We start from the raw sequence: 288,358 nt of genomic DNA on the forward strand, positions 1-288,358 counted from the left end.
ATTCATTGTGTCAATTTACTACACATTCTCAGATAAGTTGTATTCCTGCAAAATCGCACAGTAAAACCCCAAATGGTTTTTATTTATATAAATTATATAGAAAAACTAAAGGAATTAGGACGCTAAACCTACACATTGTTAATAAAACTTAGTGATGTGATTAGACAACAATGTTCTTTTCATTAGTAACCTACAGGGAAACAGAAAAGTTGAAACTAGAAGGACTGCTTCAATAAAACCTAGAAATGTGAAAAGTACTTTATACAACACTAACAATATTTTGTAGAGTAATATTTAGAATTTAGAATTCAATTCAAAGTAGTTTTACAATTCAGTCCTTGCAATGAATAAGCTTTTGTTTTGAGGATTCAAAAATGCATAAGAAACACTTTCTTCATCCTAAGAGCTGACCAGTTAATTTTAGAAGAAGAATAACGTACACATAGTATGACTATGAAGCAGAAAGTACATTTCAGAAAGGAAATATTAAATATTGTAGGAATAAAAGAAGAAAAGCTTCTATCTAGTTGGGAAGACTATTAGATATTTTAAGACAATTTTTCTATGTTGAACAGACAGGTAGAGATGCAGAGTATTGGAGAGTCTAATTTCATCACTGTGCAAATATTTAGTTTGTACTTATAAAATGACAGATAAACATATTTGGTGCAATACATACTACTTTCTACAGTGATTACTATGTAACAGGCACTCCCGGAAGAACTGCACACAGATAGTTTAATCCATTCAATAGCAATATGAAGTTAAGTTTTGAGATACTCTGTTATTCCGATGACAAAAATGGGTTAGACCTGGGTAGCCTCACTCCATAAAACTTGTTCTTAAATACTTCGTCACCCCAGCAGTGATGCAATATACCCATGTAAAAAACCTGCACACATATCCCCTAAATCTAAAATTAAAAAAAAAATACTGCATCACATTCCTCTCACTTCTTATAACTGTATAATAGGGAGAATAGCGTGAAAGGTATGGCCATTAACAGAAACATAGATGTCAAAATGAACTATTCTGGGCAGAGAAAATGGGAAGTTCATATTTCTGTATTTCAGATTACAAGAATGATATGATACTCATGAAGTTGATTTAAAGAGTTGGAGAAAAATGTAATCTTGATTTGGAAAATAACTTCATAGAGCTGAGTCTGTAATAAATAAGGTCGAAGCAGGGACAAAGTTAGAGGAGGAGAGGGTAAAGAACAAATTTCTCTCTTCACTTGGAAAAGAAAGATGATGCAAAGTTACTACTGTGTCATAACAGCTTTCAACTTCTCACCTGTCCATCACACACTGCCAGGCTTTGTATCTGGCCAGCAGAAAATTTGAAAATATTTGCAAATTAGGTTGGAAATAAAACTAACATTTTCTGTATGTATTTAATTCATGCCATGGATTTTACCAACTCTACCTCCTTGAATACACATCGTTTTATTTTCTCCTTTTTAGAAATGAAGAACCTCACACATCCCCACATCCCACGGATGGGGAAACTAGGAGTCAACTTCAGATTTGTCTAGTTCGGAATTGGTTTAAATTTTTCAAACGATATGTTAGAGACATTTGCCTTTTGTTTATCAACTTGCTTTTAAAGTAGTTTAATTTTTATTATTGTGATTGAAATGACTTTGTTTGAAGGAGTGAGAAGACTTTTTAACAGGAAGTAGTGGTCTGACATTCTTACAGTCATACTCATCCGATCATGAAACACAGTTTATGTAGGGAAAAGCAAAACCCAACATGAAAACTAGAGTTCTTGTTTAAACTAATGACGACCCCATTTAAACAAAATGAACCAAGTAGTTGGCAATCTATGTAGTTATTGAGATATTTTTGAAATACCGGCATGAGTATTTGTCCTAGGTAAGCATCATCTATCCATCAAAAAATAAAAAGGAGCCGAGACTAACACACACACACACACACACGTGCATTCACACAATTTCTGCCTTAGTAATTGGACAAAAGTTTGTTCTGTTTCTTAAGATTTTTGTTTTTGTTTTTTCTTTTTATTGTGTATGAAGAATTTCCTTTTTGTCATGTGGGAGTTTGGGACTTATTCTAGACAAAACTTACCTCATTAGAACCCTGAGGAAATAGATTTAAATCTTCTCTTAAGGCTAATCAGTGAGGTCAAGAAGCCTGTTAATTTAGGTACATAGAACATCATGGCCTGATAGATGAGCTATCTGTTCCACCTTCCAACTTTCTAAATTCCAGGACATCAGAAGCAGGTCATGCATTTTCAGAGGAAGGGGTGGGGAAGTGGTGTTTCCTCTTTTGTAAGAGAAAAAGGAAATCTATTCATTTAGAGTGTATGGGTTTGATCTTGATCCTTCTGATGTAGAGTTGTCATTTGTTTGTTACATAGGCAAGAAAGTTGTGCACTGACCCAAAGGAAAGCATAACATCTGAATTATGACCCCGCTCTTCCTACCAGCAGCCACATAAAAGAACCTTCTGCATTAGTAGCTATTCAAGTTGACAGGGAAAGTTTGAAGGGGAATGTGATAGAATGCCATAATATAAAAGATGGAAGAAAGAGAAAAAACAGATAGCACTTTATTCTCTATTAAGAGTTCTCACATATAGGAGAGGTTGAAGAAAGAATAACAATGTAAAAGTTGATATCAAAGGTGTACTCAATTCTGAGTTTTATTCTAGCCATTCACCCGTTTGTACTGCATTTCATCTCTTAAGCTTTTTTTCTGTAGTTTTCATAATAAATCTGATGCATTTTAGAAATCCAGTTTAAAAAGGAGAGACTAGATTTGAAGCTTTCTCTTTCCTAACAGTTTTTTGGTTGTTAATGCCTCACTAAAAATACTACTATTTCCTATTCAAGTTCAAATTGATTTTGATGTTTCATTCTGATGTTTTCAACATTATTGATTCATTATAATGTACAGATAATGTTGATATGGTATGATTGTAAAACACCAATAGACAAAGGGCATTAAATGATCTATTTTTAAAATAAAAATGTCATTTTCTATAGTGTGAACTCTATCTATATGAAATAACCTATCTAGTCATGACACATAGTGAAAATCAATAGAATATGAAAGTACTAGTTATGATATGTAATATGTTTACAACAAATGTAACATCTCATGTGCTTGAGTGAATTGAGCTTTGATGTTTCATCAAGCTTGGCTGACATGAGATTAAATATTGCAAGATAAGATACTTTTAAAAAAGACCCAGCACTCCAGCTGCATTATTTAAATATTTTTGGCAATTCTGCATTTCAATTTTAAAACACCTTTTGCCTTTGTTAGGATTTTAGATCTTTAAAACTATAATGTGACATGACTAATGCTGCGGGAATAGGAAGAAACATTAATCTGCATGCTATTATTGCTTGCAGATGTTCATTTTTGTGCTCCTTAAATGAATGCAAATTTTGTCATTTTTTTTCTGAAAAGGCACTTCATTTTATATGTTACATCATGGATGATATGATAATTTACATTTCATATGTATACATAATAGAAAAATATTCTATCAGATTCTATTAAAATATAGCTGAGTGATAAGTCAGAAGCTCAAATTAGATGTTCAAAAATGTGTTCGAGTAAATAAAGGTCTTATTTCTATTAGTTAGGGATTTTACATTTGCAAGTTATAGAAATATAATAACACTGATTCAAAGCCCCCAGAAAGGCAGTGGGATTTATTGACTTTATAAATCTCTGAAGTACCAAAGTTTACCTTCACATATGGTTGTATCAAAAATGTCATTAAGACTCTGTTTTTTGTTGATTTGTTTTTGGTTTTGTGTCTACCACCACCACCCAACCCCATCTCCATTCCTTGCCCTTGTTTTTCTCCTGGTTAGCCTTATTTTCAGGTAGGTCCTTTTCTTCTAATGACCCTAACAGTGCCCAAATTTCATCTTGCTACCTAATTCATCAAGGCAGAGGGAAATCTCCCTTGTACAAGAGTTACCAAAAATGTCACTAGTTAAATTTCATTACCAAGGCATGAATCCTGAGGTTACTTCTAGGTCTCAAAAGTGAAGTTATCCTACATAAAGATGTGGATTAAGAGTGAGGAAGAGGTAGTTTCCTAAAGCAAAATACAAGCCTTATTTACACAACATGTATACACTACATAAGCTCATCTGAGATAAATCTATTTTCTTTAGTATATTTCAGTAATGGAACTTCACCAGCATTAGAATTCTGCAAGTGGCGTCTAAACTATTTCTAATGGTCACTTATAATTTTGAAGGCTAATATTTTGGCATTTTAATACTCTAATTTTATTTAATTTAAAGGAGTATCATTAACAACATTATCTGAAGAATTATTTATTTCATTGCAAACCAGAAATCCATATCAAAAATCCATTGAATTTTCTAACAATCAAATTCATCTAATAAATGAAGTTGGTGCCAATAAGTGATGACAATATGCTTGAGTTGTTTTTCTAGGAGAAGGAATTTTTTTTTTTTTTGAGGTTAGTACATACATAGAAACTTATCTGTTCTCTCATGAGTAGTTCATATGTGCAAGACACTTGGCTAGTCAGGGTGAGGTACAATCTGTGATCACTATGCCAAAAAAAGCCAAATGGCCCACACAGAGATCAAACCTCTGACCTCAGTCTCATTTTGTGTAGATTCAAATCAACTGTGCTTACTAGCTACAGACATACATGAGTGTCAGTAAATATCCCAGATTTCCTGACATAGGATCCTTCCCTACCAAGCCACAGAAGAGCTTAGTGAACCCAAACTGATGACTCATCCAGAAGCAGCCATGCAAATCTTGGCTTCCTGAGGAAGGAACCAGAACAGCAGTCCAAACAATCCTTAGAAGCTGATAAGGCTTAAATCAGCACCTTCTCCATTTTCCAGCACTCTCCTCTGACTTCTCTGCCTTGGCATACTGACGTATTATGCAACAGTTACATAATTTCTCAGGAAATAGAGCCCAGAGCCAGATGCTCTCTGAAGAATTTGCATTACTATCATTTTTGTTGTTATAAACTTGAGTTGTTCTTTAAAAAAAAAAAAAAAAACTCTTAGAGAATAATGTATTCAACCAAATACATATATGGTTTCAGTCATAACAGGATTTAAATCTTGTCTTTCAGATTCCAAGTTGACATAACTTAAACAAATTTTTATGTTTTTACCATTTCACACTCTACAAATCAGGTTCCAAAAGTATGTCAAGTATTTTCCTTCTACATCTAATGAACATGCTGTACTCTCCCCATTATCTCCATCATCTCAGCTTTTGGTTTCTCCCTAAATGGAGAGTCTTTCTAGTCCTTGATCTATGTGATTAAAAAGATATATTTACACTATATTTTATATTTCATAAAATTTCATAATGAAGTAGTTGATAAAGTGTGCTTAGAGTATTTACCTACATGTAGTCAAAATACTTGAAAAAGTTTTTGTGCTAGAGCTTTTCCAGTGCACAATGCCTATCATATTCACTTCAGATCATCACTTATTAAATATCTTTGATAATGAAAATTCTGATCAGAATTTACTGACTGAGCCTATCTTTTTAAAACATACATTTTATTTTATAGGCCTTGACACTAATACTTTATTATTCTATTATTACATGGTGATAGTAAGGTTCAAATTTTTTGAAGACTGAATCAGAGATTCTGCTACTAAGTAGCTTGATTTAATAACTCTATGTATGTAGATAAATAAATAAAATCTAAAGAATAAAGGGTCAATTTTATTAACTGTTATTTTAAGCTGAGAAGGAAAGAAAAGGAATGGAGGCTGGATAAAAGAAAAGAAGAAAGGGAATAATAAAGGAAAAGAGGAAAGAAGGGAGGAAGAAATGCAACAAAGTATTGCTTATAAATTTTCCATATACTTTTGTATTAGTCTGTTCTCACACTGCTATAAATAAATACCTGAGACTGGGTAATTTATAAAGAAAAGAGCTTTAATTGGCTTATGGTTCCACAGGCTGTACAAGAAGCATGACTGGGGAGGCCTCAAGAAACTCACAATCACGGTGGAAGGCAAAGGGGAAGCAGGCATGTCTAACATGGCTAGAGAAAAGGGAATAAAAAGAAGGGAGATGTGCTACACACTTTTAAACAACCAGATCTCATGAGAACTCACTCATTGTCATGAGACTAGCAAGAGGGAAATCTGCTAGTCTCATGATAGCTGATTCAATCACTTCCTACAAGGCCCCTCCTCCAACACTGAGGATTACAATTAAACATGAGATTTGGGCGGGGACACAAATCCAAACCATTCAACTTTTAATAGTATATTTTCTGTTTAAAACTCTGTAAAAATACAAAATTCAAAAACATATAGACTATTGATCTATGATATCAAACAACTTTTAAAGTTAGAGTCAATAAGGTATGCATATAAGTAGTCGATACTGAATGAATATTTGTTGAGAAACCCAGATAAAATGGCCAAGACATTTCTAAAATCTATTTCTGTGGCTTTTAAAAAATTTATTTCAAGCCAAAATACACTACAAAGAAAGCACAAGTTCATAATGGACAGAAATGAAGTGATTGTCTTATTTGAAAACACTTTTTTCACAGTGTTTGAGGCAACTCTGTGAGCACTGAAACCTGTGAAAATATTGTATATTGTACAACTGAAAACATTACAGATATCCTGAAAAATAACAAACGTGAAATATAATGCTATTTCAGTTACAAAAAGTTAAATTTAAAAATTTACAAGAATGTAACTTATATGGATGGTTATAAACATATAATTCTAGACACATATAGAAACAAGTATAAAATAGTGTAATTAAAATATCCATTAAAGCACATATGGACTTTAGAGTCTCACTGAAATTGCACTATTAACTTTTAAAGGGTCTTAAAGCTGCCAGTTCAGCTGTTTAAATAATAGGAAGACTTGTAACAGGAACATACTAGATCGATGTACTAGAAAAGCCTATATTTTATGCCTCTTTAATGTTAGTCTTTCTGAGATATTTTTTGCATATTTTATTAATAGCAGAACCTTTGTGTAGGTGTTATTCCAGCTACAGAAAGACATTCTAGAATGCATGTAAATGTACTTCGTTTGGTAGATGGTATCAAGGGAAATATTAAATATCCTTAAGTCTGATTAGTGTGAAGTGTGCTTATGAAGGCCATTTTATCTCTCAACCAGAATTCCACAAGTGGTCATCATCCCACAATGTCAGTGTTAAGAAACTCTATTGAAAGTGGCAAGGTTGGGTTGTAGTGAATTTATAGAAAAAGTGAATCCTCAAGTACTCATGACCCACTCAGGACCATTGAAGAATAGAAAACTAGAAGATTTAATTAGGTCATTCTACAATTAGTTCCTCTTGGACAATCCCTTCTCAAAACTATCTCAGAAGGTATGAAGTACTTCAACATTATCTATGGAGTTGTGAGGAGAAAAAAAAAAGATATTGTATATGATAGAGTACAAAGTAAATGTGAATCCAAACATTTATTTAACATTTCTTTTATACTGACTCCATTTGACCTCCTGAGTGTCCATATTAATTCCAGTATTCACATCTCCACTCTTATTACTCTTCTCTGCTGAAATATCAGTGTTTTCTCTGTTGTCCATTTTCTATCAATTTCTATCCATTGTTCAAAGATTCAGCTGAAAGATCACTGCCCCCTCAACTCCTCTGTTCAAAAGATTTCCCTAACCACTTCTTGCTCCCTATGTTCTTTCTCCTTTCCTTTCTCCCCACTTTCTTCTTGTGCTGCACTGCTAGATTTAGTAGACGTATTGTACATTTGTTTTGTTCCTAGGGGTTATGCTCTTACTTTATAGACTTTCCCTTTGGCAACCCTTTAAAAATGTAAAATGTTGAGTCCAACCTTTAATCTATTGTTTTGCAGCAGTTTTCTCATACGTCCATGTGAACACTCAGCACAACATTAACCCTACTCTTTAAATAAGGAGCCACTCTGAAATTGGAATCAAAATCTCATCTGTTAAATCCTTTCTAAAATAAAGATGATGTCAAGCACTTTTACTAATTATCTCATTTAAAAATGGCAACAATCTACTCCCCTCCATCCCCACTGGGCCCACATTATGTGGAGGAATGATCATTTAGCCAGAAGCCAGACCATTCTCCTGTTCCTTTTCTCTACCACCTTTAAACCTTGATATTAATATGAACTGAAGAAAATCATGATCAATGTTCACACATAGAAAAATAAGTGAAAATTATCTCTACAATTCAAAGTGATATTTAAGTATCAGGCATTAGAATCTCTCATAAATGTGCACAAAACACTACCTTCAATTTTCCACATCATTAACTTTTTAAAACATAAACTAGAGCTACTTGAAACTTGTCCCTTAAACAAGGTCATTATCACCTTTTTAATATATTCTTACATGGGAGAAAAAAAGGGTTGAGATAGAGATGGAAAGATTGGAATTATGCATAGCCTCCATCATCACATACATACTCTTTGACCATATTCTTTGAGTATTCCCTTCACCTAAATGAGGTCAATATCTTCAAGTGTTTTTTTTTTTTTTTTTCCTGCAGTTTTTAAAGCCACTGAGAATCAGGCTCTTACTCTGTGTCAAAGATTTGGTTAAATGCTTTACATATATTTCAAAGAGGAAAAGACAAATTCTTCTTGGGAATCAAACCATTGTGGAAATGGTTTCAATATTCTGGGGGAAAGAAAGGAAAAGAAAATCCAAGGCTGAATCCCCCAGTGTCGGAAGGATTTGAGAAACTGGCATTAGGAGAGGTACTAGAAGGTGAGACTGAGAAAGAAGAGGGAGGAGCCCAATTCTATTTGGGATCAATGTAAATGGCAACTTAGTGACAAGTTTCTAGTTGAGGAACGGCTGAGGAACTTTTGAAAGTGGTATAACTCTAATATATTTATTGAAACAACTGCAAATCTTTGAAATTTAGTAAAATTTGTCCCCCTCCAATACACACAGACACACACACACCCGCTCTTATGATAGTGGTACCATGAAAAAGCATGTGGAAATCAAAATAGCACTAAGTTTATTATAATATATTATGGAAAAGGAGCCTAGAGAGGGTGGGAACCAGCGGAAATCAGAAACGAAAGGGGCTTGGAACATGTGTGCATCACTAGGAGCTTTAGAAACTGGATTGCAACCTGTTTTCTTGTGATTACAAGTGGTGAGATATTGGGGAAGTCTTTTATCCTTTCTAAGACTCATGCATCAGGAGTAGTTAAAAAGATGATAATTTTTACCTTGAGAGATTCTTGTATAAATTAATATGAAATAGATATATGGCCACTGATGGGTTATATTGATAAACGTAATGTATTTCTCTCCTTAAGCCTTTCTGTTCCCTGTGAATTAAAGTAGAACTCCACCCATACCTTTCATACTATCTACCAGTAACAATAAGGAGTATTTCCAGTAATAAATGTTAAGGGCATTGCTGTAGAGAGCCAAGTGTCAATGTGAAGTCAATAACCTTGTCTCCGTGCTACACTCCTACCATAAGTAAGCTCTCCTTGGCTTATCTTTGGCTGTGGATTTCACTTAAACCATGAGCTGTGGATGACTACACATGCCAAGCCTTGTGACAGCACAAGAGAAAAATGATTAATATCTCCCCATATTCTTAGCAATACCTACAATTCTGCATCTTAGCTTCTTTCAAGTTAAGACATGGTATAATAAAATAGTTTACACTAAGGTGATATAAAATTGTAATAGTCTAATGTGTAAATATCTATGAGGGTGATGAGTGTATTAATAATAGTAAAAATAGGTAACATTTTCTGAGCACTTCCTGTGTGCCAGTCACTAATATATACACCCTTTATCTATTATAGTATGTAACTTCATAGCAACCATGTATTAACAGTAAAATAACTGTTAATATTCCCACTTTGAAAATAAAAATAACAACCAAACTTAAATAGGTGAAAGAATTTAGATAATTAACTTGTCACAGTTAACTAGTAGGATGACGATTAAAATGATTTGTAATATTTTAGTAAATATTATCATTACTATTAATATCTGCTATTATTATTAATATTCTCCTTCAAATATTTTATTATCTCATAGCATTACATAACAGGACAAATTAGATCATCATATTACTTTCTGACATAAAAAAGAGACCCTTGCCTGTCTTAATCTTTTGGAAATATTTTCTAAAGATTGAATTTTACCAATATCCCCATGACTTAATGTTTCTGAGCTCTAGTTCTCCATAGCATGTAACTCTCCATTTAAATATCCCTCAAACCTTAGATCTTATAGCTCACAGAATGTAGTACACTTTTCTGTAAGGTCAGACTGATTAGTTTCGCCAGCTTTATTTTGTAAATATGTTAAAGGTTCTACTTCAGTGCTTCCCCTGCTGCATATAATCACCTTGCCAACCTCCACTCAACTCCAGGGCCAAATTAAGTATACCTTTCATAGCGAAAGGACCCTGTGGTCCAAACTAGGTTAAATCTACCTGTTAGAAGCTATCATTACATATTCTTCCAGCCTCTTCCATGCAGTAATAGCACTAATTAAAACCAATTCCTACAACTGTTTACTGTTTTCCCATAGATGGAAAATTCCATCAGGGTAAGACTATGTCTATTCCATTTTGCTTTTCTTATTTTCATCACTTTATCCCATTTCCTATTATACCATGCCTTGTATTCAGTACTGTGATGGTCAATTTTAGGTTCAACTTGACTGGATTAAGGAATACCTAGATAGCTACTGAAGCATTATTTTAAGGTGTGTCTATGAGGACATTTCCAGAAGAGATTGGTGTGTGAATCAAGGACTGAGTGGGGAAGATTCACCCTCAACGTGGGAGAGCACTATCTAACCAGCTGGAGTCCAGGATAGAACAAAAAGGCAGAAGAAAGGTGAATTTGCTCCCTTTCTCTCCTGGAGCTGGGACACCCTCCTTTTCATGACTTTGGACATCACAACTTTAGTCTCTCAGGCCTTTGGACTTCAAGACTCACAGCAGCCATCCCCCAGGTTTCTCAGGCATGCTGCCTTAGACTGACTTACAGCATCTGCTTCCCTAGTTCTGAGGCTTTTGGATTTGGAATGAACCATGCTATCAGCATCCCCAACTATGTTATGGGACTTCTCAGCCTCCGTAAACACATAAGTCAATTCTTCTAATACATACCCTCTCATTTATCTGTCTCTCTATATATTCTTTTGGTTCTTTTTCTCTGGAGTACTCTGACTAGTACCAACCAGACATGTTCTTAGGCGCACACAAACATCATACTCTAAATGTCCACAAATTGGCCCCTTAACCTCTCCCCAAATCTTCTTCAGAATTTGCCTTCATCTACACCATGATGGTCTGTCTCCTTATTTCTTCAGTCACCTAGGAAATCCTTCTACACTGCCTCTTTCTCTGCCCCTGTTTACCCAGGGTCATCAAGTCACATGCATTCTGCTTCTGAAACACTTCCTCCTCCTCATCGGCATGATTTTAGTTACAACACTCACTCTTTCTCGAAATATTTTCAGAACTTGTCTGGTCTCTTTGCCTCCAATGTGCCCCTCAAAAATATCTTTTTTTTTTTTCTAAAAACACAGCTGGTCAAGTTAATTTTCTGCTGAAAGTCTTTCAATGAACTATTAATATTTAAATGTCTTTGAAATATTGTCTCATACTTTTTCTGTTGTCCTCGCCCAGCACTCATATTCACTCCAATCTCTAATTCTGCCGCACATCTCTAATATTTTACCAGTGTCTTGAATTTCATTGACCTTTTTTTATTTGTTTGTTTGGGTTACAGTTCATTCCTTTGGGAATGTAGGTAATGCCTATTAATCCTTAAGAATCGCCTGTCTATTCTTTTAAGAAACTTTATTTTACTCACTCTTACCTCTTTCTCCATTCTTCAGGGTTGGCCCTCCCCACAGTGCCCCATTGTCAAATATGTAATTTTAATATTGTATCTGTATTGTCAACTAACATGGAGGTGGAGACATCAGATTTGGTTAGAAAAAATTCAAAATACAAGTTGGTTTAGAAAGAATTCAATTTTCTATTGTTTGCCGTTTTGTATGGCATTCAATATTTCGTTCTCGTTTCAATTTCAATTTGAGAGAAAATCCAGACACCACAAGAACCAACTGAGAGTTGTGGTTTTGTTCTGGTTCCATAATGAAGCATTTGTAATGGTATGATGAAGCGTACGGGAACTGTAAAAACACACAGCTCCCAAAGTTTTGCTTTTTTTGTTTTGTTTTGTTTTGTTTTGTTTTTTTCTGGAGCTCTAAATTGTGGAATTTTGAGATAAAAGCTTTAAAACCTTCCAAAATGATTTGAGTTACTTCCTGCTATTTAGAACTACAAAGACAATATTCCAACCTGAGTAACATTTTTCCTGCATTAAGGGAACCTCAGAGTAATCTCCACAGAAATAAACTGTGGTCTGTGAGAGACGACAAACCTGATATCTCACTCTTTCACAGAAATCATGTGATGATTTCAAGTAACTGGTCTCCTCTTCTTTTCTGCCTCACTCCTCGTGTCAGATAGAGGTGGTGTCAGAGAAAGATACTTTCATCAACCTACATGGTTTTCTACTTATCCTCTATAATTTTATGATTTATAAAGTTAAATGTTTGAAATATGAAAGGAAGACATCTGACTTTTTTAGCTTAACCTCTGTCTTTCCAATGTCTTTATAAGCACTGCAATTTACTGTTAAACCTATTATTTTATTTCCTATATTAGAAGTGATTAGATAGGTTTGAATATACATTAAATGTTTTTAAATGAAGAAAATTCATAGATACCATTACAAAGATTACACAGATATCATTTAATTTGGATATTATATATGTATATATATGTGCTGTGGACTATCTATGTATATGCAGAATTCACAGAAAACTATTGACAGGACAGAAATCTATTGACAGAATAGATAAATTCTGATTTTAAAAGCCTCACTGAAAATTAAAAAAAAAACCCTCCCTCTATCCTTATTAACTTGACTGAATTTCTTAATCTGTCTCTTTCCAGATTTCATAGTAAATAACAATATCTACCTTAGATTTCTATGTTGGTCAAATGAAATAAAATATATAAAGTTCCCAGCATAAACGTGGCATGTGAAAGCAGTAAATATAAGTATTCTCTCTCAAAAACATTTGAAATCATAATAGTTCTAAATATTTAACAATTGTTTTATATGTTCAGCCATTGTAATACAATATTTTAAATTGTCAGAAAAGAAAATGTAGCTCTTAAACTGAAGCCATATGCTTATTTTGATACAATATTTCAAAGGTCCAGAGCATATTTTTAAATGTAATCTACCCAGTACTTAGCATGACAAATGGTAACAGTGGAAAATTGATGTCTCTTAAAAAATATAATAGATATATTGTCTTGAGCACAGAGTGTGAAAGTCCTGGTATAAAGGAGAGAAAGAGGAGGAGTTCCAGTTTCCTAAAGGGGATTATCTCTTGTGGACTTTGAAATGCTAATATGTAATTTTACCCTGCGCAACACAGTAATCCAATTTCCTAATCTGTACAGTGAAGATAATAGCATGTCATCTGTTTGCCTTTCATAAGTAACCCAAAATAAGGGGTTTACAGAGATATTTTGCTTTAAATTGTCTTATTGAGGTAAGTTTGAAACAAACATTAAACTGAACATTTTTAAAGTTATAATCTAACATATTATTACATAAATGTATCCCTGAGAAGCTATCACCACAATCAAGATAGTGAACATTTCCATCAATATGATCACCACCAGGGATTCTTAGTGGTTGTGGAAAATCCCTCCTTTTTATCTTCTGCCTCCCCCTAGTCTCCTGAGTAACCACAAATCTGCTTTTTGTCAGTATAGATTATGTTGCTTTTTCTGAAGTTGGAATCACACAGTATGTACTCTTTGTTATCTGTATTCGTTCACTCAGTTTAATCATTTTGAGACCAATTTATATAATTGCATTCATCTATAGTTCATTATCGTTTAGTGCGGAGCAGTATTCTATTGCATGAATATGCAAAATTTGTTTATCATTTCACCTATTGAAAAATATCTAGATTGTACTGAGTTTCTGGATATTACAAACAAAGCTTCTATGAACATTCTTGAACAAACATTCAGATGGGTATGTGCTTTGACATCTTGACAAACATCTAGGTATGGAATGGTTACATCATGTGCCAGGTGTATGGGTAAATATTTTTAGGAAATGAACATACTGCTTCCAAAATGATTGCATACTTTTACATTCTCATAAGCAGTATGAGAATTCCAGTTACTTCAAATCATTGCCAGCAGTTGGTTTGATCAGTCTTTTTCATTTTAAACAATCTAATAGGGATGTAGTAGTATCGCACTGTAGTTGTATATTTTTAATTTAACTTTTTACTTTGAAAAAACTACAAATTCACATTTTACTTTGAAATAACTACAAATTCACATAATAAAGAGAGATCCCATATGCCCCTTTGCCCATTTTTCCTCAATGGTAACATCTTAAAAAATGATAGAATGATATCACAACCAGAATAGTGACATTGATACAGTCAAGATGAAATACAATTCTATCACCTCAAGGATCTCTTCTGTTGCCTTTTTAAAGTCACATTTACTGGCAGTCTATTGTTTTCTTCATGCTTCTTTTGTTTCTTGTTCTCCTGTTTCTTTTTTCTTAGACTCCTGTGGGCAGTTTGAACATTTTCTAGGACTATATCTTGTTTTATTTATAGTGACTCAGAGTATGCCATTTTTTAGGTAGTTTTCTTAGTGGTTACTTTAGATATTATAATATACAAACATAATTTGTTGTACTCTATTATTTATCAATGTTTTAGCATTTTGAGTGAGTGAAGTATAGAAATCTTAGTTCCATTTGTGTTTCTTCACCCTCTCCACTTTTGAAAAAAAAAAAAGTTGTCTTAAGTATTTCTTCTACATACATAGGGCATCACATCAAATGATATTGCAATTTTTGCTTCAACCATCAATTATGATTCAAGAAACTCATGAAAAGGAAGACCATCTATTATTTACTTTATTTTTATGAATTCTGATATTCTTTTTCCCTTTTAGAAGTTTCGAGCTTTCTTCTGTTTCTGTTTGTTTTCTGCTTAGAGAACTTCCTTTAGCCACTTGTTAAGGATAAGTTTTCTAGCGACGGAGTCTGTTAATTTTTCTTTGTCTGAGAATGTATTTATTTCCCATTAGTTCTTAGTGATATTTTTGCTGGCTATAAAATCTGTAGTTGTTCACTTCTCTCAGTGTTTAATAAAATGTGTTATTTCCTTTTGGTCTTCATGATTTCGAATGAGAAATCTACTGTAATACTAATCAATGTTAGTACATAATTACTGTGTTGTTTCCCTACGGCTGCTTTCAATATGTTTTTTTGCTCTTAGTTTTCAGGAATTTAATTATGACGTGTATTTACATGGATGTGTTTGTTTATCCTATTTGGAATTGGCTCAGCTTTTTGAAACTGCAGGTTTATGTCTCTCTGCAAACTAGGGAAGTTTTCAGCCATTAATGCTTAAAATACTTTTCAAATACTTCAAGTACTCTTCTCTCCTTTTGTGACTGCAGTGATATCAATTTAGCCACTTGGAATTGTCCAACAGACCTTTTTAAGTACTTTTTTGTGGTTTATTTTTCACATTGGGTAAATTATCTTCATCTATTCTCAAGTTCATCGGTTTTATCTCCTTTCATTTCAATTTTAATATTTAGCCCATTCTGTAATTTTTGTAGTTATTAGATCTTTTAGTTCTATAATTTCCATCTACTTCTAACTCCTATTTATTTGCAGATTTTTAATTTTTTTCACTTGTTTAAAAAGAATTTGTAATTGTTTATGGAAGCTGTTTCAAAATCTTGTCAGATAATATCGACATACGATTCATCTTGTTGTTGGCATCTGTTGATTACATTTTCTCACACTGTGATTTTTCTGGTTCTTAGAATTAGAAGTGATTTTTAAATTGCACTCTCAACCTATATGATATTATAACATGCTACCCTCAATTCTATTTAACCATTTTTTAGAAAGCAGTCCTCTGTTTAGCTGTAAATCTAAGGACATTTAGGTGTGTATATTCACCTTCCTACTATACCCTATAGACACTTTCCTGCAATCATGAGGTACTGACTCATGTGGCTTCATTGCAGACAGCAGAGATGACAGTTAACTTCCCCCTTGACTTGCTGACACCTTCCCTTTAAAAGTATCACAACACCTCACTTCTGAGTGGATGTGTAAGATCAGCTTGCCAAGGGCTCTGTTGCTTCGTAGAGGATGGAAATGAAGAGCTCAAACCCATTTCCAAACCCATTTTGTTTATTCGCTGCAGGTCCAGGGTAGGCAGAAGATCGGTTGCCTATTTGGTCCCACTGACACCAAAAAAAGGACCTGGTAGAAACAGAGTGTTAACTAGAATTGTCTCCACCACTACTTTCTACCTCTTGGATGGATGTTCAGCAATCCATTAAACCTGCAAGCCATGCTGGGGGGTTAGGAAGCTATGTTCAGAAACAGGAGTTGGCTAACCCTACTTCAAACCACTTTATTTATTCTCACTTCTGCCCAGTGGATATGGAAAATCTGTTACCAACTGGACATCAGTGAAGTTAGAGATGGAAGAAAGTAAAGTGTATACTAGCACTTATTTTTAACTCTTTGTTTAGTTTTATTGATACCAGTTGGGGTAAGGGTTCATCCCCTAGCTGACAAAGAGAGGGAGGAATGAATTCTAGTGGTGACCAGCCATACTTGCACTGCCTTATTTATTAAGTCTCATTGCTGTTGGGGGAAGAGTGGAGGCTCAGTTGACTACTAAACCCAACTTACCCGATGTGATGAGGAAATAGTTATACTACCTGGATCTTCCAGGAAGATAATGGAATCTTCCAGGAAGATGATGGAATCTTTCAAGAAGATAATGCCTGTTGCATCTGGCAATACTGGAATTGGTTTTTGTGAGTGGAAAATTATGGTGGAAGATCAACTCAACTTCCTCCATTGCTTGATGTCTAGTGTCTTGAAAAGTATTGGGTTTTTGCTCAGTTTTTGGTTCTTTCTGGCAGGACAATAAATCTGGTCTCTGCTATTCTCTCTTGGCTTCACTGATGTCTCATGTCTAGCGTCTAGTAAGCATTGGTGTTTCATAATGCAAGCAAAAATAAAATGGGAGATGGAAAGCTACTTATTCAAGTAAGTGAAATTGAATATCTCATCTACATTTCTGTGTGAAATTTATAGTTCGCTATAAATTTAATAGTATCACAACAATGTAGACTCCTTAGTTTTGATAATTGCACTATAGTTATGTAAGATGTTAATTAGTGCAACGTAAGTAAAGGGAATATGGAAACTCTATACTATTTTTAGAGCCCTTTTTTAAGTCTGAATTCATCTCAAAGTCAAAGTTAACCTTAAAAATTGCACATTCTTATTATCAGTGTCAATGACTTAAAATTCTGAGTCATTTTCATTTTTAATTTCACTCTTGCCCAATCAGCCACCAAAGCTTGTCCTTTTTAACTCTTCACTATTTTTTGTCTTCTGCAGTACAGTCTTTGCTCAAGTTCTGATTAATTCTATAGTATTTTGAATAATTTCAATGGCCTCTATATTAGGCTTCCTATTTCTATGCCTGAGAAAGTACAACTAACTCCCGTGGGTCCATCTGTGATTTGGCCAGAACTAATTAACCTCATCACTTAATAGCCATTTAAATCTTCTAGACCTCTATATTCTCAACCGTAAAATGGGAATAATGGAAGCTGAACCATTTACTTCTCAGAGTGGAAGTGAGACACAAATTTCAGTGTGCATATATATATATATATATATATATATATATATATATGCATGTACACACACACACATATCTTGGAGTCTGCAAAGCACTTGCATTTTAAAATGACAGTACATCATTAGTTTTTAGACATAGGCAATCATAAACAATTGCTTCCAGGAAGATTATTTTACTCATATGTTTTGGATTTACAGACTTCCTGTGATCTGTTTACATAAAAATAGCCTCCAGTGGTGACAATGACACCCAAAGCACAATGACACTTCTCAAGCTAAGTCCATCATAGGGTTTGCAGTGGACTTTTATTTCTACTTTGTACAATTTCTGCCATGTAATATAGCCATACAGGGCAAAAGCTGTTAATTTTCATTTTCTTGCCTTCACTAACTTCTTAAAGCCCCAGAGCTCTAGAGCTGCCTACAAATTAACCCCAAGTGAAATAAGTCAACCTTAAATGATTGAATTGCCTTCCTGGATACAACTAATAACAGCCATTGATTAATGCACCTGTGAGTACATGAGTAAAGCTAAAGTAATAAATGTTTCAAAAAGAAATTTTTTTTTGCAGTTCAATTGTAGAAAACAATAGAATATGATCTTAAAATTATTCCTTACATTTAAAAACTATCATCACTTATATAATTTTGTCACATTTTGATACTGTTTATGAGAATGAACACAAGCATTAGCATTGTTTACAAGCCTTTTAAAATTAATAGTATTTTTGAAGATAACTTTTGCTTTACAAGTCACTGACTCCACTCAAACTGCCCAGATCTCCAACTCCTCCCGTTTTATGGCTTCATATGGAATAAATCATCCAAAATTTCTAAATGTTAAATAAAAATGAAATATCCTTAAATTTTATATTATGAACTGAGCATATATTTTTTTAATTTAGCATATATATTGGGAAAGGATTTTTTTTTTTTTTTAAGCAAGACTTGGCCAGGCGCAGTAGCTCACACCTGTAACCCCAGCACTTTGGGAGGCCGAGGCGGGCGGATCACGAAGTCAAGAGAGCGAGATGTCCTGGCCAACGTGGTGAAACTCTGTCTCTACTAAAAGTACAAACTTAATTCAGTGTGGTGGCACGCACCTGTAGTCCCAGCTACTCAGGAGGCTGAGGCAGGAGAATCTCCTGAATCTGGGAGCTGGAGGTTGCAGTGAGCCAAGATCGTGCCACTGCACTGCACTCTAGCCAGGCGACAGAGCGAGACTATCAAAAAAAAAAAAAAAAAAAAAAAAAAAGCAAGGCTCGTATTTTAGAACAATTTTCCAGTTTGCAATAAAAGTTACACTCAGATGACACAACATATGAGCTGGGTATAATGGTGAAGGTTAATGAATAATTGAGAATTATCACCAGATCCTCAACATCATAATGGCTTTTGTACTTCTTGGTTATGTCTTGCTGGACTCATTTAACTGGCATGGTCCACATTTCCACACAGCTTTATTCAGTAAAGAAAATCTATACTGAGACCCTAAGCCTTAACAAATTGCTAAGGGATGAGTCTCAAGATTAGTAGGGATCTCTGCATTTGTAAATTCAGAACCAAACCTGATAAATAAGGAAGGTAAGGCAGATATGTAAGTGTAATGAAGGGTTCCTGTTTGCATCTCAGATAGTTTGTCCGTTCACTGTGATGTTAAATAAAAACCTTAGCTTTAAATATTGACATCTGAAGAGTTATTATCCAGTAAGGGCTGTGTGTTATACAAGCAATTTTGTTTTAGTTCTGGGGGCATTTGGCATAAGGACCCGTAACTATTATCTGCAGCTGGAGGATGCACAGCTGGAATGGCAATGGATTTCTTATTTGTAAAACACCCATGAATTTCACCACAGGCCTTCTACCAACATGGAAGCATCTGTGAATCAAACTGTTCCCCAGCTGTTCATCCACTCCTTGCAGGTTATTGCAATATAAAGCCCCTATTAGTACTGCCGGTTACACTACACTCTTGATGGGGCCATACAAAATCATTCCTCTTATATTACAGTTTAGTGCATGAAACCTCCCAAAGATAAATCCCTTAGGATTCTAAAAAACAAACAAACAAACAAACAAACAACATTCATGTCTTTTTGGAGGGTTTGGGGAGCAACTCTCCACATTTTTATTTGACCCCTTTTTAGTTTGCTAGGTTTTTGTAAAAGGTCCTCCCTTCTAGGCAGATACACCCTTGGTGCTTTCCCACACAAAGAATAGAGAAAATTTCTGTGAACACAAGACTTAAATGCTAAGTAGAGTAAAAACAAATGCCAGAACGAAGTTGTTTCAGGCCTTATCTTCAAAAGCGCAATTGCTTCACGACCCCTTAACAAATAGTTTTTCTTATTAAGGCTCTGGAAATTTTAATTTCTTTAACAGCAACACACATATTTTAGGTTTTAATTAAAAGCTTTGAGTTATAAGAATTTCTATCATTGTACCACTGTACTTTTATTTAAAAACAAATTGCATTTATAAATCACTTGGTAAAGGCTATAAATCACTTGGTTAAGCTTTACTTCAGGAAAAGGAAAAAGAGTAGCTTTTCATATTAAAAGTAAAACAATAACATGTAATGTTTAAATTTGCAAGAAACTTTTATTTTAACTTAAACAACAACTAATGATTATGGTAAATGAATAATTATAAGGCTTGGTATTCAACAAAGTTGGAAGTTTTGCAAATGTTAATGGAAAACATACAAGGATTTGTTGTTTTAAAATTTAGGTATCATCGATGATTATATTTTGTTTTAGTGCTCCAAAATTTCATTAAGATCATGCTAACTGCTGTAATTCATGAGCTCTCTTAGCAGTAGCATGCTGTTTCTTCCATATCACCAAATCTAGAATTTCTTAACATCAAATTGTGTGTTGTTTCCAGTACCTAATGTCTGTGTTTCTCTGGATTTATGTTTCTTTAAATCTAAGGAATATAGGCTCAGTTCAATAAGAGTATGGTCACATGTGTATAATTTGTAATAGCTTAAATATAATATTACATCAATCATTAACAAAACAGTATCAATAGAGTTTCACTTATGTGTGGATTTTTCATTTTCATTTAGATTTTCATGTCTTTTGAAATTTCAGATATCTCATCTTCAGATTTTAGATATTAGATTTGTTTGTATTCATAAATGAACATAAATATAATGTCCTTTTGAAAATAAAATTTCTAGTATATAGGCCACTCTCAAATAGAAAATTATTTGACTCTGTATTTGAAGAAAGAGAATATGTCAAATACCCCCTGTCTACTGACATTAAAAGAAATACATTGCCAATTCATTAGTAGTAGAGTAATTGGTAATGTGTATTATATATGCAGGTGGTAAGGGCTGGCAAACTAAGTTGTTCTGCAGGCTGAGCTCATCTGGTCTGTGGCCTGGTTACCCACACTAAGCAATATTTCTCCAAAGAAGTAACCATTCTTTTTCTCATTTACTATGCCTCTCCATATTACTGCTTTACCCACCTCCTTCAAAAAACCAGTCACCACTGAGATACTTACTGGGCAGTGTCTTCAATCCACCTACTTATAGTCACAGGTAACTTCTCCATAATTTGTGACAATTTTGCCACATTGGTAAAACTCATGACTGACACATGGTCTCGTATTAGGTCTTCTGTCTGTCTAGAATGTTTTTTCCTATATAGTATTTGTGTGTGTGTGTGTGTGTGTGTGTGTGGTCATGATCACTTCTTGTCATGTTAAAGTACCAGTAAAGCCTTTCCTAACTATCCAGTATATTAGTCATCCACCATCACTTTCTGCAGAAAGTAGGATTCCCATTTGTCTGAAATGTTCATCAAAGAGTAGCATAAAGGAGTTATAATTGCATCTTTCTCACACCTAAGAGATATGTAGGCAGTTGGTAAAGTTAACTCAAGACCCTTGTCCTGTCTTTTTCACATAATCACAGTGTGGCCACCCAGCATCAGACATCACTTCCACATTCTAGTCAGGAGGAAGTAAACAGCAAAAAAGGGGATATACCTGTGAAAGGAATGAAACTCTCCCAGAAATTTCAAGTCTTCTCACATTTTATTTTTCAGAACTGCATCACATTGCCACAAGAAACACTTACAAATAGAATTTTTTGCTACATTGAACAACAGCAATATTCTATTAGCAATAAAAGATGGATAATGAATAGGCATCCAGCAGCATTTGTCAAATTTTCATAAACATCTTTTTGTTGTATTTGCTGACCTTACTTTGTTATTTTATTTCTTTATATGTTTATGTAGTTAATGTCCTCTTACTAAAAGGTGAGCTCTAGAAGATAAGAAGCCCTATCTCTCTTGTTTGTTTCTGCACCTCTAGAATCTAGAAAACTCTCTGGTACATAGTGTATGCTTGATAAATATTTTCATAGTAAAGGAATATTGGGTTAATTAAACTTTAAATGGCAACTTTGCCTTATGTATTCCAAAGTTATTAAACAAATATTTTCTGTCTTAAACTGTCACAGAAAATGTCTTCACTATTTTCAGGTAATTGTATAATGATTATTTATTATTCTAAAGAATCATTGCATAGAATCAGGGATTGCAAATATTTGATCAGTCGTTACCTTTTTTGATTTCCAAGAATTCTAATACTTAAAGTTGAACATACTATTTTCCATAAAGCTAATTTCTCTACACACTTCTATTCCCTCTTTCAACCTCCTCCACAAACAACAGAAATGTAGGAAGCAACATATTTTCGAACAAATACCATATGCTAAAAACTCAGCGAGATATCACACATATAAATATTTTGAAGACTAAGAAAGTCACTAGTTTAACCAAGCTCTATAATGTTATAAATGAATGAAGGATTACTATTGTTGGCTTTATAAAGTCTCATAATTTAATTTCTAAATTATATTATTTTATAAATGGAAGTCTACTTTACTTAAATTAAGAGGACTAGACTACTTATTTTGATTCAGAGAGTACATGTGCAGGTTTTTTACATTAATACATAGAGTAATGCTGAGGTTTGGGCTTCCCATAGATCCATTAACCAAATGGTAAACATATACCCAAAAAGTAGTTTTTCAACCCTTACACCCTACCACTGTACCCCCTTTTGGGATTCCCAGTGTCTATTATTTCAATCTCTATGTCTATGTGTACCCATTGTTTAGTTTTCACTTGTAAAGTGAGAACCTGCAATATTTCATTTTTTGTTTCTGACTTATTTCACTTAGGATGATGGTCTCAATCTCCATATATGTTGCTACAAAAGACAGAATTTCATTCATTTTTATGGCTGCATAGTATTCTATGGCATACATATACCACATTTGTTTTTCCAATCAACCACTAATAGACCCTTAGGTTGATTCCATGATTTTGCTATTGTGAATTGTGTTGTGATAAACATACAAGTGCAGGTGTCTCTCTGATGAAACAATTTCTTTTCCTTTGGATAGATATTGAATAGTGGGATTGCTGGGTTGAATGGTAGTTCTATATTTATTTCTCTGTGAAATCTCCAAACTGTTTTCTATAAAGGTTGGACTAATTTACATTCCCACTAACAGTGTATAAAGTCTTCCCTTTTCTCCACATCCTTGCCAATATCTGTTTTTTTTTGACTTTTTAATAATAGTCAATCTGACTGGTCTGAAATAGAATCTCATTGTGATTTTAATCTGCATTTCTCTGACGATTAGTTATGTTGAGCACTTTTTAATATGTTTGCTGTCCTCTTGTATGTCTTATTTTGAGAAGTGTCTGTTCATGTCCTTTGCCTACTTCTTAATTGGGTTATTTGTTTGGTTTTTGTTGATTTGTTCAAGTCCCTTATAGATTCTGGATATTAGTCTTTGTCAGATGCACAGTTCGCATTTTTTTTTTCTCCCATTCTGTAGGTTGTCAGTTTACTCTGTTGACTATTTTTTTAATGTGCCGAAGTTTAGTTTAATTAGGTCTCATTTGTCCATTTTTATTGTTGCATTTGCCTTTAACCTTAGTTATAAATTCTTTGCCTTGGCCAATATCTAAAAGAGTTCTTCTTAGATTTTCTAGGAATTGCATAGTCTCAGGTCTTATATGTAAGTCTTCAGTCTATCTTGAGTTAATATTTGTATATGGTGAGAGGTAGGGGTCCACTTTTACTGCATATGGCTAGCCAGCTTTCTCAATGTCATTTATTGAATAGGGTATTCATTTTGCATTGTTTATTTTTGTAAACTTTACAACAATTGGTTGGTTGTAGGTGTGTGGCTTTATGTCTGAGTTCTCTATTCTTTTCCATTGATCTGTGTGTCTTCTTTTGTACCAATACCATGCTGTTTTGGTTACTACAGCCTTGTCATATAGTTTGAAGTCAGGTAATGTGATGCCTCTGGCTTACTAAAGTTATTTTTCAGGTCAAGGAGTCTTTTGATGAAAGCTTTAGGGTCTTTTACATATAAGATCATGTCGTCAGCAAACAGAGACACTTTTACTTCCTCTTTTTCAATTTGGTTGTCTTTTCTTTCTTTTCATTGTCAGAATTTTCTGGCTAAGACTTCCAGTACCGTGGTTAAACAGGAGTGGTGAGAGTAGACATCCTTGGCTGGCTGAAGTTCTGAGGAATGCTTTCAATGTTTCACCATTCAGTATCATGTTGGCTGCAGGTTTGTCTTACAGTATGTTCCTTCAATGCCTAGTTACTTGAGAGTTTTTATTATGAAGGGCTACTAGATTTTATGGAATACTTTTCCTGCATCCATTGAGATGATATGATTTTCGCTTTTAATTTTGTTTATGTGGCGAATCACATTTATTGACTTGCAGATGTTGAACAATTCCTATATTCTTGGGATGAAACCTACTTGATCATGATTCTTGATCAAAAAAAGAATTATCTTTTTTCTGTGCTCTTGGATTCAGTTTGCTGGTATTTTCTTGAGGATGTTTGTGTCTATATTCCTCAAGGATATTAACCTGTAGTTTTCTTTTTTTTGTTGTATCCTTGCCAAATTTTGGTAACAGGGTGATACTAGTTTTGTAGAGTGAGTTATAAAGGAATCCCTACTCCCTGATTTCCTGGAATACTTTCAGTAAGACTGCTACCAGCTCTTCTTTATATGGCTGATAGAATTTTGCTGAGAATCCATCCGATCCTCAACAATTTTTGGTTGGTAGGTTTTTCATTATTGATTTGATTTTATAAATCATTATTGGTTGCACAAGATTTCAATTTCTTCCTGATTCAATCTTGGGAGTTACTTTTTCAGTTATTTATCAATTTCCTCTAGGTTTTCTAGTTTGTATACATAGAGGTGTTCATAGTAGTCTCTGAGAATCTTTTATATTTTTGCAATATCAATTGCCATGAGACATTTGTCATTTCTGATTGTACTTATTTGATTCTTTCTCTTTTTGTCTTGGTTTATCTAACTAGCATTCTATTTATGTTGTTTAACCTTTCAAAGAACCAACTTTTTTGTTTCATTGAGCCTTCATTGAGTGTTTTATAAATTTTAAAATCAATTTAATTTAGTTCCACTCTGATCTTTTTTATTTATTTTCTTCTGCTAGCTTAGTATTTTGTTTGCTCTTGTTTTTCTAGTTCCTTGAGGTAAGGCATTTGTTTGTTAATTTAAGATATTTCTATCTTTTTGATCAGGCATTTGGCACTATGAACTGTCATCTTAACACTGCTTTTGCTGTATACAAGAGGATTTGATATGTTGTATCTCTATGTTCATTTGAAATAATTTTTTTGATTTCTACCTTAATTTCTTTGATTCCCTCAAAGTCATTCAGGAGCAAGTTGTTTAGTTTCCATGTACTTGTGTGATTTCAATTTAATGTTGTTGAAGTGAACCCTATGTCATTATATAACATGCTTCTGTGTGTGTGTGTGTGTGTGTGTGTGTGTGTGTGTGTGTGTGTGTTGTTCTGTTTATTGTTGTGGGTTTAAAGTCTGTTTTATCTATTACAAGAAATGCCAACCTCTGCTCTTTTTTGTTTTTCTTTTGTGTGATGTGTCTTTCTCCACCCCTTTACTTCGAACCTCTGGTGTCAGTACATGTTAGGTGCATCTCCTGAAGGCAGTAGATGGTTCAGTCTCATTTTTTAAATTTAATTTGCTAATCTGTAACTTTTAAGTGGACAATTTACATCAGTTATGCTCGATATTAATATTTATATGTTACATGTGAGGTTTTGTGTCATCATGTTTTTAGCTAGTTACTTTGTAGTGCTTATTTAATTGCTTTGTAGGATTGGTAAATTTGTACTTACATGTTCCTTTATGGTAGCAAGTATTATCCTTTTGTTTTCATGTTTAGAACTCCTTTGAGCATTTCTTGTAGGTTCAGTCTAGTGGTGACAAGTTTTTCTAGCATCTATCCTCTAGCTTGTCTGGGAAAGGCTGTTTCTCCTTCATTTATAAAGTTCAGTTTAGGAGCATATGAACTGGTTTATAAGGTTTTTGCTGAGAAGAACCTGTATGCTGTTAGTCTGATGGAATTTCCTTTATAGATTTGACCTTCCATAGCTGTCTTTAAGATCTTTTCTTTAGCATTGACCTTGGATAGCTTGATGACTATGAATATGCTTTGGTGATATTCATCTTGTGTAGTATCTAGCAGGTATTCTCCAAATTTCCTATATCCAGATTTTTACCTTTGTAACCACGTTAAAAAAAATCCTAAATTATTCTCTCAAATATGTTTTCCAAGTTGTTTTTTTTTTTTCTTCTCTCTCAGGAATGCCAATAAGTCATAGATTTGGTTGCTTTACATAATCCCATATTCCTCAAAGGCTTTGTTCTTTCAAAAAACTTTTTATTTTGTCTGACTGTGTTAATTTGAAAGACTAGTTTTCAAGCTCTGAATTATTTTCTTCCAATTGGTCTAGTCTATTTTCGAAACTTTCTATTGTGTTTTGCAATTCTTTTAGTGAATTTTTAAATTCCACAGTTCTGTTATATATGCATATATATATATATATATATATATATATATCTCCATACATATTTATAGCCATTTATATATATATGAAGCTATATACATATATCTCTATATATCTCTATATCTCTATATATCTATATATATATATCTCCAAATTGCTGTAATAATATGTAGCCATCTCATCTCTCATATCTTGAATAAATTTTCTGGTTTTGTTGCATTGGTTTTCAACTTTCTCTTGTATCTCATTGAGTTTCTTTGCAACCCATATCTTGAATTCTTTATCTGTTATTTCAGAATTTTCATTCCTGTTAGGATCTATTGCTAGAGAGCTATTGTGATCCTTTGAAGGTGTCAAAACACTCTTTTTGTACTGCTGGAGATCTTGTACTGATGCCTTCTCATGTGAAAGAATTGTTGCTTCTTGTTTTTGAATTTGCTATCACTTCCACGAGACTTTTAAATGTTTCATTATTTTTTTCATTGAGGGTATGACTGTGGTGTATGTTGTATATGATCATTTGGCTTCATTTCTGGTTGCTTTCAGAGGGCCAAGGTTCTGTATGAGTTCCTTCGTTGTGGATAGAACTTCTGTGGTGGTTTACTCAAATGTTGCTTATTGTTCAAGTGCTTTTAGAAAGCATCCATGTTAAATAAGTATAACTGGGGATGTTAGTAGCACTTTTATAACATAATCACCTATATGTAGAATGACAAAGTTTCTGGATTTCTAGCACCCAACATTAAATTTCATCCTTTCTGAAAGTAGGCCATCTAGGAAACGGTTACTTTTGAATTCCCTGGCCTTTTATATTTTTGAATGCAAAGGAAATCTGTTAGTTGTTTGACTCTTTTTCAGTTTGCTGGAGACTTAAATTGAGCACCCAGTGCCATTTACTGATTCTCACTACTTGGAAAGAAAATTTCCAGAGAATAAAAACAGAGTAATTTCCATGAATTCTCTGGTAGTTTCTTTACAGAAAAATCATAGAAAATGGATGCAATTATTATTATATCCCCATTACTAAGTAATAATTATTGACACATGTCACTTTACGTTATCCAGCAATTTCTTTTCCAGTGAGAGAATTGAGGAACTGAAAACTATCGCTTTGCCACATTACTCAGAATCACAAAACTGGCTTTAAAATGGTGTTAAAACTACACTCCAAGTTTCCTGACTCCTAAGCTTGTGTTTAGACCATTTCTTTACTAGGGTGCCTAATAGATGGACAATTGAAAATGATCATTAATTTTTTTTTTCAGGACAATAGGGTGTCATTTAAATACCCAGAAAGAAACAACTTGCCCACTGTTATACTGATTCCCTGAAAGACTTCAAAAGATGAAGAGTTTACAGCCAGAGTATTCAATAGGCCTTGGGTCAGTGTAGAATCAGAGTTACCTTTATGTTTTAAAATAAATTTGACTTTAATTAAATTTATATATTTGCTTCTTTGTTGTCTGCTTAGAAGACCAGGCAAATCATTGTAAGTTTGTGTTCTCCACTCACTTAACCACTTATCTGTAAGAATTACCTAGCCGGGAATGCTAACCCTTCACGCGATTGGTCTTCCTTGGTTGAGTCACCGCCCTCGCTGCCACACCGTGGACGCCCCGAGGCAGGTGGTCAACTTCGGGTCTGGTCCCACCAAGCTGCCTCACTCAGTATTGTTAGAGATAAAAAAGGAATTATTGGACTACAAAGGAGTTGGCATTAGTGTTCTTGAAATGAATCACAGGTCATCAGATTTTGCCAAGATTATTAACAATACAGAGAATCTTGTGCGGGAATTGCTAGCCATTCCAGACGACTGTAAGGTGATTTTTGTGCAAGGAGGTGGGTCTGGCCAGTTCGGTGCTGTCCCCTTAAAACTGATTGGCTTGAAAGCAGGAAGGTGTGCTGACTATGTGGTGACAGGAGCTTGGTCAGCTAAGGGCTGCAGAAGAAGCCAAGAAGTTTGAGACTATAAATATCGTTCACCCTAAACTTGAGAGTTACACAAAAATTCCAGATCCATGCACCTGGAACCTCAATCCGGATGCTTCTTACGTGTATTACTGAGCAAATGAGACGGTGCATGGTGCGGAGTTTAACTTTATACCCTATGTCAAGGGAGCAGTACTGGTTTGTGACACGTCCTCAAACTTCCTGTCCGAGTCAGTGGATGTTTCCAAGATTGGTGTGATTTTTGCAGGTGCTCAGAAGAATGTTGGTTCAGCTGGGGTCACTGTGGTGAATGTCTGTGATGACCTGCTGGGGTTTGCCCTCTGAGAGTGTCCCCCAGTCTTGGAATACGAGGTGCAGGCTGGAAACAACTCCTTGTACAACACGCCTCCATGTTTCAGCATCTACGTCATGGTCTTGGTCCTAGAGAGGATTAAAAACAATGGAGGTGCTGCAGCCATGGAGAAGCTTAGCTCCATCAAATCTCAAATGATTTATGAGATTACTGATAATTCTCAAGGATTCTACGTATGTCCAGTGGAGCCCCAAAGTAGAAGCAAGATGAATATTCCATCCCTCACTGGCAATACCAAAGGAGATGATGCTTTAGAAAAAACATTTCTTGATAAAGCTCTTGAACTCAATATGTTGTCCTTGAAAGGGCATAGGTCTGTGGGACGCATCCGGGCCTCTCTGTATAACGCTGTCACGATTGAAGATGCTCAGAAGCTGGCCTCCTTCATGAAAAATTTTTTGGAGATGCATCAGCTATGAACACATCCTAACCAGGATATACTCTGTTCTTGAACATACAAAGTTTAAAGCAACCTGGGGATGGCTACAAAAAGTTAACAAAGTATTTTTCTCAAATGAATATGTTTATTGTAGATTCTTCTTTTTTGAAAGAACAACAGCAAAAGATCTACAGCTCTGTAAAGCTGGTGGGACCTAACGTTCACCTTAATTCTGACTTGAACTGGAAACATTTTTAAAAATCTTCTCGTTGCTTTTCTAACAAATTCTCGCTTATTTTGCCTTTGTTACTACTTTTTCTAGTTAGATTCCAAATTTCCTTGTAGACTTAATAATGCAAGTTGCAATTAATTATTTCTGGAGTCATGGGAACACACAGCATGGAGGGTAGGTGGGGCCCTCTAGGTGCTGAATCTAAACATCTGTGGGGTCTCCTGGGTTCAGCGGCTGTGGATTCAAGGTCACCATTGACCATTGGAGGAGTAGTTTAAGAATACGGGGCAAAGGGCAAACTGTATATCAATCATTATACTGTTATTACAAGAGAAGTGACATACTTTATATGTTTATATTAGCAAGGTCTGTTTTTAATACCATATACTTTATATTTCTATATATTTATATTTCTAATAATACAGTTATCACTGATACATGTAGAACTTTTAGAATTTATTAAATCTTTGACCTTCTGCATTATAGCATTCCTTTAGCAACAGTTGCACCCTGTCCCCAGTCTTCTTCTTTCTCTTTTTAAGCTCCTTTATGACAAAGATGTAGAAGTTCTTGATTAATTTTTACCATTCTTTCCGTAGGTAGAAGAGAAAGTTGATTGGTTGGTTGTTTTTCAATTATGCCATTAAACTAAACATTTCTGTTAAATTACCTTATCCTTTGTTCTCTTTACTGTTTTCTTTGTAATGTTTGATGATGAGAGTGATACTTTGCTGAAAAGTCTTTCCCCTATTGTTTATCTATTGTCAGTATTTTATGGTGAATATGTGGAGAACATAAAGGTCCTAAAACATCTAAAAAAATTACCTAGGATGGAATAAGATGGAAATGATAGCAATGAAAAATAAAGTTGCAGTAACAGTTTTGAGTTTTTCTACTTTAAATTGCATTATGTACCTACTAATGAAGACTAAGAAGTTTATTTCAATATTAAAACTGTCCCCATAAATAATGAAATAGGAATGCCTGATAGTATAGCTAATAGTATGTAAGGATATTTTTATATATTTACTTTTAAAAATCAAAATGTATATCTTAACTCAGTTTTGGTATCAAATGGCTCATTGCTGCCATTTAGATTCTTCAAGGTAAATTTTACTTGGTGCTGATAGAAATTTTATTCATGATTTGCTGATAGTAGAAAAAAAAAGCTGATTTTTTTTTCTTGCATGTAACAAAAGCAAAAAAATACAGATATAGACCAATGGAACAGAACAGAGTCCTCAGAAATAATACCACACATCTACAGCCATCTGATCTTTGACAAACCTGAGAGAAACAAGAAATGGGGAAAGGATTCCCTATTTAATAAATGGTGCTGGGAAAATTGGCTAGCCATAAGTAGAAAGCTGAAACTGGATCCTTTCCTTACTCCCTATACGAAAATTAATTCAAGATGGATTAGAGACTTAAATGTTAGACCTAATACCATAAAAATCCTAGAGGAAAACCTAGGTAGTACCATTCAGGACATAGGCATGGGCAAAGACTTCGTGTCTAAAACACCAAAAGCAACGGCAGCAAAAGCCAAAATGGACAAATGGGATCTCATTAAACTAAAGAGCTTCTGCACAGCAAAAGAAACTACCATCAGAGTGAACAGGCAACCTACAGAATGGGAGAAAATTTTTGCAATCTACTCATCTGACAAAGGGCTAATATCCAGAACCTACAAAGAACTCAAACAAATTTACAAGAAAAAAACAAACAACCCCATCAAAAAGTGGGCAAAGGATATGAACAGACATTTCTCAAAAGAAGACATTCATACAGCCAACAGACACATGAAAAAATGCTCATCATCACCGGCCATCAGAGAAATGCAAATCAAAACCACAATGAGATACCATCTCACACCAGTTAGAATGGCGATCATTAAAAAGTCAGGAAACAACAGGTGCTGGAGAGGATGTGGAGAAATAGGAACACTTTTACACTGTTGGTGGGATTGTAAACTAGTTCAACCATTATGGAAAACAGTATGGCGATTCCTCAAGGATCTAGAACTAGAGGTACCATATGACCCAGCCATCCCATTACTGGGTATATACCCAAAGGATTATAAATTATGCTGCTATAAAGACACATGCACACGTATGTTTATTGCAGCACTATTCACAATAGCAAAGACTTGGAATCAACCCAAATGTCCATCAGTGACAGATTGGATTAAGAAAATGTGGCACATATACACCATGGAATACTATGCAGCCATCAAAAAGGATGAGTTTGCGTCCTTTGTAGGGACATAGATGCAGCTGGAAACCATCATTCTTAGCAAACTATCACAAGAACAGAAAACCAAACACCGCATGTTCTCACTCATAGGTGGGAACTGAACAATGAGATCACTTGGACTCAGGAAGGGGAACATCACACACCGGGGCCTATCATGGAGAGGGGGGAGGGGGGAGGGATTGCATTGGGAGTTATACCTGATGTAAATGACGAGTTGATGGGTGCAGCACACCAACATGGCACAAGTATACATATGTAACAAACCTGCACGTTATGCACATGTACCCTACAACTTAAAGTATAATAATAATAAATAAATTAAAAAAAGAAAAAAAAAGAATACAGTCTATAATTATCACTTGCTAGCTCCAAAATACAAATTTTTCTAGAGTTTTATTTGCAAATTATATTTCTCTGGATTCAAGAAATATGCAAGAGAATAGAAAAGAAGAAAGAGGGAGAGAAAAAAGAGGGAGGGAGAGGGAGGGAGAGAAAAAGAAAGAGGGAGTGAGGAGGAGGGGGAGACAATAGGGTGGAGGTAGAGGAGATGGTAACCAGGGAAAGCACAATGTCTCCTAATGCTACATTCTTCTCTGGTTAAAAGATAAGAAAGAATAAAGAAAGAATTATTATGTAGTCTTAAATAATTATTTCCAATGTGTTTTGCATATAACACATAACATGTAACTACTGTTAATTGAAGGTTCCTATCCCTTCCTCTTCCCCTCCCTCTCACATATCACTTTCTCTTTCTCTTGATTTCTCTTTATGTTCTTTGAATATTTCCATTTCCTTTCTTTCTAATCAAATGCAGTCTATTCACCTGAATTACAATGTCATGCTGACTTAAGTCTTTTTGCTTCTTTATCTTTCTTTATCTTTTTCTATCTTTTCACTTTATCTACAGTGAAAAAAAATCACTGTACCATAGAAAATCCAAATTAAAGTAAGAAATTCATGAGGCCTAAGTGATTCTGATTCTTTTCACCAATATGTAGTGGGCTCTTTTTAAGCTATGGAGGATCTTTTGAAGGACAGTGGAATATTTCTCTTGCAGACAGATCGATAGTAGAACTGAAATAGTAATGAGAACAGTTTACATCAGAACATGTACAATTAAATTTGGTTAAAAATGTGTAGGTTACATGGGAAATATTTCCTTCTTGTTAAAAGGTATATAGTATTTTAAGAACATGAAGTTTCTTATTACAGCATTTCATGTTTGAGAGAAGATTAAAGAATATTGATATATCCAACTTTGAGAATCTAACTTTCATTTTCTTTTGAAATTCTTCAGTATTATAACACTCTTATGTTTATTATTTCCCTATGAAACATTTCTGAAACATCTGCTGAGTTTTAAATATTAAGAGATATTAATATTACAAGAAATGTATGGTATATTCTTGAGGTAACATTAAGAGCTGCTTCTTATTACTAAATGTTTATAACTGTTATTATTTGTAGATATTCACTCAAATATACAAAATGTCCCTATGAATAAAATGATTACTTTCTATGTATTTGAAAATTACATTTTAAATTATTCTTATGTAGCACATTTACCAAATGTATTTCACTTATTATATGCAGAGGATACTTGAAAGTCATTTGGTGTTGTTTTTATTCAAACATGATAAGTACAGAAAATAAATGCCATTCAAACTGTTTGATCTTCCATTTTAACTTCGAGAAGAAATTGAAGTTGCTTAAAAATGTTTTTCTTGACATATTGCAGCTAAAGTTCTTCAATTTATGCCTTTAGTTTGCAAACATTGAGGGAAATTGCCCAGAAATATTCAGCTAGTTGAATAAGTTAAGACCTAATGTGCTTGAAGAAAGATGTTTTGAGAGTATCCTTTTGGGGTGATGTTCTCACCAATTTACATGCAAGAGTGAATTTGTATCGTTTAAACTAATTTTCAAAATGTTTGACAAAGACCAGCATTATCTTCTGCTCAGTAACCTCCTCTAAAAGTAGTCACATTGTTCATGGAAATCAAACTGCTGAGTTTTCTTTTGCTCCTTTTAAAGGCTTTTGATCCTATTATGGATATAAGAACCTGTTTTGTATATACTGTTAGACAAAAATCATGAATATTAAGCCATTATTTTTACATTAGCAAGTTTTCCCAAGGTGGGTTTTTAACATTTTAAAGACATTTTGTTTTGTGTGTTACTCTCTTTTTGTCTAATCACCTCCAAAATTATGAACACTACAAGAATAATACATACTGAATAACAAAACAGCTTGAAATATTTATAACTAAGAAAGCAACTGTTAAATGTTCATAAACAAAGTTGTTTGGAGACTCCTTTATTAATTTTTAATTTATCTTCAGTCAATTTCTCATTACTTCCAAATTCCTGTAGGGGATTCTGTTAATTAGTCATATGTAAAATATTCATTAAAACCAGCTTTCTATTTTCTTCTTTTATTGCAAATTTACATTTCTAATCTTATAACCAAAATAAATGCCATTAGGTAGGGGAACCACATTAATTTTGATCAGCCACCTAAAATAGAAGCCCATACAGCAAAAAAAATGGTAATATAAAATAGACTAATATTGAGGTACTATATTGGTTGATCACCCTTTTGCAATAGCAGATGGATATCTAGTTCATGTTTGAAAAAATATCAACACTACATAAAGTCGAGTATATTTGATTTCTAGTAAAGTAATCTAAGATGAAGTAATAATAATTTTGTATCTGTATACTTTTGCACATTAAACAGAAACAACATATAGTTTAGTTAGGGATTCAAATTTAGTCAACAGCGACAATGTTGACATTAAATTTAAATCATTGAGTAGCAAAAGTTTTACTGAGTTTCTTCAGTTGTTATTTGTTTTAAAATATTTTACTTGTCTTTCCTTACTATGCCTTATGTACTTTTGATTCTGTGCTGCAGATAGCAAAGTAGTATAGGAAACAGAACATCAATGTGAGCTTAGTATTACTAATACAACTGTTGACTTTTCTCCTAACATAGCATATCTTAGTAAAACAGTCATACAAACATCTCTAAAAGAAATATATGTCAGCAATGTGAGAAAAGTTTGCAATGCCAGGCATAGTATTTTCAGAGTGAAATTCTTGGTTTCTTTGAAAACTCTGAAGACTTCTAAGGATTTGGATACATCTTAGAAATATAAGAGTTTGGGTACACCTTACAAGTCTAAGAGTTTGGATAGACCTTAGAATTATCCTAACATAACTCATCTCTTCTTAAAGTCTATGTCCAAATCTTAAGTCTTCAGTCATTAATCAAAATATGTAAAATATAACTACCAGATTAGAAAGTTTACTAAAATGAAATAATATTATTTACTGGAAAAAGTGGGAAAAAACATATTTTATAGGAAGGAAAATGTAATTACACTCAAACAAATAGAGCATATTTTGTTTGCTCTTATGCAGAGTGGAAAATTTATTGCCAAATCAAAGTCCTCATGAGTGACCACACATTTACAGCATAGAAATATTTAGTAACATTAAGCGCAGGTCTCAAGGTTCTAGCTCTGTCTTCTGAGATTAAGTCAAAAAGTAGGCAAAGATTTAGGTAGCACATACTGCTTCAGTAACAAAACCAACTGAACTGATTGTTTAGAGTTACACATATCAACATTAAAAATATATTTGTTTAATAAACAGAAAACCTAACAGAAGACTGAATTTGAGGAAGACAAAACGGCAATATTGAACCAGATCTCTAAGTAATAGATGGAAATATATTCCAAGAAATAGTTAATTATAGTACCCAATGGCCAATCATTACAGTCCACGTGCCAGATTAATTTTACCTATCAGTCAACACTCTTTTAAAATAGTTATTCTCCTAAAATCCCACCTAACCTGATTATTATCTAGCCTGCATTGATTTCTACACTTGAACCCAAAAATATTGTCATTCCACAGTAATATACACATCTAAACTAATCTAACTAATCTACCAGTCTAACATTGTAATAATTTTTTAAAGGTTGACTTAACATGCCTTGCTGGCAAAGAATTTATACTTGCCCTCTACACATTAGCAGTCATGACTGCACAGTTGCATGATTTTTTAGTCTTGAAGCAGCCCAATCATCAAGTATTCCCTAACTTATATAAAGCCCTTTACCATATCTTAGAGTCTCTTCTTTATTTGAGTCTATAATTTCCCTTGATCATGTACTGTGTTTCTAGCTTGAAAATCATCCTCATGTCTTAGATGGTGGAGTGAGCAGTACTAAAAGAAGAAGATGGAATTCAATCATCTCTTTTACCGGTGAGGACTTTGAGGTCAAGCACAAGTATACTCAGTGAACAGAGGGTCAGCTGGACCTGGAGCCACTTCACATACCCATTTTCCATTAAAAAAAAAAATTGAAAGTAAAAAAAGAGATTGGATAGTGTGTGTCAGTGAGTGTTCTATGAGAAGAAAAATAAAAACACCTGGGTGTTTAAGTTCTACCTCAACCTCTACCCTGAGGCAAATGTTTAAAGTTTCCTCATCTGAACAAGGCAAAATAATTTCCTGCTTTGTTTCCACAGTGCTGTGAGGCCCCAGTAATACATACATAAGCATACTCTAGTATATAAAGATAAGTCATAATAATATAGTAAATTACACCATCTGCCCTTTGTTCTATGAGTTTTTCAAAATACTCTCAACATAGTCCATCATGTTGCTGAACTCAGTTACTGAAACTCCTCAGATAGTTATCTTTCTAAACTTTATTTCAGACAAAATATAATGAGTTTTTCTATAACCACTAATGTTTTGTCCCTAATATGTCTTTGTTTTATGCTCAGTATTTAAAAAGAGTTTTTAAAAAAACATGTGTTTGCGCACACACATGCACATGTGTGTTTTACAGGAATACTTTGACCAGTTTAGTTACCTGTAGAAGTGGCATGGTAGCTTTCCCAAAGAATCAATAACGACACTGTCTCAGAAATGTAAGAATTATTTTTTTTTCTGAAAGTATCCTCAGCTGTATCTGAAAGACGCTTTCAAATTCAATCTGTGGTTCCTTTTTGGGTACATCTCTCCACAACTAGAGTTTCCCATTTAAAATATTGCCATATGCAGCAGGCTCTTGCTCCTACAAAGACTGTGTTTCATCTTTACCAAAATATATTCTTCATTTATTTTGAAACAAAGAAACTGTGAGCAAAAGCAGTGTCTGTTAATAAAGAACACTTACATTTTACACTATTCTAAAAATGTTTTCTGTCCCATCTTTCAATAGTTGATAGGAAGCTGAGTATTTTGAAAACAAAATAAAACAAAACAAAATGGCATAATGCAACTTGGGGAAATCATAAAATATATTTTGTTTTACTGTTTGCACTATGAAAATCAAAGCAAACTACAGTTATTATTACAAATATATCTGGTTTTTCCAATAGATTTATATGAAATAGTTACTCATAAAGTTATATCTCAACAGTTTCAAAAGTATCTGCTATCTCAAATATTTTTAAGGAAATGATTAGTGATCAAATGCATATAAAATTATTAAAAGGGCAGTTTTTATTAAGAATATAATTTGTTTTTGTTTTTATATTTGTAAAGAATCAACTAAGCAATTATATACACTACACTAAAACATACTCACAGTAGAGCAACACAATTAAATATTGTATCATATCATTTGGTTACACGGCTAGTGTTTTATCATAGCAAATGATCTTTTCTTCACTATACAACAAAAAAGAAAATGTTATTATCCACCACCACTTTAAACACTAGTAACAACTTATGCACAAAACTTCACGGGTGTAAAAAGTAGTGTAAAACATTTAGAGATATTTTTATTTACATTAAAAAATCTTCGTAAGTTAGGATTCAGGTTGAAAAGGGTGGGATTTACAACGGAATTAAAGATTAAGAATTCATCATTGCAAAATGACACTTCTTTTGACAGCATAACTCAATTGCTACTCAAAAATAAATCATTTATGTTTCAAATGCTGTGAATATTTATTTAGTGTCATACCTGTCATTTGTTTGATTTATTTCCCCAAGGATAGAGAAGAACAACTGTATATCTCTTATCACGGAGCCAAAATTATTTCTGGTAGCAAAAAAATCACAATGGCATGTACCTTAAAATGAGCAGCAGAATTCTTTTGTGTGATAATAAATCACAAAAACAGCCAACAGAATTCTCCTGACACCACTCAATTTGCTCTGAAGCCATTACTTTATAAAATATCATTCAAATGCAACATTAGAAAAATCTATCCAGGCTATTTTACAGGATGATATTTTTATCACATTTAATAAAAACAAAAGGAGTCAAATTCCCAAGCTATTTCCAAAATTTAACTCACAGTGGGGTCTCAAATAATATTTTTGTGCCTATATTGTCATGCCTGTACCAATATTTTCCCTAGGATCCACTCATAAGGATGCCTTAAGGGTCTGACATGAATGCCGGAACTGATCATAGGTAGAAATTGAGAAAAAATTCTAGGAAGTTAAGACAGACACTGAATTAATTGAGTTAGACATCTAAATTAAGGCACTACCAATTTGGGGTAGAAATGAGTCTTATTTTAATTAGATTACAATGTACCTGTAAATTAATATGCCAATATTTTAAAACAACATGTGAAATTAACTTACCTCTGAACTAACACAGCTTCGATTTTATCATGTGGTTGGGGATCAGTAGATTTAATATATATATATATATATATATATACACACACACACACACACACCACATTCAGCAGAAAAAATGTTTATATATATACACATACATATCTGTATACATATATGTATATAAAATGTACATATAAACATTTAGATATACACATATATGTATGCATGTATACATATATATGTTTGTGTCTCTGTGTGTGTGTGTGTGTGTGTGTGTGTGTATAAACATTTTGCCTGCTGAATGACTTTGGGCAAAGCATTAACACTCTGTAAAAAGCAATGATAATTTCTTATCTTGTACTATTGTTGCCAAGATTGACCAAAGATTTATGTGAAAGTTGCACTGTCACACAAAGCTTTATACTAATATAATGGATTACTGTGCTAATGGTAGTGATTAATATTTTGGGCCAATTTAACCAGATTACATTTTCATTCAACTTTAATGCAGTCTTTGGTAGTTAATCCACCCTGCATAAACCAAGTAAAATATATAGATTTATCAGATAATTTAATATTTTTTATACATAATAGATGTACATATTTTTGGAGTACATGTGATAATTAGATATATTCATGTAATATGTAAAGATCAAATCAGGGTAATTGGGATATTCATCACCTTAAATATTTAATTTTCTCTTTATGCTAAGAACATTCAAATTGATAAATCTGAATCTTAATGAAAATCTGTTGGCAAAAATAAAGTAATGAATTGGCACACAAATCAATGAATGCATCATGGTAAGTGGAGTGTATGCTGAAGTAGGTAATGCATTTGGGGTTCTAATCACTTTATACATCCTCCATTTGGTTTCTGTTGGTCTGTGAAATATATGGATTGGATTATAGATCCACCAATTTTCTATTTAGCAATAAATTTTCTTATTTATTTACAAAATAAAAAAATCAATGTTGTTTTATAGATCACAAATAACAATAACAATACTGACAGTAAATTGTACTTTTATGAGTCAAACATTATTTCATAGCCATTAGCTCCAATGGTCTTCAACATATCCACCTCCCCCTAAAAAGCTGTGATGTGAGAATGGTAGAACAGACATTACTACCCCATTTTACAGAAAAAGGCACTAATGCCAATTAAGGTTATAAGTGTCAAGAATAAAACCATAAGATGTTCAATTGATACTGGAGTCCAGATTATTTTTTAATTTCAAGAGAAAAAAAAAATTTCAGAATTCCTTATGATAGATGAGTGCTGGAAATGGAAGAGCATGGTCCCTTTAAATGATACAGAAGGAGGGAAGTGCTGGGTGTAGGAGGGCATCGTCCCTGGCTAGGGCTCCACTCCCATGGACCTAGGTGAGGACAGGCACTGCTGTCATTTTCCCCAAATGTTGTGTTTCCCAAGACCACCCTGACCCACCACATCCCCATCCTGGGCCTATAAAATCCCGAGACCCTAGCAAGGCAGAGACAGAGGCAACTGGCAGAGACAGAGGAGCTGTTTGGCAGAAGACACAGGTGGCTGGACTCCAGAGGATGTCAATGGGAGCACGCTGGCAGAAGAGCACACTAACAGACGAGGGCACACTGGCAAGCCATCGAAGGGCGGGATGAGGCAGAGTTTGACCAGGGCAGTTGGAGGAAAGCTGGGGCTGCCAAATGGCCCAACTCTGAGGGAAAACCATCTCCCTTCTGGCTCCTCTATCATCGGAGAGCTACTCCCACTCAATAAAACTTTGCACTCATTCTCCAAGCCCACATGTGATCTGATTCTTCCGGTACACCAAGGCAAGAACCCAGGATACAGAAAGCCCTCTGTCCTTGTGACAAGATAGAGGATCTAATTGAACTGGTTAACACAAGCTGTCTATAGATAGCAGACTAAGAGAGCACCCCGTAACACACGCTCACTGGGAGTTGTAAACATTCACTCCTAGACACTGCCATGGGGTTGCAGCCCCACAGCCTGACCATTTGTATAGTCCTGTAGAAAGGTCTGAGCAGCAGAGCACTGAAGAAGTGAGCCACACCCCCTGCCTCAAACCCTGTAGGGGGACAAGCAAACTTTTCCCGTTTCACTTAAAATATCTTTCTGATAAATGAAAAAAGTCACTGATCATAGAGCATGTTTATTTCTATTAAAAATAAAATTTTCCATGAGTTAAAAGATAGATTAAAATATAGATTAAAGTGCTTTATTTCACTTATTAATATATAAAAGCTAGAAAATTAAACATACGTAGTTTTCATTAAATATTTTTAACAAATGGTGTTAAAATAATTATTCACTGAAGTTTTTAGATATTTGGCACTTCTCCTTAGCAAGTTCAAATAGCACATCAGAACTAAAATATATATATATATAATTATTACATGACATTTAAAAGTATTAGTGTTTTTTTCTCTGGATTTAAACATGAATAAATAAATCATATTATGTCTGCAAAACCTCTAGAGTTGGCAAGAATCAAGTTTAGTCACATTCATATTTTATTTTAAAGCCATGAATTCACTTAATAAAAATGTACTCATACAATTAACAGCAATTGCTTTTAGATATAATAATGTTTCTCTGATTCAAAATAAACATTCATGAGCTATGTTAAAATATGTAAATCAACATTTTAGGAAAATGATCTGTAGCTATGTTTCTGAATATTCATGTCATATGTTACCAGCTTTGATACAGTTCATGAAATTTGAAATACAGCGATATAGACTGCACCATTTATATGTCAAAGACATTTTAATGCTACCTCTTGAAACTGTTCTACTACTGATTTCGTGGTGAAAAATAATACATTTAAATAAACTACAGGTAGCTGAAAGACTACCACAAATTAAGACATAATAAAAGTTATGTACCTCTTTTAATAAATTCAATATAGGAAATTCATAACGAGTTGTAAATTTTCCTTTTGTCATTGGGTGACATCAAATAATGTATAACTGTCACAAGACTATTAGCATACAGACTGAGGAAAGAGTTAATAACAAATGCTAACAAATAAATAAACTTTCTAGTACAACTTTAAACTTATTCTGGACTCTATTCCTTATTTTAGGAAACTAAATTCAGAACCGAATGAACATATGTACTGCATTTTAACACCTATGTTTGACAATATTTGTGAAAATAAAATGTCAGAATAATAGTTTTTGAGGGCACTGGAACTTTTAAAACCAAGAAGTGAACTGAAAAGGAGAAAGGGAGGGAGACAAGGAGGAAGAAAGAAAAAGAAAGGGAAATGGGGATGGGAGGGGTGCAAAGCAGAGAGCAAGGAAAAAAATTCCTGATGCCTTAATCAACAAACTGGCCTCCCTTTGCCTTGTGTTCAATCACATGGAGCAGTTTGTCAGTTGGCAGGATGAAGAAGTAATTCACAGATTCTGCACATTCCAGTCATAATCACAGGAATGAATTTTGGACTTCCTGAGATGTCACTGAGAAGATGTAACTTGGCATAACCCATGTGGAAATTCATTTCATCTGTTTTCATTTTATTCTATCTATCATGTATTTTTGATGACTAAATGGGAAAGAAAAAATGAAATTCTACCATATGAATTGCTGTTAAATATCATTTTAGCTAATATTTGTTTCTCATATATTTAAATATTCTTCAGTATAAATCTGTAAGGTATTGAATAATATGCCTGTTTTTAAGCTAAAAGGAGTCACTATTTTTCATAATGTCATGACAGCTCTGAAGGCTCTCTTTAGAAACATCCAGGTCGGCACATGCACTTAGATTTACACACGATTTCAGAACGGTTTTCTCATTTTTATTTTTATTATACACAAATTACAGTTGTATATAATTATAAAAGTGATGTTCTACTTTTTTAATACAACATGAAAAGAGTAAATTAAGCTAATTAGCATATTCATCGCTTCAAATATTTAACATTTGTTGACGAATACATTAGAAATTTACTCTCAGCATCATTGAAACATACAGGACTCAATTATCAACTATATTCACCAGGCTGTGCAATTCATCTAAAAAAAAAAATAAAACGTATCCCTCCTAACTCAGGCTTTGTACCCTTTGTACCCTTTGACTATAATCCTATAATCCTTCCATTCCCCCCCCTCCCAGTTGCTGGTAACCACCATCCTACTTTTTGTTTCTGTGAGTTCCACATGTAAGTGAAAATATGTGGTATTTGTCTTTCTGTATTTGGCTTATTTCACTTAGCATAATGTTTGCCCATTCCCTCCATATGAATTTCAGGACGTTTTGAGGCTTCTTTTTATCTCTTCACAAGCTCCTCTCAAGTTCTGAAGCTCTATCCATTTTCTATAGTTAGTTCTGTATCAGTTACCTACAGAATTATATTATTAGACTTATATATCTATTTCATTTTTATAAATATACATATATTATATTTATATATAATCCCATATAGGATTAATCTCTCTTAAATACAACACAAAGATAAACAAAAGCAGATTTTAAAAGATGAAATAAAGATACAATGAACAATATTTTATTGATTCCTTATTGAGATGACTTTAGAGCATCATTATCTTTATTCTTGAGATTAATAAATAATGATAGTGTATTATGTAAAAATCTTGTTTCAAAAAGGGATCTTGAAAGTTTAGGTTTTTGGCTAAATTTTTGTTAAATCTGATGAGTCACTGTCTTTACCTCTAAATGACTCATGCTGGAAATAGCAGAAGTGTCAGCATCCCACTTTCAAAATGGGCTGTCTACACACACACATTCATACATATATATATGTGTGTGTATACATATATATGTATGTATGTGTGTATATATATGCACACACACACAATACTAGGTTATTAATGTGTACTTTTATGAAGATGGTTTTCAATCAAACTTCTGACAATTTCTACCTAAACAGGAATTTCTCATTTAGATGGCGAAAACAAAAAATACCTCTATGTGTAAATTTCCATTCACATATATTTTAATTTCTTTATGATTGGCCTTAAATAATTAAAAAAATATTTTTCTCTTAATTTAGTTAAATATTTCCTAGGTTAAGTAGTTTAAATGTACAGTTTATTGGAAACAATTAAGATGGCCAGGCATAGTGACTCACGTCCCTAATCCAAGTGCTATGGGAGGCCAAAGTGAGAGGGTTGCTTAGAGTTTAAGACTACCCTAGGCAACAAAGCAAGACCCCGTCTCTACAAAAAATAAAATCACAAAATTATCTGGGCATGGTGGCATGTACTTGTAGTTCTAGCTACTTGGGCATCTGAGATGGGATGATCCCTTGAGCCCATGAGTTTGAGGCTGCAGTGAGCTATGACCACACCACTGCACTCCAGCCTTGGTGACAGAGCAAGACTGTACAAATAAATCCATATAATTAAGATGATTTCCTGGACTTCTGTTTCTACACTTGCATTATATCTTATTCAGATCTCTCTCTTTGGCTGCATCATTTGATAAAAGAAAAGAAAGAATAAAAGATAATGCAATCTCCTAACAGAGATACTCTCTTTTGGATTTTTCCTGCCAAATATATTTTAATATTATGGTAAAGTTTTATTTAGTAAAAAATATTTCATGTCATTCATTACTCAACATTCACTTATTAAAATATATTTGAATACATAATATTTATGAGCACTATTCTGGATAATGTAGATGTCTTTTTTAAGAGTTGATATCTGCTTCCCTCCTTTATATAATAACTCTCAGTTTTAAATTAACTGAATTGACAGGGTTACACCCAAATTTCCTCTGGCAGCTTTTTCTTTTAAATCTACTGCAAATACAATTTCTCCAAGTCAATAGAAAATAGATAATCCTTATCAACCACAAATAATTACTTAACTGTGTATGAATGGGCACATAAGGGTCAGTCCCCACCCTCAAAACCTGAGTTTAGAATAAATCCTGGAAATAGTGCTCAGTTTATCAGGGAATATGAAAGTTGACATTTCTATAGTTAACATGCTTTGTCTCTGGTACTGATAGAAAAAAAGAAAAGACTGATCTAATCACTCCACTGTTCCAAATTACATCATAGATAGTGACTGAAAATGAAAACATACTTCATAGACCTACTCTGTAAGGTTTCTATTTTGTGCTATGACAAAGTATTTAGGGAGTGCAAATGATAGATGTGAAGTACAGAAGCGAAATGAATAGTTACTTCTTCCCACCAGAGGAAGCACTTTTTTTTTTTTATCGCAACAATTTATCATGAAAGACATGGTGATTTAAGAGGAAACATTGAAACTAAAGTCGTATTGCAAAGGAAGTTAGCAAATTGAAATTATGACTAAAACGCCAGTAAACAGAAGCTTTTGTAAATGCTTTGGAAGAGCATTTTTGCGACTGATTTTAATATGTTGAAATTAAACTATTACTTAAAAGGTGAAGAAGTGAAAAAATGTACAAGACTCAGAATACCTCAGGTCAAAGGGAAGAAGGAAGCTTAACCCTGACTTAGAAATTACTCGCATATTTCACTCACTGACTTTAGAGTATCATTACCTGTATTCTTGAATGAGATTTGCAATGAACGTAAGTATATTATGTAAAACCTTGTTTCAAAAAGAGAGCTTGAAAATTCTTTTTTTGGCTAAATTTTTGTTAGATCTGATTACACTGTCACTAGTTTTACCTTATGAGATTATCAATACTTGAAATAGTAGAACTATCAGCATTCCACTTTCAAAACCAGTAGTCTCTCTCTCTCTCTCTCTCTCTCTCCCCCCTTCTCCACACACACACACACACACACACACATACACACACACACCCAGTGAGTTATGTATTTCGTGAAGATGGCTTATCAACCAAACTTCTGACTGGGTAGAATCTTGCCTAAACAGGAGTTTCTCAGTTGGTTGCTGAAAATAAAGTACCCATACATGTGTATTTTTATGTGCATATATTTTAATTTATTTAGGTATAGTTAGCCCTAAATGTTTTAACTTTTGCTCTCTTAATTTAAGTAAATTAAGAATTATTTAACTTTTTTTTGGATCATTTGACCAATATTTTGGCAAATACTGACTTTCCACTGCCTAAGTGTCTGGTAAATATTTCTTTTCTTTCCATTCAAACATTTTAGAAATAAATGCAAGTCTAAGTTCAGAATCTAAAAGCTTAAAAAGCAGATAAATTTGATTAGTTCTATTTTATTTTATTTTATTTGTTTTTCAATAGCTATTAGTGTTTAGAAAGTGTTATTTCAAGCCCATATGTGTTCCAGAAGACCTCTAAAGACAAATGTGTATAATAAATTATCATAAATGCCAAAATTACAAAAGGGAAACCTGATTTTGACTCAAGAGAATTGGGTGTGGAGTCAGGGAACCAAAGGCTGTTCCACACCAACTACATAGAACTGAATGGAAAGGAAAATTCTCACTTTTCACACCTAACTAACAAAAGGATCAGAGACTACTCCGTTTGCAAACTCCATTTTTTTCTGCGTGACGGATGAAAAATTGGTTGTCGCCAGCAAATCAGACTGATTGTGGGTAGAATCTTCCTTTGCAGCTTTGTAACTTCACTTCAGCCTCTGAATGGTTGCTGTCCACAACCAATCAGATTGATTGCGATGAGCCTTTATTTCCATGCAATGTATAACTTTGTAACTTCACCCTAGCCTCTGATTGGTTGCTTCTTGCAACCAATGAGATGTTTGCACAGGAGTGTGACCTTGGTAACTTCATTTCAGCCTTTGGTTGGCTGCTTTCTGCAACCAATCAGACAGATTGTGGGTTACCACTTCATTTACATAAAGTGAGCATGAAGTGGCCAATGGGAAACTTCTAGGGGGTATTTGCAACCAAGAAGATTCTCTATCTGGGCCCTGGAGCCCTTGCTCGGGTCTGCTCCCACACTGTGGAGTGTACTTTGATTTTCAATAAATCCCTGCTTTCATTCTTTTGCTGCTTCATTCTTTCTTTGCTTTGCAGGGCATTATGTCCAATTCTTTGTTCAAAACACCAAGGAACTGGACAACTTGCAGTCACGACCCTGTACTGGTGACACTTTGGACAGAGGAAAGTCAATTTTTTAATCTTTCACAAACTTTACTGCATGTAAAGAACCTCTTCTACAAGGCTCTTAAGACACAGAAATGGAAAGATATAGCTCAGAAACTTGGGAGGTCGCTTTAAAAAAATGAGATCGTTAATGTACATTTTCAATACAGCATAGATATGCTGTAATAAAAGTATTTTTAATATGCTGTGAAAGAAGAATAAAGTGTCTCAATCTGAGAAATTTGTAGGGAAATCAGCCCAGAGAAGGATATCTATAGGTGAGACATTGCCAGATCATAGAAGTTTCCCAAAGCAGAAACCAACCCTATCCAGCCCAAGTTGAAAGGGTGAATACAGTCAGTCAGGATACTTCTGTTTTTCTGATCAGTCATTGCATTAGGAATGGCTGCATGAAATTATACAGAACAACATTAGGAGAAATATGTAGGCAGAAAGGTCCTGGGAAAAGTTCAGGAGAAACCTAAAAATGTGCACACATTTTTAGAAAATGTGCAAAACTTGGGGAGGTTGCTTTAACTGAACACAGTCCAAAGTTTACTCAGAGTTATATTTTGCATTTGCAAGCTAAATGACTTAACTTTACTAATTGATCAAAATAATTGTGTGTGTGTGTGTGTGTGTGTGTTAGTCTGTTCTCACATTGCTATAAAGACCTACCTACCTGAAACTGAGTAACTTGTAAAAAAGAAAAAAGAGGTTTCATTGACTAGCAGTTCCATAGGCCGTACAGGAAGCATGGCTTGAAGACCTCAGGAAATTTATAATCATGACAGAAGGCAAAAGGGAAACAGTCAAGTCTTACATGACTGGAGAAGGAGAAAGATACAGAAGGAGGAGGTGCCACCCACCTTTAAACAACCAGATCTCATGAGAACCCATTCACTATCACAAGAATAGTAAGGGGGAAGTCTGCCTCCATGATCCAATCATCTCCCACCAGGCTCTTCCTCTAACATCAGGAATTATAATTTGACATGAGATTTGTGCAGGGACACAAATCCAAACTGTATGATTCTGCCCTTGGCAATTCCCCAATTTCATGTCTTTCTCACATTGCAAAATACAATTATAACTCTTCAATGGTCCCCAATTCTTACCTTATTTCAGCATTAACTTAAAGTCTCATCTGAGACAAGGTAAGTCCCTTCTGCCTATGAGACTGTTAATCTAAAGAGTTAGTGACTTCCAAGGTACAATGAGGGTATAGGCATTGGGTACATATTCCCTCTCCAAAAGGATAAATCAGCCAAAACGAAGTGTTACAGGCCCCATGAAAGTTCACAACCCAGCAAGGCAGTCATTAAATATTAATTCTCCATACTAACCTACTTTGACTCCATGTCTCATATCTAGGCCACACTGATGTAAGAGGTGGGATTTCAAGGTCTTGGGCAGTTTTGCCCCTGTGGCTCTGCAGGGCTCAGATCCCAAGCTTGTTCTCAAGGCCTACCATTGAGTGTCTGTAGTTCTTCCAGGCACATGGTGCAAACTCTCAGTAGATCTACCATTCTGGGTTCTGGAGGATGGTGACCCTCTTCCCACAGCTCCATTAGGCAGGTGCCCTAGTTGGGACTCTGTGTGTGGACTCCAATCCCTTATTTACCCTCTTCACTGCCCTAGTAGAGGTTATCTATGAGGGCTCCACCTCTGCAGTAGACTTCTGCCTGGACATGCAGGCATTTTCATACATCCTTCAGGCTCTAGGCAGAGGCTCCCAAGTCTCAAATCTTTCCCTTTTCACACCTGCAGGTTTAACACCACATGGAAGCCACCAATGCTTATGGCTTGAACCTCTGCAGCAGTGGCATGCAATGTATCTAAGAAGGGCACCTCTTAGCTACTGCAAGAGCTGGAACAGCTGGGATGCAGGGAGCAGTGTCCCAAAGTTGTTCAGGGTAGCAGGGCCCTTGGCCCAGCCCATGAAACCATTTTTCCCTCCTAGGCTTCTGGACCTGTGACTGAAGAGGCTGATGCAAAAGTCTCTGATGGGCCTTTAAGGTTTTTACCCCATTGTCTTGGCTATTAGCATTTGGCTCCTCCACCCTTTGGCAAATTCCTGCAGCCTGCTTGAATTCCTCCCCTTGAAAATGGGATTTTCTTTTCTACTAAATGGCCGGGTTGCAAATTTTCCAAACTTTTATGATCTGCTTTACTTTTAAACATATTTCAGTTTCAGATCATCTCTTTGTTCGTGCATATAAGCTTATGCTGTTAGAAGCAGCCAGGCTACATATTGAAAACTTTACTGAATACAAATTTTTTCTGCTAGATACCCTAAATCATCTCTCTCAAGTTCAAAGTTTCACATATTTCTAGGGCAGAAGAGCAATGCCTCCAACCTCTTTGTTAATGCATAATAAAAGTAACATTTGCTCCAGTTTCCAATAAGTTCCTCATCTCTTCTGAGACCATCTCAGCCTGGTCTTCATTGTCCATATTGCTAGCAGCATTTTGGTCACAACAATTTAACAAGTCTAGGAAGTTCCAAACTTTCCCTCATCTTCCTGTCTTCTTCCTAGCCCTCCACATTCTTCCAACCTCTGCCTATTACTCAGTTTCAAAGTTGCTTCCACATTTACAGGCATCTTTAGAGTAATACCCTACTCTTAATACCAATGTTCTCTAATAATACATTCTGGCTTTGCTATAAAGAACAGCCTAAGACTGGGTAATTTGTAAAGAAAAGAGATTTAATTGACTCACATTTCCACAGTGTGTACAGAAAGCATGACCAGAGAGGCCTCAGGGAACTGAAAATCATGGCAGAAGGCAAAGGGAAAGCAGGGATGTCTTACATGGTTGGAAAAGAAGAGAGAATAGAAGTTGCTACATTATTTTAAACAACCAGATCTCATGAAAATGCACTTAGTATCATGAGAACAGCAATGGGGAGTCCACCCCCGTGATCCAATCACCTCTCACCAGGTCCCTCCTCCAACATTGGGTATTTAATTTGACATGTAATTTGGGCAGGCACACAAATCCAAACCATATCAGGATGTACATATAACTATCCTAGTCACCTCACTATCAACACTTAAAGCAACTCAAAAACACAAGAAAAAGATTGAACAGGCAGCTCAAAGTGATGACATGTCATCTAATGATCTGTTCAGTAATAAAATTTCAAGCTAAGTTATTCACTCTCTTGTGTGTTGATACCAAAGTTCAGTTATGTGGTGGCTGACACCTCTAATCCCAGCACTTTCGGAGGCCAGCAAGGGCAGATCACCTAGATCAGGAGTTTGAGACCAGCCTGGCCAACATGGTGAAGCCTCGTCTCTACTAAAAATACAAAAACTAGCAGGGTGTGGTGGCATATGCCTGTAATTCTAGCTACTAAGGAGGCTGAGACAACAATAATTGTCTGAACCTAGGAGGCAGAGGTTGCAGTGAGCTGAGATAGTGCCACTGCACTCCAGCCTGGGGGACAGAGTAAGATTCCATCTCAGACAAACAAACAAACAAACAAACAAACAAACAAGGTGTAGACATCTTTGCAAGGGCTCAGTCTTTATTAACTAATGTAATAATGCATAATGTGAGTGGTTAGATGTAAAGAAGGTTAACTGGTGTTTGGGAAAGTGCTGGAAGCAGGAGACCTAGCAAAGGGTTCAAATCAAAGGAATGACAAAAGTAGAAGTGAGATTAGGATAGAGACTGAATTACTATTTCATAATTTTGTCTCAAACACAATCTGTCAGCTGAAGTCTATTTCTTTTCAGAAAGGTAAATTTTTTAATCTAAATTTTTGTCTTTATTAATCAAATATGTCATAAACATGGGTCTAGGTGGACATATTCCACATTAGCATTTGCAGGTTCATTATGAAACAATGACTGAGAATTGCTACCATTATCGAAAATTACTACATGCTGGAATTGTGCTTGATATGCATCATCTCATTTAATGGTTATAGCAAAACTATGAGGCAGATATAGTCTTTATATTCCCTGATAAAAGCAAAGCTCAGTCACCCAGCACCACAGAACTTGTATCAAAAGTAAGATTCAACACTAGACTTTCTGAATGCAAAGCCTGTGCTCTACATGTGGATTATGGCTCTTAGGAAGAAACACGTCAGCAATTAGCCAGAGTGTGGCATCTCTATGCCCTAGAGATAATAATTTTAGTGTTTAATTTTTGAGTGTTGCGAAAATATATTGAGGTGTTTATAATTTTTATACAACAATATCAAATTTCCTTGTCAAGAAATGTTGACACTGCTTTTTAACAGACTGAGTGTAGACAAAGTATTTGGAAGGATTAATAATTCATTTACCAAATACTTGAAACCACTCCTATAACAACTTATGCCTAATTTACTTCCCATTACACACCTTTATAAAAATTAAGATTTTTAGATTTATATTAGGATAGTAATATTAACAACCTCTCTTGAAATTTTATGGGACCCAATGAGTCAATATTCATGAAGTAGCTTGTAATTTCTAGTTTAAAGGTGTTTAATTTAAAAAATATATAGATGCTAATAAAAAGGTCAGGTGTGAAATTTATTGCACTGAAAGTAAGTTGTTCTTTATGTGTAATTAATTATGGGACTTACACTGACATGAACTAAAAAACTCTGACTTACTGCAATTCAACCTCACTAGAATAGCTAACTGAGAGAACAAATCATCCAAGTAACATCAACCTAAAGAACACAATAGAAATTAACATAAGTATAAATGTCATAATTGCCATCATTTAATATTCACTGGCTGCCTGCTGAGTGGATATAACTGTGATAATTGCTGTAAGAGTTTTAAAGAGAGGGAGTATACCCTGGGTCAACAGTACAGGAAAAATAAGTTATTAGTATGATTTTAATAGTTCTAGAACACAGAGCCCCTTTAACTTATAGCAAGCATTATTTACTCACAACTACATTGTTTATAAAATTTTATAAATTATTTGTATTATAAGATATTTGATACAGATGAAAGACCATGTATAAACACTTACACATTTTAAAGCATAATAGTAAACCAGATACCACTATATGTACTAACTAATCCTCCTGTACCTCTTACTTTTAATTTTTCACCCAGAAGTACAAGTACCCTAAATTTTTTTGTGTGTGCTCTTTCTATTAATGATTTTAGCACGCATGTATCTATCCCTGAACAACAAATCAGTTTATTTGTTTTTGAAATTTATAAAAATGGTATTATACTTCATGTTATCTTTTTTCTTTCTCTTTTTCTTTTTCTCTTTCTTCATTGTTTCTAAGACATACCTTTATTTCTTTACATTACTGAAAAATATTATGTTATTTGAATATACTTCAGTTTAATTTTTAGTTCTCCATATATTCATGAAGGTCGTTTCAATTTTTTGTTTTTATTTTTTGTTTACAGTGCTACAAACAAAGCTGCTATAACCCACTTTTTATTTGTCTCCCAGGGCAGGTGTGCAAGTTTCTTGGCTTATATGTCTAGAAATATAATTGCTGAGTGTTAGACATTATATTTTTTGCTAAGTCAATAAAGCAAAATATACACTTTCCCTTGATTTACATCCACACCACCACTTGGTATTGTCAGGCATCTTTTTTTTTTTTTTTTTTTTTTTTTGAGACGGAGTCTTGCTCTGTCGCCCAGGCTGGAGTGCAGTGGCCGGACCTCAGCTCACCGCAAGCTCTGCCTCCCGGGTTTACGCCAGTCTCCTGCCTCAGCCTCCCGAGTAGCTGGGACTACAGGCGCCCGCCACCTCGCCAGCTAGTTTTTTGTATTTTTTAGTAGAGACGAGGTTTCACCGGGTTAGCCAGGATGGTCTCGATCTCCTGACCTTGTGATCCGCCCATCTCGGCCTCCCAAAGTGCTGGGATTACAGGCTTGAGCCACCACGCCCGGCTATCTTACTTGTTACCAACCTCAGGGACATTTCTGCTGTTTTTTCAAACTCTATTGAGATTTTGTTTGGAACTTTATTGAGTCTGTGGATCTGTTTGTGGATAAATGGCAGGCTTAAACTCAGTATATCTCACTGTTCTTTTAAGTTTTATTTAATGACTTCCATTATATTTCATAATTTTTCTATGCAGGTCTTCCAATTTTTATTATATATACTGTTACTTACATTTTTTGTTAACGGTATAAGGGTTTCTTTTTTTTTCTTTTTCTTTTTTTTTTTTTTTTTTTTTTTTTTTTTGAGATAGAGTCTTGCTCTGTCACCAGGCTGAACTTCTGTCGCCAGGCTGAAGTGCAGTGGCATGATCTCGGCTCACTGCAACCTCTGCCTCCTGGAATCAAGCAATTCTCCTGCCTCAGCCTCCCTAGTAGCTGGAACTACAGGCACACACCACCAAGTCCAGCTCATTTTTGTATTTTTCAGTAAGATGGGGATTCACCATGTTGGCAAGTATGATCTTGATCTCTTGACCTCATAATCTGCCTACCTTGGCCTCCCAAAGTGCAGGGATTACAGGTGTGAGCCACCACACCTGGCCCAAGTGATATTTTTTAATGGAGCAAAATGCATTTGACTTTTATGTATTGAGTCTGTAACCAATCTATTTTGTCAATCTTTCTTATTATTTGGAATAATTTATACATTATATACATATATAATAATATTTACATAATAGCAGCTTTGTTTATTCTTTTCTATCCTAATATGTTGTACCTCTTTTTCTTTCATTTCCCTTTTTTTTTTTTTTTTTTTTTGAGACGGAGTCTTGCCTTGTCATCCAGGCTGGAGTGCAGTGGGGTGATCTCGTTTCACTGCCACATCAGCCTTCCAGGTTCAGCAATTCTCCTGCCTCAGCCTCCCCAGTAGCTGGGATTACAGGGGTGTGCCATCATGCCTGGCTAATTTTTTGTTTTTTTACTTATTTTTATTTTTATTTATTTTTTTTGAAACGGAGTCTCACTCTTTTCACCTAGGCTGTAGTGCAATGGCGCAATCTCAGCTCACTGCAACTTCCACCTCCTGGGTTCCAGCAGTACTCCTGTCTCAGCCTCCCAAGTAGCTGAGATTACATGCCCACGCCACCAAGTCCAGCTAATCTTTATATTTTTAGGAGAGATGGAGTTTTGCCATTTTGGCCAGGCTAGTCTCGAACTGCTGACCTCAGGTGATCCACCCACCTCAGCCTCCCAAACTGTTGGGATTACAGGCGTGAGCCACTGTGCCCGGCCTAATTTTTGTATTTTTATTATAGATTGGGTTTCATTATGTTGGTCAGGCTGGTCTTGAACTCCCGATCGCAAGTGATCTGCCCGCTTTGGCCTCCCAAAGTGCTGGGATTACAGGCATGAGCCACCACGCCTGGCCGTACTTCTTTTTCTTACTCTGCCAGGCTTTCAGTACAATGTTTCAAAGAAGTGAAAATAAGAGTCATTTTTGTCTTTTTCCTGATTTTATTTATTTATTTATTGAGATGGAGTCTCACTCTTTCACCCAGGCTGGAGTGCAGTGGTGTGTTCTCGACTCATTGCAACCTCTGCCTCCCGGGTTCAAGCGATTCTCCTGTCTCAGCCTACCAAGTAGTCGGGATTACAGGCATGCACCACCACACCTGGCTAATTTTTGTATTTTTAGTAGAGACGGGATTTCACTATGTTGACTAGCCTGGTCTCTAACTCCTGACTCAGCGGATCCACCCGCCTCAGCCTTCCAAAGTGCTGGGATTACAGGCATGAGCCACCGCACCGGGTCTCGTCTTTTTCCTGATTTTAAAGCGATATGACTAATGTTTTCTATTAAGACTGATAGTTTCTATAGATGCTTACATTTAACACTTTATCATTCTAAAGATGTTTTAAAATATCGTCTTTTTTTTTAGAAATTAGAAATGAACATTGACCTTCATGAAACAATTCTTTTCTGTATCTATTGAGGTGATTGCATTTTTTCCCTTTTAGCCACGTAGGGTGATAAATTCATTTGAAAGTTTTCTAAATTCATAGTTGTCTCAACTTGAATTCTTGGGATAAATTAAAACTGGATTTTTCCTATACATCAATGGATTTTTATTTTCTTATACAATAGAGGATTTGACATTTATCTTTTTTTTACACTATTTTTGCTTAATTTTGGTTTCCATGTTGTGCAAATCGTATAGGCTAGGTTGCTTTTCTTCCCCCATTCTCAATATTCATATAAAATGGATTTAAATGATATATTCTTTAAAAATTTGATTAAACTCACATGTAAAATTATCTGGGCTTGATGTTTTCTATGTGGGAAGACTTTTAAATACTTGAAAGTTGTTATAGGACTATTCTAGCATAATTTTTTAATCAGTCAAGACAAATTATTTTTGTCTTAAAACATATCCTTTGGGTAAATATTACAAATTAATTTGAATGAAATTATTTTTAATTCTGTCTTTATTACTTTCTACTGAAAAACCACCTTTCTTGGCAATAACAGAAAGATTTAACACAAAGTGCTTATTAAAAATTCTAATTGCCCAACATATCCCTCATAATTTTGTGACTATCTTAGAGGCAATAAATTTTCATTATTCATTTTAAAGATGAAGAAACTAAGTCACGGAAAAGACTGCTCAGCTTATAAGTGTTATAGTCTGCCGGGCATGGTGGGTGAATCCCTTGAGGCCAGGAGTTCAAGACCAGACTGGCCAACATGACAAAACCCGATCTCTACTAAAAATACAAAGAATTAGCCGGGCATCGTGGTGCAAGTCGGTAATCCCAGCTACTAGGGAGGCTTGAATCCTGGAGGCCTGACATTGCTAGCATCCAAGGGAATCGTCTAAACCCGGGAGGTGGAGGTTACAGTTAGCTGAGATCACACCACTGCACTCCAGCCTGAGCAACAGAGTGAGACTCTGTCTAAAAAAAAAAAGAAAGAAAGAAAGAAAGAGAGAGAGAGAGAGAGAGAGAGAAAGAAAGAAAGAAAGAAAGAAAGAAAGAAAGAAAGAAAGAAAGAAAGAAAGAAAGAAAGAAAGAAAGAAAGAAAGAAAGAAAGAAAGAAAGAAAGAAAGAGAAAGAAGAAACAAAGAAAAGAAAGAAAGGGAGAAAGAGAGAGAGGGAGGGAGGGCTGGAGGGAGAGAGGAAGGAAAGGAGGGAGGGAGGGAGGGAGGAAGGGAGGGAGGGAGAAAGAATAAAGTGGCAAAGTCAAAATTTACATCTAGGATGTTTTGTTTCAGAGTCTGTGTTCACTAGGATTGTCTGTCCACTGGAAGTCCTGTGGTTTCATGTCTTGTCTTTCATCAGAAAAGTTCTCTGTTTTCCTTTTTTCCATTAAAAAAAAAATCAACTACAGTCAGGATGGCAGGGTCTACAGAAACATTTCTCCTATTCTCACCATCTGGTTGAAGTGAAATTAGAAGTTCCCAAAATGAAGAGTATTGTATTCATAGAAGATGAACAAGGTTTTGAGCAGACGCAGGCATTGGAATGGAAAAAAACAATAATGAACCTAACAAGAAAAATGTTATGCTTCAAAGGAATCATCTCCTTTTACTAATAAAGCTTCATAGTAAAAAAATTTAAACTGGCAGGGAGTGGTTGCTCATGCCTGTAATCCCAGCACTTTGGGAGCCCGAGGTGGGTAGATCTCGAGGTCAGGAGTTCAAGAACAGCCTGGCCAAGATGGTGAAACCGCATCTCTACTAAAAATACAAAAAAATTAGCAAGTGCCTGTAATCCCAGCTACTCAGGAGGCTGAGGCAGAGAATTGCTTGAACCCAGGGGGCAGAGGTTGCAGTAAGCCAAAATCATGCCACTGCACTCTGGCCTAGGCAACAGAGAAAGACTCCATCTCAAAAAATATATATACACACACACACACACACACAAACACACATTTATACATACATACATATATACATATATATCCATATATACATATGTACATATACATACGTGTGTGTGTGTGTGTATATACATATAATATATATATTTTACCCAAAGAGATGCATGGCCTCTGCCAAGGGCTCCTTAGAGGTAATCCTTAAGCTCTTAGAATGTCCTGCCTGATAAAAGTGGTTTTTTTTTGTTTTTAACCTGGAGGCCTTGGGCCACTTCAAATAGTCAATGCTAACAATGTGATTTATGTTAGGGATTTTGAGTTACACATTATTAGCTTGACTTCTGGAGGGTCTGGAGAGTGAAATCGGCACCATTAAAGACCAACCAGGTCTATGAGACTGAATTCCAATAAAACCTCTGGACATCAATGTTTGAAAGAACTTCCCTAGTTGGTAATACTCTATGCATATTTTCACACTGTAGATAGGAGAGTTAACACTATTTCTCTACTGAATATGGGCAACTAGAAGCTTCATATTTGAACTCTCCTGAACTGGCCCTCATGTGTTCTTTCCCTTAACCGATTTTAATCTGTATTCTTCCATAGTAATAAACTATGACCATGAGTTTCATAGCTTTCAGTGAGGTCTGTGAGTCCTTTTAGTGAATTATCACAACTGAGAGGAGTCAAGAGAACCTCCAAATTCTACAGGTGATGTCAGAATGAGGGTGTTCTTGTGGACTCTTCTCCAAATTTGTACTTAGTAATGACACACACTTGTTTGCCTGATTCTGTGCTCTCTTAGAATAGGTCTTCTTGGGAAACGTTTTCATTTCTAATGCAAAAAAAATTGTGCAGGCAGCTACATTAAGGCAATTCACATGTTCAGTTTTCTGCAATGGATCTAATTCATGCTACTCTATATGTATTTCTGTATATCATGATAGATATGTGTTTGTGTGTATACATATGTGTATATATACACACATAAATGTGTATGTATATGTGCATACATGTAGATGTGTGTATATATATACATACACGCACATATATATAATTGATTAACTATCTTTCCTTTTAGACTGTAAGCTTCAGAAGGCAATTATCTTGTCTGTCTTATTAGTTAACAGGGTTTTTATTTATTTGCCATTCAAAATTGGTAGACTTACTGATTGATTCATTGATTTAATCATTCGGTGAATGTTATTGTTTGCTACATGCCAGGCACTAGTCTATATGTTGTGTGTCCCATGGTAAAGAGTTCAAATTAGACAAAAGTTTCTACTCTTATGACTCTTACAATCTATCAGGATATATATATCTTTATATATACATATATATCTCTCTTTATATACACACACATTGTTGCCAGGAGGCATTAACCCTTTTTATCTACTGAAAATGGACAGCTAGAATCTTCACATTTGGACTCTCCTGAAATGATCTTCATGTGTCTCTTCCCTGAACTAATTTTGATCTGTATCCTTTTATAGTAATAAACTATAACAATGAGTTTCAGTTTATAAACACTTATATACATAAAACTATGTATTTTCTCAGATGGTAAAAATTCAGTGGAGAAAATGAAGAACTTGGAAAAGGAATCACAAATTTAAGACTGTGTTTTTTTTTTTTAATAGTGTTGTCAGAAAGGGTCCGTTTATAAGGTGACATTTAAGCAGATACCGGGAGTGCAAAAGCCATGTGCCAATGCTAAGCTGGTGACTGAGAATAGACAACGTCACGTGAAAATTAGGGTGGAACCTGAAGTCCTCCAGGAGACCAGCACTTGCACTAGTAGAAATGAACTGAGTTTGGAGGTGGGGCAAGAGGAATTATAGAAGGTGAAGTTAAACAGATACAGGTGAGTTCAGGTTATGTAGGGATCTGTGGGTCAGTGGCAGAGCTTTGGCTTCAATTCTGAATGAACATGAATTGTCATTAGACAATTTTGACTACAGCAGTGTCATGATACAATTTACATCTTAAAACGATTACTCTGACTGCTGTGTTGAGCATGGACTATATGAGGCCAAAACTAGGAGTAGAAAGTCCAGGTAAGAGACAGATGGGGAAATCCAGGAGAGCAATAATGGTGGCTTGAACCAGGACCAAGGTGGTGGTGGTAGTAAACAATGAAGCGATTTTGAATAGATTGTGAAGATAGAGTTCATGGGCCAGGCAGAGTGGCTCATGCCTGTAATCCTAGCACTTTGGGAAGCTGAGGTGGGGGGAATCCTTGAGTGCAGGAGTTGGAGATCAGCCTGGGCAATACAGTGAGACCCTGTCTCTACAAAAAATACACAAATTACCTGGGTGTGGTGGTGTGTGCCTGTAGTCCCACCTACTTGGGAAGCTGAGATGGGAGGATCCCTTGAGCCTAGGAGGTGGAGGCTGCAATGAACTGTCATGGTGCTACCGCACTCCAGCCTGGGCAACAGAGTGATACCATGTCTCAATAATAGCAACAAAAACGTAGAGCTCACAGAATTTGCTGATGGGTTAGATTGGGTGTGAGAGAGAAGTCAAGGGTAATTGAAAGGATTGTGTTTCAAGTAACAGGACAGAATTGCTTATAACTTAAAGGTGGAAGTATACACAATTCAGTTTCAGATTTCAGTTCATTCTCACAGTGATATAAATAAAATACCTGAGATTGGGTAATTCATAAAGAAAAGAGGTTTAACTGGCTCACGGTTTTGCAGGCTGTTCAGGAAGTATAGTGGCTTCTGCTTCTGGGGAGGTCTTAGGAAACTTATAATCATGGTGGAAGGCAAAGGAGAAGCAGGCACATCTGACATGGTCAGGGCAGGAGCAAGAGAGGGGAGATGTGCCACACACTTTGAAACAACTACATCTCATGAGAATGCACTATTGCAATAACAGCTCCAAGTGGGATGGTGTTAAACCATGAGAAACTACCTACACGATTCAATCACCTTCCACCAGGCCCCACCTTCAACACTGGGGATTAAAATTGAACATGAGATTTGTGAGGGGAACACAGATTCAAACCATATCAGGGTTTTGTTTTGTTTGGGGTTTTTTGTTTCTTTTTTGTTCTGTTTGGAGGAGGAAATAGGGGAAGAGAAGTGGAGAAGTTTAGTTTTGGAAAATGTTTTAGGCTTTTAAAGGGCAAAGCCAAGTAACCAGTTCTAGGTGCTAGGATTATAGTTAAAACATAACAAATACAAACAGCAAAGTCATAAGCTTTGCAAGGCTCCCAACTGTCCTCTTCATCATGACATTCCTAAGACCTTGCACAGCGCCTTGCTCTTAGGTGTTCAATAAATATTCAAGACACGAAGGAAAAAAAGAATTGATCATTAAAATTTAAAATCCTGCCAGGATTTTGCATCCATAGGAGCTATGCAGCCGGTGTACTTGAGGGTAGTGCCTGGCAAATTCCTCATAATTCAACTTCAGATCTATGCATTTCTGATGTCTACCTATTGAGTAACATGCTTCCCGTAACATAATTGATTTTGAACAGTGAGATCCACGTGAGTGGTTAGTCAGAAAACAGACCTCCAGATAAGTAAGTTAAATCGAACAACATTCTTTAGTTTTATCTATTAAAATATCAGAAGATTTGATGTAAAACAGTAACTCTGATTTTTCCTTAATTGATAGATGTTTTTCTGACAATAATTGGCCAAGATACTGGTCTGTGTCTCGAGGCCACTCCTGAAAAGAGGAAGTTTGTTTTCCTGTTGTTCTGACGGGAAGAGGTGGATCTACTTCATCAACATGCAGTGCCAAATTGTTAGGATACAAGCTAAAAAGGAGGAGTGCGTTAGGATATGGCACTCTTTAGTGTCATATCTATACAGCGTCATGTGTGTTCTTATGCGTGTGTGCCCACGTACTGAGTTTGAAATATTAAACAAATCTCTTGCTATGGGTTGCAGGCAAACCAATTGTAAAATGCTGATGTGACAGTAGAAACCAGGGCTTTGAGATGGGATCCAGGCACCACCTCACTGCTACTCACTAGCAAATGACATCAGACTCACTCTATTCTTGTTAAGCCTTTCTTTTCTTTTTACTCCAGCTTTATTGAGATACAATGACAAAAGTGTATTTTAAGGTGCACAACAAGATGTTTTGATATAAATGCACATTGTGACATAATTAACACAAATTAATTGACACATTCATCACTTCACATGGTTACCTTTGGGTCTTTGTGTGAGAACATTGAATATCTACTCTCTCAGCTAATTTCAAGTATACAATAATGCAGTAACATTACATATAGTCACCATGTGGTACCTTTGATCTCCATAATTTGTTCATCCTGCATAACTGAAACATTGTACTGTGACCAGCATCTCCCTATTTCCCAATTTCTCCGTGTCCCAGCCCCTGGCAACCACCATTCTACTCTCTGTTTCTATGAGCTTGGTTATTTTAGATTCTATGTATAAGTGAGATAATACACTATTTGTCTCTCTGTTCCTGGCTTATTTCACTTAGCATAGTGTCTTCTAGGTTCATTCATGTCATCACAAATAGCAGAGTTTTCTTCTAATTTATGAGCAAATGATATATTTCATCATATATGCATATACCACATTTTCTTTATCCATTCATATATCCACAGGTGCTTAAGTTGTTTCTATATTCAGATCTTCATTTGAAAAAATGGTGAGGCATACTTATTTCATGGAGTTATCTCAAAATGAACATACATTTTCATCCACCAAATGCTTTAAACTGGCTGGTTCTTTAGGGCAAAAAACTCACACTTTTTTCCCCCCTCTACTCTCATACCACAATAATCAAAACAGAAGACTTCTGTGTGTGTGTGTGTGTGTGTGTGTGTTTTGTTGTCACAGAGCAAGAAAGCAGTCAATTCTATTGTAGACACTAGCTGGGTGTTCTCCAATTCAATTTAGATGCTATCTACCTGGGGATAGCAGAGCCTGCTACCTTCCAGGAAACTCCGCATGTTCAGGTATCCGGAAACTCCCCTATCCCTGTCCTCTTGGGCCTCTATGGAGACTTCATAAATGAAGCATGGATAATTGTCCTGATATGTGATTGAACAAAACGGCTATGATCTAATACTCACAGTCTGAATGGAGAAACACAGAAAAGCCTGTCTGATCAGATTCTTGGCCTCTCCATGCAGCATCCTTCCTTCAGAGTGTGGGGCAGGAACCTTTCTGAAGTAGGGATCTTATGACCTACAACGTAGGTCAGAGAATTTCTTTACAGCCAACTCTAAGACAGAAGGGCAAGAGAAGATTTCTGCCTTGGAGAGAAAAAGGAGCAGGTGAAAGGAGGGCAGGAGGTCAGAGAGAGAGAAAGACTCTGTTTACTGAGAACTGTTCCTAAGGCCTAAAGCTCCCCAGCATTATAAAAAGGGCCATGGGAGTTAATGAGCCAGGAACTATGGACAAAAACATATATATATAATATCACCACACTTGTGCTTGTGCATAACAAATATTTACTATACAGTATTTATTATTATAAATAGCATTGTATATGTAATTTATCTATTTATCTATCTATATGTAATTTTATCTTTCTATTCTTTACTTAAAATTATACCCTAATAATCTTCCATGTCATTGAATAGTGTTTATAAGAACCATTTAAAATAGTGTTTATAATACTTACTGTGGTCAGTTTTTCCAGTATTCAGGGCTATTTTTAGGAATCAATACTCTAATACTGTTTTATTAACATTAAGTCATCATGTTGGCATTTTAAAAATCTGAAATCTGCATCATTATTTTATTCAGATAAAATCATTGACTCTATTATATAATTAATGTGAAAAGACAAATCAATTACTCATTTAGCCAGTTCTATGTTAATGAGTCTAAATAGACGGATGTATTGTGATATTGCAAACCTTCTTATTCAAGAACAATTTTATTCTATTTCAAAAACATTTCAAAGTAGTAGACTATGAAAAAATCAGAATGGAAACTGATAAAGGTAAGTCTGCACCGAACTTATTTATTCATGATAAAATTAAAGGACAGACCAGGAAAACACACTTTGTAATGAAACAAAATATATAGTTTGTTATCAATGAGAGTTTGCAAAATTAGGAAAACAAAATCCTAAAATCTTATTTAAAATATCTCCACAAGGTTATCAACTGAGATTTTTATATTCGTTGAAGGTAATTATTTAGAGCAAAGGATTTGGAGTTATTTCATAGTCTGTCTCTGCACCATTGTGTTGACTAATACAGAATCACAAAGGGCTTCTTCATCAGCAGGTAATGATCTGCACAAAAATACACTTATGAGTTAACGTTGACAATATAGACACTTTTTTGAAGATAGTGCTTTTTCTTGAAAAAAGATCAAATATTTTCTTTTAAATGTTGCATAATTAAATGTATTTTTCACATTATTATTTTTGTTCCCTGAAAATAGTTCATTATGTTTGTATTTCAATGCAAAATATAAATTTATAAATTTATAATTCTACTGCTTATCTTATGATAAATTTACAATTTGTTGTGTTTAAAATGTATCACGCATTTATTTTGTTTTATTGTATGAATTCAAAACTGTTTTTTCAAAGAAAAGAACAGCATGATACAGCATTTTGAAATTGGCCAAAAAACCCCAATATTCCCATTTTGCCCTCGTATTACCATCACCAATTTTTTAATGAACATATGACATTGACTCTCCATGGTATAATTTTCTTAACTATTTCCTTTTCGTTTGCTTTCGTTTTAAAAATTGTTTCCAGGCTGTCTGCTGTGGCTCACACTTGTAATCCCAGCACTTTCAGAGGCCAAGGTGGGAGGATTGCTTGAGCTCAGGAATTCTAGGTCAGCCTGGGCAACATAGTGAGACCCCATGTCTTAAAAAAAACACAAAAATTAGCCATGCATGGTGGCACACACCTGCTGTCCCAGCTACTCAGGAGGCTAAGGTGGGAGGATCACTCCAGGAGGCTGAGGCTGCAGTGAGCCAAGGTTGCACCACTGCACTCCAGCTAAGGAGACACAGGCAGACACTCTATATACTCTATATTAAAAAATTGTTTGCAATATTTGAATACTATAATTGAAGTGGCTATAAATACTTTGATGCATACAACTTATCAAAATCTGGATTTGGGGTGTGTGTGTGCGCGCGTGTGTGTGTGTGTGTGTGTGTGTGTGTGCATGTTTTAGAATATATTTTAAAAATGGAAACTATTGAGTCCAAAGTAAGAATCCTTTTGAGGCTATGGACAAACATTGAGAAATTGCTTTCTAAATCAGTTTGTTTGTTTGTTTGTTTGTTTGTTTTCATTTGCTTACTTTACTAATTAGTTAACAATTGCAGAGAATTTTCACTAGAAGTCCTTCTCCAGAGCCAAGGCGTTCTTAGGTGGTGTAGCTGTAACAATAGCCACGGGATAGATTTTCACTGTGGGCAGCAATGAGAAAGCAAAGAATATGGCTAAATATTGCATATCTAGCATACCTCCAGCCGAATGAGACAGAATTTATCCACTGAGGGAATCTACTGTCTTTGCAGAGCATCCTAATTATACATAGTAGTAACACTAAGGCAGAGCACAGTGAAGGTCAAAACAAGGAAATCAAGTCAGGGGGACAGGGAGAACGAAGATTTAATTCCATGAACAATCACAAATCACAGAACAAAAGGTGTTGCTCGTTACTAAAGTGTGCTCGTAATGTAAAAAAGACTTTTAGATTATTCTTTTTGTTTGTTTGTTTTCATTTTTGACAGAGTCTCGCTCTGTTGCCCAGGCTGGAATGCAGTGGCGTGATCTTCACTCACTGCAAGCTCCACCTCCCAGGTTCATGCCATTCTCCTGCCTCAGCCTCCCGAGTAGCTGGGACTACAGGCACCTGCCACCACACCCAGCTAATTTTTTTTTTTTTTTTTTTTTTTTTTTTTGTATTTTTAGAAGAGACGGTGTTTCACCATGTTAGCCAGGATGGTCTCGATCTCCTGACCTCATGATCCACCCTCCTCAGCCTCCCAAAGTGCTGGGATTACAGGTGTGAGCCACCACACCCGGCCAGATTATTCTTTTATTTCATTCCTTCATAAGCCATAATATTGAATCTCTATTTTATTTACAATTCAAAAATGTACTTCAAATTTTTCTTAATATTTTTCCCCAAATTTGATTTTCAGTGACTCTTATCAATATCAACACTTTTCTAAGATAATATACATTGTAAAAAAAATTCTTGTTATGCAAAATAAATTTTGATCTACAGCAAAAGATTTAGTGTGCTTCATTAATAAAGTCTATCAGAAGTTGACTTCAAATATCAAAATGTTATTCTTTTCCACTTGTATGAAATTCCAGCAATATCTGTAAGCTAATATTACCTAATAATTGCATTTGAAGGGAAAACCAGAACTGGCAATTTTACTAGTAGAGCTATTGGGTATAAGTATTTCATTCAAGATGTCAACTACTCAGAAACCAAAAGACTTTATCACTAAGCCACATCTGCTTCACTCAAAGCTCACAATTGTGTTAGAAAAACACTGTGTGATAGTTATAAATTAATAAGACTCCCATTATTACTTACAGCATGCTGGGACGCTTTTTCATATTGCTCCGATAAATATGATCTTATTTTTTAATGACCTTCATAATCTATAAAAGCCACTATGTTGACTCTGTAGAAAGGTTTCAGTAACCTTTTGAGCAAAATGTTTATGGATTTCTTTGAGGTCTTGAAGGTTTGTCATTTTTAGTAGACAAAGCAAAGCACTCAGAGGATAGAGTCATGAACAGTTAAATCACTGTATTGAGCTTGCCACTCTGAGGTACTTTCATGTAGCATTTATATTTTAATAAGGAACCACCTCTTTAATGTACTTCACAACTTAAAGGACTTATAAGCTTCATATGGGCAAACAGTTTGGATAAAGAGGGATATAGCATTTACTTATGTAAATGTATATAAATTTACTTATATCTGTCTAGAATTGTATGCATACACATATACAACACAGTTTCCCATACTGTTGTACTATATATTCACACACATATATAATATGCACCCATACATACATATACGTGTGTGTGTGTGTGTTTATGTGTTTGTGTCTATTCAATTCCCTAAACTGTTATTCTAGGTCATGTGGTTGCCCTGTTTTTTCCTAATATTCTTACTTCCTGCCTGGACCTCTGATTTCCCTTGCTGGAAGTCGCTTATTTACAAGAAGCCAAGAACAAATTAGGTCGAGGACAGGCAGCATTATGTTAGTACAAAGGTAACTGGCTTCTCAGAGAATGAAGAGACTTGTAAATTGTTCTGGTAGCCATGCCTTGGTTCTGGTATATAACTGTGTCCTCATCTCTAGCTCTCCGAACTCCAAAACATTGATGGTTCTGAAAACGTTATCAGTCGGAATTAGGTTTTGTTATTATAAATCCCCAAATAACAGTTCCAAAATGACAATGACTTAAACAAGATACTAGGTAAATTTTTCTTGCATTTAAGAAGACTGGGGGTGGCCAATTCTACCAATTCTGGGAGGCTGCCTTGGCTCTATAGTCCTTAGGGACAGCTAGTTTATCACCCCCAACATCATGAGGTTGTGGCTTTCTCTCCTAGTTCAAGAAAACAGAATTCCAATTTTTACCACTGTGATAAAGTAACAGAAAGAAGGAAATAGAATATATATATATATGTGTGTGTGTATGTGTGTGTGTGTGTGTGTGTGTGTGTGTGTATATATATATATATATATATATATATATATATATATATATATACAGCCTATTTTAAGGAGGCTTCTAAAAGTGAAATCCAGAACTTGTGCTTATACCTCAATGGCCAGAACTTAGTCTCAGCAATGCCAATTGCAAAATGCAGTTCTGTTTTAGTAGTAGACCACATTCACAGCTTCAAGTACAAGGTATGACTACCAAGAAAGATGAAAATAATATTTGCTAGGGAAGCAACGAACAGTTTCTGCCATGCCCTTATAACAGACTATGTTCTTTCTGCCACAATTAACAATGATTTCTTTGCATTATAATTTTTGGTTTATTCTTGCTTAACTTTAATAATATCGAAGCTAGGGACATGTCATGTCAACCTTAATGGTATTAGAATAGGACTGTCTAAAAGTCACCGAGGACTCATTCTAAATACTCTACCAAGGTAGCTTAGATTAAGGATTCTTATTCTCCTATCAGAAAGCAGCTGCTTCTTCCACCCCACAGAAAGAGTTACAACCTCCCAAGGGCCGTATTGTCGCTGCTCCTAGGCAGCTAGAACCTACGACTTCCAGTCTCCCATGTGCCTGCTTTTCCCTGAAAAAGTCATTTTCATAGGCTTGTCCTACAACAAAAGTGCAAGAACAGAAGGCACAGTCCCTTTCACAGAAATCCAATCCTACACAGATAGCATGTACTACACGTACCTGTCTGGGTAAATTTACAAGCCAAGAGTCAACAATAGAAGAAAAGGCACAGGCCCTCCAGCCTTCCCATTATCTGCTGGGAAGGGCTGCTACTTGCCCACGCCTCTCCACTGTTCGTGAAGTACAGATGTGCTTCCTAGAAGGGAGGGTCCTGCTTCCCCTTTTGGCGAGTTGAGTAAGGACTCAATCCCATCAGTTATGAGGAAGGAATTTATCAATTTGGGTGCCAGAAAGTCTGAATTTTGATGCCAGCTGTGGACAATAGTTGTCTGGGAATGTACCTGGGCACCATGGGACCCATGGAACGCCAGGCTGGGCACAGCACCTCCTGATGAACAAAGCAGAGGATCTCCAAGTTCCAGCTAGCCGACTATCCAGGCAACCCAGTTCATTTCTAGCACCATTTGGGGATGACTCCGTTTGTCACTCTATAGCTTTGAATCTCCAGAGTGTCACACAGAATATGCCGCACAGCAGACCCTCAGTAATGTTGGCTGGAGTCTTAACGGATAAATATAAAATATTTGGTGCTATATCTGAAACAACTTTGGGGAATTCATTAATACTTGAATTAGTTGTCCCGTAAGCGAAATTTTAAAAGTCGCCTTTCTATAGATATGCTAACTTGTCAGTATGTGTTTTCTTATGAAAGAGCATCCCTTTCTAAGATTCTACTGAGGAAAACACAGAGTTTTTCAAGAGTAATGCTGAGAGCCTTTGCCTTAGAATCACTCATCAGAATGGCAGCTTGTTCCATGCCATTCTTTTTAAATTACTATAGTTCTTTCAGTGTGATTCCAGTCACCTAATTAGAACAGTTTTCCTGAATCATAAAAGAAAAAAAAATATCCATTGTGAAAAAAAATTTTCACTGAGGACCAGAGAGATAAACAGGCCTTTGTAACTGGTGTGGAGGCACATGGAATAGCAGCAAGGCCAGAAATGGGCACCGCTGTTTCCTCTACTGATGTACATGGTGCACCAGGTAGATGAAGCAATACCTTTGGCTTCAGAACGCAAAGAAGTTTGACATTGCCTTGGGCATATAAAGCCACTGGGAGTCAGTGAGCTAAAGTGATTGTAGCATGATAAATATGAACTGGGATACAGTTTTTGAGATAAAGCAGAGAAAATCAGAAAGATTTTAAGTTCTATTATTCTTAAAGCCTTAATTATTAGGCATTTTATACAGACTATTACTTTTATTCGATAATCATACTTGCATACTCTAATAACAGATTATCAGGTTAAGAGTGGATTAATATACACTAAAAGTTACATCTGGGAAAGTTATTTTACCATACACATATTTCCTCCGTGGTATGCAACATTCAATACAAACCGTGAAGTTACAACGTAAAGATTCTGATAAGAATAGACTCATTTTTTTGCCACATTATCTCTCAATAAAATTTTGCACAGTGAGAGTAAATTCAACCATAACTCTTTATTAGGATCAAACATTTTATGATGAGAGAGGTACAAAATTAATCCATCCTGTTGACAGTCTTGTAAGTCCTTCAGAAAACAAACAAAAGAAGGACAGGCTGAGCTTTAGGCATTCTATTGACAAGGACAGTGGGGAAATGGAACAAAATTAGTATATTTACAGGACAACCTTTAAGACCATAATCATATGGTTCCTCACAAATGCAACGGTAATGGATCACAGAAAATTGTAAACAAGACACATCACTACTTAAATATTGTACATGGCAACCTTATCAATCTTAGCACCAAAAGTAAAAACAATGCATAAAATTAATTTCAGCCTTCAATGAAAGAAATCAGCAGAAGAATCATGATTTTAGTGATATGTATTATTATAAAGTTTTCAAAAGTGCTCTTTTCACGTATGAGTAAAACATTTTACACTCTCAAAAATATGTGTGTGGTGAGGACAATATTTGAAAGATATGTTGCTAATGATACAATATTGAAATTCTTTAAAATAAAACAATGAATAATCATTAAATATCTGACCAATAGTAAAAAATAACGTAAGAGAAATCAAATAAAAATGACTTCAGAAACTGTTTTATGTATCGCTCTTTTTTTTTTAAAGGAGAAGTGCGTAGGTTGATGAAAATGTTAACTGCCTCCATTAGAATCTTATTTTTATTTTCTAATTTATTTAGTCAAAATGAAAAACACATTGTAAAATAGAATCTCAACCTCAGAAATAAAGGTCAACTACCTTGATAATAATTCAACTGCAACCTCTGTCTTTTGCAGCTAAACAGTTTCTCAGATAATTCCAATTATGATTCAGAATTCTTTCCATTTTATATGTATTTTTAAGAAAATTACTTATAAACACCTGAATATCTATTAATAAAAAACTCTGTTCTTGCATTGTCCTGAGCTCAGTGATCACATTTGGCACAAAAATGAAACAATGATACTTTTTTTTTCCCATATCAATATTCTTTGTATCTTAAAGAATTTTATTCACATGTCACAAACAAGATTCATTTTTAAAAGATATAATTTTAAATGTTTGCTCAATCTTTAGAAGTTCATTATAGAAATATTCTTGAAATCACCAAATCTAATCAGCATTCTAGCTTTCCATAACTCTGCTGTAAGTCAATAAATAAAGCAAATGTGTTTATATTATTTCACAGGACAAATAAGTCAAAGCTTATTAATAGATTTATAAATGATCCTTATTATGTACTATGCTACCAGCATAGGATGTGTGATTATTTGGTATGATTAAAATTTGGAAAATCAATAACTATTCAATAATTTTGAAAGAGAAACTAGTGCAATTGGCTTGTGAATTATTTTTAAGACATACATAAGCACAATAAATAAGGTAAATTATATGTGATAAGCCCTTATTTCAAAATGTTAATTCACAAGTTATGTGTCAATAATGCCTTTACATCATCATGGCTTTTGAAAATTTACCTTTAAATTAGGGTAATTATTTCAGTGTAAGCAAAATTACGTTTGCAATTGGTTGGAGATAGTACTATTTATGTTAATTTATGCCTATAGATAGAGATATGAAAGGAAACTCAGAGCCTTAGGCTTATCTTTATAGGAACATTTTTAAAAATGTGATAAATTGTAAATGATTATCAGTTAATGTACTTTTAGATTTCCAAACAGCTATTTTTAAGCCAATTCTTTCTCATAGAAGGCTATTAATAAAACAGTTTACAATGAAAAAATTAAATCTTGTCTGAGATTAAAGGTTTCTGACACAGTGGAAAATAAAGCATAAGAATACAAAGATAATTCTCAAAGTGATAGGAAGTTAATAATGATGTTCCCTGGAGTTTCGAACCAGACACTTGTATCTTCAATATGAATGTTAATAACAATAGATGATAGTGAATAACAAGCAACTGAAATATGCTCTCAGTACATAATTACAATATTTAATTTTCCTAATAAAAATGGAGCAGTGGTGGAGAGCTGTAAAAAGATACAGTAAATGAGTGAAGAACAAAAAGGTAGATGAAATGTAATGTAAAGTACAATGTATCACAAACCTAAAGAAATAATATTAATTACTCGTACATCCTGAGGGATTCTGTAACCTCTCAGGATGTTATTTTGGACAACTCAATGAAGGAGAGCAATCAACTATGAATAAATCAGTGTTACCAAGTGCTGAAAGTATAGCTAAGAAGAACAGTATTAAGAGGTGATTTTCACCTGGTTTCTGTTTTACAAGTGCTGCCTTTCAGAAAATGAGTCAGCTTGACATTTTTATAACATAGAAATGTCCAAAGAAAGAAAAATAAATTAATGAAATAATTTACAAGTCAGTTAAAATGGAAACAATTAGCATAAATGCAGGTGTTTTTTATTTTTCCTCTTCACATCAATACCTGCCTCAGAAGAAAATTTGCTCCTTGGTGTGGGTACTAGTTTATAAATCTTTATGAAGAGAAACTCTGGGAGAGAAAAAAACATAAAAAGCAGGGACATTTGTAAATGTGTTAAGCAGAATAATGGAAAGATTTAGTGATTTTTCTGAAGGTCACAAAACAATTGAATGACTATGATGGGAAGGAACTTGGAGCTCCTCCCTTCCAGTCAACACTGAAAATTACCAGATGCTTTTTGCACCCCGTTCCACTAAAAAATTGTAGCAGAAAACCTAGTCAAGTGTTCCTGTTCATAGTCTTAGAAATCCAACTTTTAAAATGCTTTTGGATACTAACTTGAATTTCATAATTAGATGATGAACTCATTAAATGCATAAGTGAAAATGTGTATTAAAATGTTATAATTTGTTTTTCATACCAACTTTTGACAGATATTAGACATATTTAACATAGATTAGAAAGACACAAGTTTCCAGCTAGCCAGATTTCCACACTAGCATCTCTCTACAATTGGTTAAAACCTAAGTTTAACACTAGACCAGAAAAAAAAAAAAAAGAAAGAAACAACTCGTTTCTCCTACTGTCTTGGAACTACAAATAATTTTTAAAATAACTATGTTGTGCTTGCTTTTTAAAAAACTAAATGCAAAAGATTGACCTTTGCTATATCCCATTGATGTAAAATACATCTGAAAATCTAAAAGACCTCTGAGACAGACAATTTCCAGATAGTCTCCAAAAATACAAATGTGCTTTTTTTTTTTTTTTTTTTTTTTTGAGATGGAGTCTCACTCTGTTGCCAGGCTGGAGTGTAGTAGAACAATCTCAGTTCACTGCAACTTCCACCTCCCGGGTTCAAGTGATTCTCCTGCCTCGGCCTCCGGAGTAGCTGGGACTACAGGCACGTGCACCAGACCCAGCTAATTTTTGTATTTTTAGTAGAGATGGGGTTTCACCATGTTGTCCAGGATGGTCTCAAGCTCTTCACCTCATGATCTGGCCCACCTTGGTCCCCCAAAGTGGTGGGATTACAGGCTTGAGTCACCGCGCCTGGCCACAAATGTGCATTTTTGACAAATTTCATTATGCACTACTCTAGAAACTCTTAATTTATCCAATCGATCAGCACATTTTAAAATTCCATACACATCTCACTCAGGCACTGAATGAAGTGTCATGGAGCAAAACAAAACAAAACAAAAAGCCAAAAAACAAAAACTCTGTTCCTGACCTTCGAGTTCTAAGAACCATTAACAGACAAGCCCACTTTGGAAACTTCAGTCCTTTCCATTCATGGGCATTCCTCTACACTGGGGCTACTGTTCCACTTTACTAAAGCTTTTCTTAATTTCAACATTGAGTATGTTTTAATCAAATTAATCTTGCCTACTTCATATGTAACTCAATTTTCCTCCTTTTTTTTTTTTACCTTTCTATAGCACTTTGCCAACAGTACATTGTTAATGTTGATTTTGACTAAAAGTGAGTCATGAGAAACTCAATATTTTTAGGCGAGAAACTGTGGTAAATTGTCATCCTATTGAGAGTACTATGGGAATACAGAAAATATGTAGTAATGCGGAATTACCTAAATTAACAAATTGGTGGCAAAAGTTCAGTAAGTTGGAAAAGTCAAATGATCCATAAGTATAGACTAATATTAAGAGATATACTTAGAGCGTGACAAACACTTGGAATCTAATCACATTATTGACGTCTAGGTGAGGAACTAGACACTGTTACAAAGGCCTCAGAAACGGGATCCAGAAGTGGCATTAGGTTCCTACTGTCAGTCACCATGAGCAGAATACATGCACTTTTGGAGAAGGGCTTTATGTTAACTATACACTAATTTCCTATATTTAAATGTGTTTAGTGTCCAAAGGTATGGATGTCTGATTATTCTTACATGTATAGTAATGACCTTAGCAGCTCACTATCTTCTAGCAGGGCAAATACTGTTATTTTCATTTAACAGAACTGATCCCCAACAGGGTTAAAGACTCTACTCAAGATAAAAGCTAGAATTAAACATGGGCCTTCAGAGTGAATACTTTCCATTGCAAACTCCAACCTGTCCAAGAACTTTTCAAGGAAATCCTGTTTAATTTGGCACTTACAGACAGACCTAAGATAGAACTAATCATGGATCTGATAAGATCTAACATTGCAAGAGGAGTGTTCACACTGGTGTATTTCATCAAAGCCACAATCAGGTAGGTAGCTTAAAGTGGCTTAACTTCCATGCGTTATATTTAGACCAAAATCAAGCTCTAAGTGATTGTTGTGTATCTTTCAAAGTTAAACATACCGCAGTGGTACCCAAGGGAAAATTGTTAATAAAAGTTTAGACTGATAGTTCAATATTCCTTTGAGAATACGTTTTAAAAATATGCTTTTCTTTCTGGTAATTAAAACACTTTTTTGGATTGACGCTTTTTTTTTTCTTTGAGACAGCATCTCTCTCTGTATCCCAGGCTGGAGTGCAGTGGGGTGATCTCGGGCTCACTGCAAGCTCCGCCTCCCGGATTCACGCCATTCTCCTGCCTCAGCCTCCTGAGCAGCTGGGAGTACAGGCGCCAGCCACCATGCCTGGCTAATTTTTTGTATTTGTTTTTTCTTTTAGCAGAGATGGAGTTTCACCGTGTTAGCCAGGATGGCCTCAATCTCCTGACCTTGTACAAGATTCGCCCGCCTCGGCCTTCCAAAGTGCTGGGATTACAGGCGTGAGCCACCGCGCCTGGCCAAAACTTCTAAATGTTTTTTTGTAAGTAATGCAAGACAATGAAACCAAAATTATACATTGATTATCTGTATTTTCCTTTAAAAATACAGACTTCTTCAAGCAATACATTTTTAGGTGATTTTATTTTTACAAAGAGCAATATTAAAACTGTAAGCATGGGTAGGGCACGGTGGCTCACGCCTGTAATCCCAGCACTTTGGGAGGCAGAGGCGGGTGGATCACAAGGTCAGGAGATCGAGACTATCCTAGCTAACACGGTGAAACCCCGTCTCTACTAAAAATACAAAAATATTAGCCGGACGTGGTGGTGGGTGCCTCTAGTCCCAGCTACTCCGGAGGCTGAGGCAGGAGAATGGCATGAACCCGGGAGGCGGAGCTTGCAGTGAGCCTAGATCACCCATTGCACTCCAGCCTGGGCGGCAGAGCAAGACTCTGTCTGAAAACAAACAAACAAACACCTATAAGCATCATTAAACACCTTATGCTCCCCTATACACTATCATTTTCTTGACGAGGACTATGAATACACTTTTGCCTTTTAATAAGAACACACATGCAAAAGAAAAAAATGGGAAACTTTTTTTTAGATTCAAGTGTTAATTCACTTTTGCTAATTTTAAAGCAATGTCTAGGAAAAAGTGATATTTTTAAAGATTGGGCTGTATTTTATTATCTTTAGGAAAAAATTAAAGATGAAGCAAGTGTGGCAGATATATGGAGTAAATTATTTTAAAAATAAGTGCTGTGTTTCAATTTATAGCTAATCTCAGAAAATAATGTATTTCTATATTTATGCCTTTTGAAGTTTGTTTCTATGTATGTACATTGAAGCTCAACTTCTTATAACTGGAGAAACTAGCTTCACATAAATAAATTCAGATCATTGGCATACTTCCACTTTCATATTACCAAACTGGGCTTATTCATTTTTTCTCCCAAAATTACTCCTCATCCTATCTTTTGTATCTTTGTGAATGGTTCCCACCTTCTCCCATTCATACAACTAGAAAACCTCCACATTCTCTTTGTTTCAGCCTTATCTCTCAATTTTACCAAGTCAAGCAGACATCAAATTTGTTTTTATCTAATGCTTTCTGTAATCTGTTCCTATCTCTCCATCACAAATATGCCTACCCTTGTTCAGGCATTTATAATCTATTTACTAAACTCTTCATGGTTTATTTTTGCTTCCTTGCCTTTGGTATGGCCTTAAAATCCATCATTTGGGTTCTTGCCAGTGATTCACTGAATTGCTTTTCAGTTTTTAAAAAACAAAAAACGCAAAAATATTTAGAAAAAAAAAGTTATCATCAGAGTCCAAAACTTCTTTTTTATGGCATTTAGGACTTTTAAATCACTTTTTCAAACTCCCCAAATAACAATATCTGATGACTCATCATTCTCGCAACAGCCTCCTGAGTGCGATGTCATTCTAGAAGCAATATAGAGAACATGGACTGTGAGCTTGTAGTATGGGTTCGAATCAAGGCCAGTCACTTAGACCAGCTGTCTAAGAGCTGCTGTGGACTCTGAGCAAGTCACACAACACCTTTGTTCCTCATTTGCCTCACCTATTATGGTGCCACTCTCAGGAACTTTTGCCCACATTCACCTAGAAGGAGTCTGGGAAAATGCTATGGAGAGCCAGGTAAATGTGTCAACACATAAGCACTTGTGACTGCTGTTAATACATAAGTCACTTTGTAGTGTGTGATTGTGACTAGTTTTAGTTGTTTTTCCAGGGGTTCATAATCCCCCTGGAGTCCAGGGGCTGTGGCTGTTCATCTTTCTGAGACTGCCCTTTATACAAAGTAAATTTGCACTAGTCACTTTTTAAACAGAATAGGAATGGAATGTGACAAAGGTGATCTGACTTTTGAAAGGTAAAATGACTTGTGTTAATGGCAAAAATATTAGTCATTTCCTTTCTTTAAATCAACTTTATTTAAACTTACAGATAATACAATTCATCTAACTTATATATGATAAAATGCACCAATTTTAAGAATACAGTTGGATAAGTTATGACAAATGCATGCACTCATATAACTGTCACCTCAATCAAGATATAGAATATTATCATCACCTCAATTTCTCCTTGTGCCTTTCTGCAGTCAATCCCTCTTCTGCATCCCAACCCTGGGCAACCATTGATCTATTTTCTGTCATGATATATTAGTTTTCTCTGCCAGTTATTTTTAATTTTTTAAGCTAGAAATGTTTCCATGTTCCAACGTGAACAATATCTTTCTACATAATCGACTTGTATACTAACATACAAAGGATATGATGCACCAATTTTTCTGCGGGTGTAAGGAGGGACTACAGGTGAATTTTACCTCAAATTGAGTTGATAATGGAAAACACAATCTAACCTAGACACAATAGACTATATCCTTGTTTTACACGATGCAACCCTGAGTCCCAGCAAGGTGGAAACTGAGCACTGGCATGCCCCTTTGCATGGATTCAGGTTCCCTACTTCTTGACCCATTTTTCTTTAGGAAAATTTATTGGTGAGTATATTTTAAAAAGGCTACGTCTTGAAATTTAGGTGTCAGAGAGAACCCCTAAAACATATTGAGTTTTGGATGCTAGCTCGAGAGGGGCTCTCCATGGATCTCAGAGACCATGGCTTTTTAAGTACTCACTTTTAGGGTGTCACTCTGGGAGCTGCGCCTGGGGACAAACTGATTCCTCATTGGGGCTGTAACATTGCTCAGGGTCAGTGGTCACCAGGCAGGGAATAGAGCCCAGGTGGCGTGGGGAAAGGGAATGGGGGCCGGACGTGGTCAGCGGACTCAGGACTTGACTCACACACTCACACAAAAGAGGCCGGAAAGTGTCCGGAGGAAGCCGGCGCGTCACGGACGACGGATCCGGGACCCTGCCGCGCCCGCCCAGCGGCGCCCGGTCCCGGGTCCACAGCCGCACTCACCCCGCCGCGCTCTCCGCCACCGCCACCACCGCGGCCACCGCCAATGAAACTCCTCCCGCTCCTAGGTGAGTGCTCAGCGTCCCTGGTCGCCGAGGTCGTCCGAGGGGCCAATGCCTTGTAGGGGACGGGAGTTTTTAAGAGGTGGAGCTCACATGGCAAGTGGATTTGGCAAAATCTACGAGGAGAATTGACTTAGTACTTCTCAGGATGTTTTTCTCCTTGACCTTTCAACTCTAAAGCTGAATATTCCAAGGTCCAGGGAATGTTACCTTTTTATTCCTCTTGAGGAAGTGTCCAGCGTCCCCTTTCACCTTTCTTCTGTTCTGACCTGAAGAAATTTGGGAAATCCAAACCATTAACACCCATGGGAGGCTTCCTGGCATTTTAAGGAGATTGCCGAGCCAGGTTTGAGCTTCATTTTGACCATACTGTGCAGAAAGATAGTAAATGACATCTCTGAGGGTGAAATAATTCCGGCTTAGTCAGTATACATAGTTATTTGCCACTAGGATTTAGAACAGAATACTTAAGAATCTCTTGGTACCTGATAAGAACAACTTATGCTAGATGACTGTTTTCAGAACAATGACCTCATGCTTTATAGCTGTTGGTCCTCAAGACTCTTGAGAAGGTCTGGTAAAACAATAAAAAAGGAACCTTCTGTACTTTTCCTTATCTTTTCCTATCAGTCCACAACATATAATTTCCAAATGTATTTCAATAACTCTGATGTATAGTCTTGTTCTTTGCTTTGTTTCTTTTCTTTTTTTTTTTTTTTTTTTTTTTTTGGTCACATTTGTGTGCTGTTCCATTTCTGGAAGATCATTCTTTGCCCATAATGTTGAGTTTGTTTTTTTGTTTTTGTTTTGTTTTTAAATTTCCCCTAATGGAAAAAAATAGTGAAATAAATTTTATTATGAATAATTGAATTGAAAACCATTGAAATTGAAAACAATTGAAGTTGAAAACAATCATTAGAACACAGAAAAAAAACAGCAATTGCATCTGTTCTCCTAGATAAGATGTCATCTTAAAATAACACAGATTTGAATTTACAAAAACCCAAATACTCAATTTACCTTCATTTCTACACAGAATTACTCCCAGAGGAGGGAAATTGTTTTACAATCAGGCAGTTCCCTTTCAAAGTATCTCACCTCAGAATGAAGGGTAACACTGAATCAACATGCTATACTGATGTGGGAACACAGTTTTTATTATAAAGCTGAGTTGTTTATTACATTTTAGCTTCATTGAGATTTACTTGATAAAGGTTGAAATTGAAAAAAAAAAAAAAAAAAAAAAAGCCTTCATCTTAAAACCAAGTTTTACTTACTTGCTGTTGTGCTGTTACTTAGCTAAGTGCTCTCTTGGGAAAAATTTATAATCCATTTATCTAAATAGAAAGAGAGGAGAATTTATGTTTATTATACTCTAATTCAACAATGGGGAGAGGTGTTTCTTTTACTTTTTGAAAAGGTGTATTTCTGTATTTTATTTAGTGGTTTTTTCCACTTTGTTGAATTGTTCCTATACTCAAAATTGCACCAAGACACCTTGTCTCCCAAATGCAAAATGTGAAATACGCAATGGAATTGAAGCCTGCTATTGCAACATGGGATTTTCAGGAAATGGTGTCACAATTTGTGAAGGTAAACAAGCTTTAATACTTCTTTTGGATTATACTGTAAGATTAAATTCTGATGTGAATATTTTTCTGTCCTCCAGAAACTTGTTTTGTTACACAGTTTAATTTCATATATTTAAACAATGCTTAAGTAGCTAAACAGTAAGTTTGACTTCACTTGTCAAAATTTTTGCTTGTTATTGATTTTAAATGACTTCATGCATATCTTATTTTTTGATGCAAATATTAAAGATTTCCCTTTAACTCATGCTGGAGATCCAGGTATAGAGGGCATAGTCAACAGCTTTGGGAACAAAAGAGTTCATGAAATTTAGACTATACTGGTATGGATTGCCTTCATAGATCCTCTTTACTACTTGATATATGATACCAAGTATATAAGTATTTGTATACCTATATGGTATATGATACCACATATACAGGTACTTGACCGCCTATATTTGGGGATAATATTAAGAGATTCATGGTTTTCTCATGCATACCCTGGGCATAGGAAATGACAAAAGAAAGAGAGAATTTTGAAAAGACATCATCTTTTGAAAAAGTAGATTATAATCATAGAACTTTATGCTACTGCCCAGAGACAGAATGCCAGAAAGCATCCTTGTAGGATGCAGTGTAGCCCATTGATTTGATCAGCAGAACACCATCTGATAATCAAATTTAAATAAGTTCGTGTCTGTAGGTGTCACCTTACCCTTAATCCTCCACTCCTCTTAACACACTCAATCTTTTTAAATTCATTTTCAGTAAAATCTAGTTTTAACTGGATCCGTAGACCAACATTCTGTGTAGAAGAGAGAGAAAAAAAAGTACTAGGTCATACAAATTAGTTTTAAAATATAATTAAATAGCAAGTTATAATTAAAGTTGTGTGGTGTTATGCATCTAAATGTATTTAAGATAACATGAACTTTTTTTAATTAGGCCAGAATATTGTATATTGTTAATATTGTGTATGTTTGCTTACAACATAAACAAGTTGTATCTTGTGATTGAATTATATAGACTCTTTAAAAAGATTAAATATGCAGTATTTAGTAAGACCAAACCTCATCATAATTAGGTTGAATGTTTAAAAAGTGTACAGCAAAGCTACAGTTTGCTTAATGGTGCATTAAATCGGGTGTTTCTGCTTGTGTACACAGCCAGAATTTGTAATATACTATTTTACAAGAATTACAAAATCCTTTTCATAAATAATCTTAGAAATTTATTGTGTATTTAATTGAATGGCATTATAGCAAGTGGAAAGTTGAGTGACCTTCAAAATACTGCATCTCACAAATTAGTGTGCTTTTCCACTAATCATTACAAATTGTACTACAGTACTTCATAACCAGAGTTGCCTTTTTGTTTAGATACTTTTCAATTTTCATGCTTACCATAAGTAACATCAAAATTTTTCACAATTTGGACCTTTAGCAACCAACCAGCTTATAATCATGTCTTTAATGATTTCTTTTAAAAACGCATCTTCCATTATCTAATGCAGTTGTTTTTCCCCTGCTGCCTAAGTCAATAACTAGCTAATGAACAGAAAATATTTTCCATTGGAAAGAAAATTCTCTAAGACCTTTTGGCCTGCAATTTATTTTCACACAGAACATAATTTGTAATGGGAATTTATTTCCTTCTTAGGTTCATGTTAAACTTAAATTCCCTTTCTGTTTTAAAAAAAAAACTCCATATACACTTGTTTTGTTATTTATTATCTGAGATTTGTAGTGTCTTCTTAAAACTGTTTAAACAATGGTTTTCATCTTTTTCACCTTTTATTAATTCGCTGACAGGTTTTTAACCTTTTTTTAGTCAGGATAGTTAATATGCCTTTTAGGATTAAAACACTGCGTTCCCAACTGCTGAATAGTCTAGGTTATATTTTGAGTTTTAAGATTCTTGTTGGCATTTTTGTCTCTAAAGAGATTCCTCACCTTTCCTATCTTTCTCTAAGATTGGTATTAGGTCAAGATGAAATGACTGGACAGGAGATTAGCTACAGAGGATGCCTACTTCTTGATGAATAGAATTTGTTTTCTTTTATCTGTCTTCAATATCGCTGTTACTATAAAATTTATCTCTCTCAGAGGTACCAAAGAAATGTTATAGTAACAACCCAACCTCACTAAACTTATTAAAAGAGCAAGTTTTGAAGAAGTAATTTATAATTTGTTTTGCATGATCCTAAAGAAATAAGCTTTAATTGTAGTGAATTTATTTAATCTTTTTTTTTTTTTTTTTTTTTTTTTGAGACTGAGTCTGGCTCTGTCGCCCAGGCTGGAGTGCAGTGGCCGGATCTCAGCTCACTGCAAGCTCCGCCTCCCGGGTTTACGCCATTCTCCTGCCTCAGCCTCCGGAGTAGCTGGGACCACAGGCGCCCGCCACCTCGCCCGGCTAGTTTTTTGTATTTTTTAGTAGAGACGGGGTTTCACCGTGTTAGCCAGGATGGTCTCGATCTCCTGACCTTGTGATCCGCCCGTCTCAGCCTCCCAAAGTGCTGGGATTACAGGCTTGAGCCACCGCGCCCGGCTTATTTAATCATTTTTTAATTCAACAGATGTTTATTAAGCACTTTGATAATTATCATAATCACATCAATATTAGAATAACTAATATCTACTCTGTGCTGAGTCCAAAAAATTAATTAACAGAGGCCTTACAGTCAGACGTACTGATTAGGAGTACAGGCTGTGGAATCAAACAGACTTGGATTCAAATATTGGCTCTACCACTTGTTTGGTTGGTTGACCCTTCCTACTTCATTTTTATTCTACCTAACAGAGTCATTTCCTAATACACATAATTTATCATGTAACTCAGCTACTTAATACCTGCCAGTGACTCTTCCTTGTCAACAGGATAAAGTCTAGGCCCTTAACATTCTTACTTAATTCCCATTGCCTTCTCAACAAATATGCCCTCTGATATATGTCTCTCATGAAATTCTTGGAACTCCTTTAAAAATATCATACATGTTCAACTTCTAGGTTTTGGCTGATGAGTAAAGGAAATAATTAACGGCCAAAATGGTTTTTCAAAACGTTGTATGCTTATAAAGTAATATATGGGGAACATTTTTTGATTAGTAGCATGGAGTAAAGACAATTTGAAAACTTTTGAGATGTTTTGAGCAATAGCAAGCTGACTGTAATAAACGTATTGACTTTCAAGTTGTTACTTCTCATTTGGATGCATATGTTCCATTATTTGTTTAAATATAAATGAATTATTTTCATGCATTCATCTTATAAATATTATAAGTGGAATTATCATTAAGTGGAATTCTTCAGAATTTCACTTCCAAAGCAAATTGCTAATGTCTCTAACCCTAAAATAACAAAAATAAACCTAATATGTTACTGAAACAAATCCGAGAGGTAAACCAGCTTGTTTAGAAAACATATTTATAATGCAATTATTATGCAAACATTTTAAAATAACCATTACAAAGCAGAAAAACAATAATCAAAAGATATCAGTGCATTTTGAAGAAGAGATCAAGCATTTTCCTCTATGATAAAATATAATAATTACCTTGAAAAAATGAGAAAAAGGCAAAGCCATTTACTTATTTTAGCAATTACAATAATCATTGTATCCCCTTCATACTAGACATTTTCACAAAATGGTATATTTTCACAAAATGGTACCTCTAAGCAATTAGTATAATTTGCTTACCTAAAAAGATTGTCTATCACCTTATTTTTATCATATCCTAGTGAATTAAATAGTCTGCTCACCAAAGTTAGTCTGTTTATTCACTGAGATAGTGTGTTACACAAATAAGCAAAGTTGAAGTTCACAAATTGCTTTAAAATTGTATAAATATGGATCTTATGTGACAGTACATACCCAGAATGTAGAGTTTATCCAAACTATCTGCTTCAGGTCCCTTTGGAGAAGCTATTTTTCACAGTAGCTTCTAAATATTTTCTTTCTTTCTTTTTTTTTTTTTTTGTCTTAGGCATTTTAAAAACATTTGTTTTCAGTTTTCATCAGACATTATCAGCTCTCTGGTAGTTCATCTGAAACTTTTCTTGTCCTTTCATTTTTAAGTATTGAAATTTAGGAGTAGTCAATTCAGTTGAGTAGTACCTGGACCAGCATTCGTAATCCCTCCCTTCCTCTCCTTCCCTCCCTCCCTTCCTCCCTCCCTCCCTCCCTTCTTTCCTTCCTTCCTTCCTTCCTTCCTTCCTTCCTTCCTTCCTTCCTTCCTTCCTTCCTTCCATCTTCCTTCCTCCTTCCCTTCCTTGCTTCTTTTCCTTCTTTCTCTCTTTCTTGTTTTTTAAATTACAATCCTCAAAAGGAGGTGGTTCCCGATTTTCAGGTAATATTTAAGGACTATTTCAAAAATTGCAAGTATATATCTCAATAATATTATATGTATGTTTTGCTTCATGTACAAGATATGTCACTAAAAATCTTAGGGAATTTTTACGTATCTCAGAGGAACTTCTTAAATGAATACTACAGCAAACTTGAAAAAGTGTAAACTCAGATGTGCTACTGGAGAGTCATGTATCAAATTTGTTTAAAGAGAGGTTTATATTTCCTTGGGGTTTCTGTATTAAATGGGAAATGTAACCTCTTTAAGAAATTATAGTCTAAATTAACCCAGGGTTTACCTTCCAGGATCATGATTTCTGTAAACTTCATCCAAGTAAATAAAATATCTTGCCAATTTCAGAAATTCTTTTCTTTGTATTGCAAATATGACGTCTTTTCTCTCTTCACAAGAAAGGTTCTACGGTAGAGATACCTACCACTATAATTAGTTGGAACTTTCTCAGAAATATCCACTCAACAATATTACACATTCCATCAATATATAGAAAGAGGAAAATAAACCAATAATACCATTATAAAAACTTCCTTTAGGTTAATATTTGCTTTGAAAAGAGAAGGAAAGGGGCTTGTGTGATCTGAGTTTTGCTGATCAGTTCCACAGTTTTAAAACCAAAGACTTCGCTGATCCGGTTCATTAAGGTCAGTTTTACAGACTAAGTTTTAGGAACCATTTCTCCAAATCATCTTGCTTCATGTTTATCTCACAGGATAATTACCAAGAATGAATCAGATACAGCTAAGAAATTTCTTGAAATCTTAAAGTAGGGTTTAATATGAACATATGATTTTGGATTTTCCCAAGTAACCGATAATGAAACCTAATTAAAATTTTTCTTCAAGTAGAAGCCTCATTTATTTTTAATCAGTATTATCTAGATGGATTCATTGAATATTTAGAACCAGAAAAGTAATATCAAGTAACTAATAGGATGAAGAATGAAACTGAAATAATAAAAATGAACACACAGCTTCTGGGTTCTAATTTTAAGAATAAAAGTTATGCAACATTTTTTACTAAATCGATCTTAAATAAGACTTTCCACAATATATTTTCTACTTATGCACAGAAAAATACCTTCTGGGTTGACTTTATTTGAATGTTGATTTTTTTTTTCAAATTAAGAATACCATTTTTTGTTTGCACTTCAGGCTCTGCCATCAGTTTATAAAGTTGATGATAGGTAGAAAGATAGATACAACTATAGATGTGCATCATATAATATGTATTAGTGATAAGGGATCAATGACAATAAAAATTGAATATGCTTTTCCTAGACCTTGTGTTCATTTTGCATGCAAAGTGAACACAGTGGCTGCACCATCTTATATTTCCTGTTCTGCCATATATTTTGAAGCTGCTATGAATGTAATACTAAATAAAAATTGTATTCTAAATGTGGATTATCATACATTTTCATTCCTGTTGCTTTTCCATGAAAATTCTGGTAGAAGGGTGACCAAAGAAATAGCAGAGATAGCACTTCCAGTGCTCCCCCCAAAATCACTGAGTCCAAATTTTCCACTGTGTTTATTATAGTTCTAGTCTTTTGTCAATATTTTAAGGTTGCAAATCTTATTTTGCAAAATTGATGACATTTCTGTTATTCTGGAAATGTCAGTTGTCTATAGTCCCAATTTTTAGGGCACCAGCACACTTCTTAGTAAACTCCTGGTTATTTTAAAAGTAGATTATCCAGTCTTGTACTTATCTGTGTTCCCATTATTTCTCTTCTTCCTTATTTACTCTCTTTAATTATTAAGTAAGTTTCAGGTTTGCAGCTTAATAAAAAAATTATATATTGATGTTGATTTTAGTGACTTCTGTGAGCTAGACACTATTCTAAGCACTTCACACGAATGTTTAAATTTAATTCTCACAATACTTCTCTGAAGTAAGGGCTGGTATTATCCCCAATTTACAGATTAAGCAATTTGCCAGAGAAAGTATATACAAACAATTGCCTCATATAATCCTCAAACTACTCTGTGATGTAGGTCTGCAAATAAAGAAAGTGAATCTCATTGAGATAAAATGAATTATTTTGGCTCTACCCCACCCCCATCAGCCTTTTCCCTGCTACATTATCAAAACAATCATATATATACGAAGATATTTTAAGAATCTAGCTGCGTGCGGTGGCTTATGCCTGTAATCCCAGCACTTAGTGAGGCCGAGGCAGGTGAATCACCAGGTCAAGTGATAGCGACCATCCTGGCAACATGGTGAAACCCTGTCTCTACTAAAAATACAAAAATTAGCTGGACATGGTGACACATGCCTGTAGTCCCAGCTACTCAGGAGGCTGAGGCAGGAGAATTGCTTGAACCTGGGAGGAGGAGGTTGCAGTGAGCCGAGATCGTGCCACTGCACTCCAGCCTGGCGAGAGAGAGCAAGACTCTGTCTCAGAAAACAAAACAAAACAAAACAAAAAAACAGAATCAGTGCAAGTTTTAATATCTTGATAAAATGCGTAGGTCAGGCACAAGAGTTTAACTCCTGTTCATCAATTTCCATCAAGACAAGTGAATTTTTTTTTTAAAAAAACAATGAAATCAGAAGGAGGCCATAAGTAGTCCACAAATTACAGTGAAATTCTCAAAGCAGTGTCTAATGCCACAAAAGGGGGCACTTCAGTGCATATAAAGAACCCTGCGGCAAAGAAGCCAGCTTTTCCCTGTGGTGGGTATCCTGTCCTCTTCCCAGAAGTGGAGAGAAATCTAGGTGATTGTTTGAAACATTGTTTTCCAAAGATTACACAGATCGGGCTTTCTATTCCTGATTGTTTGTCCCCAGATAAAGGCAAGAAAATACTCTAAAAGAAAACTTGGTTATCTGCCTGGAAGCAACTCTTAAGAGTGAAAATTGATGCCTCCTTTCTGCCTTCTCCTTACTGATGTTACGTAGAATAATGCCTCAAAATTACTGTACCCATCTGCGTATACAGAGAACTCTGAAATCTCTTTTACTCCAGAGATAGTAATGGTTAGCTGGCAAAATCTGGAGCAAGTTACCTGTGATAATCAACATTGTTTTCCTAATTATAAATATGAGGGTCATTTAAAGATAGTCCAGTCTTTGAAGAAAAGTGAACAATATAAACACGTAGATGAATAAATAGAAAAATTTGCCTGAAAAGCCATACTTTTAGGTTGAAGAAAACACTCTGATTTATATGCTCAAAGACATTCTGGAAAATTTTGCATCCAAACAATTACAAAAAATTTGAAGAGGCTTCTATGTACAAAAGAAGTATCACGCCACAAAAAAATATTGCTTTGGTATAACCTCAAACCTTTGCATTGGTCAGCCTCTTCCAAACACTTTCTCTAACTCTGCTTCTTTCATAGGAGGAGGTATCAAGATACAAAGCTGCTAAAATTGTCAGTAATGCATGCTAGTGCCCAAAAACCACCAAAAGATTGCAAATAAAGTTTCTCATTCCTGGGTTTTCTGTCTTGCAAGGGTGGTTGCCGGATAGAACAGGGAAGCTGCAAGTATTCAATTTATTTATGTCTCTATGGAAGATACACCAGGACAGCATTAGTCAAGATATTCTTGAGCATATCATCTCAGTACCATTCCCCTTTTCACATCTCGATTTCACTCCTTTTAATCTTTTTTGTTAATCTAGGTCCAGACCTTTTTCATATTCCTCCTGTGCTTTATCTCAAAGGTTAAACAAGGCGATCATCCGTGTGTTTTCTGACCCTAACTGCATGGTTTGCCTGTGATTTTTATATTGAAATGTCATTAATGCAGTAATGGAGTCCATACCTGGTAATCATTGTTGCAGAACCTCTGCTTTATTTGATTGAACTCAAACTCTTTCTGTGACTCACTTGTAACTTTTGTTGTTGCAGTATTGTAATCATGTCTTCCCTGTGTTGTGTGTTTACCCCAAATGATTTCCTGAATTCATTGGCTAACTTGATTGCTCCTGCCAAACAAACCTAAAGTATTTTTCACCTCCTATAAAATATATTTATCTTCTGATAACTGATGAGATAATGTACAACAATAGGGCTGAAAAAAATCATCCCAAAATTGTAGCACTAAAAAGCGAAGATGGAATATAAGAGAATGAAATGGAAAATAAGAGAACAAAACTGAGAAACAAAGGACCAACCATGGAAGGTCTAATATTCATCTGATAGTAGTCTTATTGAAGAAAGGTTCAGGCAAAATTTAGCAGAGGATAAAAGACATAAATTAATTTCCCAAAACTTAAGAAAGTCATGAGCCTTCAATTAAAAGAAACCACAGATGACCACTTATCTTCTATGGAATGTGCCTGTGCCTTCACTTCTCAGTTTATTTTTAAGGAAAATCTATTGATATCCTGTTATAAAAGAAGAGTATAATTTACTTTACAACCTGTCACTTTTATTTATACATGCACGTTGTTTATAATCTTTATGTCCTTAAGTAGTAACAGAATATATTGGCTGACTTAACATTAGGAAACTCCATTTCTAGAGCCTAGGTTAAAAACCTACACAAATCGTGAGAAGAGAGAAAGTACTTTTCAAAAGGACATTTGGGTGACTACTGTCAGCAGGATGAACAGATGCCATGCAGCCAGAAAGGCAAGTGACCACTGCAAGAAAGTTTCTGTCAGTCCTTTCAGTTCCCATTTCTACATCCATCTACTTCCATTTAACCACTAGTTTATCTTTTTCCTGAGACAAATTCTAGTCTAAAAAGGGACATTTATTAGAAATCTTGCGTTATATCATGTTAATAATAAAATAGTTTCTAGATTAATCTCTTATCCTCCAAGTTCTCATTATTGGACTCCTCTTTTATATCTTATGCTCCAACAACTAAAACCCATCCTTATAAGTTGAAACCCTCTTGGTATCCTATGCTCCTGTAACTAGATTCTCTAATAATAAATTTTAATGTTTCTGTGCTAAAGTCTCCAAATTTGTTAGGTATATTTTATCTCTGTTCTACTAAGATTCTCATCGTAAGTCACAAAGAGCATCCAAGCCTCAGTTTCCCTAAAATGCACAGATTGGACTAATATATTTATTAATGTCCCTGCAATGTTTAAAGTTATTTGATTCTACTATTGTAATACATTTATTTGAACTGTAGCCAATTTTCAGTTCAACCAGTTCTTGAGTACATAGCCTTGATCTTGGACTCAATTTGAAACATGAAAATGAAACAGACACCGATTTTGATCTCTCGCCTGTAAGCTCAGTGCCCTTTCCACTTTATTGCACAGTTCTGTTAAACTCTGATCTCTGGAGCTGACATGACCAATGCAGGAGATGCTCTATCTACTCTTTGTACTCCTCTCGTCTCCACTCATGACCTGACACAACACGATACTCTTTCCTGGTGAGCCAGGATGTGACCTGAAAGTTCTTCTCCCAATATTACCAGGCTGGTGCTACAAATCAGTAGAAGTTGGCACATAAATGAAGCATTTTTTCCATATTTTCTCTGTTGGTTTCCTCCCTCAGAAGGAATTTCTGGATCAATTTTCTGAGACCCCTCCTGCATTACGGTGCTGAAAAGTAAGACATTAAATATCATATGATCAGTGAGAGAAGTAGTATATTGGAGTCACTTGAACCATTAAAAGCAAGTGGAAGGCTGTTACATCCATGATTTTTATATTTGCTCTCCTATTTGAAAGGTTTAGTCACTGTGATGTGTGACTGAGAGTACTCCTTTGAGTAAGATGGTGCACAAATCCATTTAAGGGACAGGAGGGTTGTAATTCATGTGATTTTATCATTGCCATGTAACTACCAACTAAAACAAAGTAGTACATAGTGGGACTGATTTTTGTGTTGCAGTTCCAAAAGATCTTTGCTTAACGAGTGTTTATGTGCAGGAATGGTAAAAGTAGAATGGATCAGAGAGGCAGTCGTCTCAGCTAGGAAGTAAATCCAAAAGCCACACTTACTCATTCTGAGGGTAATATATATTGCCAGGCATCAAAATAATTTTGCACCAGGCTCAAGTAATGAGGCAGGATGATCAAGTGTATGTGTGCTCAGAGGACAAATTAGATCCTTTCAATACTGGGACTTATAAACCTGGTTTCTGTCCAAGACCAGATTCACATGCCACTTTCTTTGCAAGGCTTTAAAAAAATTTTATCTGTCAGTAATAATTGTTTGTTTTTAATTCACGCTCTCTAAAGTAATTAATCCTAGTAATGAATAAATAATTTCATTTTATTTTTAAATTGATGATGGAGTCTGCCTGCTTTTCATTAGTGACTGGGAAATCCCATCAGTGACTACACTTTGAGGAGAATGGCTGGTTCTTATTTTTTATTGTAACCTTGGAAGCTACAAAAATCCGGTCTACAAAATGCTGCAATTCTGGTTTGTTGATGCCCCGCTTTTATTGTTCTTTACCTATGCTGAATTTATTGAAAGATCGTGAATGGTATTTCTGTTTGCAAGAATCAAGCACTTAGATATGATTGAACATCACATATTGTATAAGGTTGAAATGGGATTACTTTAGATGTAATCCCATCTCAAATATTTTGCTGTAAATACAGAGTATCCATCATAGCCAAATGAAGAATTTGCATAAATGATCAAACTCAGTATCATAAACTTTACATTGGTTTGCTCTGTAATATCTTTGTTTTCCTACTTCATTTTAAGGGATGAACTATGCAAGTCTGAATTTTCATTGACTTATTTATTGCTTTTGTGAACATTTTCACGAATAAGAAAGTAACATTTCCTAAGACAGAGTTAGCTGAAATATTGGCATTAATAACTTGTAATGGTCTGTTTTTGAGGCAGCTTTCAAAGTCCCAAGAATTACTTTGTTACTTTCTTTTGGATCTTATGTATCAAGTATGATTTTTTCACAAAAATTCTGGGAAGTGTAAAATCACTGGCACTTAAAAAAATGAAATTTTTGGCCAGGTGCGGTGTCTCATGCCTGTAATCCCAGCACTTTGGGAGGTCGAGGCGGACGTATCACGAGGTCAGGAGATCGAGACCATTATAGCTAACAGGGTGAAACCCCATCTCTACTAAAAAAAAATACCAAAAAAATTAGCCGAGCGTGGTGGCGGGTGCCCGTAGTCCCAGCTACTCAGGAGTCTGAGGCGGGAGGGTGGCGTGAACCCGGGAGGTGGAGCTTGCAGTGAGCCCAGAGGGCGCCGCTTCACTCCAGCCTGGGCGACAGAGCGAGACTCCGTCTCAAAAAAAAGAAAAGAAAAAGGAATTTTTGCTTAGAATCATATTAGTACTTATTTTTAATTACAAAAATAATTTTACTCCTTTTACTCCATGTGTTATTCATAATGCTTGTCTCACATTTATCACTCACTTCCAATGAACCAAACTTCATAAATACAACTTTATATAGAGCTAAATGTATTCTACATTAAACTATTTAAGATGTGGTTTTATAGGTTTAATCATTTTTTACATTATTATGTGCAAGGTGAAATACTTTACACTGTTACAATTTCATATTTTTAAAAACTTTATTTTGTTTATTATCATGCCCTAAATTTGATTAAAATGGAATGCATGATCACATAAACAAACTGGGAAGAAATAAAGTATTTTTGCTCTCTACAACTTTAAGTCATTTTATGAGAATTTGTGTACTCCCAATATTTAAAGATTATAAATAAAATATTGTGTACATCCTCGAAAAATGCTTGGTTTAAATTTAAAAAAAAAAACGTATTTTAAACCTCCTTGTTACTTTCTTCCTCTAGAAAAGATTATTTTTCTACTGTTTAGCAGTGTTACAATCAACTAAAAATTACATGTTTAGGAGAATGTAGAAAAAATAATTTAAGAAACTCTAAATGTATTATCCAGGATAATTTTCTACTTCCTTTATGCCCAAGATATAATTTAATATCCTCTGTTTTATCAACCGTCAAACATCAAGTGGTCTGAAGTGACATAGATTTGTATAGTTTGTTAGTCAGCTGTATGACAGAACACCACTGTACAGTATATATTATACAGCTTTTGTATAAATGTATCAATCATTTGGATTGATAACAAATGGAACAAATCAAACTCGTCAGGCATAAAAGCGGTGACTTTTCTGAATATTAAAACATTGAGGCAAGATTTTTGAAATATTCTTTTATCCTTAGCTATTTGGTCCATTGCCATTGAGCATAGATGAAAAACACCAACCTTAAATTATTGTCCTTTTATGTGTAGTTGTGAGTAGGATAAGAATGAGAGTATTAGGAGGCAAAAAAGTTTTCAGGCAGTTGGAATATAGGGAACAAACTCTAACATCTGAGTCTAATAGACAGTATTTTATATTCAAGTCAAAGAATTTTCATTAAAAATGTGATTATGTGGAGTGTCATTGGTCAGACAAGCTCAATTCCTGAAAAGTCCCTTGGCATGGGATTTATTGCAAGGTAATGCTATTTTCCATATCAACATGATTTTTCTGCAATCTTATGTTCAGATACATAATTTATATTACCAAGAAATCCAGATTAGTGTACAGTTTCATAGATTCTCTTTATAATTGTTTAAAAGCTTCCTAATAAATTGCTGAAAGACAGAATGTTAAAACTGTTCAAACTTTGTACTCATTTTAAGGAGGAAATTAATACTTTGGTCCTTTATTTGCCATGAAAAGAGATAATAACTTCCGCTAGGAAGATTAGAATCTAACCAAACATTGTAGTCTAAATATAGCATACAAAGTCTTGTGCCATTTGTGAAAATGCTATCAGGGAGAAAACCCAGTAACTGACTTTCTGCACTGTATTTTTTAGGTACACAGATTTAATTTAGAGATTATGGTTTGAGAATAAAATTTACCGTATGAGTGTTTTTGGCTGATAAGAAATTGATTTTGTGACCTTGGTACACATTAATTGAAATATCTGGCAATATGTCTTGACTAGGTTAAAGGAACCATACATACTTGGAACCATATTATTCCTTCACACTGTACTAGCGAGTTAATCCCTTTTTGCCATTAGAAGGATGTAAACTGCTTTTTGCTACTATGGGAGCAGAAATAATCTCCTCCTATTGAATAATAAGTAGGTTTTGTGTAATTAACTTACACAAAACTTAGTTGGTTGACTATATTGAAGGTGAAGTCTTTTAATTTATTTAGGAGTTATATTACTCACATATTAAATGTAGTATATTTTCACACATTTCAAAAGTTATATTTATTAAATCATAAATATAAAAATATGTGTTGATGAGCATATTGAGACTTAAAGGTTGTTATTTCAGTTATTCGCCAAATTTTAGAATGTAATTTTAAATAAGTTAAAATACCGTGAAAGTACTAAATTGTCAGCATTCTCCGTACCTTAAGTGCTAGCTTATTTAACCGATATTGACTCTAATTGTATTTACGCAGGAGAAGTGAATTGCAGAAGAGAATTAAAACAAATTGTGAAATTTGTAAATTCTGCATAAAGAACCCCAAAATATGTACTTCCCATGAGGTTTTTGGGACTTGATTAACCAGACTAGTTATCTATACAGTAATTATCCAGACACATGCATTGCACATCTTCACTTATTTCTCTTTCGTGTATATAACTTCAGAACCAAAATGTAGGTCATGCTTATCTAGCACTTTGTGCTTTTGGCCCTCTGAAGGACAAGAACACATCGTAAGTCTTAACGAATTTAGTATTAAAAATATAATTGAAGTTGTATTTAACATTTACAACTAGCATGGGGAAGGAATGTGCTGCTGTCTTTTATGCATTTTTGGTAATTAAAGTTGACATGTACAGGCAACTAAATCAGTTTTCATGAGATTGAACAGAAGCTGAGGTGTTTTTAACACTTGCTTGATAGTTTTGCCTTTGTGGCAAATTATTGATATTTTGAAATAAGAGAGTTGTATATCCTTTGTGTCAAAAAGGTTCTCATGCCAGATTTCCTGGTGCCATATGGAGGATAAGTTCTGAAGATTTTTTCTGGACCTTTATAAACACAGAAACCTATTGAGAATATTTTTAAAAAGTACAACAAATCTCAGTTGTATATGCAATGCAGAAAGGCAAGCAGATGCTTGATTATAGTGTTATGCTTCTTCAACTAATGTTATGTTTGCTGCAGCAGTTTCCAATGGAATACCATGTGGGGAAGAATGGTCTTTTAAATGTGTTTTCGTCTTTGAATTTCAATTTATTTGTAGACAAATATATTTAAAAAATTTCAGTAGAAGCATTAATTGTTGTTTTATAGTCAACAATCGTTTATACTTCTCCTTTGAAAAAATCAAATGGTTGCTTTGAGAATAAATAAGTGTAGTGTTAATCTGAATTTAAGCAAGTCTTTAGATTGTAATCCATAGTAAAAATTACATTATTGTGTTAAGAAATTAAAACTGAAGTCTTATAAATTATTGGTGATACCTTTTTAATAGAAGATTCCAGTGATTCCTAAATTGTGAACCAGGGACTTATTACTAGTAATGCCTTAATAATTCCATATCAATTTCTTAACTAATGAAAAAAATTTCTTCTAACAGTGTTTAAAATTAAATAGAAATATGACACATTTAGAGAATACAATTAAAAATAAAATTCAGAAGTATGACAAGTGCTCAAAATTAGATATCAAGTACAGATAATAAACACAGAAGGGAAAAATGGCTTGTTCATTTCAAAAGAGTTTTGAGGATGTAGCACTATGACGGAGATACACTGAGATAAAAAGGATCCTCAGCTTTTTTGATTCAGAAATGAAATATTGTTGATCTCAATCAAGATTAATCAAAACCTGATGAAAATATTCTGATCATCCATGGAAAGTAGAATGACAGCTTACTGTGGGAGTCAGGACCTTGGAGGAAGCAGACCTTCTAAAGAAGGTATTCCTGGAATTGAATCCTGGTCCTGGCATCTACCAGCTTCTACATCTGTGGATTGTAAATAGTTTTATCAACAACAAAATCATTTTTGAAGACTAAAGACGAAAATACAATTAAAGCACTTAGTTATAACCCACCCATATAGAAAGGCTTCAATAAGTCATAACAGTTACAATGTAAACCTGTCAATCACTTTGTGACAAAATTGTGTTTGGTGGGTTCAATCTCTTCCTACTTGCCCAAACCATTCAAGACACCTGATTAAGATCATCTAGGCTGCAAGATTCTGATGCTAGTGTTGCACAGATAACAAGATGCTCTTCTGCTTTTCCCAAACTCCACAAACAACAACACAAAACGTGCACTTCGGTACATACCTAGAAGAAGAACATGTTACTCCCCATTCTTTACCAGTTTACTAGTCTTTAACTTGTGTTTTTAGCTCACTGTCTCCAAAGGGAAAAAGAACAAACCAAAACTTTATTTAATTATTACAGTAAGAAAGTAAGCTTTCTTTAAAGAGTAAGTTTCTTTAATTTCCTTTGTACCAATCACCTGGTCAGTATGGTGGATGACTGTATTTAAAGTAGAAGCATGTTTACAAAGACGATCTGGGAACTAACTTTTCCTAAATCATATGTATTTCAATACATTCAATTATCTAAAAAAGATGGTTAGCATTGAAAGCATGCTATGATATAAAGTACAATAAGAAATATATTTTAAAAGTGTAAATTCTTGAAATAGTTTACTGTGAATATTTATCAAAATGTGATACTTTCCATTGCTTGAAAATAATGAAATTTACACAGAAATTGAACAAGTGTCTATATTATAAAATTCTAAATATTTTGTTTGGCTTAACAGATCTTTTACTGAAATTAGTTGTTTAAAATATATGAAATAAATTATAGATGACAGAGTTTTACTATACATGAAGTTTCTTTTAATTATTATTATGAAATTTATAAAAACTTGTAAAAAGACTTACAGAATACTTTGGCATAAAGCTTGTTAGAGTAGAGAAGTACATATATATTTTTAATTCTGGGAAAATGGAAGAAAAAATCATTTTTGCAGGATGGAAGGATTGAATAGTTAGCACAACTTTGTTTTAGAGATGAATTTGGTGTTTCACCTCTCAAGTGGTTCATGTAATCTCCAGGTAGATTCTTAAACTTCGAGAAAAATCATAGATCTGTAGACTCACCTTGTGAGACATCATTTAGGATTTTCAATGCCTAGGAGAAGTGATGTGTGTTCATTGACAGGAACTGGTTGAGAGAGATGATTGGAACTACTCTGTCAGGGTTCTGCTTTTCCATGGCTGTTGAGGCATTCATCAGTGTAGTATTTTATCTTGAACCAAGATAGATTTGAATGAAAATGTGTCAAGACACCTTCATTGAGTTCAGCAACATTTCTGAGTTACAGTTTAATTTATGTTATCTCTAGATGATCTAATATTTGCTCATTGCACTTGAACTCTCTGTAGTTTTTGGAAACCTTTCCAATAAATGAAAAGTAGAGCACTAAATATGAATTCTGTAAAGGAATCCTTTTGCAACTAAATCTCAACTTTATGTTTTCAGAAATAGAATAGCTGTCTTAACTCTTGGTCTGGCTCTCCTAATTCTAAATTTATTCCTATTTTTTTCAATCTGTCATTTCAAATTAATTGTCAAAAAGCCAGTCATCAATTTAAGTTTTCTAAAGTGCCCTGAAATAGTGTTTAAACTCTTGGTATAATAACATTTGTTTTTCATTACTTTCATTTTGTAATTTGCCAAGGAAACAGTAGGTTATACCTTAAATTGCTTTTCTTTTAAGTATGTTATTTTAAATTCTAGTACATTTTGCAACTTTCCTACTAGTTGGTCAATATTCCTAAATTACGAAACAAAAAAAATGCAGTGGCTATTTTAAATAATTGAAAAAATAATGTGATAAATATTACCTTACTATAAATCTAAAAATCATGGTATGATTCGTATGTGTTAAAAAAAAAAATAGAGCAGTAAGATTGAATCAGATTGAATGTTCCTTTGGATAATTTCCCTTTCACTAATTTATGTCTCATATTATTTCTAAGGCTTCAGCGGTAAGGACAAAAGGGCAAATAAATGTGGCCTGTCTTGGAAAATGATGAGTCATGCAATATTGAAAAGGAAAAGATAGCAGCTAAGAAACTCTCCACATGAATTAATCAAGAATATTTGCCAGTGCCTAGAGTAGAATGCTGTATAGTAAGGTTCCAACCTAACTATTAGTGTTCCAATAATACACTTTGTTCTTCTACCAGCTAGACAACCATCATGGTATCCTTTATCAGCACTGATTATAATTATTATGCCTGCAATTAGATAGTGATTTAGATATTGAGATTTGCAGGTACTTTTAACTAATATTCTTGGTAAAAAATTTAACTGAGACTGAAGATTTACTACTTACAATATCATTGGCATCTCCTTCCAAACTATCCTGTTTAAATGATACCATCATGTCATGATTTATCTACTTTGTTTTATGACACGCCTTGTTAGTTTCATGGCATACATGCTTGCAAAGCATCTTATTGCTACAGAACACCTCCCGTGTGGTCAAATTAGTTTTTAGATTCTATCCAATCTTTTATCCAAGATACGTTTTTACTATTTTTGATCATTTTGAGGTTTTAACTTAGATTATTTATAGTTATTTCAAATAGGACCCCAGGTACTCTTTGTTATGATGAGAGAATAATTGGGAAAATATTTTAATTTTAGTGAAAGCACAGTTTGCATTCCAATTTGAATGTTATTTTATTATTTGAAAAATTTTACTTTTATCCCAACTATTCAAAAAATAGTGCATATTGTTTTTTAATTTTTTTAATATTTATTTATTTATTTATTTAGATAGAGTCTCATTCTGTTGTCCAGGCTGAAGTGCAGCGGCTCAACCATAGCTTACTACAGTCTTGAACTCCTGAGTTCAAGTGCTTCTTTCTTCTCAGCCTCCAGAGTAGCTGTGTCTATGTACCAACACACACCCAGTTAATTTTTTTTTTTTTTGTATTTCATAGAGACAGGGTCTGACTCTGTAGCCTAAGCTGATTTTGAGCTCTTGGCCTCAAACAGTCCTCCTGCCTTGACCTCCCAAATGCTAGGATGACAAAAACATCAGCAACTTGGTTGCAGATTTCACTGCCAAAAGACAAAGTCAATTAGTCATAGTTCTGCTGTATAAGAACTTAAATAGGGATCACATTTTTTTTCAAAAGGCAAAAAATGTTATTTTATTTTATTTTTTATGTGATTGTTATTATTATTGTTTTTAACTTTTATTTTAGGTCCAAGGATTCATGTGCAGATTTCTTATATACATAAATTGTGTGTCACGGGGGTCTGATGTATAGATTATTTTGCCAACAGTAAATAAGCATAGTACCTGACAAGCAGTTTTTCGATCCTAACCCTCCTCCCTTCTTCCATCCCTGAGTAGGCCCCAGTGTGTATTGTTCCCTTCTTTATATCCATATATACTCAGTGTTTAGCTCCCACTTATAAGTGAGAACATGGCATTATTGGTTTTCTGTTCCTGTGTTAGTTCACTTAGCATAATGGCCTTTAGCTCCATCTGTGTTGGTGCAAAGAACATTATCTCATCCCTTTTTATGGCTGCATAGTATTCCATAGTGTGTATATACACCACATTTTCTTTATCTGGTCTACCACTGATGGGCATTTAGGTTGATTCCATGTCTTCCCTATTGTTGTGAATAGTGCTATGATGAACATACAATGTATGTGTGTCTTTCACATTTCTTATACATTGCTTAAGCTTTACTATGCCTATCTTTTGACATTTAAGAGGAAGTTGTTATATGTAATTTTTGTCCCTGATTTTCTGTCTTCATTTAGAAGAGAAATGAGAGTTATGCAATAGTTATTAACTAATCTCAAATTACCATTGGAGGAAACATTATACCAATTGTGTAACAACAGTTAAAGGTCAAAATTAAGACACTATTCTTAAATTGATCAAATAAGTTGTAAACTCTATGCTTTTGTTTCTAAATACCATTTCGGCATATTTTGTTTTGATAAAAGTAATATATACTTGTTGCAAAAAATTTTAAGTCACTGAAAAAGTCAAGGGAAAAAGCAAATCATCACTCAAATCCCTACCTTGTAAGCCTGCTTTTATGTATTTAATTAATATAATTCAGAGTATCTTTCTATGCATGGACACCTATAAAATAGATTATAGATAAATTAGAGAATAGATGAGAGAAAGATTAGATAGAAAGGTAGACTATTATAAATGTTGGATTGTTGTTTACATGCTATTTCAATGAAAGTCCACTCCCATTTTATTATAATTTAACAGAAGAAAAAAGAGACTAAAATGAACTGGAAAGAATTGTTGATTGCAGATTTATATTTTTAACCACAAGACAAATAAATTTTAAAATAACTATATATATAAACATATATATATTTATACATATAGGTGCTGAGATAATTTTTTTTTAAATTTATTTATTATTATTATACTTTAAGTTGTAGGGTACATGTGCATAACGTGCAGGTTTGTTACATATGTATACTTGTGCCATGTTGGTGTGCTGCACCCATCAACTCGTCATTTACATCAGGTATAACTCCCAATGCAATCCCTCCCCCCTCCCCCCTCCCCGTGATAGGCCCCTGTGTGTGATGTTCCCCTTCCTGAGTCCAAGTGATCTCATTGTTCAGTTCCCACCTATGAGAGAGAACATGTGGTGTTTGGTTTTCTGTTCTTGTGACAGTTTGCTAAGAATGATGGTTTCCAGCTGCATCCATGTCCCTACAAAGGACACAAACTCATCCTTTTTGATGGCTGCATAGTATTCCATGGTGTATATGTGCCACATTTTCTTAATCCAATCTGTCACTGATGGACATTTGGGTTGATTCCAAGTCTTTGCTATTGTGAATAGTGCTGCAATAAACATACGAGTGCATGTGTCTTTATAGCAGCATAATTTATAATCCTTTGGGTATATACCCAGTAATGGGATGGCTGGGTCATATGGTACATCTAGTTCTAGATCCTTGAGGAATCGCCATACTGTTTTCCATAATGGTTGAACTAGTTTACAATCCCACCAACAGTGTAAAAGTGTTCCTATTTCTCCACATCCTCTCCAGCACCTGTTGTTTCCTGACTTTTTAATGATCGCCATTCTAACTGGTGTGAGATGGTATCTCATTGTGGTTTTGATTTGCATTTCTCTGATGGCCGGTGATGATGAGCATTTTTTCATGTGTCTGTTGGCTGTATGAATGTCTTCTTTTGAGAAATGTCTGTTCATATCCTTTGCCCACTTTTTGATGGGGTTGTTTGTTTTTTTCTTGTAAATTTGTTTGAGTTCTTTGTAGGTTCTGGATATTAGCCCTTTGTCAGATGAGTAGATTGCAAAAATTTTCTCCCATTCTGTAGGTTGCCTGTTCACTCTGATGGTAGTTTCTTTTGCTCTGCAGAAGCTCTTTAGTTTAATGAGATCCCATTTGTCAATTTTGGCTTTGGCTGCCGTTGCTTTTGGTGTTTTAGACATGAAGTCTTTGCCCATGCCTATGTCCTGAATGGTACTACCTAGGTTTTCCTCTAGGATTTTTATGGTATTAGGTCTAACATTTAAGTCTCTAATCCATCTTGAATTAATTTTCGTATAAGGAGCAAGGAAAGGATCCAGTTTCAGCTTTCTACTTATGGCTAGCCAATTTTCCCAGCACCATTTATTAAATAGGGAATCCTTTCCCCATTTCTTGTTTCTCTCAGGTTTGTCAAAGATCAGATGGCTGTAGATGTGTGGTATTATTTCTGAGGACTCTGTTCTGTTCCATTGGTCTATATCTCTGTTTTGGTACCAGTACCATGCTGTTTTGGTTACTGTAGCCTTGTAGTATAGTTTGAAGTCAGGTAGCATGATGCCTCCAGCTTTGTTCTTTTGACTTAGGATTGTCTTGGAGATGCGGGCTCTTTTTTGGTTCCATATGAACTTTAAAGCAGTTTTTTCCAATTCTGTGAAGAAACTCATTGGTAGCTTGATGGGGATGGCATTGAATCTATAAATTACCTTGGGCAGTATGGCCATTTTCACAATATTGATTCTTCCTATCCATGAGCATGGTATGTTCTTCCATTTGTTTGTGTCCTCTTTTATTTCACTGAGCAGTGGTTTGTAGTTCTCCTTGAAGAGGTCCTTTACATCCCTTGTAAGTTGGATTCCTAGGTATTTTATTCTCTTTGAAGCAATTGTGAATGGAAGTTCTTTCCTGATTTGGCTCTCTGTTTGTCTGTTACTGGTGTATAAGAATGCTTGTGATTTTTGCACATTAATTTTGTATCCTGAGACTTTGCTGAAGTTGCTTATCAGCTTAAGGAGATTTTGGGCTGAGACAATGGGGTTTTCTAAATATACAATCATGTCATCTGCAAACAGGGACAGTTTGACTTCTTCTTTTCCTAACTGAATACCCTTGATTTCTTTCTCTTGCCTAATTGCCCTAGCCAGAACTTCCAACACTATGTTGAATAGGAGTGGTGAGAGAGGGCATCCCTGTCTTGTGCCAGTTTTCAAAGGGAATTTTTCCAGTTTTTGCCCATTCAGTATGATATTGGCTGTGGGTCTGTCATAAATAGCTCTTATGATTTTGAGGTACGTTCCATCAATACCGAATTTATTGAGCGTTTTTAGCATGAAGGGCTGTTGAATTTTGTCAAAAGCCTTTTCTGCATCTATTGAGATAATCATGTGGTTCTTGTCTTTGGTTCTGTTTATATGCTGGATTATGTTTATTGATTTGCAAATGTTGAACCAGCCTTGCATCCCAGGGATGAAGCCCACTTGATCATGGTGGATAAGCTTTTTGATGTGTTGCTGAATGGTGCTGAGGTAATTTTTTACCACTCATTTAGATTTCAGACAGTACTAGTTGACCATTTGCCATGCTAACCTTCTTCCTTCCTCTCTTTCCTTTTTTATCTTCATGTTATTGCTTTGTAAAGGGTTATAATGTTAACATTCTGTTCTACCATGAGTTCCACAGTAGTTTAATCTCCATTTATGGTGAAAAGGTTTTAGCTCTATCCTGAGGTTATTTTCACTATAGATTCTCCATTTCTAGGAGAAATTTCTAGGAATTTTTTTTTTTTTTTTTTTTTTTTTTGAGACGGAGTCTGGCTCTGTCGCCCAGGCTGGAGTGCAATGGCCGGATCTCAGCTCACTGCAAGCTCCGCCTCCTGGGTTTACGCCATTCTCCTGCCTCAGCCTCCCGAGTAGCTGGGACTACAGGCACCAGCCACCTCACCTGGCTAGTTTTCTGTATTTTTTAGTAGAGACGGGGTTTCACCGTGTTAGCCAGGATGGTCTCGATTTCCTGACCTGGTGATCCGCCCATCTTAGCCTCCCAAAGTGCTGGGATTACAGGCTTGAGCCAGAAATTTTTTTAAATGCAATTCTAGGAATTCTAAAAAAAGCTAAATTTCTTTATTGAATATGTGTTTTCTTTTTTAAGAAAGGTTTCTGACTACTGTGTTCTCTGCTTGCTTCTGTGTTTGAAAATGTCTTACTGTTCCTCTTACACTTGGAAAACTTGTTTCGACACACTATTTGTAAGTCAACTGTCATCATTAGAACTTGGATACACCACATTTTGTGCCTTTTGTCGCTGACTGCTGTTATGCCAAGATTGAGGCTAGTCTCACTTTTACCTCTCATACACGTCATGCCTTTTCTGCCTAGATGAATACATTCAAGATTAATCCAGACTGTTTCCTGGTGGACATTTACCTTTTCCATCGCTTTCCTTTTAGTTTTAATTTTAGTTTGTAAAATTAACTAAATAAATCCAAAATGATCCGTATTTTTACATACCTAAACATATAAGAACTTTAATATTTTAGCACCAATCTCCTACCTCAATATTACTTAGTTTTATAGTTTAGTATTTCAATTTCGTGTTTTTTGCCCCTCAAATTAATCATTAATATTTTTAAATAGTAGTAATAGTAACAATAGCAATAAGAACCATCATAAGGTTCTTATTTTGTACCAGGAATTGTTCTAGTGTCTTTGCTTGTATTAAAACATGTTTGAATCAGTATACTGTATTGTCTCTTAATGTACCACTTATGTAATAGTGTTGTTTTCGACTTCTCTGGATATTTGTTTGTTTCTTCTCGCCATTCCTTCATGTTTACCATTCTTTCCTTCTGAGTTCAGTGTTCTTTGTCCTGAAGTTCACCTGATAAATTTTGTGTTTGTTTATCTGAAGATGGCTATCTGAGTAACGGATACTTTTTCCTAAGAACTTTCAAGGTATATGGTATATTATTTTCTAGTAGTTACTGTTTAAAGTGTCTTCATATATCTTTTTTTTCACAGGCAATCTACCTTTTCTCCATAGTTGTTTATAAAATCATCTCTGCAATTTCACTGTGATGTTTCCGTGTTTATTTTCATTAATCTTGCCTAAAGTTGTATTCCCCGAATTTGAACATTCTTATCTTCAATGCTATAAAAGTTTTAATCTGTTAGCTCTTAAAATAATAACTTTCTCATTTACTGTCCTTGGAATTTCAATTGAATGCTCCTCTTTCTGTGATATGTTTCTTAAACATCAACATCTTCTATCTCTTTTTGCTTATGTGTCTTACATGTTAGTATTTCAGATCTTTCACTTCATTTTTTTCTATAGCTATATTTAATCTGTTGTTCAACCAGTTCACTACATTAATTGTCTTCTTTTATTAATTCTAGAACTTCTTCTACTTGGTTCTCTTAAACTCTCGAGTCTTTTAAAATAGAACCTTGTTGCTTTCACATACATTAAACTCCATTGCTTATCTGTTTAATGTTTTCAACCTAGCTACCTTGTATTCTATATCTAATAAGTCTGTTTGTAAAGTGTCCTAAATCAGCTATTTGTTCTTTCTGCAGATCCTCACTGATGATGTTTTGGGTGTGTGTGTCTGTGTGTGTAGTTTAATTGCAAAATCTATTTTAGCACTCCTTATGTGTGGAAGTCCTGTGGTGCCAGAGCACAGGATCTTTCTATACAGGAAGAATATTCATTTGTTCTCTCAGCCACCCTGCCTTCTTTACCATCACCTCAGGGTCGCTTTCTGCTGTTAGTCAGTCTGGAGTTTCTGTGATCATAGGCATGTCATCAGACATTCTTAAATGACTCCTTCTCTCCCTCTGCCCCGTTAGCCTAGGCCAAGACCAGTCATTTTATTTTATTTTTCCTGATGAGGACCCTTTTAAGGTCCATCCTATCACTGAATGTGTAGCACTTTGAAGTCCTGACTTCAGACAATTTTTTCAGTCTCAGATGGACCTTGCACAGGTGCAGTCCTAACCTCTTTTCTCAGGGAAACCCTTAAAAACCATAGTCCCCAGAATGTATTTTTGAGGTTTTGTTTTACACCCCTGATTTTTATATTTCTATTTATGTTGTCCTCAAGCATTTCTCTTATTTTCCAGTATGCTGTTTATCTTCTAAGAGTACATTAATTTTCTTTGTCATATTTTATCTAGCATTTCTAGATGTTTTGTTGGAGAAGGATATTGAGATTATCTAGTCCTCATATTGTAAGAATAGATATTCAAAAGTTATAAATAATCTTATGAGCATAAAGGAAGCTAGCCCAAGGGGAAAAGTTTCAATTCTTTGGATGACAGAGCAGAAAGAGGAAATAACCTTGATGACATGGTTGTGCTACTAAATTAATCAACCCTGAAGCCAATCTACTGCTCTACTTTTTCTCTTTTGTGAGATAATTAATTGCCTTATGTCTTAAGCCACTTTGAAATGGGTTTCTTGTACTTACAGTAAAAAGCATCTTACCTGATCTATTATCAGCTCGTTTTCTTTGGTGTCCGACTCTTCCCATCTGTGCCTTGAATATAAAACCATATTGGTGTAAGTCTTGTCCTGCCTTTCATAGTAAAATGTTAAAGCACGAAATTCTGAACAAAATGGCTTATATTTTAGAACAGAGTGTTTGCAAATACAAGAAATATAGGTGAGATTTTCAAGTTAGAAAGTGTTTTAGTGAGTAAGATTAAACTTAAATTTGGAATTCTATAACAAATTAGCAAAATTCAAAAATAATATTAATATTTAAAACATATGAATGCAAAATTTGTGTAAGGTTCAAAGAAGCGAATACTACCAACATATATCTTAGAAGATCTTAAAGATTGAGCTCTAGTTGAAATTGAAAAGATGAGGCAGATTACAAAGAAGTCTAAAAGTAGAGGTAAAAAGTGAAGTTGAAAATGAATTACTATATGTTGAACATAAAGTGAAAATAGTAAATTGTGCCATAATTATAGCAAGGACATTAAGAAATACAAAATATCTAAAATAATTAAATTTGTATTTAATCTTCGTTTTATTAATATTTAAACTTAATTCATAACACAAGACAGATATATTTTAATTATTCATAGCAGACACTTATAAAACAGGGGTAAACCAAGACATAAAAATAGACCTTTATTTCTGTGAAACCATATTTTTAATCATTTCAGGGCTTTTTTTGAAATTAAAATCATACGGCATGGTTAATATGTTTAAATAAGGTAAAATGATCATCACTGCTCCTATAAATACTATGAATTACACTGGCTAATATTAACTGAGTATCTACTGACTGCAATGGCTTTTTAAATTCCTATAATCTTCATCAACCCTATGAGGTAGACACTCTTATTGTAAGCATTTTATGAGTGAAATAAATAGTTGCAGTATAACTTTGTTTCTGAATCAGTTGTGGAGTAAAATGGCACAAAGTAATTTGAAATCTTATGAAACAGGCATGATAAAGTCATGCTTTCCTAACAACCAATATTTTTCTATGTTGCTCCTCCTCTGCCTGAGTGAAACACTTCACATTCACTCATCTATTTTACTTTAACATATCAAATTTTTATCATTTTGTGATCTACTGATTTCATTTCATTGATCGGTTGGTATTTTTCTTCTGTCTCCTTTGGAGTTTGCATAATAATATGACTGCTTTGTGGAGAAGGGATTGTTGAGGGGCCAGAGTGGTAAGTAGAAGGCTGTTCTACAGAGAGGCTGATGTCTTTCGCAAGCATTCTGAGAGGTGTCACAAAGATTAATACTATTTTGGCAAATGCCTGTTTAACATTTGACAAAAGAAGTACTCAGGGGTCCAGTATTAGGCTACACTGCACAAATGTATGGTAGTTTCTAACATAAGGGAGACTAACCTGTTAGTTTCAGGCTTCATCAGTGATCCTGCAATAGCAGACAGGTTTACACTGTAGCATTAGAAATTTCAGTTACATTTAGGGAAAGATTTTCAGGTTGAAAGGTGTGAAGTGTTGGAATCAGTTACAAAGAGAAGTTGTCATATCTACTTTCTGCAGGTTTTTATAAATAGTGTAGTTTCTCATCTCTGTAGGATGATTTAAACATGAGAGATGAACTACGTGACCTTTCTGGTTCATTTCCAGCCTTGTGATTCTGTGAGGAAATAAAGTATTTCTTCAGAACTGCTCATAAATTCCATTAGACTACAGTTAGTAGTCTCAGTGGTAAACTAGTGGCTAAAGATTTCTTCTAAATTTTCTGGCTCTACTATATAAATAAAGCTTTAACTCCTCAGTGGCTATAAAATTGTGTTTTAACAATATTAAGTAAAAGTCTTTTAATTGTAGAAGTCAGCACTGTTTTACAATGAAACACTCAGGTGGATTCCATTTATAGGCCTCTGTTGGAGACAATGATATATTGTAAGAAGCAGTATTTTTTGTTTTGTGTTTACTAAATATTTATTATATGCTTATTCTTAGCTGACAATGCATTAAGCACTAGAAAAAAACAAAGTCACCACTCTTCAGAATAAAGGCCTGGTGAAAATGTTGAAATGTAAATAAAAAGAATTACAACTCAGTAAGAATAAGGGCACTGAGAAGAGGTAGCACATGGAATAGGGAATACCACCCAAACTGGTGTGTGTGTGTGTGTGTGTGTGCATGCACACGCGTGAGTCTTATCTGCATGTGAGTGCAGCACGCAGATAAGAAATTAGAAATGCTGCTGGAAAAAAAATTAAACCTGAGCTACATACTAATACATTAGTATTCTTTTTTTGTTTAATTTTTATTTCAATAGTTTTGGGGGGCACTGGTGTTTTTTGATTCCCTAGATACGTTCTTTAGTGGTGATTTCTGAGGTTTTGGTGCACCTGTGATTTGAGCAGTGTGCCCTGTACTCAATATGTAATATTTTATCCTGTCTCCCTCCTACCCTTCCCCTCAAGTTCCCAAAGTCCATTATAGCATTCTTATGCCTTTGCATCCTCATAGCTTATCTCTCACTTATAAGTGAGAGCATGATATTTGCTTTTCTATTCCTAAGTTACTTCACTTAGAATAATGACCTCCTGCTTCATCCAAGAGACATTATTTCCATCACTGCAAAAGACATTATTTCATTCCTTTTTATGGCTAAGTAGTATTCCATGGTGTATATATTCCACATTTTCTTTGTCCACTCATTGGCTGATGGGCACTTAGTTTGGTTCTATATCCTTGCAATTTCAAATTGTGCTGCGATAAACATGTTTGTACATGTCTCTTTTTCACTTAATGACATCTTTTCCTTTGGGCAGATACCCAGTCATGGGATTGCTGGATGAAATGATAGTTCTGTTTTTAGTTTAAATATTAGTATTCTTTATTAAAGCAAGGTTAAGGGAGAATATGTCAAAAGCAATACATTTAATGGTTCAGCAAAGTAGAGCCATAAGATGTTTGAAAATCTTCAAGTACTTCATAGGTTTGAAATGTTGACTACAGGGTGTCAAGAGAAGAAGGATGTAGTCATGAGCTGAATCAGGAAGGGATTTCAATACCAAGCTAAAGGGAATGGACTTACAAATCAAGCCATGGGATTTGAAATTAGTTTTGAAAACAAAGGTTTTTCAAGTAGTGAAAGGACACAATGACATTTTCATTTTAGGAATATAGATCTCATGACTGTGTGAACAATGTTTATTTCTGAAGGTTAGGTTCAACATTTCCAAATTATGATAAAACCTTAGATTCACTTTCTTAGGAAGGCCAGCCACATTAGGGAGAGAATCATGCAGGATCTAGAAAAGGCTGTGATATTTCCCTGGTTTAATTTAGACACATTTAGTAAGTGTTCTCAAATTTAACTCATAATTCATTCAAAAAATTGCTGCTGCTAGTGTTAAATACTAAATATTCACAGTCCAAAAATATTAAAATGTGAAATACCAACATTAGATTATCAGTGTATTTATAAGATAATGTTAGGACAAAGAAGCAAAAAAAGATAGATTGGCATTAGATTAACTTGTGTTTTAGTTCTGCCTTCAAACTTTCCACCTCTGTAAACTTTGAAAAGTTAAACTCCTTGACTCCCATCTTCTAACTGGCGAAAGAGAACTAATAAAATCTAACCCACAGGAATTTTTGTAAGGATGAATTGAAACAGCACATGTAAAACACTTACAGATTTCAACAACGGGACAGTACTCAATAAGTGTTAGTCTGCTCTTGTGCATATTTGTAAAATATAGTAAGGTTTCTTGGGAAATCCTGCACAAAGAAAAACACATATCATTTTGTTGAAGAATATGGATATGAGAGAAAATGATGATATAAACAGAAAAACCTGGCAAAAATAGACTGAGGAATAGAAGGATGAGAAGAACTGAAACATTGACTATTGCAAACTATTTTTTACCTGGAAATTGTGGCTTTTCATCTTTCATGTTCTTGTGGGCAAAGATAATGCCTTTCACTTCTACAATGTCAGATATATGGTAGACAACATGTTTATAAAACAAAAATAGTTGTGTGAGTGAAAGTTCAGGAATGACAATAAATGATCTATGTTGAATCTTCACAAAGGGCAAGAAAATTTCCCGAGAGTCTCTCAAGCTGCAGAAATCTGGGACTTGCAAATAGGCACATAGATTACCCAGACAGGAATACAGGCTACTTTTAATTGAAAGATAACTGGAATGCTGATGCTTTGATACATGACTTAGGGTGAAAGAGCCAAGTGGAAGTCCTATTATATTAGATGCCAGAGTATCTGACCCCCCAAATCTTTTCCACAGAGCCAAGATAAATGAGGTGATAGAGCAGAGTGGGGAATGCCTATGGCTATTTATATAATTGCAAAATTTGTTTGAGGGATACTATTAATTTGAATATTAATTATTATTTTATTGTTTACTTAATAGATGTCTTTTCTGGTCTACTGGCCTATACTTCTTTGCTAGCATTTCTACCACACATACATGATGTGGGTGACTATCAGCTGTTTTGATTATGTTAGCCCTTTCCAATTAATTCCAGCTAATGCTTATACCTGTATTTTAAAACGTATTTGCTATAAGAGGTAGTTTATAGCCAGGTTCTAGTAGTGCCAGATGAAAAAAAGGCACTTATTCTCCAAACTACTCACCCAAACACACACATACTACTACTATAACTACTACTGCTATTACACGTACACAATTTGCCCATCGATCTCTGTTCTATTTCATTGGTCTCTTTGTCTCTCCTTGCAACAGCTTCACATGCTCTTGCCTAATGTAACTTTATATTAAGTCTCTACGAAAGTCATTCTACTTCGTTTTTCTTTCTTCAAGAGTATCTTGGATTTATTTAGTCCTTTGCATTAAAAAAAAATCAACTTCATTGTGGAATAATTTGCATTTGATAATACTGACCCATTTTAGATGTATACTCTGAGTTTTATAAATTTGTAAATCCATTTAACCAACACCACAGTCAATATACAGAACATTTCCATTACCCCTAGTTCCCATACAATTCACCAGATTCAGTTTTCACTATTACCTATGATTTTAGATAATTTTCTTATGATGTCCTTTGGTAAAGTTACCTTCTATTCCCAGTTTGCTGAGAGTTATTTAATCATGAATGGATGTCGACTTTTTGTCAAATGCTTTTTCTGCATTGATAGAGATAATATATTTTCTTTTTCATTTTGTCAGTATAGTGAATTATATTGTGTTTATCTCAAGAGTGTAAGCATAATTTAAGTTTTATGCTAGCACTCTTGAGATAAACCCAACTTAGCCATGATGCTTTGTATGTAGAGTTCGATTAAGTGTTACAATTATATTTAGCATTCTTCCCTCTGTTTTCATGAGGCATATTGGTCTGTAGATTTTGTACTAGCTTCATCTGATTTTGGTACCAGCGTTAATGATGGCCTCATAGATAAAATGGAAATGATTTCCTTCTCTTCAATATTTTGGAAGAGTTTATGTAGAATTAGTATTTTTTTCTTAAATGTTTGGAAAATTCACCATTGAAGCCATTTGAGTCTGGAGGTTGTTTTTCTCTTGTAAGGCTTTAAATTGTAAGTTCAATTTCTTCAAAAATGTAGTGCTATTCACATCATCTATTTCTTCTTGAGCAAGCTTTGATAGTTTGTGCTTTTTATGGAATTTGTCCATGTTGTCTAAGTCAAGGGTTGGCAAACTTTTTAATAAAGATTCAGAAAGTAAATATTTTAAATTTTCCCATACAAAATCAAAGGTCTTATGTATATATAATTATTTAACATGTAATCATTAAAAAATATAAAACCATCTGTAGCTCATGAGCATATGAACTAAACTAATGAAAAACTACAACAGACATATAGGTTATTTTTCACCTAAGATGTTGAAGAATTTATCTATAGAGGATTTTTTTTCATTTTGTTTTGTTTTCTTAATATTTCATGTCTATATTTAATTTTTAACAAGTGGAAAAAAATACTGAAGCTCAATTCCATTAAACATTTTACCCAATGTCCTATTTTCCATCTGTTTTGTGAGAACAGAAGCTGTTGCTACATGAGCAAGGGATATTGCTCTCTATTATGCTTTCAGATGGTTCTCTCCTCACATGCAGCGTGCAGCACTTATTTATTGTACTTTGCTGAATCTACAAGGGGACCTCTGCAGTTATCTGGATTCTTTCTCTCATGTTTTTGCTTGTTTGTTTCTGTCTTGTAAACTCTAGTCACCGTGTTCTTCTGGGACTGTTAACTCCATTTGCTTAGTGCAGGGAATCCATCAGGCTCTGTCATAGCCTCCTGAACTCTCTCAAAGCAGTAAGCTGGGGCAGTCATGTATTAATAGTTTATCTCTTTTTTAAACTTATCGCTCAGGGATTACTGTTTTTTGATGACTGTTGTCCAGTGTCTTGAAAATCACCCTTTCACATATATATATATATATATATATATATATATATATATATATATTATTTTTTTTTATTTTATTTTCTGGCAGTGGTGATTGTTGTTGCTGCTGATGAAGATGTTTGTTTCTGTTAGGAGGGTAAATCTAATCCCTGTACCCAAAAGAAAGTGTTTCAAAACTTTGTGTCTCTTGTTACTACAGGCATAGTCCTTTCATATCTAAACACTAGGTTGCTCTTAGTTTCATTATCTATAATATATATATAATAACAATTATAATACATTGCCCAGCACAAAATAGTGACTCTATAGTGTTTTTGACAAATGCATACTACTGAGACATGAGTTGAAAAGTTTATATGTAATAATTCATGTAAATATCAAGATAACCCCTGAGTTGGATTTTAGTCTCCATTTTAGAGTTTAAGAAATTACAGTAGTGGCAAAGTCAGATGTCAACCTGGGCCTACATAATTGTAAAGGGTCAACTGAAAAGTTCATGTAATACCATTTAAGAGGGTCTTTCAGTGGAAGATAGGGAGTTTGGATAGACAAATAATTGTTTAGGGGACAAAGAGGTCTTAATATCAAGGCATCTCTCACCATCCATTTTGGTGACATATGGGCATCATAGTTCTCATTTGCTTTTTAACTATAGGTTTTTGCCATCATTGTTCCTATATTCTAATTATAATATTATTAGTATCATGAGATACTTATTCTAAGCAGTAATTAGCCATCATTGTTCTTATATTCTAATTATAATATTATTAGTATCATGAGATACTTATTCTAAGCAGTAATTAGCCATCATTGTTCCTATATTCTAATTATAATATTATTAGTATCATGAGATACTTATTCTAAGCAGTAATTAATATTTTCTTCTTCAGAGTTTCAACTCATACGTCATCTTGGTCCCACTCACTACAGTTATATCCAGAAACGAATGGTAGTCAAGAGTGAGGATTGCCTGATAATTACTAAAGAAACTGCCAATTCTAATTTTCTACTAGAAAAGAAAGTTAATTTATCCATATTTTTCTCTCTATGATTGTAATAGGAGTCAAAAGACAAAATTTTACCTGCCCACTATCGTCTATTCATTGGATTTGTTCATATTTTATTCACCATATGACATAGGTAACTATGATAGGCAGAATAATGGTCCCCTAAAGATGCCCATGCCTTAATTCTCAAAAACTACAAATACGTTACATGGCAAGAGGGAAATAATATTCTATATGGAATTAAGGTTGCTAACTATGTGACCTCAAAATAGTCAATTATTTTGAATTATCTAAATGGTCCCATTGTAAAGCAAGTGTCCTAAAATGTGGAAGAGGAGGCAGAATAGTTAGTGTCAGATTGGGGTGATATGAGAAAGATTCAATCAGCCATTTCTGGCTTTGAAGGTGGAGGGTCATAAGCCAAGGAACACTGGCAGCCTCTAGAAGCCAAAAAAGTCAATAAAATAGATTATCCTCTAGCATTTCCTGAAAAGAGTTCAACCCAGCTGACACATTTTAGCACAGTGAAACACATTTTGATCTCCAACGTCTAAATCTGAATGATACTACATTTGTGTTTTTATAGACAACAAATCTGTGATAATTCATTACAGTAGCAATAGGAAATTAACATGGTAACTGAGGAAGTTTCCTTAAGAATAATATAAAAGTAAAAAATGTGACTTGTATACATTTCCATTCTTTTCTTTTTCAATCTCTTAGGGTTTTGGAGCCACATTTTAAAAAGATATATTATAAAATAATGCTTAAATCAAAATGAGAAAATTTGCTTGTCAATAAATAGCTGAAAACGTAGAATAAAATAGACCATAGTACTATTGTCCTAAAATTCACCAGGATCCACAGGCTGATATACATAGAAGGCTGTGACTTCTTCTCTCATCTTTGTAGGCAATTATTAAAGAATTTAAAATCAGACATACAAATTAAGTAAAATATTTTGCAGTGAAGATAAACTGGCAAAGAACATTTATATGTGTGTTTGAGGGAGGAACAGGAAGAGCATGACAGAGTGGAGAGCTGTAGCTGTACAGGCTCGCATGGGGTGCTGGAGGGAGGGGTGTGTGTGTGCGCTCTTGCACACACGCAGTGTATTGAATCAAAGAAAGAAGCTATATTTTCATCTAAAGATTGCTATAAATATATTCTCAATAATTAAATAATGAAATCCAAGTAAAGTCCATAACTACCAAAGGATGTCATCAGTTGTTCTAGCCTTAATTTATTTATTAAAATAGTAAAATGTCTTCCTGGCATTATTGAAAAGGGGAATTACAGAATATGAGAGCATATAAGAAAAAAAACATAAAACAAAACCGCTTTAGCACCAGTGGATATTTTAGCACTTTTTATAGGTTAAGAAGGATAATAAGCAACTCAATTTATTATAAATGGCAAAATTTGCTGAAAAATTGTATCTTGTGTGCTCAGGCTAACATGTATATCATATATACAATTATCTTATTTAAGATAATATGTATACTAATCATATTATTTAAGATAATATATATTACTAATTTACTTATTTATATTGACATTAATTATTTTCCTGTGATACATCATGTATCACTTAGGAGAGATTTGCATGTGTTAAATTTTATTTAATTTGTATTTTTAATATATCATACTTGCTCATAAAGATTCCTTTTTTGAATCTTTAAGTGCAGTCCTAAGAATATCTTTTAAAACTACATATGCTTATGTGAAAAGTTTTAATATAATATTTTAAATTATAAGTAGAACATTCACAAATAATCATTCAATTATTTAGAACTGAAGGCAGTCTCTCTTTATATACATTAGTATACTTTATATATAATGCTTATACATATATATGAAGGGAATCACTAGACATTTGCTCTGTTATATGGAGTAAAAATAAACTCATTTAAAAAAAAAACGCACAAATGGGAAAGTAAGAGTAGTTCTTGGTTTAATTCTAAAATATGAACCAAATTAAGAATCTATTTTTAAAAATGCCTTGAAACTACTTCCTAAGGAAAAAAGACTAAATCAGGAAGGTAAACAAAGGAGTCAAGCAGAGGAAATGATATTTGAGAGAAAATGCTAATGCCAACAGCCTAAGGGTACCACCTGTCTGGCTTCCTTTAAAACTACAGAAATATGTGCTTTGCAACTGAAATCAGTCCTATGTTCATAGCTGAGAGGCCTGCACCTGGTAAGAGCAGAGTCCATTGGCAGCCTCATTCCTCAACCAAACTTCCCACACTTTTGGTGCAGACTGGGATAGGCAGCAACAACAGATGGAACACCACTGTGATACAAAAGACATTTAGTGGGAACCATATGCAAATGTATGTTGGCCATGAAATTATGTGAAAGGTCTTACAATTTGAGAAACTAATTGGAAAACAGAACTATTGCAGAACCATCAAACAGAAAATTGAATAGAATTTGAGAATGCTTTGGCAATAAGCAGATTCATTTATGAAACCAAATAGCCAACACTGTTCTCTACAACTTAAAAATAATAATAGTAAATTTTATTTCCCAATATGTTCCCTTTCTGATTCAACAAATGCATATCAGTGCTCTAGTGGTAAATGTATACAGTATTTAAGTTATAAAGAGTTGTTATAGAACTGAAACCATTGCCTCCTATATTTTATGGAAGATCCTCATGTTTTGGATTTTATTATTTTAAAAATCTTTGTAATTTACATTTCTTCTAAATATACTAGAAACCTTTTAAAACTGTAATATTTAGGAGATCTATTAATTAAAATGTTAGAATTACACAATTCTAAGTTTCTAATGTTGCTTTACTGAAGATTCCTTCATAAATATTAGAGCTAAGCATTCATACTGACATAAAATCCAGTCAGACTTTCTCATCATGGTGATATGCTATGGAGATAAATACAGGTTTTACATGAACAGAGATAGGATTCCATAGCATGAGTAGTAAGCTAAAGATAATTATTTCTCACATAGTTATTCAAAAGTTAGCATGCTTTATAGTCCATAATATTTATATGGCATCTACATGTGCTACCTTAGGATATTTAAGGTTTTTTAATCATTAAAATAATCCTGTAATCCTGACCAGGTGCGGTGTTGCATGCCTGTAATCCCAGTACTTTGGGAGGCCAAAGTGAGTGCATCACCTGAGGTCAGGAGTTGCAGATCAGCCTGACTGACATGGTAAAACCCCGTTTCTACTAAATACAAAAAATTAGCTGGGCATGGTGGCACATGCCTGTAATCCCAGCTACTTGGGAGGCTGAGGCAGGAGAATCACTTGAACCCAGCAGGTGAAAGTTGCAGTGAGCTGAGATCATGCCACTGCATTCCAGCCTGGGCAACAAGAGCAAAACTCCATCTCAACAACAGCAACAACAACAACAAATCCTGCAGTGAACATCATTAATTTCATTTTAAAAATGAGGAAACTAAATTTGAACAAGTCACATAATGTTGTAGGACTTTCTCCATAGTTCAGCTAGGAGCCAGGTCTTCACCACACGGCCATGACATTAGGCTCAAAGATACTTTGAAGGGTGAGAATAATGGAATATAAGGAAACAGGGACTTTCCATCAAACCAGAGTCCTGCTAGTGTGCTTCCCGCCTTGCAGATTGAATCCCAGGTACCACACCCTGGAACAGGAGAGAGAGGCCAGGCCCTCCCCCCTGCAAAGGATGTGTACTTCCCATGGCTCCACCCTAGTGTGCAGGTCATCTGAGGTTATTCCAGGGAGCCCTTCATATCTAGCTCTCTCATTCCCCTCTCTAAAGAAGTACATCTAACTGCCTTTAGAATAAGGATAAAAATGAGGACAAAGACCTATCTTTACTGCTTCCTGCTGTCAGGGGGTGCTGTTTGGGGAAAGTGACAGTCAAGAGTTTCCTCAGAGGCCTATCTAAGGGTTCCCAGCAGATGGGGCCATTGTCCGAGGCTCCAGGCATTGTCCGATGCCCTGAAGGCAAGAAGAGATAAACAGGGTTATTAGAAAACATTTATCAAAATGGAACAAGGGGAGGGGTAAGGATGGCTCAGAATTCCCGAGGTCTTTTACCAGTTCGCACAGGGAGAGGGAGACCAAAAGCCCGACTAGTAAAAAAAACCCTTTATCCTTTTGTCAACATGTTGGCCTTCTGGATTCCCTTCCCCTGAGCCCAATCCTATGCCAACCAATTTGCAGCTTGGGAAATTAACTTTTCCCAGTTTGGAGGATGCATCTAAGGGGAGTGTCCCATAGTACTGAGACACAATTACTTACCTGTGAAGAGAGGACAAAGGAGGAGAAAGGAAAAAACAAAGGTAGTTTTTCAAAGGAGTCCCAGGGGTTCAGGGTGCATTCAAAAGCAGTACAGACTGAAGATTAATGCCTATCCGTCTAGAAAGAGGGGAGCAGGCATCCCTGGTTTCCTTCTCTTCCTAGCAGATAGCTGGGGTACATGAAGGAGAGAGGGAAGAGCATCCTTTTTCCCTCTTCTGTCCTTGCATTCCTGAGTCCTGGTGACCTTGGCACATGCTGGCATGGGTGGCAAAGTCACTTGCACCCATGACACAGGGAGGGCCTAGAGAATAGGAATTATCCACTCTCACCCATGTCTCTATCCCACCTACTATCAGTAGTCTTGGAGTTCCCTAGACCTCATTCATGCTGTAGATACTAGCATGACCTTTATCCATGAAATGGTAGACTTGGCTTCATTGGCAGGGATTAGCCATGCTTACCTGCACTCTTTCTCTTAACCTCTGTTGTCATCTTCATCTGTATCCTTTAGATCCAGTTTTCCTTCCTAGGGTTTTGACCCAAAACTTAGAATTGAGTTTTGGACAAAAATATGTCTTGCAGGAAGAGTTGCATGGACTCCTTAACATAAGCCAACTACTAAGGTGAAAATGTGGAACTAAGTCCTCCTCCAACAAGGAAAAGAAAAGGATGTCTTGTGACACACCCAGATAACCGGTGGCTACAGTTATGCTTGCTAGGATTTGGGTGCATGGTGCTTGGCTGTGGTTAGCTCCCTTGGTTTTACTTTCCCAAAGAAGGAAACCTCCAAGTGATGAGCATTCTATTTATTCCCATCACCTGGCAGGATTTGCAGGATAATTACTCAGAACTAGAGTATTGATCCAGATTTTTACATTGCCCATCCCTCTTGTTCTTTCTGAACTGCAGCTGGAAGTTGCTGGTTGGTTCACAGGAATAAGCAGGGTTACTTTAAAATGTAGGTGAAAACTTAAAAACAATTAATGACAAACGTGTGATAAGTTTTGAAACATAATTTCTCTCTCTCCAGTCCTCATTTTTGTTAAAAAAAAAAAAAATTAAAAACCCACAAATCATCATCAGACTGAGTGGTTTGTAAAACAGATTTTAGTCTTACACTTGTCCTGATTATTTGAATGAAGTGCAGCAAGCATAACTATTTCCACATGGCTTTTGGATTGGCTTTGATGAAACTCTGTTCCACAAGGAATCTCAAATAAGACCTTTTAAAGCCAAGCCCAGCCATCGGTTTATATCCTCAAATATCTGTGAGTTTGGTGATCCTCTTAAGGTCCCAAGATAAACTTGGAGCTCCTGGACCTGTTAGAAAGTGATATTCTTTACTGACCACCAGTCAGGAACCCTGTACAGGGACTGTCTAAGCAAGAGTATAAGGCCAGTTTCTCCCCAGGGGGCTTTTATCAGCTCTGCAAGTTCAGTTTGGCCCCTTAAAGGGAAACATACCCTTCCAGTCAAAGCCTTGGTAAAACAACCAGTTTCTACAATTGTGCCCTGTTGCAAAAGAAAAATGAATTCTTATTGCACTGATGCAAATGACGATATTACCATAAGTTAAGAATACTCACAGATAGTTTCCAAATTCTGAAGAAGCCAGGGAGAGAGATAGACAAATATGCTCCAAATTTTGTTCACAGGAATATACCTTACTCAATTATTAAAGGCTGTAAGTAGTTCAAAATAAATCCCGTTGGCTGAAAAACAAAACAAACATCAGCAATATTCCAATCAAAAGTCAAAAAGATGTCTTCAGCTTTCTGAGTTCAGTTGATTTAATTATTGATTGGCTTGGAACCCTTGAACATTTCAGTTCCTCATAAGTCCTATACATTTTTCCTTTATTCCAATATTACAGTCAACAAAGTTATCAGAAACCTGTATTTGAGAGCATCTGTCAAAATTCTATAGCTTATGATAAGCCATCTTTTGAAAAGGATTAAAACCAGGTAACAATTGTCTGTGAATAACAAATTTTCATGGTAGTTACAGTTGGATGCAGGGTCTGTCCTGCAGATCCTGACCCAATGGCAGATGAATAAAGTACACAGACACAGATATTTTGCCTGTCGGTCCAGCTGATGATCCGGGCCCCTCACAGACACCAATGAAGGTGCTGTAAAGAGTAGCAACCACAGCCCTGTTCAGTCAGTGAAGCTTGCATTTATTCAGTATAGATTAAATGACAAAGGTCTTGAGTAAACACCACTAGAGGGTAATTGAAGTGGTTGCTGACCCCCCTCCCCCAGTAGAGAGCAATTATGCATCCTTGGTTGATCAAAGGTTGGTCTTAGGACTGCATGAGTAAACAAGCTATTTAGATAAACTACTCTACATTCCTTTGTATCTACTTTAAACTATTTACTTAAGATAAGGATCAGGCTGCCTTCGGCCCAATCTATTACTCGAGCTTATGCAAGCCCTCTGTCCTTCCAAGAAGGTTTGGGTCTATTTCTATAACTATTTTTAAAATATTTCCCACCAACCTGACTGAACTCCCACAGTTGGAAACACAATTGACAAAAAAGTTTGGTTATCTCTGTGGCTTACAATGACTTCATAACAACCTTAATTATAATTGATAGCATGCAATCAGAAATTAGAATTTTAGAAATCTCATACAATTTTGGAATATATGTTAGCTTTATCCACAAAAATATAACCTAAAGAAGACTGAACATCATTTTGGCAATCTCATGTACCTAAACATGTCAAATAGTCTTGTTTACCTTTCTCTTCTGGACACTCCAAGCATCCTCTGGAGCCTCAGAAAAGCCAGGTGTCAAGAAAGACAATTTTGAAACTGAAGTTTGATTTTGGGAAGCCAGTTGAATATGGTAGCAGTTTAAAACACTTGATGTTATGAAACAGAATTCCAGATCACCATAAGTTATTATTATTTTTTTTTTTTTTTTGGCAAAATGACTCAAAAATTTTAAAGTAGCAAAAACCTTTTGTAACCTTTTATGAATTTTGCCAAAGAGCAGATTAGTGCCTTAAGAAATCCTTGTTGTGCTTTTATTTCAATGTTTGATTTATAGAAAGACTGTAATACCCTTTTGAATTTAGTCAGTATGTTCACACAGAGAACCTCTTCCACAAGATTAATTTCCACAATCTTTCCAGCACTTGTTTGAAACTTCAGCTTTACCTTATGTGATTGAAAACAATCCTTTAACCCTGAGCAAAAATTTACATTTCTATGTCTTCTTATAACCTTTTACTAAAAACACATTTTACTGTTCTTGCACACTTTGCATGTAAATTTATTCTCAATAGTTTGAATTACACATTATAATCGTAAGTCCTGGCAATGTTAACTTTAATGTGAAACCTAGTAAGTTGTTTTAATTGTGTGCTAGGTGCAGCCAAGGTTTGACTCCTTCCAGCATAATTAAGGGTGTGGTTATTTCCACTTTTACTCAGGTCTCACTAATTGTGAAACTGGCAACTCAGATAGTTCTCAAAACCCCAAACCAGTTTATAGCCTCAAACATTTAGAAAGCCTAGTACCTAACCTGCATAATTTAGTCCACCTGTTTACATTTTCATGGCTTATGCTTTTTACCAAAATTTTTAAAGCTGTTTTTATTTCTCAAAGATTAAAGTGATGTGAACTGAAAGGTACCACAGCTTTTATCTTTCCTTTAAAAAAATTTGATCCAAGCACTTATCTTCCTTTAGGCCAATTAATTAGACCTCTTATTGCAGACATCATGTATACAACACATGCTACACAGAGGCAGGAGAAAACATGATCCCTGTAAGATCCTTCTTCACAATTAAAAACTTACAGAGAATATAAACAGAGATTTTTTTCTTTTCTTTTCTTTTTTTTTTATATCATTTCTAGCCTAGTAAAATATCTTCTAAATAGGGGGAAAAAACTAACTTAAAAGTTAACTGCTGACTGACAGAATGGAGAAGAAAAAATAATGCCTGGGAGAAGAACCTCTTATTCTTATTCAAATGGTGCCTCCACCAGGGAGAAAAGCTTAATTACTATCCAATGGAGTTGAAGCCATTGGCCAGGGAAGGTGAAGATGTGAATGCTTGCATTCCCCAGGCCCAGCTGGAAAGGGAGGGGGAGGGAATGAGGAGCCCCTGCTCACCTGTCCTTCCAAAAAAAAGAAGGAAAAGACCATGGAATGGCCCCAGACCCCTGGGAACAATGAAGGTGGGGGCACAGTTTCTCCTACCCTCAGAAGACCAAGGATGAAAAGGCTTAGAAGTGACAGTGAGAGGTTTTGAGTCCCCATTTTACTCACCCCTTCTCAAGACCCATGTTGGGCGCCAAAGATGTTCTATTACTTTCTCCTTAGTTCGGCTAAGAGCTAGGTCCTTGTCACATGCTCATGAGATATTAAGTTCGCAGACACTTTCAAGGTTGAGAATAATGAAATTTATTAGGCAAAAAAAGGAAAAAGGAAAACAGGGACTTTCCACAAACCCAGAGTCCTGCTAGTGTGTTTCCCCTGTCACAGATTGAATCCCAGGTACCACACCCCAGAACAGTAGAGAGAGGCCAGGCTCTTCCCCACTGCAAAGGGCATGAACTTCCCATGGCTCCACCACAGTGTACAGGCTGTCAGAGGTTCTTCCCACCTGGCTATCTCAATAAAATTCAAACTTTACTATTTATGACACTGTAGCTTATGTGTTTTTCCAATCTCATGGTGGCTTTTCCCAACCAAAATTTCAAACAGCTTTTGTTTCTTGTTTTCTTTGTTTTTTTGTTGTTTTTTTTTGTGGGGGGGAGGGTAGTTCTGTCTTATCATCACTGTTAAAGTGAAATAAACCTTACTTTTTCATTGAAGAATAGTTCTTTTGGAAAAACATTCGTTTGAGATAATGTAAACTTTGCTTAATATTTTAGAGTGTCAGCTCAGCTGTCAGATTTAAAAGTCAGCTCTGACATTCTCTAATGCTATGTTCTTCATTAAGTGACTTAAGATATCTGTACTTTTAGTATTTTCATCTATAAAATGGGGGCAATGTCATTTTAAAGGTTTCTTTTAATATTTAAATGACAGAGTTAATTTACTGGCCTAGAACATAATAGGTGCTGAATCAATGTTGGCAATTGAATTCTTTTTATAAAAGATTGGTAGAAATGGATACAGGAGAGTTTAACACTTATAATCTCTTGTTATGTCCAGTTATTGGTCTTTGGAGTAGGTTATTTAAAAGAAGATTCTAGTTATACTTTTTGTTGGTAAATTATTTTATTGCTTGCTACAAAATTTGTGGGTTGTGAAATAGGAAATTTTTTTTTCTTTTTTTTAAATTAACACTTGATTGTTTTGGTAACTCCCAGGAAATAACTGTAATGTTAGCATGTTATTCTATGTGATTTCTCTTCTATTAGTCTGCAAAGGTTGTGTACTATAAATAAGCAAGTACAAGGAGTTAATGCTCCAAATATTTCTTTTTCTATCATAGTTAATATTGAATGATCAGTCAGTTTTTTGCCTAAATTTTATTCTTATAACAAAGTATCATACAAATTAGTTTTATTGGGTCACATTTATGTGATTGCTTTCAAGATTTAAGAGTTAAATGGCTTTAGCTTGTAAATTTAAAAAAACTCCTAAAATATATATTTGCATTTTACTAGAACTCTGGACTAGATAATTATAAACATCAAAAGGATTTCTATATTTTGAATTTGGTACATTTCTGTTTTTAATGATTAAAATCCTAGGGTATTTTAGCTTCACAGTTTTTTTTTATTTAAGACTATTTAGAGTCACTCTCGTTTTTTGCTAAAAACAGTTCTACAGAGCATTAGAAAACTGGATAATTAATATCATCACTTTATAGGTGAGAAAACAAGAGACACAGAATTGAGTGGCTTATTCTTTCCGAAAATAAAATAATTCTATTGTAAATAAATCCAGGACTAGGGTTTATCTTCCCAATTTAAAGCCTTCATACTTTTAAGTTGTACCAATAAGCAGAGTTGCGTTCTGGTTACATATCTTTTCTCTTCCAAAATCTCTAATGTGAGTCAGAACGAAGAAGTCCTCATTTTCAGTAAATGTGCACAGAAAAGTCATCAGGCATAACTAACTACTATCACAGTCATTTTTAAATGGATGTTTGAAAGAAACAACTTTGATACCATAGCAGAAAACATTACAGAAGCAGAAAACAGTATTTTATTTGATGAGTTTAACAGTATTCCAACCAATAAATTGGCTGTCATCTTTGCCCAGTGTGAGGATAAGGTGGATAAGGACATGTAGATGCCCTCCTTGGTATGCCAATTTGCAATTAACCCATGACAGAGCACACAGTTGTACTATGATTGATGAAACATTTTAGAAAGAAAGAACTTAAATGAAAGAATTTTATTAGGTTTGGAAATGACATTGCTAACAGTAGTGCTAGGGGAAAATAAACATAAAAACATTTAAGTAGATAGTAGGAATGCAGCGTAATCTAAGCTGCCTACAATGCCCTTGCTATTTTCACTTACTTTTGCCTCATATATGGGGATGTAAACAACTTAATTCTAAGGTTATTGTGGGGCCTTTTCTGCTTTGTACTTTGATCAGAAATAGTGTCTGAAATAAAAATGAGATAACTCTAAGACTTCAGTGCTTGTCATAAAAGGCTGTTATTAAGCATAAACACAGCAACTGCATACTCTGAGCTAGAAAAGCACTAGAGTGATAAATAAATGTACATTTTACAATAATATCAGGATCACTCTGATCTTGAACATCCAATGAACATTCATTTTCAAGTTGGACAAAAGTTTTTGAATCAGTCTCCTTTGCTCTTAAGTAGTCATATCTTAAGTTATATATCAATTTTACCATCCCATATTGGGTCAGATCACTGTTCCAGAAAATAAGACATCATGTGTTTTTCCAGGTTCTGTAGTGTTAGTTAAATCATCTTAACACAGTTCAGTGTACCTAACCAGTGGCATAAGACTGCAAAACTGATGGAAGAAAGCAACTTCTAACTGACCCTTAGGCAATTATTATAGGACTGGAAGCCTGATATTTGATTACACTCAGTGTCATTTTCAATTTAAATAACTATAAATTACTCACATTTTTTGAATATCTATAATCTTTAAATCAATGAACTCATCTAAGAATTGAAGAAATTTCCACAGGTTTATTGCATGCCTAATAAACACTGTTTCTTCACCTGCTTTAATTATTTCTTGGGGCCTTGATTTTTACCATGTATACATTTATTTTCATCTTATTTTATGAAGAAATCATGTAAAATTGTCATAAGACTGATGATGTGAGATCTACTAGACATAAATGATAAGATAATATTTCTGTAGCATGCTTTAAGATAAAAGCATATTTGTCTTAAAATATAAGCAAATGTCATATTTGATCTGGAGAGTATAAAACTTAAGAATTCAAGATTTATTTTCCATGGTCCCAAATTAGACTTCAAATATACAAATCCAATTAGATGTTTCCATCTTGCTAAGGAGACTTCAAGAGACAGAGAAAGACAATGTTGACAGTATGCTGGGGGTGAGAATACTCCAATCTAGGCAGGATCTCTTCAGCTCCTTTCTGGGCTCAGAGAAGTTTGGGATCAGGTAGGCAAAGCAGACAGGTATCAAAGAAGCAAAGAGGTGTTGGGGCAAAGGGAATGCGGATTTTTGATTACTTATTATGCATGCATAGCCTCTTTGTTGCAATGTGAGCACCAGGAAGATTTAGATCTATAAAAAAATCCCATGCCAGCCCTTAAACAACTTGTCGATAATAGACGTTTGACATATTCATATGTGGTGAAATCATGAAAGCTTACTCTTGTGTTCACCTCACTGAACAAGAATTTATTGTTCATCTTTTATGTGACAGGTAATTTCCAGCAATTTCTCAAAATACAAGTAACAGTAAATTGTGATCTTTTTTCCTTGAGAATCTCACAGTTTAAAACAGAGGGCAGATTTGTGGAGAGTTTCTCAGCTTATAATAAAATATGAAAAGATTTCATACCCACAATAGCTTTGCATAGTAAGTTTTCTTAAGAAAAGATGAACTTCCATTTATATGCTGGATTATGTTTATTGATTTGCGAATGTTGAACCAGCCTTGCATCCCAGGGATGAAGCCCACTTGATCATGGTGGATAAGCTTTTTGATGTGTTGCTGAATCCGGTTTGCCAGTATTTTATTGAGGATTTTTGCATCGATGTTCATCAGGGATATTGGTCTAAAATTCTCTTTTTTTGTTGTGTCTCTGCCAGGCTTTGGTATCAGGATGATGTTGGCCTCATAAAATGAGTTAGGTAGGATTCCCTCTTTTTCTATTGATTGGAATAGTTTCAGAAGGAATGGTACCAACTCCTCCTTGTACCTCTGGTAGAATTCAGCTGTGAATCCATCTGGTCCAGGAGTTTTTTTGGTTGGTAGGCTATTAATTATTGCCTCAATTTCAGAGCCTGCTATTGGTCTATTCAGGGATTCAACTTCTTCCTGGTTTAGTCTTGGAAGAGTGTAAGTGTCCAGGAAATTATCCATTTCTTCTAGATTTTCCAGTTTATTTGCGTAGAGGTGTTTATAGTATTCTCTGATGGTAGTTTGTATTTCTGTGGGGTCGGTGGTGATATCCCCTTTATCATTTTTAATTGCGTCGATTTGATTCTTCTCTCTTTTCTTCTTTATTAGTCTTGCTAGTGGTTTGTCAATTTTGTTGATCTTTTCAAAAAACCAACTCCTGGATTCATTGATTTTTTGGAGAGTTTTTTTGTGTCTCTATCTCCTTCAGTTCTGCTCTGATCTTAGTTATTTCTAGACTTCTGCTAGCTTTCGAATGTGTTTGCTCTTGCTTCTCTAGTTCTTTTAATTGTGATGTTAGAGTGTCAATTTTAAACAGAACCAAAGACAAGAACCACATGATTATCTCAATAGATGCAGAAAAGGCTTTTGACAAAATTCAACAGCCCTTCATGCTAAAAACGCTCAATAAATTCGGTATTGATGGAACGTACCTCAAAATAATAAGAGCTATTTATGACAAACCCACAGCCAATATCATACTGAATGGGCAAAAACTGGAAAAATTCCCTTTGAAAACTGGCACAAGACAGGGATGCCCTCTCTCACCACTCCTATTCAACATAGTGTTGGAAGTTCTGGCTAGGGCAATTAGGCAAGAGAAAGAAATCAAGGGTATTCAGTTAGGAAAAGAAGAAGTCAAACTGTCCCTGTTTGCAGATGACATGATTGTATATTTAGAAAACCCCATTGTCTCAGCCCAAAATCTCCTTAAGCTGATAAGCAACTTCAGCAAAGTCTCAGGATACAAAATTAATGTGCAAAAATCACAAGCATTCTTATACACCAGTAACAGACAAACAGAGAGCCAAATCAGGAATGAACTTCCATTCACAATTGCTTCAAAGAGAATAAAATACCTAGGAATCCAACTTCCAGGGGATGTAAAGGACCTCTTCAAGGAGAACTACAAACCACTGCTCAGTGAAATCAAAGAGGACACAAACAAATGGAAGAACATACCATGCTCATGGATAGGAAGAATCAATATCGTGAAAATGGCCATACTGCCCAAGGTAATTTATAGATTCAATGCCATCCCCATCAAGCTACCAATGAGTTTCTTCACAGAATTGGAAAAAACTGCTTTAAAGTTCATATGGAACCCAAAAAGAGCCCGCATCTCCAAGACAATCCTAAGTCAAAAGAACAAAGCTGGAGGCATCACGCTACCTGACTTCAAACTATACTACAAGGCTACAGTAATCAAAACAGCATGGTACTGGTACCAAAACAGAGATATAGACCAATGGAACAGAACAGAGTCCTCAGAAATAATACCACACATCTACAGCCATCTGATCTTTGACAAACCTGAGAGAAACAAGAAATGGGGAAAGGATTCCCTATTTAATAAATGGTGCTGGGAAAATTGGCTAGCCATAAGTAGAAAGCTGAAACTGGATCCTTTCCTTACTCCTTATACGAAAATTAATTCAAGATGGATTAGAGACTTAAAAGTTAGACCTAATACCATAAAAATCCTAGAGGAAAACCTAGGTAGTACCATTCAGGACATAGGCATGGGCAAAGACTTCATGTCTAAAACACCAAAAGCAACGGCAGCCAAAGCCAAAATTGACAAATGGGATCTCATTAAACTAAAGACCTTCTGCACAGCAAAAGAAACTACCATCAGAGTGAACAGGCAACCTACAGAATGGGAGAAAATTTTTGCAATCTACTCATCTGACAAAGGGCTAATATCCAGAACCTACAAAGAACTCAAACAAATTTACAAGACAAAAACAAACAACCCCATCAAAAAGTGGGCAAAGGATATGAACAGACATTTCTCAAAAGAAGACATTCATACAGCCAACAGACACATGAAAAAATGCTCATCATCACTGGCCATCAGAGAAATGCAAATCAAAACCACAATGAGATACCATCTCACACCAGTTAGAATGGCGATCATTAAAAAGTCAGGAAACAACAGGTGCTGGAGAGGATGTGGAGAAATAGGAACACTTTTACACTGTTGGTGGGATTGTAAACTAGTTCAACCATTATGGAAAACAGTATGGCGATTCCTCAAGGATCTAGAACTAGATGTACCATATGACCCAGCCATCCCATTACTGGGTATATACCCAAAGGATTATAAATTATGCTGCTATAAAGACACATGCACACGTATGTTTATTGCAGCACTATTCACAATAGCAAAGACTTGGAATCAACCCAAATGTCCATCAGTGACAGATTGGATTAAGAAAATGTGGCACATATACACCATGGAATACTATGCAGCCATCAAAAAGGATGAGTTTGCATCCTTTGTAGGGACATGGATGCAGCTGGAAACCATCATTCTTAGCAAACTATCACAAGAACAGAAAACCAAACACCGCATGTTCTCACTCATAGGTGGGAACTGAACAATAAGATCACTTGGACTCAGGAAGGGGAACATCACACACAGGGGCCTATCATGGGGAGGGGGGAGGGGGGAGGGATTGCATTGGGAGTTATACCTGATGTAAATGACGAGTTGATGGGTGCAGCACACCAACATGGCACAAGTATACATATGTAACAAACCTGCACGTTATGCACATGTACCCTACAACTTAAAGTATAATAATAATAAATAAATTTAAAAATAAAAAAAAAAAAAAGAAAAGATGAACTTCCATGAACATTTTTCTCAAGTAGATTGGCAAACTATTTTATACTAATCTGTTTGTTGCTTGTTTAGTTTTGTGTAGCCATAGAATTTAACAATATCCTCACTACTAGTGCATTTTATTCTGCATATTGTGAGATATCTGTCAAATTTGAAAGAATGTTACCTGAAGATGAAAAAATATCAGTGAAGTTAAATTCTGTATTCTTTTCTCTAAGCAAATAAAAACTATTTTCCCATATATACATATATATTTTATATATATACATATATATAATATATGTATATATATAAAACAGAAGACATGAATGCTATTTCACTACATTTTTAAAGAATAGTTAATGACTTATGGAAAATATCAAAAGAAAAAGATGTTACCCTAACATCATCAATATAAAGTTTCAGCTTGGATGGAGAAGACAGGGGAGAGAGGCAAGGAAAGATGTCTTCAATCTGGGTTGGCAGGAGGAAGGGTGAAATCATGATGTGGATAGAAAGAACATGAGAGCCAAAATGGCTGCCATCTTCACAGATAAAGGCATACATAAGTAGGCTAAAACTTACCATATTTATTGTAGGAGAATATTTGGAGAGGTAAATGGAAATAATTAGTAGCTATTGAGTTACATTGCAGAGAGAAATCATGGGTAGAGGAAAAAAATGTAGGAGTGTCCTCAGTGGCAGTGGTTGAACACAGAAGGATGAATATGATCACTAAGGAGAAGGACAAAAGACTGCAAACTGAGGCATATTAGGAGCACATTAAATATTTATTTAATTATAGCCTGGAAAGCCAGGCCCAGTGGCTCATGACTGTAATCCTAATACTTTGGGAGACCGAAGTGGGTGGATCACCTGAGGTCTGGAGTTCAAGACCAGCCTGACCAGCATCGTGATACCCTGTCTCTACCAAAAAATACAAAATTAGCCAGGCATGAAGGTGCATGCCTGTAATCCCAGCTACTTGGGAGGCTGAAGCAGGAGAATCTTTTGAACCCAGAAGGAGGGGGTTGCAGTGAGCTGAGATCTTGCCATTGCACTCCAGCCTGGGCAACAGGAGCGAAACTCCATCCAAAAAAAAAAAAAAAAAAAGAATTATAGCCTGGAATCCTGCCCACATTCTGATTCTCAAGCCATGTACCATGTTCTTTAACAGAGAAGGGAACAAAGGTTCTATATGCTTACCTAGTTACCTGCCTGCAAAGCTGCATTCACCCAGAAAGGGCATCTTTTTCTAAGTCATACAATGGTGCCATATAGGAACATCAGGGTTGCATGTGACCCTGATGTCCTGCTGCAAGACTGTTGTGAAGGCCATTAAAAATATGTCTGACCCCTGGCATACAGTAGGTCATTATCAAATGGTGTCTTAGAAAGTGAAACTTAGACTAAACAGAATCAAGTGACTTGAGCAGATCGCTTCTTGTTCAAACTGTCTTTCATGACTCATTAGGAGATCATACAGTCAAAGTAGCAGATCATTACCAGCACTTTAAAACATACTGAAGTACTCACGTCTGTAATCCCAGCACTTTGGGAGGCCAAGGTGGGCAGACTGAGGCAGAGACCAAGACCATCCTGGCGAATATGGTGAAACCGCATCTCTACTAAAAATACAAAAATTAGCTGGGTGTGGTGGTGTGTACCTGTAGTCGCAGCTACTCAGGAGGCTGAGGCTAGAGAATCGCTTTCACACCCAGGAGGAGGAGTTTGCAGTGAGCCAAGATCGCACAACTGCACTTCAGCCTGGTGACAGTGAGACACCGTCTAAAAAAAAAAAAAAATTTAAGTACATAGAGTCATAAAAAAATGGAGCACACACAATAGCTGATGGAAAGATAAATATTTTGATGAAAATAATTACTCAATTTTATTTATGAATAAATCCATATATGGGTGCATAAAATGAATTTCTTACTATAGATTTGTCTTAGTTCATTTTGATTGCTATAACAAAATACCATAAACTGTACATCTTGTAAACCACAAAAATGCATTGCTCACAGTTGCGGAAGCTGGAAAGTCTAAGATTAAAGCACTGGCAGATTCATTGTCTGGTGAGGACCGACTTTTTGGTGCCTTCATGCTGTACCCTTGCAGGGTGGAAGGGGTAAATGAGTTCTCTGGAGTCTCTTTCATTAGCGCACTAATCCCTGGAAAAGTTCCTAATTCCTAAAACCATCACCTTGGGGCTTAGGATTTCAACCTACAATTTTGGGGGTGGGAAAACACAAACATCAGTCCATTGCAAAATTACTACAAAAAAAAATTGCAAAACGTTAAGAGGCACACATTAAAGTGGAAGAGTTAAAACAACATATCCAATTTCCTCTTAACTCTATGTCTTATTCACAGTTTGCTTTGTCATGTATATGATCTGAGACACAGGACAATTACGTTAAGTCACTCAAGGGTGTCAGAGTTATAATTATTGTTTCAAGAGCAAGGAATCAGATTCATTGTCCAATTTATGGTATATTTTAAAGGCCTATGGTTATCAGAAATCTAATTTAAGTATTTGTGTGATAACTTTAGATACTAGATATTTACAACATATATATAATCATAAAGTGCCATGTATACAGGTATGGTTTTAAATTCGGAATAGTTTTTGCAAAATTTAATAGTTTTAGAAAAACCATGATATAAATAGATTTTTTAAAGCCACATTTTTATTTCTGTAAAATACTTAATACAAGGATATGCCTTTATGCAAGCATTTTTCTTAAAAGATGCAAGAGATACTTTAACTCAGCAATAAGCAATGAGGAATAGGATTCATCTTTGTGTTTTTGGGGATGTTTCACTTCTTAAACTGCGGATATTATCTATTGTTAATGAATATTCTTCAAAATGTTATTTTGAATGGCTGTACACTTTTAGCTTATTCAAAATATTTATATTGGGCATTTAGGCTTTGACTTATTCTATATATATTACTTCTGTGAATATTCTTGTATATAACTTTTGACAGATCTCTGAACCTTGGAATTAATACCTATCAAAAAGGTTCATGGGAAAATATATGGCCACCTTTGGGCATCTTGATGTAAAAGTGTCTATCCTTGAGAAAGCAGGATATGTGAATGCTCTGATTATACTGACTCTGGTTTAGTATACTTTTATGGACAGTTTTAGGAAAGTAAAATGTTAAAATAAATGAGTCCAGACCAATAAAATAAAAGGAAATACAAACTGAATTTCATTACTTCTATAAGGTGTTTGCTATTAAAAAAGAAAACAAGATCATGAGACCAGGCAGTCCACCAGTCCACAATATTCTGACATTTTGCCTAGGAGGTAAACACACGCAAAGGTCAGACTGGAGACATGACTAGCTGAAGATGTTAAGGATGATATGAATGTGTTTTTGCTATTTTGGCTCAATGACTGAGTCCAGTTTAGAAACTATTGGCCTGGCAAATGGTGGTCTTGAGTGTGGGATGGTGTTGTAACCAATTTGCCTACTTACTAATCACAGCTTAAAAAACTAATTTCTAAATATACTTTGACAATTTTGTAGCTGATAATTGGACTTTCATTTTCTATTTTTAGTTTCTTTATTAGTAAAGATAAATATTTATGTAGAACAATGAGCTATTTCTGATTTCTTCTATGAATTACATAAAGGCATACCTTGGAGATAACTGTAAATTTTGTTCTGACTACTGTCATAAAGCCAGTATCACAATAAACCAAGTCACACACTGACTTCAAAAATGAAGCCGCAGACCCTCGCAGTGAGTGTTACAGTCCTTAAAGATGGTGTGTCTGGATTTTGTTCCTTCTGATGTTTGGACGTGTTCAGCGTTTCTTCCTTCCGGTGGGTTTGTGGTCTCCCTGGCTTCAGGAGTGAACCTGCACATCTTTGCGGTGAGTGTTACACCTCTTAAGGTGGCGCCTCTGGAGTCGTTCGTTCCTCCTGTCCGGAGTTGTTCATTCCTCCTGTGGGTTTGTGGTCTTGCTGGCCTCAGGAGTGAAGCTGCAGACCTTCACGGTGAGTGTTACCGCTCATAAAGGTGGCATGGACCCAAAGAATGAGCAGCAGCAAGACTTATTGCAAAGAGCAAAAGAACAAATTTTCCACAGGTGGAAGGGGACCACAGCAGGTTGCCACTGCAGGCTAGGGCAGCCTGCTTTTATTCCCTTATCTGACCCCACCCACATCCTGCTGCTTGGTCTGTTTTACAGAGAGCTGATTGGTCTATTTTACAGAGAGCTGATTGGTCCATTTTGACAGAGTGCTGATTGGTGCATTTACAATCCCCGAGCTAGACAGAATGCTATACAGAAAAGTTCTCCAAGTCCCCACTAGATTAGCTAGATACAGAGTACTGATTGGTGCATTTACAAACCTTGAGCTAGATACAGAGTACTGATTGGTGCATTTACAAACCTTGAGCTAGGTACAGAGTACTGATTGGTGCATATACAATCCTCCAGCTAGACACAAAAGTTCTCCAAGTCCCCACCCTGCTCAGGAGCCTAGCTGGCTTTGCCTAGTTGATGCCACTGCAGGGACCCCTGCCTGTCAGTCCCGCCACACATGCCCGCACTACTCAGCCCTTGGGTGGTTGATGGGACCAGGCCATGGGACCAGGTGCCACGGAGCAGGGGGTGGCACCCATAGGGGAGGCTAGGGCCACATGGGTGTCCATGGCTGACAGATCTTGGGCTTGGCGGGCTGCAGGTCCTGAGCCTTGCCCGGCGGGGAGGCGGCTGAGACTGTGCCAGAATTTGAGTGGGGTGCATGAGGGCCAACAGTGCGGGGGGACCTGGTGCACACTCGGCAGCTGCTGGCCTGGGTGCTAAGCCCCTCACTGCTGGGACCGCCAGCCAGCCGCTCAAAGTGCGGCTCACGGAGTCCGTGCCCACCCGGAACTCACGCTGGCCTGTGAGCGCCACAACGCAGCCCCAGTTCTCGCCCACGCCTCTCCCTCCACAGCTTCCTGCAAGCAGAGAAAGCAGGCTCCGGCCTTGGCCAGCCCAGAGAGGGGCTCCCGTAGTGCAGTGGCTGGCTGAAGGACTCATCAAGCATGGCCAGAGTGTAGGCCGAGGCCGAGGAGGCACCGAGAGCAAGCAAGGGCTGCTAGCATGTTGTCACCTCTCACTAATGCTATATACTGTTGGATACCAAAGGTAATTCAAAGGCATATTAGAATATAATCTGGAAAAAGACTAGAGTCAATTGTTATTATATAGTAAAGAAAGTACAATGTATTTGTGTAAATAAATGCATACACTTTTAGTAAGTATAGATTAGATAAGTTTTTTCCAAACTATTTTATTGCATTGATAATGTGTGTTGAAATTTATGGCATCTTAAAATCAAGGAAACAAAGTCTCATTAATAAGTAAACCCAGCTGGCAGTGATGAAGGTGTGGAAAATCTCATCAACATAAGAGAGACTTCAGAAACTTTTCTAAGTAAATTAGTGCATTTTGGACATGAAAAAAAAAATAACATTTTAAATCAGAAAAAAATGAATATGCAAAAATAATGATGAAAAAACTTACTCATTTTAGGAAAATAGATTTCAACTTCACAGTTTACAGTGAAGTAAATTGCATTATGATTCAGAGATTTTATTATAGGAAAAAACAAAAGCAATACAAAAGTATTACTAAACGTTTTTATAATGTTAGGAGTGTGAATGTTTTAAAATGCGATAGAAGATCATAAACAAGAAAGGAAAGGAATGCAAGACATGATTACAAAAAGATCTCTGCAGCTTGGGAAGCAAACAAGTAAACAGAACAAACTATGTCACAAATAAAGTTAAAAACAATTTTAAGTTTAATGTTTATATCATATCAGTGAGAGGCAATAGTTGATAATTGTTAAAAGGCTCTTGCAAATCTACAAGAAAACTAATAATGCCCGAGCAAAAGACACGAAGAGCCAGTTAACAAAAGCAAAAACAAAATATAAATATCATGTAAATATACAAGAGGGTTCTGTCCTCAGCAATATTTGAGTACATAATCTCAACATGATTATAGAAATGAGATCTTATACTTTGTCTATCACATTGAAATTGAATGCAAAGGAATTGAGAAATATGCACATCTCATTCATTACTAAATATCTACAAAGTTCCTGAAGAGTAGTTTGGCCATGCTGATCAAAGTTTCATGATTTAGAATAATACTTATGTTGTTTTTCTCAAGTAGCCTTTACTACATTGAAAAAAGTTTTCTCCTATCTGATGAATTTTATTAATTACATTTTTGGTATCTATTGACATAAGCACAAATTTTTTAGTAAGTTGGGTGTATCAGATTCATAAAAAGGAAAATTAAAATATTCAACTATTATTGCACCTTTGTCTACTTCCCTTTGAATGTCATGTAATTTGTTTCTCTATAGCTTTTAAGCTAAAATGCTGTGTTTAAGTTCTATATTTCTAACTACAATTTTTTAATAAACTGAACTTTTAGTGATATAATGTGCTTCTATCTCTTTTAATAACTTTAATCTTAAATTCTACTTTAATATTATGTGCCATCCATATTTTCTTTGTCTGTTGAAATTTTCAAGGTTGTTTCCATTTAAAATTTAAGTATGTTTATTATTAACAAAATATAATTGGACTTTGTTTGCAACCTAATCTGACATGCTGTGTCTTATGGGGAAAGGCATGTCTTCCTCATTTAGTGTAACAGTTGATATACTTGATTGCTATTCTTATTCCATCAAAATTGTTTAATGGTAGCTAATTTGTTTTTACTTAGAGTTTTGTTTTTTCTCTTATATTAGATTTTGTAGGCTTACTTTATCTCTTTTTCCCCTGTTTTCTTTTTTAATTCAATGGTGAATTTTTGGTACATTTCTCTTTCCAGATACTTACAATAAATTCCATATTTTTGTCCTTTACTAAAATTAGATAATGAGTCTTCTTTCTTCCAGTGTGTTTTACTTGCCTGCTGTGCTCCACCCTCGCCCTAACTAAAGTAATATGAACCCTACTAGATGCAGACTATTTATTTATTTTTATTTATTATTTTATTTTTTTTCTGAGACAGAGTTTTGCTCTTGTTGCCCAGGCTGGAGTGCAATGGCATGACCTTGGCTCACTGCAACCTCCGCCTCCCAGGTTCAAGAGATTCTCCTGCCTCAGCCTCCCAAGTAGATGGGATTATAAGCATGTGCCACCATGCCCAGCTGATTTTGTATTTTTAGTAGAGATAAGGTTTCACCATGTTGGCCAGGCTGGTTTCAAACTCCTGACCTCAGGTGATCCGCCTGCCTTGACCTCCCAACGTGCTGGGATTACAGGCTGGAGCAACCTCGCCCGCCTGGTGCAGACTATTTATTAGTTTCTCTTTTCAGCATATATCCTATGAGAGTCCTAATTAGCACTTAAGTTATGTGTTCATGATCACACAGTCATCATCTATTTGAATTTATTGTATTGCAGGGCTTATTGTCCACCATTTTTACCTCTCCATCTAATCTTCCCCTATATAAAATTCTGTCTCCTGAATTCATTGGTATTTGGTTAGAATACTGTCTTGAATATTTTCTTCACACACACTGCATGAGTGATCTACTCTCTGAATCCATGTGTTTCTACAAATGTCTTTCATCGTGTTCAGAGAACGGTTTCTTTAGCAGGTTAGAGAATTATAAAGACACACTCATTTTATCTTAGTGACATACATGTTACTCTATTGTCTTTCAGTGATATTAGCAAGAATCTGATACTATTCTAATAGTTTTTCTTTTGTGAACTAGCAACATTTGTTTTGCAACTGAGAACTTGTAAGATTTTTCTACCAATGATTTAATTTTCCCCATCGAATATGCATTACTTCAATGATTAGAAACAAAATTCAATAAAACTAGGTCCTCAAAAACAACTTCATAGCCATCATGTAAGTCCCAGAGATACTATAAGAGCATTACTCATCTTTACTGTACCGTCGATTGATAGATACAGTAGAATGACAGTTTTAAAGTCTTTGGTCATTTGAAATAAATGTGTACAATTTTGTCCTATCATGCAATGAGCAAGACAAGTGATTTCCAATATGTACAAACATAAGATTGTTTCATTTCATTTACCTTCTCTACTTATACTTCATTTTGTTTGTTTTTCTAATATGTGTATATTAATAGTTCTGACAAAGAGAACCAAAAAATTGGTAATAATATAAAATGGGAACATTTTCTTAAGTGCTACATTTCCTTCAGAAAATAAGTAAGTGTAAACAGAAACAGAGACTATTCTATACAGGTACTGTTTGTTTGCTTTTTTCCTGGCTTATACATATTTTTCAAAGTCTGACTCATAGTCAAAGGGACATTTTTCCTTCAAAAAGTTTTTGAAATGGACCAGCAGTTTCAAGCACTTTAAAAATTCATTCCCAATGAAGATACTGAAAAATAATAATAAATACCCAGCACAAACGTTTTATTCTTGTATAACTCTGCTTTATTTTATCTTTACAATTGTAACACTTCTCATTTGATGAATTTTACATTTCCTTTAATAAATTGAACTTGAGTTCATGGTCAAGGAAATGTGAGTTACATTATGTGCTTTATAATCAACAATGCAAATGTGAGAAGTGTATCTTCAGTATTGGATATCTGTTTTTATCTGACTTGTTAATCAATAATTCTGCACATGGGAGGATATATATTCTGTCCTGCACTTAAAGATTCAGGTGCAAAAGCAATTTCCTGAGGGGAAGAAAAATGTAATTCTGTATCTTCCTTTTGGTACCTTTCCTTCTCTTATAAAGAGCATGCTTTTCATTTCATGAATTTTACATTTCCTTTAATAAACTGAACTTGAGTTCATGGTCAAGGAAATGTGAGTTTACACTATGAGCTTTATAAGTCTATTAATTGTCCTGACTGATTGAATCCATCCTGGATTCATTGTAGTTCTTTTTTTCTCTCCTTTCTGGTGATCTTTTCTTCCTCCTTATCTCTTTACCTGTATTTTTGCCTTGGTATTCACAAAATAAATACAAACCATAGAAAGTTCATAATTGAGAAGGATAATGATGATTTTTTAAAGTCCCTCATAGTACTGATATGGAAAGAGAATTCCCAGTGCTGTTGAAAACAAATGAGCCCAGCAGCTGCATTGGGGAAAAAGAGGGAGGAAAAAAGTTTTCTATGTTACTGTTACTCCACCTTTGAGACAGAGGGCCTGTTTCACAAGGAATCACATAATGGTTATGGTCATTTTAGTGTTCAAATTTACGGAGCAACACTGGCAATCACGTCCAAAGGGAAAATGTGTACAGGAGTGATGCTGCTGTTAAGGTTCCATAGATTTCAAGTTGTTATCATCAATTCGAGCCCGGCCAGTAATATCTCAAGTGATAAAAAAAAGAGACGATTCTTTTTTCTTTTTATTTTTCTCCATTTTTGGTCAATATATTAAAAAATGAAATACAAACTAAAATCTTATTAAGATTCTGGAATACCAGTGTCTTATAAAGCAAATAAACTTCTATCCTATTATACAAAGAAGGTAACATAATCATAAGGTTTGTGGTCAAAAATGTTTCATTACTAGGGGCCTCAATATCACTCTTGAATTTGGAGAATTATATGCTCACTCTTTATGTCTTATTAACAAGTACACTTTATGATAAAGTACACTTCACTCTTCAATGCTAAAAAATAACTCGGGCTTTGGAGTCAGACAGTCTTAAGCATAAAAACTGTCTACCGGATTCTCTTTCTACACTAGCATGATTTAACCCATCTGAGCTTTAGTTTCCTCTTAAGTAAAATGAAGACAATATCAATCATTGCATTGTTGCAACAATTAAGTAAAATAAAATATGCCATTTAACAGAGTGCTTGAAATACATGTTTTCTCTGAAATAATTCTTTCATACTATCAGGTATAAATCTTGTTAATCTACTTGTTGATGTAACTCCAGAATTACTAAACAAGTAGCTAACCATCAACAACAGAAACAAAGTGCCTACAAATATTTTGAAAATATATTTTAGACATATGCATCTGTTTATTATGTTAACCCCCCATGTAGTTTACTGGCAAGTTGGGCTGAACCATGTGGAACCCTAAAGGCTTTTTCTGGTCAATGCTGAAAGCAAAAATACATGGAGAGGCTTCCTTTGTCGTTTTTCTCTGCCTTCACATCCTACCCTCAATCCTCTGCGCTTTATCACTTGATTGGTAAGAAGAAGCAAACATAAGGAAGAAGACATGAAGGACAACAAAAAATGGAGGGCGGGAGGCAAAACAAGAGCACAATAATGCTCATACTCATGCTTGTAAGCTGAGATGGAACATGGGGAGTTAGAAGGAGAGGAAAGGGGTCCATTTAGAGATGAAGCACAAAGAAAAACAGCAGGCTTGCCCCTTTTCTCAGGAGCTGAGAAATACCATGCTCTTGAATCTGACTCATGCTGTGGAAGAGAAGAAGGGAGTCGTGAGCTTTCTCCTACGAATAGACAATTTATGACTGTATAGTTGACTGTGGAACTATTGATACGCCTTCTGAAATGTCCTCAGTTAATTAAGGCACATCAACTTTTTATGGCCAAAAGTGACTCCCCATCTTACCCTGCAAGAATGTTCCTCCTCTGCTTCTCCCTGTTCTGATAAGAGGATCAATTTATCCACCAGATCCCTCCAAGTCAGAACGTGGATTTCATTTTTGCTGCTCCTCTCTCTTCAGCCAACTCAAATATCCATTCAATCTCCAATCTCCATTGATATTTTAAGATTATTTTATTATGAAAAATTTAAAATATAGAAAAGAAAAATATGATATAAAAATTTGTATGTAGCCATCACTTGTTTAATCCTACCCTCTTTTCTTTATCTTCTCCAAATCAGACTCGTAACACCTAAATATGTCTGAAATATTCCCTACTTCTTCCTCGTTGATTCTGCTTTGGTTAGTTCCTCAAGTCTTCTAGTGTTCTACCAGAGCTACTTGGGCCTTAGTTTTCTTTATACTTGAAAATGTGTTTGGAAACTCAAATCCAATCATATTTATCCTCTACATAAAATCTGTTGATGGACATCCTTTACCCACTGGATATAATTCCAAATTCTTGGCAAGCGTTTTCTCAGTTTCAGCCATGCCTACCTGCACAGATTCTTGCCCTGAAGCCTCGTGCCCAGTGTCTGACAGTACAATTCTCCTCTAAATTATGCTGTTCCTGCAGGCCTCCAGGCATTTAGGTAAACTTCTTCCTTTGCCTGATTGGATTGTGGGGACCCCTTTTGTTTGTCTAAACTCTTGCTTATACTTCAGTGCCTGACTCCAAACATCACTTCCTTTTCTAATACTTCTCTGTCAATAATCTTTACACTTTGATCTTGCAAATGACCTGAGGAAGCTGTTTTCTACAGGTTGCCACTGTACTACTAAATACCTCTTTTATTTTTGACACACACTACAATCTAATAATTTGGATGTTGGTACATCATCTCCAGTAGCTATGGATACCTTTAAGTTAGGAGCTGTGTGTATGCCTGTGTCTTGCTGTGCTTAACTCAGTGTGTCAGAGGTGAACCAGGAAGAATTTTTTCTCAGAGAATACCAAATATTTTTCCTTATTAGAACAATTTGATAACATTTTAAAATATATCTCCAATATAATCGTATTTTAAAGAATTTTTCAAGGGACATCTTAATCTAAGTAGTTATTTTACAATCCACCAAAATTATACAGTGAGTTACAGGGATTAGGTAGTATAACTGGTGAACTGATTTGAACATTAGAAATAAGAGTGCCCAAGAAGCAGAATTTTATTTTTCTATATTATACCCATCCAGAGAAACTTTCTCCTTGAAGATTAATTATTATGAAGTTGGACCCTGGAAAGTTTAAGGCAATTTAAATAATTCATTTTATATATTACTTCACAAAGATAATTTCTTGCCTATCTCCACTATCTTGAGGGAAGAGAGAGGTTACTTTCAGATAAGTGGTATTTTACCGAACAAGATTTGAGTTGGACCATTAGGGAATTTGTCCATATCATATATCCAGCCCAGAAGATAGGGAGGTAGATAAGGAAATATTTTTCTTTCCAAATTCTTGATAAGAAAGCAAAGAGGTCAAGCGCTCAAAACCATACAGCAGGAAGAGACACAAACATTAATAGCAACTTTTGTTTTTTTCTACCTGTTAATGTAGTACCCAAGACCAGTAACAATATTTTAGAGTTAAGCAACATATTGGCAAGTTAATATTTTACAGGCAGTCAGTTAGGTGATATAAAGTGGTTCATTTTCTTGGACTCCAACCAATACCTCAGACCTCATGAGTTCTTTTTCTCTATATTTTTGCATATCATTTTTGCAGCTATAGCCCACAAGGGATACAATCCTCATCGTCCTCTATATTACCAATAACTGATATGAGAGCCAATTTCTTTTAAAGTTTAATATCAACTTCTCCCAGTATGCCATGAATGGAGTCAAATTTAAAGATAAAAATGAAAACTTTTATTTTAATAAAAACTCAATTATATGCTTCTGTGTTAACTTGCCTTTAGAATGTGAACTCTGACAGCAGGGCACAGATCCTGACTTTTTGATTAATTTTTACTTATTTCCCAGTATAGACATATTCACTTTTGGGAACTGGGAAACTCCATAAATATGTGAGTAACTGAATGATTGAATCAAACCTAATATGGTTCAACTATTTTGCTTATTTTCAATTTGTGAGCCACTCTCAGTTAATTTTAAGAAACTAATTTCTATTTTATGCATACATAGACATACATATCTACTTTTTGAGTATATATAGCCATATAGAGTTGCATCATATATTTATTTATACAAAATAGGTAAATTAATTAAATACATACATGTTAATAAAGTATTTTCAGCATTTTGTAGAAGACCATTCACAATTTTTCTTACTTTATTGCCCTATTTCAGCAATTTTTCTCTCTTCCTCCTACCTCCATATGTTGTGCTTTAGGGGCATTTGACAAGTGCCTGGTGAAATGCTAAATCTAAACACAGAGTCTTAAATATGCTTTAAAATTTTTTTTTAATTTTAAATTTTTTAAGTGAGTGTGTACTTACTGGTACCACAAGCTACACAACACCACTTTCTATTGCCTGGTTCTGATGGAATCAAACTTTTACATTACTTTCCTGGCCTATAGAAACTTTTGATAACTCAACCTTCTTTGTTCTTTCATATCTCAAAGTTGTTAGTCTCCAGGAGAAGCTCAAAATTCTTCCCTTGCTGCTCTGCTCTTCTGTCTTCCCAATAATAAATCAGCTCAAATGCTAGGGATTAAAATTTTCAAGGGAATTTGAGATTCCCTCTCAACCTGCCAGGAAGGTATCTATGGTAAAATAAAAAGCGATCTGATGCCACAAAGAAAAAACTCTTAGATATGATGCCTGGGCTCCGTCTGCTCTATTTTTTCTCATCAGTTAAAGATAGTAATACCTACCTTCTAGAGCTTCTATAAAGCATTAAGCTAATTAATATTTATAAAACATTTAGAATATTTCTTCAACTTTTAGTGATTACTATATGTGAGCAATAGCCAGTATATGAATTAAATGTTACACAACTCACCCTTTAAAAAGAAATTAAGCCTGGTTTGAATAAAATGAATAATAAAGATTCCAGACATTTTTCAAACCTGACTTGTTTTTACAATTCCCCTATGATTTCTCTCTGTGCTCCCCAATTAGGCTCCTTACAATCTTCAGAATATCCCAGTCACTTTTCTGCCTGCACTTTTGTCCAGAATTTTTTATTCCTTTAGTTTCCTTTCTTCGTCTCTTTCTCTCTAATACTTACCTATCCTATATTCTCCAGTTTTAGTCTATAGGTTTTCTAGGGCTGCCATAAAAAATTATGACCAAATTAGTGGCTTAAAATATCAGAAATTTATTCTCTCACAGTTCTGGAGGCTAAAAGTCTAAAATCAAGGTGTCAGCAGAACCATGCTGCTTCAAAAACGTAAAAACATCTAGGGAAGAATCCTTCTTTGCCCCCTCTAACTTTTGTGGTTGCCAGCTATCCTTGTCATTCTTTGACTTGCAGTTACATCTTTTAATCTCTGCCTCTGTCTTCACAAAGTCATCTCTTCTGTGTCTCTATGTCCAAATTTCCCTCCTTCTGTAAGGATGTCAATCATTGAATTACACACCATAATCAAGTCTGACCTTGTTTTTCTTTAATTACATATCCAAAGGGCCTATTTCAAACAATGTCACATTCATAGACACCTTGGGGTTGGGATTTGAGCTATGTTTTTTAACCCACAACAGGGTTTCATGTCACTGGAAAATATTCTCCTCCAGACCATTATGATAATCTCTAAGCAGCACATATATTCCAATCAATTTATTTAACAGATAATATAAATTTGCCTTCTGATATTTAAAAAGGGGTTACGAATCTTTGTCATCCCTGATAAATTATATTGTAAGAGTATAAAGGTAAAGACTGTATTATTTACTTTTTAATTTATTGTATTGTATACTCTTCTGTGGACCAATATAATGCATCTAGTTGTAAATAAATGCCTTAATGAATACATGAAAAGATTGCATGCTGAGTAATGCAAATTTTTTCTGTGGAACAATGGATGAAAATAAATAATACATGATAAGAACATGTCAATTTGTAATTTCTGATTTTTCATTTTTAATTTATATTGTGCTTTTGATGGATTATAAAGAGTACTATAAATTCAAAATGAGCATATATTTGTTGACATGGTTATAATTAAATTACATATAAAAATTTGAAAGATATTGCCACATAGATTTAATAGTTACATCTAGTGTTTTAAAGTAAGAGATCCTATTTTGCTTTGCAAATACAAAGAAGATCTCATATTATAAACAAGAAGAAGACAAGTGTGGAATACGGATTCTTTAGTACTAAGGTTTGTACATATAAACATTATATATCTTAAACTATTTAACAGTAAAAATTCCAAAATACTGATGGAAAATAGTCGGAATTTATGTCAATTCTATAAAAATAATCTTTTAAATTGATATGCCAACAGATGATAATGAATGTGGAAATTTAACTCAGTCCTGTGGTGAAAATGCTAATTGCACTAACACAGAAGGAAGTTATTATTGTATGTGTGTACCTGGCTTCAGATCCAGCAGTAACCAAGACAGGTTTATCACTAATGATGGAACCATCTGTATAGGTAAGTTCGGTTATCTAAGTTAGAATTTGCACATATCTCTTATTGTTTATTATCCCCAGAGGTAAAACATATTCAAACCAAATTCTGCCAGACCTTGATTGTACCCTAGGTGTTAAGTACTTTCAGAAGTTTACTTAATGTCTTTATTTCTCCAGTGTGTTAAAGTCTATGGGATATTTATCCGAGGATACAGGAAAAAGGCTTTTTTTTAATTTTTGAGAGAATAAGTTTGCAAAAATATAAAATAAAAGAGAGAGAAATGTTCATGGAGCCTTGAGATCTAGTATAATGGCAAACAACAGAATAAATGTTTATACTTTAGAATAATTTAATACTTCAAGAAAATTGTCATTTGCATTAAAAGATATTGATGCCTTTGGAAATACGCACCCTGTGATGGGTTCTACATATTTTTCAGACAATCATCATTTATAAAATAATTGTTCTAGTGGTTTTATCTCTGCTTTGATAAAAGTCACACTTCAGATACGCATTAAGTTTTTCTGAACACTATAGTCAGAAAATTATTTATAAAATCATGTAGGGTCACGAAAACATCCTTTGTAGGAAAAATAATTTCAATGTAATTTTTAAGTGATTGTTCACTTATTGTGGGTCTAAAGGGAGGACCTAGACGATTTTTAAAAATATCCTTCTGTTGTAATTTGGTCATGCATGTGATTGATCAGATCCTAGAGAATTGGATTCCAGCCTGAGAAAAAATAATTATTTACAAACTTCAACAGATGAATAATTTTCAGAAGCAAATTCTCTGGAGCCAAAGACTTTAACTTTGAAAATAAATTTTAAATCATCTTAAGCATGGTTTCCAAAAAAATATTCAACTCATCAATAACTATTATAATTAATTATGATTGGTAATCTACAAAATTAATAGGTATGCAGAGGCCCTGAGAATGTAATCATGTAGCCAAGGTTAGACATGGGAATAGAATTCAGGAACCTACATGCAACATAGAGAAGGCTAATGTGCTGCTTCTAAATTATATAGCTAGATAAAAGAGATAGATATTCAAGTTAATCTCGATCACACTAAAGCCTTTGATTAGTGTCCTAGTGAGACCTTTTTTTTTTTTTTGAGACAGAGTCTCGCTCTGTCACCCAGGCTGGAGTGCAGTCGTGGGATTTTGGCTCACTGCAACCTCCGCCTCCCAGGTTCAAGCAGTTCTCCTTCCTCGGCCTCCCAGGTAGCTGGGACTACAGGTGCATGCCGCCACACCTGGCTAATTTTTTGTATTTTAGTAGAAATAGGGTTTTACCGTGTTGCCCAGGCTGGTCTCAAACTCCTGAGCTCAGGCAATCTGCCCGCCTCGGTCTCTTGAAGTGCTAGGATGGTAAGCTATGAGACAATATTCAAAATATGTATATGTGAAATGTCTGTATTAAAGAAATCATCCAGTCTCATGTACCCACGCTTCACAACATTTACTCTGCTATGTAAAAAAAGGGAGATTTTATTTTCCTCATTTTATTGCCAATGAAGTGAAGGGCTACTCTAGATTCATACATTTTGGATAAAGGTAAGGCTAGACTCACAGTTTTATATCTAAAAACCCTTTGTTATTTCCATGGAATACTTAAATGTGTAGTAGACCATTCAAATATCTCTTTGATCTGAATCATCCAGATACACTGGATCAAACTTTGCAAGGGTATAAAATATTTAAACATATGAGAAAATAATGCTATTACTGTTGAATGGTAAATTTACCTTTAGTGTTTCTAGAGAAAAGTTTTATTGCAATATAGCATAATAACATACTCAGGAAATAGGAATCAATGAGATTCTGCCCAGAAAACTTACAGTACTTCACCGTTTGTTCTTCTCAAGCCTATATTATTGTTATAGTCTTAGAATGTCATATAATGTGCTTTTTACCTTTAGTAGTTCAGTTCTAATATGTAGCCCTGCAAACTTTAGTGGAAATGTTCCAGTCAGTGAAGAAGTCTAACGTGTAACAACTTAATCACTGTAATTTAATACAGTTTTAACTTTGCTCTCCATTCCCTAATGTCTCTTGTTTGTAGAATACATCTGTCTTTTTATTTGATCATGTTTACTTTTAATAATTCTCAACTCACAAAGGGTTATATTTCTCTGTTCATGTTCCTTGAAGTAGAGAATTTCTGCACTAGAAAACACTGAATCATAGATACAGAGAAAACACAAACACACAAAGATGACTGAATGGCAACATTTTATGGGGGTAGTATATTTGTAATTGAAGACTCTTTCTCTTGATACTCAATTTCTATTGCGGTAAGGTGGAATGGACCTAAGTTTGTGCTAATTCCCTTTTTAGCTATTTTAAGTAGTCGGCAAATGCACTAACCTTATTAAAGCCTAATGCCCAATATTGAGCCCTTCTGTTTCTACCTGGTTTTTTTTGATGGATTATTCAGTGAAAAACTCGTTCTCTAGAAAAATGTTATTTCTCATCAATTTTTGTTGTCCTTAAGGATTAAGCTTTTTTGAGAAGTAGTGTAGCTATTTCGTTTTATTTCAGTCCTGCAGTAATTTTTGTTGCACAATATCATAATCCTCAGGGAATCTGAACAGAGAAACATAAATCTATTTCCTTTTGCATTAGGAATACCTTACAGTGTATTGCTTCTGATTTGAAATTTTAGCTTATCCTAAAATTTGACATTTCTGGTAATTGTAGTCATTAAAGTCTCTATGAATAAAAAATGGAAGACTTTGATATAGGGCAAGACATGACTCAAGCAAAATTCTTTACCTTTAGTCCACATTCAAATACTGTTTTCCACACATAAGGTCATTTTGCTGCAGAAGGTGCTGGGTGAGATTTAGCACTGCACATATTTCTCCTCCCCTTGGAATCACAGTAAAACGGAACTTCAGAAGTCCAGCTCCTGAGAAACCTAGTTACACACCAGAATTTCACAAATGGGAAAGTTGAGACATCCAATAGTAAAGTTAATCTGCTGAAACCAAATTAATAGAAGCCATGAGTTCCTTCAATTTCACCATGTCTTTTATAGCTTTGTTTACTGCTTGTCATGTCCTACTGCCTGGAGTACTCTATGATAATTGTAGATTTTTTTTCTAGCTTTGAATAATATTAAATTTTGTCTTTGAAAATTATTTACTATAATTGAACATTTTATCTTTCTTTGGCAGTCTGTGAGTTACACATTAGAAAACTCTATTATTGATCATAATAAGAATCATAACCATCATATGATCATGTTTTGAAAGAAGATTATGATAAAATGTTGCTGGATTGGCTAATTATACACATGAAAAAACATGACATTATTATCATCATCATTATTATTATTATTTTTGAGCTGAGGTCTCACTCTGTTACCCAGGCTGGAGTGCATTGGTGCAGTTATGGTTCACTGCAACCTGGAACTTCTGGGGTCAAGTGACCTTTCTGTATCAGCTTCCCAAATAGCTGGGACTACACTCCACAACACCTTGTCTGACTAATTTTTAAATTTTTTTTAGTAGAGAGAGGGTCTTGCTATGTTGCGCAGCCTGGTCTCAAACTCCTGGAATCAAGTGATTCTGCTGTCTCAGCCTCCTAACGTGCTGGGATTACAGGTGTGAGCCACTATGCACAACCAAGCATCACCTGTTAACAGAAATGTTGCAAATGAGTTAAGATTGTTAACGATATGCTTGCATTTAGTGATATCAAATTGTTAATTTAAAATCAAATTGTAAGTTGGTCGTGAGGAAAATGGGTCAATCAGTAAATCAGGTCTGTCAAATCTAGCCGGACTTAAATAATTACCTAACAGAGATTTAGCTTTCATTATGATAGGAAAGAGGTTTTTTTTAATAGATTTGGAGATTACCAAGATATGGTAACCTAAAAGAAAACACTCTTTATTTATCTGTATCTTAAAACATACTACACAAAGCTCCTGCTATTAGGAAAATATGCAATATGAGTAGAATCACCAGTCCTGATTTTCCAGTTACAGTATCAGGTGGCAGTGATATCCTAGGCACTATTCCACCTTCCCATACATTTTCTTGTTTGTTTATGAGGTAGAACTCTTTTGGGTTAGAAGCTGTCTTCTTTTTGAGACGGAGTCTGGCTCTGTCATCCAGGCTGGAGTGCAGTGGCGTGATCTGGGCTCACTGCAAGCCCTGCCTCCCGGGTTCACGCCATTCTCCTGCCTCAGCCTCCCGAGTAGCTGGGACTACAGGCGCCCGCCCGCCACCACGCCCAGCTAATCTTTTGTGTTTTTAGTAGAGACGGGGTTTCACCATGTTAGCCAGGATTCTCTCGATCTCCTGACCTCGTGATCCGTCTGCCTCGGCCTCCCAAAGTGCTGGGATTACAGGCGTGAGCCACCACGCCCGGCCCAGAAGGTGTCTTTTTAAGATATTACCCAAGGTCATCACACAACTAATTAATGTTATAGTCAATATTTGAATTTAGATCTTCTAATTAGCAATCCCAGAGACTTTTCCTTCAAGAAAGAGGTAACTGTAGGCTTTAGCCATTTGGATCTGCAAGAGAAATTAGTGTGGATCTTGCTGCAAAATGTAGCCATTTGGCACATTCATTGTAGCCAAGCCAGTTTCACTGGACATTAAAGTCCAAAGTGCAAGAAGGAGGATGGAAATTGAGTTCCTGGAGTCAAGATTTTTATGTTTCTCAGAGATTGGGTTTGGGATGAAGTTTCTAAGAACGTTGCACATTTAAAGGATTTGAAATTGAGAAAAATCACCATCTTGTTTACTGTTACCCATAGAAGGCATCTCACCTACAAAACAAAGGTATTCAAAGAACATAGTAGTTTTCTTGCTCATTAAATAAATTTTTTTATTGTTGTTTATGATACTTCATGGGTCTGTTCACACTTTCATTGGGGTGTTTTCCCAGTTGGAGTATAACATTTGGTGCTTCAACAGTTCAGCTCCAATAAAGACTCATCTTTGCTTTAGTCCTATATAGTTTTCTCACTTCATTGATTTCATGACAAATGACCACCCTAGTCTGCACTACCGTCTGAGTGCTTCTGTCTTTAGCTCAGCCTAGAATGCTTTCCTTGATGGTTCTCCACATCCCAAGGTCACTTGTCACTACTTGTTCCCTACTTCATTTTCTGTTCATTCATTTTTGTGGAGTGGTAGGTCCTGAATACACCTAGAAATGAGAGGATGAGGGGTGAGGGGTGGTACAAGAGCATTTGTGTTTCTTTAGAAGTGGTGAGCTCAGATTTCTGGGTAGTACAGATTTTGAATACATATACTTGTCAGAAGAACAAGAGCTGTTCTAACCTTTTAGGCCTGGGCTATTAGCTGACCTTGTAAATCTAGTACCATCATCTTTCTAGTGAATGGAACTTTCTTTAAGAATCTAGCAAGAGGCTCACTTTCAATTTTTGGTTTTGGTGGTATGAATTTGGATGTGTTTTCTAGATCTTTGTTGGATTTTTGAATGAGAAATAGGAACAGCTGCATTTAAGATAACTAGTTAGATGACATTTTAAATTAGACTTTGATTACACACCCTTTTTCTACAGCAAAGAGTATTATGACACCCTATTAGTTTTAAATCAAATTATAAATTTAAGGTTAGATGTTCATTTATTAATTTAATATAAAGTATCTTGAAGATGTCAGACCTGGGGTAGAAACATAAAAATTTTGCATTAATTCAAGGTAATGATCTAGACTCTTCAGTTTCTTAGAATCTTTTTCTCTAGTAGCAGATTATTTATACTCTATTTATAATGTAAAGCATATTTCACCATAGTAAGTAAATCTTAAAGTTAAGAATATAAACTATGTAAGCTTAAAACCTAGGGCATTTGTTACAGCCTCAATATTTAGCTTTTGAGAATGTAAGACTTAATTCTGTATAATGTATTATTTTATTGATGATGATTGTGTGTTGAGAACCGTAGTAAAATATAACCTGAACAAAAGTAATAAGTTGTGATAAAATTTTAAGGGAATTCAATCACACATTCTGCTACATCTTAGTTTTTTAGGTTAACTTACATGCAAAAATGAAGTTTTGGAAAGAAATTGGGTCACTCTTCTATCCTCCAGATTACACTGAGTTGTTGAAGTCAGTTTAGTTTGATACTAGAAAACAAATAAGTTTAAATGTGTTTCTTAAGTTGGGTCTTTGTTAAATTAGAACTAAGTGTTACATCATCAATGATGGAAATTACTGTAATGACTTTGTTGATTAATCATGCAATTCAATCTGAGAGTGTGGCCCATGAATAATATTTTCAATACTCTCTCAAAATTGATTGGAGGAATTAAATCTAAAAAGTATATGCAGCTAAGTTTGTTATGCCATTGTCTAAATGATGATATTTCTCTAACTTTCTTATAAAATTTGACATGAAACCACTCATCATAAGTAACACTGTTTTCAACAAGTTAGCAAGTATATGAGCACTAAAAAAATTTTTTTCAAATATTAAGATTTCCAGATATAGATGACTGCAGTGAGTCAGTTGTCTGTGGTGATCATGCCATATGGGGAAATGTGAATGGTGGGTATAACTGCTCCTGCAAAGAAGGTTATCAGACATATACAGGAAAATCACAGTTCACACCTAATAATGGCACTTACTGCCAATGTAAATTACATTATTAAATTTTATGTGTGATCAAAGAACTATATAAAATATGTAGTACACAGTTGTGAAGTACCACAGAGCTACAGCTTCCAAGAAATGTGCCTGCATTCCTTTATGTTGTATGGAATAAAGAAAAGAAAGCCTATTTTTTTTAATTTAATCAAAATTGTAGATAGCATTTTATGGAACTAACATTCCTTGGTCCTTAAAACTCCTTTATTTCATTGTCTGTAAAATATTGCACATTCTAAAACTGAAGAGGAAATTCAAGTGTTAGAGAATGTCCTTTTAATATTTAAATAAGTGAGCAAGATCATTGGGATTTATATGATGAGCTTAGGCAAAAATACTTTTTAAAACTTACTGTATAATCTGTTTTTTCCTACAGAAAATGTGAATGCAAACTGCCATTTAGATAATGTCTGTATTGCTGCAAATATTAATAAAACTTTAACAAAAGTAAGTAGAACAGTTAACAATTTATTTTATTTGGACATTTTGATTTCAATTAAAATGCTTTCAGTGTCACACATTTCAAGAAGAGTAACCAGTAGCTGAACTTTAGGGAGGGTTGAAAACGTTTACATATAGAGATCTAAGCATCATGTTTGCATCAAAGACAGGGTTAATTTGAAAATCCCAAAATTATTTAAAAGGCCTTTTACATATTTAATATGCTACATTTTCATTACTCCATATGTTGGAAAATTCTTTTTATGTAAAAAAGTTGATTGAAAAATAGTAAAGAGATACTTTGACTCTAGACCCATTCCCACATTCTAAGTAGACATAATTGAATGCACCTAGATTTGGTACTTAAAAGAGAACATTTCAAAGAGCAAATAAAGTAGGTGATTTATAAAATAATTGTCATATGATTGAGAATGTGAATCTCAACATGAGTAATCAACTATCAGTTTAAAGCAAATTTTCATTTAATCACATTGTAAAGAGTTTTCTTTGGTTGATTAAAATCTAATTTAAAGTATTATCATTTATTGCTTAGGATATCAATATTTATAAGTACTAAGGAGTTCAAGTATTAAGGTAGATTCATTGGCTAGAATATAATTCTATACTGAAGAATAGGAAGTTATTTTGAAGACTCATTTTTTAAAAATTATTAATTCAAATATGCTCTGTTTCTTTTCTAAAGTAAAGTCTATGCTTTTAGGTTATTTGCTAATCTCTTGTAAATAAATTCAGGTTTTAGTAATGCATGTTATGGTTTAGGTTTATTAGTTTGATATTATTTATGTGTAGACCGAGAAAACCAACTCAGAATAAATTTAACATATAAGTTTTATTCTTATAAAACTCCAGTAGAACTAATTTAGTTTCCTTTTTCTGGACTCATTTTTTTGCTCAGATCAGACCCATAAAAGAACCTGTGGCTTTGCTACGAGAAGTCTATAGAAATTCTGTGACAGATCTTTCACCAACAGATATAATTACATATATAGAAATATTAGCTGAATCATCTTCATTACTAGGTTATAAGAACAACACTATCTCAGCCAAGGACACCCTTTCTAATTCAACTCTTACTGTAAGTATGTTCAGCTTCAACTCTTAATATAATTGGGCTTTGAATTTTTCCTTTCATCTGTGATTAGCGTAGGATTCTAACGTTTCTAAAAGACATGCTTTTTTTCAATAGGAATTGGTGAAAACTGTGAATAATTTTGTTCAAAGGGATACATTTGTAGTTTGGGACAAGTTATCTGTGAATCATAGGAGAACACATCTTACAAAACTCATGCACACTGTTGAACGAGCTACCTTAAGGCTATCCCAGAGCTTCCAAAAGACCACTCAGTTTGATACCAATTCAACAGATATAGGTAAGAAACAAGGGTCAATTTCAAAGTAATCGTGTTTTCCAAATAAGCCATTTTCAAAGTCTTGGGTGGGGGTTAGGAGGCATGGTGTTGAAACTAGTACTGATTACATTGAAAGTAGTTTTATTAGTGTAGAAATGAATGGTGATGCATACTGCAAGAGCACTGTGAATAAAGTACTAGTAAAAAGGATAAATCCACAAGTGTTGTCTCCTTCCTATCATGTCCACCTTTTCTGATTCCTGAACTGTATAGCCATCAAATGGTCAGAGTACATTACTCCTTTGTCATTTTGAGTCCGTCATCTCATGACTTGTCAGGGTCTACCTTGACCAACGAATTTTTGGATATTGTGTGTTTGTTTATTTGTTATTTTGAGACAAAGTCTGGCTCTGTCACCCAGGCTGGAGTGCAGTGGCGCAATCTCAGCTCACTGCAACCTCCACCTTCTGGTTTCAAGCAATTCTCCTGCCTCAGCCTCCCGACTTGCTGGGATTGCAGGTGTGTGTTACCACGCCTGGCTAAGTTTTGTTCTTTTGGTAGAGATAGGGTTTCACCATGTTGGTCAGGCTGGTCTTGAACCCCTGACCTCAAGCCGTCCACTTGCCTCGGTCTCCTAAACTGCTGGGATTACAGGCATGAGCCACCATGCCCAGCCGGATATAACACATTTAAACTTCTATTTAGGAATCCTTTGCATGTTGATAATATAAAGCAATCAACATAGCAAATTAGAATGTTTCTTGCTTCATACAAATTCATACCTAAAATATTCAGAATCTTGTGTCAAATTGAGGATGCCTATAAAGTTTTTCTGAGGAAGCAAGGTAAGTTTGCTGAAATAATCACTGCATACATCTGTACTGCATTTTCTGAGTGGCATTCTGCTGTGCAACCGCAGATTTACAAAAATCTCATCAGGATTCATCATTTACTCTAAATCAAAGTTTCAAGGATTGTGACTAATATGTAAGTGCTCTATATTTTTATAATGTTTCTGCATGAAAATGGTGATAATACAGCAGGTCAAAGGAATTATCACTCAAACGTTTAATTAAATCACTCATTAGTGAGTTATAGACACTATTCTGTAAGACATTGTAGTTGCTTATCTTTGCTTTAGTAATTGTAATTTTACAGCTTCCTTGGTTACATACACATATTATATTTTACTTAATTAAAAAAAAAGTTAAACCATGAGTGCCATAGTGAAATTAAAAAATTAAAACTTGAGTCAGATTTTTAACACATATATTACATTGTCCAAACATGTTAAGAATATGTTCACTCTACCTGCTATAAATAAGTTGAAACACAACAATGATGGATGAAATTATCTCTAAGCTAATATATTTACCGTGTATATTGATTAAACTAATTTCAGGGTTTTTTTTGTTTTCATGGTTTTGTTTCAGCTCTCAAAGTTTTCTTTATTGATTCGTCTAAAATGAAACATATTCATCCTCATATGAATGTGGACGGAGATTATATAAATATATTTCCAAAGAGAAAAGCTGCATATATTTCAAATGGTAGGACTTTAACAGTCTAACAGACAATGTATCAGTGAATTTGCAATAAATACTTATGCATTTGATAACATCATATGTACATGGAACAGGTATGGTTTCCTATAAAAACATATGATGTATGTACAGTATACAGAATATCCATATTCTTACTTGAGATTTCCATTCTGATATAAATACTGGGGAGGATTTTGGCTGACAATATCTGGGTCCTTGTCTTAACTCCAACTTTTGTTACTGTCTGAAATGTTTGAAATTCTCATGAAAATATACAAAGAGCTCTGATTTTACTACTCCTTATACAGCAAAGTCACTATATTTGCAGTTCCTTTAATTTTTCTTCCTCAATAATCCATCATATTCTTCATCGTGAGACAAAATTTGTGATTGTGTGAGGAAGAAAAATAGAGATTTTTTAAAAATAGGTTTTTTTTTTTACATGTTTGCTTTCGTTCTGGGAAACATGTGCATAACATGCAGGTGTGTTACACAGTTATATGTGTGCCGTGGTGGTTTGCTGCAGCTATTGACCCATCCCCTAAGTTCTCTCCCCTCTTTCCCCACCCCCCGGCAGACCCTGGTATGTGATATTCCCCTCACCGTGTCTGTGTGTTTTCATATTTCAACTCCAACTTATGAGTGAGAACATGTGCTGTTTAGTTTTTTGTTCCTGTGTTAATTTGCTGAGGATGGTTGCTTCCAGCTCTCATCCAAATACCTGCAAAGACATGATCTCATTCCTTTTTATGGCTGCATAGTTTTCTGTGGTGTATATATACCACATTTTCATTATCCAGTCTATCATTGATGGGCATTTGGGTTGGTTCCATAACTTTGCTATTGTAAATAGTGCTGCAATAAGCATACGTGTGCAGTGTCTTTATAGTAGAATGATTTATAATCCTTTGGGTATATACCCAGTAATGGGATTGTGGGGTCAAATAGTATTTCTGGTTCTAGATCCTTGAGGAATCACGACTGTCTTCCACAATGGTTGAACTAATTTATATTCCCACCAACAGTGTAAAAGCGTTCCTATTTCTCCACTGCCTCACCAGCATCTATTGTTTCTTGACTTTTTAATAATCGTCATTCTAACTGGCATGAGATGGTGTCTCCTTGTGGTTTTCAGTGGCATTTCTCTAATGATCAGTGATGTCAAGCTTTTTTTCATGTTTGTTGCCTGCACAAATGCCTTCTTTTGAGAAGTGTCTGTTCATATCCTTTGCCCACTTTTTGATGGGGTTATTTGATTTTTTTTCTTGTAAATTTGTTTAAGTCCCCAGTAGATTCTGGGTATTAGACCTTTATCAGATGGATAGATTGCAAAAATTTTCTCCCATTCTGTACGTTGCCTGTTCACTCTGATGATAGCTTCTTTTGTTGTGCAGAAGCTCTTTAGTTTAATTAGATCTCATTTTTCAATTTTGACTTTTGTTGCAATTGCTTTTGGTGTTTTTGTCATGAAGTTTTTGTTCATGCCTATGTCCTGAATGGTATTACCTAGATTTTCTTCCAAGGTTTTTATGGTTTTGGGTTTTACATTTAAGTCTTTAATCCATCTTGAGTTAATTTTTGTCTGTGGTATAAGGAAGGGGTCTTGTTTCAGTTTTCTGCATATGGCTAGCCAGTTTCCCCAGCACCATTTATTGAATAGGAGATGCTTTCCCCTTTGCTTGTTTTTGTCAGGTTTATCGAAGATCACATGGTTGTAGATGTGTGGGGTTATTTCTGAGGTCTCTGTTCTTTTGGGTACCAGTATCATGCTGTTTTGGTTACTGTAGCCTTGTAGTATAGTTTGAAGTCAAGGAGTGTGATGCCTCCAACTTTGTTCTTTTTGCTTAGGATTGTCTGGGCTATATGGGGTCTTCTTTGATTCCATATGAAATTTAAAGTATTTTTTTTTCTAATTATGTGAAGAATGTCAATGGTAGTTTGAATAGCATGGATCTATAAATTACTTTGGGCAGTATGGGCATTTTCACAATATTGATTCTTCCTATCCATGAGCATGGACTATTTTTCCTTTTGTTTTTGTCCTCTCTTACTTCCTTGAGCAGTCATTTGTACTTCCCCTTGAAAAGGTCCTTCACATCTCTTGTTAGCTGTATTCCTAGGTATTTTGTTCTCTTTGTAGCAATTGTTAATGGAAGTTTATTCATGATTTGGCTCTCTGCTTGTCTATTGGTGTAAAAGAATGCTTGTGATTTTTGCACATTGATTTTGTATTGTGAGACTTAGATGAAGTTGCTTATCAGCTTAAAGAATTTTGAGGCTGAGATGATGGGGTTTTCTAAATAAACAATCATGTCCTCTGTAAACAGAGACAATTTGACTTTCTCTCTTCCTATTTGAATACCTTCTATTTCTTTCTCTTGCCTGATTGTCCTGGCCAGAACTTCCAATACTATATTGAATAGGAGTGGTGAGAAGAGGGCATCCTTATCTTGTACCAGTTTTCAAAGGGAATGCTTCCAGCTTTTGCCTATTCAATATGATATTGGCTGTGGGTTTGTAATAAATAACTCTTATGATTTTAAGATATGTTTCATCAACATCGGGTTTATTGATAATTTTTAACATGAAGGGATGCTGAATTTTATTGAAGGCCTTTTCTGCATCTATGGAGATGATCATGTGGTTTTTTGTCTTGGGTTCTGTTTATGTGATGGATTACATTTATTGATTTGTGTATGTTGAAGCAACCTTGCATCCCAGGGATGAAGCCGACTTCATTGTGGTGGATAAGTTTTTTGATGTGCTGCTGGATTCCATTTGCCAGTATTTTATTAAGGGTGTTCACATCGATGTTCATCAGGGATATTGGCCTGAAGTTTTCTTTTTTGTTGTGTCTCTGCCAAGTTTTGGAATCAGGATGATGGCTGGCTTCATAAAACGAGTTAGGGAGGAGACCCTCCTCCTCAGTTGTTTGAAATAGTTTCAGAAGGAATAATACCAGCTCTTCTTTGTGCCTGTGGTAGAATTCCAGAGACTGTGAATCCATCTGGTTCTGGGCTTTTTTTGTTTGGGAGGCTACTAATTACTGCTTCGATTTCAGAACTTGTTATTGGTCTATTCAGGGATTTGACTCTTTCTTGGTTTAGTCTTGGGAAGTTGTATGTACCCAGAAATTTAACCATTTTTTCAAGATATTCTAGTTTTTTTGTATAAAGGTGTTTGTAGTATTCTCTGATGGTAGTTTGCATTTCTGTGGGGTCAGTGGTGATATCCCCTTTATCATTTTTTATTGAGCCTATTTGATTCTTGTCTCTTTTCTACTTTATTAGCCTAGGTTGTGGTATATTTTGTTAATTTTTTTTAACCAGCCTCTGGATTCATTGATTTTTTTTGGAGGGTTTTTCATGTCTCTGTCTCCTTCAATTCTGCTCTGATCTTAGTTATTTCTTGTCTTCTGCTAGCTTTTGGATTAATTTGCTCTTGCTTCTCTAGCTCTTTTAATTGTGATGCTAGGGTGTTGATTTGAGATTTTTCTAGCTTTCTGTTGTGGGCGTTTAGTGCTATAAATTTTCCTCTTAATACTGCTTTTTCTGTGTCCCACAGATTCTGGTTGTCTCTTTGTTCTCATTGGTTTCAAATAACTTCCTGATTTCTGCCTTAATTTCCTTATTTACCCAGGATTCATTCAAGAGCAGGTCGTTCAGCTTCCATGTAAGTGTACGGTTTTGAGCAACTTTTCCAGGCCGGGCGCGGTGGCTCACACCTGTAACCCCAACACTTTGTGAGGCCAAAGCAGGTGGATCATGAGGTCAGAGTTCAAGACCAGCCTGGCCAGGATGATGAAAGCCCATCCCTACTAAAAATATGAAAGTTAGCCAGGTATGGTGGCAGGTGCCTGTAATCCCAGCTACTCAGGAGGCTGAGGCAGAGAATTGCTTGAACCCAGAGGTGGAGGTTGTAGTGAGCTGAGATCGTGTCATTGCCCTCCAGCTTGGGTGACACAGCAAGACTCTATCTCAAAAAAAAAAAAAAAAGAAAAAAGAAATCAGCTTTTCCTTGGTACCTAACTAGCAAGTAAGTAGCTACTATTTCAATTTAATCATTTATCTGTTATTTTAGTGTAATGCATTTAGAAAAAAACTCTGCTGATAGTAGAATTTTGTTGTTATTCTCATATAGGTAAAAATATATTACCTAGAGAAATAGGAATTATAAAATTTTTGCAAAGAAAATAATAATATTTCCTATTTTCTCTAGGTAATCTATTTTTACCTATATGAGAACAACAACAACAAAATAGCAAAATACAATGGAAAATATATACTGCAACACACATGTTGTCTCATGGAGAGACACTGTTTCATAAAAAGAAGTATTTTTGTATCCTCTATTCTTTCTTGTCATGTTCTGCACAAAAGTGGGAAATAGCCATAAATGAAGTAAAAATAACTAAGTCATACTGCCATTGAACCCTTGGCTTTTACTCTATTATACCGTATTCTAATTACCCAAGCACACATTTTGTATTTAGGAACAAATCCAAAGAATGTTTTAACTGTTGAAATTTCAAAGACAACTTGGTACTGTTTGGAATTTGGATAAAAAGACATTGAAAATACTGATTATGGTGATAGATGATGAAATTGTTATGGAATTAATATCCTGAAGAAATTTTGTCTGATATTATGGTAGTTTTGTTATATTTAATGATCCCACGGAGAAAGTGACATTTGAAAGGAACAGTAATATTAGCTCTCAATAAAGGAGAGTAAGAAAATGTGTTTTGCTCAAAGTTATATCTTAAAAATAAGAACAAATCTAACACATTGATCAAACCCTATCAAAGATGTCTGCATGTATTTATTAATTTATTGAAAAATTAGTTAATAAAACACATGCATTCTTTAAAACATAAACAGTACTATTGGTAGGAAAATAAAGGAGGTCTATGCAGCACAAGTGAATTTTATTTTTCTTTTTTGAGACAGGGCCTTACCCTGTTGCTCAGGCTAAAGTACAGTGACATGATCATGGCTCACTGCCAGGGCTCCCAGGGCTCGACCTCCCAGGGCTCCAGTGAGCCTTCCACCTGAATCTCCCAAGTAGCTGGGACCAAAGAAACATGCCACCATGCCCGGCTAGTTATTCTGTTTTTGGTAGAGACATGGTTTTGCCATATTTCCCAGGCTGGTCTCGAACTCCTGCCTCAAGTGATTCTCCCACTTTAACCTCTCGGGATTACAGACCTGAGCCATGGTACCTGGCCCCTGGATTTTTAAATATATATTTTTTATAGACTGAATTTTAGAAGCGTAAGGAGGAAGGGTTGAGAATGAACAGAACAAGATTCAATGCTCTGATCTATCGTTTTATGATAAAAAGATAACAGACTTTTCTTAAGAGATTTCACGTATTTATTTTCAAATTACTTATGAAATCAACATTTATGTGAAAAAATAGAGCAGCATATGAAGCTCTATTGAGAAGTGGTTTTAGTTATTCTCAAGTTAAAGTGGCAATAAAGCAGTTTGAGAGCAATGATTCTCTAAGGAGTTCGTTGCATAGTGTATGTGGGTAAGATTGATTTGAGAATTTAACATAAGGAAAATCATAACTCTTGTCACCTCAGTAGTTTTCTAATAGTTTGGAAAGCAACTTATGCTTGGACCACAATAATAAAAAACTATTAATTTCATTCAAAAGAATTAGAAGCAACAAAACAAAATAGGAATAAGGAAGAAGACCTACTGAATGGGAATCTTTAAACAAACATATATCGGTATTACTTCTAAAGCAAAATCTCCAGAACTTAGCATAGTTATTTGCACTGTGTAAATGCTCAGATATGTGTTCTGTCAATTGAATTGAAGGCTATGTCTGGTTCCTGGTAAACATATGGTAATGTTAACAAATATAGGAAAGATCTTAGGGCAAAAAGACTACAGTAAGCATTGTGAAGAAGAAAAACTAGGAAGGATGGATGATGATTTATTAGGAAATGATCTACTCTGTTCAAATTAGTCAAAGTTTTTATACTCTTTGTTAGTGAATAAACCCCTAATTTTTTAATAAAAGGTACAGGTTTGATAAGAAAATTTAAAGCTAGAGCAAGCCTCGAATTCGTGAGAAATCATAGGAATTGAAGAAGTTCAAAACCCTGGGAATGGAAAAATAAATACTGAGACAATATATTTGTAAAGGAGGTGAGAAGATGTTTTGGAGGATTCTCTGTGGCACCCCATACCAAAAGTCCGAAAATGATGTTAAATAAATATTTTTCTTCACAAAGGAAAGCAGTAACTAGTAGATTTTTAAAATCCATCTTATACTTTTGATTTGTCATTTGATTTTGAATCATCTTCTACTACAACTCCTGAGATGCCAGTGTCCCACGACGTGGTTCATCAACTGGACCTGGTCATGTAGACCTAACAGGTATCCAAGTCGTGCCTCAGGCCCTTGTCTATTTATAGGAAAGGCTGGGACAGTTGTCATCTTTTGGAGTCATAATTTCACTAGCCCAACGATGTCATACTTTCTTTAATATAAGTTTTGTAAGATGGCACTTGAGGAAAATCCTTTATGTAATGTATCTGGGTTTAGCAAGGCTCTTAACAATGTCTCTTAAGGTACCTTTTAAGATTAAGAGAGAAAACATAAATAGCAATACACTTTGGCAACTTCCAGCTCACACAGTCATATCCAAATAATTCTATTTATTCATGTGATGTGGAGGTTTCCAGTTTTGTTATTACAGTCCTTTGTATTTGATGATATTAATATTTGTATTTATAATTTTGTGCTATTTGGTTATATGCTGCTGCACTGCATTTGGTGAGTTTTAGGGACATGGATAATGGCCGCCTCTCAAGGAAATAAATTTTCTACCCTGACATTGCATAATTACATGTTATCAATATTAAATATAAACCATTTTATTAGGCATAAGTTTGAATTCAGTGGCATGTTACAACTCCTTCAACTCTAAATTGTCTTGATTCTATCAGCCTGTGATAATTTCCTCCTAATACCTCTTAAATTCATATATTTATACGAGGACATAATAACTCAAAATTTAATTATTCAAGTGAATACACTTCACACTCTGGTTCTTGGTCAGGATTTTGGCGTAAATTTATCTAGGACTATTTTTCTTCTAACGATAGTTTGTGTAAAGGGGATATTTATCTTCAAAATCTTAGAGGTCAGAGAATATGTCTTACTGTGGTTTAACAATGCAGGCATGGGCTTATTGTGGTCCATATTTCAGTATCTGGGTATTTGTATAACTTCCTAATGTGAAACGTTTCTCTATTCAATTTTTATATTTATCTTAAGAGTGTATATACACTTTGTTTTATAAGAATTTCACTAAATATACTTATTTTATTGATAGGCAATGTTGCAGTTGCATTTTTGTATTATAAGAGTATTGGTCCTTTGCTTTCATCATCTGACAACTTCTTATTGAAACCTCAAAATTATGATAATTCTGAAGAGCAGGAAAGAGTCATATCTTCAGTAATTTCAGTCTCAATGAGCTCAAACCCACCCACGTTGTATGAACTTGAAAAAATAACATTTACATTAAGTCACCGAAAGGTAAGCTGTTTTTCTGGTAGTTATTGGCTATGACTGTGATATAGTCAGAGAAGTGGACTCTTTGTTGTGTCACATAAATTATCTAAGTCTTTGAGTTTAAAAATACAGATTTGAAATTAAAAGAGTGAAGTGGTTTTAACTAATTTTTCTACAAAATATTTTTGTACTTTCAGGGCTCTTTAAACATTCTAATTAATACCAAACAATTTATTAATTTGATTATCTGGAAATAAGCAATGTTTTTGTTTTTTTTAAGTACACTGTTTATTTTGGAAATATCCATAATTTAAAAAAATAAGTTATTAAAAGGTATCACAATCAGAGAAATAAATAAATGTCACTTGTGTAATAAGTGAGGTGTTTCATTAATACTTGTCATTTAAAATAATATTCGAAGGGATTCTGGTGTTGATTAAAAGAAAATCTTAGCAAAATTTACAATATTTCATAAAGAAATTAGTGGAGGCCATTTGACTCTTATTTTTTATTCTATTTCACTTTTCAGACTCATATAATTAAAGTTATACAATAAAAAAGCATGATTAGAACTAACCAACTATTTAGCTATTTTAGTTAAAAATAAATGGGGGCAACTCAGAATCACAGGTTATTTGCAACAATTTCACAATTGATGTTATCTTAAACTTTCAACAGAATTTCAGTTCTAGTACATGATTCAAGTACTTTCGAAGTTCCATTTGAAGTACCTTGAAGTTGAGAAATTATATTTGCATTATTATGGGAGAAAAGGGGCTTTCTAAAAAAAGTAATATATTTGCTTACACACAATACAAACATGCCACTGTTAAGTAAAAACATCAAAGGTAGAGAGAAACTAAATGTATAAAAAATGCAAGTAAATAATAGCTCAAACCTAAATAATGGTAAGCAGCATGTTGAGGAAAAAAGAAAATGTGAAATTGTTTAAGACTGGAAACCAAACTTAGACTTCTATTTAAGATGCTAAATGCAAAATACACTTTTAATACTAGAAACCAAACACTGTTCTTTTACATGGTCTGATGGTTTTTCTGTTTTTTATCAGTAGAATGTTTTGACAGCTAAAGAGTTGCCAAGAACAACCCACTTCACCAATCCCTGTTTGACAAAGACACAAAACAAAACGCATATTTAAACAAAAACTCTTCACAGTAATTCCTGGGAAAACTTAATTGCTCTTATCTGGCTTTCTGCTCAAATGTATTTTCCATTCAAAGTAATGACTGTTACGAAATTTCACCACTCTTCTCTGACAATAGACCTACTTAGTCTCTAGTTCCCTCTCTCTGAGATTGAAATTTTGGTCCCATTTTTTCACCTGAGAAAATAAAAACTATCTCTTAATATGTTCAGTGTCCTGGTTCCCTGATAATTTATCTGTGATTTGACTGATTGATACATACTTCTACAGTACCTCAGAAGAATAGTAACACTAATTATAGTAATATTAACAATTATCATAGCAATCAATAATTACATAGTGCTTAGATTAGAAACCAGTCAGTATTCTAAGTTTTTTACTAAAAACAAACAAACAAACAAAAAACTCATTTAATGCTTACAAAAGCCATATGAAGTACATACTATTATTACTATTTTATAGATGAGGAAACTGAGCCTGTGAGATTAAATAATTTGCTCATGGTCACTCAACAATCAACTGATAGAAAAAGGTTTCAAGCCCCTGCAGCCTTCCTCCAGAGTCCATGCTCTCAAAAACTATGATACTCCTGACCAGTTTGGCCCACTACATCCATCCCAGTCTACTTCCCAAGAAATTATGCTCCATCCACCATCTCATCTTTCCTGGGTCTCTCCACATTGGTGTCAGTGTCTCAATTAATAAAAAGACTCAAGCCTCTGCCTCATAAAAAAATAAAACCATACCCCGTTGGTACTGGATCATCTTCAACCAAAAAAACAAAATATAATAACTCCTCTTATCTTAAGCTTCTAAAAAGTAGATGTAATCTGCTGACTTCCATCTATGCAAGATTCAGATTTAGTTTTCTTACACACATGTTCTGCTGTGATATACACACTCCCTCAACCATCCATCCACTCATGCTTACCTCCAATTTTTGGTTAAATGGGTTTTCAATGTTTATAATACTATAAATTGGTGTGTTATTCACAACTGAATCATGGAGTTCAGTCATTTTCCTGGTGTTAATTCATTTATTTTCATTTGCTTATATTTCTATTTATCCATTGTTAATTTGTCTCCAAAATATTTGACAGAATTATAAATCTCTTTTCAAAACATTCGAACAAGTAAGCTTATCTATCAGCCAGTTTGTTGTCTTGGAGACATCCTTCCCAAGGCTCTGTAGCCTTGATGCTGTCTGGATGATCTACCCCTGGGTCATTTATCAGCCTGGGCATGCCTTCCCTTCTCCCCATCATTTTCACATATCATTCACTATTCACCTCACTCCTCTCCTGTGTCAGATGCCATGTTTCCTCCAGCAATGTCTTCTTCTTTCTTAGTTTATATATGTATTTTGGTGACATATTCTCCAGTGGCTGCTTGAGAGAGGAAACAGAGAAGGTCAATTTTTTAAGCTCTTGCATTATTAGGTTTTATATAAATATACAAATATATACACACACACAAATATATTTTTCTACCTTACCCCTATACTTGTTAGATAAATACCATGTACAGAGTTATGTTTTTTTCTCAGATCTTTCTACACCTTGTTCATATGTCTTCCAGCTTTCAAGGGTAACATGGAGAAGTTGAATGCAATTAATTATTTTAATTAACATGTATTGTCTTTTGAATGCAATCAGTCTCTTTCTCTTTATCTCTCTCTTAAAGTTTTGGAATCTTTATTCTTGGTATTCCAAAATCTTTCAGATGTACTTTGGTGTGAATCTTCCTTCATTAATTGCGGTAAACATCTTGTGGGTCTGTTCAGTCTGAAAATGTATGGTCTTCAGCTTTAGGGAATTTTCTACAATGATTTCTTTGATAATCTCTCCCTGTCCAGTATCTCTGCTCTCTTTTTCTGTTCCTCTTAGTATGTATTAGACTTCCCAGCTGAGCTTCTAATGTTTGGAGTTTTTAAACTTTTTCATTCCTATTTTTAATTTTTCTCGTAACTTTTTTAATTTTTACTTTATACTTTATTTTCACTGAGAAACTTTATTTTTTCAATCCTGATTTTATTTAATGGGTATAGTATCTCATCTCTCTGAGATATTATTTATATATTTTTTAAAAAAACTCTTTTCTGCTCCCTGCATCATCTTGCTCTTGACTGACTTTGTTTGGATCGTTCACCGTGGTTCCCTGTCTTTCTTGTTGGAGCTTGTCCTCAGATGTCTGGGGGTTCGTGACCACCCATTCCCATTTAATAATGAGACACGGTGTGCACTCCTGGCCTTGTGGCAGTGGTGTGCTTCACTAGAGTTTTCATCAGGCAGGCTTCTGGCCACGGTATTGGAAGATCCTGAATGTCAGTATCCAAAAGCAGTTTATTTTTGGCCAATCAGTTTCTCAGGAAGAAACGTTCTTCCTTTACTATCTACTCTAGACAGAAGTCTGGTTGGAAGGATTAGGAAAATTAAGAAAATGTGGTGGGACATGGTGGAAGATCAGTGTGTAAACAGACCCTCACTTAAGTCTGTTTTTGAATGGTACGCATAATCACAGCTTAGTCTGGCTCCTCAATTCTACAGTCCCTCTGCTTTCTCTAGAATTAGGCCCTTCCCAGGCTCTTTTTGAGGCACTAAAAGAATTTCAGTTTTCTTCATATAGTTTGACCTTCTTGACAAATTTCTAGCAATCTCTCCAATTTTAACTCAATTATCTTTCCAGACAAACTCACACTGTTTTTGTCAGTGCTCCAACTATTGACCTAAGGGTTATACTTAGCATCTATTCCATTAAAACAATTATCTTATTGTATTTAAATCATCTGAGTTTCTATCATCCTTAAAGAGCTGATACTTTATCTTTTTGATTGATAATCCTCACTCTTTGAACAGTATATATCATACATTTGACACTCAAGGTACATTTTCTTTAATAAATAGTTGTCTGAAAATTGGAATTTGATTCTATAGTACTCCATTTATCAATGTTTAGTCTTAAATACACCTTAAAATAACATGTTTTGGCCTCTTAACATAATATAGCATTTATCTCAGAGAGCGTTTATGAGGGTTGAACTAAACAAAGTAAGAAAGCAGGCACCTAGTTAAGTGTAAATTGTTATATAACTGAAAATAGTTTTTATTTCTACAAGTTCAACATTTTACTGATAAATTATTATTAAACCATACATTAGGTGTGGTGTTATGATTAGTTAATATAAAAGTATAAGAACTCCACCGTTTATTGAATAACTGTCACACTGTCTGTGTGTCATCTGTGCCATGTCTGTATCTGATCTTGTCTTCACTATTCTTTACCTCACTTACTGTGCTCTAACTTAACTGGCTTCTACAAGTTTCTGGAATGCCTCTGGTCAGTCTCACTTCAGAGCTTGTCCATTTGCATTTCCAACTGTTTGGAACCCTCTGTTCCCAAGTCTGTTGGATCCCCCCCACCTTCACTTCATTGAAGTAACTGCTTAGACATAATCTAGGAGACATCCCCTTGGACAACCCTCCATATCACTTTCTTTCTTCTTACCCAGAGTTACTTTTCTCATTGAGTACTTTTTCATCTCTAACTAGAATGTAATGTCAACAATGCAAACAATTTTTTCTCTTTTGTTCACTGTTGTATTTTTAGTACCTGGATTAGTGACAAATATCTGGTCAATACTCAACAAACATGTACTGAATGAAGATGCAAATGAAAATTATGCACTGTGGTAAATGACATATGAATAATTTAATAAAAATTATCACGTTTGTGAGACAAAATTGATGAAATATAGCATTGTTGCAATATAAATTTCCATTCTTCCACATAGCCGCCTTTATTTTTTATAATTTGTTTTGTGTTTCACTGTTAAGGCATTGTTTCAATCACATTAATGGTATTTTAAGTATGACAAAAGCAATACTATGTATGTAACTTTTTATCTTTTTTTCATCAGTAAAATATCTTTTTTTCAGATCACAGATAGGTATAAGAGTCTATGTGCATTTTGGAATTACTCACCTGATACCATGAATGGCACCTGGTCTTCAGAGGGCTGTGAGCTGACATACTCAAATGAGACTCACACCTCATGCCGCTGTAATCACCTGACACATTTTGCAATTTTGATGTCCTCTGGGCCTTCCATTGTAAGAGAACTTTCCCCTTCATATTTATAAATGTTCCTTTTTCTGTTTTTATCCATGTTATTCAAGAGAATATTTATTTTTTTATATATTTTTCTTGGGTTTAGATAGCACATTTAGTATAAGAGACAAAACCCCAACAGGATTTTTCTTTCTGTCTGTTTTCCTACCTACCTTCTAGAACATATCTAGTATGCATTTAAGATTATTTCTAGTCTGAGACTTATCTAGTCTGTAATATCCGGTAGATTACATAAAAAATTAGTTTGTAATGCTGCTTTCAAGAGCCATTTGCCCATTTTAATGTATCATGGAATTTAAAGGCACTTTTTTGTGATGACAATTTATTTTCATACGTGACAAAGCTCCTGAAAATAAGTCAGATATTTTATATGAAAATAAATTGTGTGAAATCACGTATGAAAATACTTATAAGTGTGCTATATTTGCTATAACATCGTATTTTTAGCAATGTAGAACCCCACACAATTTTTAAACGTGAAGAATCTCTCTAAGGTGAATGGTTTCATGATATGTATTTTGCTTTTGAAATATCTTACTTACATTGTATATTTATCACATAATTTATTTTATAGCTCTGTGCTAGCATCTCCATTATATTATATTTATTTATAATCTATCATTAAATATATAAAGTAACCAAATAAATCTACATAAACATAATATCAGTCCTAACGATGATTTTTTCCTGAAGTTAAGCAAATAAACATCTATTCTTTATGTAAACATAAGTATTCATCTAGTTAGGCTAAAACCAACATTTTATATTTTAAAGTTTCTGAACAATATTGCTTGATAATCCTTATATTCAGCATTGCTAACACCTTTGTTTCACGTGTTTTAGATGAATCATTGCATAGACATAAGACTTAGTCTTACCACTGATAAATCTGTTTTAATTAACCATTTTCACATTACAATAATGGATTGCCTTTCTAATGTAATGAAATTAATGACGATAACATTGTTAAACCATGTACTAATACTAATACTATGCCTAGAAAAAAATCACCAATTACAGAACTGTTAAAGTGCTACATGATTTACATCAGATTTATGTGGATATTGAGGATTTTCAAAAGTACAAAATTTTTCTCATCTAAATGCACATTTATAGTTTTACATTTTATGAACATTTTGATTAATGTTTCACCAAAAAAGGAAGTTCATTATATGTTGTAGTTCCTTTGACAAGTTACTGAGTTATTCTTTTAACAGCTTTATTATTATTTTCCCTTAGGGTATTAAAGATTATAATATTCTTACAAGGATCACTCAACTAGGAATAATTATTTCACTGATTTGTCTTGCCATATGCATTTTTACCTTCTGGTTCTTCAGTGAAATTCAAAGCACCAGGACAACTATTCATAAAAATCTTTGTTGTAGCCTATTTCTTGCTGAACTTGTTTTTCTTGTTGGGATCAATACAAATACTAATAAGGTATGTAGGCATCCTAATCTCTATTTTTGTCCTATGATATGTGTACTTTCTTAAATGTGTATGTCATAGAAACATTAATTGTAATTTAGGGTTTAATGGGGCAGACATACTCTATAATTTGTGCTTCAGCTATCCTTTCTAAGTCTGATAATGCTAACACAGCTAAGCAAACTACTTATTGAGTCCATTCAGCAAAAAGGGCCCTCATTATGATGAATTATTGGGACAAATTAAAACTTTGCAACAAACTGAATAAATACTTTTCTTGTTGTTCTGTTTGGTTTTTAAATGGACGTTAAACAAAGACCAAGGAGAGAGAGAATTAGAAATAAAGTTTATCTTAGAATGAGGACTGAACATAAATGCAGTCACAGTTTATAGGTTGAAATGTGATAAATTGGTTTTACCTAGTTTCTTTTCTAACTTCTCATTTCCCAACATTATTGATTTTGAACCATTCAAACCTTCCCAAATGGTTTCATATTGTATTGGTCTGGGTCCTCCTAGAAGCAGGTGTTAAGATGGGGTTAAACATGCAATAGATTTATTAAGGGAATTGCTGGCGAGAGCAAATGGGAAGAGAGAAGTTTGGAAAGCTATCAGGCCAAGATTCAGGCATGATCCTGAGGGAAGAAAAGAAGAGTGGGCAAAAGTGTTCCACACAGTAATGCAGTTCTAAGGAAAAGTCAGCACAGGTGTTAAAGAATCCTCTTGGAAGTCCTTGAGCCAAAGTTACCTGTCAGGGAAATCTTTTGTCCCTCAGGAGCAGGAATCCTTGGTAAGAGGAATCCTTTGTTTCTCACAGCAGTAACCCTACTGTGCTCAGTCATGGACTGGCAGCAGCCTATGAGAAGTGGGAAGAGCAATGGATTTCCTACAACTGCAGCTGAAGCCTTAGGTCAATTGCACCCCTTGTAGTTGGATATTGGAGAAGTGTATTCTCATGACCACAAAAAGTGAAATTGCCTCCATATTTCCATTCTTAGAAATCTTTCAAAGACTGAAACTAATAATCAGTTAGCAAGGTTTTCTTCTGAAGTAGATGGCAAGAAGTGTTTATTTTAAATAGTATACACCAGACTGTAAACTCCTTATCTGTTTTTATGTTTTACAGTGGTATTCGTAACACTTTCCAATTTTATGTATCTCCCACTATCCTACAATGCCTAGTTCCTCTTTCAGTTACCTTCCACCATTATCTTCACCCCAAAACTACTCCTTACAGTGTTTACTTTCAACTACTTTTCACCTATTAAATTTGTCCCATTTTTCCAGTCATATCTTAAATCCCACTTCCTCACTAGTGATTTCCAAATTTTAATTGCCAATGATCTTTCTGTTCCCCAGCCTTATAGAGTACTCTCTAACATATGTTAGTATGTCATATCATTAATCTTGAATTATAGTTTGTTTTTTTTAAAATGGGATAGGTACATAAGTATGTATTATGTTATCTCTCCCATGATATATACCTTTAGCTTTACTAGTATGGGAAAGTATAACTACTTCTTTTTCTGGTATTTCTTATAGGCCTAACTTTAGTTCTAGATGAGAAACAACCACTGAAAAGAATGTTTAAGTGAAAGCCATCTCAAATTTACATGATAATCTTAACAGTTTAAAGTAATTCCATAATGGATATTTTGATGAATATATTGTTAATCTATTTTGTAAATTTTATTTTTGTCACCTAAGATATTTATTTTGTTTTGTTTAGCAGAGTATTGTAAGTCATTTTCATTCTTCGAGCATGAATAAAATAAAGGAAAAGAGGTATCTCCAAAACAGAAATCAACTTAAATCCTAACATATTCACCAAGATACCATGGTTTACATGTGAATAATCCACAATTTATCACATAACATAAATATATAAAAGTTATAAACCTGTGGACAAAAACAGTAACTTAGTTCTATCACAAGATTAGTTAATATTTCACATTGATGAAGCACAGTTGTTTTCCTAAATCAGCTAGAACTAGTACATCTTTAAGAACTGACATGATATTTTAATATGATTCATCATTAAAATATGTGGCATACTTTATAGTATAGAGAAAGTTGTGATTTACAGAGCAAGTTGAGATTGTATGTAATGATAATTTTAAAACAAACACTGCCAATGTTTTTTTTTTTTCTTTGATTTCTAGCTCTTCTGTTCAATCATTGCCGGACTGCTACACTACTTCTTTTTAGCTGCTTTTGCATGGATGTGCATTGAAGGCATACATCTCTATCTCATTGTTGTGGGAGTCATCTACAACAAGGGATTTTTGCACAAGAATTTTTATATCTTTGGCTATCTAAGCCCAGCCGTGGTAGTTGGATTTTCAGCAGCACTAGGATACAGATACTATGGCACAACCAAAGTGTAAGTTAAAATGATTTCATGGGCATTTGAAACACAATTTTGAATGTGCTTTGCATATCTTTGATAATTTTGCTATGTTAAAGTACATGCAAACATGTTTATAGATTAATCTTTTATTTACTTTTCAGATGTTGGCTTAGCACAGAAAACAACTTTATTTGGAGTTTTATAGGACCAGCATGCCTAATCATTCTTGTATGTATATACAAAATTGTTAATACAATTCAAAAAAGTGATGATTATAGGTTGCTTAAAATTTCCAGCAATAAGGTGTTATTTTTTAAAAAAAGAATTTGAATGTTTTACAGTATATCACTTATCAGCATTTTACACATATTGTAATTGAAAAATACATGTATATCTTGTTAATTCAAAGCTATTACAATTCATTTGCCCCTCTTGATGGAGGATAGATGTCTGCATAACAAAGAGGAAAAAGCATTTTTCACTTATCAGTAATATCTTGGCATACTTCAACACAGAGAGTGTGCCAACCAGCTGATAATCTGGCATTTTAGATGTTTACGTTATTTAATCTTTTATCGAAGATCGGTCATCTTTGAAGATTAGACTGTCATCTTTATAGTTTTATCATCTTTATGTACCCTGTGATTTTAAACTAAATTGCAACATCAGAGACAAGAACTCACTATTTCTTATGAACAGACAAGTCATATATTGAGATAGTCCTATTTCAGCAAGGAAGAGGGCCTTTTAATTCTTATTGGAAGTGGTTTCAAACCTACAAATTTGGCAGGTATTATATGCTCCATTATAAATAAAGACATTTTTATATGTCTGAAGAGCATTTCTAAGTGCTGAAAGTTTTCAACAGTCTTTCTGAATATAATAGTCTGTCAATGAATCTGGGAGGTCTGACAAGACTCTAGAGTGGAATGAATTGTCAGTAGAGAAGTTATGGCAATATTTTGGACAACTTTATTCCATATGTGTTGACCATAGGCTAGTCATCTTTTTGAATTTCTTTTTCTCTCTTCCTCTTTCCTTTGAGTTTTTTTATGGTTATGAGGGTACTGCTAAATGGAGAAAGACCTGAAATGCAAAGCAGAGAATTTTCATCAAGCTTTACTTTGCAATGGTGTGGGTGAAGTCAAGTGCATTCATAAACTGTACTTTCTACTCATCACAAAAACTCATTTATAATTCTCACAATAAATCAAACAATATTTTATAAAAGAAAAGCCAAGGGCCAGATTTAAGCTAAAACAATTTGAGTTAATTTATTATAGCTCCAAAATTTCCAACCCACATAAGAATATAAAATGGTGTCCCACTCACATATTTTTATGGATTGCTCTGATGTGAGTATTTCATGTGATGACATATTCTGCATATCCTAATTTTACTGATTTCCTCACCATAGGAAAATCCACCTTTGCCATTGTTTTTTACAAGTGAAAGGTCCGTGGAGCAATGGCTCTTACTGTTTGGATAAAAAGTAGCATGACAGAAATTATCCTGAAACAACAAAAACAGGAGCATACTTCTCTAAAATAAGAAAGGGGAAGTGTTCTCTGAAATAGTTTTTAACAGTTGCTTATGTAAGGCTAATTTGGATTATTTTATAGTAAGATACAGAGAATTTAGATGAAATCATTTAAAAATGAGTCCTGTAAACTTTTCTAGAGGTCTAAATGAACACTGTCACATTGTTCTAGTCTGGAGTTAATGAGCCAATTTATCTCCCATACAGTCTCTGTATGATAATCATTTCCAGGTTAACCAGAGGGTCAGGCTGCTTAAAAAATGAGCTAGGCCCCTCAGTTTTACTCTAAAATTAAATATTTCTCATCTTTTATGATATCTTTTTTAAATACTAAGAAATTCTTAGATAATTATTGAATCAAAGTGAATTATTTTTCTCCAGTTATCTTTGTTCTTCGGTGCTAATGCTTGCATATTGCTATTATTATTAAGTTGTATAACACAACGTTAGATGACATTTTTTCTGTTGCCCATGAATAGTATCTAGCTCAAAGATAAAGTCAAAGAGATATTGAACACCAAACATTTAAAAAAGAACCACTGATGGTTTAGGCCTGACTCTTCCCAAGGGTCACATAATTAAAGAAAAGGACCAGCTATAGCCCCGTGAGAGGACTGGGGAAGGGAGCTCATTGGGTGATGTCTCAGAGTTAGCATGCTTGGCCTTTAGGGGAGGACAATGTTCTCTATTAGAAGTTTTTCTTTTATCTACCAATAAGAAAAAATGATGGTGTTTCCCAACCCCCTGAAGACAAGATGTGGAGGAATACTCAAAAAAGTTTGCAGAGCATGGAATCAAAATAGTAAGAGTAAAATTATCATCCTGGTCTCACATTGCTAGAATGACTGTAGAATTTTCATGTGTCCCTGGGATATAATAATACCAGATTATGATGAGCTTTTTTATGAGAATTTGGCATATATCCCCTGATTTCGAGCCAAATGTGAACCTAGAGACTAGCACCTGCTTTTGTATGGAGTTTCCTGCAGGCAATGTGCTTACTGGATTATTCTTCCACAGCAGGGACAGAAAAGATTATTATACAGTGTCCCTAGTAATAAAATGATGGGGCAAAACACAAAGACTTGAGCTATTCTATATGCATAGATAAGTTGGAGAAATGGAAAGAAGTTGCAGGGCTGCCTAGGTCATGTGAAGATATGTATAATGAAGAGAATGGGTTGAATGGAGATATGGATATTCGTCTTTGAAGAATAGAAGAGACCAAGATGGAAATGAAATACTGTGATCACCAAGTAAATTATACATACCATCAAAGTGAAGACTGTCTCTTAAGCCAAGACTAGCAATGGTAATAAGAACTAGACTAAACCGAAATGATATCATGCAGCTCCCCCATAACAACAGGTGGTCAGATCCTTCTACTCTCCAAGCACAGAGTTGTGGAGCCTTAGCAGTAGAAGACCAGTATCTCAGATCCAGCCACGCTGCCCCTACTCAAACACATATGCTCCAAGTATCTGGAAAGGAAAAAGAAGTAAACAGCAAATTTTAAAAAATCTAAAATTACTAAAAGCTATGGCATGTAAATTTATGACAATCCCTGAATTTAAAAAAAAAAAAAAAAAAAGTAACTTTTATGTCACAAAAAAAAATCTCTACTTCACCAAGTAGGGATTCCTTTTTAAATGGAGTTCAGGTGTTCAAAACTGATCACCACTTGCCATTTTGGGGATAACAATGACCTCCTGATTAGGAGTTTGTCATCCTATGCTTTAGAATATTCTGCTAGGTGAAGACCCAAACCATATGATTAAGTTCACCATGTTAATTGGGTGCTCTGGGCATGATAGAAAGACAAAGAAAATGTAAGAAGTATCTTCTGCCCACTACAGTATGAATGAGAGGAAAAAAGACAACACGCATGATAAAGAAAAGTATGTAATTACATATAAGTGATACTGGTGAGATGTGAAGCGATCAGTATATACATCATAGTCATTCAAAAATCTTCATTGAGATGTAGGACCTTGTTTGTGGATGTGACAAGAAGCAGGTTCTACTTTATATGATTGCGAATGGTCAGAGGACTGCAAGTGTGAACTAAAGCAAGCAGCCCTTGTAAGCATGCCAGATTCCTTTTGAGGGAGAACAAGGGCAAAACAAGAAGTAGTTAGCATTGTAAACCAGGCAACACCAGACATCAACTGAAGTGTCATCATTATTCACAGTATTCAAGAATAATCTTTTTAAAATAGATTAATCACTTTTTAGTCCAGATTGTCATTAACTACTAAACAAATTTTTACCTCCACAAATAAACTCATCCATTTCTTCTCCTCCATGTTTATAGTCAGGCCCTTGCTATACCTCACTAGGATGCTAGTATTCAGAACAAAAATAAGAGGTTTTATTTTAATTTATAATTTATTTTATTTTATTTAACTTTCAAGTTCAAGGGTACATGTGCAGATTTGTTATATAAGTAAACTTGTGTCATGGGGGTTTGTTGTATGGACTATTTCATCATGCAGGTATTAAGCCTAGTACCCATTAGTGATTTTACCTGATCTTCTCCATCCTTCCATCTTCTACCCTCAAGTAGGCTCCAATGTCTGTTGTTCCCATCTTTGTGTCCATGTGATCTCATCATTTGGCTTCCACTTATAAGTGAGAGCATGTGGTATTTGGTTTTCTGTTCCTGCATTAGTTTGCAAAGGATAAAGGCCTCCAGTTCCATCCACGACCCTGCAAAGGACACGAACTCATTCTTTTTATGACTGCACAGTATTCCATGCTGTATATGTACCACATTTTCATTATTCAGTCTACCATTGATGGGCATTTAGTTTATACTGTGTCTTTGCTATTGTGAATAGTGCTGCAGTGAACATGTGTCTTTATGATGGAACAATTTATATTCCTTTGGGTATATACCCAGTAATGGGATTACTGGGTCAAATGGTATTTCTGTTTTTAGGTCTTTGAGGAATCACCACCATGTCTTTCACAATGGTTGAACTAATTTATACTCCCACCAACAGTGTATAACCATTCCTTTTTCTCCCCAACTTCACCAGCATCTGTAATTTTTTCACCTTTAATAATAGGCATTCTGATTGGTGTGAGATGATATCTCATTGTGGTTTCGATATGCATTGCTCTTATAATTAGTAACAGTGAACATTTTTTCATAATGCTTGTTGGCCGTGTTTATGTCTCCTTTTGAGCAGTGTCTCTTCATGTCCCTTGCCCACATTTTAATGGGGTTGTTTGGTTTTTTTCTTCTAAATTTGTTTAAGTTCCTCATAGGTTCTGAAATTAGACTTTTGCCAGATGTATAATTTGCAAATATTTTCTTCCATTCCATAGGTTTTCTGTTTACTCTGTTGATAGTTTGTTTTGCTGTGCAGAAGCTTTTTAGCTTAATTAGTTCCCATTTGCCAATTTTTTAAAAGTGTAGGAGTGCCTGACTTACCCTGGCCTGGCATAGCCTTAGGTCCTGTTTATAATTTGGTATCATATTGCCACAGAGTCTGTTCTGCTAGTTTTATGACCTCCTGTTTTAACATTAATGCAGTCGGCTGTTGTTTCTAAACTAGCAATCCCCAACTTTTTGGCACGAGGGACCAGTTTTGTGGAAGACAATTTTTCCACAGATTGTTGGGGAGGGGTAATTGGCATTAGACTCTCATAAGGAGCAGGTAGCTTAGATCCCTTGCATGCACATTTCACAATAGGGTTTGCCCTCCTATAAGAAGCTAATGCTGCTGCTGATATGACAGGATGGTGAGCTCAGGTGGTACTGGTTCATGGCCTGGGGTTTGGGGATCTCTTGTCTAAACTGTAAAAGAGAGTGGGTATAACAAGGTGTTTTTGACCTTCCAACTCATCATGTCCAGGAACTCAGTTTTCAGGTTTTTCTGGGGTCTCCTTGGCACACTGAGTCTATTCAGTTGATGAAGGGCTTCAAATTTTATTTTTAGTTTACATCTCAATCATAGAGCTATGCGTTTCTTGATTTATTTACTGCATCTTACTCAAGAATCATCTTGCTCAATAATCAGTGCCACTGTGCTGCACAACCTTAGGAATCACAGTTCAATTGCAATATGGTCTTCAAGGAGCTGCATTCACGTTGGAATCTCTGTGAGTGATGGACTCTGGAACTCTAAAACTTTGTGGCCCTCTTTTTGGTCACCCTGCAGTATAGAAGTGCCTAGTAAGTCTTCAGTAATTATGTGTATGTTTTAATTGAGCCACTAAAAATATCCATGGTAATAAATGAGGAAGCAAGATTAAGTGATCTTTCTGAAGTTATTTTTCGACCCCTAGCCTTGGGTTCCTAATATACACATGAAATGAATGATGCCAGTCCTACATAACATGACTACGGTAAAAACAACAGCAACAATTTTAACTTATTTTTTAACAATTATAAAAGGAAAATACACAACATTCTGGAGAATAATCTTATGGCATTCTTATACCTAATTTAATACATTTTTGTATTAAAATTAAATAAAAAGACCAATTTTAAAACCATGATTTTCACAGCAAAATATTATATGCAAGGGAATGTATGCGTAGCCAACTATAGTGTGTGTGTGTGTGTGTGTGTGTGTGTGTGTGTGTGTGTTTAGATCCTGATTTTTAAAATATTGGTGAATAAGTAACAGTATTATAGCAAGAGATGATTATAATACATGTGTGTGTTGCTACATAGAATTTGTTAGAAGTTTTTAGTACACTATACCAGAAAAAGTTTAGCTAAAACAAAGTAAATGTGAAATATTGCAAAGAAAACCAATAGAAATGTAATAGAATAAATAATACTTATTTTCCAGAATAAAGACAAATTATAAGTGAAGCTTTGAATTTAAGTAGGTAATTAGGGGCAAATTTTTATGGCCTTATATGAGGGTTAAGATTGCTTTCGTCGTTTCTCTGAACAAATCTAGAAAGACTTATGCTCCAGAAAAGAAATCTCTATAGAGCAATCTTTAATCCTTTAATCCCAGTCATTCCTACATGGAATCCTTACAGTTTATCCATAGAGCAAGGACTACTAGAGTAAGAACTATAGACTAATGCCTTAAATGGTATTTGCTTCTTTGTATGAATGGAGCCCTGGGGCTTGCCTGGTTTGGGAATATAATGTAAAATGCCTTTGAGGTAATATGTAAATGAATAAGAAAAGAATTAGTTCAACACTAATGTATTATTATGTATGTTGTTTCAAACAAATATTTAAGCTTTTAATCTGTTCTGATAAGTGTTAACTACTTAGGTATTTGAACAGTAACATGTTCTGCATTGATCTTACTAAAGTACTTCTTCAGGTGTTTGGCTCATTAATATTAAAAATCTCTTAGAATTCTGAAATATGAACCAGTGACCTCATTGATTCTATCTACGAATCACTACATTTAAAATGTTAAGATTGTGACTGTACTTGAAAAGGCCTAGCCTTGCTTTTGAAAGCTTGAGCTGTACAAAAAAGAGGTTTCTAAACCTTTGTAAAGCAAGCTGCAAACTGAAGATAATTTCCATAATTTATTTCTTTATTCAATATTTTTAATCTTCAATGCTCAATTCTTTAAATTAAAACTATGTAAGTGATTAGATTCAAGTACACAACTATAAAGAAGAGTTTGTAAAAATAATTTAACTTTTAAATAGAAACTGAAGTTTCCCATAGACACATTCAGCACTGAAGAATAGCATTTGCTTGATTGAGGCAAATACTAATTAAACTATGTCCAAATAAGGCATTTTATTTAAAAACTGTGAGCTTTCATTTGAATTTAAATCAAAACTCTCATAATTGTGTGTTGCTGTATCATCACTACTCTTACCAACTTCTTTTCAAATCTGACCAGAACTCCACTCATTTTTTGTTGTAACCTCTAATTGTCCTTTATATGTCTACAATCTAATTCCCTTTCACCAGAAAATACTTACTAAACCTACTCAAAATGAATTTTTTATATGACCCTTACAAGATGGGCCACGTTTAGACATATCTGTTATTATGTGAGACATTCTTATTACATTTTTTAATAGCACAAATTGCCAAAGATAGGAAAAAGGCAAATATTACAAGACTGTGCAAGGTAAAAATATGAATATGTCATCGTACACTCATTCTCTCTCCATAAATACATTTTTCTTAATATTTACTCTGTATCCTTCTAGACCTCTGCTGTATGTGTATTTGATTGTAAACTCAAAAAACCTGAATTATCTATTATCTGTAATATATCATATTTATTTTTCCTTGTTAGAATATACAGTTCTACCCTCTTTTTATCATGTATGTTATGACTATGTGCTAATTTATTTAATAACTTTCCTAAGGATGAATATTTAATGTATTTCCAAAGTTTACTTATTACAAATAATACTGCACAGATCATCTTTATTGCAATATAATTTCATGTATACATTACATGAAATTACATGTAATGTATACATTACATGAAATTATTAGGAACTACTTCTTAGAAGAAGAAATGCAAGTATATACAGATTTTAAAATTTACAATTTACCCTTCAAAACAATTACTTCAGTTGATAGGTTCACCAACAATATATGAGAGTGTTCTCTTTCTGATGCTTTTGCCAGCGCTAGATATTATTATCTACTGAGGCAGATAATAAAACTAAATGGTTTGATTGGAATATATAAACCAAAAAGCATTGTGATAGACTAGGATTCCACAGTAATGGCACAGTTGACACTTTGGACCAAATCTTTGTTGTGGAGGCTGTCCTATCTGTGCCATTACAAGTTTAGAAACATCTCTGGTCTCTACTCACTAGATGCCAGTAGCACCACCGCCATTTAAATATGACAACCAAAATTCCCCCTCCGTGTGTCCTCTGGGGGATGATATTCCCAGTTCTCTTCACTGGGAACCACTAGCCTAGACATGGATGTTAAGTATCTTGAATACGATGGTATTTTACAGTCCTCTATAAATAGCATACCATGAGAAAAATCATGAAAATCATGGTTTTGGCACCACACTTTAGATGTCCACATTAAAGTTATATTAGAAACACTACTCATTGTAATTTTAAATGTTATGGATAATGGCATTAACATTTTAATTACGTGTTTTAATTTAACGTCATCATATTTGTTGGGTGCATCTTTCAGTGACCTCTGTGGTTCAAGGCACTTTAATACTCTAATCTTTATCCATATTATGTATTAATAAGTATTTCAGTGCCTGTAACATTTTTCCACTTTTTTCATATTATTCTGACCTTCTTGAAACAATAGATAGCTGGAATTCAAAATAAGAAAAAGTGGAATTATAAAAAAAACATAAATAATACATTGGTAGTTTTAATATGTTCCTATATATGAGAGATATGTTCTTACTGGAAATACCTTCAAAGGTAATGTCCTTAAGACAGATATTAGAAAATGTCTTAAAAGTTGAATGAACTCATAGAAATTAGGAATCCAAAAAATATTTTTAAAAACTCTTGGGTCTCTAAAGCCCAGTTGGAAATAACTGGTTAAGATGAGATTCATCTCTAGTATTTCCTTCTAAATGTAGCTTTATAGTGAAGGATGTTGTATAATGATACGATGAAAGGGAAAAACTATGGATGTTGGTAAAGCAAGACAGTCATTAGAATTATTATTCACTTTACATTCCTATAGTCTTTTAATCTTTACAAAACACTTTTAATGTATCTCAGTAAATCCTATTGGAAGCTTCTGTAATACATGCAAATCGAAATAGTGACAGCATTTCATAAAATATGATGTTTTACTAGATTTTTACACTATAATACTGCAATCTTGACTTAGCTACTCAAAAATACCTAGAGGCATTCTGTTATTTATAACTTTTTAAAATATATATACTTTATGATCTAGGGTACATGTGCACAACATGCAGGTTTGTTACATATGTATACATGTGCTATGTTGGTGTGCTGCACCCATTAACTCGTCATTTACATTAGGTATATCTCTTAATGCTATCCCTCCCCCCTCCCCCAACTGCACAATAGGCCCCGGTGAATGAGATCACCTGGACACAGGAAGGGGAACTTTTTGAAGCTGTAGACCAATTGTTTGAAAAAGGCTGATTACACTAAGGCAAGTTATGTGCATTCTTTTGTAATTAACAGACAAAACTGTCAAGCTCCTATTCACTAACAATCCATAAAATCCTTAAACTTGGCCAAGAGCACAGTATAGGTTCTGATCATCTTTGGACTTCTGATCATCCTCTGAAAGTAACACGATTTCCTTCCCCAAGCTGATCTTCTACAAGAGGGAGACTTTCTTTGAATCAGTCTTTCTTAGCCATTGCAGAGCTCTTGTTCTACACAGCTGAAGATATTTAAACTTCTCCATAAGTGTTTGTCATATCCCTCTGTCCCCTTTAATATTCCCTGCAAAATATGAGTTACAAATTTTGAGAGAATGGACTGTCTGCGTGGCTTGGTCTTGATTTCTTTTTCTCATATGGAAACATTGTGCAGTCTAGTTTCAGGGCTTCCCAAGGAATAAACATTTAAGATTCTTTTTGATGCAAAAATCATTCCTCCTGGTTGTATCTGATCAAAATGACAACCAGCCCAGGCAAACAGGGACATGTGGATACTTTACCCAGAAGTGCACATTCAGCAGACCCTGTCTGCTGCTCAGCTTCTTTTTTCACGAGCTCTCCATATTCAGTCACACTGGCTTCTTGACGCGTCCTGAGAGGTTCTGTGTACCTTCCCATCTCAGCACCTCTGCACTAAAACATTCCCTATCACTTCCTTCTGTTCATACCTCCATCTAGTTACCACTCATTTGTCTTTCAGATATCAACTCAAACAACACTTTCCAAGGAAAGTCCTGCTTGACTCATTAGTTCATAATAAATCTCATTGTTAAATTCTTTCATAGAAGCCCAGTTTTTCCTTTTGGAAAACTTTTATCATTCTATAATTACACATGTGTTAGTGTGAATAACCTATTAATATCTGTCTTCTCAAAAGAGTACTGTAAGCTCTGTGAAAACAAAACCTTATGGATTTGCTCCCAGTATATTATCTTTAGGGGTCAGCATGTAGAATTCACTCAAGTAACACTGTTGAATGAATAAATAAATGATGCACCAAGAAAGGTTACTCAGAAATGATATTTCCTTCCCTAAAATGGAAATTTAAAGAAATAAATCATCATGGACATGAGATTATTTTGAAAAAAAATTTCAGAAAAGTATGTGCAGCATTCATTATAAACTATCACTTTTACTTTATTTACTTTTTTCTTCAGAAATGATTACTATATCTACCTATATATATCAATATATCTACCTATGACATGCTTTCAGTAGGAATTTTAATGCTGAGGCTTTACACTGAACTGAATGAAATGAAGTGCTGGCCAGACAATGTCAGAAGTTTTCAAAAGCAATATGGACAGTGAAGAGTACAAACAATGGGTTCTTTCCATGCCCTGAATTTCTAATATGTAGATGGGGATAATGGTATCAACTCTAGATACAGAGATACTGTTAAAAAACAAAACCAAATTATTAGAGCATTCTTTAAAAGTCAGAAAAGGACAATTCTTAATAATTTGGGGAACAGACTTACATCTCTTCTATTTTTGCCTTTTAAATGAAAATTTAAATTGGCAATAATTTTAGATATACCTTTGAATTTAATTGCGCAAGTTCTGTTTTAGCTTCTCAGCAAGCAATTTATATAAATTTATATTAAAGTTTTTATACCTTAAAGCTTACAGTTTTATAAACTTCCTTTAAAATGTTTGATTCTTACTAACTTCTGTTCTTGTTTTCTATTGCAAGTATATACAAGAAATATTTTTCATTGCTTGTATCTTAAGAAAGAGTTCATTATGTAGTATTCATTGTCACATTACATCAAACAAACAATTACATTGTTGTAAATGCTCTTCACATGCAATTGTTCTCCTTTACCTTTATTCCTTTCCATGGTTTAAAATCATCTACACTTAAAAACCAGTGATAAAGATAAGCCCATGTAGCTCACTTACTCCCATGTGGGTCACTTTATTCTTCATGGATACAAATGTCCAGTTCTCTCTGCCTTTTGATTCTGTTTTTGAGACTTGTAAATTATTCCCTCAAACACTGAAAAAAAAAATACCACTATTAAAATATTCCTAATGGAAACATGTTAAAAATATGAAGTGCTAATATTATCTTAATGCTTAAAATGATCATGTATTAGGATGGGATTTTAGCCATAATTAAATAGAGCAATTATTTAGCTATAACATGAGGATTAATTTCCTAATAGAGAAATATCCTGCCAACTTGTTGACTAAGAATTTAGTTGTGGCCTACCAGTGTGCCCAAGTCTTAGATTAATGAATTTATATCATAAAATCCATGAATCTTTAGTTTTTGTTAGATGCAAAATATTGAAAGTTGTTCAATGTATCTATCCACATCAACAGATGTAACTTTATTATTCTTCCCTACTCAGAGTTATTCCTGGAGAATAATTATATTTGGATAATTTTGGCTATATCTCTTAGTTTCTATTGTCATATGTAGTATTGTTTCTAATTATATACTATTATGTCACAATCTGCAAAATGTGAGACAAAATAAAAATGTAATTTTTCAAAATGTTTAGTCAAATTAATGGCTAAATGCTCCTTTACAAAGGTTATTAAGGATATTTGGGATTTAAATATAGAGTCTATCCTTTACCCTTTTATTTATTCAACAAACGATTATTGAGCATCTTGTATACTCCAAACACTGTTCTAGGCCTTGAGAATACATCGCCGAATAAAACAGAAAACAGTCTTTGTCCTTGTGGACCTTGGATTCTAGATCAGTAGTCATCAAAGAGCATGGTTTGTTTTTGTAAATAGTTTTATTGGGATACAGCCACACTCATTTATTTGTTTATGTATTCTCTGTTTTAATGGTGTGGCAGAGTTGAGTAGTTGTGATCAAGGCCATATGGCTCTCAAAACCTCAAACTGTTATTTTCTGGACCTCTACAGAAAATGTTTGCTAACCCCAGCTCTGTACTAGAGAAATGTAAGAAAAGGTAGCTATCTGCCCTCATAAAATTCCCAGAATTTCATAACAGATTAATTATGAATATTTTTCTTATATTCCAGGTACTCTGTGGGTTACCCTTTGCAATATAGTTATTTCTTTCTTTCTATAAATTTCTTGAAGGTAGCCAGGTTTACGACCTGTAAATTACAGTTCTACCCCAGAGAAGTTTCAACAGAAATGAGGAATTGTTTACACAAATGATAAATGCTCAACATACTCTTGAATTATATCCATTTCAGTACTTATTTTACTGACATCTCTTTAGAATAAAGTCCTGAAAGTGGAAAATATTTCCCTCCTCTATATTAACAACATATTACCCAAAACTAAAGACTGACAAATGTAAGTTCTGGTATTTTAAGGTGCTATTGACAGGTCCAGTGAAACCATATCACAGAATGATAATTATCCAATTATCCAGTTGTTGAATAAATATACATTACATGTATTTTTGGTCACTTCAAATTTTGAAGACAATATGGAAGAACCATAATTCTGTATACATGTTATAACCATTACTGATAATAATTGATGTTTATTGAGAACTTAAATATTAGGCACTCTTTGGAGTACTTTACATCAGTTATATAATTTAATACACACAAACAAACTATAAGTACCAATACTATCCATGTTTTACACACAAGGAAAGCAAGACACAAATAATTAAATATATTAACTTTCTTGTAAGTATGAGAACTGGAATTTGAACCTATGAGTGTGGCCTTAAAGTCCATTTAGTCCATTTATTTTGAAGGTGCATTTGTTGCTTTCTTAAAACTGTCATATCATATGAGAAAGCGGTTTTCAACCGTTTTTGACTAAACACCCATCAGTAAAAAGTATGCACCTCACTAAATGTATGTTTTATATCTTGAAAATGTCTAGCATTTATTAGTTTACTAATATTTATGCAAATTATCTTATACAGTATATAATATATATTGTAAGACATACTTTAAAATATACATTTAAAGAATGAAAGATGAAATAACAATATTTAAAATAGATCAATATGATTCTCACTAAAATATTAGCATTTCATTTTTTTAAATGAAATATTGATTATACTTTAAATGCAGCAATTCAAAGGTATAGATCTAAGTTCAATACTTGGTTTAAATGACTATCAGGGAGCTGCAACCTCAAAAATACATTAAATCTGTACTTTCACATCAGGTGTAGCAGATCTACAACTCTAGGTACTCTGTTCTAATACTTATTTCTTCAGATCTTCAGTAATGTTTTATTATTGCACTTTCTAGAAGTTTTTAATGGAGTATATAAAGAAATACATTGAAATTTGGTGCCATTATTTTATTTGTTTTCCATGTATTACTTCATGGGTTATTACATTATGTTCCATGTATTATTTTAGTTAATTTTATCATGAAGAACAGAGATTTTCTTCAATAGTATATGATTTTTTTTTTTTTTTTTTTTTTTTTGACGGAGTCTCGCTCTGTCGCCAGGCTAGAGTGCAGTGGCGTGATCTCGGCTCACTGCAACCTCCGCCTCCCAGGTTCAAGCAATTCTCCTGCCTCAGCCTCCTGAGTAGCTGGGACTACAGGCACATGCCTCCATGCCCAGCAAATATTTTTGTATTTTTAGTAGAGACGGAGTTTCACCATGTTGGCCAAGATGCTCTCAATCTCTTGACCTCGTGTCCACCCTCCTCGGCCTCCCAAAGTGCTGGGATTACAGGCGTGAGCCACCGCGCCCGGCCAATAGGACATGATATTTGAAAACTTCCACTATTAAGTAGAAAACATTACTAGACACTTCTAAATGTTTCATAGATATTCATAACTTTAAATATGACTGAAACTGGATCTAAATCCATGCTTCCAATTGTCGTCTTAATACTTGGAGTTTTGTAATACCATTTAATCAAATCTGATTAGATCTTCACAGATTTTAGCCATGATGGGCTTATATGGACTTGTTACATGGACTTGCAGCCTGGCTGGCAAATAACACACTTCAGAAGTAAGAAAAACGTCAGTTTGTCATTTTCTTGTTTGTATTTTCCTTAATAGTATTAATTTTAACACAGTGCACTTGGAGACATCTTAAGTCTTATTTGTCCATTTCATTAGGATTACTTTATTAAAACTAAATAGTGTGTGCTGATAGGCATGTATACAATATGATGCAGTAGGCTGAAAGATAAAGAGGGGGGACTTCTCCACCTTGAGGAAGAAATACCGCCTTCAGAATGGCTCAGCTCTGATATGGGACTTCACTCCATAGAACATGGAAAAAGTGAGGACACCAGTGTCATTCATTTTTTAAGTATTAAATTTTAATTTTTCCTTGGGAAAGTATCAGTTGGAATTCGAATGTGTTCTTTATGTACCCCAACTGATATTTTTTTGACAATCCACTTTGGAAATCACTATCATGAAATGGTTATACAGTTATATTTGGACTCTAAAGGATGGAAAGCTTTGTTGTTAACCAGAACAGGAAAAATTACCACCTTCTTTAATCCCTTCACCACAGAGAACAGTGAGGACACGTGTCTCCAGTAAAGGATAATTAGCACAGTACACTAAATCCTGTTGGCTATTAACAAGGGCTTCATCACTGGTATCATGACTAATTTGAATGGACACTAATGCAAAATAGCTAACCATATTAATGCTTACTAATATGTTGTTCCTCTCCTTTAACTATTTCTCAAAGGCAGTAATTGTTAGCTACACATGTAAATAAATGTTTGTATAATTAAATTCTTAAAATTGTAGATGTCAGTTTAGCTTCTCTTTATTGTTCCTTCATATGTAGTTTGGTAGCTTTGTAAAGTGCTCAGGAGCATAAACTCTATAACTTGTCTACTAGATATGAATGTTGGCTCTGTTACCCCCTAATTGTATTACCTTGGGCAAGTTATTTGACCTCTTTCTGCCTCTGTTGCCATAAATGTGAGACAAATACAATAATAAGAGCAACAACAGAAATAATAATGGTAATGGTGATAATATTAAGGCAAAGAATGCTTATCCTGGAAAGTCGGTGAGAGGGTTAAATAAATTCATAAATAAAACAGACTTGGAACAATGTCTGGCACATAGAAAATACTCAATTAATATCAGCACTCAAAATTTTAATTTGGGGGGTGTGGAGGTGATCATTTACTTGAGTTTCAGTATAACAGTAGTTTTTAAGTACATGCAGAATGCCACATCATCTCAGAGTGATTATTCATCTAATTGGGTTCCTCTGCAGTCAATGCCTGGTAGAACAACATTGCTGTTTACCAAAGTATAAATCTCAAGAGTTCATTGCATTTTTATGATACTGTTACTATCCCAGAGTGATCTATTAAAATTTTTCTCCTTTTGTGATATAAAAAGCCTACCTGAATATATTTATTATGGTTTCAGATGTTTCAGTGTGTTTCAGATTACTTAATTTTTTTTCACGTAATTATAGACTGCACTCCCATTTCTCTGAGGTCTGCTTTCTGCTGAGCTGAGTGTTGGTAACCTCAGCAGAGAAATATCTTTTAGCTCTGTAGATATTCCCAAGTGTGCTAAATCCTCACCCTAGTGAGTGCTGAACATGATGAGGCTCATGGTGTTAGCAGAGAGACGCCTCCTAACAGTGTCATGTAGTTGTATGTGGGGCTGAAAGTTATTCTATCTTTCTTACAAATCTGACAATAGGTGACCAAACACTGGTATCATACTTGCTGTGAATTTTCACAAATGTACTAATACCATTTTATACCTGTGCATTATACATTTTATTTCTAACCATTATTTTACTAACAAAAGGTGTTTATCAGGTACTGGCTCTATCCACTGCTTTCATACACAACTGTACCATATGTACCAAGGAGTCTCCAAGGAGAAACAGTTCTGCCAAGCCCAAATGTATCATTTTCTGGGTTCAATCCTTTTATGTGCCCTTTCATAGACTACACACTTTTAGGACATTTTATCAGTTTTAACATATACACATATATTCAGTTTCCACAATAGTTGGAACATCTAAAAATTTAGCCCCTCTTCCTTTGAGGTCTCTTTCAAACAATTATAGATCAACCTGTGTGAAGAGGGTGACATTCTTGGGGTTTTCCACTAAGAAGTTTATGTCCTCACGTTATAAAAAGATCAGATGTGAACAAAACTTGAAAGCTATGAAGTTAGGGTTGACATGCCAGATGCCAAGTGTGTTAAATTTTAGATAAACAATGGATTAATTTTTAAGTGTAAATATGATCCCAAATATTGTGTGGAATTAATATTAATATTTGGAACCAAGATACTGGTATCCTATATTTTTATTTACAACATCTGGCAATCCTATGTGAAGGACATATAAAGTTAAGAATTTTACAGAAGAAATATGGTAGGTACTATAAATTAGTATTTATTTTAAACTGGATTTTAAATCTTACACAATTTAATATTAAGTTAAACCTTTTAAGATTTAAAATCAAGTTTAAAATAAATACTACTTTAAAGATAATTAAAACTATAATTATAGGGTATTTCATTTATATACATATACACATTGTATTTAGCCCATTCTCACACCACTACAAAGAACTACCTAAGACTGGGTAATTTATGAAGAAAAGAGGTTTGAATAACTCCCAGTTCCTCAGGCTGTACAGGAAGCATGGCTGGGAAACTTTCAATCATAAAGTGAAGGAGAAGCAAGTACATCTTCACATGGTGATCAGAGAGAGAAAAATAGTGAAGGGAGAGGTGCCACACACTTTCAGCCAACCAGATCATCATGAGAACTCTATCACAAGAACAGCAAAGGGGAAAGTCCGCCCCCAAGATTCAATCACCTATACCAGACCCCTCCTCCAACACTAGAGATTACAATTCAACATGAGATTTAGGTGGGGGCACAGAGCCAAACCATATCATACCTACACACACATACATGTACATGTGCGTGTATTTCTCCCTATATTAGTTTTCTATTGCTGCTATAACAAATTACCACAATTCAGTGGCCTAAGACAACACAAACGTATTATCTCACAGTTCTGTAGGTTAGAAGTCTGGGTATAGCATGGCGCAGCGGTTTTTTCTGCTTAGAGTCTCACTGGGCTAAAATCAAGATATCAGTGTCTCTGGAGGGAGTGGGGAAGAATTCGTTTCCATTTTTATTCAGGTTGTTGGCCAAATTGAGTTCCATGCAGTTGTGGGACTAAGGCCCCATTTCCCTGCTGACTGTGAGACGGGGCTCCTACTCAATCTGCAGAGGCCTCCCACCTTCCCCGACTCATGATCTCATTCATCTTCAAAGCCAGCAACAGCTCCTGGTGTCTTTTCCTGCTTAAATTTCTCTGCCTCCACTTCACTTTTGCCTTATCTCTTCCACCAAATCTCCTCTGCCTCAAAGGCTCATGTGATTATATTGGGTTCAACCAGGTAATTCAGGATCACCTCCCTATCTTAAAGTTTATAGCATTAATTATATCTATAATATCCCTTTTGCCATATTCATAGGTTCTGGGAATCAGGGTGTGGACATTTTTTTGGAGAGGGGGGCATTATTCTGCTTTACACCACCCAATTTTCTGATACTCTGATAAAGCATTGTAACTAAGGCACTTAATATGGTAATCTCAATTGGGAAATGGTTAAGAAAAAAAAGTAAATCAGACAGAAGACAAAACCTGTACTACTTTGATTCCAACTTAACTCATGGACAATTAATAGAGCATAATTTAAATTTTTGATGCTTAAATTAATAACTACATAGGTCCAAGCATGGTGGTTCACGCCTGTATTCCCAGCACTTTGGGAGACCTAGGTGGACAAATCACTTGAGCGCAGAAGTTTGAGACCAGTTTGGGCAATAGGGCAAAACCCCATCTCTACTTAAAAATCCAAAAAATTAGCCAGGTATGGTGGTGCACACCTGTGGTCACAGCTACTTAGGAGGCTGAGGTGGGAGGATTGCTTGAGCCCAGGAGGTTGAGGCTGCAGTGGACTATGATTGCACTGCTGCACTCCAGCCTGGGCAACAGAGCAAAGACCCTGTCTCAAAATAAGTGCATACATACATACATAGCGATTTCTGCAGTGGTATAATGATTGAGAATGAACAGCTGTTGTATATAGCTATTCAGTAGGCCAGTGAATAGAAACCCATCCGTTGTACATGGCAAAAGCAGGTCTGTCATAGGCCAGTTGACTTGAAGGTAATAAAACTATTTGAAAGAGCAAAGACGTTGTAATTATGACACATCCTTAAATGAACCAGATTCTGTTGGATATATATATATATGAAAAATTTAAGCATGGGTCTAAAAGTGCCGTAAGAGAAATATTTTCATTTTTTTCGATGAGATCTAACATCAGCATATAGATGGCTTCATCAATTATTGAGAAAAAAACTAAGAAAGGAAAAATGACTGATTGGGATGCTTCATTTTGAAGTCTGATTTTGAAGCCTTTGGGTTGAATGTACCTGTAGGTCTAAATCCTTCAGAATTCGTTGTCATTCTTTCACCAACTCATCTACTTAAATTTCTTGTTTTTTTTTTATAAAGACACTTAAAAAATTTTAACATACTGTCAAACAAAAAAATGTATGTGCTAAGCTTTGAAATACATGAAATATATGAGCTGCATGTATCTGAAGTTAAGAAACAGGTCTCTTTATAGATAAATATCACTTAAGATGAAATAAAAATGACTTTAAATTTAAAATATCGCTTTATCTCAAGGGTTAAGTGTTCATGACTTTGAGTGATGTTTTTTTTCTTCACAGCTATTTTTATTCTCTTCTGTATTCTGAAGTGCAGCATTGAATTTCAAAGTTCTTATACTTGCCATCTAAAGTCCTTGCCCTGTTTATTTCTATCAAAATATCATGGAACCCAAGTTGACAATCTAAAATTGTTAAAAAAATAAATAAATAAAAATAAGAGAGACAAAAGTGATAATGAAGGAATGTTCATTTATAAATCATTAGTTATCCCTGGTGCTTTTGTGGTGCTAACATTTAGAGATTAATAAAGGGACCACAGTGAATTAAATAAGCACACAGAGGTATGCACTAAGGAGTAAAAGTGCATCTCATTTGAAAAGCACTATTTTCTTAATTCAGAAGAATACCAGTGATTTTTCTTACATTTTGAAGTATCACCCAAGTCTGCTATCATGATGGTAGACACTGTTATGTAAACAGTGCTGATAGTATGTTTTTGTTTGTTTGTTTGTTGTTGTTGTTGTTGTTGTTTTTTGAGAGGGAGTCTTGCTCTGTCGCCCAGGCTGGAGTGCAGTGGCACGCGGTCTCTGCTCACGGCAAGCTCTGCCCCCCGGGTTCACACCATTCTCCTGCCTCAGCCTCCTGAGTAGCTGGGACTACAGGCACCCACCACCGCGCCTGGCTAATTTTTTGTATTTTTTTAGTAGAGACGGGATTTCACTGTGTTAGCCAAGATGGTCTCGATCTTCTGACCCCCTGATCTGCCCGCCTCGGCCTCCCAAAGTTGATAGTATCTTTCTAGCTGCTCAACCCAAAATGCAGACTTTTATCATCTATTCTGCAAGTCATTACCTCCAGGTTAACTGAAAACTATTTTTTATTATTAGAAATGCTTTCTAATTCTTTATCATCTTTTTTTGAGGTATCCTTTTTTTTTTAACCTCACCTCAAACGCTTCATATTTATTTTATAAAATTCCCCAAAGGTCTTTTTCCATACCGTGTAAGCTTTATTTCCACCTCTAAGTACATAAACTCATGTGTCTTTAGATGTCTTTAGGTGATACTGATTCTTTATTTATAGCTTTGACACTGTTAGAAAAAGGATTTAAAGTAGCTTATATATTTATGGATAAAGAGAGGGCACAGACAATATAAAGGAGTAAATATGAGTTTTGCCAGTTACCTCAAATTTGCTGGATATTTTAATATGACATTGGGGGTAACTGGGCAACGGGGGATAACTGCGAAAACCTGTATTTTTCTTAATTTACAACTTTGCTGAATATTGTAATATGACTTTGGATCGTATAATTCAGGAAATTTTGAGTAATGAAAGAGAAACATATTCTAAATAATTTAGGTAAGTATTTTTCTGGTAAAAGTTATTATTCTGAAACAGAGTTAAAGAAAAAAATTGTTACGGACTGTTGTTAAACGGCATGGGAGACTTTATTCAGGACTGTTGTGATAGGTGTCAAAACTACGTCAGGGGAGGTAGATTGGCCCAACGCTGAAATCAGGGGATTTATAGCCAAGGTGCCAGTTAAGGGTAACGGAATAATTACTGAGAAGGGACAACATGGGTAAGGGGAATTCTTGCTAAACTGACTTAACAGGATTCCTACTGAATGGCAAGTCAGGATGACAAAATATCAAGGATGTGAGTTGAAGAATTTGACTAGGTATTGAGAATGATCAGGTATCATTAGTGAGGAGATTCTCTCTAAACTGACTTATCAGGAATTTTACTAAAATTGGACTCCACAAGATCAGACACTGAAGCCCAAGGTCAAGGCTTACCTAGTTGTGAAGAGGGCTCACAGGAACCTGGCTCGAGCTTGGTCAAGGAGAGTGTCAGTTTTTTAATGTCCAAGGCAAGGGAAGAACATGTTGGCATACAAAGTTCGCATTGTGCAAAACAGTAAAGAATACTTGTCATTCTCTACATTTCCCTGAAATTAAACTTAGGTCTGATTTTATCATTTGATTTTTGGTTTTTTAATAGAAGTACATGGCACCGAGTATGTAGGCAAGATGGCATTTAAACAGAGTGGTGAGGGAATGAGCCATGGGAATATCTTAGTGCCCAAATTCAGCTACCCTATGGCATGGTGCATGGGGTACTGGAAAAACTATGGCAAACTCACTGTGAGTGGAGTGAAGTGGTCAAAAGATAGAGAAGTACTGCTTGGGGGAGGAGGTATAGCAGAGATCAAATCATTTTGTGTCCAGAATTGATGGGTTCTTGGTCTTGCTGACTTAAAGAATGAAGCCAGGGACCCTCGCAGTGAGCGTTACGGTTCTTAAAGATGGTGTGTCCGGAGTTAGTTCCTTCAGACATTCAGATGTGTCTGGGGCTTCTTCCTTCTGGTGGGTTCGTGGTCTCACTGACAGGCGTGAAGCTGCAGACTTTCATGGGGAGTCTTACAGCTCATAAAGGCAGCGTGGACCCAAAGAGTGAGCAGCAGCAAAATTTATTGCAAAGAGCAAAAGAACAAAGCTCCCACAACATAGAAGGGGATCAGACAGTGTTGCTGCTTACTGGCTCCGCTGCCTGCTTTTATTCCCTTATCTGACCCCACCCACATCCTGCTGATTGGTCCATTTTACAGATAGCTGTTTTACAGAGAACTGATTGGTCCGTTTTAACAGAGTACTGATTGGTGTGCTTACAATCCTTGAGCTAAACACAGAGTGCTGGTTGGTGCGTTTACAATCCTTGAGCTAGACAGAGTGCTAGATGGAAAAGTTCTCCAAGGCTCCATCCGGCTCAGGAGCCCAGCTGGTTTCACCTGGTGGATCCTGCACTGGGGCTGCAGGTGGAGCTGCCCGCCACTCCCGAGCCGAGCCTGCACTCCTCAGCCCTCCGGCGGTGAATGGGACCGTGCGCCACGGAGCAGGGGGCTGCGCCCTTTGAGGAGGCTCAGGCCACGCGGGAGCCCACAGCAGCGAAGGAGCTCAGACATGGCGAGCTGCAGGTCCCAAGCGCTGCCCGGCGGGGAGTCAGCTAAACCAGGCGAGAATTTGAGTGCAGCATTGGCGGGCCGGCACTGCTGGGGAACCCGATGCAACCTCCGCAGTTGCTGGCCCAGGTGCTAAGCCCCTCACTGTCCTGGGCCAGTGGCGCCGGCACGCCGCTCCATGTGCGGGAGCCCGCCGAGCAGGCGCCTGCCAGAACTTGCACTGGCCTGCGAGCGCCACTCGCAGCCCCGGGTTCGGCCCCCACCTCTCACTCCACACCTCCCCACAAGCTCCCACCTCAGCCATCCCAGAGAGGGGCTCCCACGGTGCCACGGCGGGCTGAAGGGCTCCTCAAGCGCCGCCAGAGTGGACGCCAAGGCCGAGGAGGCGCCGAGAGTGAGGGCTGCTAGCACATAGTCACCTCTGAATTTCAGACCTTAAAACCCACTGTGCGATCTTTTACTTTAACTCTGAATGACATAGGAAGCCATTGGAGGATTCTGAACAGGGAAAAGATGTGGCTTACATTTTAGAGAGATCAATTTGAGTGCTGTGATGAGATAGATTATAGGAAAGTAAGGACGGCAGAAGAGAGATCAATTAGGAGGTTTCTGAAGTAGTGCAGAGGAGGCATAATGGTGGCCCTTTTCAGGATAGTGTCTGTGGAAATGGTAAGTAGTTGGTGGTCATATTCTGAATATGTTTTGAAGGTAGAAATAAAGAGTTCACTGACTGATGACAGAATAAGATAACTTGTTTTGAGATGGGGAAGATTGCAGAAAAAGATAGGTTATTTGTGGGAAGAACAGCAGTTTGGTTTTTGACTTTTCTTTTTTATTTTATTTTTTGAGACGGAGTCTCACTCTGTCACCCAGGCTGGAGTGCTGTGGTGCCATCTTGGCTCACTGCAAGCTCAGCCTCCTGGATTCACGCCATTCTCCTGCCTCAGCCTCTCAAGTAGCTGGGACTATAGGCGCCCGCCACCATGCCGGGCTAATTTTTTGTATTTTAGTAGAGACGGGGTTTCACCATGTTAGCTAGGATGATCTCGGTCCCCTGACCTCGTGATTCGCCCGCCTTGGCCTCCCAAAGTGCTGGGATTACAGGCGTGAGCCACTGCGCCCAGCCGACTTTTCTTTAACTCACAGTGCCTATTAGACTTCCAAATGGAAGAGTTAGATTGAGCCTAAGGACAGACAAAATGGACATGTAACACTAGAATGAAGGTTTAGGAAGTACCTATCTTGGGACTCAGCATTTAAACCCGGATTTAATCAGTTATAATGCATTAGTAGATCAAATAATGAAGGGACAAAAAATATTCTATGGAGAAAAACAGCATAGGAAGGTTTGAGGAGCTAAGAAAGTGACATTCCTATAAACAATTGATAAAGACCAGGAGTATACTAAACAAAGCAAAGAGTGGCATGAACCATTGGATCTGAACACCTAGGAAGTGAGAATATATAGATAGGTCTAATGATTGATGTTCACAGTAATCATTTATTTCTCTGTGTCTTCCTCCTTTGCTTCTACTGGTCATTCAAGACTGGCTTAAAAATCCCTGTTTAGGGTGCAATCACCTGGGTTATTTCATGACACTAAGTAAACAACTACATAGTGCTTTCTGAATCTTGTTGCACTTGCCTGTTTTCTGGTCATCTTCTCCAGCATACTATAAGTTCTTTAAGAAGAAGACCTATAGTACACGAATAATTATTGAACAAACGAGTAAATAAACCTTTGCACTTCAAATAAAATCTAAGTGATAATTGTCCCTGTCCTCACCCAACTCATGTCATGCCACTCTTCGCTTTGTTTACTATACTTCAGCCACCTTTATCAATTGTATATAGGAATGTCACTTTCTTAGCTCCTCAAGCCTTGAGGATTTTCCTCTGCTGTTTTTCTCCATAGAATACTTTTTGTCCCTTCATTATTTGATCTGCTCATGTATTATAACTGATTAAATCTGGGTTTAAATGCTAAGTCCCAAGACAGGTACTTCCTAAACCTTCATTCTAATCTTACATGTCCATTTTGTCTCTCCTAACAGTTCTAATGTGAGAATTAATAGCATTTATCACAGTTTGTAGATTTATAAGGATTGTATGATTATTTGTTTACTATCTGTTTCTCAATAGAATCTATGAGAACAAAAGACCATGTCTGTTTTAATCATTAATAGGTACCTAGCCCTTGCCACTGCACAAGACACTTTATAGGCCCTTTAAAAAATTCTTAGCATAAGTGAAAATAAAAAGTTCCACATATTTGTATTATTATCAATGAATGTGGATTATATAATCAGTATGTTTGTGATTTTTGGATAACATAAAACTATAACACCTTTTGATAAACATGTTTTAATCTGTTTTCTCCTAAATTTGGGAAAATATGTGTTAATGGAATAAGAATTAGTCTCCCACTTGCCCAGCAGCACCTGGGTTTTATAAGTATGTAAACATTTTCCATTTTTTAGGGAAAAAATGTACTTTTTCAAGATTTGGATCACCTCAGGGAATGTTCCATTTCCTCTCTTCACTAGTTCAGCATGTGATGTAGAAGAGCATATCCAAAATGAATGTGAACTTCTGAAAAACCATTAATATGAGCAACTATTTTTCAAAGTCAGTTTTATTGAAAACAGAAGTTTAAGAAACTTAAATAAATTACTATTTATGTGGAAATTACTATTATGTGGTAAATTTGTGGATCTAGAGAACAGTTTTTCTTATCATTTACTTTATCTTCTAACTCTTTGTTGAGATAACAAGATCAATATAAATACCTCATAAAATTATTTTAGAATTTTCAAACCGATAATGGTTAGGCATATATTATTTAGACTAAATTTTACAACTCTTATTTATAAATATATGTGCATATATTTATAAAATTAAATAGAGTTATTTCCAAATTTATACAAAGAAGCTATAGCTATTGAAACTTAGAAAATACTAAGTATTCCAGTTTCGTGAGTATGAAAGACTACTTATAAAATTAAATATTATTTAATTGTCATTTCAGTTAATTATTTGAGCATACAAAGAGGATGGAACTATCACCTAAATCAATTTAAATATTATTTATCTCACCTCTGCAATTGCTAAAGTATGGAAGCACTACTATAATTAGGATTAATTACTCATATAATTAGAAGTAATGGACATTTGGAAACAGGAAGAAGAGACTAGATCCCTTATTCCTCTGAGATTTCCTCTCAAGGACCCCTCCATACAAAAGTGACAACATGAAATTCTCAGGCCCATTATTTTATACTGCTGTTTGTAATACTAAAATATACTAAGTTTTATTTTGAGAGGATACATAAAACTCATTAGAATATAGAAAAAAGAAATGTTTGAAAACTATAAGCTTCTGAACCGCTAGTAGAAGAATTAGCTGAAAATTATAATGTTGCACCTTGCTGTTGTCATTTCAAAGGGTCTTTGGAAAAATCTGCTTGAATTAATAAAATATATTTAATAAGGGATTAGCCTTCCAACTGTTTCTATAATATTTAATATTTTAAATTATTGATATGCTCATATTAGAATATATATACATTTAACATATACCCCTCATTTAGCCTTCTAACACTGCAAATATGACTTGTAGGTCTTCAAAACTATAGAAAAAGGAAAATAAGAGGAAACTTTTCATAATGCAGTCACAATAAAAATGTTGACAACTCTGCAATTCTATTTAGCTCATATTACAAACTATAAATAATAGACTGTATTTATTAACATTTATTTGCCTAACAACAGACATTTAATTCGTTGATGAACATTTTGAAAGCATCCAAGGTTAAATCAAAAAAAAAGAAATATTAACATTTGTATTAGGAGAGAATCTAGATAAATCATATGAGAGAAAGTACATTCAAACATTTCCTCACAGTAGAAATTGAGAGTGCTTTGTTGAGTTTTCTTATTTCTTTTCAATCTTTCAATTTTTCTTTTCCAGTCTAAATTTTTAAAGGGTTGACAGAATTATCACTAATATGTTTCTTCAAAGAAACAGTATATAATTTACTGAACAAAAATTTGATTTATTTAGTGTTTATACACCTTTCCAAACCAAAATTTACCTTAATGTTTATATTAATCGTATTAGTGGCAGCAGATGATACTCATCAATCTTTAGGTATGATGATAACATCTGAAGAAGTTTCATAAACAAGTTGCTTTCACTACCACTTGTACTGATAATATTCAGTGATATTGTAAAGAACTATATAAATGCCATGATTTTTAGTTCCTATCTTACTGAAATCTTTACTATTTATTTTCTTTATATGTATCTAATTTAAAATGAAAACTATCTCTTCTTTGACATTAATTCTTTTTCCAGGTTAATCTCTTGGCTTTTGGAGTTATCATATACAAAGTTTTTCGTCACACTGCAGGGTTGAAACCAGAAGTTAGTTGCTTTGAGAACATAAGGTAAATGTGTCTTTAAGTTCACTTTTTTTTTTTTTTTTTTTTTTAGTAATTAAAAGCTTTAGTAACTCGATAATGTTGGGAATTATTTTTAAATGATTTCGTACTTTACCATACTTAAAAGACATATTGGAAAATAGCATTTAGTACGTATATTAAGACTACAATTACTACAGATTAAGTGGTAAGAAGCAATTTTTTCAAACATACACCCCTTTGAAAGGGAAAAGATGATGACTGTATTTTAAGGCAAGGAAGGCCTTAGTGATTTTCTTTTGTAAAATGTTTTTCAGAACTTAATAACTGTTTCTTTTTTGTTATTCCTAGTTTACATGTTGTCATGACTTTTCCTTTACACTCACCCCCTCCATCCCACCCCCTGCTTTAAAACTGATTTATTGAAACCTTGAAAATGATTTGTTCAGGAAGAGCTGAATTATGCTATAGGGAACACTGGAAACAACGTACTATTTGTGTTGCTTGGGAACACTCCTGTAGTTTCAATACCTTGCACAAGATTTATAGTTGGGATTTAGTAAATGTTTGATCAATTACTTTCTTTTAGTCCTCACCAGTCATGGTTTCATGTAGTGTACTGGTTTTAATAAAGTTGAAAATGATTCATTTTCTGAAGTATACTGCTAAAATATCTACTGCAATGAAGAATGATTCGACTAAAAATGAATGGGAGAATAATCATTAGTTGCTTCATTTCCAAGGCAGTGTCCTTAGTGAGCAGGATAGAATATTGTTTTGCCAAAAGTCACAGGCATTCTGCTGAAAAGATTTAAGAGTGGTGTGTGTATTTTTTCTTTAATTTTTAAGAAAACAGTATTCTGTAATGAATTTATCTTGACATATTTTTGTATTGCAAAAGCAAAACAAAATAAAACAAAACCCTGTTTTTATATCCTACACGTTCTTTTCTTCTAAACCTGAAAGGAAAGCAGAGCCTCCTTTGATGTCATAGATATGTGCTGACCCCAGTCCACATGGTATACTTTTCAGAGTTTCTTAGGGAAAATACTTCCTAACAGATACATGTCTTACCTTCAGGAATTCCTGCAACATTACCTTTGAAATCAAAGCATGCACACTGCAGTACACCAGACAAAAATATTTTAAGATTAAGGAAATTGCTTACTTTTAAACATAATTCCATGTTTTGGTACTAGTAATTTGACTTTGGAAGCACACCCCTGCCATGGTTCAGTAGCATACTCTAAAGGCTGTCCCACTTAACTGCAGCACAACTTAGCAGTTTTGAAATTTTATTGGGTCTTTGTAAAAGGTTTCTTGGTTATAGTGAAAACTCACCTCCCACATAATTTGAGTAATTTGGGAGATGTGTTAACTATACGTGGCTTTCTTCACTGACACATTTCTAATATGTGATAGGTCATGTGCAAGAGGAGCCCTCGCTCTTCTGTTCCTTCTTGGCACCACCTGGATCTTTGGGGTTCTCCATGTTGTGCACGCATCGGTGGTTACAGCTTACCTCTTCACAGTCAGCAATGCTTTCCAGGGGATGTTCATTTTCTTATTCCTGTGTGTTTTATCTAGAAAGGTAAACAATTTCTTATTTTGGTCGAGTCTAGTATATTCATGTAGCATCAGTTGCCGAATTGATAGAAAATTCTTACTATCATAGATTTATAACTTCTGCCTTTATTGCCTAAATCGCCTAGCTGTTCATAGGAAAATATGCTTTTTAAAGAACCTTGATATTAGAGTTATAAATATAACTTAAATGAACATATTATGAGCTATAATACTTTGGAAAACCACATATAACAATTTATTGTGATTTGAAAAAAAATTAAATGTGATTGTTATGTAATATTTCTTCCTTTCCTTTTTTTAATTTTTAGATTCAAGAAGAGTATTACCGATTGTTCAAAAATGTCCCCTGTTGTTTTGGATGTTTAAGGTAAACACGGAGAGTGATGGATAATTACAACTGCACAAAAATAAAAATTCCAAGCTGTGGATGACCAATGTATAAAAATGACTCATCAAATTATCCAATTATTAACTACTAGACAAAAAGTATTTTAAATCAGTTTCTCTGTTTACAGTATAGGAACTGTAGATAATAAGGTAAAATGATGTATCATATAGATATAGTATGCTTTTCTACGTGAAATGGTTCTGTCAAAAATAGTATTGCAGATATTTGGAAAGTAATTGGTTTCTCAGGAGTGATATCACTGCACCCAAGGAAAGATTTTCTTTCTAACACAAGAAATATATGAATGTCCTGAAGGAAACCACTGGCTTGATATTTTTGTGACTCATGTTGCCTCTGAAACTAGTCCCCTACCACCTTGGTAATGAGCTCCGTTACAGAAAGTGGAACATAAGAGAATGAAGCAGCAGAATATCAAACAGTGAAAAGGGAATGACTGTTAAAATAATAAGATGTATTTTGAATAAACTTGTTTTTTCTGTAGACTAGCTGAGAAATTGTTGACATAAAATAAAGAATTGAAGAAACACATTTTACCATTTTGTGAATTGTTCTGAACTTAAATGTCCACTAAAACAACTTAGACTTCTGTTTGCTACATCTATTTACTTTTCCAATATTCTGAAACAAAAAAGGTTTACCTCCACAAATTGAAAAAAAAGCAAAAAAAAAATCTGTTTCTAAGGTTAGACAGAGATATATACTATTTCCATATTTATTTCACAGATTGCAACTTTGGATATTTAATCAGTAAAATACAAATGTGTCAAGGTATAATATTGTTTATGCCTATCAATGTAAAAACAGTGTAATAAAGCTGAAGTATTCTATTCTATTACCTTTCAGTGAAGTGAAAGTTATACTATCTCATTAGTATATTTGAATCCTTTATTATTTTTAATTTTAGAAATATTGCAGTTCACATTGCAATATTCCCTTTTAATTTACTATTTTTAAAGGGGTATTATAAATATGAAAGTATTTATAAAGTGAATTGCTATTTTTTCTTTTCAGAAAAGTACACATTTAAAATTGTTATTGTTAACAAAGAAATCATGGAGAACTATAGAGGTTTTCACAGTGGATCCGTTTTCTGACCATTTTCTACTATCTATTAAATCATGTCTGCTTAAATATATAGCTTCTATCTATCTTTAAATCTTCTCATTAAAATGTAGAAGCAGTGACTTTGATCTCAAAAGTAGGTAATTTTTCTTTGCCTACCTGTAAAAGTGTGCCAATACACTAAATTTGTGATTTTAAATTAATTTCTCCAGCTGTTGAAATGAAGCCTGCCAAATCTTGCTCTAACAAATAAAATGTTATCTAAATGAAGCAATTCTGCTACAGCTTTGCTGAATTCCTCTTCTCAAGAAAGATGAGCTACCTGCCAAAGAGTCTTTTGCATTTTTAGAGAATCCATGATAATAACTTCTCATTATCTTCTGATTTCTTACATGGTAAACCTGTGACCTATTATTATCAGTGCCATTGCAGGATAATGTTCTAGAAATGTGATATTGAAAATACTCATCTGTTTCATAGATGTATTCAAAACTTCATGTGGTAGACAGAATAATGCCCCCTCCCAAAAAAAAGTCCATGCCCTAATCTTCAGAACCTCTTAATATGATAGATTACATGGTGAGAATTCAAATTGCAGATGAAACTAAGGCTATTAATCAGCTGACCTTGAGATGAGGAGATGATCCTAGATTATCCGGGTGGGCCCAGTGTCATCACAGCGTCCATATAAGTGAAGGAGAGATTCAGAAGGAGGGCAGGAGTTGCAGTGATGCAGTGTGTTGCACACTTTACCAGCCATTGCTGGCACTGAAATGGAACTCCACAAACCAAGGAATGAGGACAGCCTCTAAAAGCAGAAAAAGGCAAGGAAATGAATTCTTCCCTGGCATCTCCAGAAGGGACTCAGCCCTGCTGTTACCTTTGTTTTAGCTCAGGGAAACCCATTTCAGACTTCTAAACTCCAGACCTATATGATAATAAGTTTATGGTGTCTTAAGCCGAGTTTGTGAATAATTTGTTACAGCAGCCATTAGGAACTAATACGATGGAAATATTTATGTAATAAGATATTCGGAGATGAACTACTGTTCAAATCATTAGGGCAAGCGTTCACCCAACTGTCTTCTTTTCATCCACCTTTCCATAGATATCACTGAACAAAGCTTATATTTGCTAGTATGACAGTTAAGAGCTTCTCATATCTACTTCCCTCCCCAGTTTTCATTTTTGCCTGACAGGTTTATCCAGTTATACCAAACTGTTTATCTTTCTCCAAATTTGCCATGGTTTACTGAATTCCCCTTTTCTGGAATTTCCTCCTTGTGACAATCATTACTCTGGCAAATATTACTTGTCCCTAATGCATCTTTCTTTAGGAAGCCTTCTCTGACTCACACAAGGAATTAATCACTTCTACCTTTGTCTCACCACTCTATCTATTACTTATCTATTTAACATTTATTACACTGTATTGTAATTATTTAGCCCAGCTCAGGACATTCACTGGAGGGTGTTTTGTTGTTCCTTTAAGACAGGTACCTTTTCATTTTGGGTTTCGTGAATCAATGTTACTTATCTTCTGTTGCTTCCTGAACACATGTTTGACGTCATAACAGGTCTGCACCCCCTGAGCAATCTGGCCTTTGCTCTTTTCCTTTACCTATTCCATTCTGGAAGCCCGTTTAGCCAGGCCTTTCATGCTTGTCTCACACACACATCATGCAATTAGGTGGAAAGGGATGACCCAGCAACTTCAAATTAGTAAAGTAGAGAAGGCAGAGGAATTAGGCCAGCAATATAGCCTTGAGCATGTATTATTCAATTCAGCTTTTTCAGAAAAGACATTGTTGGAGGATTTGTAAGGAGCTTTCCAAAATAATAAAAGTCATGCTTCATTTTCCGTTTGGTTGTCTTTCCTCGTGTTATTCCTTATTCCACTTCCTCATTTGATAGTGAGTTAGGTAAATATTAAGATTCGAGACTCAATCACCTTAACCTGTAAAATATATCACAAGATCATCAGTAAATACTAAATTACAAACTCTTCTTTTCTTCATAAACAAGGGGGAGTTGTAAAATCTCAGAAGATTCAATCGAATAACTCGATACTTTAAGCTTGGCCTAAAGCAATGAGATGGACAGACACCAGAGAAGTATGAGATAAATTCTCTGACTGTGTGAAAACTTGCTATTAACTAGAGATGTAATAATCCCCTAATAAAAAACATCTGTTGGTTGACTGATTACACTGTAGTTGAGAAAAATTTATTTACATGCAATGTAACAATTAGAAATAACATGAGAGTCTATGAACAAATAATCCACAATCTTCATACTAGGCATAACTAATAAGACTTTCATAATTTGATGATGACATCATTTCTTCAGTCCTTTTCAATTTAATGCCAGCCCCATAAAATTAAATGCTGACTCTGCATCATTAATTTTCAATATATTCTATCTAACTTTCAATACACATCTTCACTGCCCTACAAAATAGGGTCCATTTGTATATATCACATTATTGTCTAATTTCTCCAACATGAAATTTTTGAGGAAAGCATGAATTATGAATTCAATATGAATCCAGAAATCGTACCCCATTGTTCAAGTTTTCCCCCTACCTGCAATGTCTTCTTGATGCAAATTTTACCCATCATTCAAGACTTCATATTATGAAGCTCTCTGGTCAATTTGGTCCTTATTAATTTCCACAATCACTGCCACTATAGCACTTATAGGGTGTACATGATAACATAACACTTAATAAGAATCATTGTAAAGTCATCATTCAGTGCTCAAGCTTCAAATTCCTAGGTTTTAGATTATAGATAGGAGTTAAATAACTTAGTAAAGGCATTTAAAGAAAGTATTTCTTCCTTGAACGTTGATGCAGTTTTGAATAAACTGTGCTATCCCATTTAATTCTCACACTAACATATGCAACTCTATCCTTGTCTTTTCGATATGAAAAGTGTCTAATGTCACACAGGTAGGAAATAGCAAAGTTAGTTTTCAAACTCAAAGCTGCAGCTCCCCTATAGCTGCTCCCCTATAGGAGCTCTCACAAACTTGCTCAGACTCAGACAAGGATTGAAAATGGCTGGATTCATACCCAAGCTTTCTGCATCTGTAGGGTATATTCCACAGCTATACATTTGTATAGTGTAAGGATAATATTCCAGTTTACAATTATGTTCTCTTGAGGCTAGAGGAAACATGGCATACTTTTTTATTTTTTCTTTGAAACTGAGTTTTGCTCTTGTCGCAGAGGCTGAAGTGCAATGGCGTGATCTCAGCTCACTGCAGCCTCCGCCTCCTGGGTTCAAGTGATTCTCTTACCTCAGCCTCCTGAGTAGCTAGGATTACAGGCATGCACCACCATGCCCAGCTAATTCATTGTAATTTTAGTAGAGATGGAGTTTCTCCATGATGGCCAGATGGTCTCAATCTCTTGACCTCGTGATCAGCCCGCCTCATCCTCCCAAAGTGTTGGGATTACAGGCATGAGCCACTGCGCCCAGCCGACATACTTTTTTAACATGGGATTTTAGTATCTTTTCTACATGCATCTGTGATTTGAAATAAGTGTATAGCATAAGTTTTAAGTTAAAGTGTTTTTATTCTTTTTCTCTCCGCTTTGCTACCCTTTCCTTGTACATTTATTCCCATCCCCCATTCCTACTCACACTCTCAACCAGGCAATTCATGTTAACCAACTGGCATATATTCTTGCATATTGTTCTTCCTATTCATATCATCATATTGAGAACATTAATATGACATCACATTATAAAAATGTCTATGTTGCCTGCTTTTCTCACTTATTAAATTAACAAGTATAGCCTATTAATTCATTTAATGGCTGAATAATATTTTATATTGAGGATGTACCATAATTGCACAGCTGATATACAATCTGAACTAATGCAGTAATATATTGGAAGCACTCACTGCCCTTCAGAAATAATGTTCCCTATGCCATATGGCTTGGTTTTGTTATTGAAAATACCAAATGCTAATATTATTTTTTATCTTAAGATGAATGTGGACCCATGTTGATGAGCCAAACCATCATAACCCTTTCATTGATGTAAAGGTTGTTTGTTGTTTCTAGTAAGTATTCAGTGAAAATCATACTATGGATTTGAGATCCACAAAGCTCCTTGAGCATTTTCATGTAAGTGAAAAGGATTTGAATTATTTACCCTACATTGATGGCTTGAGTGAGCAATTGGTAAGCAATCTGAAAGTACAGAACATTTTACCTGGTATTTCATTCAGACATTGCACATCACAGGTTTGTATGACAGTTATGATTAATATAAAATGAGAGGGTTAGTTTAGCCGCAATGGATCTCTTTTGGTGCCAATGTACTATGTTTCTAATTCCAACCCCCCACTTTGAGGCAATGTAAATAATAAGGTCTATAAAGTATATTACAATTTTATGCACTCAAAAGTAAGGGGAAAAATAATAGGTTTCTTTCAAAATTGTCCTTTAGAAATGTGGTTTTTTTCCCTATCAGGCTGCAATTTGCCATATATCAACATCTAAGGGCCAGGCAGCTCAACCTGAAAATGATTATTTTCTTTCTTTTCCTTAATGTATCGGAAAGTGGATCTAAAAGAACCTTCAGTATGCAGGGGGGTTAATTATCTTGGCAGTCAGTTAAGCTTTGGAAGTTTTAGGTGATAAGAACAGAGCCCTAAAAAAGACTCCCTGCTACTGCTGCCTGCTGTGAAGAAACAGCCATGTGTTGCCACCACTGCAAATATCGCTCAAATTACCCTGAAATTCCCCTGCTTTTCTGTGCATCCTGGCTCCTGGAGAGCAGCACTGTGCCAGTGAGGTCATTTATTCTGTCACATCAACCCACACGGCAATCATGACAACTACATCTTTCACTCAATCTAATACAGGAGGCTTTTCTGCAAGACCTTAGATGACCCAAGTGAGGAATGTAATTATTCAAAACAACAGTGCTTCTTGTTCCTCAAGTGCTGCCAACTTCTCTGCAGAGCCACCTAAATGCTCCCCAATTTTATCTTCCCACTCAGATCAGTTTCTCAGATTCTCCTAAAGGAGTGTGTAAATAAACAATCATTTCTTACATTTTAGAACTTTACTTTCAGAGACGCAGTAACAGTGGTGTGGATGCAAGCTCAGATTCTGCAGTCAGACCACCTTGGCTAGATTTCCCTTCCTAACAGAGTTAGTTGTATAACCTTGGGCAAGTTACAACCCTAGACCACAGTTTATCATCTCGGAAATAGAGATAACAATGACATAATGTTGTTTTCAGTATTAAATCACTTAATATATGGAAGATAATTAATACAATGATGAGCACATGGCAAATAGCATCTAAATATTAGCTAATGTTATTCTAACCTAGATGAACAATTACTGATCATGCACTTACCAGGTACTAGTGACTGTTCTCAGTATGTGGTGGAGTTAACTGGTAAAAATCATGAAAACTGAGAAAAAATATAAATATGTTGTTCAAAGTGAGACCTCCACATTATTGATTTATCAGCAAGTTATTTCTGAAACAAGCAAGGAAACAGTAAAAACAAGTGAGTCATAATGAAGTCAAATTGTAGACGTACTTTATTTTCTATCACCTCCCAATCTAGTTTCTCCCACCCCTCATTTCACCCCACCCAAAAACTCCAATTTCAAGTTTTATTGCCCTCTAATATGGAGCTGGAAGTATGCCAGAGAGAAGTTTAAATGTTTGACTTTGTTGATGTGTTCTCTGGAGTGCGGTTACAGCCCAGGTCCCACATTCTCTATACACACAGAAACTCTGCCCCTGCAGGTGCTAATGTCCTTCAGTTAAAATTAAAGTGGTTTTACTATAAAAAATTTTCATCAATATGTTTTTATTTAAATATAAATATTATTAGTATTTACATGAAGCTAAAAAATATTTTCTCTTTAAACATAGTGCATATAAACAAAGACATTTTGGTATTCTCAACTTTCCATGTACTACCATAAATAAGGAAGAAATTTAAAGTGGTATCATTTGGGTACCTTTTTCAGTATATATATATTCAATGTATTATATATATATATAAAGAATATATATGTAAAGAATATATATAAAGAATATATATGTAAAGAATATATATATAAAGAATATATATATATATAAAGAATATATATATTCTTTGTTCAGGACACTTTCCAGTCATTTTATTTGCTCTTGCCTAATTTAAGACGACAGAAAGTATGCTCCTTTAAAACACAATCCTGATATCTTTAAAGGAAAAAGCAAATGAGCTATTTTAATACTTGAGAAAAACTGATAAGGGAATTGCCAGTAGAAAAGAAGAAATATTCTTTAATAAATACCAATTACTTGTTTGTAAAATGCATTTGGCTTTACCTATTATTTATGCTATTTAAATGTTCAGCATTGTTAACTGAACAACAGATTTCTTTGTTGTTACATAAAAGTAATTTCTAGCTTCCATGTTTAGTAAACTAGATATTACAAATTTTTGAGATAAAAATTAACTCGGAATTTTATTATTTGCTAATTTGAGAATTCAGATTTTCATTATATCTCCACCCTCATCTGCCAATCTCGTTATTTTGATGAAGAATGCCTCAGAGATTAGAAACACAGTTCTTTATTCTTCTATGTACTAAAGGGTAAGACATATTTAGTATTGTGTGATTTTTTTCCAAGCAGAATTTGCATTCATAGATAGAATAAGCTGAATAAGTCTACATAGTCAAACATTTTTTTTCTACTTGCTCCAATAACACTAACAAATAGGAAGCTCTTGCTTGCTTCCCAAAACTCCATTTCCTTGAAAGCAGAAGTGTAACTTTACTTCTTAGTATCCTTCCATTTTCTTTGTGAGACTCAGAAAAGGTAAATGGATTAATATATATATTTTTGACTTGGACATGATGTGAATTTCATACATAAAGAATTATGTACATATGATCTTAACAAAATGAATTTAAGGTGCTTTACAAAGATGGATAAAATATAAACTGGATAATATGAATATAAAACAAGAAAGTACAGTCAAAGGAAAAACAAGGGTACTGTCGTACAACGGAGGTAAACACTTTAATAAAATATGATTGCTTTATTCACTTAAGTTCTGTCCTGTTATCTGTTGCTGTGTAACAAACCACTCCTTCATCCTGCCTCAAAACAGTGATTCAATATTGTTTCTCACATTTCTGTTGGTTGACTGCCCAGTAGGGTAGTTATCACCCAGAGTTTCTCATGCAGCTGTGGTCAGATATTAACTGGGGCTACAGTGATCTGACATGGCTTTCCACTGTAATCTTGACAGGAGCTGCCCACCAAACACCCATTTATGGTCTCTCCATGTTATTTGGGTTTCACACAGTACAGATTCTGGGATCCTTGTGGGAGCATCCTGAAAGCAAGCATTACAAAAGGTTCTAGTAGAGACTGCAAACCTTCTTATTACCTAACCTCAGAAGTCATATCACTTACTTTTGTGAAAGCAGTCAGTCACAAAGCCCACCCCGACTTAGGAGGAAGGAGAAATAGATCCATATCTTAATGGAATACTAATAAGGTCACATTGCCTAAGAGCATGTGGGCATGAGAAATATTATTGAGGTCCTTTTTAGAAAATACAATCTGCCATAAGGTTTTTTTTTTTTTTTAATTATACTTTAAGTTTTGGGACACATGTGCAGAATGTGCAGGTTTGTCACATAGGTATACACGCGCCACAGTGGTTTGCTGCACCCGTCAACTAGTCATCTACATTAGGTATTTCTCTGAATGCTATCCCTCCCCTAGCCCCCCACCCTGCCATAAGTTTTATGTTCTTGCTAATATCTATATATCACAGTAATATCCTTACATTAGACAAAGCAATGCATTTTATAGGACTATTGCCTGTAGTGTCCTTGAGTGTAGACCAATGAAATTGCACCAAAGAACAATTCAGTTAAAGCAACAAAAGCCATAACAATCCCAAATTATATGGGCTAGGTAACTATTTTATGCTCTTGTAGCTTTACTAAGGGGTACATTTTTAAAATCAGTATCAGTCTTCTCCATATTGTATTCTAGTATTTTGAACACAAGTATTCTGATTGCTAGTAATAAGGCCCTATTTGAAAAAAATAAATTAATAAAGGCACTCTATAAGTATAATTATTTTTAGAAATCCTACATAGTTTACTCATTCTAACTCTCCAACTACACCACTGACTTGAATCAGCCAGTCAATTATTTTAATATATAAAAGTTTTGAGAATTATTGCCATTTTAAAAAACACAAATCCAAATATTGAATTAGTTTAACATAGTTTTGCTGCACCTTTTAAGACTCAGAGCACTTTTTTCCCTTAGTATACCAGTTAAGATATGAGAGACCTCACAGAACATAGATCAGGGAGCATTAACATGATATAATACAGAATTTTCACACTCTTCCACCATCATCCATCCATGATTCTTCACTCTATGATATGGTTTAGATGTGTATCCCCTCCAAATCTCATGTTGCAATGTAATCTCCAATGTTAGAGGTGGAGCGTGGTACGAGGTAATTAGGTCATGGGGGTGGGTTCCTTATGAGTGGTTTAGTGACATCCTCTTCATGATAAGTGAGCTCATGCTCAGATAGTTCATGTGAGATCTGGTTGTTTAAAGGAACATGAAACCCACCCTGCTGCCCCCAGCCCTTTGTCCATCTCTCACTACGTGATGTGCCTGTTCCTCCTTCACCTTCCACCATGATTAGAAGCTTCCCAAAGCCCTCACCAGCAGCAGACAGCACCATGCATCTTGTATGGCCTACAGAATCATGAACCAAAATAAACCACTTTTCTTTATAAATTACCCTGTCTCAAGTATTTCTTTATAGCAACACATAAACAGATTAACACAGAAGATTAATACTGAAGAGAGGGGCATAGCTGTAAAGATATCTGAAAATGTGGAAGCAGCTTTGGAACTGGGTAATGGGCAGAGGATGGAATAATTTGGAGGTCTCAAAAGAATACAGGAAGACAGGGTCAAGTTTGGAACTTCTTAGAGACTTTTTAAGGGGTTGTAACCAAAATGCTAATAGAAATATTGACAGTGAAGGCCAGGCTGACAAGGTCTCAGATGGAAGTGAGAACTTTATTGGAAACTATAGTAGAAGTCACCTGTGTTATGCCATAGCAAAGAACTTGGCTGCATTGTGTCCACGTCCTAGGGATCTGTAGAAGATTGAACTTAAGAGTGATAACTTAGGGAATCTGGTAGAAGAAATTTCTAAGCAGCAAAGTATTCAAAATGTGGCCTGGCTACTGCTAGCAGCCTATGATCAGATACTGAAGCAAAGAAATAACTTACAGTTAGAATTTAAATTTAAAAGGGTAGCAGAGTGTGAAAGTTTGGAGGATTTGCAGCCTGGCTATGTGGTAGAGAAAGAAAAAGCATTTTCAGGACAGTAATACAATCAGGCTATGGAAAAAGCATTTTCAGGAGAGTAATACAATCAGGCTATGGAACAATTGCTAGCTGGAAAGATTAGCATGATTAAAAGGGAGCTAGAGTGCTAATGTCCAAAACAATGGAAAAGGTTTCAAAGGTATTTCAGAGATCTTGAAGCCAGCCTCTCCTATCACAGGCCCAGAGGCCTAAAAGGAAAGAGTGGTTTCAGGAGCCTGGCCCAGGGCCCTGTTGTCCTGCTCAGCCTCAGGACTGTTTCCTGAACCCTGGCTAGTCTAGCTCCAACCACAGCTCAAAGGGTCCCAGTGACAGTTCAGGCCACTACTCCAGAGGACAGAAGCCCTAAGCCTTGGCAGCTTCCACATGGCATGAAATTTGTAGGCGCACAGAATGCAAGCATGAAGGAGGCTTGGCAGCTTCCCTGTAGATTTCAGAGAATATATGAAAAAGTCTGGGTGCCCAGGCAGAAGTCTGCCACAGGGGCACAGCCCTCACAGAGAGCCTCTATTAGAGCAGTACAGAGAAAAAATGTAGCGTTGGAGCCCCCACACAGAGTCCCCACCAGGATACTACCTAGTGGAGCTGCAGGAAGTGGGCTGCAACCCTCAGACCCAAGAAAGGTAGAGACACCAGTACCTTGCAATCTCAGCCTGGAAAAGTCACAGGCACCATACTCCAACCTATGAAAGCAGCCATGGGGACTACACCGTGCAAAGCTAAAGGAGCAGAGTTGTGCAGGGCCTTGGGAAAATACCCCTTGCATCAATGTTCTCTGGATGCAAGACATGGGGTGAAAGAATAGTATTTTGGAGATTTAAGATTTAATGATCATTCTGCCTGGCTTCAGACTTGTTTGGGACCTTCTGACCCTTTATTTGGCCTATTTCTCCCTTTTGGAATGGGAATGTCTAGTCAATGCATATACCACCATTATATATTGGAAGTAAATAACATAGTTTTAATTTTACAAGCTCATATGTAGAAGGAGCCTCATGGAGCACACAGGCTCATGTGTGCTCAGATGAAACTTTGGACTTTGGACTTTTCATTGATACTGGAATGAGTTAAGATTTGGGGAAACTGTTGAGAAGGGATGATTGTTCTTTTCACAATGTAAGAAAAGCATGAGATTTGAGGAGCGAGCCAGAGGTGGAATTATGTGGTTTGATGTCTATCACCTCCAAATCTCACATTGAAATATAACACCCAATGTTTGAGGAAGGTCTTGTGAAAGGTGATCGGATCATGGAAGTGGATCCTTCATGAATAGCTTAGCATCCCCTTGGTGATAATTTAGTTTTTTCTCAGTTAACTCATGTGATATCTAGTTGTTGAAAAGACTATGGAACCTCCCCACACCATCTCTTGCTCCTGCTCTCATTATGTGATATGCCTGCTCCTCCATCTTCTGTCATGATTGGAAGCTTCCTCAGGCCTCACCAGAAGCAGATACCAGCACCATGATTGCTGTACAGCCATCAGAAACATGAGCCAAAATAAACCACTTTTCCTTATAAGTTATCCAGTCTCAGGTATTCTTTTATAGCAATACAAGAACCAAGAATGAACTAAGACACTCCAAAAGGTGGATTGTTGAGAAATAGTGAGTAGTATTTGACTTGAGAATAAACTGAAAGCCAAGTATCATCTGGATGTGAAATAATATTCCTTTGTGTTCAATTAATCAAGGAATATAGCTGATTCTCTTTTGTAATGATAGCAGAAGATGACTTAGTAGATTTTTGAAGAATCCTTAACCAAAGAACATAACCAATGATTGTGTGATTGAGAGCCCATAGTTCTATTCCATATATGTGGCATAGTGGGAAAAATTCAGTTAAAATCTTGCCCTACTCAATATACAGGCAAACATCAAGCTTGATGAACTTTTACAAATAAACTGATCTTACTATTATATTCAAGGTTATAAATCTAGTCAGTGTTAAAATCTACAAATGTCTTTCTTTCATTCACTTAATAACTTTAAAAATAGTTTCAAGTATAGAACATAAATATTTAGATCTCCAAAAAACTATAATTCTAAACTTTAAATGAACCCATTTTCTTGTTATAAAATGGCAAACAAATCATTTTTATGTTACTTTAAGCTTTATTTACTATTTTAACTATAATAATTGTACAAGATTGGTAATAGTATAATGTTTTCTAAACTAATGCGAATTAGCTGATGTTCAGTAAAGTAACTGAATATATACTCAAATATGATTAAAGTTATGTGATTGTACACAATTCTGGCACTGCTGTAGGCAGCTGATGTTATTTAAAGAATAGTATTTCAACATAGTAGTCTAGCCCAAAATAAGACAATTATTTAATATCAGAAAAATTAGGAAGAAAAGTTTATAAATATAAGAAATCTATTTTTAAATTTGACAAATTTAATGAGACTCAAAGTAGATCTGTAACATAAACTATGTCGTACTTTGTCTTTCTGTGACAACTAAGTCAAAGGGTATGATCCAAAGCAGGTTATACACTAAGACTGGATTTCATGTAGATCAGTTTTAGCTGTAGAATAACACAAAATGACTGACTCAAAATCTGCATGCAACCCCTGACAGTAAAGAAGTCTGGTGTCCCTGCTTCACGATGACAGTGTACAAATAAAAAAGGGAAATGATGTTTAAGAGAAAATGGATTTATGAATTAGGAAATAAGAGAACCTTTAAATAAAGGCAGTTTGCAGGGATGCCTCCCCTGAAGCTACATAAAATTGAAAAGGCATCCACTGAATCTTAAAACAGCATTCAATGATATCTTTTAGTCTACTCTTTTAATGGATGATTTGTATGCAACACTTCCAAGTGAAATGAGAGTATTACAGACTACTGAAACAGACATAATCACTCTGCTGACCCAGCAGGGACAGCTTGAGAATAGGGGAAGAATGAAAAATTCTGTTTTTCTCTGAAACCACCTGAGCAAAACAGCCTATGAACATTGCACACATCATCATGTAGCCTCAGCCATAGCTTGTGCCTCTCATTTTTAAAGGGAAAATGCCCACTATCAAAAAATTAGCCTGCCTCCTTTAGATTAATTAGGCTAGCCATCTCTGTTCCTAATATGTTAAATCTCAAAGTAAGTGGTGATTGCCTTTTGGTGGCACTACAGGAACTAAAAGGGTTGACATGAAGACAGAATTATTTTGGTTTTAGTTTAACTTCTTTTCAACAGGTGACATTTAAAAAGCATTGTGAGATATTAGAAACCAATGAGGAGGCCACAGTCACTTCCAAAACATACACACACAGAAATATCATTTTATAAGCGACAAACAATAGCCATTTTTATAGAATAGGTAACCCTTATTGGAAGGACGTATCTGTGAGGTAAAGACCATGTGTGAGGGTCTTCACAGTCCTACAATATGAAAGATAAACTACATCCTATTAAGATACCCATATAAAAATAGAGAAAGCCTGAAACAGCTAAGATGCCTCATTACAAAAACTGGCCAATTTTAATAGTTTTCTTATTAAAAACTTTGTGCTACAAAGTATTTAAACATATTATAATTTGTTTTCTGATAGAAAATAGAAAGTAAAATTTTTTAAAATCTCAAAATGTGCATTTTTTGGTGTTTTGAAACAGAGTCTCGCTGTGTCACCCAGGCTAGAGTTCAATGGCAGACATCTCTGCTCACTGCAACCTCTGCCTCCCTGGTTCAAATGATTTTTGTGCCTCATCTCCCAGGTATCTGGGATTACAGGTGTGCCCCACCACGCTGGGCTGATTTTTGTATTTTTAATAGAGACTGGGTTTCACCATTTTGGCCAAGACGGTCTCAAACTCATGGCCTCAAGCGATCTGCCCACCTTGGCCTCCCAAAGTGCTGGGATTACAGGTATGAGCCACTATACCTTGCCAAAGTGTGTATTTTTGAACACCAGTATTATAATTATCATTCATATTTAAATTCAATTTTATGATATTTAAAATTCACATAATTTTTTTCTTACATTATGTGTTGTCTAGTAAAGAGTTAACCTTGCCCAAATAAAAGTCTGAACTTCTCCCTCAACTACTGGGATCTATACATACCTAGAATGTCTTATCTGGCAAGAGAGACTTCGTTGACTTGGGGATTTTGGCCATGGGACAATGTAACAATGTAATTTCTGATGGAAGACTTGAGCCATGCTATATTAGTTCTAACATTCAGCAGAACTAGAGACTAAGAATATTAGCCTGACCTCTGAGAGGAGCTGAATACTGAAGTATGTAATCAAGCCCCAGTCAAAACTGTGAACACCAAAGGCTCAGGTGAGCTTCTTTGGTTGGCAATCTTCAGTATATATTGTCACACATTGTGGCTGAGAAGCAACGCTGCTTATGACCCCACAGGAAGAGGACAACCAGGGGTCTCAAGTTGGAGCCCCTTCTGAACTCTGCCCTGTGCATCACTTCCCTTGGCTGATTTTAATTTATGTACTTTTGTCATAATAAAAGAAATTATAGATACAGGATGTTCCCGAGTTCTAGCTGTTCTAGCCAATTATCAAACCTGTGACTGGTAGTGGGATCCAAGAATTTGTAACTATATATGTCAGGAATCTCAAGAAAAACAGATTTTTATATGTATGATATGACACATATTATATATATAAAAGTATAGTTTATATAGACTATAAACAGATCACATATGTAATCTGATATGTATTTATATGTATACATAATCATGTATATATGAGTGTGTGTGTATATGACATTTACTCAAAACCAGTGCTCACGCAATGTGGTAGCTGGCAAGTCCAAAATTTATAGGTCACATCAGCAGGCTAGGAACTTAGGCAGGGGTGAATGTCACAGTCTTGAGTCCAAAATCTACATGTAGGGCATGTCAGCTGGCTGGAAATTCAGCATGGGCAGTCTTAAAGCAAAGTATTTTTCTTCTCTGAGAAACCAGTGTTTACTCTTGAGGCCTTCAGCGTATTGGATGAGTCCCATCTACCTTATTGAGGGTAATCTCATTTTCTTGAATTAATTTGATTGTAGATGTTAATCAAATTTACTAAATATCCTCAAATCAACATCCATATCAGTGTTTGATTAAATGTCTGGGTATTATAGCCTAGCAAATTTGAAACATAAAACAATCATGATAGCCAACTTGTCTGAAGTGAAGGTGGTCTAGGGAACACCTGAAACGTGTGGCAGGTGACTTAAATGAGAGTTTTGTGAGAACTGTGTCTTCTCACTGTAGTCCTAGTTGGCTAAACTCCACAAATAGACCCATATAAATATATTCAACTGATTTTGATAAAGGTACAATGGCAATTCAATGGAGAAAACACTGTATTTTCAACAAATGATACTGGGATTACTGGATGTTTATATAAAAACGTGAACCTAGCAACAGAACTTACACCTTACACAAAAATTAACTCAAAATGTATCACGCCTGTAATCCCAGCACTTTGGGAGTCCAAGGTGGATGGATCACTTGAAGTCAGGAGTTCAAGACCAGCCTAGCCAACACGGTGAAACCCCGCCTCAACTAGAAATACAAAAAAAATTAGCTGGGCATGGTGGTGGTCACCTGTAATCCCAGCTATCTCGGGAGACTGAGGCAGGAGAATCGCTTGAACCCGGGGGGCAGAAGTTACAGTGAGCAAAGAGATCACACCATTGCACTCCAGGCTGGGTGACAAGAGCAAAACTCTGCCCAAAAAAAAGAGGGGGCAGGGATCATAGACCTAAATATAAAATGCTAAACTATAACATTTCCGAGAGAAAATATAGGAAAAAAAGGAGAAAAAGCCATATAACCTTCAGTTTGGTGATGAGCTTTTTAAATATAACAAGAAAAACACAATCCATGAAAGAAAAAACTGGTAAGTTGGACCTTATTAAAATTGAAAATTTCTGCTCTCCTTAGTATACTGTCAAGAAAATAAAAATAAAGCACACGATGGGAGAAAATATTTGCAATCACCTATCTGATAAAGGACTTGCATCCAAAATATCCAGAGAACTCTAGTATTCAACAATAAAAAACAAAGAATTCAATTTAAAATGGGCAAAAGATTTGGACACCTCACCAAAAAAGATATGGCAAATAAGCATATGAAAATATGCTCAAAATCATTTGCAATGAGGGAAACACAAATTAAAACAACAATGAGATATAGCACTCACGCTAATTAGAATGGCTAAAATCCAAAAAACTGCCAATACCAATTATTGTTAAGAATGCAGAGCAATAGGAACTCTCATTCATTGCTGGTGGAATACAATGCTACCACTCTAGAAATGTTTGGCAGTTTCTTACAAAACTAAACACAGTTTTGCCATATGATCTAGCGATTGTGCTCCTAGATGTTTACCCAACTGATTTGAAAATTAATGTCTACATGAACCTGCACATGAATGTTTATATAAGATTATTCATAATCTTCAAAAAGGTAATAATTAACATGTCCTTTAATAAGGGAATGAATAAACAAATTGTGGGACCTTCATACAAATGCTCTTTGGCTATTAAAAGTAATGCACTATGAAACCACACAAAGACATTGATGAACCTTAAGAGTATATCGCTCAGTGAAAGAAGCCAATCTGAAAAGGCTACATACTGTATAATCCCACATATATGACATTCTGGAAAAGGCAAAACTTTGAGAATAGTATACAGATCAGTGGTTGCCAGGAGATGATGGGGAGATAGCTCTATGAAAAGATAAAACACAAGGGACTTTTTTAGTGTAGTGAAACTATTCTGTCTCATACTCCAGTAGCGGATATGCAACACTGTGAATTTGTCAAAATCCACAGAAATTAACAGCATAAAGAGTACACTTTAATGTATATAAATTTTTTAAAAGCATTGAGGAAATTGAGGACTCCCAGGACATAATGCAGTGTGACAAAATAATATAACTTTATTACAACGAATTAAAATAATTTAATTGTTTAAACAATCATTGAAATGGGATGAAAGGAAAAGGTACTGAGCTAAGTAACTTTGGAAATAAGTAGAGTCTTCAAGACTAAAGAAAAAAGAAATGTACGTAAGCACTGTATTCTATTTGATGAAAGTGTTTCCTATGGGCTATGGGTCAACAATTCTGAAACCACCATACATATGTACAAAAATTAAAGAATGGTGGACCGCAGTACCCAAATTTCTCACTGTTGTTTAACTAGGGGTAAAGTTAAATAAGGAGAGAAGGCAAGAAAGATATATATGTGTAGTAAATTGTTATAATTTTATGTTGCCTCAGCATCCATTTTGAATATAAGTTGGACTTTCTCATATCAGAAGCAGGATCTAGTCACCTTTGACTAAACTTTCAAGTTCTCTACTTATTCTCAACTTTTCAGTATGGTGGATCCAAATATCTGCCTTACATAACCACTTCCTGGTGATCACCTTCCTATGAAACAGCTAGATAACAACCTACTTGACTCACCCCACTGATTCCCACACCCCACATGGAACAAGATTATATGCTGCAGTGGTCCCCTCTTAGGCATACTGTGACTCTGTGGAACCCGTGCCTGCTTACCTAAACCTACCTGTTAGACTTCCCACAGAAAATCTGCTTGGGTAATGCCCTGGACCCCAATAAAGCCTTTAGTCCACAGGTTCCACTCTCTTTTGCTCTCATTCACTGGTTGAGAACGTGTGTCCTGGACAGCTCCCCCTTCCAGTTGGCCCTGTGAGGCATGCTGCCCTCTTCTCTCTGGGATCTGTAAGTATAAACTGCTTCTATTATTTCACGAGGTTTGTTGAGTTTTCTACCATTTCTCACCTGACCAACACTCCCAAACGTAATTTCTTTCATGGTCAGGGCTCTTCTAGAGAATGTCTATCTTGGTAGGAATAAGCTGAACACAGGTCAGCAAGAGTCATAAGGGCATCTGCCGGTATAAACAAATTTCCTGTGAGAGCGACAACTGGTCACATGCTGGACACCTAGGCATCCACAGCTCCCAGTGGCCAAAGCTGGACAAATTTGAGCAACAAAATAAGGAGACACAAATATAGATAACTGATATTTGACAAAGGAGCAAAAGCAATACAATAGAGAAAAGACAGTCTTTTTGTGAAATGGTGCTGGAACAATTGGATATCATAGGCAAAAAGAGAATATATACATATTCCTTACATCCTTCACAAAAATTAACTCAAAATGGATCATAGACCTAAATGTAAAATGCAAAACTATAAAACTCTCAGAATATAACATAGAAGAAAATCTAGGTAAGTGTGGCTTTGGCGATGAATTTTTAGATACAACACCAAAAACATGATCCATGGGGAAAAAAATGATAAACTAGACTTCATTAAACTTAAAAACTTCTGCTCTTTTAAAGACACTGTCCAGATAAGAAGACAAGCCACAGAATGTAAGAAAATAATTGTAAAAGACATATTTGATAAAGGATTGTTATCCAAAGTATAGTATACAAAAGACACTTAAAGCTCAACAACCCCCTTTAAAAATGTGCAAAGATCTATACAAACGCTTTACCAAAGAAGATGTACAAATGGCAAATAAACATATATGAAAAGATTCTCAACATCATATGTCATTAGAGAATTGGAAAATAAAATGATATACCAATATACACTATCAGAATGGCCCAAATACAAAACACTGACACCTAACACTGACAAGAATGTGGAGAAACAAGAACTTTCATTCATTGCTAGTGGGAATGCAAAATAGTACAGTCACTTTGAAGCAATTCACCAGTTTTTTACAAAACTAAACATACTCTTACCATGCAATCCAACAATTGTGCTTCTTGGTTTTTACCTGAAAGGGTTGGAAGTTTTCATCGGCACCTGTAATCCCAGCTACTCAGGAGGCTGAGGCAGGAGAATTGCTTGAGCCCGGGAGGCGCAGGTTTCAGTGAGCTGAGATCATGCCATTGCACTCCAGCCTGGGCAACAAGAGGGAAACTCCGTCTTAAAAAAAAAAAAAAAAAATTACATCAACATAAAAACCCATTCATAAATGTTTACAGAAGTTTTCTTCATAATTGTCAAAACTTGGAAGCAACCAAGATGTTCTTTTGGTATATGAATGGATAAACAAACTATGGTACATCCAAACACTGAAATATTATTCAGAGAAACTGTAAATGCATACTTCTAAGTGAAAAAAGTGAATCTTAAAGGTTTACATACTGTATGATCCAACTATACGACATTCTGGAAAAAGGCAAAACGATGGGGACAATAAACAGATCAGTGGTTGCTGGAGTTAGCAGGAAAGAAAGATGAATAAGCAGAGCACAGAGAAATTTTAAGGCAGTGAAACTATTCTGTGTGATACCATAATATTGGCTACTTATCATATTCATTTGTCAAAATCAGAATATACAACACCAAGAGTGAATCCTAATGTAACATATGGACTTTGGGTGATAATTATGTGTCAATGTAGGTTCATCATTTCCAACAGATGTACCCCTCAGGTTAGTGATACTGACAGTGAAAGAGGCTGTGCATGTGTCAGGGAAGCAGGGATATGGGGCTCTGTAATTTCCTCTGAATTTTACTGTGAACCTAAAACTTCTCTAAAAATTACACTTATTTTGTAAATAAGTAAATAAAGTAGCATTGGAATATAGCTCTGTGAAAAATCAATATTCCTGAGGTCATACTGATATAAATAAATGATTGACTAAATAATTTTAAAAATAGAGATTAAACAAATCTTTCATGCACAAAAATTACAAATAATGTATGTAACTATTACTATTGAAGGAGGTATAGTTTATCTCTCCACTCCTCTCCTATAGACAGTGTGGAGTAACTTCCAAGTTCATGCTGTGAAAAGGAAGAGGAGAGAGTAACTTCACAGTGGAGAAACCTGCAAACACTACTTCGGTCAGGTGGTCTAGGTCATAAGTAGTGATAGGTCATGTTGGTAGTCTATAATCTTGATATGAGAAGAATGTCACTTCAAGATTTTCCTTTGAAAAACCCATAATCCTAAACAAAAGATGGAAAAAAAACCAGACATATCCCAATTGAGGTATATTTCACATGAACCTCGACTAGTACTACTCAAAACTGTTAAACTCATCAGAAACAAGGAAAATTGAGAAATTGTCACAGCCAAACAAAGCCTAAGGAGAGATGGTGATGAAATGGAATGTAGTTTACTGGGTAGAATCCTGGAAAAGAAAAAAGACCTTAGGTAAAATGTAAGGAAATCTGAATGAATTATGGACTTTAGGTAATAGTAATGTATCCATATTCATCCGTTGATTATGACAAATGTGCCATACTAATGTTGGAAAGTGAATAAATATTTGTAAGTGGAAAAGATTTTTTATTCGTAAGCTGTTTTCACTGTCTAATGTTTATTTACTTTCAAATACACAGCATTAGTTGGTAATGATAAAGTTCTGCTTCATCACTCAAATAACACATGAAAATAAGAGATAACCTCAATGCTAGACCTGAAATAAAACTGACCACATTAACAACCACCTAACAGTATATGTAATCGCCATAGCTGACTAATCCCTTTAAGGTTTTGGCCCTGACAGTGAGAACCAAATTAGAATGCTTGAATAGAGCAATGATGGCATATGGCTGTGGAGCGTGAAATCAAAAAACCTTGAAAAGTCATTGTCTAGTTTCAAAAAAAGGAGTGAGGACCCAAGCTGATAGAATGAACAATCCAAAGAAGACAAGCAAGGTGGCAGAACCACTTTTGTGGCAATAGGACTTCAAAAGGGGAAAATGAAACTATAGTTAGTAGCTATAGTTGGGGTTTGGGATGCAAATTAGAGGCTTTACGCATGGTGTCTACAGTGTCATCTACCCTCTTGTTAAGAAGGTGCTGTCAATAATACCAGGTAGGGCAATGAGCCAACTAGGACAATAGCTGTTCTATTTACTTAGCTCTTAGAGTCTAAGCTTAGACGTGAACAGAAATTCTCTTAGTCAAAGTATTATGTACAACAATTTTGAGACTTGCAAGAACAAAAATATATCTCTTAATAGCTAAGTAATCACTTCTAAAAATGTCCCCTTAAACCTTTAGGGTGGAAGCCCCACATCAAGAGGACCACAGATAAAGCAAATTGATCATACTACTGTGTCTGACTCTCCTACTGATACCCACTGATATCTTTCTGATTTCATTCCTTTAATCTATATAAATCTGTTTCTCTGATTGATCTTCACCGACTCCTCAATTCTTACCTTTGGTCTAAGCACAGTCTCTATCTATAATTTGCTGTTTTCACTTTCATTTCTGGCTCCTTTATCTATCAAATGGCTCTATTCTGATCCAACATCCATCTATTCTGATCAAACATCCAATGATGTTCCCCAATATTCCATCTGAGCTGAACCACCCCTCTCTTGATAGCCCCACATAAGATCCAGATACCAGCCCAGGTTATACATATCTCAGGGCTCTACCCTAATAACACTCTTCTGATACAACTGAAATTCTCTAATCTATTTTTTGAGTCCTCCAAAACTAACTATATAGTTTCATATTAACAACCTTTTATCTGTAAAAAAGATCTTTGTGAAATGTGCTGATTTGTACATTTTACAATATACAGAACATATATTCATCAGATTCTTCCATAAACTCAATGGAATAGTCAATTCATAGTTCCCAAGATTAAAACTAAGTTCCAGGAATGTCACCTGCTCTCTATCCCATAGCTAGTAACTAGGATTTTGAAGTCCTAAGGCAGGAGTTCACTACATCAAGTACAACATGTTCCTTTACTCTCATTTGAAAGACATGATGAACAGAGAGGTGTGAAAAATCTAAGATCACAAATATGCCATGAGAAAGCATCTTTGTTTCTACTGCTACTTTACAAAACCACATCTCTAACTACTAACGCTTCAAATTCCCTCAAAATAAACTTATTTTCCCCATTGTCCCTCACTACCAACTATAGCCATGCTCTGGAATTATTATGGAAATTTAGCATCCGAAAGAAACAGGAGGTTATAATTAATCCTTAATTGCAATTGGGCACGAACTTATTGTTTTTCTTCTACCTTTTCTAAATGTACCCAATGCTCTTCACGTTTTCTGACAGATGTTCTAGTCACTGCATGATGGGATTACTTTTGCCGCTTCTCTGGACTCCTCACTCTTAGTCATTTTAAACATGGTTAAAATGACAATCTTTCTTATCATATTTGATATGTAACTTTCAAAAAGAATAAAACTTAGCACCTCCTATTAGTCCTTACATAAATGGAAACTTATTAGCAGAGCATCAAGGGTCCAATAAAGTGCCCCCTCTTTTGAAATTTATCTCTACTCTTTCATATACTTCAATCATGTCAATTTCTTATTGTTCTCCTAAATAGGTGCTGATTACTAAACTCTATTCATGGGTTTTATTTTTTGTGTTCCTTTCCGTTAATTAATATTTTTCACTGACTTTAAGACTTCACCATTCATTCTTTTAAAAGAACACGTTTGATGTCCTCCACCGCTAACTGTTAAATATCTCTCTGATAATATTATTTTCAGGCTTTCTCATCTGGTGTAATTATGTTTCGAGTGTCAGGGGGAAAATACATTTTCTATCCTGTGCAAAAACTCATGCTGGGCACTAAGAGCATGGAGCATGTCCCAGTTATCTAATGCTGCATAACAAACCAACCCAAACTTAGCAGTATAAAACAACCACTACTTTAGCATGCACATCAATTTTCAGGGTCAGAAATTCTTTCCTCCTTTATAAATGGTGTCTCAACTGGGAGTGACATAAATGGCGCAATGCAGAAAAGGCTGGGGCTGCAGAATGCTCTTTCAGGATAATGAATTCACTCCCATGGCTGGTGCCCGGGCTAGGATGACTCGAAGGCTGGGCTTAGCCAAGAGTGTAAAATAGAATATCTACATGGGGGCAAGCAATATGGCTATGGCTTCTCACAGTATGGTTTCTGGGATTCTAGAGGAACATTCTGAGCACAAGCATTGCAAGATACCACGGCAGAAACTGAAAGACCACCTCTAACCCAGCTTCAGAAGTCCTGCAGCACCACCTCTGCCCTACTGTCTTGGTTATAGTCCAGACTGGGAGTGAGGGGCAGCAGTCTGGGAGGAATTAGGCATTACTTCCTGATGGGAAAATGTTAAGATCACATTGAAGAAAAAATATGTGGAACAGAAGATTTCTTGCAGTCATCTTCACAAAATACAATCTTACAAAGTACTACAGGACAAAAATAAATCTTGTTAAGATGGCATTCCATGTCAGGTTGTGTGCTGCTTACCTCATTGTTCCCAACCTGGGAAGCATAATATTCATTATTAGATCATACTTGCAGACATATATAGACTATCCAGCTTCATTTTTTTTTAGAATTATCCCTTTAATATGCCATCTTGCAGTTTGTTACATGTAGTGTCCACCATACTCTGGCCGTGGAGGTGGAAGGATCAGCTAGGGAAGGAACACAACAAAGACGGGACTAATCCTAAAACTACATGTCTTATAGGACCAATCAGAGTCTTTTCTGAAAGCACAGGTTGGAGAAAAAGTCTGTTTCCTTTGATGTTACTAAGTCAAGAACATGGAAAACTGTGTACCAGCTGGTACCCTTTTTAAGCCAACCACATGCAAAAAGTTTATCCAGAGTAGAAAGAATTTAAACTGATACACAGCAAGAAGCAGAGTCAAGGGTTGAAGAGAAAGGCCTGATGGCATCAGTACAGCCCCAAATTCTAATGTGCGTGAAACTACATCCCACCTTGACTTCCAGTTTACACAAGACAAGAAGTTCTCTTTTTGGCTTATGTTAATTTAAACTGAGTTTCCAGCTTAACCTGTGCTGAAAAAGTTCTTCTGACTTGAGTGAGATCCATCTAGTTCTATTACCCATACATAAAAGTACTGGAAAGAAAATAAAGCATAACAATCAATCAAAACAACTTTATGATAAAGAACATAATGTTCTCTCTTGGATGAGAGAAATTTTTATACTGGTAACCCAGGCACAAGTTAATAGAGCAACTTTGAATACAACAGTATGAGTTACGATGTTAGTTTGCTCATTTCATAAGAAACCTTGGCAAGGAAGGTCCAAATAAAATTTTCAAATGTACACATTATCTTTTATATAAATTTATTTCTGTGGGTATTTTGCATTCTTTCAGTAAGCTCTGAAGAATATTTTTTCTTCACTAAAAAAAAATCTTGCTTGTTCATTCTTACTTGACCCATCCTTTCACAGATATTTAGTGAGGTCACAAAATATGCTATCCACTGTAGAAGATAAAGACTTGTATGAGACAGATAAATTCTTGTCCTCATGGTCCTTACTATCCAGTTTGGAGGTGGGAGTGGCCAGCATGGGTAAAATCTCTGCTTCTATGAAACTGAACTCCAGGTCACGTCCTGCATGTTCTTGTTTCCACACTTTTGTTTAAGCCATATCTCCGGCTTAAATGCCTTTCCTTTCCTATTTCTTTCCCCTCAGCTAAGTTCTCTACTTAATTCAAGGAATTTCCCTTCTCTGTTTTGTGCTTTATCCAAAGCAACATTTACTTTTTTGAGATGAAGTGGTGAGGAGGGATAAAAAGTTGACTGTCTTTGGTTTAAAAGAATTACTCATTGATAGGGGTTCATATATTGAAAATAAGTTTCCTATTAACTTTCTGAGTAGTTATCACTGATCATCACCCTTGTAGCAACAATTTAAGGGCTTTCCTGTTTAACAATGGCTTCTCCTGTTTTACATTGTTTATACCGTAATTATTTGAGCATGGGTTATGTGTCCAGAAATGAGCTGGGCACTATGCCACACAGTACAATAATATACGGTCCTAATACATAAGGAGCACAGTGCTAAGCAAATGCTGACATGCAGAATCCAATTAGAGAACAAAGAATTATGTCAAAACATACTAAATAAAGAGCATAAAAAATAAGACACAGTTAATAAGATAGTGCTTATATGTTCAAAAAGAATGAGAAAATAAGGGGTAAACATGGGACAAAATCCTTGGAGCATCTGTATGAAGGTAATTGAAGCTGATTCTTGTGAAATGGGCAAGGTGTGGCTAGTTGCATAAGGTGTCAATAGATGGAAATGAGTGGGATGCATGACTTTGTGGAATAGGGATGAGAGTGTAGAGGTGGGAATGTGAACAGTAAGTGGAAACAACAGAAATAAAACTGGCCTGATTATGACAGTGAATATACACTAGACATTAGTTAGCAATAAAATAGAAAATTTAGGGAAGGGTCATGTCATCAGGAAAACTTAAATCTAGGGAGTGAAAGTAAATATTTTTATGGCCTTAACAGAACATCATTTTAACTTCTTGAGCTGGAAAGTTTCAAGTACCCTCACCCAGAGCCTCCTGTCCAGGAAGCAATGATAGTTCAGCACTGGGCTGACAACTAACTAGATCAGGGTGGGTGCCCAGCCCAGGATAACCGAAGAGATTCTCCTAGTATAAGTGAAGACTATTAGTTAAGCCAATCAAACTGACTCCATAAAGGACTGTTCAGGTATAAGAGTCAAAAAGAGGAAACTTGTAGATAGAAGCACATCATGAAACCACATAGGCCACAAAGGAGACTAAGAGAATAGAAAATTGCTCCCAGTCATCCCCTTGAACATAGTCAATGCAAAACTCTGTTCTTTGGCTCGAGAAGTCTAACTAAACACATTGACATTGTGAAAGGGATACTTTAAGAATCTTTATCAGGCAACACTGCTGAATCTTGGGGCTAGGTAAATGAAAGGCATAGAGAACTACTAGGAATATGTTCAAGCAAGCTAGATTTGGGAGCATGAGGGCTAGAGACTATGGTAATGGCAATGAAAATAAAGCAAAGACATACATGTGTGACCCTGCCAAACAAGACTCAAAAAGTCCTGATGACTGGAATGACTATCATCAGAGTCCATTTCCTAACTGAATTTCACAGAAAAATTCTTGCAGGGTGAAATTAGTAAGACCTATGACCAAAAATTTAAGAAGAGAGAGAGAAAGAGGTTTTTTCTTTTTATGTGAAGAACACATTGTTTGAACCACCAACCCCCTATCAGGCAATCCAGTCAATTAGGATAACTAAGTCTACTGTCTACTTGACCTTGAGGGAAACAACAGTTGGCATATCAGTGGTCAAAGAATGACTTTCTCAAAAGCCTAGTGGTTTCCAAAATAATTAAGTCACAATGGACAATAAAAAAATAATGAAGCACATCACCCACAGTAATATTTAGGTTCTAAACACAGGCGGCCACAGCATTGGGTTAAAATCTGAAGAGTAGCTTAGGGGCCTGTGCTGTTCTATTTTCAGTTCTGAGTTTTTAGACTCACACACCTTGTGGCAGAGTGACTATCATCTGAATTCCCTGGCCACTCTGCTGAGCTGTAAACCAGCTCATTGCAGCTGGTTTTATGCCCAGCACTATTACAAGACAGCATTAGAAGAAAGAATATGTGGCAGCAGTTCTCAATTTCGATGTAGGTAAGAATCATTAGGAGCCTTATTATAAAAGCTGATACCTAAGCCCTATCTGTAGAGATTCTGATTCAGTAGGTTTGGAATGGAGCCCAGAAATCTGTATTTTAATAAACACCCCCTAGGAGATTCTGATACAGGTGATCCATGGACAATGCTTTGTGAAACTCTGATTCATGAAAATGAGCTAAGTACTCCATCCAGCATGTCCCCAGAGCAGGCAGTGTGTCATTAGTCCATTAGGTCAAGGAGCATGTCATATTAATGTGATCTGTTTATATTTTCTCTTGCTAAACTGTGAGCTTCTTGAAGGCATGTCTTGGTCAATTAATTTTACGTCCCCAATGCCTGGAACAGTGAGTTTAATAAAAGATAATCTAAAGTTGATGCCAGGAGTGCAAACAGAATGTTTCCCTTGTCTAAAAGAGGTAAAAGAGCATTATAATTTAATTAAAATTTACTGTTTGTCAAATTATTCCCCTGGAATCTAATTCTGACCTTTGGGAAACTATTTCTTCTTTTCCAGCCTAACTAAATATTACCAAACTGAAAAACTACAAGCCCACCTTTCTATACACACTGAATTTGTATGTTGTTGTTGTTGCTTTTCCGAGAAAGGAGCAACCAACCAAATTTGAGCTACTCTTGCTATCTAGGTTTCTGGTCATGGGATTTGTTCAGAAATATCCCCAAGTTCAGAGTAGAGCCACTCAGTCATTCTCAAGATTAAAAAAAAAAAAAAAAAAAAAAAAAAAAAAAAAAAAAACTGGAGCTATGATGATATATATTTTTCATTTTTTATGATCATTCATTCCTTTCTTCATTCAGCCAAATCACATCACTTCCTTGTTAAGATACTTAGAGTGAGTCTCAAGGCTCTTGGTGAACAAGTCCTCCCTTTCTCCCTTGCTTCTGATCCTCTTCACTTCAACTCCTACCTCTAATTTCTCCCTCACTCCACTCAGTCACAGTAGCAACAAATTCAGTCAAGTTCCAGCCTTAAGCCTTTGCACTGGCTGTGTGCTCTGCCCAAAACACTCCTCATCCTCCACCTCCCATATTTACATAATTCACTGTCTCACCTTCAAGTTTCAGTTTGGAATTAACAACCGTCCTCCTTTACGGCATTTCTGATACCTCTCCCTCGCCCAACTCTACTTTCTTCTTGTTTCATAGAATTTGTCGTCTTCAAACACACTTACAAATATACTTTAATATTATAATTATTGCTTGCTTGCTTGCTTCCCCCAAGATCCCCACCTAAAGTGAATTACACAAAAGCAAAGATCTTTGATGTATGCCAAGCATCTAGAATTGTGCTTGGCACATAGTAAGCACATGATAATTCAGTAATTCAATTCAACCAACCGAGATTTGAATGGTACTATGTGCCAGGTAGTTAAGCACACAGATCAAGTCTCTGTTCTCATGGAACTTACATACTAGTGTAGAATACAGACAACCACCAATAAATATATAATAGAATCATAATAGAATACCAAGTAGTGATAAATGCTTAGAAGAAAACAGAACATAGAAAATGGATAGAATGCCAGGGGTATTATTTTACATAGGATGATTAGTTCTTTCAAGTGGTGGTATTTTAGCAGAGTCTCGAAGAAAGTGAGAAAATGAAGACGTAAAGACATGCAACCAAGTTGTTAGGGTTCTAATCTGGCTATGTTATTGACCTCCTTCTGTAGGAGAGGACACATTTTACAGGCTGATAGAAGCTGGGATGAGAGACCAGCAGAAATAATTTTGATGTTTGAATTGCTGGGATACCCAAAGATGTTTTGGTTTCTTCCCTTCTCAAAAATTCCTCATCCTCTTTCTATGTTGAGAAACACCCCAGACACTTCCAATAAGTCCATCGCATCTATTTTAGTGGGATTAGAGGGTGGTTTAGGCTGTTCTGAGTTGAGTGTCTATTATCTGCAACCAGTCAGGGTGGGTACACCTCATACTGATCATATGAAATAGGTACTACTATTCATAGACTTATTTTAAAAACAAAAAAGAGGAAGTTCAAAAAGACTAAAAATTGTCCAAATTTGTACATCTATTGAGTGGATTAATAGAAAATTGAACTCAGAATGGCCTTATTATTTTGCATTTCTCTCAGATACCAATCTGCATTGGGCTTAGGAGTGTAGACTCTGTGCGGGACAACCTGTTTTTTACCTTAACTTTCATTTAACATTCTTCTTTGTCACAAATAATTTTCTTATTTACAAACATAAGTTAATAATAGTACATACCTTAGTGGTTTGTTGTCATGTTGAAAAATATGAACACATGTCAATCCCTTAGAACATTACCCAGTACATGGTAATCTGTTAGTAAAGTATTGGTTATTATTATTATTATTACTGAGCTTGCTGGGTCAGAGTTTCACACCTGTGTGTTCTGTTTTCCTTAGGTTTTTATTCTTGTGATTGGTCTATAGATCAAGTTCACCACTCCTTCCAGAATGAGTAGCACCAAGACCACAGCAGATCTATGCCTAGCCCAATCCTAGCTCTCCTCTTACAAAGTTGCCCACTAACTCCCTCACCATTGCCTGTGCCCTTTTCCCTTGCCTTGCTCTTGAAGACAATTTATAATTGTCCTAGGCTCGCTCCTTAGCCCTTCCCATTTCACTTTACATATACTCCTTGGACAATCTCACCAGCCCTGCAGCATCAATTATCAAATCTCTGTAAATGAATTCCCAAATCTATTACGGCTGTAATAGTTTCCTATCACTGCTATAATAAATTACCTCAAACTTAATGGCTTAAAACAATAAAGATTTATTATCTTATAGTTCTTAAGAGCAAAAGTCAAAAATTGGTTGACGGAGCTGTGTTCTTTCTGCAGATTGTGGGGGAGAGTTTGTTTCCTTACCTTTTCAGCTTCTAGAAGCCACTTGCTTTCCTTGGCTCTTGGCCTGTTCCTCATCTTCAAAGCCTGCAGTGTAGAATCTTCAAATTTCTTCCTGTTTCTCAAACCTCTGCTTGCTTCCACCATCACATTTCCTTCTTTCTTTCCCTTATAGGGACTCTTGTGATTACTTTGAGCACTCTTAGAAAATCCAGGATAATCTCCAATCTCAAGATTTTAACTTAATCACATGTGTGAAATCCTTTGTCATATAAGGTAACATATTCACAGATCTGGGGATTAAGATGTGGATGTTTTTCAGGAGCCATTATTCTGTTTATCACACCAGCTTTGACTTTTTTTCAGAATGTTAAATTTATATAATATTGCCTAATGTTCTGCTTCTGAAAGTTCCAATTCTACTTAAAAATATTTAAAAATGTAGTCACCTCCCAACACACATTCTAGAATCCTGCTCTCTCTCTTTCAACTAATCTTGCATAACTATTATCCCTGACATCCTGACCAGAAAACAAGATGAAAGAGTAACATGGTGTACAAGAACATGGGCACTAGGGTAAAACTGCCTAGATTCAAATCCTGGCTGGAGTACTTGGCTAATGTTTAGTGAAGTTCTATTAACGATAATACACCTAATATCTTCATCTAAATATAAAGATAGTAATGGCATCTACTTAATAGATTTATTTTAAGAACTAAGAAAGACAATTCAGAAAAGTGCATGTCACAGAATAAGCGCTCAATAAATGTTAGCTAGTTCCCTCCTCACTTCTGTGTCAGTCAAGACAGGCTAAGTTTGTTGCAATAAAAAAATAAAACTAAAATATCAGTGGTTTACAGCAACACAGGGTTCTTTGTTACTTACAAGTCTCTTGTAGGTCAACAGGTCCCCTGTTCTTCAAAGCCACTGATATTTTAGCCTAAGACCGGGCTGAAAGAGCAGTCACCTCAAATATTGCCAATCATGATGATAGAGAAAAGAAGAATGCTCTGGAAAGTCATACATTATCAATTAAATACTCAGGCAACAAATAACACATTTCACTTCTCGGTATAATTATTGTCACAAATGAATCACATGACTAAACCTAACCATAGGAGTGCAGAAAGTATGATCAATGTGTCTGGAAAGAAAAGAACAAGAATTATGTGGCTAACAGCACTATTTAACAACTGCATCTTCAAATTAAAACTATTTGAATCCTTATTTGTTTGCCTTTGACATTGCCTTTATATTCAGGCCCTATTTTCACTTCCACTGCAATTCCTGTAGCTATGCCTTAAATGATATTTTCTTGGACCTTTGCAATAATCTTACTGGTTTCATTATTTCTATCCTTCCATATTTTTAATGCATCTTTCAAACTGACATGGTTCTAATCATATCAGTTACTCCTCTAAAAGCTATTGATAATAAGGCCATTTAGTTTATTAGTTAATAGCCTTGAATCAGGAGTCAGGCAGATATAGACTGAAACAGATATGCTAAACCAGATTATGTGATCTTGAGAATATTACTTAAACTCTCTAAACCTCGGCATGGTTTTGAGGATTAGTGTTTGTAAATTGCACATTTATTCACTATAAAACTTGTATTACCATAGTTCAATAAATGTTATTTCTCATTTTCTCCACTGCCTAAAGAGTTCTTAAGATTCCATTCAAGCTTTTCATAGCCTGAGATTAACTTCATTTCCAGTCTTGTTTTCTCTGTGTTTCACTTCCATCCATGAACTTTAGATTGAAGTTCTACCATACTGAATTCCATAAATGTAGCATAAATTATCTTACCGTTATATCTTTTCACTGACTAAACCTATAGCCAGAAATGCCCATTCTCTCTTTAGCCTGTAGGAAGTTCCCCCATAGTCAAAGCCTATCTCAAACATCAGGTTTACTCATGAAGACTTCGGTGACAAACTAGTCGGAATGAATCATTTTCTTCTGTCCTTCTTTGTACATTCATTGTATCATTTATCTCCTGCTCCTTGCATTGCAGACCTTCTTTTATTTTTGCATCCCTACGAGATTGTAAGGCCTTTGAGTCAATTCATCACGTGTGGACTGAGGTGATGCTGTATACCCAGTACTGGGCTGAGAACTGTGGACATATTAATTAATAAAACAGATGTGGGCCCAGCCCTTTGGGGTTATGCTTTTTCTTGTGATACCTTACATATGAGTGTTTGTTGAATTGAATTCTTTTCAAGGAATCTTTATATTCGTCCTGCCTCTGTCCCCTGGATTCTCTCCAGGTTTCATGTATCTTGTTTAAATTGCTTCAGCCAGTTGTAAATACGAGGCTCTAATAAAAGCTTTGCAAATGCTAAGGACTGTGAGAGGATTAACTCATGTCTGCTGTAGTTACATTCCTGTTTATATGTCCCAGAATCAAGCTTTACTTTGTGAACAGCAGGACTATATAGTGGCTATGTTTTGCTATATGTTAAAATATGTGTTGGGGAAAGACCAGATTCTCAGCCTGTACAACTATAAACATTTTCTCCAAATTGCCTACAATGTGATCCACCCCACAAAAAAATATATACAAAAACAAAGCTTTGAAGCTAGGTATTTTTCCAACTTGAAATGGAATAAAATATAAACTACCTAGCAACACTCCAGCACTTCTTTTTTTAATTAGCCAATGAAATGTGCCTAGAAAATTTATTCCTCAGTCCTAAGAGATTTCTTCTTTGTGAAGTCTTACCTGTTCACCTCTGTGTTCCAGGCAGAAAAGTTTACTTGATCATTTGCATTCCCAAGAGAAAGAAATAGCAAGGTATGAAGAAAGGTCTCTGTCTCAGGAATCTGAGAACCTTAGGTTGAAATGGTGTCTCTATCACTGAGTAAGATATGCCTTAACCATGTAACATAACCTCTCTGAGCCTTAATTGTCTCATTTGGAAAGTGGAGCTAATAATATATATTTCATAAGGGGGTTGTGAAGATTAGCAAGATGGTGTATATTAGGCACTCAGCAGACATATGACATTTAGAATCACTCAGTTTGTGGCAGTTATTAGCTCCTGTAGTTCTCTCTATATCAACATGCCTTGTGAGACCATAAGCCCCTTGAGAACAGTGAAAATGTTTTCGAGAAGGGTGATTATCTTGGTCACTGCTCCTATTGCCTAGCAGAGTGCTCAGAAAATATTTTTTTTACTGGACAATTTATAAATGCTAGCCGTTTCTGAGTTACGCTGGCTTTCTTTGACATCCATTATCTACCTGCCAATGAGCCCTCCTGATTTCACTGCCTGTCATTTCTCATTGACTGGTGACCCGAAGCTGGAAGGTAGCAAGTAGACTGTTATTTGAATTGGTGTTAGAGGATTAAGGATTTAAATATGGTAAATGAGATATGGATTGAAGATCCTGCGCTGAAGAAATACTTTTTTTATATTCAACTCAGAGGCAATGACTTCAAATCAAAAATTTTTAGCAATGACCTCAGAATACCCCTTAAAATTAGAACACATTTATCTCTTGCTTTGAATTTTTCTCTATGTGTGGGTGTGTGTAAATGTTCCTGAGCAAAGTGCCTGCTAAAGAGTAGTAGGTTTTCTTTTTTTTTTTTTTTTTTTTTCTGGTAATGAATGTGTGTGCTCTTTTAGAGAGCATGAATACAGTGATAGTAAAAGTAATTGTAATATCACACTAAATTCAGATTTAAAAGGTGCAAGATCTCCATTTTAGAGTCAAAAAAATTTAAAGGGACAAAACCCAGTTTGGGTACTTTTGTCTTATAATCAATAAAATGTCTCTTTTCCTTATTAGGCTATGTCGGCTGCAGTCGACCATTGTCAACAGCCAATTTTCTCTACCAGTGAAGCAAATCATTACGAAACACATGGTACTAGTGTTACAGTTTTCCATTCTGTCCTGAAATGGAAAAGAAAAAAAAAATTTCTTTTACTTTAAAAATTAAAAACCTGCAAGATAGAGAGTGAATTTTCAAGGTAACATAAAAGACTCTTTTTCACCTTTTCTTAAAACCAGAGGGAATTATCTATCTAGAGTATGCGCTGTCTCCAATCATGCCTTTTAAAACCCACTTATTAAATATGAACAGCAGATAAACATGGGACAGTTATCACCTTGGCACACACCACAAGCAGAGACAGAAATGGTTGCTATAGCCAACCTAAGAACAGGAGAGACAATGAAAGGCTATTTTACTTCAAGGCTAGTTAGAATCAAAGGGGTTAAGAAAAAATGAAAAAGAGTGGGGATCTTTTCCCCTATTCCTCATGTAATCAGTGTAAAATAGTGCTGGCTACATCGGAAGCTCAATATGTATTGAGTAGCTCTGATGTCTTATCCGGTGACAGAAAACTGAAGTCTCCAGCTACTGGAAGTATATTCTCAAGAGCAAAAGGGCTTTTAACTAAGGCCAGAAAGCCTTTGGGACGATGGGAGCAAAGAATGCAACTGGATGGAGACCACACAGATTCTGCAAGCGATCTTACTTATTAGTCATCTAGGCAGGGCAGTGATCAGAAAAGCAGAGCAGGGAAAGACAGTGAGCTAAGAAAAAGACTGACTGGCTCCACACATTCCTGGATGGAAGGGTTTCTTTTTCTGGCATAAGAATCTTCTAGGTCTGTAGGGCAGGGGATCTCCCAGCTGTCAAAACCCTCTCTTCACTTTTCTGGTTAACTGCCAAAACAGAACTGCCAGTCAGGAGCTGCTGGTTGCCGCAGTGTGGCTCACCTTTACTCCTTGCTGCTTGGGTCTGGGGGCATTCTGGAGAGACTTACTTCCAGAGGGTCACTGGGGACCAGCTTCAAACCTAGGTAGAGTTCCGAGGAGGACAGGTGCAACAAGTGCCAGTGAGGCTGGGCAGCCGCACTTTGCGAGGAAGAAAGAGCTGCAGAGATAAGGGTCGGGAGGGAGAAGAAAGCTCTGCTTTTTTTTTCGATGCTTGAACTGGCATCGAAAAGAAGGTATTTCTTCTTGGAAGCTGGACCCAGAAGCAACCTCTGCTACTATGGGAACAGCTGTGGGAGCTCTTCAGGGATGGCTAAATTCCAGGATTCAGGGTTGGCAATCTGAGAAGCCTCTCTAGCTTTTGGTTCTGAATTGATCATCACACAAAACTGAAGGTTTAACTTGAATAAATTCAGGGTCTGTTGTTTCAGGTGCAACTTATTCCTACTAAGTTGAAAGATATAAGCACAACTATCATACTTTCAGTTTCTCCATAATCAAAAGCAATACAAATGCAGAATTTTAATCTTTATGGAGATTTTCCTCTCCGTGCACTGGGACTTGGTGATTTACACATGTAATTCCCATTAACACTAATAAGAGATAGACTGTGCGCATCAATCCCCCTGTGTCAAAATGAGAACCGCATGGATACTAATAAATACATTTTTAATTCTGTTTTTGTGCAGATTTAATGTAATATTTTATACAACACTTAGGAAACCCTTTGGAGACAAAGGTTGTCTCAATTAATTCTCCCCAGCAGAGACGCATATTCATACAAACTCCTACTATTTTTACAAGAATATTTACTTCTTTTGTCCAAGAGAAAGGATTTAACTGGACATAATTGAATCTATGTGGTGGTAGGATTTCAAGTGCAAAATGTTCTTTGTTTGCAAACATACCTTCTTTACAGGTAACAACCTCAGGACTCCTCAGAGATTTTTTTTTTTTCCAGGTGACATTTTAAAATTGATAGTTGTGACTCAATCTTACTATAGTTCTTTAGTGCCACCTCCTGGACAAATCTTTAAAAGCATGCTCTACAGAAATTGCACGAACTTAACCTTTCCCAAACCAAGAAACAATTCGTTGAAGAGTCCACTAATAATCAAAAGAAGAAAAGGGATTTTTAAAAATAAAGGAGAATAACAAGAATAAAAGATAAATTGGTCAAAGCAAAAGTTTCTTTTTTTGGTATTTAAAGTAGGAATAAAGAGAAAAAGAATGGAAGGGATCAACTATAGGAAGAATAAATAGGTCTAGGACTCATGGACATTTTTTTATGTTGTTTAAAATGTAGTTTATTTTTTATAGGGACACATTTTTAGAAAATGCAAAGATAATAAAAAATTTAAATGCACTGTGTGTACATGAAAATGAAATAAATACTCAGAGCAGATTACCTCAAATCTATTAATTACCTCAAATACTATGGAAATACAAATAGCCAAAGTCATTCATTTAGGATTTACTAAAAGGAACAAGAATATAAGTAACAGGAGGTTGTAAAATTTAAATAGATTTAAGTAATTATAGAGTTGACTTTTTAGAAATGAAATTCTCTCACAGAAACAATCAAAACAGCCCATATGGTGTTTGAGAAAGAAAATTAAATTTTAAAAATGTAATTATCTTTAACTCGGTATAGAATATAATGCAAAGATACAGTCCTCAGCAGAAGCAAGTGTTGATTTATCTGAATTTAACAATACGGCTTCTAACAAAGTACATGGGGTCCCTAAGACATGATTTCTGAAAGGCCGTGTGTTCTCAGGTGAGTGTTTTGAACCATCCAACATGCAGTTCAGCATCAGGATATTACAGCTTCTAAGACTTCTAAGACCTTCCAGCCCAGGCCCCCTATCCACTATCTCCTTAGAGAAAAAAAGAAGGGAAAACACTCCTTTTCTATCCACGGATCTCACTTTAAAAAATCAGTACATTGAAAACGCAATCCTACTTCAAACAATGAGTGCTTATTGAATTTGAATGTGATGATCTGGGACGTGCGATTTGAAAAATGAAATGGAGGCCACTAAACATCCTTACACTAGGCTTAATGCTAATTGTGAAAAGATAATTGGAATTTTAAAAATCTCCCCATTTTAAGCAATCACAGATTTATCAGGGTGTTTTAAAAAACACTAAATTATTTTTATCTTGCTGGAACCAGAAGAAAGAAATTTGAGAAGACAGACTTAAAACATACAGCATTTTATTATTTTATTTTATTTTATTTTATTATTTTATTTTATTTTATTTTATTTTTGTAGGCTAACAACTTTGAAAAGGCAGTCTCTTAGCAAACCAGGACTTAGAAAATGAAACATCTCTGATTTGAATTAGATCACCGATTGCTTTACCTCTATATCTTAATGTTCTGTAGGATGTTTTCACACATATATGCATAAACATATGCAAAGAGACACACAAGCAGATCTTTTTATTCTGTCAATTTAAGGCAAATTTTAGGTGTAGACAACCTTTACTTTTCTTCCAGATTCTAGGCAAATGGTTATTTGTACTTGAATGAGATCTGGAACATTGCAGGGTAAGGGTTTTTATATTAGATTGAATCATATTGAGATCATTTATTTTTTCCACAGTTAGGGAAGCTGTTGGAAAAAGAATAAAAGCTCTTTCTATAAATACCACCAAAGAAGACAGTTAAAATGAATACGTGTTTTTTTTCCTTAAACTAGGATTTCAATCATTTTTATGTCCATTCCACAAGAAAAGCCCTAATATTATATAGCTCTTTCGACATTCTCAGGTACTATAATATTATCTTCTTGATGCACATGCCCAGCTTCTATTAAATACTAATAGTGACTCCACACATGCGTCCTGAGGACACAGTAGTCCTGAGCAGCTTTTACTCCACATATAGGAATAAGGGATACACTTTCTTGATGTCCTTTAACCATGCATTAAAATAGATTATATTTCCATTAACTTACCTTGGGAAAACAGATTGGCCTGTCCTCAAATTATATGGATGGAGAACAAGGTGATGGACCATCACCAATTCAAATTGGTTTTAAAAAAAATAAGAACAGTTGATTAACCACCAGTGGGTGGGTCTACCTTATACATCTCTATCATTATACATCACACGTCTGTACCATATTTAAGAGTGTGATTACATATTTTTTCCTGGCCTTATCATCCAATGGGTACAAATGAAGGACATTAATATATAAACCTAAAAAATTGTATTTCTGAGCTCCATCTGTACTCTTATTCCTGGCCATCTGCTGTAGCATATCTCTCCAGTTCTCCCATAGTCATTTCTGGAAAACATGAAGATTCAAACTAGATCACATGTAAGTAAAAATCACCATGCTGTGCCTTGCTTCCTTTCTCTGGCTTATTGTCCACAGTCATAGCCTGGAAATTTTGAGGGTACTTCTTTGACACTATAGTTGAAAGTACCTTTGATGAACATACCCAATGAACAATTTTCCAATACCAATACTTCCAGTCACCATTTTGGGGGTTCTAAAGAAACCAAGCTCCAGGCGGAGTGGAGAAAATAACACTTTTCACCTGAACCATGAAAAAAGTACACTTGTACTTAAATTGTACTTAAATTTCTTCAAGTGCAAGAACAGAAATATTTCTCATGCTTGTAGCTCCCAATATTCAAAGGGTTAGGGCTCAAACCAATGTATGAATGTTGATAGAAGACAAATGCCAAACCATCTGCTTTCACTTGCATTTCTTTGTCTCTCCCTTTGCCACATACTCCAACCAAACTTCTTCCTTCTTCAAACGTAATCAACTAAAGTTCTATGCAGATCAACAAGTATCAAGATAAGGAAGTCTTGTTGGTCTAACAGTGTTGGAGCCAAAATTGTCAACAAAATGACAATTTTGACTAAAAGCTTACCTTTCATATACACACACACACACACACACACATATATTTCTATATATATATATATAGAAAGAGAGAGAGAGAAATTTTCCAAGCAATTTCTCCCCCCCAAGAGATAAAATTTGTAAAGTTTCCTTAAACTCTTCACTATATCTATCTTCATCTGGTGCTGGTTATCACATCTCCGCCCCCTCTCTCTTTGTGTCTCTCTCATATGTGCTCAGGCACACACACACACATACACGCACATAAACACACAAACTCTTACCTACACATAGTATGTACTGCATGCATATACCTGGAGGTGCTTCCTCCTTTTATGGACCTCCAAGTTTTCCTGGGATATTACTACATTGAATTAAATAAATGGTTGATTTGCACAATGTTTTGCTATATCTCAAGAGCATTCTATCTTCAGGGTTGTCATGATGTTAAAAAAATTCTCACAAAGTATTAGGACTTTTAGATATACGTAAAGAAATTATATTTAGCACATTTTTAGATATATGAAAGGCAAATAAGAGGCTACCTCAACTACAAAAATATGAAACTTTCGTGAAGAAACAACCCACTATCTTCAGGGCTCTGAACTTGAGTTTATTCATGAAATAATTGTCTTAATGTGAAAAGAATTACACATGTACTCATGCAAAAAGTCTTAAGGGCTTTGAAGGGAAGTAAAGCAAGAATATTTTAGATATCTGTAATGGAGAGTATCTGCAGTTTTCTCTCTACACTGGTCTTAAAACAATATCTTAAATGGAAGAGCATTTTGTACCTACCAAGTTGTAAATCAAGAATTACAGACATATCGCAAACTAAAAGAATTTAAAGTAGCCTGTCCTTATTGTAAAAATATTTTATTTCACAAAACTGTATGAAGTAGTTATAAAAAATAAAAATCTTCCTTTAATTATCCTTTCCTAATAATAATAGAAAGAGTGACACTCTACAGAACTCAACAATATAGAAGTTATACAAAAGAGACCGTATAATAATTAATAAATTAAAATCTGAAAATAACCCAGATGTTGAATGGATAAGCCAACTATTGTACACCCACATGATGGAATACTACTCAGCTACACATATGAGCAACATATCAGTGCACATAATAATTCATATGAGAAAGACTTAATGACAGAATTCAGTTTTAAAGGGTTACATACTGAATAATTTCTTTTGTAAGACATTCCTAAAGAGGCAAAATTATAGTTATGGAAAACAGATCAGTTGTTGTCAGTGGAAAGGGATGAAAGGAGGGTCTGACCATGGAGTGGAAGCTTGAGGAAGTTTATTTGGAATGATGCATCTGTTTTGTATCTTGATTATAGTGGAAACCACACATGTGATAAAATTCATATAACTGAAAACCAAAATGGAAAGTCAATTTTCCTTTATGATATATTAAATAAAGTAAAAGGATGTTGTCAATGTACTATTGTATAAAAAAACTAGAATTTTAAAAAGTATATGTTACTTAAGTCACTGATAAGAAACAACCAAGGCCAGACACAATGGCTGTAATCCCAGCACTTTGGGAGGCCAAGGCGGGTGGATTATGAGTTCAAGATATCAAGACCATCCTGCCAACATGGTGAAACTCTGTCTCTACTAAAAACACAAAAATTAGCTGGGTGTGGTGGTGCGAACCTGTAGTCCCAGTTATTCGGGAGGCTGAGGCAGGAGAATCACTTGAACCCGGGAGGCGGAAGTTGCAGTGAGCCGAGATCACGCCTCTGCACTCCAGCCTGCTGACAGAGTGAGATTCTGTCTAAAATATATATATATATATATATTTATCCACTCATTTCATTTATCAAACAGATGTTTCTCGAGGATGTACGATACCTTATAAGCAGGTAGGCTGGTTGTGACACCATGCTAGTGTTTCTGGTGAGAAATGATGTTAACCTAGATTGTGTGAAAGTTGAAACTGAGAGGATATGATTATGTGCAGGGTATAGGGGGTTTCTGGTTCACATAACTGAGTAGATGGTGGTGGCACTGGAAAAGGGTTTGTGTTGTGCTTATTTTTCTTTTCTATAAGAGATGGTTATAAATCTTTATTTAGTTTTGGTCATATTTATTTTGTGGTTCCTGTACCACAACCATGAGAAAATACCAAGTAGCAATTCCATGTATGGTCTGGAACTTGGGAGCTATTGTAAATCTAGAAACATCCATTTTTTAGTCATATGCATATTGAGAACAATTTAATTCACAGGTATTCATGATACAAGGTACAATTTGTAGTATAAAATGAGCAGAGAAGATTACCTAAAAGTGACCTTTGGTAATACCAATTTTTATTGAGTAGGTACATAAGAATGAACCCCCACAAAAGAAACAGAGAATAAATGACCTGAGAAGAATGAAGGAAAGCACGTTATGACATAGAAACTAAGAAAAGAGATGTTTTTCAAGAAGATTGAGTCAAAAGGGCAACATCTCGCTGAAAGTTCAAGTAAATTACTGACAATTACATGAAGGATTTGGGAAGATGGGGGACATTTGTTGTCTTACCACATGTTGTTTTGATGGAAAGATGATGTTGGAATCCTGGCAGAACTAAACTAATGAGTAAATTGGGGGTTAAAATGGATAATTTTAGAGAATTATGTTGAGAAGTTTGAATAATAAACTTTGAGGAGGGAAAGAAGGAGGGGGCATGAAGCTAGAAGCAGCTAATGGCTAACTAATACAATGAAGCAGAACAAATTAAACAGTCAAGCTGATCTGATTTGGAACATTTCCAAGTACATGTGATGAAAAAGAAAAACAGAGGAAACGGAAATTTAAGACACTGGCAAGGGTGTTGTTGAAATGATGAATCACGGAATGTAACCTCGTTGAAGAGTCAGGAAATGTAGCTGTTGACAAAGGAATGAATATGCACAAAAAGTGACAAGTGACACAGATGGTGTCCATCAGTTGCAAAAGGGATAGTTGAATAAATACACAGAACACATAGGAGAATATGGTAAAGAGTATATGAGGTTTAAATTACTTATTTTGAAGGGAAAAAAAAATAGAGGAGGTGTCTTGATGTTAGGAATGACCACTGGAGCAGGTTTTTGAGTGGAGTAAAAGAGAAAGTCATGGGAGTAAAAGAGGTCAAGACACAGAAACCGGGATCCTGAAGGATTCCTCTTGCTTGTTCTGAAGATATGCAGTGTGATGACAGCAAACTAGGTAAACAGCCTTCGATACATGGGCCTGAGCTAAAATAACTAGTGTTTGTTTTGTTTTGTTTTGTTTTGTTTTGTTTTGTTTTGTTTTGTTTGATGCAGAGTTTTGCTCTTGTTGCCCAGGCTGGAGTGCAATGGCGCGATCTTGGCTCACTGCAACCTCCGCCTCCCCGGTCCTGCCTCAGCCATACTCTGGAGTAGCTGGGATTATAGGCATGGGCCACCACGCCCGGCTAATTTTGTATTTTTAGTAGAGACGGAGTTTATCCATGTTGGTCAGGTTGGTCTGGAACTCCCGACCTCAGATGATCCACCTCGGCCTCCCAAAGTGCTGGGATTACAGGCGTGAGCCACCACGCCTGGCCAAGAATTAGTGTTTTATACAAGAGTGGAAAAGGAATGGGCTGGAGGTGATAATGGAGATCACTGAGGACACCATAGCCTAATCCCTGGTCATGAGTTATGTAAGACGAGAAAAAGTTAAAAGAAAAAGGCACAAGTGGTGTCCTTAGGAAGGAAGCCCTTTACAGTTAAAACAAGAAGACGGTGTGAACACTGAGATAAAAAGTCAAAGACACAATGGAGACTGCTGATTACAGAGAAGCAAGTTCAGAGGATACAGTGAATGGCTTAGTAGGTGCAGGAGTGCAGCCCGGGGGCAAAGTAGTGCAGAATGTTGTAGAGAACATGGAACAACAGAGCATAGATGGCTAGAGAAGAAGCCAATTGGATCTTTAACTTAATCAAACGGGAATTAGTGTGAGAAGTTAGATACAACAGTCTTGCTGAGCACAGTAGATATTTATTTTATCATTAGACCTGATTGCCAGGCCAGATGCCCTGAACACTGCCTGTTATGTGACTTGGTTGTTGGAAACACAGAAACTGTCAACTACACACACTGTATGGGCTGGTTGGCAGCAGATCCACAAACAATAGACTAATTTGCTGAGACTTCTGAATATTAGTTCAAATATTAGACGTGTTAAAAAAAAAAAAAAAAAAAAAAAACTTCCAAGACTGTTGTTGATAGTTGTAGCCTGCCTATGCTTCTAGAGGAGGAAAAAAAAAACAACAAAAAAAGCTGATTTAATATCTAAACAATGATGAAGCATGAAATCATGTTCAGCTTTTGGCATGATTAATTACTTCTCAACTTAAATATGGAGCTGAATTTCTTGGCAAGTAATCTTGGTCTTTAGGTTTGAAATTTTTGGCAAATGTAGCAAAATGTAGCAAAATCGGCTCCCAGGTAGACACGACAATGTACGGTTAAATATTAAGTACAAAAGGGGTATTTCCTACTATGAGCCTCTTTTAATTAGAGGAAAAAGCACTTCCTAGGAGGCCTAGAAGACCTCAACTCAGATCCCACTAACTATGATTGAGTCACATGCTTTTGACCTAGCCACAGGAATGCCCCAAAGCATATTTCTGGGGACAACTCAGCCTTTATAGTGGGGAATTTTGGCTGCACGGGCAAAGAGGAAATGAGAGGGAAAGGAGATGACTAAGAGGTGAGCCATCAGTCCTATCTGCCCTAAAAAGACTAGACACTCTCTTACTGAATGGTAGTGTCTGTAGGGGGTCGGGGAAGAGGGTTTGTAAATAAATGTCTAAATATATTAAGGTTATTTTGTAAATGTATTTTCCAGTTTGTTATGTTTCTTCATTTTATTTGTAGAACCTATTATTCCTTACAGAAACTTTTAATGTTTATGTAGAGAACTCTATCAACCATTTCCTTTAAAGTTTCTGGCTTTAGGTAATGCATAGAAATTTGTCCTCTATCAAAGATTCTAAATATTCACTTCTATTTTCTTCAACTGTTGTCAGACTTTCACTTTTTAATATGAAATTCATTGCTCTATCTGAAATTGATTTCAGCAAGGTATGGATTTTCATTACATTTCCCTCCTAAAGGCTAACTAGTTTTCTCAGCATCATTTGTTGAATAGCCAATCTGTTATCCATGGATTTGAAACACTACATTAACAAAATGCTAAAAATACATATAAAACCAAGACAGGTCCTAAACTCTTTGTTTTTTTATTCATCGATTTGGTTTTGTTTTAGTTCTATATTTTAATACATGAATGGAAAGAGGAGAAAAGATGGACATAAACATGTCAAATTCAGTCCAAACTATACCAGGAGAATAACAGATTTGCACTCACATTTTTAGATAAGCCAAAAAATCTCATACATGGCCAGTAAATTTCACTGGGGAAGTGAGAAGACCTGAAAATGTCTATCCCTACATTTGTCAGCCTATTCAGCTGCAGGCTCTGAAGATTCTGCTTACAAATTCCAGCTCCCTTCCTCTCAGCAGCCAGTACACTTTTCATCCATTTAACAAACAGTTACTGATCTCCTACTATGTGCCAAGCGCTGTTCTAGAACACAGGAATAATCATGGTTGAGATAAAACGTCCTTGCTTTCATGATACAAGTAGGCAAATAAGTTAATTTTATACAGTGATAAGTACAAAGAATAAAAGAGAGCAAGGTGGTGAGATTGAAAGTAACTAGAGTCTGCTGGAGACTTTCAAATAGGTAGTCAGGGAAATTGAGATGTAACATGAGACAAGACCTGAGTGGTGAGCAGGAACCAGGCATGAAAAGCCCAGAGGCTGAGCATTTAACAGAGGCAATTTCAAGTGCAAAAATCTGGGACTGGAATGAATTTAGAATTGGCATACTTAAGGAGGAAATAAATGCTAGATCACAGTGTAGAGTGGTGGCTGTGAGACTGGGAAAAGAGGTTAGAGGGTTAGACAGGAAAGCTGACCAAGCAGGACCTTGAAGGTCATGGAAAGGAGACAGGGTTTCAGACTCAAGAGCTGGCAGGGTTTTCAATAAGCTTGCTGCCCTTGATTCAGTATCTCATATATTTAGGAACTCCTTTGTGAGCTTCCTGCTTTAACTTTCATTACTGTTGCTATCAAACTTCTTCCTCTACCATTCTCTTGCCTATGATCCCACTGGAACCATGGGTAGTGATAACGCTCGTCTATCAGAACATTTGCAGAAAAGACAACTGACTTTGTCACCCTTGTTAGAAGTTCTGTGAAATTTTTCCTGATAGTATTTCCTTTTCTAGTGTTTTATCATGCTCTTATTATATCGATAATAGCAGTTAACATCTATTAATGCTACTTACTAGGCAGCAGGCAATGTTCTGGGGGTTTCACATGTATTAACTCATTGAATCTTCATAACCATCCTGTGGAGCAGGAACAGTTATTATTCCCACTTAACAGATGATGGAACTGAAGCGTAGACTCTGCCCACGGTCACGCAGTTAGGAAGTGGCAGAGCTGGGATTTGAATACAAAAAATAGGTCTCCAGAGCCTGACGGCTTCGCCATTATGATTTGCTGCATCCCCAAAGCACTTGTCAGTGGTGCTGTGTATTTGATTGATGCTGAATATCTTAGAGAAACAGCAGAGAAGAATTATTGAAGAAATGTGACTTCCTAATATCAGTGGCCAACAATGTTCCTATTATTAGACTTTGTACACAGATTTCTTTATTTAAAACTCACAGCAACCCTATAAAACAGGCACTCCTGTCTGGTGCCATAGCCAATTTCTAATATCATTCTACTACTGCCTTTCAATGTCTAGCAATGCCCTAAGCATCCTCAGAGGAAAATCTTGGACAGAGCCCTTAGAGTCATTTTTCAGGCCAGAGAACTACATGTTTTGTCCTGGTGAAGAAATATTCAAGCTGGCCATTAATCCAGACAGAGGTGCAGTGGCAGTGGTTCTGAATAATGGAAAACAACCGAAATAAGTGCTCCTCTCTGATTGGCTCACCTGTTGCTGGAGCTTATTAGGGAATTGTGTCTGACACACAGGTGATATTCACTTAATGTTCGTGCAGTGGATAAATAATGCCCCTGAAATGCAAATGAATTCAGCCTCTCCCATTATTATTTTTATTTTTTAGAAACAGCACTCTAACTCTTCTCATTCTCTTCTATTTCCTTGGTTTTTATCTAAATAGTATATAGCATGTACATGGGTCAGGAATCGTTTTAAATGCTTCACGAATAATCTAAAAATCACACAACAACCCCATGAGGTAGGCACTATTGTGCTCCCATTCTGCAGATATGAAAAATGAGACATTAAATATTCATTGACTTTTCAAAACATCACAAAGCTATGAAACAGTAGCACCAGGCCTTAAACCGCAAGCCTGACTCCAACTTCTGAGCTATTATCCACCTTGACACTGGTTTAATACAGCTTGTTGTCACTGAAAACTTCCTCATGCTTCGCTAACCCAATGGCAGAAGTGAGGAGTCATTTATATTTATGTTTACATTATTATAATATCTTAAATCCACTCTCCCTTTACCTGAGGTAATTTCCATTCCTTCCAGAATTCTGTTCCATATAAATATTTACACAAATCCCCAGAGCTGCTTGCACTCTGTTCATAAATCAGTCCTTGTCAGCGATCCCCTGTTGCCAATGGCATCACTCAAGGCTGAACTCTACAATTGAGGTGTCCCACACTCCCCCAGGCCATTCCATTTGCCTCCAGCCTTATAGCCTGCTGCTATTACCCCCAATGGACTTTCACAGCTAACAGTGGAGCCAAATATCCAGCGTCTTTGATAGCCCATCTAAAAGTGCCAGCAGTCCTTTGAGATATAAAACATGCTGTTTCCTTGGTTTCATAGGTCAAAGAGAAGGATGTACTCTCCTCACATACATTCAGTCAGAGGCTAACCACAACAAAGCTACCTGGATCCAAAATATTATACTGTTTAGTGGAGCAGCACTTTCAATTCACACACCTGTCCTTCTCCTTAAAGAACACACTAGACCTGACTAATCCCTCAAATCAGCCAATCCCTGTTCCCTCTGATGGGCCAGCCACTGCTGCAGCCTCTTTCGGCAGTCCACACTCTTTCCAGACACGGCTCTTCTTAGGGCCTTCTTTTTCCCTTTCCAATATTCTGGCATTGTCTGGACTCACCCTATTAGATTATATGTGTGTGTGTGTGTGTGTGTGTGTATCTTCATATATATATAAAATTTCAGTGGGGCAAAAGAGATCACAGTTCTCATAATTCCCCCACATGCCACCTTCTAAAGAGTTATTTGACCTTTCATGTAAATCCACAGCTTCAAACTGTGGAAGTGCTTCCCAGCTCCAATAGGCAAGTTTTTCAAAAAATGATATTGCCTAACAGCATCTAGTAACAAAACTGTAGCCTTGGCCTTGCCCATCCAGAACAACTTACTACATTTTGCTGTGAGATTTGTTTGGTCTGCCGTTGTGACTTTTGTCTTTCCTCGCCATGTTCCAAAATTCAAAATATTCACCTACACACAGATATTTTGAAGTATTATGTTAAAGTATTATGTTGAAATCTATAATTATGTTAAAATCTATAATAATTGTGAACTACAGACCTTTTTCCCTAAGCTCCTAAATTTCCTTGATATTCTCAAAATCTTTTAAAGTTCCAAATTGTTCCAAAGTCAGTTTGTTTTATTTTGTTGTTATTATATCTTGGAATTAATAAAATAAATAAATGATGTGCGAACTATCTTTCACAGCAATGTATACGTATATTCCAACCCAATAATGAAAAGTATTAATAGCAATACTTTCAGAATGATTCTCCATAAATAATGCTTATAGTTTTTTTTAATATTCATTAGGAAGAGAAAAACTCATCAACAAACCTAAATATTGCTGTTTCCTAAAGCTCAATCAGCTTCTTTGACACTATAATTGCTTAAGAGTTAGAGTATTCTAGAGTCACATGTGCCAGAGTAATCCCATTTTAAATTAATTCCGAAAGTGTCTTCTTCAAGCTCACACGCAGCCCCTAAATCCTACAATGCCTTCTTCAAGACACAGAAAATATAGAAGTTTATTTCTTGTTTGGAGAGAAGAGGTTGGAAACCAGCCTAATCCTTCTCAAGAGCAAATCCAGAGGGAAGATAAAGAGAAATGGGCTCATTTACAACGCACTCTTTCTTGATTTCCTCGAGAGAAGTTTTCAAGTAGTGTTTTTTCTTATAATTATGGTATTATAGAAGAACATGGTATTATTTGGACGCTCATTCACAGATTTTTGCTGTGTCCTAAGCTTCCACATTTTTAAACATTTATAATATTTGTAAAGCAACATTGCTCTGTGGTTATTTGTAAACACTTACCATCCACCATGGGTACCGTAATGATATCATTGACCACATGAAAACCAGAAGGAAAAGTATACTGAGATTCTCTACCATCTACTTTAAACAAGAAATATTTAAGGAAGTTACTCAACAAATGGAGCTGCTGCCAAAATTTCAGATCTGAAGATCTTGGCAAACCAAAATTATTGAAAACCCAGCTTGCCAACAGGAATACATTGAAAGTATAATCACTTTCAAATTAACCAAACAATGCAAATTTGAATAATATTTGAAGGTAATATTATTTTTTAAAAAAATTATAAAGTCATGCTTAAAACATACTTTTTAGAAAAAAATATCAGTGACATAATATTAGAGATATTTATAGCTAAGCCATGACTGAACTGGGGGAAAGTGGACCGAGAATAATTATTCAGATTATGTTAATTTTTAAATAAGATGTTCGGTTTCTAATGTTACTTTCACAAACATTGATTGTTTTTGAAGAAAATTTTAGTTTCAAATATTTCTTGAATATAATTATTTCACATCTACTAATATAATTAATCTAATTTACATATTCATAAATGTATATTTCAGAATCATATCAATTTAATTAGTATGATCATCCTCCTTCAATCCCCAAAGTATCCTAGTCTGGGGGATAAATGTATTCTCACTTTACTTACAAGCGTTGTAAGACATTGGGTTTTATTTTTGACAAAAATAAAAAGCCATTAGAGTCAAGGAGTGACATGGTACAGTTTATAGATTGTAGAGAGAACATAACATATTCCTATGTACATATTTGAGGATCACTCTATCTGCTCTGGGGTGAGCAAGGACAGTATACAAAGAGACTATTTAGATGCACATTGCAATGATACAGGTGAGGGATGATAATGTTTTGGAACAGGGTGGTAGCAGAGAAGACAGATTTAGGATCTAGTTCAAAGGTAGAACCAAAAGCAAAATTCAGATTTGGGATATTAAATGCTAGTTCAAAAGAAGAATCAAAAGCATTGTGACAGATTGGACTTTGCATGTGGGAGAAAGAGGAGTTTGGGCCTGACCAACTAGAAGGTTTTAGGGCCTGAGAAACTATACAAATGGATATACTATTTTTAAAAATTAAGGAGCGTTTTAGAGGATAGAATTTGCTTGCAGCAGGTAAGAAACTCCCAAGTTCAGTTTGAGACATTAAAATGAGATGCCTATTAGACATCTTTGTCATACTTGCAAGACTGTAGTAGAACATATGAGTCGGGTTTAGAAGACTTGACTGGAGATATAACTATGAAAATCATGAGCTATTTAAACAGCATTTAAACCCAGAAGATTGGATTTGACTATCCAGCAATATGCCTAGGCAAAAAACAGAGGAGGTAAAGAAACAATCTTGAAGCTTCCATCATTTAAAGATAGGCCCGCAAATTAAACTGAAAAGGAGAGTCTAATGTGATAGGAGGAAAACAAAAGAGCCATAGGATGCATCTGGGTCAAGTGCAGAAAATGTTTCAACAAGGCAGGTAATCAGCTTTGTAAAATGCTGCTGGTGAGCAGAGGTATTAGTCAAGATCCTCCAGAGAAACAGCACCAATAGTACCAAGGCACTGTCAAAGATACATCCGGACATAACTTTGACCAGATGTCTGAGCATCCCTTAGCCCAGTCAAATTGACACATAAAATTCACCATCACAGTCTAGTATGAAGAGAAGTGAGAATTATCCATTGGACTTCACAATGTAAAGGTCATGGTTGACATTGACAAGAGTAGCTATGGTGAAGTGGTGAAGGCAAAAGCTTGAGTCGAGGAGTAAAATAAGATTATGTCCAAAATTTGCTTTTATATGCTTCAGCTAAGAAAGAAAGAAAAAAAAAGATAGATGTAGCCAGTATGGCAAATGGCAATAATTATTACATCTGAGTGATAGGAAAGCAAGATTTAATCATACTATTCTTTCTACTTTTGTGTATGTTTGAATTTCTTAAACAAAAAGTCCTAAAATGGGAGAATAAAAGGAGAGAATTAAAGATAGCAATTATATACAACTATTCCAAGTAGTTTTGTTAGAAAAAAAAAAAAAAAGCCCAGAAATGAGATGCTAGAGGGGTGCTTACTGGAGAGGGAGTAGAGTTGAGAGAGATATTTCAAAGAGATACGAAAATTTTATCCTATTTTTACGGTATTCAAAATGATCCAGTAAAGAGGGAAAATTGATGGTGTACAAAAGGGAAAGAGGAGAATTGCTAGACAGATAATGAGCAGATTAAATAAACGGGAGAGAATGAACTACTCAATGGAGAGTTTCGCATTTGATAGGACCACAGCATACCTTTATGAGTGATGTGGGATTTATTGGCATAGCTGAAATTAACTGGGTAAATGTAGTAGAGAAAGTATGTGTCGTTTTTATTTCAATTGTTTCTATTTCCTCAGCGAAATAAGCAAGGCCATAAGCTGAAAGTGAAGATGGATGAGAGGGTGCTTTAAGTTTAAGAAGGGAGCAGGAAATAGTTACCCAGGAAAACAGCAGAGTGAAAGGATTATGAATTCCAGTGGGTCAGTGATCATGACTGTGTGTTTTTCTCTACTGTGAACAGCAGTACAGGTGTAGATGCTGAGTACAAAGACAGTTGGATTCATTCAGGGTTCATATTTTTCAGACTTATACAATAAAGGGCAAGACAATCAAGGTTATATGCAGGGGATTGATGAATAAGTAAGAGAGAAAGTAAAAAGATTACAGATTCAGCAGATTGCAGGTCTCAGTAGGATGTATGGCATCTCATAGTAATGAGAATCTGAGCAATGAATGTGTTTATATGTTGACTGCATTAAAATGTGAAAGTATTTTCATTAAAACACAAAAGTGGAAAGAGATCTTGCAGATTGAAATATATATATATATATTTTGTTTAAGTACAATGTATTGTTCACACAGCTACAATATATTTTTCAAACTAAAAACAATAAGTAGCAAACACGATGCACAGGAAATTCACAAGAGAGGCCAATAAACATATGAAATGATGCTCCACTTTTCTAGCAATTAGGAAAATAATAAATATAAATTAAAATCACAATGAAATATCATTTTATAATAATTGAGTTGGCAAACATTTTTAAAGTTGTTTAATATCAAGTGTTGGCAAAGAAAGGAAGCGTCACGGAAGTTTATACACTGCTGCTGGTGGATCTGGGAATTGAGACAACCACTTGGGAGAATGTATGAAATAGTATAGTTTGTTTTATAAAAAAAAGAAAACTATTTAAATATCTATTAGCAGGAGAATAAAGAAATAAATGTTGGTATATTCATACCATAGGGAACATAAATGAATATATATAAATCTCACAAACAATGTAAAATGAAAAAATGAAATGCTAAAACCAATTTTAAAAAGATTTACATATTCAAAACAATACTGTTTAATACTTAGGGAAATATATATGTATATATCTGTAACAAAATTCATGAGAGTGCTAAATAATAATTTTAAGATAATGTTACTTATAGAAGAGATCCAGGTCGTATGCAGGAAAGGTTTGGAAAGGAGATTTAACTGCGTTGACAAGGTATCTTCCTGAACTGAGTGACAAGTATGTGGATACTTGATATAGTATTCCTTACAACATTTTTTATGTCCTAAATATTACTTAATAAGTGTTAAACCTAAAAATCAGTAATACATTAACTGGCAAAGTCATAGCTACCACTATAAAAAAAAGTAGAGGCCAGGCACAGTGGCTCACCCCTGTAATCCCAGCACTTTGGGAGGCTGAGGTGGGTGGATTACCTGAGGTCAGGAGTTCAAGACCAGCCTGGCCAACACGGTGAAACCCCATCTCTAAAAAAACACAAAAATTAACCGGGCATGATGGTGGGTGCCTGTAATCCCAGCTACTCTGGAGGCTGAGGTGAAAGAATCGCTTGAACCTGGGAGGTGGAGGTTGCAGTGAGCCGAGATTGTGCTGTTGCACCCCACCCTGGGCAATGGAGCAAGACTCCGTCTCAAAAAAAAAAAAAAAGCACAGCCTTCTTTTTCCTTTTCCTTTCTCTCCTCACTTTTGCTTATCCACTGATACCTCCATCTTTTTTCCCTCCCCCTGCACGCCAACATACATTAACTATGGGGTGCCAGGCACTGTGTTGCAGAAATGTATACATTTCTTTGGATTTGTAGTCTTTTACTAGTGTCTAAATGTTTAAAAAAAAATACCACACTGAGGAACAGGGATACATAGATAGGTAATTTCCTTGATCTCTAACCATTAAAATGAGTAACAATATTAGAGCAATTTTTCTCTTTTGAATTCATCTATTTATATGAAATCTCATTAGTTAAGCCCAATAGCCCTCTCACTCCCTGAGGCAAGAAAAACTCCCACCTAAATCATATGATGAAGTTTGACAGACAGATCAATTTTCCAAAAGTTTAAGGTTTTCTATTAAAGTTTCTATTTAAGTTTTTTGTTTGTTTCTTTGTTTCTTTGTTTCTAGATGAGAAAATGTACCACCCAGCTCACACATATTTGTCATTGGGACTTTAAATTTTCCCTTTTTAATCTCAACTTACATCCTTTCAAATTATTAGCCAGTGCATGGGCACTATTTCAGTCACTTCTCTGAGGACCCAGTAGTAATTTTAGCAACCATAATGGACAGTAACACCTAGTTTCTGCAAATTTCATTTTCTCCTCTACTCTATCTTTACTTAAATCACCTTTTGGGATTTATCTTTTCCCCAGATCAAGCTCATGAATTTGCAGTTGTCATTTTGATTGGCAGTAGAGATAGTTGTTCAGTTATACATGACCTAAAATAAAATTGGTCTCAAATTTGTAGATCTTAGCTTACTGTGTTTCCATGGAAATGTATATAGCACATATATCACATTTCCTTAGCACTTTATATATTTTTGTTGATATTTTAAAATAAAAAATAGGGCTGGGTATGGTGGCTCACACCTGTAATCCCAAACTTTGGGAGGCTGGAGCAAGAGAAACACTGAGGCCAGGAGTTCAAGACCAGCCTGAGTGACATAGTGAGACCCTGTCTCTAGACAAAATTTAAAAATAAAACATAAAATAAAATGAAAAATAATTACGCTGACCTACTAATAAATGTGTCTTGTTTTATCTGTCTAATTAGGACAAGATGTCCGTGTTGAATCTGCGTGATATCTAGACATAAGTACAAATGAGCTAGCAAGTGACTATTCAGTAAGAGAAAGTATTGAGGTTAAAAATACATTTAATTTAAGCCACAGAGATAGAAATGTTTATGAAGGAGGCCCATGTTTTTTCATGAAGAAAAATAACAAAATTAGAACATGTGATCTATACCGAATATTTAGCAATCAGGCCATTTCAAGCTTGATGTCATTGTGTTCCTGTATTATATACCCCCCAGGGGTGTCTTTCTGGCATAATTGTAGTAATTTCCAATGGCAGGGGTATGGGATCTCAAAATATTTTTCAACTTAAAAGTCCTTTAATAAAATGGAATGAGCAGAAAACTAGAAGCCTAGGTTCTAATTTCATTTATATCTTTATTCATTTATGTATTCATCAATCATTAATTACCATCAACTATGTGCCAGGACCTTGTTAGGCACGGGGGTGACCAAGATAAGTAAGTTTTTGCCCACAAATTGCTGTCATTCAAGTCAAACAAAGGCTGTATGGCTTTGCCCACATCAATTTTTCAATGTCTTCTTTTACAAAACAGAGAAAATGTAGGTTCTAACTATTAATTTCATTAATAAGAGGATCAAAGGTGCACATGAAAGTTCTGTTTAAACTGTTAACCACATACGGAAATGTTCTGAAGAGAAACCTGTGACTTTTCGCATGTCTCCTATGTCTACAACTTCTTCAAAGCAGAGCAACCTAGTGTATGGTAAGAAATAAAAGCAATTGAATTATTTAATTCCCTGAAAAGGACAACCTGTTTTGCATGCATATAATGTTATTTTTAATTAAATCCACCATATTAGTTGATTCTCTCACTGCTTTAAAGAAATACCTGAGACTGAGTAATTTATAAAGAGAAGTGTTTTAATTGGCTCATAGTTCCACAGGCTGCACAGGAAGCATGACGCTGGCATCTGCTAAGCTTCTCGGGAGGCATCAGAAGACATGCAATCATGGTGGAAAGCAAAGCGGGAGTGAGACGTCCCATATGGCCAGAGCAGGAGGAAGAGAGAGGGGAGAGGTGCTACACACTTTTAAACAACCAGATGACATGAGAACTCTATCACGGGAACAGCATCAAAAGGGGAAATTTCTCCCCATGATCCAATCATCTCCCACCAGGCCCCACCTCCAACAATGAGGATTATAATTTGACATGAGATTTGGTTAGGGACACACATCCAAACCGTGTCACCCATATTAATGACAATCAAAAACCAAATAGGTACAACCATAAATGCAATTTCATCCCACACTAAAATCACATTTAAGATTGTAGGGGAATATGAAAATAGAGGATAAAACCATAATAATACAGCTGGCACTGCTCTTTGCCTTCTACTTTGTTCAGGGCCCCAAATACCTTTTTTTCTTTTACATGAGACCAATGGGAGAAAATGCCTGGTGGCATAAAAATCTACATGCAGCAAAGGGAAATGCCTGTCTTCTACCAGACATTTCCCAGTCTAAGAGGGCATGGATATTTGGAAAAAAAAAATTATAGAGCTGAAAGAATTACTTTGAAAAGGCAACTGGACATTTATCTCACTTGTTCCAAGATTTTTAGTTGTAGATAAGTTATAATAGGGTGCCTATGAAGTTACAAATTCAAAAAAACAGTCTGAACAAGAAATAAACACTCCTTCATAACAGCTTTTAAAAGGCTCTTAATAAAGCTCCTTTAAGAAAAGAGAAATAAATTGCTAAAGTAGCTGCCTCAATCATTAAGGTTGCTTTCAGTTTTGTTTTGATTATTGAAGAACTGTTTTTTTGTTTTTGTTTTTGTTTTTTCATGTGTTATAGATTTTAAGCACTCGGGAAGAATGGAAACCATCATGTGGTGTTAAAATGGAAGCATAGTGATAACTTAACTACTACAGGATTTTCCCCAGATTCCACCATAACACAGAACCACCATCATGGAGAAGCCCTGTTTCATCTGATAGTACCAGATTGGTCATAACTGATGGTCAAGGATTTGATAAATGAGCTAAAAACAGCCAACCACAAATTGATCTCTAGGCCTGTAAAGAGGGCAGGAAAAAAAAAAGTCTAAAATTTTAGTAGTAAATTAATTGATTCATGAAGATCATATTTTGAGTCATTTGAATTCAATACTAGAACTATCTAAGTGCCTGGCATTCATCATTTTTCAAATAAGTGATTTAAAAGTTATTAAGTAAATTAATGAAATGAGACACATGAGCAAGGAAGGATATGGATGGTAGATAGATATGCAGAAAGGATAAAGGCTTCTAAGTAGTATAAGTATAAACAAGTAGACTCTATATAGGAGAGTAAAGGACAGGATAAGCTGAGATGGAGTAGTTGAATAGAAATTTCACACTTTTAAATGCACTTTCTGAGCAATTTTTAAGTTCTTGACAAGGACTGCAAAGAGTTTTCTATGCTTCCTGACCTACCTGGCCACTCATCACTTAGAGAAATTACAAGTTTTACCTGAAATAATCTAACTAATGCAAAAAGTCAGCACTATTAGTAAATAATAATAAAAAGATATAATACACATTTTTCATTTGACTCACTGCTTCTTTTTTCCATATATGTGACAGTTAATCATAATGGTGGTCTCTCAAAAGTCTCCAAGAGATACCTGTGAACTCTGGGGTAAAATGCCAGACAATGTCTGTCAGCTGGACAAAAAAAAGGTGTTTTTTGTTTGTTTGTTTGTTTTTTTGCTAATTCTTAATCTTCCACCATCAATTTGCTTTTCTCAAATAACTACTCTTAAACCTGTATGTAATTTTTTTCAGAGATTCTTTCAGATATTCCCATTGAGGGTATAACCATTAAAAATTCAACACTTTTTAGGAAGTAAGCACTATTTAAGGAAGAAGACAATTCCCTAAACAATAGTAATAATTTATACATTGATGGTGGTATAATCTGTACTCAATAACTTCTAAGAACTAGATTTAAAAAATCTACCTCTGTTAAGAAAGACAGACTAAAAGGGTATATAATTCTATCTTAAGAAAATATGTACCTCTTATAGGCTCCATTCTGTGTCCCTGGCTCAGGGCTGCAATATGGCACCTATTTGATTATTTGCATGCCAAGTACCTCTAGAATGTCTTGTTTTTAAAACAGAGAGAAAGTCAGGTGACAGAGAGAGGTATTTATACAATGACCAGCCCAAGTTGTCTTTATACAATGACCAGCCAAGTTGTATAATAGAGGAATACAACATAGGTAAAATATGGAATATAAAATAATATTTTATTATATGTCTGCTTATACTACAAAGAGTAAAATGTATATGGTGTTAAGGACTTCATTATAAAATCACAATTTACCATTGTGATGTCTGAGTTTCTCCTAGATTTTATTGACTTTTTAAAATCCAGATTTAGCATAGCAAGTGTAAATTTTTGCTAACAGATTAAATCCCAGGAGAATGATAAAATCCAAACTTCTTGTTCTCCTGCTGAGCACTATTTTAGGAAATTCTTTATATGCATAAAGAATGTATATGCTTTTAAACAATTTATTTCAAGTTAAAGTTTTTTGAGCATAATAATGATATATTATACATACACTCTTGTATCCTAGTGCCCACTCTCAGTGCTCTGAGAAAAAGTCATAGTTTCTGACTTAACTGTTAATGAGAGAAAAACAAATCCAAACCAGATCTCAAGACATAAAGTTAACTAGAAGGTAAGAGGAATAAGTTGGGGCCAATGGAGTAAGATGGGGTTGGAAAGTTCCTCAAAAATTTGCATTAGATAGGTGATTAATTTCCTAGAGGAGTTTATATTTAGGAACTCACTCATAAGGAAGAAAAAGAGGGAGAAAAAGGGAGGAATGAAAGGGAGGTTGGAGGGAAGGAAGAAATGAAGGGAGGAAGGAGAGATGGAGAAGAGGGAGAGAGAAGGGGAGGAGAAAAGAGAAGGATCATCAAGAAAGCACTCACCAGTCTCTCTTTCGTACATGCCTTAGAAGTTATGATAATAATATCTTGCATTTAAATTATTCTCTTTCAGTAAATTTCTCTGCATTATCTCATTTTCCAGTTCATACAGTAATCCTCACAAGTAAACAGGATAAATGTGTTCTCTGTTCTAAAGAGTCACCTTGGTAAGCCATTTGGAATTTAGGTCAGAGTTAAGTCAGAGCTAGGCATATGTCTAGGTTTCTTAGTCCTCATTATTTATCAAATATTAATTGAGCACCGAATACATAGCAGTCACTATGCTGGACCAGAGGATATTGCTAAGCAAATCAATGCACAGATAATACACAAATTGCAAGCATAAAAAATTTGCGAAAGACCAGTGGGGACAAACAGGTAAACACGTAAAATCAACACCTAGTGCATACTCAAAAGAGATGACTGAAGGTTATGATACAGTGCAGAACTGAAAAACAGCTAAAAGAGATGGGAAGTTCAGCAAAGGGTCATCTTCCAGAAACATGCTTGGGATGAATCCCAAAAGGAAAGTGGAATTCTGCCAAGCGGGGAAGAAGAAGGGCATTCCTGGCAGCAGGAAAGGATGGCAAGCAGGGACCCCCTGAGTACAAAATATATTCAATAAGAATGCTGTATAGGAAACACATATGGTTTGGGGAAGGTGTGCTCTTGTAACACACTTTATGTTTGCTCCTGATACCATTTGTCATCTCAATTATTAAAAAAAAAATAACCACCCCATTGATTACATTAAAGTCCCAGCTATCCGGTGGTTAAGTTCTAAAGTGAACTTGTAAGGTGAAAATGATGGCCAGTAAAGACCCCTTATGAAATACCGTGTTAGACACATTTCAGAAATGGAGTCTCACTATGTTGCCACGTTAAACTTAAACTCCTGGGCCCAAGTGATCCTTCTGCCTCAGCCTCCTGAGGGGCTGGAACTATAGTCATGTGCCCCCCACAGCTGGCCAATGTGCCTTCTCTTGATACATAAATTCAGCACAGCTGTTTTTCCCTTTAGCTTTAGAACATAATGTTTTGGTTGAGCTTCAAATGAGGTTGCTGTCTTGCATTTTGGGTCCATATGTATACCCATTTTTAAATAGTAAAATAATCCCACCCAACATGTACCATTCTCACACTGTGAGGCCACTGACATAACATAAGAAAATAGCAGATTCATATACTGTGTCATGCTAATTCTGGGGCAGATGTTCATTGAGAGGAAGGGTGGGTCGAGTTTACCTGCAATATTTCCATTTTCATTCTTTGTCCTTAGTCTCTCTCCAGTCTTCATACAATTGATTTGTGTTGCTAAATTAGCATATTATGCCCTATACACCATTGTACTCCTATACACCTCACACATGCATTCACACATGCAACAAATAATTATGTGTATCCTCTATAGGCCAGGCATTGGTCCAGGTACTGGGGTCATAAAAGCAGTGATCACAAACAGACAATATAATTATAAGAAATATGTTAGAATCGATAAGTGATAAAGATGGGAGGGGACGAAATGAAAACGGAGCAAAATGGATGGTAAAGAAATTCAGTTTTAAGTAGGGTTTTCATGGTAGACTTCATTTGAGAAGGTGACATTTGTTCAGAAACCTGAAAGAGATGAGCAAGTGAGCCATCTGATTTCAGACTCTCAGGGTCCAGAGGTAGAGCACAGAGACCAATTAAGAGACTGTGGCAATAATCCAGGGGAAAGATGATGGTGGCTTAAACCAGAGCCGTAGCAGTGGAGGCAACACAGTGTCAAATTATGGAGATGTATTGGAGGTACTTGCAGAAGTCCTGATTAGTGACATAAATTTGAGGAAAGTTTTGGCAAAAGAAACAGAATGATAGAATTACATTTTTAATGAAAGAGTGGGAAATAAGGAGATATTCATAAGCTGAACATAAATCAACAAAGTGAAATATCAACACAATATCTTGAGAGAGAAGATAAGTATCTGATAGCTATTTAACTAGCCTCACTGCACTTTCTTGCAAATCTTCAACAAAGAGGCAAAACTTGTGTCATAATTAAACAAGCTATTGATGACAAATACAAAATCATTTTTTCTTGTAACAGTACAGCATATATGTGTAGAGTGGGGGTAGGTGGGAAGAATTATCAGTTGCCAGAGATGTAACAAATCGGAACAACAATGGTAAAAAGATTAGAACTATAAAATAAATGACAAACTAAAAAAACATAGTCAAGGCACTATTATTTTGTAGACATACACAATTTAATTTTTCATCAAAAAATAAATAAAAAACAAAAAACACCACAAAGACACTGGTAATACTCAAATGGTGATACTTCAAGCAAGCCATCTTTACCCAAATGATGTTTTTTTAATTTTCCTGAATCAGTGTATTTGTTACTGTCTTCCTGGCTCTTATGTCATTTGATTGCTCTTAGTGCTTTTCTTCAAACTAATACCCCCCAAGGTGAATTTTATTATTGCTAGTAATGTTTCCATGGTAATATCTTTTCTACATCCTCTGTAATTTCTTTCTTCTTCTACCTGTACCTTTTCTCAATATCATCAGCATTTCTTTTTCCATCGAGTTTGGTATCTTACGGAGAGATTTCAGAAGTGATGCCAGTGTCCTAGGTTTAAGAAAAACAGCCATGTCTTAGAGCATAATTAATTTTCAGTGTCTTAGATGATAATCTTGGTCTTGGAAAGTAATCTTTTAGTCAAGCCATGTCTATGAATGGTTTTAAGTTTTCATTAGCAATTTAAATCTCACTTAAAGTCACTTATGGGTCATATGATGTAATTAGAAAATTATTGGTTCAATTATTAGAATTATTTTCCCAGTTTTAGTACCAAATATGATAGTAATGGCATATTCATCAGGACTCTTACATTTCTTACATTTCTGTAAAAAGAAGTTCATAGAGATCTTCTTAGGTTTAAATACCACGTTTTCAAGAAACATTTTGAAAGTATAAAATGCACTGCCGATGGTTTAAAAATAGCCCCTCTGTTGCATTGCAAGAAGAAATTTCCTACGTGCTTCAGTGAGATACTTAATGACATTGAATTTGGGGCCTTTATCTTCAGAATGAGGATAGAAATACCCACCTATATTCTCTATAAAGATAGAAATACCCACCCACAATCACTATATCTAATCAATATACAATAATACGAATAAACAAACAACTGAGGAAATAAATATATATGCAAATGTTTCTATAGGGACAATTTCATTTAAAACAAGTATTGGACTGGGCTTAGATGCAATGTGGAAGCAAATTGAAATAATGAAACAGGCACAATATGAAGACAATAAGGACGGTTATCAATTATACAAATGGAAGATCATGTAGCCCATATGACAACATTCTACTTCGAATATTTTTTAAACCAACAACTCTTGCCAATATGGTCTGGATGTTTGTCTCCTCCAAATCTCATGTTGAAATGTGGTTCCCAGTATTGGAGGTGGGGTCTGGTGGGAGGTGATTGGATCATGGGGATGATGCCTCCTAAATGATTTAGCACCATCCCTTTCGTGAGTTCTGGCTCAGTTCACACAAGATCTAGTTGTTTAAAAGAGTCTGTGTCCTCCCACTTCTCTGTCTCCCATTCTGCTCTCGCCATGTGATATACCTGCTTCTCCTTTGCCTTGGAAGCTTCCTGAGACCCTCACTACAAGCAGAGGCCAGCACTATTCCTGTACAGCCTGCAGAACTGTGAGCCAATTAAATCTCTTCTCTTTATAAATTACCCAACCTCAGCTGTTTCTTTCTAGATAAAAAAACAGACTAACGCACTTACAAAGCAAGGCACGTATATGGTTCAAATTTGGTCAATGACTTAACAGTGACATCTGAACTAGAGATACCTCTTGGAGTAAAATAATAATAAATTTGGATATTGGTGTTCATTAAAGAGTGGGTAGGGCTAGATACTTGCTATTCCATTTCTCAGGTAGAAAGTAGTTTAGACTCCACTCACCAGGAGGAAATAATATTGGTTCACTATTGGCAATGATTCAGTTGGGCAAAGAGAAATTAGAATAGGCATTTTAAACAGACATTATTTAATACCAAAGGTTCATTACTTAGGTGTTGGAAGACTGAAAAAATACAAAGGAGCACTATAGCATTCAGTGATAATAACTGCAGAAGTTCCCACAATGAGGTCTGAAAGAACCAAAAGGAAGATACTGGGTTACAAGGTCTTAGAATTTTGTAATAGAAGTGCCTGTGAGCTGGTGTTTAGTTTTCTGAGGGGGTAGTAATGTTCTGTTCTGATGGTGTCTGTAAGGGGATATCAGACGGCTGGCATAGTGAACACAGACAGAAACTGGAAGCTGGGGCCACCAACTGCTGCTGGGGCAACACTGACAAGCACAGGGAAATATCAAGAAACATCTGTTTTTTTCTGCCTAACTTCCAGTCTCACCCGAGTGCCTCTTCTTGTCAGAACTTAAAAGGAATCCAGAGTCTGGAAATCTGGTTTGCAGCATCTCAGCCCTGGAATCACTGAACCTGAGTAAACTTCTGTTGAAATAAGATAAATAACTGGCTTGTGGTCTTCTGCTTTGCCAACCTTGCAGATTTTTTATAATGATAGTAAAAATGAAAGGTCTTGCTGGTGAATTCTGTAGAGATCGCTGCTCACACAGGACCTGGAGTCTTTGCTTCTCCCTTTCTTTTGAAACTTCAATGACATCTCTAGTTCTTTTAATTGCGATGTTAGAGTGTCAATTTTAGATCTTTCCTGCTTTCTCTTGTGGGCATTTAGTGCTATAAATTTCCCTCTACACACTGCTTTAAATGTGTCCCAGAGATTCTGGTATGTTGTATCTTTGTTCTCATTGGTTTCAAAGAACATCTTTATTTCTGCCTTCATTTCGTTATGTACCCAGTAGTCATTCAGGAGCAGGTTGTTCAGTTTCCATGTAGTTGAGCGGTTTTGATTGAGTTTCTTAGTCCTGAGTTCTAGTTTGATTGCACTGTGGTCTGAGAGACAGTTTGTTATAATTTCTGTTCTTGTACATTTGCTGAGGAGTGCTTTATTTCCAATTACGTGGTCGATTTTGGAGTAAGTACGATGTGGTGCTGAGAAGAATGTATATTCTGTTGATTTGGGGTGGAGAGTTCTATAGATGTCTATTAGGTCTGCTTGCTGCAGAGATGAGTTCAATTCCTGGATATCCTTGTTAACTTTCTGTCTCGTTGATCTGTCTAATGTTGACAGTGGAGTGTTGAAGTCTCCCATTATTATTGTATGGGAGTCTAAGTCTCTTTGTAAGTGTCTAAGGACTTGCTTTATGAATCTGGGTGCTCCTGTATTGGGTGCATGTATATTTAGGATAGTTAGCTCTTCCTGTTGAATTGATCCCCTTACCATTATGTAATGGCCTTCTTTGTCTCTTTTGATCTTTGATGGTTTAAAGTCTGTTTTATCAGAGACTAGGATTGCAACCCCCGCTTTTTTTTGTTCTCCATTTGCTTGGTAAATCTTCCTCCATCCCTTTATTTTGAGCCTATGTATGTCTCTGCGTGTGAGATGGGTCTCCTGAATACAGCAGACTGATGGGACTTGACTCTTTATCCAGTTTGCCAGTCTGTGTCTTTTAATTGGAGCATTTAGTCCATTTACATTTAAGGTTAAGATTGTTATGTGTGAACTTGATCCTGCCATTATGATATTAACTGGTTATTTTGCTCGTTAGTTGATGCAGTTTCTTCCTAGCCTCGATGGTCTTTACATTTTGGCATGTTTTTGCAATGGCTGGTACCGGTTGTTCCTTTCCATGTTTAGTGCTTCCTTCAGGGTCTCTTGTAAGGCAGGCCTAGTGGTGACAAAATCTCTAAGCATTTGCTTATCTGTAAAGGATTTTATTTCTCCTTCACTTATGAAACTTAGTTTGGCTGGATATGAAATTCTGGGTTTAAAATTCTTTTCTTTAAGAATGTTGAATATTGGCCCCCACTCTCTTCTGGCTTGGAGAGTTTCTGCCGAGAGATCTGCTGTTAGTCTGATGGGCTTCCCTTTGTGGGTAACCCGACCTTTCTCTCTGGCTGCCCTTAAGATTTTTTCCTTCATTTCAACTTTGGTGAATCTGGCAATTATGTGTCTTGGAGTTGCTCTTCTCGAGGAGTATCTTTGTGGCGTTCTCTGTATTTCCTGGATTTGAATGTTGGCCTGCCCTACTAGGTTGGGGAAGTTCTCCTGGATGATATCCTGAAGAGTGTTTTCCAACTTGGTTCCATTTTCCCCCTCACTTTCAGGCACCCCAATCAGACATAGATTTGGTCTTTTTACATAATCCCATACTTCTTGCAGGCTTTGTTCATTTCTTTTTCTTCTTTTTTCTTTTGGTTTCTCTTCTCGCTTCATTTCATTCATTTAATCCTCAATCGCAGATACTCTTTCTTCCAGTTGATTGAGTCGGTTACTGAAGCTTGTGCATTTGTCACTTATTTCCCGTGTCATGGTTTTCATCTCTTTCATTTCGTTTATGTAATTTATAGATTCAATGCCATCCCCATCAAGCTACCAATGAGTTTCTTCACAGAATTGGAAAAAACTGCTTTAAAGTTCATATGGAACCAAAAAAGAGCCCGCATCTCCAAGACAATCCTAAGTCAAAAGAACAAAGCTGGAGGCATCACGCTACCTGACTTCAAACTATACTACAAGGCTACAGTAACCAAAACAGCATGGTACTGGTACAAAAACAGAGATATAGACCAATGGAACAGAACAGAGTCCTCAGAAATAATACCACACATCTACAGCCATCTGATCTTTGACAAACCTGAGAGAAACAAGAAATGGGGAAAGGATTCCCTATTTAATAAATGGTGCTGGGAAAATTGGCTAGCCATAAGTAGAAAGCTGAAACTGGATCCTTTCCTTACTCCTTATACGAAAATTAATTCAAGATGGATTAGAGACTTAAATGTTAGACCTAATACCATAAAAATCCTAGAGGAAAACCTAGGTAGTACCATTCAGGACATAGGCATGGGCAAAGACTTCATGTCTAAAACACCAAAAGCAACAGCAGCCAAAGCCAAAATTGACAAATGGGATCTCATTAAACTAAAGAGCTTCTGCAGAGCAAAAGAAACTACCATCAGAGTGAACAGGCAACCTACAGAATGGGAGAAAATTTTTGCAATCTACTCATCTGACAAAGGGCTAATATCCAGAACCTACAAAGAACTCAAACAAATTTACAAGAAAAAAACAAACAACCCCATCAAAAAGTGGGCAAAGGATATGAACAGACATTTCTCAAAAGAAGACATTCATACAGCCAACAGACACATGAAAAAATGCTCATCATCACTGGCCATCAGAGAAATGCAAATCAAAACCACAATGAGATACCATCTCACACCAGTTAGAATGACGATCATTAAAAAGTCAGGAAACAACAGGTGCTGGAGAGGATGTGGAGAAATAGGAACACTTTTACACTGTTGGTGGGATTGTAAACTAGTTCAACCATTATGGAAAACAGTATGGCGATTCCTCAAGGATCTAGAACTAGATGTACCATATGACCCAGCCATCCCATTACTGGGTATATACCCAAAGGATTATAAATTATGCTGCTATAAAGACACATGCACACGTATGTTTATTGCAGCACTATTCACAATAGCAAAGACTTGGAATCAACCCAAATGTGCATCAGTGACAGATTGGATTAAGAAAATGTGGCACATATACACCATGGAATACTATGCAGCCATCAAAAAGGATGAGTTTGTGTCCTTTGTAGGGACATGGATGCAGCTGGAAACCATCATTCTTCGCAAACTATCACAAGAACAGAAAACCAAACACCGCATGTTCTCACTCATAGGTGGGAACTGAACAATGAGATCACTTGGACTCAGGAAGGGGAACATCACACACCGGGGCCTATCATGGGGAGGGGGGAGGGGGGAGGGATTGCATTGGGAGTTATACCTGATGTAAATGACGAGTTGATGGGTGCAGCACACCAACATGGCACAAGTATACATATGTAACAAACCTGCACGTTATGCACATGTACCCTACAACTTAAAGTATAATAATAATAAATAAATTTAAAAAATAAATAAATAAATAAATAAAAGAAACTTCAATGACATGACTGGAACCCACCTTGCTCCCACTTCCTTGCTCTTTTTCAAAGTTAAATTTAACTTATGGGAAAAGAGAAGGAATCCCATGTATTAGTTTTCTATTGCTCTGTAGAAAATTATCACAAAACAAACTTAGTAGTTTGAAACAACACAAATGTATTATCTCATCCATCTCACAGCCCAGGAGTCCAGATACAAGTTTACTTGGTCCTGGGCTCAGGATCTGGTAAGGCTGAAATCATGTCACTCACTCTGTGATTCTTCCTGGGTTCCTAGGTCCTCTTCCAAGCTCAGTAGTTGTTGGGAGGCCTCAATTCCTTATGATTATAGGACTCATGTTTCTATTTTCTTGGTAGGTGTTGACCAGGAACCACCTTCAGCGACCAGAGGCTGCCTCTCTCCATCAGCACTTCACAGAATAGCTGCTTGTTTCCTTCCTGGCCAGCAGGAAATTTCTCTGACTTCTTCCTCTAAGGACAGCAAAAGAAAGTCTCTCCTTTTTAAGTGTTCTGCTGGTTAGGTCAGGCCTACCCAGGATAATCTCCCTTATGCCATATAAAGTTACACAGTCATGGAAGAGATGCATCATCATATTTATGGGCTCTACCCACATTCAAGGGAAAGACATTACATAGGGCCTGTACAGCAAGAGATGGAAATCTTGAGGGGCCACCTTAAGATCCTGCTTACCTCACCACATTATAATATCAGGCAAAGCCTTGTTCTCCAAGAAAGATTTTTGGTCGGACCCTATACTGTGACTAATTAAACTGTTACCCACTTTACTTTTTGTGTTGGTTCTAAATTGTTGAAAAATCCTTAGAGACAAAAAGGCAAGTGGTTAGTTTAACTTGAATAAATGAGCCCCAAGTCTTTATATTAAACCCCAGATTGGTCTTTCAGGGCCCGTATACCAGGTTGAGAGGTCAGAACTCCTAGTGTGACTATAACTGAAGCTTTCTCTCCTGTAACCAAACTCTGACCTCTGTAAGATATCAAATACTGTTAGTTTCCTCCGATGTAAGATTGGGCAGTATTTATAAAAGAGGAGATTCACTTTAGTGCTTGTCAAGGACCTCAAATTATAGCAGCAGGTAATTAAGAAAGAGAGAATGAATTGTATGTCCACGTTAGAACAGGCATCTTCAGTTATTTCTGAACGGGCAGGCAAGTTGACATTCTGAGGGCTTACTGTCACATATTGAGAGGCTAAGCATTTTGCTAGAACAAAAAACATGTCACTGCAAAATAGGGAGTTTCAGTGTATAGGTTTTTTATTCTCATTTGAAATTTTAAATTATGTATTTTTATTTTACAAAAATAATTTCTGTTTATTATAACTGGAGCTATTGATAAATACAACTTCAACATGCATTATTCATATTTAATTTTGTGGTGTTTTCCTCAAGGGGATATTCACCTGATAAACATTGCAACTGGCATACTGGAGTTGCATATGTGGTAGCTTTGACTTTGAAACATTGAAACAATATGCCTTAAAAAAATTAACATCTCCTAATCCCAACCATCTTCATCACTTTTGCATTACATTCATATAACCCATTTTGCTAATACTGTAATAACAAATGGATGATTTGAACCCTTCCACACCTTCCTTCTTTTTCATTTAAATGCACACATACTTTTCACCCATGTAAATTCTTTAAAACCAGATCATAGTATACACATTGCTCAACACTTGCTTTTTTTCTCTTAATAAACTTCTAAATAGCCTACTGACCAAAGAAGAAATCACAATAAAAATTATAAAATATTTAGAATCGAATGATCAGGAAAATATAGTACATCAGACTACCTTTCTGGCCACAGTAGTGTTCAGAAGAAAATTTTTAACCTTAAAAGCATACATTACAAAAGAAGAAAGAGTAAAAATCTAAGTATCTATACCAGCATCTAAGTATTTATACCAGCACCTGGAAAAAGAACAGCAACTTAAAACCAAATGTGAAGGAAATATTAAAGATAAGAGCAGCCATGAACATAATAGAAAACAAATGTAACCTGGAGAAAATGAATAAAGTCAGCAATCAGTTTTTTAAATAGAGAGAAAATTGATTAAAGAAAGACTGATCAAAAAAAGTAGAGAAAAGTAAAAATTAACATTAATAATGCCAATTGCAATGCTTACCAAGTGAATATTCCCTGGAGGAAAAATCCACAGAATTAAATGTGAATAATGTATCTTGAAGTTGTATTTACAACTACTATTCAAGACAGAAATTATTCCAATGTTACACAAACGTTTCACAGTGTGAAAAAGAAGGAAATACTTCCTAATGTATAAAGTCAGCATGACCTTGATTCCAAACTTTAGAAGAATATTATAAGAAAGGAAATATATAGTCTAATTTCACTAATGAATGTAGATGTTTTTAAAAATTCGACAACAACACATCATAGAAATTTGGGTTTATTTAGAGATTCAGGTTTAGTATAACAGTTGGAGATCAATAAATGTAATTCATCCCAGTAATAGAGTAAGGAAAGAGAAAAAACATAATTTCAATAGATACAGAAAAATTGTTTTATAACATGCAAAAATTCATACATGAAATGAATGTATGTATATGTTTGTCTGTGTGTGTATGAATTAAATCTGTTGTATCTGTAGTATTACACAAGGATAGACAAATACATCAATCAAACAGGATAAAACATCCAGAAACAGACCCATATGTTTCTAATCATCTTGTTTATTTTTTATTTGTATAAATATATGGAGTACAAGTGTAACTTTGTTACATGCATAAATTGCACAGTGGTGATGTGAAGGCTTTTGGAGTATCCATCACTGAAATAACGTATATCGTATCTGTTAAGTAATCTCTCATCATCCACCCCCCTCCTGCCTCCTCACCCTTCTGAGTCTTCACTGTCTATCATTCCACATGCTATGTCCATATGTACACGTTATTTAACACCTACTTATAAGTGAGAATGTGCTGATAACCTGATTTATGACACCAATCAGTGCAATACAATGGAGAAGATGGCCTTTTCAATGAATCACAGTGGATCAATTGAAGAGTCATATAGAAAAAAAAATCTCGGCTTTTTCCTCTCACCAGACACAAAAATCAAGTTCTATATGGATCATGGACTTAAATGTAGAAATTCGGATAATAATAAAACTAACTTCAAGATTACATCTTCATGACGTTGGAGTATGCAAAAGTATATAAAAAGAATTATGTTAAAAAACCACTAACTATAAAAGATTGATATATTGGACTTCATTAAAATCAGCACCGTACGTTCATCAAGAAACACCACGAAGTGAAGATATTGTGTATATGTGTACACATACTTACATAATGTGATGTCAATAACTTGAAAGTGTTATACACCGTTGGTGAGAATGTAAAATGGTACCATTCTATGGAAAATATTCCGGCGGTTTCTAAAAAAATTAAAAATAGAATTACATATGATCCAGAGATTCCACTCCTGGATATATATCCAAAAGAATTGAAATCAATATCTCAAAAAGAAATCTTCATTCCCATGTTCCTTGTAGCATTATTCACAACAGCCAAGATAGGAATACAATCCAAATCATTACTGACAGATGAATGGATAAAGGAAATGTGGTAGAGACATACAATGGAACATTATATAGCCTTAGAAAGAAAGAAATCCTTCCAAATACAACATTAATAAATCTGGAAGACATTATGCTAAGTGAAATAAATAAGTCACAGACAGATGAATGTTATGTATTTCCACTTTTATGAGGTACCTAAAATAGCCAAACTCATAGAAACAGAAGTGGTTGCCAGAGGCTGGTGGAGAGAGGGAATGGAGAACTGTTCAATGAGTGTAAAATTTCAATAATGTAAGAAGAATAACTTCTGGAGATCTGTTTTACAACATAGTGCCTGTATTAAACAATGCTGTATGATGCACTTAAAAAATTGTGTTAACAGTAGACCTCATCTTAAGTGCTTTTACTACAATTTAAAATATAGGAAAAAAACTTGAACAGGAACAAAGGTAAAAAAATGGCTAAAAGATGAAAATATATTCGGTATTATTTTTCATAAGCAAAATAGATTATTAAACTAATAAATTTTCATCTGAGTGGGGCTTCTGTGGTATCCATATACTCTGTATCTCAATCTGAGTAATGGTTACAAAGTAGCTTCACTTTGTAAAAATGTATTAAACTACAATTAAAATTTTGCACTTTTCCGAATGCATGTTATACTACAAATAAAAGTTTTTAAAAGAGAATCTTGTGGTTACTACTGTTAATAACATTGTGTTGTTCATTTGAAATTTGCTAAGAGAGTAAATCTTCATCACAGACATACAGATAGGCATACAAATGGTAACTATATGTGTTGATATATGTGAAAATTAGAATATGGTAATCATTCACAGTGTATACATACATCAAATAATCATGTTGCATACTTTGAACATATACAATTTTTATCTGTCAGTCGTTCTCAATAATGATGAGAAAACATTTTAAAAATAAAAAAGGGAATCTCATATAACCTGGTGACTACTCCTGCACATACTCAAATATGCTAAAAGGTAGGGATGTTTCAAATACCTTTTCTGTCGGAGGACACAGAACACGCATATGGTAAATTCATGCCCGCCTCTAAATATGGTAAATACACAGCCTCAACTTCTGGGTGTTTAGTTTACCAAGTTGAATTCAGTTTCACGTATCATAGACTCTAAACAAGTAGCATAGGATGACTGCCATACTGGTTAAATCTGGAAAAGATTTTTATTATTATTATTATTACTTTTTTTAAATATTTTCTCTGTAACTCAACTCCCCTCAATACTCAGTATTGAATTAATTCAACTCTTGAGATGCTGAAGAAATGCCAGTCCTTTAAGTGGATGATAGACCAGGCCATACAGACACCGCAGGATCCCCGTATCTCACCAAGCATCTGCGCGAGATGCCTTTGGCTGAGACTAAACTGCTTGAAAAATTGGGGAAAGCACATGTTTGGACTTTAATTCCTTTGAAATTTAATTTCAAAATTAGTTTTTTGGAATCTAATTTCTTCCTGGAAATTGAGCACAAATGATTTATATTGCTCAAATTTAGCACGTTTTAATAGAACGGTGTACTATTTAGAGTATTTTGATGCTGTTACTTGGGTTTATTTCCTAATCTCTGGTGTTTTATTAGACAATATAACTGGGATAATCTGATTTGAAAGAAAAGTGTTACATTTTGGCCAAAGAGACAGTGTGTTCTGAAATTAATCAATATTTTATTCTAACCCTATTTCAGAACTTGCCTATGGAGAAGCTTAATTGATAATTTCTGGCCCTAAGAGTATGCACCAAAAAGTAGATTTTGGCAATTGGACTATAGTTCATGAAGGTTAGAAAAGGATTCCCCTGATAAACCACGAAAAACACCTCTGCAGAGAACTGATCACCCGTGATTTACTCTTTAAGCATAAATCTGAATGGTGGAAGAGAATTTAAGAGCCATAAACATCTTTCTCTTCCCATCCCTATTCACTCACAAATGTGTATTCTTTATTTGGTGAGTTGGAGTACAGTACCTTACTTTCTCCCACTTTGGCCTTACTTGCCTGATGATCGAGTTCTTTTTCCTTAAGGTTTCTTTTTCCATATGGAAAAGTTCACTGGAGCGTGGTTTTCTGCCCTGCAAGAGAGAGCTGAAGTTGTCTTGCTACTCTGCTTCAGATTGAGCTGGTGAAAACAGAGGGAAAGTCCAAGCCATTATCTTCAATCCAGCTTTAATGGGTGACTCTGTATTTTTGGTTAATAAATTGGTCCCTTTGGTCTTCTCACTGTAGGTAATAACAGGAAAAAATGAGGGTCAAGTTATTACATTCTAAAGATCCCAAAGACTAAATTATTCTGGCTAAAACCTCTTTGAGATATGAGAATAAAATCTCTTTTGGACTACCATTTTGCATAGGATACTTTTTGTAATTCCTTAAATCCATGTTCATTTTGTTGTATCTCATTATTCTGGATCCTGCATTTTAAAAACTGTTATGGTTCCTGTGATTTCTTTGTACATTTCAAACCAAAAATACCGTAATTTATCTTTTACCCACACTATTCTTTGAAAATTATGTGACAAAATATTCAGATTCTTAGTTTTCTTTTTACCCATTCTTTATGAAACATTTGATATTATTTATTGCACCCTTCCTTTTGAAATACTCCCTTCCAAGGCATATGAGATACTGTATTTTTCTTATTATCTTCCTTTCTCTGACTCCTTTCTTTGAATATTTATCATTTGTCCTTCTTACTTATTTTAATTCTTAAGTATGGGCTTTCCCTGGGTTTTCATCTTGGTCCACATTTTGTCTTCCTCTTTCATTAAGTAATATGATTCACCACGAGCTGTATCAGGATGTCACTTGATTCTGCATCTCTATCCTGTTTTCTGTGCATCTCTACCAAATTGCCAATATATACTTCTATTAGTCCAAAATATTCTCTGATGAATTTTCTTCAGCACATCTTTCTTCATTGAAGTAGCTATCTCAATTATCAACACACTTTCACAGTGCCAAGCTGAAACATGAATTTATCATTATTCCACCAGATCGCCTTATTTATCTCATCACAAAACCTACCCCAGTGACATTGTCTTTGATTGATTCTCATTACATCTTACCTGAATTACAGAAATTGTTTTTTCACTATTATTCCGGCCTTCTTCATTTAGGAATGCAAGGTATCATATTGATTGTATTTAAATTTTTTATAGGTAGATTATATTGTCTTGATTTCCAAGATACTTGTATAAAATGTGGTGTTCTGTCTGATAATGTTGAAAGCATTTCTATACTATGTTGAAGAGTAACATTTATTGTGGTCCTAAACCATAAGGTGATGAATTCTGTATTTGAGGTGTATTCATTTTGAATTTAAAGTAATTAAATTTTCTTGGTTAAAATATTATTCTGTATACCCCATCATATAAAAATTATCATGACATCTCAACCTATTTTAGTGAAAGTATGCACATGACTGTTATCTTCTTTCTTTCTTCCTATGTAATTCTACTACTATAGATGAAGGCAAACAAACTTACTTAAGCATTTCTTCCTTGAAAACCTCATTGTCTTCCCAGACTACTGTACCATTCTTCCATTACCTTTTTTTTTTTTTTTTTTAGATTGTTCACTTCATAGTATCTTTGTTTGGTGGACCCAGATATCATTCAGGTTCTATAGTCAATAATTTACATGAAGATAAGTTATCACCATCTGTTTTATACTGGTAATTTTAACTTATCATAATAACATTTCAATCATGAATCGAAAAGATAGTTAATTATTGATAATTGATGAAATAAAGATAGAAGCAAAAAGTTTCTATCTTTATCTCATCAGTTCTCAAGAATTATCTGTCTTTTCTATTCATGATTGAAAAGAGCATCCAGGACAATTGAGTTCAGTGGTACATTGTATATCAATGATAACTGCCAAGACTAAGCACAATTGTTTCCAAGTATATATCTCTAACAGAAGTCTATGGAATTGTTCCTAAAAGCAGCTGACCAATTTTATATATATATATATTTTTTACCACAAATATAAAAGAACTATAGGTAATCTTATACTAAAGAGTGTTTTGAAATCTAGTGAAACATAAAGCTAGCAGGACCACTTAAAAGCAAACCAAATTTTTTTTTGGCAGAGTGTAAACTCTGTTTGTATTTAACACATATTAATGACCTGATTTTCAGTGTTAGCTTCTTGAACCTCTATTATTGAGAATAGATGTGGGAAAAAATTGTTGTTTTTTTTTTTAAATCAACATGGAACGCTTCCAACATAATTGTTTATAACACTTTTATCCCAGGGCATCCCTTCAGTGTAAGTGCTTCAGTGATCTGGTTGCACTAAGGCCTCATTTCCTGACCATTTATTTGCCAGAAATTTGTGAAGGAACTCCAGTAGGTTTCTATTGTTTAAAACAATAGAGCTTAATGTCTTCTTTTTTCTAAATTAGACATTTTCTTGTATTTCTGCTTTTTTGATTAGGTGACACATTTTATTTTATTTTATTGCTTTAAAACAATAATTGTGAGGATATTTGTTAATTTTATTTTTATAATTCATTAACTTTTGCTTTTGTCTTTATCTCTTCAGCAAAACTGTCTCAATAGGATCATCACTGTACTGCTGATTTAAATTTATCTAATCAAATTTATATCTTGCCACATGAAAATATGTTGAAACAATACTATTTACTATCCATTATCTATGTATTTTGACAAATATACTTATACATATATACATATATACATATACATGCATGTGTGCATACACATATATAATTATAAAAATAACAAAAATCAAGGACATATACCTACCACCCAACCTAAGACACCAATTTATTCATCCCATAGTCCCCCAATTGTCAGTACAATTCAGAATTTTGTGTTTTTCACTTTTCTCTCTTTTCTAAGTATGAATATATTTCTCAATAAACATATTCTAAAATTTTATACTTGTATATTTTTCAAATTAAAATAGTTTAAAATATAATTTGATAACTTATTTTCCACTCAATATTGAAGTTTTCTTTATTCATTTTTTCTTAATGTTGTAGCTATAGCTCTCATTTCTCACTGTTGTAGTGTAATCTATTATATGAGTAACCTAATATTCTATATTCATTATATGAATATCCTAGTGTTCTATATTCATCATATGAATATCCTTTGTTCTATACTGATAGAATATCCATCATTCTATAAATGGGTATCTGGGTTGTTTGCAGACTTTTTTCTTCACAAAAAATGATAGTATAAATACTCTTCTTTATGTCTCCTGGTAAATATAATCAAGCATTTGTCTTGAGCATACAAATTAAACAAGTGTAGATCTCAACATTACAAGAAAATGCCAAATTAATTTACAAAGAAATTTGTAACTCTTGTCAGAAACATGTAAGTTCCCTTTGCTCTACATCTTCCCCAATGTTTGCTGCCATAGATATTTTAATGTTTGCTAGTCATTTGTATATAAAAGACTATATATGCGATGTAATTTGCAATTATTTCATTATAAATGATTCTGAGTTTCTTTAAATAGGTTTACTAATGACTCCTGCTTTTTCTGAAATTGCTGTATCTATCTTCTGTTTACTGTCAATTGTCTTATTTTTGATTTATAGTTTTTATGTAGTCAAAATATCTTTCTGTGGTTCTATGTATTACACAGAGTTTCTGCTGGTTGTAATGTATCTTTTTACTTTATTTTAATGTGTCTTTGGAGGAGTATAATTTCTTAATTTTATTATCATAAAATATATTAATTATTTTTGTTTTGAGTTTGCTTTGTATATCTTCTTTAAGAAAACCTTTAATACTTTGAGGGTGTAAACATATTCTCCTAAATTATCTTATAAGACTACTGTGTTTTGCCATTTACAACAACTTTTAATCCACTGAACTTGCTTTGTGTCTATGATATATGGTACAGATCCAATTTTATTATATTTTTTCCTATATGGATTACCAGTTTTCTTTCTACTAATTATTAAATAGTCCATCCATAAGATATCTCCCTGCAGAGTCAGCTCTCTTATATAGTAAGTTTCAGTACATGTGTGGGTTTGACTCTACATTTTGTATTTTCTTCCACTTATCCCTTTGCTAACCATACACTATCATAATTATCATAATATTATAATTAGTCTTGATACCTGGAAAAACAAACTTTCTCACCTAGTTCTTTTCCTTAACAGCATTAAGACTATTTTCTTCTTGCTTATCTATATAAAATTATAAATTAGCTTATCAGATTTCATGAAAAAACCCTGCTTGGATTTGGATTGGAACTGCATTGATTCTCTTGATCAACTTAGAGATAAACAATATTTTCATATCGGGACAAATTTAACATTCTTAATTTTTCTGTGAAAGTGTTACGTATTTTTGTTATATTTATCATTGCAAAAGCCATACTAGTGGTTGTTGTATATTTACATTCTATCTATGGAAACATCGCAAAATCTTATTTCAATTGTTGGTCAATTTAAATATTTTGTTCCATCATTCTATGTAGGTAACCATGTATAAGTAATTAAACCTGTGCTTCTTTTTTTCCAATCCTGTGCCTTTTATTGTCCTTCTGTGCTGTCTAGAACACTCGCTGTGATTTACTAGAAGTGATGTTGGGCATCTCTGACTTTTACCTGGGTCTAAAGGAATGTTTTAGTACTAACAATGATATCTGTCATTCACAATGAGATAGAAGAAGTTCCATTCTGGTTCTAATTTGTTAATTTTTTTATCATCTATGGTGAATTTTATGAAATGTTTTAAACCATAAAGCAGATGATAAAATTTTTATCTTAATTTTTTAAAGAGAAAATTGCATAAAATGTGTGATGTTAAATCACGCTTGCTTTTTGTGTAATGATGTTTTCTTTTTTAAAAAATACTATATTTTAAGTTCTGGGATACATGTGCAGAATGTGCCGGTTTGTTACATAAGTATACACATCACATGGTGGTTTGCTGCACCCATCAACCCATCATCTACATTATGTATTTCTCCTAATGCTATCCCTCCCCTAGACCCCCACCCCTCAACAGGCCCTGGTATGTGATGTTCCCCTCCATGTGTCCATGTGTTCTCATTGTTCAATTCCTCCTTACGATTGAGAACATGCGGTGTGTGGTTTTTCTGTTCCTGTATTAGTTTGCTGAGAATGATGGTTTCCAGCTGCATCCATGTCCCTGCAAAGGACATGAACTCATTCTTTTTACAGTTTTCATGGTGTATATGTACCACATTTTCTTTATCCATTCTACCATTGATGGGCCTTTGGGTTGGTTCCAAGTCTTTGCTATTGTGAATAGTGCTGCAATAAACATTCGTGTGCATGTATAATTATAGTACAGTGATTTATAATCCTTTGGGTATATATCCAGTAATGGGTTGGCTGGGTCAAATGGTATCTCTGGTTAAAGATCCTTGAAGAATCACCACACTGTCCTCCACAATGGTTGAACTAATTTACACTCCCACCAACAGTGTAAAAGCGTTCCTATTTCTCCACATCTTCTCCAGCATCTGTTGTTTCCTGACTTTTTAGTGATCGCCATTCTAACTGGCATGAGATGGTATCTCATTGTGGTTTTGATTTGCATTTCTCTAATGAGCAGTGATGATGAGCTTTTTTAATGTTCGTTGGCCACATAAATGTCTTCTTGTGAGAAGTGTCTGTTTATATTCTTCACCACTTTTGATGGGGTTGCTCTTTTTTTCTTGTAAATTTGTTCAAGTTCTTTGTAGATTCTGGATATTAGCCCTTTGTCAAATGGATAGATTGAAAAAATTTTCTCCCATTCTATAGGTTGCTTGTTCACTCTGATGATAGTTTTCTTTTGCTGTGCAGAAGTTCTTTAGTTTAATTAGATACCATTTGTCAATTTTGGCTTTTGTTGCCATTGCTTTTGGTGTTTTAGTCATGAAGCCTTTGCCCTTGCCTATGTCCTGAATGGTATTTCTTAGGTTTTCTTCCAGAGTTTTTATGGTCTTAGGTCTTATGTTTAAGTCTTTAATCCATCTTGAGTTAATTTTTGTATCAGATGTAAGGAACGGGTCCAGTTTCAGTTTTCTGCATCTGGCTAGCCAGTTATCCCAACATCATTTATTAAATGAGTAATCCTTTCTCCATTGCTTGGTTTTGTCAGATTTGTCAAAGATCAGATGGTTGTAGATGTGCAACATTATTTCTGAGGCCTCTATTCTGTTCCACTGGTCTATATATCTGTTTTGGTAGCAGTACCATGCTGTTTTGGTTACTGTAGCCTTGTAGTATAGTTTGAAATCAGGTAATGTGATGCCTCCAGCTTTGTTCCTTTTGGTTAGAATTGTCTTGGCTATACCAGCTTTTTTTTGGTTCCATATGAAATTTAAGGTAGTTTTTTTTCTAATTCTGTGAAGAAAGTCGATGGTAGCTTGATGGGGATAGCATTGAATCTATAAATTACTTTGGGCAGTATGGCCATTTTCACAATATTGATTCTTCCTATCCATGAGCATGGAATGTTTTTCCATTTGTTTGTGTCCTCTCTTATTTACTTGAGCAGTGATTTGCAGTTCTCCTAGAAGAGGCCCTTCACATCCCTTGTAAGTTTTATTCCAAGGTATTTTATTCTCTTTGTAGCAATTGTGAATGGGAGTTCACTCATGATTTGGCTCTCTGTTTGTCTATTATTGGTGTATAGGAATACTTATGATCTTTCTACATTGATTTTGTATCCTGAGACTTTGCAGAAGTTGCTTATCAGCTTAAGGAGATTTGGGGCTGAAACAATAGAGTTTTATAAATATACAATCATATCATCTGCCAAAAGAGACCATTTGACTTCCTCTCTTCCTATTTGAATACCCTTTAATTCTTTCTCTTCCCTGATTGCCCTGGCCAGAACTTGGAGTAGAATAGGAGTGGAATAGGAGTGGTAGAATAGGAGTGGTTAGAGAGGGCATCCTTGTCTTGTGGTGGTTTTCAAAGGGAGTGCTTCCAGCTTTTGCCCATTCAGTATGATATTGGCTGTGGGTTTGTCATAAATAGCTCTTATTATTTTAAGATACATTCCATCAATACCTGGCTTATTGAAAGTCTTTAGCATGAAGCAGTGTTGAATTTTATTGAAGGCCTTTTCTGTATCTATTGAGATAGTCATGTGGTTTTTGTCATTGGTTCTGTTTATGTGGTGGATTACATTTATTGATTTGCGTGTGTTGAACCAGCCTTGCATCCCAGGGATGATGTCGACTTAATTATGGTGGACAAACTTTTTGATGTGCTGCTGGATTCGGTTTGCCAGTATTTTATTGGAGATTTTCACATCGATGTTCATCAAGGATATTGGCCTGAAATTTTCCTTTTTTGTTGTGTCTCTGCCAGGTTTTGGTATCAGGGTGATGCTGGCCTCATAAAATGAGTTAGGGAGGAGTCCCTCTTTTTCTATTGTTTGAAATAATTTTGGAAGAAATGGTACCATCTCCTCTTTGTACCCCTGGTAGAATTTGGCTGTGAATCCATCTGGTCCTGGGTTTTTTTTGGTTGGTAGGCTATTAATTACTACCTCAATTTCAGAACTTGTTATTGGTCTTTTTAGGGATGCGACTTCTTCCTGGTTTAGTCTTGGGAAGGTGTATGTGTCCAGAAATTTAGCCATTTCTTCTAGATTTTCTAGTTTATTTGCACAGAGGTGTTTATATTATTCTCTGATTATAGTTTTTATTTCTGTGGGATCAGTGGTGATATCCCCTCTATGATTTTTTTATTGTGTCTGTTTGATTCTTCTCTCTTTCCTTGTTTATTAGTCTGGATAGCAGTCTATCTATTTTGTTAATCTTTTCAAAAAAGCAACTCCTGGATTCATTGATTTTTTGAAGGGTTTTTCTTGTCTCTATCTCCTTCAGTTCTGCTCTGATCTTAGTTATTTCTTGTCTTCTTCTAGCTTTTGAATTTGTTTGCTCTTCCTTCTCTAGTTCTTTTAATTGTGATATTAGGGTGTTGATTTTAGATCTTTCCTGCTTTCTCGTGTGGGCATTTAGTGCTATGAATTTCCCTCTAAATGCTGCTTTAGCTGTGTCCCAAAGATTCTGGTAGGTTGTGTCTTTGTTCTCATTGGTTTCAAAGAACTTATTTATTTCTGCCTTAATTTCGCTATTTACCCAGTAGTCATTCAGGAGCAGGTTGTTCAATTTCCATGTAGTTGTGTGGTTTTGAGTGAGTTTCTTAATCCTGAGTTCTAATTTGATTGCACTTTGGTCTGAGAGACTGTTATGATTTCTGTTCTTTTGCATTTGCTGAGGAGTATTTTACTTCCAATTATGTGGTCAATTTTAGAATAAGTGTGATGTGGTACTGAGAAGAATGTATAATCTGTTGATCTGGGGTGGAGAGTTCTGTCAATGTCTATTAGGTCTGCTTGGTCTAGAGCTGAGTTCAAGTCCTGAATATCCTTGTTAATTTTCTGTCTCATTGATCGTCTAATATTGACAGTGGGGTGTTAAAGTCTCCCACTATTATTGTGGGGAGTCTAAGTCCTTTTGTACTTCTGTAAGAACTTGCTTTATGAATCTGGGTACTCCTGTATTGGGTGCATATATATTTAAGATAGTTAGCTCTTCTTGTTGCATTGATCCCTTTACCATTATGTAATGCCCTTCTTTGTCTTTTTGATCTTTGTTAGTTAAAGTCTGATTTTTTGTTTGTTTGTCTGTTTGTCTGTCGCCCTGGCTGGAGTGCAGTAGCGCCATATCTGCTCACTATAAGCTCCGCCTCCGGGGTTCATGCCATTCTGCTGCCTCAGCCTCTCGAGTAGCTGGGACTACAGGCGCCTGCCACCATGCCCAGCTAATTTGTTGTATTTTTAGTAGAGACGGGGTTTCACCATATTAGCCAGGATGGTCTCCATCTCCTGACATTGTGATCTGCCCGCCTAGGCCACCCAAAGTGCTGGGATTACAAGTATGAGCCACCGCGCCCAGTCAAAAGTCTGTCTTATCAGAGACTAGGATTGCAACCCCTGCTTTTTTTCTCAATTCTACCTTCAATTCCATATGCTCATTTAGAATTAAGATGCATGTGATTTGATAAGGTGTTATCCTAGTATAATCTTATTTCAAAAGACATAAGTTTGGATCTTTTTAAACATTATTTCTTCTGAGGTTCAGTAACTAGAAAATAATTTCCTGTCTTTAAATGATTAATACTCACTATAAATATTATTTACTAGTTATTGCATATATGTATACACACATATACACATACATATAATTTCAGGATAATTTGAAGCTATGGCAAGTAAACTAGTTATCTTGATTTAAGTTGTGGTAATTTGGAAATTCTGTCTACTAAATCACCAATAATAAATAATCATGGATAAAAAATTAATATTCTCCTTCTTTACTAGCTTTCTCTGAAAAACTTTTAGACTCATTATTGAGATAAGCTAATGTGTAGAAAATCTGTCAATAAATGAGCAGAACTCTATGTTAGAGGATTACATAAGTTTCTTTTGTGGTTAAGAATGCTCCTTTTTCTTTCTTTCTTTTTTTTTTTTTTTTGAGATGGAGTCTTGCTCTGTCACCCAGGCTGAAGTGCAGTGGCGCGATCTCAGCTCACTGCAAGCTCCGCCTCCGGGGTTCACGTCATTCTCCTGCCTCAGCCTCCCGAGTAGCTGGGACTACAGGTGCCCACCACCACACCTTGCTAATTTTTTGTATTTTTGGTGGAGACGGGGTTTCACTGTGTTAGCCAGGATGGTCTCGATCTCCTGACCTCGTGATCCGCCCACCTTGACCTCCTAAAGTGCTGGGATTACAGGCGTGAGCCACCGCACCCGGCCAAGAATGCCCCTTTTGTAAGATCAGACATAAGTGGACATAATCTCCTATAGATCCAAAGAGAAATTCTGCCTGACTCTAACTCAACATGGATAAAGACAGAAGCAGATTACTCTGACATATAGACAGTTGGTGTCATTGAATCATTGCTCCACTGGATAACACTTGAAATAAAAAGTAAACAAAATCGAACAATAACTAGATAAACTCTATGTTACATGAGCCAAAGAATACTTCAAAGTATATAAATTAATCAGTGATTGTTATTTTGTAATTATCAGATTAAATAATATCTCTCTAAAGTCATTTTACTTTAAAATATTAGGTAGTTTTACATTTTCTAGAGTAAAATCAAATCCCTATTTGTGTTGCTAAATCAAAAGAGAATTGATGTAGGACCAAGAGTCCTTTGGGTGTTAAAATGCTTCTCTCTCTTCTGACCCAGTATGATCCTGATCATGTGTCACAGTGACATGGAGATTTAAAAAATAGGCATCACATTCTATACATGTGAAATCTATTGACATATTCAACTGCTGACTTAGGCATTGTCACCATTCCCCAATGTTATTGTGTTCTACAAAATGTCAATTCTAGGTAGAAAAATAATATACAGATACCATCCAAAAAGGTAAATCTTGTGCTATATTAAATCTATCAGGAAAAAAAAATGTATTTCTCTTCAAAATGTACTTCCATAGCAGGAATGTTTTATCGTTGTTTAATTGAAACACAGTGTATAGATTACTGTAATTAAATTTTAAGGAAGTAGCCCTGATTTCAATAGACCAACAAAAAATTTTAATGACCTTACTTTCAAACCACAAGATAAGCAACACCAAATTTGTGGTTTAACTTTTAAAAAATCTTCTACATAAGCAACTTCTCTGTATTAGAATGTTTAAGGACTAAATAAATCTTATTGGTGACCTTGTCCAACTACTTTCATATTATATATGGAAAAACTAAAGTCTGTAAGCATTAATATGATTTAAATAAGATAACATCATTACAAGATGACAAAGTCAGAGCTAACATCCCAATCTCCTACTTTCTCATGTCAAAATCTTAATGCAAAATGCCTGGGAGAGAAAGACTCCTATAGTCTCATATTTTCATAATAGCAAAGGAATTGCACAATATTGTTATGTTACAAGAGAAAATTCTGTAGAACATGAATATGATTAATTTTATTCTAGGCTATATTTTGGCCTTTTGACATTAAAAACTTCCCCATAAGACAAAATTACCTTTACTATGAAACTGAAGTGTAATGGTTTACCAGGATACTCTGAGAGAAGCAGCCAAGAGAATAGCTGATGAACCTCATGGCAGATTGCAATCAGGAACATTCACTGTAGACAAGGCATTTATGTTAAAACACAAACCCCAAGCCAGATGATTACTGTTACGGTTTGGGTTCTGACATGATGATTACCAACACACTTTTCCAAAAATATTTTCTCAAATGATAAGTGAGTAAAATACATGCATGTAATCAGTGCTACAATTTATACTAAATTGGACTGGGCTGCATCATGGTCACGTAATTATTTCTTTAAAGTGTAAGCCCTCACTTAAAAATTTAGCTGCAATTTATGTTGATGAGTGTTTTGGAGGATTTGGAAAAATATATGGAATCTACAGAGAATACACAGAATTAGTTGTAGACATTAAAATTGTATGTCACCTTTATCCCTATACTGTGACAATCTAAGTGAGAATCTAAATACTAGCCACTTCAGGAAAATGTTTCTGACTGTGTACTAATGTCACCAAATATTAAAAGAAAAAGAGACCATGTTAAAAGTGCTGATTTTTATTATGCAATACACTCATGTAACAAACCTGCACATGTACCACCTGAATCTATACTTTTTAAAAAGTGCTGATTCTTTCTAAATAATAGTACAGAGACACAGAATACACAAATATTAGGAAATATAACTAGCAACAAAGGATTCTAAAATGGAACATATATTTGGGGATATGACATGAAGTCATTTTCATTCTAATGATATTGTATTCAGATGTCAAAGTAAAAGGTAATGTCATTTACCATAGCTGCCTGCTTGATCGTTTTGGTGAAAATTTACTATGGTGGCTTGGGAGCAATTTCCCTAATCCCATCTTTGTTCCTAAACAACACATGAAAGTGGTATCACTAAGCCATAATTCAGTATCACGAATGGAGTCAGAGAAGTAACAGTAATATCTGCTGAATTTCAACAGCCATTAACGTGACTCTGTTACCTGAAGAGAATATGTTTACGAGAAATAACACCCGTGTGAAAGCAGTATTTCTAAAGTGATAATTAAAATGCATTTTCATTTCATATCTAGGGGATTTTGCAATTCAAAGCATCCTGCATTCATTCTTACACATTTATGCTCTGTTCATTCGTATTTTTTCTGAGAATGTTGCCAAGCGTCAGATGCACATTAATGTATTAAAATGGGTGATTCACAAGTGTCAGCTTTCCTTATCACTAAGGAGGAGTATCATATTTTCACTCACAAATGTTAAAATAACATCTTAACCTCGAAACATGTCTCTTCAAGATCATTTATACTTTTATGGAACATTATTCTATAATGTTTCCAACAAGGAACATTTTATTTGAGGGGAAAATTCATTGAAAATCCTATTTTTGTTTTTGTCTTTAGACATCTTATATTGAAAACAAATATTTGGAAAATGTTTACAAAGAGTCACTTAGTTTCTCAGAATTTGAAGAAAGTAAGAAGGGCAGAGTATGTAATGTCAAAGATGAAAAAGATACCAATTTTGCAGTCTAGTGTGTTATGCTGACACATGCCAGCATGAGTCATTTGCTGGCTTTTCAAACACTGCAGCAAATGGTTAGCTGAAACAGACCCTAATTAATCCTACAGCCATGTCCACATATACTGCTCAGTTGAAAATGTTTCAGAATCAGCTCCAGGTTTTATTCACCCCTGAGGTTTTATATATACATGAAATTATATTTTCTTATGTACATATATATATATATATAAAGTATATATGAGAAGAAATTAACAAGTCACTGTTTTCCTGGAAACATAAGAAAAAGGGACTAGGATGTGGCTCTGGACTTAAAGTCTTCTGTCACTCATTCTATAGGTAAATGTGGTATTTGTGCATGCAAATCATGGGTTGCTGGATATATTTTAGAGATACACACTCAGCTCATTAGGTCAAAGAGCATTAAGGCAAGACCACAGTATTCTAAATGAATCCAACATTGCTTTGCTTTCTTACACAGCCTCATATCTTGCTGCCATATTTTGTACTCAGGATTGTTAAGGATTAAACATTTTCAATATCTAAAACTTGGCATTTGCATCTTGCCTCAAAAACGAAGAATATATTTAATTCCACTAGAACTTACAGTATAAGATGGAGAGTGTCAAGAAATGAGGTGTTGGCAGGGCACAGTGGCTCACGCCTATAATCCTAGAACTTTGGGAGACTGAGGCAAGCAGATCACCTAAGGTTAGGAGTTCAAGATCAGCCTGGTCAACATGGCGAAATCCTGTGTCAAGTAAAAACACAAAAATTAGCCAAGTATGGTGGCGCATGCCTGTAATCCCCACTATTCAGCTGTAATCCCAGCTGCCCAGGCTGAGGCAGGAGAATCACTTGAACCTGGGAGGTGGAGGTTGCAGTAAGCTGAAAGCATGCCATTGCACTCCAGCCTGGGCAACAGAGCAAGGCTCCATCTAAAAAAAAACAAAAACAAAACCAGAGGTATCAGAGGTGGTCAAAAGCATGGAAGTCAGTGCAAACTGTGGTAAAATGAAAATGTTTACTATCTTCATCTGAAAGATGTTAAGTGTGGAGGCAATATCAGATTTTCATTTTAGAGAAGCCATTCTAGTTTCAGTGTAGAACAGAGATTTGCAGAGGCAAAGTTATTGGTAAAGACATAAGCAAATGTGAGTATAGGTAAGTGAAATGGTATTTGGGTAAAAGGTTAATGAATACTGTCAAGTGATCAAGCAGTTGTAAGTAGCGGCATGGTGGTAGCTCCTGGATTGGCTTGCCATGTTTCCATAGGTTCGGTTAGTAAAAGACAATGAATCTAAATGAATTTAGACAGTTTACTACTTACACAAAGTAAAGCAAAAGCAAGATCAGCATGGTTTCAGCTCCCTATGACCCTAATCCTGTAGAATGACAAAGAACTTGAGGGGTCAGGTGATAGCACAATTAAGGCATTGCTCTGCTGGGGAGAAACCATCTCTGGGGTGCAGTAAGTCATGGTTTTATATCCTTCACCTGTACCTTAAGTTGTGGGGGTAGGGGTGAGGTGGGAAATCCTATACATAATCAGGGAAGTGAATTAGAAACTTCTTTGTGGTAGCCTCCTACTAAACAGAGAGCCTCCCACATGTTAGGGAAGTGGAAGCAAAACAGTGTTATGCTAGTTCTTTCTGAGACTGCCTGTCTTGCTATATTACAGGAAGGATCACAAGACGTTCACTAATACTTGGGTCATACTAAAAGGAAAAGAAGAACAATTTAATTAGAAAATGTACAAAAAGCATAACAAGCATTTAATCAAATAGGACATATAGATGGCAAATAAACACATGATATTAAGCATTAAATAATATTCAATATTGGTCGGGTGCCCTGGCTCACTCCTGTAATCCCAGCACTTTGGGAGGCCGAGGCGGGTGGATCACCTGAGGTCAGGAGTTTGTGACCAGCCTGGCCAACATGGTGAAACCCCATCTCTATAAAAAGTACAAAAAAAAATTAGCCAGGTATGGTGGTGGGTGCCTGTAATTCCAGCTACTTGGGAGGCTGAGGCAGGAGAATCGCTTGAGTCCAGGAGGTGGAGGTTGGAGTGAGCCGAGATGTACTCCAGCCTGGGGTACAAGAGTGAGACTCTGTCTCAAAAATAATAACAATAATAATAATATTCAATATTATTACTCATTAAGAAAATGCAAATTAAAACAACAGTGAGATATAATTGCACACCTATCAGAATTTGGCCACTTTGAGCTCTTCATGTACATAGTCAAGTGGGCAGAAAAATAAATACTGGTTCAAGTAATCAAAAGTTTGGGCTGCTGCTATACAATGAGTAGGGTGTGCATATCTGGAAACCATGGAATTCTTGGTGCTTTTATCCCCAATAATAATGACAAATGGGCAACTGCAGAAACCATGGTCCAACAAGGGCAATGTAAATAAGAGACTTTTACTTCTACCTCTGGGATAAGTGTATGTATTATCCTATTACACAGTTGTGCAAGACTTGCTTGGCTGAAAGAGTGGAAAATCTAGAATGAAAGGGAGAGGAGAGATTGAGACTATAATTAGAGCCTCAAGGTCAGTGGCAACAGTGGGGCTTGCAGTACATTTTATTAACCCTTTTGCCTTGTTTTCTCAGAGTATGGTTAACTTCTACATTGAAGAGAACTCTGTGACTTGTGAAACTTGTACCCACTTTTCTCTAGGAAGAATCAAGATCATTACATTCTCATAAAATTGCTCATATGTGGAAACCCAGTAAAGTTTTGTAGCACCTCATGCCTTGGTGTCAACCGGAAAGCCACAGAACAGGAGGTGAGAGGCACTCAGCAAAAACTGAAGTGAGGCATTGCCAAGTTGAACTTTTTACAGCCAGATGGAACACTAGACTGGTGAGTCCAAGAAAATCTGAGGTGGCAAATAAAAAATGTGTTAAATATAGAATCAACGAAGCATCACTTTGATATGATACTTTCTCTTTTTGATCACAAAATGGTCTCCAACAATAGACCCTAGCTATTAAGCTGGATTATATAAAATTACTGTCTCACAAGAATTTCCATTTAGGTACAAATGCTATGTTTGAGATAAAAGGGCAGGCCAGGCACGGTGGCTTATGCCTGTAATCCCAAAACTTTGGGAGGCCAAAGCAGGCAAATCACTTGAGGCCAGGAGTTTGAGACCAGCCCGGCCAACATGGTGAAATCCATCTCTATTAAAAACACAAAAATTGGGGGGGCGGAGCAAGATGGCCGCATAGGAACAGCTCCAGTCTCCAACTCCCAGCGCGAGCGACACAGAAGACCAGTGATTTCTGCATTTTCAACTGAGGTACTGGGTTCATCTCACTGGGGAGTGCCGGACGATCAGTGCTGGTCAGCTGCTGCAGCCCGACCAGCGAGAGCTGAAGCAGGGCGAGGCATTGCCTCACCTGGGAAGCGCAAGGGGGAAGGGAATCCCTTTTCCTAGCCAGGGGAACTGAGACACACAACACCTGGAAAATCGGGTAACTCCCACCCCAATACTGCGCTTTAAGCAAACAGGCACACCAGGAGATCATATCCCACACCTGGCCGGGAGGGTCCCACACCCACGGAGCCTCCCTCATTGCTAGCACAGCAGTCTGTGATCTACCGGCAAGGCAGCAGCGAGGCTGGGGGAGGGGCGCCCGCCATTGCTGAGGCTTAAGTAGGTAAACAAAGCTGCTGGGAAGCTCGAACTGGGTGGAGCTCACAGCAGCTCAAGGAAACCTGCCTGTCTCTGTAGACTCCACCTCTGGGGACAGGGCAATAACAAACACAGCCCAAACCTCTGCAGACGCAAATGACTCTGTCTGACAGCTTTGAAGAGAGCAGTGGATCTCTCAACACGGAGGTTGAGTTCTGAGAAGGGACAGACTCCCTGCTCAAGTGGGTCCCTGACCCCTGAGTAGCCTAACTGGGAGACATCCCCCACTAGGGGCAGTCTGACACCCCACACCTCACAGGGTGGAGTACACCCCTGAGAGGAAGCTTCCAAAGCAAGAATCAGACAGGTACACTCGCTGTTCAGAAATATTCTATCTTCTGCAGCCTCTGCTGCTGATACCCAGGCAAACAGGGTCTGGAGTGGACCTCAGGCAATCTCCAACAGACCTACAGCTGAGGGTCCTGACTGTTAGAAGGAAAACTATCAAACAGGAAGGACACCTACACCAAAACCCCATCAGTACATCACCATCATCAAAGACCAGAGGCAGATAAAACCACAAAGATGGGGAAAAAGCAGGGCAGAAAAGCTGGAAATTCAAAAAATAAGAGCGCATCTCCCCCGGCAAAGGAGCGCAGCTCATCGCCAGCAACGGATCAAAGCTGGACGGAGAATGACTTTGACGAGATGAGAGAAGAAGGCTTCAGTCCATCAAACTTCTCAGAGCTAAAGGAGGAATTACGTACCCAGCGCAAAGAAACTAAAAATCTTGAAAAAAAAGTGGAAGAATTGATGGCTAGAGTAATTAATGCAGAGAAGGTCATAAACGAAATGAAAGAGATGAAAACCATGACACGAGAAATACGTGACAAATGCACAAGCTTCAGTAACCGACTCGATCAACTGGAAGAAAGAGTATCTGCGATTGAGGATCAAATGAATGAAATGAAGCGAGAAGAGAAACCAAAAGAAAAAAGAAGAAAAAGAAATGAACAAAGCCTGCAAGAAGTATGGGATTATGTAAAAAGACCAAATCTACGTCTGATTGGGGTGCCTGAAAGTGAGGGGGAAAATGGAACCAAGTTGGAAAACACTCTTCAGGATATCATCCAGGAGAACTTCCCCAACCTAGTAGGGCAGGCCAACATTCAAATCCAGGAAATACAGAGAACGCCACAAAGATACTCCTCGAGAAGAGCAACTCCAAGACACATAATTGCCAGATTCACCAAAGTTGAAATGAAGGAAAAAATCTTAAGGGCAGCCAGAGAGAAAGGTCGGGTTACCCACAAAGGGAAGCCCATCAGACTAACAGCAGATCTCTCGGCAGAAACTCTCCAAGCCAGAAGAGAGTGGGGGCCAATATTCAACATTCTTAAAGAAAAGAATTTTAAACCCAGAATTTCATATCCAGCCAAACTAAGTTTCATAAGTGAAGGAGAAATAAAATCCTTTACAGATAAGCAAATGCTTAGAGATTTTGTCACCACTAGGCCTGCCTTACAAGAGACCCTGAAGGAAGCACTCAACATGGAAAGGAACAACCAGTACCAGCCATTGCAAAAACATGCCAAAATGTAAAGACCATCGAGGCTAGGAAGAAACTGCATCAACTAACGAGCAAAATAACCAGTTAATATCATAATGACAGGATCAAGTTCACACATAACAATCTTAACCTTAAATGTAAATGGACTAAATGCTCCAATTAAAAGACACAGACTGGCAAACTGGATAAAGAGTCAAGACCCATCAGTCTGCTGTATTCAGGAGACCCATCTCACACGCAGAGACATACTTAGGCTCAAAATAAAGGGATAGAGGAAGATTTACCAAGCAAATGGAGAACAAAAAAAAGCGGGGGTTGCAATCCTAGTCTCTGATAAAACAGACTTTAAACCATCAAAGATCAAAAGAGACAAAGAAGGCCATTACATAATGGTAAAGGGATCAATTCAACAGGAAGAGCTAACTATCCTAAACATATATGCACCCAATACAGGAGCACCCAGATTCATCAAGCAAGTCCTTAGAGACTTACAAAGAGACTTAGACTCCCATACAATAATAATGGGAGACTTCAACACTCCACTGTCAACATTAGACAGATCAACGAGACAGAAAGTTAACAAGGATATCCAGGAATTGAACTCATCTCTGCAGCAAGCAGACCTAATAGACATCTATAGAACTCTCCACCCCAAATCAACAGAATATACATTCTTCTCAGCACCACATCGTACTTACTCCAAAATCGACCACGTAATTGGAAGTAAAGCACTCCTCAGCAAATGTACAAGAACAGAAATTATAACAAACTGTCTCTCAGACCACAGTGCAATCAAACTACTACTCAGGACTAAGAAACTCAATCAAAACCGCTCAACTACATGGAAACTGAACAACCTGCTCCTGAATGACTACTGGGTACATGACGAAATGAAGGCAGAAATAAAGATGTTCTTTGAAACCAATGAGAACAAAGATACAACATACCAGAATCTCTGGGACACATTTAAAGCAGTGTGTAGAGGGAAATTTATAGCACTAAATGCCCACAAGAGAAAGCAGGAAAGATCTAAAATTGACACTCTAACATCACAATTAAAAGAACTAGAGAAGCAAGAGCAAACACATTCGAAAGCTAGCAGAAGGCTAGAAATAACTAAGATCAGAGCAGAACTGAAGGAGATAGAGACACAAAAAACTCTCCAAAAAATCAATGAATCCAGGAGTTGGTTTTTTGAAAAGATCAACAAAATTGACAGACCACTAGCAAGACTAATAAAGAGGAAAAGAGAGAAGAATCAAATCGACGCAATTAAAAATGATAAAGGGGATATCACCACCAACCCCACAGAAATACAAACTATCATCAGAGAATACTATAAACACCTCTACGCAAATAAACTGGAAAATCTAGAAGAAATGGATAATTTCCTGGACACTTACACTCTCCCAAGACTAAACCAGGAAGAAGTTGAATCCCTGAATAGACCAATAGCAGGCTCTGAAATTGAGGCAGTAATTAATAGCCTACCAACCAAAAAAAGTCCAGGACCAGATGGATTCACAGCTGAATTCTACCAGAGGTACAAGGAGGAGTTGGTACCATTCCTTCTGAAACTATTCCAATCCATAGAAAAAGAGGGAATCCTCCCTAACTCATTTTATGAGGCCAACATCATCCTGATACCAAAGCCTGGCAGAGACACAACAAAAAAAGAGAATTTTAGACCAATATCCCTGATGAACATCGATGCAAAAATCCTCAATAAAATACTGGCAAACCGGATTCAGCAACACATCAAAAAGCTTATCCACCATGATCAAGTGGGCTTCATCCCTGGGATGCAAGGCTGGTTCAACATTCGCAAATCAATAAACATAATCCAGCATATAAACAGAACCAAAGACAAGAACCACATGATTATCTCAATTGATGCAGAAAAGGCTTTTGACAAAATTCAACAGCCCTTCATGCTAAAAACGCTCAATAAATTCGGTATTGATGGAACGTACCTCAAAATAATAAGAGCTATTTATGACAAACCCACAGCCAATATCATACTGAATGGGCAAAAACTGGAAAAATTCCCTTTGAAAACTGGCACAAGACAGGGATGCCCTCTCTCACCACTCCTATTCAACATAGTGTTGGAAGTTCTGGCTAGGGCAATCAGGCAAGAGAAAGAAATCAAGGGTATTCAGTTAGGAAAAGAAGAAGTCAAACTGTCACTGTTTGCAGATGACATGATTGTATATTTAGAAAACCCCATTGTCTCAGCCCAAAATCTCCTTAAGCTGATAAGCAACTTCAGCAAAGTCTCAGGATACAAAATTAATGTGCAAAAATCACAAGCATTCTTATACACCAGTAACAGACAAACAGAGAGCCAAATCAGGAATGAACTTCCATTCACAATTGCTTCAAAGAGAATAAAATACCTAGGAATCCAACTTACAAGGGATGTAAAGGACCTCTTCAAGGAGAACTACAAACCACTGCTCAGTGAAATCAAAGAGGACACAAACAAATGGAAGAACATACCATGCTCATGGATAGGAAGAATCAATATCGTGAAAATGGCCATACTGCCCAAGGTAATTTATAGATTCAATGCCATCCCCATCAAGCTACCAATGAGTTTCTTCACAGAATTGGACAAAACTGCTTTAAAGTTCATATGGAACCAAAAAAGAGCCCGCATCTCCAAGACAATCCTAAGTCAAAAGAACAAAGCTGGAGGCATCACGCTACCTGACTTCAAACTATACTACAAGGCTACAGTAACCAAAACAGCATGGTACTGGTACCAAAACAGAGATATAGACCAATGGAACAGAACAGAGTCCTCAGAAATAATACCACACATCTACAGCCATCTGATCTTTGACAAACCTGACAAAAACAAGAAATGGGGAAAGGATTCCCTATTTAATAAATGGTGCTGGGAAAATTGACTAGCCATAAGTAGAAAGCTGAAACTGGATCCTTTCCTTACTCCTTATACGAAAATTAATTCAAGATGGATTAGAGACTTAAATGTTAGACCTAATACCATAAAAATCCTAGAGGAAAACCTAGGTAGTACCATTCAGGACATAGGCATGGGCAAAGACTTCATGTCTAAAACACCAAAAGCAACGGCAGCAAAAGCCAAAATTGACAAATGGGATCTCATTAAACTAAAGAGCTTCTGCACAGCAAAAGAAACTACCATCAGAGTGAACAGGCAACCTACAGAATGGGAGAAAATTTTTGCAATCTACTCATCTGACAAAGGGCTAATATCCAGAACCTACAAAGAACTCAAACAAATTTACAAGAAAAAAACAAACAACCCCATCAAAAAGTGGGCAAAGGATATGAACAGACATTTCTCAAAAGAAGACATTCATACAGCCAACAGACACATGAAAAAATGTTCATCATCACTGGCCATCAGAGAAATGCAAATCAAAACCACAATGAGATACCATCTCACACCAGTTAGAATGGCGATCATTAAAAAGTCAGGAAACAACAGGTGCTGGAGAGGATGTGGAGAAATAGGAACACTTTTACACTGTTGGTGGGATTGTAAACTAGTTCAACCATTATGGAAAACAGTATGGCGATTCCTCAAGGATCTAGAACTAGATGTACCATATGACCCAGCCATCCCATTACTGGGTATATACCCAAAGGATTATAAATTATGCTGCTATAAAGACACATGCACACGTATGTTTATTGCAGCACTATTCACAATAGCAAAGACTTGGAATCAACCCAAATGTCCATCAGTGACAGATTGGATTAAGAAAA

At 35.4% G+C, this 288,358-nt stretch overlaps 1 protein-coding gene and 1 pseudogene across 1 annotated transcript; both read left to right on the plus strand.

Moving 5' to 3' along the window:
• Positions 1-28,263: 28,263 nt before the first annotated feature.
• Positions 28,264-29,467, plus strand: LOC105482702 (phosphoserine aminotransferase pseudogene; annotated as a pseudogene).
• Positions 29,468-76,112: 46,645 nt separating this feature from the next.
• On the plus strand, positions 76,113-196,706 carry LOC105482701 (adhesion G protein-coupled receptor L4). Its single transcript, XM_011742952.3, has 15 exons — positions 76,113-76,253; positions 77,691-77,840; positions 140,767-140,919; positions 147,920-147,990; positions 148,901-149,080; positions 149,192-149,375; positions 150,788-150,904; positions 158,256-158,461; positions 163,538-163,711; positions 164,970-165,173; positions 167,324-167,544; positions 167,673-167,739; positions 194,118-194,209; positions 195,605-195,773; positions 196,078-196,706. Exons 1-15 carry the CDS (start codon positions 76,232-76,234, stop codon positions 196,138-196,140), a joined length of 2,073 nt encoding a protein of 690 aa, XP_011741254.2. The 5' UTR covers positions 76,113-76,231; the 3' UTR covers positions 196,141-196,706.
• The last annotated feature ends 91,652 nt before the right edge of the window (positions 196,707-288,358 follow it).

The sequence above is a fragment of the Macaca nemestrina genome, chromosome 1 (genome assembly GCF_043159975.1).
Source record: "Macaca nemestrina isolate mMacNem1 chromosome 1, mMacNem.hap1, whole genome shotgun sequence".
Lineage (NCBI taxonomy): Eukaryota > Metazoa > Chordata > Mammalia > Primates > Cercopithecidae > Macaca > Macaca nemestrina.

Bases quoted from the DNA above. Each gene is read 5' to 3' on its own strand.
- LOC105482701 (XM_011742952.3), top strand. From the start codon at position 76,232: ATGAAACTCCTCCCGCTCCTAG. The intron at 147,991-148,900 runs GTAAGTAGAACA...TTTTTTGCTCAG, and splicing joins TTAATAAAACTTTAACAAAA to ATCAGACCCATAAAAGAACC. The intron at 163,712-164,969 runs GTAAGAGAACTT...ATTTTCCCTTAG, and splicing joins TGTCCTCTGGGCCTTCCATT to GGTATTAAAGATTATAATAT.